The 288,358-nt window shown below is 39.7% G+C and overlaps 2 protein-coding genes across 12 annotated transcripts; one reads left to right on the top strand and one right to left on the bottom strand.

Moving 5' to 3' along the window:
* Window positions 1-45,183: 45,183 nt before the first annotated feature.
* Window positions 45,184-157,772, bottom strand: GPATCH2 (G-patch domain containing 2). 9 transcript variants are annotated; one of them, XR_011557506.1, is made up of 11 exons: window positions 157,385-157,772; window positions 149,806-150,510; window positions 144,435-144,496; window positions 140,358-140,540; window positions 138,538-138,593; window positions 119,523-119,727; window positions 82,203-82,270; window positions 81,018-81,057; window positions 78,758-78,828; window positions 62,009-62,091; window positions 45,184-46,582 (listed from the first exon to the last, which is right to left on the bottom strand). XR_011557506.1 is itself a non-coding variant. In XM_070734395.1 (10 exons), exons 1-10 carry the CDS (start codon window positions 157,438-157,440, stop codon window positions 46,413-46,415), a joined length of 1,518 nt encoding a protein of 505 aa, XP_070590496.1. In that variant the 5' UTR covers window positions 157,441-157,717; the 3' UTR covers window positions 45,184-46,412. The 9 variants fall into 9 exon arrangements, 7 of the variants coding, with proteins under 7 accessions (XP_070590496.1, XP_070590497.1, XP_070590500.1 ...); XR_011557505.1 differs by having other exon boundaries at window positions 138,514-138,593; window positions 157,385-157,595; XM_070734395.1 differs by lacking the exon at window positions 119,523-119,727 and having other exon boundaries at window positions 138,514-138,593; window positions 157,385-157,717.
* A 107-nt stretch (window positions 157,773-157,879) lies between these two features.
* On the top strand, window positions 157,880-266,368 carry SPATA17 (spermatogenesis associated 17). 3 transcript variants are annotated; one of them, XM_070734403.1, is made up of 10 exons: window positions 157,880-157,977; window positions 166,220-166,309; window positions 167,011-167,092; window positions 169,657-169,707; window positions 171,984-172,087; window positions 190,298-190,421; window positions 218,266-218,460; window positions 232,882-233,030; window positions 249,164-249,296; window positions 265,872-266,368. In XM_070734403.1, the coding sequence occupies exons 1-10, from the start codon at window positions 157,910-157,912 to the stop codon at window positions 265,950-265,952; spliced, it is 1,077 nt and encodes a 358-aa protein (XP_070590504.1). In that variant the 5' UTR covers window positions 157,880-157,909; the 3' UTR covers window positions 265,953-266,368. The 3 variants fall into 3 exon arrangements, with proteins under 3 accessions (XP_070590504.1, XP_070590505.1, XP_070590506.1); XM_070734405.1 differs by lacking the exon at window positions 157,880-157,977 and adding an exon at window positions 157,991-158,057; XM_070734404.1 differs by lacking the exon at window positions 166,220-166,309 and having other exon boundaries at window positions 157,887-157,977.
* The last annotated feature ends 21,990 nt before the right edge of the window (window positions 266,369-288,358 follow it).

Raw genomic sequence — 288,358 nt, 5'->3', positions numbered from 1 at the left:
CATGGGTGAAAGGGTGAAGAGAAAGGAGATAGATAGATAGATAGATAGATAGATAGATAGATAGATAGATAGATAGAGAGAGAGAGAGAGAGAGAGAGATGATATAGATATATAGATCAATTGATCGATATAGATAGATAGAGAGAGAGAGAGAGAGAGAGAGAGATAGAGAGAGAGAGAGAGAGAGAGAGAGAGAGATATGCAAATTTTTTGTCGAGTCTTCCTTTTTATTATCAGCAAAATATGTTACACACACACACACACACACACACACACATCTATCACCTATCTATCTATCTATCTATCTATCTATCTATCATCTATCTATCTATCTATCTATCTATCTATCTATCTATCTATCTATCTGTATGTTACATGTTTTTGCCGAATTTGAAAATTAAGGGAGACTAGGATAGATCTATTTCGGCCTTGTTCTGGCCTCATCAGCTAGCCATACCCTCTCACTGGGATTTGAATATCTCTCTCTCTCTCTCTCATCTATCTATCTATCTATCTATCTATCTATCTATCTATCTATCTAATCTATCTATCTATACACATGCATAGTTACACACAACCATTTCTTACTTATTTCCATTTTGCTCTCTACCTGAAAATGGAATAGTGTGATAGTGTGTGTATATATAAAACGGAGATGTGCATGTTTTCAGCTCTCTTTTATTCTTTATCCTATGAAGCTATATCCTGTTTAATTATTTGTTTAAACATGCAAATCTGCTAAACTTCAGAGGATATTATTTTATTCAATACTACTAGTATTTTTCACCTGACTTTATTTGTGGTTAAATAAGGCATTTGAAAATGGTCCAGCACTGGGCATTTTGGTGTTTTAATGTAGCCAATTTAATATTGATTTGAAGTATTAATTAATTTGTGATGAAGGCTTATTAGACAATCCTGTCAATCGACATTTGCTGTTGTCTCAATGCTGAGGAGAGAATATGAAATGATTCTAGGAAGAGCGAATAATGATGGTTAATACGTTAGCATCAAAGTAAGTTTGTATATGTCTTCATTGTATATTTAGATAAGTAATCCCCATACATAAAGGACAAAATAGAAAAATGCATAAGCAGGCACTACAGTTATATTATCACATCCAAAATGTGAGCATCTGAAAAAGTACTTTTATAAATATTATCCCAATATCTTTTAGAGTTTCAGAGTTGCCAGAAATGAATAAGTTTCTTTTTGTTGTTGTTGCTTCATCTCTGGCAGGAACACGCTTCATCTGCTAAATATCCGACTGGCCTGTGGACTTTCAAAGATACAATAGCATTGTCAAGTGGGGGGGGGGGGATAGTCACCAGCTTTAAGTATTTCCAATGATAGGTCTATTACATTTGCAAAGAGATAATTCTTGCATTGTGTTTCTTGCAAGAAAGCAAATGACACAGCCCAATGAGGCCCATGGACCTTCTTATCTGTGAGCTAAAGGAATGGATTGAATAAAGACTTGGGTAACCGAAATAAGACTTTACTGCTTTACGGAACAAGATCAGATTTAATATTATTTTTCTCTTTTCTGTGTCCCTTTAGTTTGCTTCATAAACATGCCTGTATGTGCAGTAGAAACAGGAATCTTGTATACCTATGGTAAAAATGACAATCTCACTCCACCATCCTGACTGCATATGAACAACAGATTTGTCAATGGGTGACAGGTTGACAGCCCAGCTCCCAGCTGCTTGTCCACTGTTGTTAAATCAGTACCTTGTCTAAGTGTTCAGCAAAAAGGCAGCCTGTTTCCTCCATTCACAGAGGCTAGGGTGGTTGCCAGTTAAAAACAAATAATGGCTTTAGGCTGCACTGCCATAATGCATTGAAAAGATGCAATCTAAACCCTTGTGTGCTCCTTAGGCAACACATAATTGTGCTGGACAACTTCTTTTGCAAAACAACAAAGACAAGTCTAAATGGGATCAATGAAAGACAGCAGTGAGTACCTAAACTCAGTATATTTAACTAATAGGACAGTGGAAGTACAGTTTGGTTTCGAAACAGGGAGAAAAAAGAGCTGTATCTGTGAGACGAGAAGAATGTACAGTGATCCCTCGATTAGCACGGTCTCGATTAGTGCGAAACGCTACAACACGGTTTTTCAAAAAATATTAATTAAAAAATACTCCACGGTTTTTTTGCTATACCATGGTTTTTCCCACCCGATGACGTCATACGTCATCACCAAGAGTCACTTCTCTGTCTCTTTCTCTTTCTTTCCTGTCATTCTCTGCTTCAATCATTTTCTCATTTCTCTTTTTTTCTCCCCTTTTTTCTATCATTTTTCTATCATTTCTCTCTCTCTTTCTTCCTCTCTCACACTCTCTTCCTCCCTTCTCTCTCCCCCCCTCCACTTGCCCACGAGAAGAAAAAAAGCAACCTCTGCCGGGCAGCTCCCTTTGTGCCCCCGCTTTGTGCCTGCCTCTTTTGGGGATTTTTTTTCTTTTCTTTTTTGCGCTGGCGGCGGGAGCTGTTGGGGAGGGCTCTGCCGGGAAGGGCTGTGTCAGCGGCGAGGTGGCACACCGGTAACAGGGAGAGAAAGAGAGAGAGCGGAGGGCACCTTGCCGGTCCACGCCCCCCTAGATGAGCGGCTCCGCATGGCCCCAGCGCCGCCCAGGCAAAGGGGAAACCCCAAGATCGCTTGCCGCTTGCCGTATTGCAGCGAAGGAGGCGAAGCAAGGCTCCAAGCTGCAATACGGCAAGCGGCAAGCGATCTTGGGGTTTCCCCTTTGCCTGGGCGGCGGGAAGACCCAGGGAAGGTTCCTTCAGCCGCCCAACACCTGATCCGCTCCGCAGCGCGGCAGCAGCGAGGAGCCGAAGATGGGGTTTCCCCTTTGCCTGGGCAACGGGGAAACCCCATCTTCGGCTCCTCGCTGCTTCCGCGCTGCGGAGCAGATCAGCTGTTGGGCGGCCGAAGGAACCTTCCCTTGGTCTTCCCCGCCGCCCACACGCAAACTCCACCATCTGTGCATGTGCGGCCATGAAAAAAATGGTGCGCATGCGCAGATGGTGTTTTTACTTCCGCACCACTATAACGCGGAAATCGATTAGCGCGGGAGGTCTTGGAACGTAACCCCCGCGCTAATCGAGGGATCACTGTATATGCATGTGACTTTGCTTTTGAGAGGAATGATAGGGTGAACTAAGCTAGAACAGAAAACAAAATGCAAGGGAAGTGAAAATTCAATGAATATAAACTTGTAGTTAAGATTTTCAGCAACATTTAAAAGTTTCTCCTTTTTGAAAAGATATTATTGTGCTCCCTTTAAGATTCTCATTTGCCCTCTACAATGATGTTTCTAATGATTCTTGATTAACTTATCTTTTCTTTTATGTACACTGAGAATATATGCACCAAGACAAATTCCTTGTGTGTCCACTTTTCTTCCTTTCATATTGTTTATTTATGAGGAGGAAATAATAAAAGAGGCGAACTATGATTATTAAAATCAGTTTGGGCACAGCTCTGATCTGGAACAAAAACAAACACAAACTTAACATATTGTGAAAAACTTAACATTCCTCTTTTTGTGGATAATGTGGTATTTGGAAATATTACATTTCTGGACATAGAAGCAAAGGATGCTGCTATACTACTGAGTCAGACCTTTGATTCTTATAGCCAAGTATTGTTGACTCCGGATGGTAACATATTTCCGACATTTCAGATCAAAATTGCTCCACGTAGCTCAAACCTGTGCTCTCTAACATGTCAAACAGGAGAAAAACATTGTTGACACTTATGCTCATAAGAATTGGGAAAGGCTGGATCTGCAAACAAAATTTAAAATGCAAAGTGTTCTTCAAAAGGATTATGCAAACAATTCCAAATGGAGTAAAATTTCAGATATGATTGTCACATCTCAGCTTGAACACAGTGCAACCTTTGACTTAATGATAATCATTGGTGAACTAAGAAAGACTTGCATCCTAAATCATAACAATTCTTTCTTAGTAGTTATGGGCTGTTGAATCATTAATAAGTATTGTTTAAGAATCAGCAGGTACACATTTGTACAATACTTGCCGTTGGCTCCAGAGGAGGTATTAAAAGTAGTTGAATCAATAGATTATCAATGTCTTCAATCAGGTGCAATGCAAAACACAGGGCTCACTATGGAATTTATTGTATAGTGTTCCCTCGATTTTCGCGGGTTCGAACTTCACGAAAAGTCTCTACCACGGTTTTTCCAAAATACTAATTAAAAAATACTTTGTGGGTTTTTTCCCTATACCACGGTTTTTCCCAGCTGATGACATCATATGTCATTGCCAAACTTTCATCTGCCTTTAATAAATATTTTTTTTAATAAACTTTAATAAATAAACATGGTGAGTAATAATCTAAATGGTTGCTAAGGGAATGGGAAATTGCAATTTAGGGGTTTAAAGTGTTAAGGGAAGGCTTGTGATACTGTTCATAGCCAAAAATAGTGTATTTACTTCCGCATCTCTACTTCGTGGAAATTCAACTTTCGCGGGCGGTCTCGGAATGCATCCCCGCGAAAATCGAGGGAACACTGTATTTATTTCAAAGTTCTCTTTCTAATGCCTGTTAACTAGGCCGTGTGCAATAATAAAAATCTCAGTATAAATGTACATTTCAGTGAAACAATCTGGTTAAATTTATATCATAAATCACATTAAAAATGTTTTCAACATGTGTTTGAACTGTAATTGCATCAGTGGAGCAATGGGATAAAGCATTCCAAAGGGTGGATAATAAACCAGAAATGTCAGGTTTTTTGACGATCAATAAATGAACATTCTTACCTAAGCAAGAGAGTTTTCACATCATGATTACATGGCCAGTTTGATCTACATCTGAATGCAAGGGTGGGAACGCAGTGGGGTAGCAAAAATGGAGCTCCACCCCACAGCACCCAATTTGCACTGAAAGATGTTGAAAGAAAAAGCAGGATGTCCTGCATAAGCCACGCCCACAGTGTGGTAGTAAAAGTTTTGGTAGCCCTTCACTGTCTGGATGGGTGCTAACAGGCTCAAACACAATCCTCACAAGATGGAGTGGCTGTGGGTTCTGCCTCCCAACGACACTTCCATCTGTCCATCCATCACACTGGGGCGGGGGAACTCTTGACCCCCTCAGAGAGGGTCTGCAACTTGGGTATCCTTCCTGATCTACAGCTGACTTTAGACTATCATCTTTCGGTTGTGGCGAGGGGGGAGCGGCGTTTGCTCAGGTTCACCTGGTACACCAGTTGTGGCCCTATTTGGACAGGAAGTCTCTACTGATAGTTGCTCATGACCTTATCACCTCGCGGTTCGATTACTGCAATGCTCTCTATATGGGGCTACCTCTGAAAAATGTTCAGAAACTACAAATTGTGCAGAACGCAGCTGCTCAAGCAGTCATGGGCCTCCCAAGGTATGCCCATGTTTCTTCAGCACCCCGCGGACTGCACTGGCTACCAATTGGTTTCCATACATGATTCAAAGTGTTCATTATGACCTATAAAGCCCTACATGATGTTGGACCAGATTATTTACAGGACCGCTTTCTGCTACATGAATCCCAGCATCCGGTTAGGTCCCACAGAGTTGGCCTTCTTCAGGTCCCGTCAACTAGACAATGTCACTCAGCGGATCCTAGGGGAAGAGCCTTCTCTGTGGGGGGCCCAGCCCTCTGGAATCAGTTTCCCCCAGAGATTCACACCGCCGCCACCCTCCTTGTCTTTTGTATGAATCTGAAAACTTATTTATGACACCAGGCTTGGGGTCACTATGCCCTAACCTCTGGCCCTTTGAATGTGTAGGATGTTCATGGTGTGCATTTGATTGAATGATTTTTAAATTTTAAATTTTAAATTAATTATGTTAATTGGATTTAGATGTATTTTATATATTGTGTTTTTTATTGATATGTTGTGAGCCACCCTAAATCCACGGAAAGAGGCAGCATACAAGTCAAACAAACAAACAAACAAATGGGAGAAGCCATTTTGTCAAGTAGGAAGCTTCCAGAATTTTGTAAGGGAAATACCAAAGTCTTGGAGCAGCCCCTCTAGAAAATTAATAGCTAATATAAGGTGATTGGAGTTACATTCCATACTATAATCTTATCATTGGGGTTTGCATGAGTTGAAGCTTCTAAACCATGCAGGCCCATGAAAGAGATCCAGTTAAGGCTTACAAAAGAATATAACCCTCACCATGACAGCAGTGATGAACATACCACACTGGTCAGATGGGTGAAGACCTGCTTGGGATCTTTACATGTACAGTGTGAAGCTGTAAAGCATATGTACATCTGTACATGCACAGTATAAAGCTTTTTGTTGTAGCCTAGTTCACTTGAGGGGACTGACATAAATTTAAAGAAGAGGAGATGCTTATTTTCTGCTCACATGATCAGCTCTGCATTTCCTTGTAAGGCCTTGAAGGAGATATAGGTTCTTAAATGTGTAATACATCACTTCCATGGTGAATTATTCATCAACTGCATTCTTAGCATCACCTAACCTATAGTGTTTCCCTGAAAATAAGACCCTGCCTTATATTTTTTTGAACCCTGAAATAAGTGCTTGGCCTGATTGCCAAGCCCTCAAAAGCTCAATTCGGCTTATTATATTATTTTTGGGGAAATCATTGTTCATTTTTTCCTATGAATACCAGAGTACTCAGTTCAGTTCTGCATTACTAGCCTATTGAAAATGTTAGCTGATAATGCCATGAAAAGATTATTAATTATTCTTATTTTGTCATGTACTGGATAGCTTATCAGCAACCAAAGGATTATCGCCCTGCAAAGAAAAAGTGATAAAGAATTTCCTTTTATTCTAAGCCAGACATTTCAAATATATATGGGTTTTTTTCTGTCGAATCACCCAAATATGGGAGGGAGTATACCCGGTGATTCGACAGAAACAACAACAACATATAACTCTCCCTAGTAGAAGTTGAGACAGGAGGAGAACCTGGGACAAAAAGCTACTGCCTTACAGACAGACTGCTCAGGTTCAAATCTCAGTAAGGGTATGGCTAGCTGATAATAACAATAACAATAACAACAACAACGACGACAATAATAATAATAATAATAATAATAATAATAATAATAATAATAATAATAACGTTCTGTCTGGGTTCCCCCAGACCTCAACACCAACTGGAAAAAACAGCCAGACACTCTGGTAAAAGCCAAAAGTATTTTATAGCTGGAAAAAATAAGCACAGAGGAAAACCTGTTCTTCCCAACAGACAGGCTATAATATGTTACAGCAGGGTCCTGATGTCCAGACAATACAGCAAGCTTCTTTCTGCCACACACCCCCAAGGTTTCAATAGTCAAAGGCACAAACCAGGATTCCAAGACGCCAAAGTTCACAGCCAGGTCCCACGACTCTCAAAGATAAAACTCCACAAGCCAGGAAGGGTGGGTCTGCCTTTTAGCCTTTCCCAAGAGCATCACACCCAAACCCAGCTGTTGCCACTTTAATGCTGAAAGTACTTAGCCAATTGATTCCGTCTCTGAGTAGCTCTTCTTTGTCGCAGATCAATTGTCGCAGATCAATTATGGCTTGTGCATTTTCCTCTAAGGAATCCAGGCTGCTTGCTGGGGAGAGCTCCCCCTGGTGGGACTCTGGCTGTCCTCCCTCTTCTTCAGCCTGGGATTCCTCCTCCTCGTCTGTCTGTACCTCCTGTTCCTCAGCCTCTCCCTCTGAGCTGGAAACCGACAGAAGGTCAGCCGTTCCCTGAGGGGCCTCAGACGGAACAACAACAAATAATAATAATTTATTAGATTTTTATGCCGCCCCTCTCTGAGGACTGATGAGAGAAAAATAGCTTGAAATAGATCTATACTAGTATCCCTTCCTTTTCATTATCAGCAAAAATATATTACCAACATACAATATAGTTTGCTGGCTATAAAAATTAACTGCCTTGAATGACCCCTGAAGGGGCCAAGTGGCAAAAAGGAAGCAGTAGGCTCTCTCCCATATTTGGGGATATCAGGGTGATTCAACAGAAACACACACACACACACACACACACCTCCCCCAGAGATTACAGAAATACTTGATGTATTTAAATTTTAAGTTTTCTTCTAAGCTCTGATTGTAAACATAGTGATCTGGACATAAACTCAACTAAAATTAACAGAACTTATTTCTAGCTACTTTTTTTCCGGCTGAATAATAACAATGCAAACAAATATGAAAAAAGGAATGCAGCATGGTTCAATTATATTCTGATTTAGGGGAATAATTTGGCTATTTTACTGTAGTTAAGTGTTTGCCTTGGAATCAATGAGAATTAAAATTGATTATGTGCTCAACTTAATTGGTACAACTTAGACTTCTAAATTGCTTCATTTTAGACTCCTCGTTTCCCCCTCCATCACATTGGAAACCCTGGCTTCTCTTCTTATAGTGTGTTTCACCATGATTAAAGTTTTCAGCCCTTGGCTACAGTGTTCATTTCTTGCATGTTAGAAAGCATCTCTGTGTTTGCTGGCTCAGACAAGCATATAAAGAACAGCGGGTGGATTGGCAGATGACAAACATGTCCACAGAGCAAATGCAGCATATTAAAGAGATCTTATACCTGTTCTCATGACTCTTTAATTTCAGTCTATGATAAATTTTATACCTAATCTGTTGATATTGACTTGTTCTCATGAATTAAGGTATTGGCTTCCCTATATGTACAACTCAGCATGGATTGAGTTTCAGAAATCTTTTTTGTTTTTATGTTGTTGTTTTTTTCATTGAATTTGCAGTGGCTGCTCTCCGATAGACTCTGGACAGCTTACACAAGGGGAAGAGCCTTCTCTGTGGCGGCCCCGGCCCTCTGGAACCAACTCCCCCCGGAGATTAGAACTGCCCCTACTCTTCCTGCCTTCCGTAAACTCCTTAAAACCCACCTTTGCCGTCAGGCATGGGGGAACTGAAACATCTCCCCCTGGGCACGTTTAATTTATGCATGGTATGTCTGTGTGTATGACTGTTAGTATATGGGTTTTTTAAATATTTAAATATTTTAAATTTGTCTGATTGCTTATGATTTGTTTCTACATGTTGTGAGCCGCCCCGAGTCTTCGGAGAGGGGCGGCATACAAATCTAAGTAATAAATAAATAAATAAATAAATAATGCAAAGTTAAAACAATTAAATACAGAGACAAAGCAAGAGAGCTTGGACTAAAAGCTTGGTGCACAAGTGCGCCAGCGTGCCTACCGTCCCGGTCCAATTGTTCCCTCTTATCAGTACCCATCTTATGTATATAAACAATGTTATATTTATGTATATTACAAATACATACTTGACTAAACAAACAAACAAACAAATTTAAAACAGCCAATATAAAACATGACATGGCATTCCCCAACCCATATGTAGCATATAAAGCTCAATCCCGGGACCAAAGACAGATTTTAACGGCTTTTCAGAACCACAGGAGAATGGGGACCATCAGCGTCTTTGGGTACCAGCTATTCCAGAGGGTTGGGACCAGAATATCAGATTTTCTAATGTAAAATGATTTTCTCATGTTAAATAAGTCTGAAGAGCTAACTGCAATTTAATAAATAAGTGAAATGGCGAGTATTCTGAGCAGAGACTGGTTACAAGCGGTGTGCCACAAGGGTCTGTTCTGGGTCCTATTCTTTTTAATATGTTTGTGAGAGACATAGAGGAAGGTTTGGTAGGGAAGGTTTGCCTATTTGCCGATGACTCTAAAGTGTGCAATAGGGTTGATATTTCTTGAGGCATCTGTAACATGGCAAATGATTTAGCTTTACTAGATAAGTGGTCAAACAATTTAATGTTTAATGTTTTCAAATGTAAAATAATGCACTTGGGGAAAAGGAATCCTCAATCTGAGTTGGCAGTTCTGTGTTAGCAAAAACTTCAGAAAAGAAGGATTTAGGGGTAGTGATTTCTGACAGTCTCAAAATGGATGAACAGTGTGGTCAGGCGGTAGGGAAAGTGAATAGAATGCTTGGCTGCATAGCTAGAGGTATAAAAAGCAGGAATAGAGAGATTGTGATCCCGCTGTATAGAGCGCTGGTGATACCAAATTTGGAATACTGTGTTCAGTTCTGGAGACCTCACCTAAAAAAGATATTGATAAAATTGAATGTGTCCAAAGATGGGCTACAGATCTTAAGATCTTAAGCATAAAACTTATCAGGAAAGACTTCATGAACTCAATCTGTATAGTCTGGAGGACAGAAGGGAAAGGGGGGATATGATAAAAACCTTTAAATATGTTAAAAGTTTAAGGTTCAGGAGGGAAGTGTTTTAAATAGGAAAGTGAACGTAATAACAAGGGGGCACAATCTGAGGTTAGTTGTGGGAAAGATCAGAAGCAACATGAGAAAATATTATTTTACTGAAAGAGTAATAGATGCTTGGAACAAACCTCCAGCAGACGTGGTCAGTACAGCACAGTGCAGCACAGTAACTGAATTTAAACATGCCTGGGACAAACATATATCCATCCTAAGATAAAATACAGGAAATAGTATAAGCGCAGACTAGATGAACCATGAGGTCTTTGCTGGAGAGACGGAGTAACGACACGGACACAAGAGCTGGATTTAAAACTGGGTCATTTTTATTAACATAAATTTGCATAATTTATTCATTACTTTGCATAAATTAGCATAATCAACTATGACCCGGAAATGGACCTGCAGGGTCAAACAAATACTTCCGGGGCGGAAATGACGTTATGCCAAAAACATTCCTGGGCAACTCATGGGCGTATCTCGATGCAAGTCCAGGTGAGGGACCAGACCATCACCTGCGACCCTGCCATGCTTTGCATGAGGGGCGTCCCACCGGCTAACCCGAATCCGGGAATTAAAGGTGCAGGACCCAAAGACAGGTTCCCCCCAGCTGCTCAGGCAGACACACCCTCCATAAGCTTGCGGAGAACCTGTCAATCATCCCCAAAGATGCCCAAGGGAGAATGCGCGGTTGCTAAACCACCCCAGTTTTCCGCCCCTAACCTGCCATGGAGCGGGGGTCAGATCTCTATCTTGTCCCCCCGACTCCCCCCTCTAGCTGCGCCAGCTCACACAGAGACCGCTGCAGGTCCTGTAAGAAAATGGCGTTCCCCTGTTCTGACAGGTGAACGCCGTCGGCCCGGTAAAGCCATGGCCAGTCTATTGTGATAAGGGGATGGGCCACTACAACCCCACCTAGCTCCCTCACTGTTTTACCCAGAGCCCTATTCACCCTACGTCTCGCCCGGTGAATGGCCCTAAGGGAAGAGGCGTCCCTCCACACGATCCTAGGTAGGATCTCTGACCACACCACTTGCGTTGTGGGCCATACCTCGCGAAGCCTTCGCAGGTCTTCGCGTGCCTGGATGATCAGCGCCAGGCCTCCCAGCATGCACAGGTCATTGCCTCCTAAGTGCAATACCAGCCACCTGGGTGCGGCCACAGGACGCTGCCCACCCAAACCCACCTGGGGACGACCCCGAGGAGCCGCCCCCACCACACTGCCGGGCGCAGCCACAGAATGCTGACCGCCCAGCAACGCCGGTAGGACACCCTCCCACCGCATACCTCTCCGGCCCATCCAGGCAACCTTGACCCACTGGCCCAGGGACAGCTGGGTCCCGATGGCGCTCCTGGCTGCTGAGCGGCCGACCCAAAATATCATGCTGTGGCCACACAGCAGCGCCGTCGGTTTCGCATTAGCCTGGGGACCTGCAAGAGGACACACACAGAGAGGTTACCTAGCCTAAGCCCTGCCTAGGATCCTCAGTGGGCCTAACATAACCCAAATATGCCGCTGACCGCCAGCGGCCGATCTCCTGAATCCGATGGGCCGGGAAACCAGAAAGTGCCGCGCTAGTGGCGGCGCCGATGCGGAATGAATGCGTTCCATAACCGGCGGGATCCATGCCTACCCGGGCCATTGCCCTGGACACTAGCACCCAAAATTGGTAATGGGTCAGAGGGGTACCGTCCCAATGCCTAAACAGGTACCCTTGCCCTGACCCATGCAGACCACAGTAAAGCTGTAGGGCGACCACCGGACACACCGACTGGTCGGCGGCCGCACTAAGCTGGATGGTAACCCCTCTGTGTAGCTGATCTGTCTTAGACTGCCTTACTACAAGGGACACCCCCCCTTGTCTAAAGGCCAGATCAGCAAACTGGAAGGCTCGAAGCGAAGTGTCAGCCTGAGACGAAGCCATGGCCTCGCTGACCCTGAGGGCCCCAAAAAACATGACACAAGTCGCAGCCCTAAAAAGACGGGCCTCGTACAATGAGGCACACACTGTCAAAAACCCCGTTAATTAAAGACAGCTGCTCCACCGTCAGAGCCCGACGAGTGTCACCAGGGGCCCCCGCTTGCTCCCTCAGCCAGCCTCCCAGCATCTTCCGGATGCGAAAGTCACCCGAAAAAACTGCAAACCCCCCCGCCTTGGACAGAAAGGCGAGGCCGGCTAACCTGGACCGGATCGTCCTAACTGACAGGCCACGCTGCCTAAGCTGGATGCAGAACTCGGCCAGGTGCTCTACAGGGACAGGCCAACAAAGCTGGTAACCCCTGCCCTGCCTGAAATGCCCAAACTCCTTACCTGCACGCTGGTATGCCCTAAGGGTGCCGGGCGCTACAGACAAGGAGATTGCCCTGGATGCCTCATCTCTCCACCACTCTGGATCCCCCCCAGACTCCAGAGGTGGCCGGGGAACTCTTCTGGCAACTCTCGGGCCCACGGGGCCAGGGTCCGAAACCTGGACAACTGACCACGGGACAAGGCATCAGCGACCCCGTTATCCAACCCGGGGACATGCCTAGCCAAAAACAATGCGTTTAGGGACAAGGACCTGTGCACAAAATGGCGGACAAGCCGCATGACCCTGTCGCTCTTAGAGGACAGGGCATTCACCACATGGACAACCGCTAGGTTGTCACACCAAAAGTGCACGGTCTTGTCCCTAAACTGCTCCCCCCAAAGCTCCAAGGCCACTATTAAGGGGAAAAGCTCCAAGAACGTCAGGTCCTTAACCAACGAAGAGGCACTCCATTCCGGAGGCCATGCCGACCAGCACCACTGGTCACCTAACACTACCCCGAAACCACAAGTCCCCGCGGCGTCAGAGCAGAGCTGCAACTCAGCTTCCAAAAGAAGCTCGTGCCTCCAGAAAGACAAACCATTAAACTTGACCAAAAAATCCCGCCACACGCTGAGGTCAGCCCTGACCCCAGTGCAGAGGCGGGTACGATGATGGGGCAAACGGAGCCCCCTCATCGCGTCATACAACCTCCTGGAAAAAGCCCTACCAGGAACCACCACCCGACAGGCAAAATTAAGAATGCCTGCCAATTCCTGAAGCTGCCGTAGGGTAACCTTCCGGCAGCCCAGCACCTCATCGAGCTTCCTTCTAACCTTGAGCAACTTCTCCAGGGGCAATCTAGAAGATTGCTCCTCTGAGTCCAATTCAATACCCAGAAAGGTAATCCTGGTGGCGGGGCCTTCGGTCTTCTCAGAGGCTAAAGGCACCCCTAATTGAGCACAAAGGGCTTCGAAGTCCCGCATTAGAGCAAAACATTGCTCCGAATGTGCAGGCCCCGCCAACAAGAAATCATCAAGGTAGTGAACGACAGTACCCAGACCACTTTGCCTCCTGAACGCCCACTCCAAAAAGGTGCTAAAACTCTCAAAAAGAGAGCACGAGACAGAGCAACCCATAGGCAAAGCTCTGTCCACGTAATAACCCCCTTCGAAATGGAAGCCCAACAGCTCAAAGTCGTCTGGGTGTATAGGGAGGAGCCGGAATGCCGACTTAATGTCGCATTTACCCATAAGGGCTCCCACCCCACACTTCCTAACCATAGTCACGGCTGCATCAAAGGATGCATACCGGACTGAACAAAGCTCGTCAGGAATGAAGTCATTCACTGACTCCCCTTTTGGAAAAGACAAATGGTGAATCAACCTAAATTCACTACTCGCCTTTTTGGGGACCACACCCAAGGGAGACACACGAAGATTCGGGAAGGGCGGCTCCGGGAAGGGCCCGAGGACCCTGCCCTCGGCCACCTCCTTCCGAATCTTCTCCCTAACAATGCCTTCATGACCCACAACCGACCTAAGGTTGTCAGACATGAAGGCCCTCCTAACACCCATGTAAGGGATCCGAAATCCCTCCGAGAATCCTAGCAAGAGAGCGTCCGCTCTCGGGCGAGGGTGGTAGTCTCCCAACCAACCCTAAAGCACTCGCAAATTGATTGGGCTGGGCCCCTTTACCCCCAACAGGTGGTGGAGGCTTTGGGGGACCCCCGCCCTTCTTTTCCGCCCCCTTCTTGGGGCGGGGACACACGGCTGCGGAATGGTTCCCCCCACAATTCCCGCATGCATGACGAAACCTGCAAAAGGGACGAAAACACGCCCCTTTTGCGGCGAACTCGTGGCACACCAAAGAGGCCCCTTTACCGACTCCCCCCGCCACGGCCTTAGCCAGCGTGGGCGTCACGGGCTCCTCTTCCATAAAGTGACCGCTGTCGGTCCTATCACAGCCTTCCTTCCCTGACATATGCGTGGCCTGGAACCAAAGGTCCGGAACCACCATATCCCAGGGCAAGTAGGGGTCATGGGCAATACGCATCCTGAATCCCTTATCGTAATGCCTCCATATTGTACCCCCGTATTCAAAGTGGGCTCTTGCTATGAGGTCGATGTATTTCAGCAAGGCAGCGGCCCTACCCGGCTGCCTCTGAATTACCACCGATGCAAAGGTCAAAAAAGCGTACAGCCAAGAGCTGAAACACTTTGTGACCTTTGTTTTTTTAACCTTCTCCCCAGGCACCTCCTTGTCCTGTTTGGGGACCTCCCTGTTTAAAATGGAGAAAAGGTCGACATACTCCCCCCGCCAGATTGCCTCCTTCACCGACGGGTGGAGATGATAACCTAAAGGTGTCGCGGGCAACCCACAAAGGATGGCCCCAGGCTTGATGCTGGCAAACGGGTCCCACATCATGGTGGCCCCCGACCCCAGCACACCAAGCCCCGGTGGATACACAAAAGGGGGCGGTGGCATAATGGCCGGCTGAGGAGGGATCCAACCCCCCACCCCAGCCCCAGGTGGGAAAGATACCCCTGGCACCCCTACTGGCGGGGCCGGCGGGGACCAGACCTGCCCACATGTGCCCGCAGCAGCCCCCATGAAGCTGTTGCCACTCCCCAATGCGGGCGGGATGAACCCGGGACCCTGCACGGGAAGGAGCGGTGAGGTGCCTGCGTGTGGTGCGACCTCACCTGCCCCGTAAGGGGTAGAAGCCATCCATGGGGGGCCCATCCTTGTTGGGCCCTGGAACGATGACCACTGCCCCGACTGGGCCATCTGCCCGGCCTGGGCCGTCTGCCCAGTGTGGGCCAGCTGTGTGGTGTGGGCCACCTGCCCATCCTGGGCTGGCTCCTCTTCGGCAGTCATGGGGAGCCCCTCCGGGCCTGCACCCGACCGCCACCGCTCCAGTTCATCGAGCCGCTCCAGGACCCTGGCCCAAGAGAGAGAAGGGGAAACCTCGGTTTGAGGGACTGTGGGCATAAATCCCACCCCCTGCCGTCGGGACCACCCCCGGGGGCCCCTCTGCCGCAGCCCGAGCCCGGGCAGATGGCCTGGCAGCCCTCCTAGGCCGCACCACTGGTTGGACCGGAGGGGCCTGAGCTTGCCGCTTTTTCGGGGCCATGTGGCTAATTCAATGTATTCTATTTTAACCAAAGAAATAGCAAAAAAGGAAGAGGGAACCCCCCAAGGCCTGCACCCACGAGGCAAGGCCTGCCCTATGCAGCAGGCCTCACCAATGCAACCACAAGGGGACGAACCTCCCCCCCCACCAGCGGTGGCAGCAAGGCCTCACCGCCCACCGCTTGGCTCCTAGGCCCTTTATAGGCAGGGCCGCACCATCCCAGGTACCCCTGCCGCCCAAGGAAAATCCCCCTAAGACCCCCGACCACTGGGGCGACTAAGGCTCCAAACCAGAGCGGAGACCAGCCGATGCTGGCTCCGCTGACCCCTGAGCTTCTCTGCAGCCAAAACGGAAGCCCCTCCGATGTCCACGAAGCCTTCTCGCCCGACTCGGCCACTGAAAATGGCGGCCGCAAACGAGGCCGCACTTAAAATGGCCACCGCGAGCAAACACAAGTGTCTGTTCGTGGCCTCTGCAGTCCGGGCGAAAAGGGAGAGCCCCGGGCCTGCTCGCCCTTATATAGGGCAAGCAGGCCCCGCCCGGACCAATCAGAAGCCTGGCCAATCAGGCCCGACCTCCCGAGCGAAGTCTCGCATCGCGAGACTTCGCCCGGGATTCAAGATGGCGGCCGCCATGGGGGTCCGGTGTCTCCCGGTCCCTCCAGCAAAGCCTGCCGCCGGGTAAGTCCGGCGCTGCAATTTTCTGCCATCAATCTTCTATGTTTCTGTTTCTAAATAATTAAAAAATCTTTTCAAATGCCAAACATCATAACAAATTCATCATCACAGACCCACAAATTCCAGACTTCCCTAATCTCCTAACTTATTGCCTAAGGGAAAAGTCAGGTCTTAAAGACTGTCTGGAAAACAAGGAAGGTAGGTTTTCTCTTCACATCTTGGGGGAGGCTAATCTACAAGACAGTAACAGCAATGGAAAGAAAGGGCTAGATTCCTCCAAATGACAACATTTAAGAAAGCAAACTTAAAATGAGCCCACCTTATGCAATCTAGTCAGAAGGTAGATGTTCTCAGGAGGGGCACTCCTACATGGAACCTGGCTAAATGCTTACCATCATGTGAACAATAGCAAAGACTAGACCAAAAGTTGTCCAATAAAATCACATGCAAGGATGGCCTTTTAAGCATGAACTACAATCCTGGTGGTATCTTTTCCAAAAGGACGCATTAACTCTTCTTTATTTTTTCCCAAATGGAGGCATTAACTGCCACCTGGATGCAATCATATAATTTGTCTTGGAAGGCTGCAGAAAGGATCCTGTCCATTTCTTTGGGGCCTGAAAATGTTGTATTATTTTCCATTAAGCAAAGACACACCCCAGTCGACAGAACTTTCCCAGCTGAGATCCAATTCAGTTTATCCAAACTGTTTTATCTGTTGCAGGTAGGGGAGTGGAGGGCTCTTCTCCTAAAGTATCACTGGACACTTTCTAATGTATTTATGTCCGATATGCAGTGTGGGTTCCAGAGAGATGAACTGTTTTGAAGGATTGGTCTGGCGAATGTTTTTTATACTCTAGTTAGTAGTGTGACATTACTGGAGAAGAAGCTACGGAAGATTATATTAACAACTCTTGAAGCCTTTATGGAGATGTTGTTGCAGTGGGCTTTGGCACTTAGGTCATTTGATATGAGTATTCCAAGGTCTTTGACAGAGTGAGGGTCGTCTGTAAGGTCTTGTTTATTCCTCTTGTACTTGGTGTTCTGATTCTTTTTGCCAATGTGTAGGACAGAGCATTTGTTGGTTGAGATTTGGAGTCGCCTGATGTTTGACCATTCTGACACAAAATCAAGGTCTTTTTGGAGAGTTGCAGTATTGTCGGTGGTGTTGAAGATTCTTACATCATCAGCAAAGAGAACTCCATCGCTTGTAATGTGATAGCAAAGGTTATTTATATAGAGTATGAAGAGTGTTGGTCCTAGTACGCTTCCTTGGGGTACACCGCTGTTAACAGGAACGAGATTATATAGGGTTCCCCCTGTTTTGAGTACTTGTTGTCTGTTTGACAGGAACGCAGTTATCCCGTCATGTAGGGGTCCAGAGATGCTGTAGGATTTCTGTTTTAGAAGTAGTTTATTGTGAACCACTAATTCTAAGGCTTTACAGAAGTCTATGTAAATTGTATCTATTGTTTTGCCCTGGTCAGGTTTTGAGGTCGATATGTTTTTACACTGTAGTAGTTGCAGATTGCAGGATAATTTTTTCCTGAATCCAAATTGCTTGTTTGAAAGTAGGTTGTTAGTTTCTAGTGGAGGATAATGGATTGGTTTATGATTGATTCCATGACTTTGCGTATGAGTTGGCAGAGTGAGATTGGTCTGTAGTTTTCTACTAGACTTTACAGGCTGTATTTGCCTGTAACTAGGCGTTGCCTCATTGCCTGTAACTGACAATACTTCCCTTTCACACTACATGTTCACATTAGCCCAAGCTACACTTTATTTCTTCACTATTCTTTTCTCTCCTGTCAACACAGCACAATTACATACACACAGCAAGCTAAAGACAGACAGAAACTATTCTCCAACCATCTTGTCTTTTTCCCCAAAATGGCCAGGTGAACCCAACGTCATTCAGTCTACACGTCCTACCTGTCAATGACTACTTCAGCTTCAACCGCAACAACACAAGAGCACGGAACAGATTCAAACTTAATATTAACCGCTCCAAACTTGACTGTAAAAAATATGACTTTAACAATCGAGTTGTTGAAGCGTGGAACTCATTACCGGACTCAATAGTGTCAACCCCTAACCTCCAACATTTCTCCCTTAGACTATCCACGATTGACCTCTCCAGATTCCTAAGAGGTCAGTAAGGGGCGTACATAAATGCACTAGTGTGCCTTTCATCCCCTGTCCAATTGTCTTTCCTTTATCTCATATATCATATATATTTTCTTCCTTTCATATATCATCTCCTCTACTTTTACATATTATCTTTATATATATTACTTCATGTCTATTCTCTTCCATATGTATTGTGTATTGGACAAATGAATAAATAAAATAAATAAATAAAAATCATCATAGCTAATGGGCAGTGAATTCCTCCTCAAAACCACCACAGTACAAAAACCTTTGCTAAAATGCAAATTATCAGACAAGATCCGGATCTGCCTAATTCTGGGAAGTTAAATTCAAGCAATGAAGTGATTCAATATCTTCTAAGAGCTTGGCGGTTCTATATCTCTGTCCTCCTATATTGCAACCACCTGCAGCCAGTAAAACTACTGGTAAACTGGTCATCATTTCATATTCATAAATTTTTACATATAGCCAAGTAATAGTGTCAAGATTTTTCTGTCAAGTTTTAAAAGAGAGAAATCAATATCAATGTTTAATTTTGGTATTATTAATAGAAAACTTGTGCTGACACCAGCATTTGGCCCTTTGCTCCCGTCTCCCCAAAATCATTATTGAAGAGAGGTCCATGCAAAATGAAATCTGGATTTTCTAAAATCATTTTCTACAAATTATTTTATTTATTTATTAGATTTATATGCTGCCCTTCTCTGAAAACTCGGGGCAGCTTATTATGATACTGCCTGAAACAGAAATGTATAATATTTCTTATTTGTCTTCTCAGTAAAAGCATTTCACTTGGCTCTCTAACAATTTCAGTTTAGAGATAACATCAGGCTCATGGGAAATTATGAATTCTATTTAAGTAGTCTTAAGATCTCTCACTTAGAGTTAAGTGGCAGAAGAAAAGGCAAAATTGTCTTTGCAGATGTTGAGACAAAATTCATTGCAGACAATCACCATTTAATATCCAGTGCTGACTTTTTGAACAAGTGCTTTTGTTAAATGATATATTAAATGAATTGGCACTAACAATAATCCCATAGAATATGAATGAGAAAATCAAGAATATTAAAACAATGGGAATATTTAGCAGGCATCCTAAAACAATAGGAATAGTTAGCATACAAAACCAGCTATTGAAAGAAACAGAATTAAGGACATGTTCTGTTAAAACCTTGAAACACATGCATTATTGGTTGGAGTTGTGAACTAAAATGGGTTTGGGACTTCCTGGATTAATCCAGCTACAGGGATTAGAGGTAAAAAATCATTTAGTACCTAAGATACAGTTTTTGGAATCAACAACAAAAACTGAAATAAAGGTATATCTTGCTATTTGCTGTTCTTCAAAATCTGCAGTGCAGTTCATTAAATAAAAAGAGTGTACAATAAACATGCATTTTTAATAATAACATGCAAAGTAGATTATGTTAGAGAAAACTGTTTAAAAAGTTTAAAATGGAATTAAGATCATCTGAGTAGTAGAGTAATTTAGATTTAAAAGCTTTATGTTCCAGAGAGAATTCAGCCTTCTTTGGAGGTCTGACATGAGTATGAAGAGAATCTTAATCTTAATAAACATGATTTTTGTCATTAGATGTGGGTTGATTAATCATTCAAGCATTATCTTGGCTCCTTCAATACACAAAATTTCAAGATCTCCAGAATATGGTAGTTTGCTATTAAACAGACAACAAACTAAAATATTTCACCTCATACAGGTACAGGTATTAAAATGATAGATTCTTTACTTCCCAACAATAAAACACTCCAGTTTTTCTATGTGGTATCACATATTATGGTTTTTCAGCAAATTTCTGCAAGTTCAGGAAAGCAATGAAGGAACTGTTAATAAATCTCCAGCTTGTCAATATCTTGTCTGTTTTATGTTTTTTTTTTTCAAGAGGCAACTGGTCTTTCTTGTTTTTTTCTTTGAAGACATTTTGCTTCTCATCCAAGAAGCTTCCTCAGCTCTAACTGGATGATGGGGAATGGAAGGATTTATATTAATTGCAGACAACTGGTCATTTGCATTCTTTGGTAGAGTTGCTGAGGCCACTTGGAGGTTTTCTCTCTGTGCTCAGGGGCATCTGAGTGATGCAAATGGGTGTGGAGAATTCTTGGCTGTAGGATGTTTTCTGTCCTGTGCTCTTTCACTGTTGAACACAGGCACAGGCTGTTAGGGATAAGTATGTATTGTCTGGATCTCAAATTGAAGTGCAAATGGTTCCTATTAGTCTTTATTTATTTATTTATTGGATTTGTATGCCGCCCCTCTCCGAAGACTATAACAAGAATAAAAATTGAGAAAGCATCTTTGTCTCTACTATGGAATGCTGTGAGAAACACAACTGGCATCTTTTTAAAAAATGCATTTCTATGGATAACAGAAATCATCATCATCTTTATTACTCTGATGAATTTTTCCCCTAGAAAAAGAAAAGGATTTGAACCAAACACCTCAAAATGTTTAACTCACCAATTTCCAATATTGTGTCATAATATTATAATCTAGATCAAACATTGATAAACCGGCCCATCATACTATTCCCTTCCAAAGACAGGCAACACCATGCAATATTTTATTTATTTATTTATTATTTATTTATTAGATTTGTATGCCACCCCTCTCTGTAGACTCGGGGTGGCTAACAACACTAGTAAACAGCATATAACAAATCTAATGTTTAAAATAATTAAAAACCATTATTTAAAACCAAACATACACACCAACATACCATGCATAAATTATATAGGTCTAGGGGGGAAATGGTAGTTCAGTTCCCCCAAGCCTGACGACAGAGGTGGGTTTTAAGGAGCTTACGAAAGGCAAGGAGGGTGGGGGCAATTCTGATCTCCGGGGGCAGCTGGTTCAAACAATTTTCTATTGTTTTCAGTTTGTTTTAAATGTTTCTTCTCCCACACCAAAACTATCATCTCACATAACAAAGAGGGGAGAAGCTTGCTGTTATAAACAGCTATCGTATTTTTTGGGAGTATAAGCGCACCTTTTTCCTCCCTAAAAGAGGCTGAAAATTTGGGTGTGTCTTATATTTTGAATGTAGCTTATTTGAAGGCCCCCCCCCCAGCCCTAACTAGGTGCTAATGATCTTCCTGATTTCCTATTCCCTCCAGAGCATAGCTTTCGAACTGCAAAACTGTACAGGTAGTCCTCAATTAACAGTCACAATTGAACCCAAAATTTATGTTGGTAAGTGATACATTTGTTAAGTGGTTTTTCTTGCCATAGTTGTTACGTGAATCACTGCAGTTGTTAAGTTCTTAACATGGTTGTTAACTTGGCTTCCCCGTTGATTTTATCTTTGCAAGAGATGATCACCTGACCCCAGGACACTGTAACTGCATGTCATAAATGTGAACCAGTTGCTAAGAATCCACTTTTTAATCACATGACCGCCTGCTGCCGCACGAATCTGAGACCGCCTGCTGCTGCACGAATCCCAGTGACCGATTAGGTCCCACAGAGTGGGCCTTCTCCGGGTCCCGTCAACTAAACAATGTTGGTTGGCGGGCCCCAGGGGAAGAGCCTTCTCTGTGGCGGCCCCGACCCTCTGGAAACAACTCCCCCCCGGAGATTAGAACTGCCCCTACTCTCCTTGCCTTTCGTAAACTCCTTAAGACTCACCTTTGTCGTCAGGCATGGGGGAACTGAGTCATCTCCCCCGGGCATATACAATTTATGAATGGTATGTCTATATGTATGTTTGTTTAGAAAATGGGGTTTTTAAAATATTTTTAAACTGTAATTTAGATTTGTTGTAAATTGTTTCACTTTGTTGTGAGCCGCCCCGAGTCTGCGGAGAGGGGCGGCATACAAATCTAAATAATAAATAAATAAATAATAAATGACCATGGGGATGTTATAACAGCTGTAAGCTGTTTGGTCATTAAACAAATGGTTGTAAGTTGAAGACTATTTACATCTGTACTGTTCTCCGATTTAGGCCATAGAATATGTATGTGTCTATATTTCAAAAAGAGTCATTATGGTTCTGAAGTCTTTTGCAAGATGCATTATGATAACCATATGCTGACTATGCAGAGACAGAAGAAGAAGAAGAAGGAGAAGGAGAAGAAGAAGGAGAAGAAGAAGAAGAAGAAGAAGAAGAAGAAGGTGAACACAAGAACAAGGGGACACAATCTGAAGTTAGTTGGGGGAAAGATCAAAGCAACGTGAGAAAATATTATTTTACTGAAAGAGTAATAGATCCTTGGAACAAATTTCCATCAGACGTGGTTGGTAAATCCACAGTAACTGAATTTAAACATGCCTGGGATAAACATATATCCATCCTAAGATAAAATACAGAAAATAGTATAAGGGCAGACTAGATGGACCATGAGGTCTTTTTCTGCCGTCAGTCTTCTATGTTTCTATGTTTCTATAAGAAAGACTAGGTTGCATTTCAAATGTCCCATCTCAACTATATGTGAGAGTGTTTCTAGGCAATTTGCAAAACTGACATTATACAATGTCCACCTGCACATACCATTAGAGACTGAGGCCATTGCAAGGCCTCCCTTCTACCGATTAGGCTCTAAATAACTTGCCAGCAGAATAACTAACAGATTACCTTCACTATCACGAGCCTGGTTGTTCATCTGAAAAGATCTTAAAGAAATTGCAGCGATGGAATAAGTATATGCTTGCAGAAAAGGACTTTTTCATGGACCTGCATTCTGGAATGATACGATTTCTTCTTTGTGAGGTGCCTAGAGTATATGATGTTTTTTTCAGTACCTGTACAAGGTCTACAGTACTTAGCCCAGTCCTTCTCTGCATAATCAGCCCTCCTCTTAATGTGATCGATGGTTTTGTTTTTCCCAGTCAGGTTTTTAGTGAAATATTTATGCTACTACAATTTATTGGCTTATGATGGTATTTAATATTTTATTGCAAATCAGTTTGAAGCACAATTGTGGGAGAAGCTGTGCAGATCCATACTAAACCATAATATCCCCAGCTTCCTTCTTAGAAGTTCCTAAACTGTTTTGCAGACATCTTTTTTCTTTCAGAGAATGGAGGAACGGACAAGGAATCAGCTGTCTTTGATTGAACCTAACAAATAGAAGTACCTTAATAGACTGAAAGAAAGTCATATAAATTGAAAATTTGAAGGTAGGTGTCACGTGTATGACTCCAAGAAAGTACCTCGTCAATCAGCTTTATCAGAACAGTAATGATCAGTGAAGGGCTACCAAATTTTTTACTACCACACTGTGGGTGTGGCTTATACAGGATGCCGTGCATTTTCTTTCAACATCTTTCAGTGAAATTGGGTGCTCTGGGGTGGAGGTCCATTTTTGCTACCCCACTGTGTCCCCCACCCCGGTCCAGGCAGCAGCCCACTGCTGGTAATGATCCAGTAACAAGTGGGTCCTCTAGTTGATGGATCACTCAATTAAGGTTAGGTACAGTACTTACATACACACAATCATAATACTATCCTTTGGGGGTAAGCTGTGTTAGGCTCAGCAAAGAAAAGGAGAAAACAATAATACAATGTCCAGAATTGGTTGAAAGTTAAATGGCTATACAAATGTCTTGAATAAGTAAATAAAAACAGTAGGCAAAAGTAATTAAAGGAATGAAATCAGAAAAAAGAACATTTAGAAACATGGAAACATAGAAACATAGAAGACTGACGGCAGAAAAAGACCTCATGGTCCATCTAGTCTGCCCTTATACTATTTCCTGTATTTTATCTTACAATGGATATATGTTTATCCCAGGCATGTTTAAATTCAGTTACTGTGGATTTACCAACCACGTCTGCTGGAAGTTTGTTCCAAGAATCTACTACTCTTTTAGTGAAATAATATTTTCTCACGAAAGAGTAGTAGATTCTTGGAACAAACAAATTTAGCTAAATACTTGCTTCTATCACATCCACATCACTTCAAATTCACTTCACTAAACCTTGTTTTTTAAACACCTCACCTGACTTTCTGCGGAACTCTCCTACCCCACACAATCATACATTTCTTAGCCTTCCCTTCCTCCCAATTCATCCATTTTCCCATATAATTGTTTTATGATTCATGCTCATTTTTCCCCCTACAAAATCAACCCAACATAACACTTAGGTCCTGGTTATTTGGGGTATTGGTTATCTCCAATTGTTTCAAACAGACCAATACATTAAGGCACAGTGGGTACATACAAATCCTTCAATTAAATGCTGGTATGTTTTAGGACTAAACTTTCCTGGTCATGAGCCCCATCATCGGGAACTGCGACTTCTAGGAGATTCCACTCTCCTGGGATTTTGGAAAACCCTTTAAGGTTTGGTTCTGTTTAGGCCTGAAGTTAATGTGATTGAGATTCATTGGTTGCATTCCTGTTGTATTGTTTTTCTTTATGTTTGTTATTCTAGTTGATTTAGTCCAGGCTGCTCATATTTGCGGATATTAATTGTTCACTTTTTAATGGAATTTGTAGGTTGTTCAAGGTCTTCTGAAGTTGGATGGCTATATTAAATTGAATTAATTGATTGATTAAATTACACCTTGAAAACTATGCAATGTCAGCATGAATCGTCCAAACACAAATCTTAGCAGATTAATAACATTTCATTTTCTGAAATGTTATAGTATGTGACTTTGGTACTAGACCCAGTACTCTTCCACATTTTCATTAGTGACTTCAGTGAAGTGTATTTATGGTCAAATCCTAATAAGAACCTGGGCCTCAGGAATTGTGTCTACCACCCTTTACCTGCTCCCCCATTTGTCCTAGTTCAGTAGATTTTCTGGGCTCAGAGGATACATCATGTTCTTCTAATAAGGAATGTTTTGAAAAGGCAAAAAATGCCTCAGTTGACATTCTTAAGACCCAGAATGAAGTGATCCTAGGAACTGTTGTAAAATTTCTTACAGCATTAAAGGTACTTCAAAAACCTAAATAAATAGTCAGTGTAGCTGTTTAATTCTTCCTACTCCATCTGATTGCACCAGTTAAATTTCTGGCAGTCTCATATGGCCATTAATGCCAAGTAGTAGATGATTGATTTCAATACAAATATAAATCTTTTCATTTTGTTGTTCTTGTTCAAAATGTGAGAGGATATGGCAATGTAACTCATTTTCATTTTTTTTCCACATCCTATTCTAGAAGTTGAGAACTGGCTGCGTTATGTCCAGAGCTGTATGTTGTCTGTGATGTTGTGCTTCAAATTAAAAAAAAGTAACAAAAATAAAATAGTGTAAAATTTTGGCCTTTATTCTTTTTTCTTTTTGAAGTATGATTGTTATGGAGATGCCCATATAGAATGTATATGAAATCCAAGAATCTAAAGTGATTGCAAAGTAAACTTTTCAAATACAGTGGTACCTCTACTTAAGAACTTAATTCGTTCCGTGACCAGGTTCTTAAGCAGAAAAGTTTGTAAGTAGAAGCAATTTTTCCCATAGGAATCAATCTAAAATTAAATAATGTGTGCAAACCCATTAGGAAAGAAAGAAAATCTCGGAATTTGGATGGGAGGAGGAGGAGGAAGAAGAGGAGGAGGACAGTTGCTGCTGAAGGAAGAAGGTGAGGTGAGCAGAATAAAAAAATCCAAAACTTTAAGGCTTAAAAAAAAAGAGGGACTCTGAGGTGGCGAGGAGGAGCACATTCCTCCCATACACCCGGTGCGAGGCTGCCTCCCATACACTGCGCCAGAGAGAGAGAAACCCAGGCGGACGAGACGGGGAAACCTCTCGCTCCTTTGACCGAAAGGTGGCTGCTGCTGCTACCTGCTGCCTCTTCCTTCCCATGCTGAAGGGCTCCCCTCTCTTCTTGCTTGCTCGCTTTGTAGCCGGCGCCTTTCCTTCACTGTGGTGACTCCTCGGTTTGGCTGAAGCCAAGTTGATCTGGCCTGGGTGAAGTGCTCCATTTTGCCTTTCCGTGCCCAGATGCTCTGGGAGGCAACTTTGCGCCGGGTGTATGGGAGGCAGCGTGAGGGAGTCACCACAGCGAAGTGGTTTATTCCCTCTCCAAGAGGGAGGAAAATGCTTTATTCACTCTGGACTGCCAAAGCCTCCTTAAGTGCCATTGAAAGGCTCCTCTGGCAGCCCAGAAAGTCCCAAAGTGGCTAGGATTAAAGGGGGAATGGCAGGAAACTGGCCGGGCCTTCATGCCACTTTCAAATTTCCTGGGAATTTTTTCCGGGCTTGGGTTCTTAAGTGGAAAATAGTTCTTAAGAAGAAGCAAAAAAATCTTGAACACCCGGTTCTTATCTAGAAAAGTTCTTAAGTAGAGGTGTTTTTGGGTAGAGGTATCACTGTACTGGAAAGTGATTCCATACAGTAATTGTTCACACTTTTAATTCTTTTGCCAGATGAACAATTCAAAGTGGAAACTTTGTTTAATTTATATAATTATATGTGTGGGTTTATAATCTAACTTTGTTGCAAAATTATTATTTTGTCACAGAATAAACACAGTTCTGCATATGTCTACTACTTTAATTTACTATCTAGTGAATTCCAAAATGGAACAGGAATTTGAACATGGCTGTCATCTTTGAAAAGATGAATCTTTTCAGGACAGGACAGGACAGGACAGCTACCACATATATAAATGATTTCCTTCTGTTCAGAAAATTATTTGAAATAATTTTTCGCATTTCTGTCTTTTAGTCCCATGCACTGGGGCCTTATCCAGTGGTGATCTGTTTGATGCTTGTCTAAATCATATTTATCTTAAATGGGACATGTGCCAGAAACATTCCTGTTGGATTGTGTTTTTATCATCGACAGAAGAGACAGCTCAATTTTCATCTGATAAGCTCTGATGGTTTTAGTCAGCCATCTCTTAACCAGAAGCCTTAAAGGTGTCTGGAATTGTCTTTAATATTTGCCATAAGGAAGTTTAGCAATAGAGTTCAGTCTTCTGTTCAAAAAGCTTGGCATAACAACTGGTATAATGGAAATATTTTTAATTTTATTGTCTGTTAGTGGAATATCCACCTTATAATTGTCTGCCTTGTGCGAGAGATATGGACAATCTCTTAGGATACAGTGAGCATTTAACATCCATATATGAGCCGGGGTGGCGCAGCAGGTAGAGTGCTGTACTACAGGCCACTGAAGCTGACTGTAGATCTGTAGGTCAGCGGTTCAAATTTCATCACCGGCTCAAGGTTGACTCAGCCTTCCATCCTTCCAAGGTGGGTAAAATGAGGACCCGGATTGTGGGGGCAATATGCTGGCTCTGTCAAAAAGTGCTATTGCTAACATGTTGTAAGCCGCCCCGAGTCTAAGGAGAAGGGCGGCATAAAAATTGAATGAATGAATGAATCGATAAATAAATAAATAAATCCAAAACTGACGACACACGGTGTACCTATTTAATACATCTCATCCAAGAGAACCATAGTATAAAAAGTGTTCCAAACCTATATTAGGAAAACAAAAAGGCAGCAACTCTAAAATCACAAGCAATTTTTTATAAAATACATCTCATATAGCATGATATTAAATGCCACTTCACTTGAGTTTCAAATTTGCTGTCTGTTAAAAAAAATAGTGTGAGGAAAATACTGTTCCTTTTCCATAATCAGATTCAGTGGTATCTAATCCTCGATTGTATTTAAGGCTGTGTGCTGGCTATTCAAAATTAAAATGAACTTTCCATCCGTGTGTATCATAAATGGGCATTTATCAGAATTATATGATTTTGCAATCCATCTGAATATGTAACCGGAATTTGTTTTCTTTCTGTTTCACTATGTAATTACCATGCAACAATAACAAAAGTGACATGTTTGAAGAACAGATAAAATGCTGTAAATTGGCCAGTAATGGTGATATTTCCTCATCTTCTGAAAAACCCATTTATTCTCTCTCTCGACAAATCAAGGCATTGTCAGCCTGCACTCATCTCGTGGCCAGAGGGGCCCGACCAATTTCTAGCTGAACGTGAATACCAGAATGCAGATGAGGGTCTTCTAACGAAGCCTTTCAACGTAGGCAGCTGGTCTTAGCTTGCCTCAATTTCTAAATCATCCATAATGGGGCCAGGACCTCCAAAGCACTAAAAAGAGCGAGCTGACATGCTGGACAAACTGTTAATTTTTTTTCCTGAAGAAGCTGCGATATTGCACATCTGTCACTGCTATGAAGACAATTACTCACAGAGTGGAGAGAAATCTGCCGCTTGTTTCTAGCATCGTTGCTAAATAGCATAATGGCGCGATACAATCGTGTGGGAGAGGCATAGGGTGGGCCTTCTTCCTTCCTTTTCACAATTCTGCTCGGTTGTTGTCTGCTTCAATACGATGGGACATTTTGCAATTGTAATAATATAACCCCAACACTACTAAAAGGTAGGTACAGTATTCGACCTTTGAAGTCCAGTTTATTTCTCCAGACTTTTAAAAAAATAATAATAATAATTCAGTTATTTTTGATAGGGAGTTTTATAAGGGGTGCATATTTTGAAAATCATGTATGTATGTGTGTGTGTGTGTGTGTGTGTGTGTGTATATATATACAGTGATCCCCCGGTTATTGCGTCCCCGACCATTGCGAACAGGCTAATTTGCGATTTTTTTAACCCGGAAGTCAGAACACCATCTGCGCATGCGTGCCCTTTTTTTTCTATGGGCACGCATGCGTAGATGGCGCCGGGCAGATCAGCTGCTGGGCGGCTTCCCTAGGTCTTCCCCCTCTTGGCGGGCATCAGCGAGGAGTTTCCCCACCACCCACGCAAACTCCTCGCTGCTGCCGCTTCGCTCGGGCCGCTTCCCAGCTGAGTACTCAGCTGGGAAGCGGCCCGAGCGAACGGCTTGTCCGCAGCCTGCCCACGTCGTTCGCTCCCCCTCTTGCTGGCGGGAGAGCGAGAAGCCCTCCCCAGCACCCGCTCGCCCGCCGTTCGCCGCTCGCCCGCCCTTCGCCCGGCCACCCGCCGTTCGCTCGCTGCTTGCCCAGCCACCCGGGTTCGTTTGGCTTGAGGGCTCAGTTGGGAAGGCGCGCGGGTGTTTTAAAACGTCGCCGCCGACATGGGGGGCTTGCTAGCACCCCCCCAAACCCGGGTTGGGGGTTCGGGGGGGGTGCTAGCGAGCCCCCCATGTCGGCGGCGACGTTTTAAAACACCCGCGCGCCTTCCCAACTGAGCCCTCAAGCCAAGCGCAGAAGTTCGCCTTTGGCGCTTGGCTTGAGGGCTCAGTTGGGAAGGCGCGCGGGTGTTTTAAAACGTCACCGCCGACATGGGGGGCTCGCTAGCACCCCCCCAAACCCGGGTTGGGGGTTCGGGGGGGTGCTAGCGAGCCCCCCATGTCGGCGGCGACGTTTTAAAACACCCGCGTGCCTTCCCAACTGAGCCCTCAAGCCAAGCGCAGAAGTTCGCCTTTGGCGCTTGGCTTGAGGGCTCAGTTGGGAAGGCGCGCGGGTGTTTTAAAACGTCGCCGCCAACATGGGGGGCTCGCTAGCACCCCCCCAAACCCGGGTTGGGGGTTCGGGGGGGTGCTAGCGAGCCCCCCATGTCGGCGGCGACGTTTTAAAACACCCGCGCGGCTTTCCAATGAGTCCCGAAGACAAACACGGAAGTTTGACGTTTGTCTTCGGGACTCATTGGAAAGCCGCGCGGGTGTTTTAAAACGTCGCCGCCGACATGGGGGGCTCGCTAGCACCCCCCCGAACCCCCAACCCGGGTTAGGGGGGGTGCTAGCGAGCCCCCCATGTCGGCGGCGACGTTTTAAAACAATCTTCGGCTCCTCGCTAGCGCTGCGGAAGTAAAAACACCATCTGCACATGCGCAGATGGTGTTTTTACTTCCGCAGCGCTACTTCGCAAAAACCCGCTCATTGCGGGGGGTCCTGGAACGGAACCCTCGCAATGATCGGGGGATCACTGTACTCAAATAACACATCTTAGATCTGAATGAATGAAATATTCTCATTGAATACTTTGTTCTGTACAAAGTGGAATGTGAACAACAATTCAAAGAGTTGATTATGACCTATAATGCCCTACGTGGCATCGGACCAGAATATCTCCGAGACCGCCTCCTGCCACACAAATCCCAGCAGTCAATTAGGTCCCACAGAGTGGGCCTTCTCCGGGTTCCGTCGACCAAACAATGTTGGCTGGCGGGACCCAGGGAAAGAGCCTTCTCTGTGGTGGCCCCGGCCCTCTGGAATCAACTCCCTCAAGATTCAAATAGCCCCCACCCTCCTCGCCTTCCGTAAAGTGCTCAAGACCCACTTTTGTCGCCAGGCGTGGGGATAATTACCATCTTTCCCCTTTTTATTATATTTTTGGCCTTACTGCATGATAGATTAGGTTGAATGTATGTGATTGCATAGCTAGGGGTTCTATTATGTTATTAATGTCTTTTAAATAGATCTAATTTTTATTGTTAGATTTGTAATGTATTGTATTATTGTTATGCTGTTAGTCTTCGGAGAGGGGCGGCATACAAATCTAATAAACTATAAACTATAACTATGTGAAATTGATTGTCAATCAGGGCTGTTTCTTAGGTGGACAGTTTGATTTCACAGAAGTTTGATTTACTTGGAGTTATATTCTGTTGTTTAAGTGTCCCCTTTATTTTTTTTGAGCAGTGTATGTATGTGTATGTGTGTATGGTTTTTTTCTGTCAAATCACTCTAGTATACCCAAATATGGGAGGGGCATACTGCTTCCTTTTTGCCTCTCGGCCCCTCCAGGGGCCATATCCAAGACAGTTAAACTTTTATAGCCGACAAACTATATTCTATATGTGCAACATATTTTTTTCTGATAATCTCCTGAGTCTCCCCTCCTTTTCATTATCAGCAAAAATATATGCCTTTCTTTTCTTCCTCTGCTATGGTTTTTTTGGTCACTTTCACCAGAACTAACTGGGCCTGAAGCAGTTTTCAAAATCAAAAGTCTCAGTGATATAATACTGCATTTGTAGTATGAAATAGTAACTTCTGCTGCTTAGGCAGGTGATAATAAAGACATTTAAAAAGCTTCTGCCAGTCTTTACACAAAATCAAAAGACTTTCTACACATACAACCTGGACTGTGCCTTCAGGGACTTTATAATCTGCAACATCTTTTATTTTTATGCTTGCTGGATTACACCCCCTTTCTTTCACACATTGGATCAGAAGGAAACAGCCAGCATGATCTTTTCAAAGGACTACAGCTCAGAAGTGCTGCCCCTATTTTTTCCCCTAAATACAGAGAGTCTTCGACTTCCAACCATTCATTTAATGACTGTTCAATGGTGCTGAAAAAAATAACTTACAAGTAGTGATGAGCGAACCAAACCCGCACAATTCGGGTCTGTACTGAATTTTGCAGTGTTCAGTATGCCGAACCCGAACCCGAAATTTTTTCAAACTTCGGGCAAAGTTCGCGGTCGTGTTTGGCATTCAGAGCTTTGACGTCACCGGCAGGTTGCTAAGGACGCCAAGGTGATCACTTCCTGGATTTCATGGAATCCAGGAAGTGATCACCTTGGCGTCCTTAGCAACCTGCCAGTGACGTCAAAGCTCCACCCCCGGAATCTCTTCATGGGAGGGATTCCCCAGCTCCTTCAAAGGGAGGTCTTCACGTAAAAATAAACATTGTTATTTTTACGAAAAAGGATGTCGCAGTGGCGCTGCAAGCAAAGGGCGGTCCTTTTACATAAAAATAAACATGTTACAGGCGGTGACCACTCTATTGCTGAAATCACATTTTCTGCAGTCAAGTTTGGAGTCATTTACATTCAGTTTGTATCTATTACGTGCTCGTGTGTTGTTGTTGTTAAAGGTTAAGTAGTCACTGACAGGGAGTACATTATGATGCATAATTTTATGAACAAAAGTTAAATCAGTTCGGAGACGATGTAGTTGCAAATTTTCTAGATTTAGTATTTGAAGTCTGGAGGAGTAGGATAATTTGTTACATGAGGAGGAGTGAAGGACTCTTCTTGTGAAGTATTTCTGGACTCCTTCGATTGTATTAATATCTGATATGCAGTGTGGATTCCACAAAGGTGAGCTATATTCTAGAATAGGTCTGACAAATGTTTTGTATGCTCTGGTTAATAAATCAGTGTTTCTAGAGAAGAAGCTGTGTAAGATTAGGTTTACAATTCTTAATGCTTTTTTGGCAATGCTGTTACAGTGGGCTCTAGCACTTAGGTCACTGGAAATGAGTACTCCAAGGTCTTTGACTGAGTGAGGGTCCTCTGTGAGTTCAGTTTTACCAAGTATGTATTTAGTATTCAGATTATTTTTACCAATGTGTAGGATGGAGCAGCATTTATTGGTAGAGATTTGAAGTTGCCAGTTGTTAGACCATTCAGCTACATGGTCAAGGTCCTTTTGAAGGGTAGAAGTATTGTCAGATGTATTAAATAGTTTAACATCATCAGCAAAGAGAACACAATTGCTTGTGATATTGTCACAGAGATCGTTTATGTAGAATAAAAGGGAGTAGGTCCTAAAACACTGCCTTGTGGGAAAATGCCCTCCCAGAGGCTCTGTGTGAGCTGAAAATCAGCTGGCCGGTGTTCCTATGCATGCTGGAGCTGAGGTAGGGCAACAGTTCACCTACCGGCAGATATGGCTCTGTGTGCCACCTGTGGCATCCATGCCATAGTTTCGCCATCACTGCATTGGACATTCATTATTAAAAATAGCAGACAAATATTCAATTTGCACCATAGTTAGATTTTTCACACTTCTAAAATATTGAAGTGTTTTATGGTTTATAGCTTAATGAATTTAAACTACATAATGTATTTTTAACTCTAGCAATAGCCTATAAATATGATTTATAGTTATTTACTATAGAAAAATAATTATCAAGCAAATTCAACAGAATTAATTTGGAAATGCTTATCCTTTTGTAATTAAGCCAGGAGAAATACCACATTATTAGGGGAGGTGCTGTTATTTGGCATTTGGGTAACAGTATTTGCATTTTAAAACAATCTGACTGAAAAAATGCCAATATGAAATAGTTGTTCAGCTAAAAATGTGAAACTGGTAGCAAATCATAAGACTTAATATGATCCAGCTTGAAAAAAGCTTAAACTGAGTAGAACTGATTTTATGAAGGACATCATGATATCAGAGGATTGTAGCTAAGCCTTAATGTAATAATAATTTAATAATTGAAGTTATAATTATTAATAAATACAAATAAACAATAATTAAATTTATAAAACTGGAAGAAGGCAATAGCAAACCAATATCTCCGGGACCGCCTTCTGCCGCACGAATCCCAGCAACCGGTTAGGTCCCACAGAGTTGGCGTTCTCCAGGTCCCCTCGACTAAGCAATGTCGTTTGGCGGGACCCAGGAGAAGAACCTTCTCTGTGGCGGCCCCAACCCTCTGGAACCAGCTCCCCCCAGATATCAGAGTTGCCCCCACCCTCCTTGCCTTTTGCAAGCTCCTTAAAATCCACCTCTATTGTCAGGCATGGGGGAATTGAAATTTCACTTCCCCCTAGGCTTATAGAATTTATACATGGTATGCTTGTATGTATGAGTGGTTCTTTAAATTGGGGTTTTTTAGATTATTTTTAATATTAGATTTGTTTACATTGTCTTTTTATTGTTGTTAGCCGCCCCGAGTCTTCAGAGAGGGGCGGCATACAAATGTAATAAATAAATAAATAAATAAACTTCTGCAATGCTGTCAAGAAAACAAAATAGTTGTGCACGGTCTCTACGAATTGACCTATCTTGCTTTATATAATTAGCCTTATTAAGCAGCCTTGGTCCTACGACAAATCATTAAATGTTTCATAATTTCAATTATTTTGCTGGCTGAGTTGAGAGAGATTAGCATGACATTTTATTGTAAGGAACTGTTAGAACTCCTCACATAACTTGGCTCTGCAAATATAACAGGCAACTGTGACAAAATGCATACCCTGCCACATTTTTTTCTGAAAAAATAGGTTGACAGAAAATCAGGTCTCCTTGTTCCACGGCAAACACTGCAATGTCTGAATCAGAGTGATGATTTATACTATCTGACAATTCAAAGACAGGGGACATCTCTAACATACAGAGAAAACCCAAAATGGCAATAGTAGATCATTGCGCTGACAGCTAATGAGATTGACTAACTGCAGAGAAATCTGGATCTGTTTAAAATATCAGGTGTGTAAAGTAATGAGTCTGTGCTTAGTAGGAGACCACCAGAAGGAGCCTTCATGGTCCACTTGTCAGTTGAATATATATTACAGTAAACCTGTTAAATCAATGAGTATTTAATACCTAACGACGGGTGCTATGGGTGGTGCGGGGCGGAGGGCATTCTTCTTTCCTTAATACTCTTTTATCCTGTTGGTGATTTGTGATTCTAATAGATCAATGTTTCTTTAAGTACAGTCAATAATATTGGAAAAGCTAATGTAGTAACAAAAGCTGTTTAGATTGCATCTATTAGAAGTAAGCCAGGGAATAACAACAACAACAACAACAAAACGATAATAATAATAATAATAATAATGATGATGATGATGATGATGATGATGATGATGATGTGATGATGATGATGTGATGATGATGATGATGATGATGATGATAATAATAATAATAATAATAATAAAAATACTTAACTGACTCATTAGATCATGTCAAAGGATTTTTTGCAGCTATTCTTTTACTCTAAGCCGTGAGGTGTGGAGATGAAGAAATTTAGCCTGACTTTAATCAAAGCATTTCTTAAAAAGAAAAAAAAAGCTGCCATTAGAACAGAACAATTCTTCTACTAATTTAAGGAAATTAAACCAGGTGGAAGGTTTATGCAATATTGCACATGATAGCAGGCAAGATTGATGGTAGCTGAGACTTTAAATTATGGGAAATGTAAGCTTTTACTCCTGCAGGGATAGGGAACCTAGTGGCACAGAGGCTAGCTGACACTGAAACTGCTGGCCAAAAATGTTTGTACAGTGTTCCCTCGATTTTTGCCGGTTCGAACTTTGCGAAAAGTCTATTCCACGGTTTTTCAAAAATATTAATTAAAAAATACTTTGTGGTTTCCCCCCCTATAACAAGGTTTTCCCGCCTGATGATGTCATATGTCATCGCCAAACTTTCATCCGCCTTTAATAAATAGTTTTTTGAATAAACTTTAATAAATAAACATGGTGAGTAATAATCTAAATGGTTGCTAAGGGAATGGGAAATTGCAATTTAGGGGTTTAAAGTGTTAAGGGAAGGCTTGTGATACTGTTCGTAGCCAAAAATAGTGTATTTACTTCTCTACTTCGCGGAAATTCGACTTTCGCGAGCAGTCTCGGAACACATCCCCCACGAAAAGCGAGGGAACACTTACTACTGCAATTCAAGTCTGGCTTTGTGAGATGGAGTGAACTCCCGCCGCCTGATCCCTAGCTCCTGTCCATCCAGCAGTTCGAAAGCATGCAGTATTGCTGTTTAGAATGCAGTATTGCAGACTAACTCTGCCCGGAGCCAGAAGTTCAATCCTAACTGAGCCTTGGTGGCACAGTGATTAGAGTGCAGTATTGCAAGCCACTTATGCTGACTGCTGGCTGTAGTTCACCAATTCAAATCTCACTAGGCTCAAGTTTGACTTGGCCTCTCATTCTTCTGAAGTAAAATGAGGACCCAGATTGTTGGGGGCAGTATGTTTACTCTCTGTAAACCACTTAGAGAAGACTGTAAAGTGGTATCTAAGTTTGCTATAGTGATATTGGTAATTCAGCGTTCTATCTTTCCAAGATTGGCAAAACGAGAACCCACATTGCTGGGAGGAATATGCAGGTTGTGTAAATCACTGAGGGTTGTAAAGCACTGTGAAGTGGCATATAAGTCTATGTGCTATTGCTATTGCGAGTAGATACATGGACACCACTTTTGATGGGAAAAACCTAGCCATATTTGGGTGTGCGTAGAGCAAAAGCTGGCACTGCACCCAAGTAATATAGTTCTTTGGGTTTTGGGCTTATATGACCAATGCAATTTCAAAGGCAGGTACATTAAATTTGCAATGATATTGTTCTTGCCAACTTCTATATTTTTCTTAAGGCAATCTCATCTTTACTCAAATAAAGAAACAATTGCAATGGTGATCAGGGAAAAGTGACAGTGTATCTGGATATTTTTTTTAAAATCAAAAATACAGTCTGACCAAGACCTAAGGTTTTTTTCTACCACATGTTGTGGTTCAGCCTGAGCCAGATCAAAGACCAGCTGCGTCTCTGCTGGCTCCATGCCCGGGGGAGGCTGAGAGTGGAGAGGAGAGTTCTTGGCAGTCAGACAGTGCAGATAGCAGTCACGAAAGTGAAGGTGATGCAAGGCCTGGGAGCCATGGGGAGGGGCTATCTCAAGCAAGTAGCTGCGATTCCCTGGAGTCCCTGGATGATGACGCACAAGCTATCATTGGCATGTGGCAGAGATGCATAGCTCAAAGGAGAGATCAACTGCGTAGATATTATCAGCGTTGAATGAGGAACACCAGGGGGTTGGGTGTGGTCCTCATTAGCAGGGAAGGGTTTATAAGGCATGAGAACCATTCCGGCAGCGTGGAGTGTTATCAAAGGGGAGTTGGTGTTATCTGCATTTTCTCTCAGTGTTTTTGTTCCTGGCCCAGCAGCCTTGAAGACTGGTGGGAGGTGTATGTCTGTTAGCACAACAGCCTCGTCCGGCATCAAGGTTCCTGTGTTTCTGTATGAACAATTGCCTTTGTGTATCTATTTGGAGTTCCAGTGTTTTCCTGATCTGTAAGGACATTTTCTGTTGGCTTCTTTTCTTTTTACCATTATAAAACTGTGTTTGGATTCAACCGGTGTGTCTGGCTTATCTTTTTGGGTTGGTCATAGCTTCTGGAGTGACCCAGACAGAACACCACACTCTTTGGGTTTTCAGCATTTTGGTGAGGGAAAGATGAAATCAAGAGAGAGCATAAACTGAAAGGGCAAAGGAACAGTTTTTCCAGGAAAAAAAAGACGGAACTTTACAGCTGCTTCACATTATTTTTTCTTCATATGCCCAGAGGGATGTTATGTTAGGATCGTGGAGAAAATAACTTTTACAAAGCAAATGTTAACAGCAAAGCATATCGGATACACACATTTGCAGACCTACTCTAGGCATATTTAACCTGTGGAGAATGAAACTCTATCAGAATCATTTCATAATGCTTGAAATTTCAAGAGTATATCTATAATGTTGTAGGGACAAGGGCCATGTGAAACGGTGTGTGTACAGAAAACTCCCTGCCCTAAGAAGGGCCTCTTGCTCCTGAATGATCTCACTCAGTTCACATAGCCAGAATGATTTAAGATAATTTCTCTGGATGGTACATGATTTCATCTAGGTTGGAACAACAGGATGCTCATTAAAGCTTGTGTGGGGAGAATGGAGCAGGAAGTCATCCATGAAAATGCTGTTACTCTCCTCTACCTTTGGCTGCTTGGAAAACTGTATATAAGCAATAAACACTTTGCATCCTACCCTGATTTGCCTCTAATTCCATCATACTTGCTTTCTATTTTCTTCACTGGATTTCTTTATAAATGGACATGATCACCTATATAAATGGAGAAAAACAAATGAACTACATAGGAATCAAATGGAGTACATTAGTGGTACATGGAAATGTAAGACCTCTGTAATAACAACAAAAATGTGGCCAACAGTTGATTGACTGGCAAGTCAGCTAAAATGGAAAAGCAAATCCAGTTACTCCAATACAATCTTGAGCATATAACCACCAATTTCAAGGAGAACGTTACCAATAATTTTGAAGTTCTGAACCCCAATAATAGGCAACAGAGTCAATTGGGATGAAATAAAGGAAAAATTAAGAATGAATGTGAAAGGAGATTTAAAAAGAAGAAAGCAAACTAGCTATCTGTAGAGAATAAAGTATATAACCTTGGCAAAAATATGCAGGAACTGATATCTAGGCAAAACAGACTGAAGCATTTTTCAATGTTAGATGCCTACCTAACTGAATTAAATACAAGAAGGAAGATTCGAAAGATTCTTTGGGTATAACTAATCACAATAAATGTAGTTTTAGTTTTCCTGTGGAGTTGTGTTCCTGAACATGTCTATCTAGTGGGGGTGATAATATAAAAAAAATGGAAATTTCCAAGAGAGGCCAAAACCTAAGAGAAGAGAAAACAAACAACAATTTCAGGGAGGAATTTAACAAATATTTTCAGAAAGCTGCTAAAAGAGACAAGAAGCAATATTACAATAAATTGCTAAAGACATTGAAAATGGAAACAGCCTTTGAAGGATGAGTCTTCCAAAAGTTTCCTGAACTCATAAAGTGGTTCCAATCTTGAAGTGGTATGCTAAAGGACACCAATGGAGAGATAGTAGTACTGTAATTCAAAAAAGACCAGACAGAGATAGAAGTATACTGAAATTCTGTGCAGGCATCAACATCTAAGATACTTTAGAGAATTTTTCCTATTTGGAAAAAAAAACCCCCAACAAAAAACCAACTCTTAATATTAGGAAATGATTAAATCAGCACTCTGGTCAGTACCAAACTAGAAAGCTACAGCAATTGATGCAATTGACTATCTACGGAAAAATAACAGAAGAATCAGTGAAGATTCTAGCCAAACTATGGAAATGCTACTCTGATAACATTACTCTGATAGATGAACATACAAATGATCTAGCAATGAAAGTTAAGGAGCACAATGAAAAAAATGGGAACAAGGTTGTATATAAAGGCTAAACTAATGGCAACAGGTATAGTAATCAGCCTTAGAAATTAAAATGAAGATATTGAACCGGTAGATACTGTAGCTTCTCGGGTTTCTTTTCTTTTTAGGAATGACTATCAATAGTAAAAGAACCAACATTTAATAAATGCACTGCAGATGAGCACTTGGTAAGATAACCATGAACGTATTGATTATTGCAACACACTCTACATGGGGCTATCCTTGAAGAGTGTTCAGAGATGGCAAATAGTCCAGAATGAGCGGTTATAGGTGTACCTTGGCATACCCATATAACACCTATGCTCCAAGAGCTGCACTAGCAGAAAAAACAATTGCTGCCAACCTGCCTTCCATTGAGGACCTGTATAGTGCATGAGTCAAAAAGAGGGCTGGGAAAATATTTACTGACCCTTCACATCCTGGACACAAATTGTTTCAACTCCTACCCTCAAAATGTTGCTACAGAGCACTGCACACCAAGACAACTAGACACAAGAACAGTTTTTTTCCGAACGCCATCGCTCTACTAAACAAATAATTCCCTCAACACTGTCAGACTTTCTAAATCTGCACTTCTATTCTACTAGTTTTTCTCATCATTCCTATCATCCTTTTCCTCCCACTTAGGACTGTATGACTGTAACTTGTTGCTTATATCCTAAGATTTTTATTAATATTGCTTCTTCATTGCTTATTTGACCCCTATGACAATCATTAAGTGTTGTACCACATGGTTCTTGAGAAATGTATATCTTATTTTATGGATGCTGAGAGCATATGCACCAAGACAAATTCCTTGTGTATCCAATCACAATTGGCCAATAAAAATTCTATTCTATTCTATTAGTTCCTATTAGTCCCACAATTCAAGGTGTTAGTCAGATAAAGCCCTATATAGTTCAGGGCCAGACTATTTACAGGAACGTCTCTTGATGCATACCTCCCAGAGACCAATAAGAGCACAGAGTTGGTCTCCTCCAGGTCCTGTCAACTAAGCAATGCAAGTTGGCGGGGCCGCGGGGGAAGGCCTTTTCTGTTGCCATCCCGGCTTTATGGAATGAACTTCCCCCCAATGTCTGTACTGCTCCCACCCAACTGATCTTCTGTAAAGCCATGAAGACCTGGTTTGCCGGCAGGCCTGGGGGCCATAAACTAACAAATACCATGGCCAAACCGTATGAATGGTATGGTTTAATTATGGGTTTTAAATTAGAGTTTTATAGTTTTAGATTGTATATTTGACTTATTTTTATTATTTATGGTTATTTTAAGCTGCCCGGAATCCTTCAGGATTGGGTGGCATAGAAATCGAATTAAATAAATATATAAATCTTAAGGAAAAAGTGTCAGAAAGCCGTGAACTTGTCTACACTTATAAATATCAGAATCCTTATACAGTATGTACCATATAAGATGCACTGGAGTGTAAGACACACCTAGATTTCAAAGAGAGAGAAAAAAGTTTTTGTCCTCCGCCCATCTCGCTTTTGCACTCTCCAACCCCCAGGATATTGACTTGATGACATCTAATAATCAGCCACTGAACAGTTTGGTAGCCATTCAGAAATCAGCCTTTCCCTGCTGCAACTTAAGCTGCAATAATGCTTTCTCCATTCACAAATAGAATCTTGTGAATCTATTCATTATCTTGAATATTATTCTGTAAACTTTAAAATGGAGAATACTCTACTCCTGCTCTATGCCACCTGTTACATTGTAGGGTCAACTGCTTCTTTAGAATTTGAAAGGTGGTCCAAGGATTTGCAATGAGATCAAAAGAAAAAAATATGTAAGAATTCTAGTACCAATTCTTTAAAACTGGTCATTGAGTTTGGTACAATGATACAATGGGTAGGTTGAAGTGACAATAATAACAAAGATAAAGGTGTAATATCTAAATTCTGATTGGTACCTGGTTATGACAAAGATCTGTTTCTACGTTTGTCTCTGATTCAAATTTGTAAATTGAAGAAATGATCCCACCCCCAGACAATCCATTGTCTTGCTTTTTAGCTTTTCTATTTAATTCCTCCTAATTTTAATTGTCTTATACTACTTTACTTTTTATTAGCTGCCCAGAGTTATTGTAACAGTAGGTAGGTTTCATAAAACAAACAAACAAGCAAGCAAGCAAAGGAAATCATGACTCTCCATTCCATTGGCTGTGGTGTCAATATGGTGATGGGGTATGTATAAAAATATGATCTTTACATAGAATAAGGATCTTGAAAGTAAGTTTCTTGGGCATGCAATAAGATTCAACACGAGGACAAAATGGTTCAAGGACCAATCTTCAAAGGTGGCACTTGTAAACCAAGCCTTTGCATTTGCCTTCCAAATAATGGGAAGAGATGCCTTAATGATGTAGCAACATGTTCTTGGCTTTAGGGGGTGATATACAAGCAAAAGTTTCATATTGAAATCCCCGGATGTGTCATCCTGAAATAAAAATGTTAGCCTACTTTTCAATATATTACTGCCTTTTGGTGCACCTTTTTCCTCTTTTGAAATATACATCAAGTATACCCCCCCCCCAAAATAAGTCAATCTTATCTACATTAAATATTTTGCCTGGCAAATAACCTCCCTCATTAATTTATTTCATCATTTCAGGAACATCAAATGCAGCATTTATATCGACTCTTGTTGCTTCACCTTGTACTTTAATTTTCTGTAAATCTGCTCTCATTCTGGAACAATTTCCTCCTCAAAATTACCTTCACTTGGTGCTTTAAAATCATTAAAAGGCTTCAAGCTTTTTTTTGCAATAAAGGCTAATAGGCATGTTACTCTGATTTTGATCATCAAACCAAATTATCAATAGCCTTTCAATGATTAAATAACTGTATTGTTTAGTAATAATTCTCTTGCGGAGTCTCTTGCGGAGGCCTGGAATACGGCTGCTGCGGAGGCTCTCGACCGGATTGCGCCTTTGCGACCTCTCCGTGGCGCTAGACCCCGTAGAGGAACTCCGGGACTTGAAACGCCAAAAGAGACGTCTAGAGAAGTGATGGAGGAAGAGTAGGTCTGAATCTGATCGAACACTTGTAAGAGCTTTTATTAAGACTTACAAAGTGGCGCTCAAGGCGGCAAGATGCGCGTACCATGCTGCCTTGATTGCATCAGCGGAATCCCGCCCGGCCGCTGTTTATGGTGACCCGCTCCCTTCTTAACCAGGGGGGAGTTGGGGAGCCCTTGCAGAGAAGCGCCGAGGAGTTTAACACGTTTTTAGCTGATAAAGTCACTCAGATCCGGGCCGACCTCGACTCCAATTGTAAAACAGAGTCGACTGACAATGAGTCAGTCGAGGTGACTGGGGCACGTACTTGTCCACCTGTCTGGGAAGAGTTTGATCTGGTGGCACCTGATGAAGTGGACAAGGCCATTGGAGCTGTGAGTTCCGCCACCTGTCTACTGGATCCATGTCCCTCCTGGTTGGTCTCGGCCAGCAGGGAGGTGACACGGAGCTGGGCCCAGGAGATTACCAACGCTTCCTTGGGGAGGAGAGTTTTTCCAACACTCTATAAAGAAGCGCTCGTGCGCCCCCTCCTCAAGAAGCCTTCCCTGGACCCAGCCGTACTGAACAACTGTCGTCCAGTCTCCAACCTTCCCTTTATGGGGAAGGTTGTCGAGAAGGTGGTGGCACTCCAGCTCCAGCGGTCCTTGGAAGAAGCCGATTATCTAGGTCCCCAGCAGTCGGGTTTCAGGCCCGGTTACAGCACGGAAACCGCTTTGGTCGCGTTGATGGATGATCTCTGGCGGGCCCGGGACAGGGGTTTATCCTCTGTCCTGGTGCTCCTCGATCTCTCAGTGGCTTTCGATACCATCGACCATGGTATCCTTCTGCACCGGTTGGAGGGGTTGGGGGTGGGAGGCACTGTGCTTCAGTGGTTCTCCTCCTACCTCTCTGGCTGGTCGCAGTCGGTGTTAGTAGGGGGTCAGAGGTTGGCTCCAAGGTCTCTCCCTTGTGAGGTGCCTCAGGGGTCGGTCCTCTCCCCCTTGCTATTTAACATCTACATGAAACCGCTGGGGGAGATCATCCAAGGACATGGGGTGAGGTATCATCAATATGCCGATGATACCCAGCTTTACATCTCCACCCCATGCCCAGTCAACGAAGCGGTGGAAGTGATGTGCCGGTGCCTGGAGGCTGTTGGGGCCTAGATGGGTGTCAACAGACTCAAGCTCAACCCGGATAAGACGGAGTGGCTGTGGGTTTTGCCTCCCAAGGACAATTCCATCTGTCCGTCCATTACCCTGGGGGGGGGGGAATTACTGACCCCCTCAGAGAGGGTCCGCAACTTGGGCGTCCTCCTCGATCCACAGCTCACATTAGAAAACCATCTCTCAGCTGTGGCGAGGGGGGTGTTTGCCCAGGTTCGCCTGGTGCACCAGTTGCGGCCCTATCTGGACCGGGACTCATTGCTCACAGTCACTCATGCCCTCATCACCTCGAGGTTCGACTACTGTAATGCTCTCTACATGGGGCTACCTTTGAAAAGTGTTCGGAAACTTCAGATCGTGCAGAATGCAGCTGCGAGAGCAGTCATGGGGTTACCCAGGTATGCCCATGTTTCACCATCACTCCGCAGTCTGCATTGGCTGCCGATCAGTTTCCGGTCACAATTCAAAGTGTTGGTTATGACCTTTAAAGCCCTTCATGGCATCGGACCAGAATATCTCCGAGACCGCCTTCTGCCGCACGAATCCCAACGACCGATTAGGTCCCACAGAGTGGGCCTCCTCCGGGTCCCGTCAACTAAACAATGTCGGTTGGCGGGCCCCAGGGGAAGAGCCTTCTCTGTGGCGGCACCGGCTCTCTGGAACCAACTCCCCCTGGAGATCAGAACTGCCCCTACTCTTCCTGCCTTCCGTAAACTCCTCAAAACCCACCTTTGCCGTCAGGCATGGGGAAATTAAACATCTCCCCCTGGGCACGTTTAATTTATACATGTTATGCTTGTGTGTGTGTCTGTTAGTATATGGGGTTTTTAAAATCTTTAAATATTTTAATTAATTGGATTATTTATGATTTGTTTTCACTTGTTGTGAGCCGCCCCGAGTCTTCGGAGAGGGGCGGCATACAAATCCAAATAATAAATAAATAAATAATAAATTGAAGTTTCCATGAAGGCAGGGTCTGTCACATGCTCCATTATTCCCACTTTATCTTTCAAAGTTGTTCTGATCATTGAGGGATTGTAGCCTAATGCTTTTCTGATTGGTGGTGTTTCATCTCTTTTGCTCACTTTATTATTGACACTTTATTTTCACTCATGATTGTCTGCCTTTCCTTTGATGCATCTTAGGTACTTTTAGCAGACTTATACTTTGGGAGCATGGTTCACAAAGGTAAAAAAGAGAAAAATTAAAGTCAAATACCAAGTTATACACTCAACCCAGCGCTAATGACAAAATGATCTCTTTCCTCAAGACAACGAACTGCTGAAGCTGCAGTTTTCAAGAGCATCACAAAGGAGCACGAGTTCATAATTATTAATCACTGCATTTAACTTAATTTTTTTTAATATATTGGCAATTTACTCATAAGTACAAGTTCCCTCTAAGTTGGATGTTCTTCACCCGGGAACTGCCTTATGATCATATTCTGGTAGGAGCATTTTAATGAATTCAAAGGGCAATTAGTTTGGGGAGCAGATATGCTATTCTAGCATAATAATTAGAACACATCATTAATGCATTGATGGAAGTCCTTTTTAATGAATTTGAGACGTCAGCACAATGACAAGTCCAGAGATTAAGTATAATATTGTTAATCTTATCAAAAGGTTGTCTGTTTTACTATTCTCTTTGCCGCTTTTTAAAAAATTTGTGCCTAGAAAGTCTTCCTTCGCACCAGCAGGTACCATTTGTCAATTACAGAAATATTTCCTAAACTACCACAGTGGACCCGAGTTAATATGGTCCCATTTTAAATCCATCCCTTCAAGTTAAGACAGTCAAGTTAGACAGGCAGTGATATGGTAAAAGATGACAGTAGGTTTAAAATCTTTTATTTTAGAAAGGATACAAGTTAAGACACCAGAAAGTTGTAAAATTGTATTTGGAGGGTGTGTAAATATGAAAAGAGAATTGAGTTACCTGCTGCAAATGTTGGAAGACAAATTCATCATTTGTCCTTTTGCATTTCTCGAACAAAATTGCACATGTTGAAGCAAAAAGTGATTTATGCTAATCTAGAGAGATTGCATAATACTGAACCATTTAGAAGACCCAATTGAATCAAAGTTATATAGAATCTGATGGAAATATTTTTTTAAAAAGGGTGAATCACCTGAGGCTCCAAGGCTAAATGTGACCCCAGAATTTGATGTAGCATCTGTTTCAAACACAATTATCGTGCCCAAAGGTGAGAAGTATTAAATAAATAGAAGATCATGTTACTTGTTTGTAATTAATTTAAATATATACACACAATTTCATTTAGGCTTTGCCCCTAATGTTTTGGACTGCAGGCTGGGGGCATCTGTGGAGAGACAGATACAGTACAGTATATATATACCATAAAAATATTCTGTGCCACAGAACAATTGAAACCCTTTACCCTGTTAACATTCATTATATTTATCACACCCATGTAAATAAATGGCACTGTTAACTCCATTTAAATAATTACTGTATAAGCTGCTGTTAACTCAAAGTATTTTGTGCATTTCAAGTCAAAAGGTAAACTCTGGCCTCTTTTCCTATTCTATTTTTCCCTCTTATTACCAAAAGAATTCTGCAACCAGACTTTCTTTTGTATTACCCACTACAACGTTTTGGAATGAATGTGAGAAATGCAGCAAAATGCTTCCCAGACAAGGTGCCTTAGTAACAAAGCAGCTTCCCAGCGTAAAAGGCCTATGTTAAAACTAGCAAAGGATAATGGGTTTATGTACGGTGTTTGGCAAGGCTTTTAAAAAATGGGAGGAGAATTTAATCATTTCTTTGAATCTTTGACAAGGTAACTAATTAAGACCACAGACAATTTTTAAAAAGGTACAATTTAAAATATGATCATTATTACACACTCAGGATTCAAAGATTAGGACTGTCCTAACGACTGGTCCCACACAGCTTTAACATAAAACAATGAAGCATCTCTATTAAAAAATTACAGTAAGAATCACTGGATGTTTTGGCAACAAATTAAAATGCTTTCAGATATTCAAAGTTCAAATTAGTTTTGTTGATGTCTGAACCAGCAGTTGGATTCGCTCTCTGTCAGCTGAATCCAAGTCCAAGTCCCTTTGGCCTCTGGATTGCCCGTATTGGTTCAGCTATCCCTTTGCCATCTGGCCCGAGGCCTGTGCCAGGCGTCCAGCCCATGCTTTGGAGCATCCGATTCCCAATGTTGCTGTCTGAGATTGGCTGAGCATTTTCACCAACAAACCCTGAGACAAAAAAAAATATTCAACATTAATCAGTACAATCACATGAATCAGAATGAATGCTAATTTTAAAGCAGTATAGGCTGATTTCCTTCCATATTTCACAGAAAATGCATTGTATGAATGTGACGATGTAATTTTGTTAAAAACTCCTTACAGCCAAATGTCTATGGAGATTCTCAGTCGTCCAAATCATGGTTATCCCAAAGGTGCTTTTTCAAGAAACAATTGAATTTTCTGGTTTTTCTTCTTTTGAAGATGTTTCGCTTCTGATCTGAGAAGCTTCTTCAGCTTCTGGGATGAGAAGTGAAACATTTGATTGTGTAGTATTGATTGCTTTTAAGATAATGGGTTTTAGTTAGTTTTAATTGTTAGATTTGTATTTGTATTGTTTTATTGTTGTTGTCAACTGCCCAGAGTCTTCGGAAAGGGGCGGCATACAAGTCTAAAAAATTACAGTGGTACCTCGGTTCTCGACCATAATCCATTCTAGAACTGTGGTTGAGAACCGATTTGGTCGAGAACCGAATTAATTTATCCCATAGGAAATAATGGAAATGGATTTAATTGGTTCCCAGCCCACTGACTTGCTGGGAACCAATTAAATCTACAGTATTTCCTCTATTTCCTATGGGATAAAGATCTCAGGGGACGGGATGAGAGGGAATGGGAGTCGGAACGCCCCTCCTGGCCTCCCTTCTTAATAGCCTTCCAGTCTCTACCTTGTAACTTCTCCACGCAGCATGAAGGGTAGGGCTGGCTACAATACCGGCAGCTTCGTGGGGGCTACTTTCCTCAGCATTCAGTCGGTTACCTACAAGCAGCTGCACCAATTTTTTTTTCCTGGCAGTGGCGGCTCCGGGGCTTCCCTTAAAGGAGCAGCAGCAGCGTCGGGAATGTCGCGCGGTTCAGTGAGTTACCTCCAGGAAGTTGCACCAACTTTTTCTTTCCCCGCGGCGGCAGCTTGGGCAGCTTCCGGGAAGCCGCCGGAGCCGCCACGGGGAAAGAAAAAGTTGGTGCAACTTCCTGGAGGTAACCCACTGAACCGCGCGACATTCCCGACGCTGCTGCTGCTCCTTTAAGGGAAGCCCCGGAGCCGCCACCGCCAGGAAAAAAAAATTGGTGCAGCTGCTTGTAGGTAACCGACTGAATGCTGAGGAAAGTAGCTCCCACGAAGCTGCCGGTATTGTAGCCAGCCCTACCCTTCATGCTGCATGGAGAAGTTACAAGGTAGAGACTGGAAGGCTATTAAGAGGACGGCCAGGAGGGGCGTTCCGACTCCCATTCCCTCTCATCCCGTCCCCTGAGATCTTACATTTCGGATAGAAAACAAAATTTTCTGTTCAGTATCCGAATTTTTGTTCGGATACTGAAGCAAATTTTTGCAGAAAATTTTGTTTGGTATCCGAAATGTACGAGAAAGGAAGCGTTCGAAAACCGAGGTACCACTGTATTATTATTTATTGTTATTATTATTTTCAGAGAAGAAATTGCCTCTTGAAAAAGCACCTTTGGGACTACTTATGGCCAAACGCTTGAAAGATTTATATAAATTACAGAAACTAAACTTCAGTAACAGAAGTAGATTTACAGATAGTATTTTTCATGATACGCCTCTATCGCACCCATTAAAATTGACATGCTAAATCTATATAACATTTCAATTCTGAAAATATGCTTTGAAGTGCATAAGGCAGAAATGTTTCATATGTCTGCAATCCTTTCCCAGCTGCAGTTTTCTTGGGATTATGTGGTTACTTGCAGAGTTGCAGACAGATGCTCTGCTTGTACACTTGCAAGCTCCAAAACACTGTTTAGGCATCAAATTGTTGCCCAGCTTAACTATTATTTGCAATATGGGAAAAATGAAACATTCTACAGTCTAGATGTAATAAATCAGGGGAACTCCTTAAAAATAGATAAAAGGGGCAAAAAGAAAACAAATTTGCAATTTAATTTTTATTTCAAAATAATGTGATGTCATTAAAGGTAGATTTCTATGAAAATTAAGGCATGCAATTTTTCTCAACAGCTGTTAGTACAGGTACATCCTGGTTAAACAGAGCACTAGCATTCAGTGCCATACCCTTTATTTTGCTATGAATTAATTTAATTCCATCTGTATGCTAAAATCAGATCAGAGGTCTAATGCTGCTATAGACTTCACATCTGTTTAATCATTTTAGGATATAGCAGCTTGTTGAAGTTCAGGCTTTATAACTATGTAGTATTTAAAAATAGTGAGAATATTTTAATAGTTGGAGAATTGAAGAATTTCAATAGGTCTTAAACTGAAAAGAATGTCCAAAGTATTCACTATACTTCAATATACAAAGTATTTTCTAACATTTATAGCTTTTGATTTGTCAGTTTTTAAATGGTACTTTTAAAAGGACTTTTGAAAATATTTTCAATATGTGTGAATCTTTAACTACAATTGAAAAAAATCTTCCTTTTCATGTCCCTAATCAAATTTATGCTGCTTTATTTTTAACAGAAGATTGATGCTGCCATTCAAAGTATGCTTACCAGGAAAAAAACCACACTTAGGATGGGCAGGTTGCAAATATTGTATTCTAAGCCATAAGAATACAATTTACAGGATTATGCTTTTTAGAAAAAACACGAAACTGAATACATTCAAAATATTCTGAATTGGGAGGGAATGCCATTTTCATGGGATATAACGTTTGATTTAGATGTTTACATTATTAGAGAGAAGCAACCATTTCTTTCATGTACTATATGCATGTATTTCATGGATAGACAGTTTTATATATATTTGTACGCTGCATTTTAATATTAGATTAGAGCATCTATTAATTAAAGAACAGTTTAAATTATTAACAAGTTATATGAACAAAATAATTAATTTGGAAAAGAATATGATTTGCTTTTAAATAATTCAAGTGTATGTCACAAAAATAGCAATACCAGATCTATACAGATACCGTTCCATATCTTAAAAATATTATCAGAGTATAGATTGGATGTACTGTTCCCAGTTTCCAAGAAGCAGTTTTTATTTATTCAGGGTAACTGATTGTCTGACTGTCTAACAGGAAAAATCTATGCCCAACATGGTCGGTTTCTTGAACTCAAGCAGAAACTACTGCAGTAAAAATAGGAGCTACACACTTTTAGGACTGAAGCTTTATAAGCAACTAGACAATCCATGCTCCATCGCGTCATCATTTAATAATCATTTCCTTACCCGAGCAGAGAAACAAATGACCTTGGGTGGTCAAAACAGCAACTGAAGTAAGAGCAACTTTGGACTTCCTGCCAACTTCCCCATTGAGTTACTTTGTGGGATGCTGACAGGGAAGCCTTGCCTCGCCATGCCTTCCCTCCTCCCTCTCCTTCTCCTCCCCCTTTTCTTTTCTCCTCCTTTCCTCCCCCTCTCTCTCCCTCACTTTCTTTCTCTTTCCTTTGCTTCCTCAAATTTATGCTAGATTCTCCATTGACTTTGCTTCTAGGAAGTTTATAAGGAGAAGCCAGGAGAAAGCTGCAAGTCCAAGGTCAGCAGGCAGGTAAGTGGCTGCTGCTAAGGGGGAGGGAGCAAGTTGTAGTATCAGGAATGGTATGCGAGGTGCATGAATGGTGTGGTATGAGTTGCAAGGGGTATGAATGTGCAACAGAGATGCAGTGCAGATGGGTTAGAAAGAAAAGTTACAGTGTGTGCGAGATGCTCTGTGGGTCAGGAGCTACAGTGGGGCCGCAGGTAAAGAAGGGTGAGTGAGAGGCATGGGGTTGTGTAAGAGGTCCCTCATGGATCAAATAGGGTCTGCAGGGGGATCACGACGATGTGTAAGAGCTGTTGGGCCGGTTGGGGATGATATGGGTTGGGAAGTGTATGGTGTGTGTGTGTGCTGAAGAGGTGTCGCATGGATCAAGGAAGGCATACAGGTGTGGGTCAGAAAGAGTGCATGTATGAAGGTGTGGAAGAAGTACTGTATGGGTTGGGGAAGGCATGAAGGTAGAGCAGCATTAGTTGGGGAAGTTGGCACACAGGTTGAGGAACTATGCAGTGGGTTGCTTGGGCCATGATGGGTACACGGCTGTTCCTTCTTCCCTTTTATTTATTTATTTATTTATTTATTAGATTTGTATGCCGCCCCTCTCCGAAGACTTGGAGCGGCTCACAACAATAAAACATAATACAAATCCAATTATTAAAACAATCAAACATCCCAAACATACCATGCATAAAACGGCCCGGCCTAGGGGAATCATGCCTGACGACTGAGGTGGGTTTTAAGAAGGCAAGGAGGGTGGGGGCAGTCCTAATCTCCAGGGGGAGTTGATTCCTTTTCCTTCATTCCCAGGATATAGGTAAATGGGTGCTGCTGGATGGGGGAGTCAGGGATTGTGAAATTGGCTGGGAAACTGCTATGGAACATTGACATTGAAGTTCACATGACCACTGCAAGAGTATAGCAGCAGCCAGCAGCATTGAAGCAGCCACAACTTTTCAAAATTTCAATCTCTTGGTTCTGCTTTTTGGACATACAGTGGTACCTCTATCTAAGAACGCCTCTATTTACGAACCTTTCTAGATAAGAACCAGGTGTTCAAGATTTTTTTTTGCCTCTTCTCCAGAACCATTTTCCACTTACAAACCCGAGTCTCTGAAATTGTAACCGGAAAAGGCGGGGAGAAGCCTCCGTGGGGCCTCTCTTGGAATCTCCTGGGAAGAAACAGGACCGAAAAACATTGGGAGAAGCCTCTGTGCCCCCTCTTGAGGAATCTCCTGGGAGGAAACAGGGTCGGAAAAGACAGAGAGAAGCCTCTATGGGGCCTCTCTAGGAATCTCCTGATGGAAACAGAGCCTCCACCCTCCTTGTGGTTTCCCCAACCGCACATCTTATTTGCTTTTACATTGATTCCTATGGGAAAAATGGCTTCTTACAAACTTTTCTACTGAAGAACCTGGTCATGGAACGAATTAAGTTCATAAGTAGAGGTACCACTGCATTCATAAATTTGCTCATTAATTCAGAATAGTTGCTCTAAGAGATGCACTGTTTCACCCAGTTAAAGATTGCGATGAAAGTTGCAGTAGTAAATAGTTTCTCTTTCTTTTTCTGTATTGTCTCTTACTTATTTAAAGCTTTTAATGATAAATTAAACATTTTATCATAGCAAATTATATACTATGCTGGATCAATTTTGGTTCAGGTTGCCTCCCTTTATAATTTTAACATTCATAAATTTAACCAAGTTTGAACGTGAATTATTTTTTTGCCCAGCACTTCTAAATCCCAAATATAAGCCTTCTCGTAGATAGAATTTTCTTTTTGCCTCGTTGGCCAATCTACATGATCTGACAACTCTAACCTTATCCCGGGTCTCACATGCCTTATCATAGCTGAAAAAGTCTTTCTGTCTTAAATTCCCAAGGAGCTCTGTGGATGGTAATTCACTTGAGTAATTGGCTCAAGAGATGAAAATCTTGTAACTGCTTCTCTTAGCTACTAATCTATCCAGCTGACTGCAAGCCTAATTGGCAGCTTGTTTAGTAATTTGGCTTCTAAAGTGTTGTATTGATGTTGCATAAACAACCAATGGGAAACAGGGAGATACATGCTGCTTCATTTATAACCTAGTTTACCCTTTCCTCTATTCTCTGAAGACATTTAAGATTCAGAGTATTACTATCGGTTCTCTGTTTGTGATTGTCAAAGCAACCTGCAAAATACAAATGTTTAAAATGCTAGACTTTGATTTTTAATACAGGGAAGCTGTGTATCTGGCTGTACTGTACTCTCAAAAGCATGCACTGTCATTCTCTGCTATTTTTCCCCAGGGATCCCTTACAGCAAGCTTCTTTTTTTTAAAAAAAAAGAATAATCTTTTACAGAAAGGTAGATCTCTTTTAACTATCAAGCTGCATGTGAATTTTTAAACTAACTCTTCACTGTTAAACAAAGCTTTTCACGGCTTCTAGGTAACTGATAGAGACTTAAATTCCTTCTCATGGAGCTATGCCAATAAATTGGCAGAAACAAATTCTCCCTCATACAGAAGTCCACTTTGTTTCCATATGTATAATTTATTAATCCACTTCTTTTGAGATGGGTAGCATGAATTCATATCAACTGCTATGAGTACCAAGGCAGCTATCATAATATCTAGTTTTTGTATACATTTTGTATACTGTACATCAAGATGTTCTTTTTGCCCGTAGAATATTTTACTCATGCCCAGATTCCTTTAGTTCCATCATTAAATCTCATCAATAATATATTTTATTATTTATTTATTTATTTATTTATTTATTTATTTATTTATTTATTTATTCATTCTTTCTTTCTTTCTTTCTTTCTTTCTTTCTTTCTTTCTTTCTTTCTTTCTTACTTACTTACTTACTTACTTACTTACTTACTTACTTACTTACTTACTTACTTACTTACTGGATTTATATGCCACTCCTCTCCAAGGACTTGGGTGGCTTACAACATATACTGTTCAAAAAAATAAAGGGAACCCCCAAATAACACATCCTAGATCTGAATGAATGAAATATTCTCAATGAATACTTTGTTCTGTACCAAGTTGAATGTGCACAACAGCATGTGAAATTGACTGACAATCAGTGTTGCTTCCTAAGTGGACAGTTTGATTTCACAGATGTTTGATTTACTTGGAGTTATATTGTGTTGTTTAAGTGTTCCTTTTTTTTTTTGAGCAGTGTATAAAAAGAAACAATAGAATACAATAGACTAAATCCAATTAATTAAAACTAAGTAAACTAGTCTAAAACCCCCAATTATATTAAAAATCAATCATACCCATTCAGACAACAACCATACATAACATTTGTTGGCCTTATTTTGAGATACTGGGATAGAAGGTAGAAACAATTTGTCATGGTTTGTAAATAATTAAAGTCCGTTAGAACTTTAAACACCGCGGAGGCGATGGATGGAAGCCCAGTCATTTGTTCAAAACAAGATTTCTTTTTATTATAAAAGTAGAAAAATAAACATGTCACAAGGGACAAAACAACAAATATGTCTTTACATGATGGAGGTTAGAATAGGAATGAAGATTTTAGCATGAAGAAGAAGGATGTGAGGTTAGATGTGGCAGGATATTACATCATAATAGGAGGATCTTAATGAAACACACACAGTTAACTATTTAATTACTGAATGTCTCTGGGGCTGTCAATATTCAGCGTGACACAATTGACCAACCAAAGCCTTTTCCTTTTCTCCTTATGAACTAGGTACAGGTAGTCCTTGACTTACGACCATAATTGAGCCCCAAATTTCTATTGTTAAGTGAGACATTTGTTAAGTGAGTTTTGCCTCATTTTACAACCTTTCTTGCCACAGTTGTTAAGTGGATCGCTGTAGTTGTTACTAAGAGATACTGGCTTCCCCATTGACTTTACTTGTCAGAAGGTCGTAAAAGAGGCACTCATATGACTCCAGGACATGGCAACCACCATAAATATGAATCAGCTGTAAAGCACCTGAATTTTAAACACATGCTTCAATGGTCACAAGTGTGAAAAGGGGTAATAAGTCACTTTTTTAATGTTGTTGTAATTCTGAATGGTCATAAAATGTTATAATTCAAGAACTACTTATATCTAAATAAAATTATTATTATTATTTATTAGATTTGTATGCCGCCCCTCTCCGTAGACTGTACATTGTTTTAGGTACATTCTTTGCAAGGCAATAGTCTCACTTAATTTACAGATCCTACTACCTGCAGGTCTATAGTTTGGAATCCCAGAAAATGTACACAATTCAATCTCGGTCATAAGGGATACTGATACTATACAACTGAATTAATATTTACACCTAGTCTCCATAATACAAAGGCAAATTAGAAAAAGGCTTTACATACTGATTAAATGAAAGATGGACACTTGAGTTGCCAATAAAACGGAGTTATTGTTTTGGTACTACAAATATTCAATTCTGCTTGTTAAAGACAATGAAAATATTTATAACTGTATTTTAGATATTTGAGAAACAAATAGCAGGATGTTATATTGTGTATCATAATTAAGAATTGTCAAATCAAAACACATGTTTGTTCTTTAATTGGTAAAACCAACTTTTATGTAATTGAGCAATTGAGAAAAAAATGAAGTTTCCATTTTTGGGCAAATATTGCTTATTTACTTAGTACCATTGCTAGTCACTACTAACATTTGAATTTTAGCTGGGGAAAAAAATCTAAAGTCTGTCTGTTTTACTCTTCTAAGGACTGTTTTATACTTAGACTTCTACAATATGTATGATTTTAAATGATTTTAGAAAGTTACAAGTGGACTAAGGGTCCTGGTAAATTTTGATCTAAATGCTGTCAATGAATATATTATGGACTAATTAATGGGAAAGTTAATATGTCCACTGATATTTGTATTCATTTGCCCTTTCCTCCTTATGAATAGAAGTGAAGTTCTTGTATATATGGCTGTGGACTCTTCTGATAGTGACAGACAGAAGGAAAACTAAGTCCAGTATTGAGGGGAAAAACAATTTAGGATATGGGGACAACCAGTCTTTAGGAATGCTATTGATCAGGAAGATACAGATAGATTTCACACAGTTCTTAGTCACTTCTGACAAATCTGTACCATGTTTATATCAAAACTATGTAACTTCTAATAAAACCCCTACTTTTGCAATAAAGTTTCTTAAAGTCTTCTTTGAAGGTTAGCAAGTCACCAAAGATGTTCAGAATATCCTTCTATATCAGGTAACTTATTGCTTTTACTACTAATCCATTCCTTTAGTATTTATTGCTATTTAGGGCTGCCCTAAAAATACCACAGCAACTAGTTATATTTGTACCATATAGGGTTTTTTAAAAAAACCATAGTAATCTGTGGGCAATGTGTGAAGAAAATTACATTTTGTTTCATTGATTTGTTGCTCAATTTTAAATGGAAGTTTTATTTAGATTTTATTTTAGTCAAATATTTCCTGTTCCACGGAAAATATAACAGATTAGATTAGATTAGATTTATTGGATTTATATGCCGTCCCTCTCCGCAGACTTGGGGCGGCTCACAACAATAGCAAAAAACAGTACATAGTGACAAATCCAATGCCCACCAATCCAATTACAATTTTAAGTTAAGAAATTCATAAAACAATCCCAATATATATAAAAAACAAGCACACAATCAATCAGACAGCAAAACAACATGGGCAAGGGGGAGATGTTTTAGTTCTATTCAACAGATCTTTCTATTCCAGTTATTGACTGGAATCTTCTAACATAATTCACCTTATTTTATTTGCAGTTTTAGTTCACCTTTACAGATGACATTTTTAAACTATAAAGTGTTCTTCTCTGATAAAAGTTTCTTGCTTCAAGAGTTTTCTTTGCTGTATGATAAAATCAACATTCTTTTGTTACTAATGCACACAATGCTATTGGTATGTGACTTTGTCTCAAGGCTGAGAAGAGGCTATAAATTTAGAAATCAATAGCTAACTCTATCAATATTCATTTTACTTTTTCAATACAAAATACAAAGGTGAAAGAGCAGTAAATAAGCTAGAGCGCTGAAATAAATTGGGTGTTCTTGTCACAATTAATAAATGTTTAACCAATAACATTTCTAGCTACAGTAGTCTATAGCCCTGTCACATATCTGAAAGTACACAGCCACACCGATGCCGAACACAAATTCAGAATCGAGAGAGAACCTAATTCCATCAGCTCCATCCTTATTCTCTGTTAGCTCCATCATGGTATCTATCTTCTGAACATGCATTACTAAAACCATTCAACAAATTGCATACAAAGACAGGGAAAACCATTTGTCATCAACTGACATTTAAGAAAGTTGCCAACTGAAACCTTGTCTTCATAGGCTTGCTAAGTTCATAAGTCTGGCAGTAGGAGATAGATGATGATGATGATGATTATTATTATTATTATTATTATTAATTAGATTTGTATGCTGCCCCTCTCCATAGATCTTTTAATTTCAAATATTTATGTAATAAATTGAGAGCATATGCACCGAAGACAAATTCCTTGTGCATCCAATCACACTTTGACCAATAAAGAATTGTAAATGAGACAGAAGAATTAAATCAAATTTAATCACCAATAAGAAGTATGTCTTCTTCCAGTTACATATACCTATTTTTGTTGTTGTTGATGGAGGCACAATTGATTGAGATTAGAGTTACCATATACTATCCCCATAATAACATTTCAACATCTGTAATTTATCATCTTAAACTGCTTAGAATTGCCAGGTGGCATGAGATGAGCAGCAAATACACTTGATAAAATAATCTATATACTGCTATAACACTTCTGTGTGTTTATTTGTAACCTTCAATTGGGAAAAAAATGAAGAAATGGGGCAACAATTAATTCGGCAGCAATTAACTGAATCAAGGTAACTCAAATAAGCTAGTTTATAGAATGCCAGAATCAATGACTGCTATGGGAATGAAATATGGCAAATTATTGGCTCTTTAGTGCCACCACACCTTCCAACTACATTTACTAGAAACCCGATTGTGTGACACAAGGGAAAATAGGAGGTGTATCCCTGACTTCCCACCCCATTTAACAGCAAAAGAAACTCCTGGGACATTTGTTCCAGTATCACTTTATTGAAACCCTTTTTTAAATTTCATTCTGAGCCTGCACCCAATCAGATGGCTCAAGGGCAAATTCAATGAGCATGACACAATGGACAAGCAGTCATTGGCTGCTTTAGAACCAAGCCTGAAATCTGAGTTTTCTGGTAGTGGCCAGTGAAAGAAGGACAAGGAAGTCATCTGAAGGACTGTGAGCAAGGCAGAGTTGACTGGTGGCACCAACAAAGAAGGGGGCCTTTGGGGGACATAGCAGAAAGGGAAGCCGGGATTTCCTTAGCGTCAGTGGCTCCAATTATTGCTTCTCCCCCTAGCAAAGTGCCAAGTAGTTCTATGGGTCAGGTGAGGAGGAGTCTTCACGACATCTCAAGGGTTAAAATGGGAGGGGAAATGTTTAAGTCTATATGGAAAGAGGAAAGACAAAACATGTCTGCTGGTGGGAGCACTGAGGGTTGATGGATGGCCCTTTTTGCTCCCTGGAAGGAAAGGGCCCTTGGGGACATGTCAGAATGGAGAGTGGGATGCAGTTTTCCTCATGGTTCACAGCTCCCTTGCTTTCCACTTTTCCCAGCAAAGTGACAACAAAGTTCTGTGGGTCAACAGAGGAGGAGGAGAAGCAGTGACTTCACCTGGAGTCTCCTGAGGACTGTGAGGATAGAGGAAATGATGCACATCTATATTCTACGAGGAAAGAAGAAAGACCCAATGGGGTCTTATCTGGCAACTGCTTATTTGTTCTTTGTAGAACTGTGCAAAAGCTGGTAGTAGGGAAAGAATTTCAAGAATGTAGATATTATCTTAAAAGGGCAACCATTCCTGTTGCCCAGAATATATGTTAATAGGTAGAAGTCAAATTTGTCTTTTCCACATATTGATTGAGAAGGTTACAGGTTCTTTAACAGATTTGAGCTTCTTGTAGAGGGCAGAGAGAAAAGAAATGAGGGAAAAATATTTGTCCATATCATGTATGAAACATATTAAGCAAGAACAAAATCAAACTCTATGCAAGTGCACAATCCACTTTTCAATAAACTTAGTATTGACAAAAATTATCTTCAATTATTACATAAAGACGTGAATATATATTGTTAATTAGCATTGTCATATTGTAACATTCTCTAGAAAGATGATCATCTCATGATTTCTGCCATTTTACTGCAAACTTTCTCAACAATGCAGCAAATAACTCATCCATTACAAAAATATCAATAAATACTTGGGCCTTGATACCAAAGATAGCAAGACTCTAGATTTTTCTCTCATCCTCAATGTGGTTTCTAAAGGGTCTTTAGTCTTCTTTGAGATGAAAAAGTCAACTATTTCTGCCACCACATGAAAAGTACCTTACATTTGCAGATATAGGTAAATGATAGTTTACTCTATTATTGAGGAAATGGAGACAAAACTGAAATAGAATAGTTTGAGACCATGATTTAAACATTATTTGATCCAGAGGGATCATAGTTTAGGCATTAAAAAACAAATTACCGTATGCATTATTCCAAACATTCTAGGTCCACCTGGCCTAGAATGCATGACATGAACTGTCAGTAACATTCTTTCAGATTTCTAAGAGAAGTATGCTAGACATTGAAACTGTCTCTTTTAGCATGGAAAGCAGAGGCATCATCCCACAACCACAACTATTCATTAAGTATTATATTATTTTGTACCAGAAATAGTTCCCTCAATATGAGTGAGGCATGTTTTTCTTTATTTTTATTCTGTTATTTGAAAACATTTCCAAGTGACAGAATAGAAATATTCCGAATATTTTCATAAAAGAACATCCATCTGTCACTTGCAAGTTGTGAAGTTAAAATCACCTTGTAGAAATAATTATATTATCCTCTCCACAGCTATTAAGCATTTTACTTTTTGCTACACATATGGTCGTAGTCTGACCTAGCCATTTTCTATTTCTATGTTACTACCACCAAGGTACTTTAGCAATGTTTTTAGAGTGTTCTTGGTCTGGTGCTATCAGTGATAGCTGAAATGCTGTGAAAATATAGACATTCTAATGGAACAACAAAGTTAGATAACCCCCCGAAACAACTCGGTATCAGCAGAAGGAAGAACTATGTGATTCTTAACTTTCAAATGTACACAGAAATAAACCAATAGTAAAGTACAGATAGCTAACTCCAGAAATAATTTCCAATGTGTATTATGTACAGTGAATTCAGAAAGTATACAGACCCCCTTCACTTTTGTCAATTTTGTTGTGCTACACCCTGATTCTACAGTTGTTGAAATTTATTTGTTTCCTCATTAATCTACACTCAGTAGCCCATAATTACAAAATGAAAATAGAATTTTAGAAATGTCTGTATATTTATTAAAAATAAATAAATAAATAAATAAATAAATATCACATACAAAAATCTTTTCTGCCCAGAAGCAAGATTTAAATTATCCTGTTAGATTTGGCCCAATGTTCTCTATGGCGACATCTCATGTTGTGAGCCGCTCCGAGTCTTCGGAGAGGGGTGACATACAAATCTAATAAATTATTATTATTAATTAATTATTCTTATCTAGGTCATTTACAAAAATGGTAAATAATATTGGGCCAAATAGGGAATTATGCCTTTGAAAAACTGTTTATAGGCCACTTAAAAGCACGCTTTGGATCAGTGGTGAAATCCAATTTTTTAAAACTACTGGTTCTGTGGGCGTGGCTTGTTGGCGTGGCATGGCGGGTGTGGCTTGGTGGGCATGGCAGGGGAGGATACTGAAAAATCTCCATTCCCACCCTACTACAGGGGAAGGATCCTGCAAAATATCCATTCCGACACCACTCTGGGTGGTATTTTCTGGTTCTCCGAACTACTCAAAATTTCCACGACTAGTTCTCCAGAACCCTATCAGGACCTACTGGATTTCACCCCTGCTTTGGATGCTGTTATTCCACAAGTGAAAATTCAGTCTCATTCAGTTTACCCATGCTAACCATGGTTTTACTGATTAATCTCCCCAACCCCCCCCAAACCCTATAGCCATAGCTGTCCCCCAGCCCACCAAACTAAGCACTCTAATAAAAAGAAAAGAGATTAAGGTGACATGATTCTTTCTTAATAATGCATGCTGTTTCTTGTTAATGGTAGTGTTGTTTTCTACATGGTTGCAGATATGTACTCGGGCAATTTGGGCTACTATATTGCAAGCATGGATGTTAAACCGAGTCTTCTCTCCCTCTTTTTGAATACTGGGACAACATTGGCTTCATCATTTTTTTCCTGACTAGTTTTTTATCAGTTTTCAAAAAGCACTTCCACTAATTCCTTAAAACGCTGGAATGCAATTCCTCTGGCTATTGAAAATTGAATGTTTGTAAGGTAGCAAGATATTTTTTTTCCTGTATTTTACCAGCTCTAAACTTGTCTAGCTCCTTTTTTCTCAGTCTGAAAAAATATATTTGCAAATAATTTAAGCAGAACTATTGTCTTCGCCATTATTTCTTCCCACCCTAGTTCCTGTTTGTTACCTTTATTCTCTCCACTGATAAACAGGAGCTGGAGATGACACTACCTACACAACTCCTTTCTGTAGGTTGTAGTAGGGACTTTCAAGTATCCTTTCCTGCCTTGTTCCTCCTGTGGACATATTTCCAATGTCCAGCACATCTTTACCTAGACTTATGATGCATCTGTCTCCCTCTCTTCTTCAATACAAAGCCTCTTTGATAGGGTTCTAGCCATATTTCTTCTTCTGTTGTGAGATGTAGCCCATTCCATGCAAGAATTACTTATAATGTGGTTTAAGTTGTGATCTAGGAAGTATACAAATTGTTTAGTTTTATTTTAATTCTGTATGTCTGTAGAGCAGAGGTGTCCAAGTTGTGTCATCATGATGGTGTCACGAAATGTATTGGGACTTTCCCCCGCTTCACTAAACAGGGCAGGGGCATGGCCAAGTGCATGACACATCTGGCCTGTGGGCCAGGTGTCTGACAGCTCTGCTCTAGAGTAACATAGAGTGAGATAGGTTGCTTCATTCAATCAATCAATCAATCAATCAATCAATCAATCAATCAATCAATCAATCAATCAATCAATCAATCAATCAACCAATCTTGTTGACCAGTACACTCTTAGAGTTCTATTATTCCTTATAATATTCAAAAGTTTTTCTTCTTCTAGCAAATAAGCAAGAAAAAGTAGTATTCAGTCAGTCTGATGAAACCTGGTAATCTTTTCATTCCATTCTGGATAGATAAACCGGGAATAAAGCATACTTAAAAAAAATTATCTAGACAGGCAATGGAGCCTTTGAGTTTTGTCCTCCTGGCTAACCATCAAAGATCTCTACTTCTAAATGCAGGCAAGAAAAAATAGACTGTTCTTAATTTTATTTTCTACTATGTATATAGTTGATATTAGTTATAAGGAGAGTAGCTAGCATAGAGCTGTGATAGAAAGAGGAAAAAGTTTAATCTCATCTTATTTCCATGGTCCTAATCAGAATTAGCACCTCCAATGAGGAACACAGTTTCTACATGAAGAAATCATTGAAAATAATAGATCAGGATCAATAACTGAGCTACTTATATTGTTTTACCCCAACAAGTTGCTTTACTCTTAATCTGCAATCACATGCACATTACTCAGAACCAAACAGCACTAAGGTCAATGGAATTAATTTCCTAGTAATTTCTAATCCCTTTAGGGTTTAAAGCCTCAAAGCTCTTAAAAATGCTTTAAATTCTGTCTGTCTGTCTGTCTGTCTGTCTTTATCTATCTATCTATCTATCTATCTATCTATCTATCTATCTATCTATCTATCTATCTATCTATCTATCATATTTAATTATACTGAATCTGCTTACCAGTAGGTCCTGGCAATGGTGCTGCTTTTCTTCTTCGTTTGATATCACCCATACATAAGGATCCTAAATGGACGCTTGTCTGTCTGCAATGAAATCAGAGACGTGTAGGCAAAATGGTAAGCAAATAGTTACATGGGGAAATTAATATAATAAAATTCATAATATAGTATTCAATTTCTTCTTTAAAATTTCCAGTGTTACATCATCCACAAGTTCTGGAGGCAAGTTGTTCCACTGATTAATTGTTCTAACTGTCAGGAAATTTCTCCTTAGTTCTATGTTGCTTTCTTCCTTGATTAGTTTCCATCCATTGCTCTTGTCCTGCATTCAGATAAGGATGTATGGGTGTGCAAGTTGGACACTAATAATGGTTGATCGAAAAAGAATCAGACATTGAACTGTGGTGCTGATTTAAATTATTGAATATACCATGAATAGGCAAAATAACCAACAGGGAGGTGCTGAATCGTATAAGACCAAAAACTTCACTTAAAGCCAACATTACAAGACTACATCTGATTTACTTTGGCCATTTCCTGTGTACAAATTCATTGGAGAAGTCAATAATACTAGGAACGATTGGTGGATCAAGAAGGGGCAAACAAAGAACTTGCGGGCTTTATACTATCAAAGCTGATACAAAGATGAACATCCAACAACCGAAAGAAACTGTGCTTGACAGGGTAGCATGGAGAGCACTTGCCTATAAAATTGTCAAGAATAGGAAATGACTAAATGGTTAAAACTAATTAAACTAGTTATCACTTGTCAGATGCTTAACCCCCCCCACCAATTTTATATTAATTATGCATTGGTGAAGTACAGATGGGGTCTTTAAGAGTAATTTCTGTACTGTTTTTGCTTGGTGTGCCAGCCTTTTATATAATGTAGGTGTACACGTGTGCTTAGATAAGAAAATGTTTTAGAATCTTGTCTTCATAGTATTCACTGCTTTATGTTAAGTGTTAAATGCTTTACCTGTGACTCACATCCCTTACTTGGATCCCATTATCCTTAGAATTACCACGGGAATCCATGCGAGACAAATATTTATTATAAAAAGATAATCTTAACACATTAGATTACTGAGTAGTAAGGATTCTGATTAACCATGGAATCTAGTTGCTTCAATTGTTTGCTTCTAAAGTTAATACACAATTCTTCAAAGTTTAATAATTTAATAAAAATATTCATGAGATCATGAAAAGTGACAGAGTAATGTAACCAATAGATTTAATTTAAGGTGTTTACCAGAAACAAAAATGAAACACATCAAACAAAGAAAACAAATAATTCAATATCCTGCATTATATATAGAATCCATGCCTGAGTTAAAGCTTCCTTGTCAGCTATTGACATTGTGTCTAAACAATGAACTCTTCACATTGTTTGGGGGTAATATCTGATGTAAGAAATTGAAAGCTTCTGTAAAAGAGGGACTATGAGAATTTTTTGGTTCAAAAACAGATCATACACACTTGGAGCAATAACAGACTGACTTAATTGGGTGTGTTCGCTTAGGAAATATACAGTTTATCCACTGTACCATACAATATTAGTTGCATCAATCACATTCTTCATTTTAAAGGCTGTAAATGTTCTAATTAATTAGATTTCATAGAATGTTAAATTTATGTCTTTTTAAAAATAGAAAGATTACAAGCAGATATAACTGAAAATTATGTGAATTTATAACTTAAGCCTTCCTTCTTTGCCGAAACCCGTTCCTATAATTATTTAGTATCAAAAGCAGTGAACTTCTAAATATAGCTCAAGCTAGGGCTATAATGAAGAGTATGAAAAAGCAAGTCAAAGAGGGAAACCAGAATTCAAATAGGATGAAAGATAAAAATTAATAAAGTCAGCCAATTGAACCTGAAGACCTTAGCAGCAGGAATAATAGCTAGCTCTGCTTAAGTAATTCTGCTCATATTGATTATCTGTTACACTGCATTGAGATATCTAGATTATTGATCTGTTAGATTATGGAATTTAGATCCCCCTCCCTGTTTCTCACTTGGCACATACAATGAAGTTGCACCAAACAACATTAAGCAAGGACTACTGTTATAGTTGCCACTCTTTGTGCAAAACATCACAGTTGCCTTTTAATTTAAAATCAATGGATGTGTGAAAGGCAGCTCTGTTTCTTCAGCATAAAGGAATCATTTGTCTCTGCAAAGCATAGCAATTTGATCACTAACCAAGGTATGAATATTGATAGTGTGTTTCTTTCTTTCTTTTTAAAATTTGTTACTGTTTTGAGGAAAAGGCATTTCCAGCTGGCTGAAAACAATTAAACACAGGGATTAGAAATGGAAAATAGAATAATAATTATTGCTAAAATATCCCCTGCCCTCTGCAATAAAACATAAAAGTTAACAGCTATTCTACATGTTTATATACTGTGTCATGGTGAAAAGTGAATGTAAAAAGTAATTTGAAGGAAATGATTACGTACACACAATATTTTTCCTCAAGTTGCAAATCTATTATAGTAATAGTAATCCATTTCTATGATGAACTGGGTGGAAGTTCTGGGAATCTAGGAAGTTCTGTCTTACAGCCAAAAGTAGAGTGAGTCCACTTGCCCATCTAGTTTTCAATGTAAGTAGTACTTCTGAAGTTGTCTTTAAGATGTGTTGTGGTATTTTTAAAGAAAAAGTTTTATGTTTTTCTTTTTAAAGAAAACATTGAATGCTACTGAAAATAATGCTATGATCATCATTAAAAGTAAATCCCATTTCCTCTTGAAGTGAAGCAAATGATTGTAAGCAGGGGGGAAAAAGCAAAAGCAAAAAAAAAACACCTATTAAAAGAAACAAAATATTAATGTCTTTCCTAGTTATAAATTTTAAATGCCTTCAATGGGATCTGGGAAAACAAAATATCACTCCGCAGCCTTGCCTATATGTTCCTTAGCATGAAACTGTAGCCTTGAAGATTAAAAAGAGCTAATTCCCTTGATTCTTCTCTATTTATCCATAGATAGCTTCAAGCTATCATTTATAAACAGCATTCTGGCAGGGAGCTCAAGATACTAGATGGCAGGGGTAGAGAACTTGTTAAGACCACCTTGCCTGAAAACCTGGCTGTTGACATGCTGGTGACAGGGACTCGAGCAAGTTGTGTCAAAGGGAATAATTCTAAAGGAAAGACAACAGAAACGTGTCGCCTCTTTGTACACATTTACAAACAGGGCTTTTCAGAGTATTAAGCCTAGTTAAAGCTGCCCCCTGGATAAAGAATGTTCCGAACAGCCTCAAACAAGCTCAGAAGACAAACAGATGCGACTATGGTCCCTGGCATTTGGCAAGAACACTCATTGTCACTAAGAAGGATATAAGCCTCGACAGGGCATCAGCTGTACAACTGTGAAGCAGGCCTGCAAGTATCACAGTGGCAACGGAAATGGGGAAAACTGGCTGGAAAAGCCAGACTGGTGTGAATCTACATGAGCAAACCAAACATGTACAGTTTATTCTCATAACTCCTGACATTAAGCAAAACAGCAGAAGATTGAGGACAAATATTCATATTTAAACATTTATTTATATTAAACCTATATAAAATGTTTGTTCTTCTTAAGCAATAAATTACAAGAGGAGACGTAATAAAGGATAAAATTCTGAGACACGAGGAAAAAAATTATGAGACTGAAAATATATTAGCAGCTATTTTTTTAAAAAAAAGATTTATATCTGATATCAACACAACTGCTTTCTTCAGTTTTGAATATCTATTTCTATAATTTAATTTCATACTTTATTATGCTGCACAGCAAATATTCCTTTTAACTTTCCCAAATAATTCTTACCAGTCATTGTATTCAAAATTAAAAGACAGAATATGGTTGCTGTTTTAATTTTTAGAATCTCTATACATGACCTTGAAATACTAATACCTCTCTTACGAACCTAATTGGTTCTGGAAGTAGGTTCATAAGGCGAAACGTTCATAAGACGAAACATTGTTTCCCATAGGAAACAATGTAAAAGCGATTAATCCGTGCAAAAAGAAAAGAAAATCGCAAAATGGCGCTCCGCTGTGCACTGCCGCCCACCTGTCACCTTTTAAAACAGCTGGGGGGCTTCTTGGTGTTCTCCCGAACCCGAACCTGAACCCGAACTTTTCAGGTTCGGGAGGCCACCGAGAAGTGCCGCCGCCCGGCTGTCACCTTCTGAAACAGCCGGGGGGCTTCTCGGTGTTCTCCTGAACGCCAAACCCGGAAATTTGGGTTCGGGTTCTGGAGGCCGCAGAGAAGCGCCCGGCTGTTTTACAAGGTTACAGCCGGGCGGTGCCGCTCGGCGGAGCGCCGTTTTTGCGATCGGCAGCAGCGTTTTCGGTCGATCTGGAGGCTAGAAAGGAGGTGGGGAATCCCAATAGGGAATTCCATAGGCGGAGCTTTGACGTCACAAAGACGTCCAATTATTTTGCGATCTGCGGTGGGTTCGTAAGCCGAAAAAAGTTCGTAAGAAGAGGCAAAAAGTTTCCGAACCCCAGCTTCGTATCACGAGGGATTCGTATCATGAGGTACCGCTGTATTACTAAACCTACATCATATAATAATTATGAACACTGTTATAATTGAGTGATGAGGACTGAATCTATTATAAACATGTCACTTTGACCCATTCCACTTTGATTCCCTAGGATGCTGTGGTCCTGAAGTTGTATTATCAGAGGAGCAACTTCCATATATGCCAATTTAAAGAGCACTTTTTAAGTACAGTGGTCCCTCGAGTTTCGCGATCTCGATCTTCGCGAAACGCTATATCGCGAGTTTTCAACCCGGAAGTAAACTCCACCATCTGCGCATGCGTGCCCTTCCACGCATGCGTAGATGGTGGAGTTTCCCCGCCGGGCAGAGGCTTCCCTGGGTCTTCCCCCTCTTGCCCCGGTAAGGCGCGAGCAACGGCGTGGGCGTGTGGGCGGCACACGCGCGGGGAAACCCCAGGGCCGCTTCTCAGCTGAGAAGCGGCCCCAGCAACAGCGCGGGGGGGGGGGCGGCACGCGCGCGGACAAGCAGCAGCAGCGAGGCGGCGGGGAAACCCAATCTTCGGCTCCTCGCTGCTGCGGTGGATATAAAAACACCATCTGCGCATGCGCAGATGGTGTTTTTACTTCCGCACCGCTACTTCGCGACAAATCGATCATCGCGAGGGGTCCTGGAACGGAACCCTCGCGATGATCGAGGGACCACTGTAGTGAGTTTTATTTAAAACGAAAACTTTAGAAAAGGTATTTATGACTTTAGCATATGAGAAAACCACCATATGCTAAATTCTTACAAACTTCAGAAAGAAGCCTGTAAAGTTCATTTTATTGATGATTATGTTCCATCAAGTTGTTTTCAACTCTTTGCAACCATACAGATAGATTTGTCCATGATAATCTATCCTTAACCTGTTCTTTCCTATCTCCAAATTTTGATATAATTTTATTAGTGGGTTTTTTTAATGTAAACACAACAGGATAATGGACACCAAGTAGAAAACTAGAATGTTCTACATAATTTTTTTTCAAATCTGGCAACTTTAAGATGTATCCCCAGGAATAGGACAATATAATTCTTTATTGGATGAACGGTATTGCATCATTTTTTAAAAATAATAAATATATTAGTACAAATATTAATGGTAACACATCTTCTGGAACTGATAATTTATATGAATATATAAAATTAAGATTTTAAATTTAAACAAGTAGAAAGTTGCTTCAATAAATAAGGCAACTTTCCTTGTTATAACTGCAAATATTCCTGTATGTAGGAACTTTCCATCAAAAAAATGATTTCTTTCCTTCCTTAAAAAGTCTTGGTTATATTGTTCTTCTATATAATCAAACCTGATACAGTGGTACCTCTACTTACAAACTTAATTCGTTCCATCACCAGGTTTGTAAGTAGAAACGTTCGTAAGAGGAAGCAATTTTTCCCATAGGAATCAATGTAAAAGCAAATAATGCATGCAAACCAATTAGGAGAATACAAAACTTTAAGGCTTAAAAAAAAGTGGCGACCAGAGGAAGCAGCGGGCGATAGGTTATTTTGGAAGTGAGATCGGGTGGAGAACGTAGCAGCAGGCAAGGGGAATTTTGAAGACATTTGGGCACAGAACATAGCAGCAAGCAAGGGGCATTTTGAAGAGAGATCAGGCACAGAACGTAGCAGCAAATGGGGCATTTTGAAGAGAGTTTGGGCACAGAACGTAGCAGCAAGCAAGGGGCATTTTGAAGAGAGTTTGGGCACAGAACATAGCAGCAAGCAAGGGGCATTTTGAAGAGAGATCGGGCACAGAACGTAGCAGGAGGCAAGGGGCATTTTGAAGAGAGATCGGGCACAGAACGTAGCAGGAGGCAAGGGGCATTTTGAAGAGAGATCGGGCACAGAACGTAGCAGGAGGCAAGGGGCATTTTGAAGAGAGATCAGGCACAGAACATAGCAGCAAGCAAGGGGCATTTTGAAGAGAGATCGGGCACAGAACGTAGCAGGAGGCAAGGGGCATTTTGAAGAGAGATCGGGCACAGAACGTAGCAGGAGGCAAGGGGCATTTTGAAGAGAGATCAGGCACAGAACATAGCAGCAAGCAAGGGGCATTTTGAAGAGAGATCGGGCACAGAACGTAGCAGGAGGCAAGGGGCATTTTGAAGAGAGATCAGGCACAGAACATAGCAGCAAACGGGGCATTTTGAAGAGAGTTTGGGCACAGAACGTAGCAGCAAGCAAGGGGTATTTTGAAGAGAGATTGGGCATAGAACGTAGCAGGAGGCAAGGGGCATTTTGAAGAGAGATCAGGCACAGAAGGTAGCAGCAAGAAAGGGGCATTTTGAAGAGAGTTCGGGCACAGAACGATCGGGCATGATCTCTCTTCAAAATGCACCTTGCCTGCTGCTACGTTCTCCACCCGATCTCTCTCTTTTCCAATGCCTTCACGGTTTGCCATGACAATAGCAGAAGAGATGGGGTGGTGGTGGAGACCCTTCACGGCAAAGCCTGGCTCCAGTTCCCTTGTGATCATCAGAGCCTACAAACATAAAAGCACTTGTTTTGGCTGCTGCTCACAGCAGCAGCAGGTGTGAGAGAAGCGAGGGTTTGTAAGTTGAAAATGGTTCGTGAGAAGAGGCAAAAAACCTGTGAACACCTGGTTCGTATCTCGAAAAGTTCGTACGTAGAGGTACCACTGTATACTAGTTTTTTCAACATTTTAAATTTTAAAATAATCATTAGAAAAAAGGCAAAATTAAATATTAAAAAAAGATATTATCCTAATTTTTAAAAGAACCACAAGGTTCTTTTAAATCATATGGCATAAGGACTCTATTGTAATATGAAATTTGGGGGAGGCACACTGGAATATGAAATTCAGGGGGAAAACACTGAAGAAAAAATAAAAAGTGTTTGTTCACACACAAAAACTGTATCAATAGCATTTCTGTACAGCTTATTTGAAAAGGACTTATTTGCAATGAATTGCATCTTAATTTATTTTCTTTGCATATTTTTTCAAAAAGCAAACTTCATACTCGTTCTTGTACTGTTACTCAGAGTCTCATCTAACTAAAATCATGACAGTCTCTGAAAATAGGAACAAGACCTTGGCACACTATCAATGACTTCCTGCAGATGGCTCTAGAACCTTTGTTTCCCCCCCTCTCCTTTTCTCTGCTATTGGATAATAGTCTTGATAATAGTGTCAGATACACCTTTGAAAACATAAAGTGCTAAATTTTATTCTTCCCCCAAATGATTAAAAAACCATGTTTAAATAGAAATGATTTTTCCTATATTTCCATTTACAGCAAGAGGTAAAACTGAATCCTTAATTAAGTTTAATTCTAGATAGGGTTTTTTTTTTGTAGGATTGCACTGTAAATAGATTAAATGTTCAGGCATCCTCCCTTGTGCTCCCCATATTTGTTCATCTAAGGGGCATGTAACACATACAGTGCAAGTACAATGATACCTCTACTTAAGAACACCTCTACTTAAGAACTTTTCTAGATAAGAACTGGGTGTTCAAGATTTTTTTGCCTCTTCTTAAGAACCATTTTCTACTTAAGAACCAGAGCCCGGAAAAATTTCCCAGGAAATTTGAGAGTGGCACGAAGGCCTGGCCAGTTTCCTGCCATTCCCCCTTTAATCCCGGCCATCTCGGGCTTTTCTGGGCTGCCAAAGGAGCCTTTCAGTGGCGCTTAAGGGGGCTTTGGCAGCCCAGAGTGAACAGAGGGAGGCGCGTGCTTCTCCTCACCACAAAAAGAGTCCCTCTTTTTTTTTTTAAGCCTTAAAGTTTTGGATTTTTTTTATTCCCCTCACCTCACTTTCTTCCTTCGGCACCGACTGTCCTCCTCCTCCTCTTTCTCCTTCTTCTCCCAATCAAATTCCGAGCTTTTATTTCTTTCCTAATGGTTTTGCATGCATTATTTGCTTTTACATTGATTCCTATGGAAAAAAATGCTTCTTCCTAAAAAACCTTTCTACGTAAGAACCTGGTCACAGAACGAATTAAGTTCTTAAGTAGAAGTACCACTGTATATGTAATATGTATATTAATTAATTTTCTTGACTGTTTAGGATATCTAACAGGCAAGACATCAAACATTAAAGAAACAAACCAATCTGTATGACTGGATGATTCTTAATCCTGATTTTATGGGGGATAAATATGGCATGCCAGCAACAAGAACAATGATGGGGAAAAGGAAAAAAGAAAGCTTACAGTATATATGCCATCCTTCAGGAAGAGGTTGTGTGGACAATGAGCTAAGTGTTAAATAACAATCCCTGCAGAATTGCGTAAGCCTGTACCACCCACAATCACAACCTTTTGCCAGAAAATTTGTGAAACTAATACACCATCACAGCATTGGAAATGATCCAAATTCATACCATTTTCAAAAAAAGAGTGACTCGAAGGATTGCTCCAATTGCCACACATTTACCCTCATTCTTCATGGTAGCACAGATTCTCCTTAAGATCATACAACATCTGGTACTGACCACTGAAAGAGAATTACCAGTTCAAGCTGATTTAGGAGTCATGGCACCAGGGACCATATTGCAAATCTACCCTGGAATATGAAATCTTAAGAACATCAAAGAATATCTACAAATGCTTTACTGACTATAAGAAAGCCTTTAATTGTGTCGATCATGACAAACTTTAGAAAACTTGGGGGAACCAATATATCTATTAAGTTGGTATAATCACTGTACACAAATCAGAAAGCCACTATGGAAAGACAATGTGGAGAGACTGATTGGTACAAGATAAAGAAAGCACTGTAGAAAAGTTGCATTTTTCACCTTTCTTATTCAACCTGTAGGCATAAGTGATCATGAGGAAACTGAAACTTGAAGGATCAAAAATTGAAGTCAATATTGGAAGAATCCCTGATGATACAACTCTTTCCCCAGAATTCAAAGATGATGTCAGGTCCAGCCCAAGAACAATATAGAACAATCTGGCCAAAGTTCATGTCATGGCTGATTCTCCACACACCTCTGCTCGCGACCAGACAAGAGAAATGGGGTGGGTGGGCAGCAATTCAAGTGAGCTGATGCAACCTGGGACAGTCCCAATCCCCCAAGGTCAAATGTTGGGGGAAACTCCAAGTTGTTCAGAATGTTCCCATAACAAAATGAATACAATTGATTGATGTGCAATGAACAGTGGAGAAGTCCAGCTCGACATTTGTTCACACTAGAATCTTGCCAGACTAAACCTATATATTGTCACCTCAATTAATATAGAGATTCTAGGGAGTGTCTATCCTAATTGCCTCCTATCCAGATCTGGGCTCTGTTGCTGTTTTGCTCCTCCCTTGAAATGGACTCCCTCCTTCCAGGGAAACTGCTACTTCACTGTACTCCATTATATCATCTTCTTTTCCATGATGACCCTGCCATCAGGCCAGAAACATCTGATCAAAAGGGTTTTTAAAAAAGCAAGAGATTTGGCCTCTTCCTTAATAAATGACAAAGTTCATGACCACTGCAAGGGATGGAAATGGCAAAATAACAAAGCAATGAACTGGGCCCCAAAATAAAGCTTCAAACTATATTGAGTCGCACAGGAACCATGAGCATAAATTGAATATGGAAAAACAAGGACTTCAGATTAAATGCTGATTAGTCCACACTTGTGTTTCCCAAAGCTGGCCCATGTACATTAATGCTAAGCAATGTAGATAATTTTTTTAAAATTGTAGGTACTCTTGGTTTCCAACCTCTAACTCGTCATCAATGCAATTTAAAAATCATCTACTATCTTGAAAAGAAAGAAAAGTAATAGATCACAAGATATTTATTTTTGCTTTTGCCACATGATAGTTTCACTTAATTAAGCTACCTGAATCAAGAACAAGGTGAAAAAGCATAAAACAAAAGAAAGAAAAATCAAATCACAATTATAAGAATGGTGAAGCATTGTTATTTGCAGGTTGAAAAAGGGAAACTACAAGAGACAGTTGATATAGAAGACATTCCTTGAAACGCAACACTGTCTAGGCATATTATCCTATAATTTTAAAATTACTGATGCAAAAATAGATTGTCTTCCACATGTTATATGTGTGCAGCCCATATGATGATATACTGTGCCCTTCCACTGCCATTCACATAATGGATTTTTGTTCACAGTTCTGTTCACCAAAACTGCTTGAAATGAAAGGTAGAAAATACACAATTTAGTTGAAGGTTACAACTAAAATGTGGCTTTCTGCATTCCACTTAGAAGCTGTTAGAATGTGGAAAATTGCTATGGGAATTGCAAGTATGCCCATAAATTCCAATGGAATTTTCCCCGGGAATCCTCACTCTCACAATGATAATTTGTAATAAAACCTATGGCTTTCTTATATACCACATTTTTCCGGAGTATAAGATGCACCAGAGTATAAGACACACCTTAGTTTGGGGGGAGAAAAATAGGGAAAAGAATCTGCTTACCAGATAGGGTCTTTAGTCTGGTTTGCCTCAGCACATTATTTTATCCCCTGGTTAATGCTTTAAAAAAACCTTATTCAGAGAGAGAAACAATGAAAGAGCTTGCAAGCTGGAAAGAGCTGGGAACATTTTTAGCACCTGATTAGGGCTGCAAAGAAACTTATTCGGAGCAAGTTAGAGCAATGAAAAAGCCTGCAAAGACTTAGGGCTTGGAAAACATTCTTCGCAGAAAGTAACAATGAAAGAACCTGCAAGGTAAAACCTGGGAATATCGTTAGCGCCTAGTTAGAGCTGAAAAAAAGCTTTAAAAAAACGTACATTCAAAGTATAAGACATACCTGAATTTTCAGCCTCTTTTAGGGAGGAAAAAAGTGTGTCTTATACTCCAAAAAATAGGGTAAGTTGTTCTTTGGTAATGTAAATCAGTATGCCTGTACTTCAAGGGTCCACTCCAAATTTGAATACTTGAAATAAGTATCTGGAAATATCTAATCTCTATGTGTCACAGACCAAACTTTTCTATTGTTAGTAGGAATGATTCCTTGGCAACTTTCATCAAGTAGCTTTCCCTTTTTGTTTTGTAAAATGTTGCAACCTATAGCATTAAATGCTAGTGCAAGACAGGGCAAGTTATATTATGAAAGTGTAGTAGATCCTTGGAACAAACTTCCAGCAGACGTGGTTGGGAAATCCACAGTAACTGAATTTAAACATGCCTGGGATAAACATATATCCATCCTAAGATAAAATACAGGAAATAGTATAAGGGCAGACTAGATGGACCACGAGGTCTTTTTTCTGCTGTTAGTCTTCTATGTTTCTATGAAGAAAAGTATCTGTGTGGAAGGAATACAGGTAGTCCTCAACTTATAACCATTCATTTAGTGACCAATGATACAACAACACTGAGTGGGTGGATGGACAGACAGATAGAGGTCTCCCTCGCTCTCCTTTTAAATACATAGCATGGAATTCAGAGAAAGTAATAGTTGAGTCCTTCATTAAAAACTGTAAATTGTTTGTTTCTATATTTCAAAGAAGATATTAAAACATATTAGACAGCAAAATTCAGTAACTGAAACATTTCTTCCTACACATCTTTAAAAGTAAAATGTGTTCTTGCTAAGAAGTTGAAAACATAACCTTCAGCCAAGTCTTTCAGCCTTTCGATCCTCAGTACATAAAGGATAAAATCTTAGAGGAACTTTGCTTAGAGGAACTGTGGGATACATATGTAACATATTTGCAAAGGTATTACCAAGAAATTTCTAACTGTGTTTTGATTTTCCCTTCTAGCCTCTACAAGAAGCCTGTAAAATAATTTGCCTCTTAAGAAAAACAAATGCACTTGAAAATAGACGTGGATGTTATGGTTATTGCGGAGCAGAGCAAGTGTAATCAGAATTCTACACTGGATTTAGCTATTGGCTTGCCTAGTTATGAAGTCTTTCCTCAGGCTTAGTTAGAACAATGACATCATCAGCATAATCCATTCTGAAACATCTGCTTTCACACTGTTCAAAGTGTTACTGTATTTACCCCAAAGAGCTAGGACTATCCCTTTTTATATACTTAAATGTTCCATGTGATGGAAGAATTCAATCCCGACACATTCTTTTTCACTTTATTCCAGCGTATTAAGTTTAGGCCATTAATGCCTATACATTTGTTACAAGGGGTGTGTGTGTCGTGTGTGTGTGTGTGTCTGTAAACCTTTTCTTTTGCAAATAGACTTCTGTCCATGAATGGTACACTAATACCTTCTTAGTGTTATTATTCAAACTCGAGAGAGTCACCTGCAGTAAACAGGTTGTAATTTTTCTGAGAAAGAAAACCTGCCAGAAAATGAAGTGCAATTGTAGAGTTATTCTTAACGCGCTCCATCACTTTGCCTCTAGAGATTCATGAACTTTATGCCAACCAAAAAAGATTTTTAAATATCTGTAATAGAGTCTTGCTGTCCTCAGAAAGGATAATGCAGTAGGGGGGTTTTCTTGCTTCTAATTAGTAATTTAAGCATATGTTCAGCATTTAACTCTAAATGTTTGCCTTTTCCCCAAGCTCTAAGACAGCTGTCCAAGATGTGAATGCCTGAAAGCACTTAAATATCAACATCTGCTGAATTATGTTAATGGAATGTAATATAATTGGGCATGAGCTGGAATTGATCAGAAGTATATGACTATGACCAAGGCAAATCTAAACCAATATTTTATCTTACAAACAAGTCATAGGTAACAAACATCTGACGTTAATCAACTGATATGATCAGAGCAAAAAATTTCAAATACCAAGGCTCAAAAAAACCCCACCTATGAAAGTATTGAGAAACAGCACTTAAAACAGAATCAAAGTTAAATATTCTTGTGGAAATTTCTTGCTACTGTAAAATAGGAACTTATTTTAAATTCTAATTCTAGCAAAATATTATTCTATGTTTAGGAAAATTTCTGCGTTAAGGAACAATGCATAAAAGAGACAAATAGCTTAAAATTTGTTTCTATTTGCGAAGTACAATTTCTTTGAGAATTCTAAAATGGATCCTACCATATCATTCATATCTCCTCAACTTAGATAATTTATGTTATCAAACCTATAAATATTCCTGATTAATCCTTTTGTTAGCCAAATCATATTATCCTTCCACCTCCTCACAATCATTTTTCTCTCTTTTGAAAAGTTTTCACTAAATAGTAATACCACTTATATACACCCGTGGTGATTTACAGCAAACTCTGGGCAGTTTACAATATCAGCATATTGCCCCCAACAATCTAAATCCTCATTATACCGATCGTGGAAGTTATTGCCATATATTAAAACATGAGCAGTGTCTGGCCATAAGAATATAATTGATTAGTGAAAGTTATTTTGTAGAACAATGAATGGCAGAACATCAAACTAAGCTAATATTAAAGCCCGAATGAAGTTGGAAGCTATGTTAGAATTTAAATATCCTGCCGGACTGAGAGAAGTAGACTGGTTACTTAAGAAAACATCATTGGGTGGTTGAGAGTGATTTAATTATCTGATCTAGTATTTGGGTACAATTTGACAAAGCAAATTGGCACTCAAATCAATTTGGATAGGTTTCTTTTTCTGCATTAAGGGGACTAAACTGTTTGCTGCAAATCTCAGCCAGGATTATAAAAGTGAGACAAGGTGAATGATTTATTAGTTGTGCAGCTAAAAATGTCAAAACAGAGTTGAATTTCAGGCTCAGGCTGTTATTATCAACTGCTGTCAACTTCCATCAGAACGTTCTAACTGCTTCCCCCCCTTTTTACTTCAAAGTTAATTTTATTGTTGTTATTTTGGTAATAATAAATTGATAATAACACATGTCTTTTTGTATTAAAAAGAATAAAACAAATTGAGGCAAACTAAATCAAAAGCACTTTGATTTTAAACTCTCTAGTTGCTAGTCTTTGAAGCCATGTCAATCTGGATCAGAGGTCTCCAAACTTAGCAACTTTAAGACTTGTGGACTTTAACACCCCGAATTCTCCAGCCAGCTATGATAGCTGGAGAATTCTGGGAGTTGAAGTCCACAAGTCTTAAAGTTGCCAAGTTTGAGGACCCCTGATCTGGATGATCTTGGGGCATTCTGTACTGATATAGCTATTCATTACGTTTAATCACATCAAGTTGCAGAAGAGAAGATGAAAGGGGCAAGATTTTATTTTGAGGTTTCAGAGTGATGGTACCTCAACTTCTCTTTTTTCCCTCTCCATTAATAGCCCAACTGGCCATCCCCATTTTTAGAACTTCCTTGGGGTCTTTGCCTGCTTTTTTCAAAATACTGTATGTTAATTTCCCAGTTGACTCTTTACTACTTACCTAATTTCACTCTACTTTCATTGGATTTTTCAGTCTAGAGCGCTTGACATTATTCTTCTATTGGACTGACATTTCAATGGACAGGTTAATATAAAAATAGCATATTGCTTTTAAAGAAAAAAGAAAAATCAAGTGATAGCCTCTATTTTCTATTCTAATTGTATACACAGTATTTCCCTCTTTGATACTGTTCTAATCTGCCACAAAATCCATACTAAACTATTTTTGCTTATGAAATGCAAAATGCAGTATATCAATTTACAAACCACATATTCACAGCTTTTTGAAAAATGTGTAATTGATGGTTTCACTTATTTTTTTGCAAAAATGTTTTTCTCATCTAAGGTAAATTAAAACTCTTTCCCAATGAACAGATGATGTGGAAAAAGATGAGATTATCAAATCTTGCTTCTAAAAGATCAAATAAGAATAACTTTAATTATACTGAATTTGTTACTTTTCTGTTACAACACCATATTTATCTGAATTATCAAGAGAAAATGAACAACCTTTCATTTAAAGAGAGATTTCCAAAACCTGATGGAAAAAAAGTCTTATCACAAAAGGTTTTTGTTCCCTTTAGTCCCAATTTTTATTTTTCAGCACCCTTGTAATTATATAGTATTGAAATAGAAGATAGTGTAAATATACAAATAAAACTGATATTGTATATGAAAATCATAGTCTGAAGCTCAACAAGGCTGTATGTGATAAAGAAGAACATGAGTAAATAAGAGTTATGTTTAAATAAACAAACACCTCCCCACCAGATAGATTATTGATTTTAATTCTACATTTTCCTTTAGTATCACTCAACCTGCCGATTTGAGCAATTTTCAGATCCTCCAGAGATCAATTTTTAGGTAAAAAAAAAATCAACTGTGCTATTTTAGTAAAGGATTTACCGGCCATGAAATCCATGTCTTAATATTTCTATCAATCCTTTGATTCACACTGTAACTCTCATTTCTAATATTGTGAACAAAGCAATGGTAGTAGGTTGTATTTGTAATGCTTGAGAAATATATGTGATAAAGACAATTGTGTTTTTAAATGGTTATATTGCTGTCCTATTTGACATAGTGCAATAATAAAAGGAGTGTAAGCTTTATTGTTCCTAAATATTTCATTTCATTTTCATTTCATTTATTGGATTTATATGCCGCCCCTCTCCGAAAACTCGGGGCGGCTAACAACAGTCATGAACAATGTACAGTAAAAATCCAATACTAAAAACTAACTTAAAACCCCTTAATGTATAAAACCAGCATACGTACAAACATACCATACATACAGTTGTATCAGCCTAGGGGGAGAAGAAGTCTTAATTCCCCCATGCCTGGCGGCAGAGGTGGGTTTTGAGTAGCTTACGAAAGGCAAGGAGGGTAGGGGCAGTTCTAATCTCTGGGGGGAGTTGGTTCCAGAGGGCCGGGGCCGCCACAGAGAAGGCTCTTCTCCTGGGTCCCGCCAAGTGGCATTGTTTCGTTGACGGGACCCGGAGAAGACCCACTCTGTGGGACCTAACTGGCCGCTGGGATTCGTGCGGCAGAAGGCGGTTCCTAAATATGCTATGGAGATAAATAAGATAGCACACAAACATAGAAAACATGCAAAAAGCAAGCAAGCAAGCAAGCAAGCAAGCAAGCAAGCAAGCAAGCAAGCAAGCAAGCAAGCAAGCAAGCAAGCAAGCAAGCAAGCAAGCAAGCAAGCAAGCAAGCAAGCAAGCAAGCAAGCAAGCAAGCAAGCAAGAAATAAATAAATAAATAAATAAATGTTTTATTTTATGTGTCTTAACTTCCTTCTCCGAGTCATGTACTGTATTCAGTGTTACCTGTGCCTCCACCTTAAGCAGTCAGAGGCAAAGATAGTCATTGCATTTCATTACTGGTTATTCAACTAGTAAAATATTAGCTTGTGATTTAATTAGAATGTAAATTATAAACTACATTGTATTGTAAACTTACCTGCTGGCTGTTTTCACTGAATTGTTCTTCTTGTGTCCTCTTTCTGATCGGTTATCTCGTAATAGTTGAAGCTACATAAGACATTCAGAATTTATGTGTTAGTTTCATTATGCTTTTTTTGTGTTTTGTTCAATGAAACTAGTAATCTTATAGCTACAATAAATTGAAATCTTAAGATCAGTTTTTATTTTACTTCCATGCACCTATGACTGTGGTGACATAATACAAAGTTATCCATTCCCACAGCAATTCCTACCTACTCTGTTGTTACCAAATAGTACAGCAAACTTTATGTTAGGTAATATTTTCTTGAAGACCATAAATAAATATTTTGTGATCTGGATGAAATTAAAACCAACATATTTGAAGTTTACTAATATTTTTCCTAACCCTTTTGTTTCTCAAAAGAAGTCCCTACCTCCAGAGAGTAAAAGAGCAAAAAAAGAGCAAAAAGAGAAAAGAGAGAAGACACACTACTGCAGGAATGGCTCTACTATGGTACTCATTCTTTACCCTACATTTTTTCCTTAGAATTAATTATGGATTTACCATGAGTTATAAATTCCTGCATTCTTTTTCTTGACATCTTTAACAGAATTGGCTAACTTAAATAACTTGAATTTGGCGTTCTCAGCTTTCCTAATCTGTTTCTAAGAGTTGGATAGCTAAATTAAGCAGGATTTGTTAAAGTACCATGTCGTAACAACCAGACTATTTAGAATTGCTCTTAATATTGTCTTTCAAATAAGGCAAAATGTTTCACTTTGAAAGATAACTCTCATAGATTAATTTGGTTTTCTAAAAAAATATGCATCTAAATAATGAACTATAGGCACCATTATGTTTATTCGCTATCAGAAAGATGAGTCTTGAATTATTACTTTAAGAAAGATGAATTGAAGAGCCAATTGGGAAAGGGAAATTATAGCAAACACTTAACTGTATTTAATTGTGAACTTTATTAACTGTTTTCTTTAAAATAATTAACGGAATTTCAGGTTGTAAAAGCAATAACAAGAAAATGATGGCAGTTGCCAAAGAGGAACAAAAGACACGTTCAAAAAGATGTAACATGAATGCCAGAGAATGAAATAATGTGAGCAGTGGATTTGGAAAACATTCCTCTGAATGGTTCAGAGAGACCTACTAATTATTCCTATCACATTTTTCACAGCTGCTGCATCTTGATCAATATTTTCATATAGTTATCTACTCACCATGACTCAAAGTTTCCAGGTCAATAATTGTCAGTTCAGACTGTATGAGTCTATATATATGAAGGCTTGGATTCTTAGCTTTAAAATGCATCACTTTATATTTACATATACTGTATTGAAAGTTACATTTCATTGCCCCCTCACTTATTATTGAGGTATATTTTTTTTTATGGAGCTCTTTTCAGTCCATATCAATGGAAGAAGTGAGATATGGTTATGCTTAATGACAGCAGCAATGCATAGAAGGATTCATAGGTGATAGGGAGCTGCTGCTGCAGATAGTAATTAGTCTTAAAATATATTTACAAAATTATTTCCCACTCTTATTTCTGTTTCCTCGTTGTTTTGAGAGGCAGTCTATAATAATTTTAAATCTATGAATGAGGAAACAAAATCTTTTTAATATATTTATACATTCTGCTCTGTTGCAGCTGTGGAACACTATGATCAGGAAAGATTCCCTTATCTTCCCCGAAACATCCCTGCCACTCCTTTTCCTATCTATTCCATGATAAGCGTTTCATTCATTATCAGTTTTAGAGACTTGAAGCCTCTTCCTAGTGAGTTGGTAATATATGTGCTGCCATGCATCCTGAAGCAGCCTGAAATTAAATGGAATTTTCTATAGGCTTCTTTTTTTAGTATGACCATTCAAGGTTTGCGAGCAGAGGGAGAATTCTCAATGTGTAAAAGTTGAGGTGGAGCTGATGGATCTGGAGATAATATACATGGGCCTGTTTCCCCTACCTTGCTCTTTGAATTATTTCTCAAGGGAGCACATATCCGCTTGCACACTTGATTGAAACATTCTTTGAGCAAAAGGAACTGCTGATAATTGCCAGCTCTACCCTGTCATACCCAAGAGGCTTTCATAATTATAGAGTTATTTGCTGCTAAATATCTTCAGTCAGTCATTTTCAATACAAAATCAGGAAGTTTTGCTCCTTCTTTTACAAATCGGTGTCCCTATTCCTCCAGACAAGTGACAGTTAAATTCCTTCAAATATATAAAATAAAATGTTCTTGATCAAAGTGGTTCTTACCTGGCTATGTTCCTTTCTAGCCGCAGGGCTAAACCAATGGCTATGGGAAGGGGGAAAAAGGGGGTTAGTAACACAGCTAACTGAAGCGTGAGCTGTCATATGACCAGCCTGTGCGTGCTCTTGAGTATTTTATTGTCCACCAGAAAAAAGTAGCCTTTGGCTATGATTTATTTAAATAGGAAATTTTACAGAACGCTCAAGGTCTGTAACAGTTTTCATAGCAATGTATCTCATTCCTCAGGTTACTACTGTTTAAGCAAGTGAATATACATTAAATAGCAGCATGCCATTCTGTAATTCTTTACATAATACATCTGATAAACTTTTCCCTAAATTTGGGCTACAGAAATGTCAAATTTAACCAGTGTAACTGGAAAAACTGCGTAAATATTAATGGCTAATAAGTAATACATTTGCACACCTATACACATCATTTAGAGAAAGTTTAATCAGAATTAAAGCTATAGATTTCAATGATATTCAGTACAATTCATGTATATAGAACTGCATCTTCAGTGTTTCTACAACTTACTCCATTGTGGCATCATAGCTATTTTTTGTATTATAGAATACTTTGAGAACACCAGTTTAAAATGAAAGGTGTACTATTTTTCCTTCCCAATACAATCATCTTTTTTACTTGAAATAATCAGAGCTTTAGCAAGAGGGGAGAAATTTAAGAAGCATTAAGCACATTTTGGTATCACTAGTTGCTTTTTAAAATTGCTACAATTTTCAGTGACTTAACTGATATCAAGACATAATTTATTCCACAATCAATTTGATAGTTTTAAATATGTCACAAAATGAAAAATGAAATGTTTCAAAGCAGCTTGTGCACTTCACTCAATTACTCTCCTTTTATACCAATGTAAAAGCAAATAAATAAGAACGTAGTTCTGGAAAGATCCAAGCTAGATAATACTGTGTTTCCTTTATCTTCAGGTAACATTCTGATTCTAGGTTGGAAAAATACAAAAATCACTCAAGGAATTGAGTGATTGAATTTTAAAATTAACACATATGTTTCCACACAAAAAAATATTGGAAAGAACAGCACTTTTGTAGGGCCAGAATTCTAAGATTTGACTGGACAATTAGGATGAAATTTAATATATAATTAAAACCAGGAGATATGCAAGGGAAGCTAAAAGAGATAATGAAAAAAATAATATGGATACTTACTCATGGTGATGGAATTCCTGGGATAAAAGTACAGCTTTTTTGTTACTGCATGAGCCAGTTGTAGTAATCTAAAAGAATCACAAGTATTATAAGTTGTGGATAGAAATGTAAAAGTATTTACAGCATGAAAAATATTTATTTTGAAATACTAAGATAATATAGATGCCGATTGTCGAGATGCCAGTTTTGTATCCTCAAGCTTCTTTGAATAATTAAATATCCTGAGCAGACCTAGTCCATAGTATACTCCAGCAAGGTTAAACCAATCTGCTCTATTTATATATTATTTTGAAGAGGTTATCGGAATTATCAGTGCACATCGAAAGGATGGGCAGAAAATACTGCATTGTATAGAGTAATGGGAATAGAAAACCACAAGGGTTATTTATAATTAAGCTTTTTCTGCTATTCGACTCCAGAATGAAGAGAGCTCTTAGAGATGCACTATTCAATTCATAACCATCAATTAACCTTTCATAGCTTAACTTATATTATTTTAAAAGTAAGGAGATATAAGAGTAACTAAGTAAGTAATGTGAAATTACAATGCACCCCAATGACACTAAAATATAATCAATAAAGTCTTTGTGCTGTTTCAATTTTTAATAACTTTACTTCTGCATAGGATAGAAGCAATCCATAAAATGGTACAGAGCAGGGATTTATTCAAGATTGAAATACAGGATAAAAATGTAGGAGAATAAATGTGATCAGTGGTGTAGGTCAAACACATGCTTGAAAAAATGTCAAAATTATGACCAAAAGTTAGCAAATTTCCTATGGCAATATATATATGCGCAGTTAGCAAACTTTCCATACCAAACTATATCTAAGACCTGGTATCAAAATGAGCCCTCTTCTCTATATGAGGACAGGAAGGTTGTTCTTGGAGATAAGAGCCTGAAAAGGACAGCTATAGGATGGAGTTCTTCATGCCTGAAGTACAGTAACTGCCTCATTCACAGTTTCCAGTAATGTCTGCCCATCCACCAGGGGCAGTAAACAAGTGGATTCTGAACTGGTATAAACAAGAGCAACCACTAATATTTTCCATCCCCAGAATTACAAGGGTAATATTTATCAATTTTTTATAATGAAATGAAATAATGCATCCATACATAACATAACAGCATGTTTATTTTTTCTTTAAAAATGTGACAAATTGCTGATACTTCTTTTTAAATTTCAGTAAGCAAAGAAGGAAGAACATACAAATATATTTCAGGATGGGTTTGAAGTATCAATGATACAAATATCATACTAACTGATATGATTGACTGTTTATAACATTAACAGTTTTGACAGTTATTTTAACATTGCAGGTAAACATTTGGCACAGCTCTTGAGTTACATCCTGCATTAAACTCAAAATGAGGTTTTCATGCTATTCCAGTGGGTATCCCTGGAATATAGTAATCCATTTTCTACACTGTGGGTATAAGAAAAGCCGACTGTGCCTATGTCATGCTTTGTTAGAGGTTCATGATCACATTATCTCATGGTGGACCTGACACTTTTATTCAGTTTACAGTATGTTCTGTGTACAGGCAACTTATTTCCTTTGCCAGGGCTGCTGACAACCTTTTCCACACTATATTAATCTTGTTTACTGACTTTATCTTGGTACAAATATCAGAAAACTGAACTTTTTATCTCGTGGAGAAAATAAACAATGTGTTGACAGAAGCAGAAGCTATTTTCTGATCTAAAAATGGTTGTTTACCTCTAGCCATACTTACAGAAAAATGTTTCTAAGCCCTCAGCCTGCCAAACTACATAATCCATAATTTAATAAATGTGGAAATTCCATGAAAAGTCATTTAGATATATTGGAAGGGATAAGAAAAATTTGATTTCTAAACAAAACACAATTTACAGACCAACACAATGTACACAAAATAAAAGCATGTTTTAGGCAGCCAGCAACTGAATGCTGTTCAGATTATTTTTCACATATCAAACATATTTTAGGGGAGGGAGGGAGAAGCTTTTCCTTTGACTGAATTTATTCCTAACAGTTTTGTTCCACTTGGGAAGGGAATAAGATTCAGTGCAATCTTGTGTTGAACGTGTAAGATGTTATTCTAGATACTCCCAGCAGTTGTAAAAACTGAATGGTTGTGATGGATTTATGGAGGTGGAGAAGACATATATGATATTATTTGATATTATAGCCCTTCATGGCATCGGACCAGAATATCTCCGGGACCGCCTTCTGCCGCACAAATCCCAGCGACCGGTTAGGTCCCACAGAGTTAGCCTTCTCCAGGTCTCGTCGACTAAGCAATGTCGTTTGGCGGGACCCAGGAGAAGAGCTTTCTCTGTGGCAGCCCCGACCCTCTGGAACCAGCTCCCCCCAGATATCAGGGTTGCCCCCACCCTCCTTGCCTTTCGCAAGCTCCTTAAAACCCACCTCTGTCGTCAGGCATGGGGGAATTGAAATTTTCCTTCTCCCTTAGGTTTATAGAATTTATATATGGTATGCTAGTATGTATGTGTGGTTCTTTAAATTGGGGTTTTTTAGATTGTCTTTTAATATTAGATTTGTTTACATTGTCTTTTTATATTGTTGTTAGCTGCCCCGAGTCTTCGGAGAGGGGCGGCATACAAATCTAATAAATAAACAAACAAACAAACAAACAAACAAATATTTGGAAATAAACTGCAGTTTCAAAATCTGTATTCTGGTAAATTTAAATACAGGCAGACTTCAACTTACAACCACAATTGACCCCCAAATATCCATTACTAAGTAAGAAAGTTAAGTAAGTTTTGTTCCATTTCATGACCTTTCTTGCCATAAGTGAATCACTGCATATATTAACTTAGTATAATGGTTGTTAAGTAAATCTGGCTTCCCCACTGACTTTGCTTGTCAGAAGGTCACAACAGGTGATCATTGCAAAGGTCATAAATAGTTTCAAGTTTCAAGTTTAAGTTTTATTGGATTTATATGCCGCCCCTCTCCGAAAACTCAGGGTGGCTAACAACAATCATGAACAATAGATGCTAGTTACCAAGCAAATAGATGCTAGTTACCAAGCATGAGAGTTTTAATCATGTGACTACGGGGTTGCTGCAACAGTCATAAATGTAGAAAGTGGCCCTAAGTCACTTTTTTCAGTGCCGCTGTCATTTTGAATGTTCATTAAATGAATAGTTGTAAGTCAAAGACTACTTGTATGTGGGCAAAAATATATGCTGATTTCAAAATATACAGTCATCATTGAGAAAATTTTAAATGACTCACTGTTTAAAATATCCCCTTGGGATAGGTGAAAATGCAGAAAAAATATGTTACAACCTAAGTTTTGGTTAAGAGGCACAAATTTTAGTAATTTGGAAAATATTCAGAATAATTTTACACATAAAATGCAAATGGATGAATGTATTTACATAATCCTAGAAAGCTGCCTCAGAAAAAGAACATGGAAGCTATGATTAAACAATCCTGCTCCGTTTATTCTGTTAGAGTAGAATCTTGCTGTGAAGACCAACAACAAAAAGTTAGAAAGATGTTGGCAGGCTCAGACGAGGTAATTGTACTATGTTTAGAGTGAGTATATAGAGACATAAAGCAGGAAAAATATATTGCCAAATCAGTGTCCAGCGTTATGTAGCACGCAGTGAGTGGCCTCTACTGGCTGACCAAGGGCTACATAAGTCACCTTGTCATCTATTATTATGATAGCACTTTCTGAATAGCTGAAGAGAAATACCTTTGTATGAGGCTTGTTTCATTTATCACCCTACTAACTTTATTCATTTCAAGATGCTATCGATGTTCTGTATATATTCTTTCTATAACACTAAGGCACGAACAAGATCATTTATATAGAAGTATAGAGAAGAAATGCAAAGTATATTTTATTTTTCAAAGAAGAGACATGTAAATATAAATTAGTACTGAAGAGAAAGCAGGGAGATGGCAGTCAATCACTGAACTTTTGAGGGTTGTTTTGGTGTCGTTATTATACTTAACAAAGCAAGCTCAGGAAACAACTTGCATTTAATCTTTTATACATTTGGTCTTACCATTTCTTACTTTTCATAATTGCAATAAGAAATCAAGCAATGATAAGCTTTTGGGCTGAATCCTTCTTTTATTGACACTTTTTAATAATAAAAAATGTTGAAGTAAAATGATGTTCAAAATTCCCATTTATTTTAAATGTTTTAGTACATTATTGTGTGTGTTTTGCACTTAAGAGAAAGTCCTATGTACAAAACACTAAGCAAAAGAAAAAGTCCAATCCAAGGACAATTCAACTCAAACAAATCTGCATACCAGTATGTATGTTTTATTTCAGGAGAGAATATATTGAATTTCTCAGTTTTATTAGATTAATGTAGTAAGATTTAATTCAGAAACATCTGGAAGTGGGTACAGTTGATGCCAATATAGAATAATTCCAGGCTACCATAGATGACCAATGGCAAATAATTATAACATTGCATTATGCTTGTCAAATAAGGATAATACTCAGTTGTATTTGATAAAATAGAACAGTGAAGATGAACATATGCCACCCGTGGCACGCGGAGCCATATCTGCTGGCAAGCAAGCCATTGCCCTAGTTCAGCTCCAACGTGCATATGTGTACCGGTCAGCTGATTTTTGGCTCACACAGAGGCTCTGGGAGGGCGTTTTTGGCTCTCAGAGAGCCTCCAGGGGGATGGGGGAGGGCGTTTTTAGCGTCCCCCTCCTCCAGGGAAGCCTTTGGCGCCTGGGGAGGGTGAAATACGAGCCTACTGGGCTCACCAGAATTTGGGAAACAGGCTGTTTCTGGCCTCCAGAGAGCCTCTGGGGGGGAGCGGTTGAATTATGGGTGTGGGCACTTGCATATGCACGATAGCATGCGCCCACGCTTTCGGCACCCGAGGGAAGAAAGGTTCGCCATCACTGAAATAGAATGTAGTTCCAAAATCTTAAAACATACACACATCAGTTTTTAAGGTGTTACATATTTGTTAATACTGTATTTATTGAAGGATTTAACCAATAAGGTATGTTAACAAAGGAATGATTATTTAGAGGTAACATTCATGATTACACAATCAATGCACCCCTGTGAAAAATCTTGTCAATTTTGTCCAAAAATGTAAATATTCCTACATGGAAGACATACCTTAGTGTAATATTGTATCATATAATGGTATTATATAACTTTGCTACTTCTAAACATATAATATTTGAAATAATTTATTTACTTTGTATGGAAATTAGTTTTAAGTAAACACTGTCAGGACTTAAGGTTTGTTCTCTTGTTCACTGTGGGATTATGCACTTGATTCTACCATTCCCTTAATTGTACCCTATTAGGGAGAATGTTGTCAGACCTAAATGGCTAATGATGGCAAAAGGTGACTGAAATATTGTTTTGCAGACACATAGCATGGTATTCTGGGATATTTCTGGCCTTATTTCAGACTTCTACTTTGCTTCCGAATTCAGTCCCATTATCTTGACTGCTCAAAACTGTTCACAGGGTTATCTAGCTGACATGTAAGATAACCTTCCATCTCACTAGACACCACTGGGATATGACATGCTGACCCACAGTAATCCTTGATTATTAGCATGAAATATATACCACACAAAAGGAGAACTCTAGGTAAGGGATTGCTTATAAAACCTTTCTATCATGAGTTTCTAAAGGGGGTGGGGGATGTAAGACATTCAAAAGTAAGTGCATTAGAGGACTTAGAAACATTAAATAATGCTGAATGTTTACAATCTGATTTTAACAATGTTACATGGAAGCAAATCACAAAGGATTCACTGCAATCTGTTTTAAAATACGTTTACTATACATGAAGCCTTAGATAGTTAACAGGGATTACTTTGTTGAGGGATTTGACTGAAGAGAAGAGTGCCCAATAATTTTTGAATTACTAATTCTATTTAATTCATTGATAGTTTACAATTATATGTATCTTAGGAAAAATATATTATCTAAAACATATTATCCACTATCATGAGGAAAGCTTTCTAGTCCTTGTTTAATAATGAATAAAGACCCCCAACTTAAGTTCCAAAACAGAATTACTGTATACCTTTACCATCTAATTAAAAGAATATTAGAAAACGTCACAAAACCTGTGACAGGTTTTTTTAAAAGATACTTTTGATTCTACTTCATTACTTTATAAGTAACTCAAAGTTGATGTTATTGTTTTATAAAGAGTTTGATTGCTTAATCATTCTATAACAACTGTTCCATATAGAAGAAATGAATTGCTTTTATATGAAAATAACTAAATTGAGTAACTACTTACTAGCCCTATTCAATATTCTTTATATCACTGATATAACATTTTTGATTTGTCCCTAATAACATTCTGAAGTATTTGCTTATTGAAGCCCAAGGATTTTCTTTTGCAAGAACAAAGGGATCTTAATCCTGTTCTAAAGGAATTTTCAATATCTTAAGTCTGAGTTGTCTATAGAGATTCTCAGTTCTGATTGTCCCACAGGTGCTTTATCAAGAAAAAAATGGACTTTCTTGTTTTTCTTTGACAATGTTTTGCTTCTTATCCAAGAAGCTTTTTTTGGATAAGAAGTGAAACGTCTTCAAAGAAGAATAAGAAAGACCAGTTGCCTCTTGAAAAAGTACCCTTGGGTTAACTCTGCTGCTAAATTGAGGAAAATTATATATTCATTGCTATAATGTTTATCTTTTTATCTAAATCAAATCATTACCTACTATCATTATGGTTTAAGGCAACATTTAAAACAACATTCAAGTTAGGAATGAGAAGCTAATTATTCACTAATAGTTAGCAGTTATATTTCACTAGTAGTTGAATGAAAATAAATACAGTGATCCCCCGATTATCGCGAGGGTTCCGTTCCAAGACCCCTCGCAATAATCGATTTCTCGCGATGTAGCGGCGCGGAAGTAAAAACACCATCTGCGCATGGCGCCCCTTTTTCCATGGCCGCACATGCGCAGATGGTGGAGTTTGCGTGTGGGCGGCGGGGAAGACCCCTTCGGCCGCCCAACAGCTGATCTGCTCCGCAGCGCAGCAGCAGCAGCGAGGAGCCAAAGATGGGGTTTCCCCGTTGCCCAGGCAAAGGGGAAACCCCAAGATCGCTTGCCGCTTGCCCGTTCGCCCGCCCGTCCAGCTGCTCGCTTGCAGCGCGGCAGCAGCGAGGAGCCGAAGATGGGGTTTCCCCATTGCCCAGGCAAAGGGGAAACCCCAAGATCGCTTGCCGCTTGCCTGTTCGCCCGCTCGCCCGCCCAGCTGCTCGCTTGCAGCGCGGCAGCAGCAAGGAGCCGAAGATGGGGTTTCCCCGTTGCCCAGGCAACGGGGAAACCCCATCTTCGGCTCCTCGCTGCTGCCGCGCTGCCGAGCAGATCAGCTGGTGGGCGGCCGAAGGAACCTTCCCTGGGTGCCGCCCGCTGCTCGAGAGCAAGAGGGGGAGAGATAGAGAAAGAGAGAGAAGGAAAGAAAGAGATGAGAGAGGGAGGAAGAGAGTGTGAGAGAGGAAGAAGCAAGATAGAGAAAGAGAGAAAGAAAGATGAGAAAGGAAGGGAGTGACGTCATCGGGTGGAAAAATCGCGATATAGCGATTCGCAATGATCGGGATCGCGAAACTCGGGGGATCACTGTATATCATCTTTGTATATTATATTAGAGACATCATGTTTAATGTACATCTACTTAATTTACAAGGCCTATTCTTTCTCTGCTGGATAGTTTCCTGCCAGCTCAAAATGGTTCTTTAGTAGAACTTACTTAAACATGATTTTAAGGAAAAGTGCAAAGCCCATTCATGATGTCACTACTTAGCCAATTCAATCAATAATTCTTTCATAATAAGTAAGGCAGTTAAAAACTCAGGATACAAAATGTGCAGCCCTTCTACATCCATTTTATGTGCCTAAGAGTCCAAACTCTTTTTTTATCTTTATAAAAAGGTTGTCTGTGCTAAGGATAAAATAGGTGCTTTAAGCCTTCCAGTTATTATCCATTTTATCCGTTAAAATTCCAGCAATGCTGTCCTTAACATGAATATAAACACTGGAGTGTACCTCAAGCTGAACGTAGTTACATATCCTTGAGCAAGAAGATACGTTAAACTTCACGACAGATTTATCTAAAAAAATATCAAGATGATATTTTGTTTTAAAAAAAACCAGCAGCATATCTCTTTGAGAATATTGGTAATTGTGGTCTATTACATATGCTGTGAAATTTTAAATTGGTCCTAATCTAGGGTAGTTAAATGTTATGGGAATATTTGAGATTTTGCAAGTAAGAAATAGCAAGCACATTTGAGGCAATGAATGGTTATGCATGCAGAATCTGAAATATCGAGATTTGGGTGGTTTTTTTCCAAAAATAAAATGAAATATATATTACTAGTATTAAGCTTTTCTGTCTAAACATTGAGACTTAATAGAAATACAATATCTTATAGAAATTACTAAATTCCACAAGTAGTACTACATTCAAAACATTTTATGCCACCTTTTTGGTTAGAAGAACTGTTGAACTTACCTGAACGGTCTTCTCGCTGCACTGCGAAGAGAGTCCAACGTGGGTAATACTTCAGCCTTATTGGCAGAGACTGAGTTAAAAATTAGCATAATTATTATGTCCCGCCCACCACTGCCCCCTCTTAGCCAGTGATAAAAACGAAGGAATAGTAAGGAACAAAAACTTTTATTTAACAACTGTAACCCTTAAGAAACTGTGCACCTGGGCCAAAAGGCCGAGCGGGTTTGGACTCTCTTCGCAGTGCAGCGAGAAGACCGTTCAGGTAAGTTCAACGGTTCTTCTCCACTGCACTGCTCAGAGAGTCCAACGTGGGATATACCCAAGCCACATTCTAGGGAGGGATAGGCCGGACCAGGGGCGCTGGAACACAAACTCCCTGTAGCACTCTTCTGCCGAAGGCTGCCTCCGTTGAAGCAAAAGAGTCTAGGCGGTAGTGTCTAATAAAGGTCGTAGGGGCAGCCCAGGTAGCTGCCCTGCAAATGTCCTCAATTGGCGCCTGCGTAGTCCAAGCGGCTGTGGTAGCCGCGCTTCGGGTAGAGTGGGCTGTAATCCTACCCGGTAAGGGTGTTGCTGTGGACCGATAGGCTTCGATGATACAAGTCCTGATCCATCTGCTGATGGTCTTAGATGAAACTTTTCCTCCCATTGAAGAAGGGAGAAAAGACACGAAGAGGGCCTCCGACTTTCGGAAGGTGCTAGTGCGGTGAATATAAATCTTAACTGCTCTTCTCACGTCCACCTTATGCCACCGCAGCTCTGATGGGTGAGAGCCATGTGTGCAAAAATCTGGTAAGACAATGTCCTGGGCTCTGTGAAACCTGGTGTTAACCTTGGGTATGAAACAGGGGTCCAGACGCAGAGTCACTCTATCTGGATGAAAAACACAGAGGTCCGGCCGAACCGATAGTGCTGCAAGTTCCGAGACCCTACGGGCCGAGGTGATGGCTACTAGGAAAGCTACTTTTATTGAGAGAAAACGAAGTGATACTTCCCTCAAAGGTTCAAAGGGGGGTCCTGTTAACGCCCTTAGAACCAATGGTAAGTCCCAGGATGGAAAGTGGTGTATGACGGGAGGAGACAGGTTTGCTGCTCCTTGTAGGAAGTCCTTCACCCAAGGGTGATGAGAAATTGGACAAAACGGGTCTGGTCGGAGAACTGTTGCTATCGCCGCCACCTGTCGTCGGAGTGTGTTGGGCGTCAACCCTTGGTCTAGTCCTTTCTGGAGGAATTCCAGGAGATGTAGTACTGAGGACGACAAGGACGTGATTCCCTGAGCTCTGCAAAAGGTGCAGTATGCCGCCCAGGTAGCCTGGTAAATACGCGTCGTTGATGGTCGCCGTGCTGCTCGAATGGTGTTAATGACACTTTCTGGAACCTGTTTCTCTCTCATGCGGTTCCCTTCAACCTCCACACGGCAAGCTTCCACCACTGTGGGTCTGGATGCACTATTGATCCCTGTGTCAGGACCAGCCGTTGAAGTGGGATTCTCCATGGTGGTAAGATTGACAATCCCATCAGGTCGGCAAACCAGGGGCGCCTGGGCCAGTAAGGAGCTACGAGGAGAATGTCCGCCTCCTCGGAAATGATCTTGGCCACCACCCTGTGCAATAGACAGACTGGGGGAAAGGCGTACAGAAGCCCCTTGGGCCATGGTGATAGCAGTGCATTGACCTGCTCGGCCTCTGGTGTCGGAAATCGGGAGAAGAATCTGGGCAATTGCCGGTTGTGTTGTGTGGCAAAGAGGTCCGCTACTGGTACTCCGTACCTTTGCACCATTAGTTGGAACGCCTCCGGGTTCAATGTCCATTCCCCGGGATCGATTGTCGTCCGGCTCAACCAGTCCGCCTGGGTGTTTTCTATCCCCGAGATATGCTCCGCTCGGATCGATGCTAGATGTCTTTCTGCCCATGACATTAGCTTGTGGGCCTCCTGCATCAGGCGGTCTGAGCGTGTGCCACCTTGGTGGTTCACATGTGCCCTTGTTGCCACGTTGTCCGTTAAGATTAGGACACGTTGGCCCTCTACCATGTCCGAGAACGACTGTAGAGCTTTGAACACCACTCGCAACTCCAGTCTGTTGATATTGGGATCCTCCAAGTCTGCTGGGGACCACCTGCCCTGGGCCACCTGTCCCCGTGAGTGCGCCCCCCAGCCAGAAAGACTTGCGTCGGTGGTTATCGTCACCTCCTGGTGAGCCAAGAAGGGGGAGCCCTTGGTTAAGGCCGGTGAGGTCCACCACGTGAGGGAAAGGCGAACTGTAGTGGTCAGGTGCACTTGTCTTTTTGAGTTGCTGAGACGAGCCCTTTGGAAGGGGAGGAGGAACCATTGAAGGGGGCGAGCGTGAAGCCGGGCCCAAGGAACAATGTTGATACAAGAAATGAACATCCCTAGCAGTTGAGACAGCTGTGCTAGGGAGGTCCTGTTGCGACGGGAGATGGAACGAACTAGTGCCCGTATCTTCTGCCTCCTCTCTGATGAGACGAAGACTAGGCCTGTCGAAGAGTCTATTATAGCGCCCAGATGGAGCAGGCGCATAGTCGGTTCTAGATGACTCTTGGCTCGGTTGATGGTAAACCCTGCCCTCTCTAGTGAATCTATTGTCCGGGCCAGGTCTTGTCTGGCTTGTTGAGGGCTTCTGGAGAGAATGATAACGTCGTCTAGGTATGCTAGAAGACGGATGGATTGAGCCCTGAGGCTTGCTGTTAGAGCGTCCAAAATTTTGGTGAATGTCCTCGGAGCTGAGGACAAACCGAAGGGCATGGCCTTGTACTGGAAGTGCTGGTTGAGAAGAGAGAAGCGGAGGAATTGTCGATGGTGTAGATGGACCGGGACATGGAGGTATGCCTCCTTGAGATCGATGGAGGTCATCCAGTCCCGGTGGCGGATAGATGCTAGAATAGTGTGCAGAGAATGCATTTTGAAGCGTTGGTACCTGATGTAAAGGTTCAGCTGTTTCAGGTTTAAAATTAGGCGGCAGCCGCCGGAAGACTTGGGTACCACAAACACGATGGAATAGAATCCCAGCATCTCCTGACGCGTTTGTACAGGCTCTATTGCTCCTATGTCGAGGAGGTGTTGAACCTCCTGCAGGATGATGGCTCGCTTTTGTGGTTGATTCAATGAGGTTTCTATAAACCTGTTGGGAGGCCGGTGTAGAAAACTTAGTTGAAGACCCTGAGCTATGGCGTCCAAGGCCCAGACGTCTGTGGATATGGACTCCCAAAAGTCGGTGAAGCACTGCAGGCGCCCACCGATGGGACTGTCCTGGGAGGAGTCACTTCTGCTTTCGATAGCCTCCCCTATTGCCTCCTCGAAATGGTCTACGGGATTGTTGGAACTGTTGATTTCTGTTCCCATAGCCTCCTCGGTCAGTGCGATAGGTGGGTGTATAAGTCCCCTGACCGTAAGGTCTTGTGACCGGGGATGAAGATGAGGCGGGGTCAGAACGAAAGGACTGCCTGCGGTAATAAGGGGCTCCCCGCCTGTCCTGACGCCTTGCTGATCGTGGCAAAACTTTTTTCTTGTCCCTATCCTCAATGAGGACCTTGTCCAGGGATTCGCCAAAGAGTTGAGAGCCCTGATACGGGGCCGCAGCGAGGCGCCATTTCGATTTGGCGTCTGCCTGCCACGAACGGAGCCAAAGCAAGCGTCGAGCTGATAAGTTCGATGCCAAGGTGCGGGAGGAGAACCTAGCTGCCGCTAAAGTGGCATCCGCGGAGAATTCTGTAGTAGCAATAAGCTTATTAACATCTTGGCGGAGCCTGGCATCTTCCGGGCCTAGTCTGGCAAGCATATCCTTCAACCATAGGATGGAGGCCCTGTTAAAGAAAGATGCAGCCGATGCCGCTCTGAGTGACCAGGCGGACAGCTGATGAATTCGTCTGATCATGTTCTCTGCCCTTCTATCATCCGGCTTCAGTCCATCTGCCATGTCAGATGGCACGACTGCATTGGACATCAAGGATGTTACTGGTGTATCCACCGAGGGATACTGGAGTAGATCCTCCACCTCTGGGTCAAATGTATAGAACTTCCTGTCCCAGGCTGATGGTCCTAGGGCTGCAGTTGGCTGCTTCCAGGGCTTTTTGATGTTCTCTGCAAAGATGGGTATTGCAGGGATGTGCTCAGACTCCTTCTGTGGCTCGTTGATGAGTCTGGCTGCTGGCATGATGCCCACATCCTGAGCTGCTGGCTTTGCAGTGTTATCAGGAGTCAAAGTGGCTTTGGCCTTATTTAACAGAACTCTGAAGAGAGACTGCTTGAATAGACCTGCTAACGGAGGTTGCTCAGGCAAGGTGGCTTCATCTCCTGAAAGCTCATCCTCCTGGTCCATGGGCATTTCACCCAGGTCTTGGTCCTCCTGGAAGGAATCATGCACAGATGTGGCCACCTCAGGTACAGTCCAAGGATCCTGTCTGGTAGGCCTAGGGAGAGTGGAAGGCCTCTGCTGGGCACCCACTGCAATGCCCTGAGAGTAGGCCGAAGCAATCATATCCTGCAAGGATGGAGACATTGTTTGCCAATTGTCCATGGGCCCTCTAAGGCCCGCTGCAGTTGGTGTGAATGTGGCTGCTGCAGCTGAAAATGGTTGAGACCCTGGCTGTATAGCTGGTCTGGACCATTCTGCCCTCTGAAAGCCTTCTGCAGGTGGTGCACTTAAAGGGCGATCAGGAGACAATCCCCCTGCACCTGTGAAGTGAAAGGTCTCCATTGGAATCTCTGAGACCGAGGGGCTCTGTTGACGTGGGGGAAGACTGCTTGAGGGACTAGGGCCCTTCTTAGCCTTGGTTGTTTCCAATTGGGCTTCTAAGGCTTTAATCTTTTTCTCAGCCTCTTTTAGTGCTGAGGACTGGGAGGCCTTCCCTGAGGATTTCCCTTTAGATTTTGTGCCATGAGCCTTGTCTTTCCCTTTATTTGTTGAGGGAACTTTAAGCTCACTAGGGGGGTTTTGTGGTAACTGCGACATAATCATATAATTACTCACAGACTTGCAAACAAGGAGAGACTTATTCCCAGGCCAGTCGATTGCAAAATGACTAAGCAAATTGTGACTCCTAAAAAGCGCGTCATTGCCCCCTAGTGGCTGATTGGTCTATGACTTGAGAAGTCTGTTGACTGACCTCGTTGTCATGGCAACTCTTGTTAGTCCCAAAACATGGCAGCTGGGGAAAACTTTAAGTAGCTGAGTCATTGTGCTAAAATGGCGACCGTGACGTCAGGCAGGAGGAGAAAATTGTCCCTTAACGAGGCAAGGGGAATCTTTAATCCCCATAATTTGCCATTTTGCCGGTTAGCTCTGGGGTGGCGTTCCAGCCCCCTCTCGGCAATTTAGTGCTCCCCGTGCTGATGGGGGCAATCCATTCCTGCTCGGCAATTACAAGGCTTCCCTGCCGCCGCGATTAAATTGCGGTCCTTTTTGCCGCTAAATTGCTGTTTTACAAGCTTCTGAATGGAATGAGTCAGCCGGGACCCCTCACACTCAGTATAGCAACCGATCCGGAGGTGCTGCCTCACGCTGGCCACCCAAGGAGGTACCTGGGTCTAATTGGGGAGGGGGGTTTGATCGCTCACGTCAGTGACCCCATACCAGCGCACCCTGTCAGCAAAGCTTGCTCAGGGGAGCAGAGGCTTCTCAGGGGTGAAGAGTTGGAGAACGATACCCCAGAGGGCAGAGGCTCTCAGTCCAGGAACTCCAGCTTTTATTTCCTGCAGAGGGAGATAAAAAAAGGGAGAAGAAAAGATTAGTTTTAAAGAAACAGAAGCATGCATTTATTAATAGAATCTATCTCCTAACTGGAGAGAACAAAACTCATAGTCCCTACTCTATGACTGAGTTTTTAAAACTGGCTAAGAGGGGGCAGTGGTGGGCGGGACATAATAATTATGCTAATTTTTAACTCAGTCCCTGCCAATAAGGCTGAAGTATTACCCACGTTGGACTCTCTGAGCAGTGCAGTGGAGAATGTGGCTCAGCTTTAGAAAAACCTGTCCATCTTACCAGCTGTTGAAAGTGCCTTGACAGTTCTAAATCACCATAAACCATGCAACAAGGGAAGCTTATTTCACACTAGAAATCAGATTCGGATTCCACCTGCTTCTCCTTTTCATTAAATTGTTCATGGACAGAATAGCATGACAGAGTACCCAGCAAACATGCTGTCTTGCCATGTACTAGTACCTCACTATTGACAGACATCTGACCCGTCACATCTACAAACACCAATAAGATTTTCTGTCTCTCTCTCTGTGTGTATGCCTGTGTGTATGTCACAGAGATGTTTTATTCAAAGTTGTTCTGCTTCACACAAGATAAAAAAGAAATGCAGAAAAAAAGCCACTTTCAGACTTTATGAACAGCCTTTCGAAATTGCTCATCTTTAGAACCAAACATGAATATTATTTTTTCACAAGTTGGTACGCAAGAATATGTGAAAATAGTGTAAGAACTCCTCCCCACAAAAATACACAAATGGCCTTAATTTACATTTACAATCTAAACTATCTCAGTGGGAAAATACATGGAAAAAAGAAGAGAGAAACAAATAAGAAAAAATGTTGACAATAAATAATAACACATGAAAGATTACTCACTATTACTCTACAGCACAAGTTTTGCATTAGCTTTGGGCACTAATTAAAGAGCCAAGATTTTGAAAAAAACGGAAGGATAGCATTATTAAACTTAAAACTGAAATTAAATAATTTCAGTTTTAAGACCTGAAATTTAGGAAATGTAATGGACAGAATAATTTGACAGCAAATTACTTTTTAAAAATTTATTAACTTAAAAGACAAGCACTTCACAAAAATATGTTGAAGGAATATGTGGTGGGTCCTTCAACACTTTACTTAAAGTCTCTGAATTTTCTACGTTTTTCCAATATGATACCTGTTTGAATTTTGTTTTATAGTGTTTATGCATGGCAAATGAAATGGAAGGCATTTAAAATAATTAGCTCCCCCATCTCTTGGATTCTGAAATGAGTATTTTAAGCAATTAATAATTAGTTTTAGTTGGAAAAAAAAATCTTAATTTTTCTCTTTTGCCTTTTTTGTACGTACACATTTTCGGTGAATGTGGGTCAAGATAAGAGAACTGATTATATTATCCTCACTATATTTTATTTACCATGTATATTCCGTGTACTGCAAATTATGGGCAACACAAATATATTGTAAATGCATATTATCAGAGGGGAAAAAATACTTCCACTACTTCATAGTGCCAATTCCTTTCTGCCACATTTCAGCTGCACCCTTTATTATTGTACTACTTTTTCTAAGATCTAAAAAAGATACTTGGTGTTAAGCCAAATGATGATTTGCCTGTTGAAAACTGTGTGTCCTTGTCTTAATTATTAATATCATGTATTTTCATATGCAACACTGAAACAGATTGACCACTAGATGTTTTGAAAAGGGCAACTGCTACACTGTTTCCTCGACACACCAGAATAACCGGTCAAACTTTTGTTTGTCTTGTCCTACAAACAATTTTCAAGCCCACATTCAATAAATGAATTTGGTTTCAGCACTCCCAATCAGGGCTGCACAATCCCCTCAGTAGCAGACCTATGATAAATGGACTTATTTTCCCAAATCAAACACTTGAATTTAAATTCAGATGAGTTAATGCAAAGGTCAACATTGTAATCAGTTCTTTTGATCTTTATAGAATTTCTGGAGTAATACATAATAAATCTGAAACAAGGCAATTTGCAGCTCTGTATGGGTGGCTGGTAATAAAAATCTTAACGATTAGAGCCTTTATGTACTTAGGGAACGTTTTATAGTAATAGCTGCAGTGAGATCCTCCGCGCACAAGAAACAGATAACTAGAAAGATTTGATTGCCTGATTGTTTGTGGTTTCCACAATATGTGTTCTTATATTCTATAAAACAAATTAAATCACATCTCTGTGGGTAGTTTAATACTGCCATGCTCACTGCATTTGATAGCTTTTAAGCCTACTGTACAACAGAATACTATGGATGCCTATACAAAGGGGTTGGCTGTATAGGAAGGTGTGCATATGTCACCTATGCATATACTGTATATTCTGCAAACTTAAACACATCTTCCTCTTTGAAGTCTGCAGGATTTACTGAATAGAAAAAAAATGAAAACTTTGCATTTAATGATTTTTATTTATTCAAGTCAAGTCAGAACCCAAATGTGCTTTTTTTCAGGAGGCAACTGGACTTGCTTGTTTTTCTTCAAAGATGTTTTGCTTCTCATCCTCAGGTCTTGAGGAAGCTTCTTGGATGAGAAGCGAAACATCTTGAAAGAAAAACAAGAAAGTCCAGTTGCCTCCTAAAAAAACCCCATCTTTGGGACAACTATAACTTGGATGACTGAGAGTCCCCATAAATATTTAAATCTGAACTGTCTTATTAGAGTAAATTTTTACTGGTTAAGATGTCATACTGGTTATATGAATCATAATTCAACTGTTTCTTTGTTTTTTACTTTTACTGGCAGTTATTAAATTTTTTTCTGTTGGTTGTGTTTTGAACTGTGTTAGCTGTCCAGAGTCACCCTTGTGAGTGGTCCAACCATGTAAACTGAATTAAATAAAGAAAACAATATTTTTTAACAAATCCGCTTTACAAAATAGTAAAGCTTTTTTAATGGTGCAAATATTGTTCTCTAAATTATGCTTTTAAAAAAATGTTCACACAATTTTGAAAGCTATAATATTTATCAAAGAAATTATGGCATTACAAAACTTATTAATTGGTTATATTCAGATCTATACAGATGGAACTACATAGAAGTACTTAATGTACAGAATGAATGGTAGCAAGGTTCTTTGCCCTGAAAGCCATTTAGAATTTTACAGAATACTATCAGTGCCTGAAATTAGGTTTGGCAACTCAGAGGAAGCCAAAGATGCTGTTCTCCAAGTTGAAATTTCTAGATTGTTTTCAAAAATTGTCTTTTATTCAGTATATTGGCACTCTTTTAGTCTATCACTGCCACAAGGTCAGGACTGTCAAACTCCTGGCCTGCAGGCCAGATATGTCATGCGCTGGCCCCACCCACAACTGGTTTAGCGAAGGGGGAAAAGTCCTGTGTCGCCGTGACATGTGTTTGACACCCCTGCTCTAAGACGTTATAGTAATAAGTAATAATCATAATTAGTAATAAAATATTAACAATTAAACCCTTTATGTACCTAGGTACATATGTACTCTGGATTTATTTTGGTATTGATATTATGTTTTCAATTTTTGTTAGTTTCCCAGAATCACTTTCTTTGGATGGGGAGCTTTGTTTATTTGAGCAACCCTATAATTCAATAAGTAAATAAAATAAATTACTGCCACCTCCTATTTTAGAAGCACTGGGCAGAGTAATTAAAATAGTAGTGGTGGTAGTAGTAGTAGTAGCAGTAGTAGAAGTAGTAGTAATTCACAACAATTATTTGTGTGTGAATAATTCAATTCACTGATTTTGCTCATGCCTATACACAGGAATCTGTACCTGGGTAAGATTATATAAAGTTCAATAGCATTCAAGAGGTAGTTGGATTTTGCCCTTTTGTGTCTGTGTAAGGATTCTAGACTAATTCCCTGCTTGACATTTTCCCCTGGTCTCTTTCCAACAAAAATGAATTTTTCTTTCCTACAAAAAATGTTCACAAATGGACTAGACTGTTTGGACAGAAAAGAAAAAAGAAAATTAATGACTGTGCACTATACATTACATCCCATTGTGATATTGATAGATGATACTTGATTCACTGAAATAGGGGACAGGGGTTTACTTCAAGTCAAACTGTCGAAGAAGAAATTGGCTGTTTATGTAAAGTCACCGAAGAAGCGCAGTGATGAAGTTAAAAATTAGAACTTATTGAATGAGCAGAAAACAAAACATGAATATAAATATAAATATAAGCGTAATGTTGGTGAGGAAAATATTACATAGCTAATTTCTACAAAAGATTGAGGGGAAAGTGGATAAAGGTAAACTTGGCAATGGATTACAACTGGAATATTAAAAAAGAAACTAAAAGCTTGATTTTGGTTCACAAGAGCAAGTTATTCAGACTAAAGCAATCAAGGCCAGAATTCAAATGATTGAAGGTACAGATTGTTCAAAAAGACAGAAGAAACAGGGGATTGTATGCAGATAGGATCTTTAACATAACACAAAACTGGGGCATATAACTGACCCAGAAGACATAACACAAACTCTATCTACAGTTGCATGAAACAATCCAACTTCTTTTCTGCAAGGCTCTCTATTTCAGGCTTTTACTTGAATAAGCATAATTATGTGAGGCTGTTCAAAATATTTAAAAAGGCACTGCATGAACTGAGTTGGCACAAGGGAAGAACATTTCAAACTAGAAGTAACCACATCCCCTAATAGATGTGATACAGCTGCTTGCAGAGGTTTTTCATGCTGCTTATAGAGTACCTCTAGTGTAGGAGTGTCAAACTCGATTCGAGGGCTGCATCAGGGTTGTGCTTGATCTTTGGGGGCTGGGATGGGCAGGGCTATCACGATGTCATTCATTGGGGCCTGAGTACTGCGATGGCCTGAGTACTCTGCCAGCAAAAATGAGCTCTGAAGCTCCATTTTTGGCAATGACATTCTTCTGCAACCCTCTGCCAGTGAAAATGGATCTTGGTAGTTTCCATGGTGGTCCTGCAGGTCAGAACTAAGCACTCCGTGGGCTGGATCAAGCCTGCGGGCCTTGAATTTGACACCCCTGCTCTTCTGACAGTAATGAATTATCTGCACATGGACACTCATTTAGTAAAAACTTGAAAAAGTCCTCAAAGCTACTTCCAAGGAATGTAGTTACTTCAATGTTTCAAGGAAGGGACACTGATATGCTTTGCTCAGCTTTAATATATTAAGGTTAATATATTAAAGTCTCCCAAATAGAATGTAGTATTGTTCTTAGAAAATTTGCTAGAATCAAATTGATTCTCTTGATCAAATTGAAGAAGTGTTTACAACCTCTGTTATATTTGAGGAAATATCCAAATATCTCTAAACAGATAACAAAAATATCATCTCTCTAGAAGTAATTACATAATCACATTTTAGACATCAGTGTTTAAATATATTGTAAGGACATTGCTTTTGCTATACAATTTTGGGAAAAATAGTAATATGAATAAAAATGCAATATCAGTGCCTATATTAAACAACTGAGCCATATTGTCCCACAGCATGATGCAATCAGATCTCTGCCCAAAATGATGGACAGCTCTGGCCCACTGAACAGGCAGAATGAAAAAAAAATCCCATTTACTCTCTGCCAGATGGGACCTACTGGACGCTTCAGTGCAAACAACTCATCCTTCTTCAGACCTTCTTGTCCAGCTCTTGAGCTAGCTCCAGCTGATAATGATGGATATGAAGGCTACAGTAAAGTGGGTGACAAAAGCAGCCTTGTTATAGCTGCCAGTCTTTCAGTCTTGTCATTATTACACATTGAAGATTTATTTGAGTTTATTGTTGTGCACTGGGCTAGCCATTTGCAATTCATCACCTAGTACAGAAGGTTCAAGATAGTGGCCAGAGCTATAATTGCCACCTCCACCTGCTTCTTGAAATTATGAGGTCAGCACCTAGGGCAGCCCACTGTTGAGAGTGCTCTCTGCATCGGGAGAAATGTCTGCTGTAAAATACCAGAACTGCTTTTGGCTAAATAAAAGTTGGTGCTAATCCAATTGAAATTCTAGGCTGTGTTCTTATATTGCCCAAACAATAAGCAGTCCTAAAATATCAGAGAACACCAATTGGTTAAAAAAGATCAAGCAAGAAATAAATCAGGTTATAAGGATAATATTCTTTAATATAAGACTATACATCTACTATATTGCAGAAATAAACAATTTCTTTAATGAACCATGTGCACTGTTATCTACTGAATATTATCTACTGAAAAACCATTTGACACATGTTTCCTGTTCCAAGAGAATAGGTGTTTCCTAAATTGTCAGGAAGGTATCATATGTACATTTTAAGATACACGCATCTATATTTTTCACAAATAATATGGGAAAAAGAAACTAGTATTCAGAAATGGAATACTGTGTTAAAATAAGTCATCAGAAATCAGTGAAAGTAAAAGGAATAGCATGATATGTTAGAGTCCAAAACATTCATAACAAACACAAAGCAAGCAATTTTCTTCTTAGAATGAAAGCTAGAAATTCATGGGGAGAACAACTCCATATGATTGGATCACTCAGCTGGATGTAACCTGGCAAAGTGAAAATAAAAACCGAGAAATATATATATATATTGTTCCATCAATTCCTTCACTTGCTTTCTAAAAGTAATCAAAGCTTAAGTCACCTAGTTTAACTAAATCCCCGCCCTACCTCCCCCACTGGGATTTAGGTGAAGTGTGGATTCTGAACACTTTTTTCCATGTGCCATCTCCCTGCCCTTCTCCGTGCTACCTTAGAGCATTGTGAGGATATTATTTCCCTATCAAGATGTTACCTACCAAAATGGGACAGAATCCCCAACACAATACTTTCTTGGAGAAAGAATCCAAACAATCATATGGCTCCTACAATAATGTCCTTTACATTATTTTTTATTTATTTTTATTTTTTTAATTTTCTTATTACTTCTATGGTAGCTGAAGTTTCAATATGCTATCCATATTACAAAAATGTTTACATGCTGATATATTTCATATTTACAGTACTGTATCAAATATGTCTAATAGATTAAAATACCTAAAACTTTTACCTGCAAGTCACAATGTAGTTCAACTGAAAATATGAAGAGCACTTCAAATGAGCTAAGCTCAGTTAATTTAGTGTAGTTTAATCTATCAAGTTAGAAAGAATTTAAATTTTCTAAATATGATCAAATATTGTAGTATTATGTTCCATATCACAATTTCACACTGGAAGGGAAACATACATGCTTTTCAGTTTTTCAATTGCCATAAGTAAAAATTACAAGCAATGCACACAAAGAATTAAGGGAATCTGTAACATTTAAAAAGAATTTTTGGTAAGAATTAGAACTGAGGCATACAGCCAATTGTAGCCCGTTGTAGATTTTTCCTACTTGTTCAGAAAAAAAGTCTCCCTATGATTATTAAAACTAAAAAGTAAATGATTCAACTACTTCACTTTCTTCCCACAGTTTTTAAAATATAACTCTTTCAAATGTTAATTTATTTTGCAACAAGCTAAAATTAGATCTCAAATACCCATATATTTATTTATATATATGCAAAACTTAGCATTGTTTTCATTAAAACAGGGCATGGAATCAATGAATAGGAATTAAAATTTATATTTGAAAGAAGATAATTGAGTGACAACATTTTAGAGTATAGTGGAAGATACAGTAGAAGTCCTCCTATATTATTCTAAGAAAAAATTAGAAATATCATCAATTTTAAACAAGTTGTTTGTTGGCATTGCTAAAGGATAGCCACTTCCTATTATTTGTAGTAATTTTATTAAAGATAATTATAATAGTAAAAACTAACACAAACTGAAAAAAGCTAGAAAGAAAGAGTAGAAGGTGCAGGGAAAATAGAAAAAAAAAGTCCACTAAAAGTTAACAGAAATAATAACAGATCTATTTTAATCTTGATCCAATTAGAGAATTATTTCCCTTTCTTTTATTTCTAACAATCTTAATCTTTAGTCCGTTCAAATAATGTTGTAGAATCTATCTATCTATCTATCTATCTATCTATCTATCTATCTATCTATCTATCTATCTATCTCTTTCTTTCCTTCTTCCCTTCCCTTCCCTTCTTCCTTTTTGCAGCTCAAGAACAACATAGAACAATCCAGATAAAATTCAGTTCTTTGCTTATACCTTAGAGCCAAAATAAATTTATACTACTCAAACAAAGCAAATATATTTTGGGGAGACTTTAGGGAGAGATTATCCTAAATTTCTTCCTCTTTCTCCAGTCAAGCTCCAGGTTGTATTGTCTTTTTTCTCACCCCCACCCCCTTAGAATTTGCTCCATCTTTCCTGGGAAACTGTCTCTCCTCTGTTCTCTATTAGACAGACAGACAGACAAGGATGGGATAGGATACGACAGGATAGAATAGAATAGATTTTTTTAAAAATTAGCCAAGTGTGATTGGACACACATGGAATTTGTCTTGGTGCAAATGGTCTCAGTATATATTACACCATCTTTCTCTTCATAAATATAATCTATCATACTTTGTCTCCTCTCATAAGATTCTTCAGTACCAGCCTTTTTTTGTAAATCCATTATATTTTATATAATCCATCAGTGTTCCCTCTAATTTTTTTGGGGGGTGGGCGGAAAAGTATAGTGTCTGAGCGGCAGTCCCTTCGGGACTGGGCGGCACAGAAATAATAAATAAATAAATAAACAAACAAACAAACAAAAAACCCACCCTGTTTTGCCTCAGAGAATTTCAAAATAAAATACTGTACTGTGTGTCTATAACAGTGAGCTCATAATAGGGCAACTCTATCAATATCAAAATGCCACTTAAATAGTTGAGCTAGTTTCAAACTAGATTTTGATTTTCTTTCTCTCTTCCTTACTCCCATCCTTTTTCTTTCTCTTTTCCTTCCTCTCTTTTTTCTATCTGTTTCTCTCTCTTCCTCTCTTCCTCTCTCTCTCCTTCCCTCTCACTCTTTCCCTCTCGGCTTCTGGGCAGGTTTGGAAAACTCTGAGTTGAGGATGATTTTTAAGTGAGCGATTGCTCACTGCTCAGCTTAGAGGGAACTATGTAATCCATTATATTTATATAATCCATAGTATTATAATTTATATCAAAAATTATAGGGAAATTATCCATATCACTCTCTTGGTTTATTGATATCAGTTTATATTTATGAAAAGTGTTTATGAAGAACAAAGGAAGGACTGAAGACAGCTTTGAAAAGTAGAACTGACATAATGAAGAGCTGGAAAGCAATACTTCTCTGGACTTAAGATCATTCACAAATGCTCCAGACACCTATTCCTTGCAAAGATAGAGATACATTTATATTCTTTTCTAATCACTTTCAAAAACTTAATTTGATAACTGCTTTTATCTATTAGAAATATTTGGACTGACATGACTAAAAACACTGAGTGAGTTTCATTCAAACCTTAATAAAAGAGGTTTTAACTACCGTATATACTCGAGTATAAGTCGCTCCGACTATAAGTCGAGGCGCCTACTTTTGCCACAAAAACTGGGAAAATTTATAAACCCCTGTATAAGTCGAGGGTGGAAATTGCAGCGGCTACTGGTAACTTATAAAAATGGAAACCAATAAAATTACATCAATTGAGGCATCAGTAGATTAAATATTTTAGAATATTTATTTCAAAGAAAGCCAGTAAACTAGCTCTGTAAGTTTAAAAGAGGGTAAACAGGTATATATCCCCCAAGGCAGGTATAGGCAAAAAAATTGCAAGTACCTAGGTACTTACCTTAATCCCCTGCTCCTGCTGGTTTGGGTTAGGGTTAGGATACTTGACCTCTCCTTGCCTCAAAGAGATACAATTTCCCTCTATATTTACAATTACTGAACATCCAAAATATACTTAATTCTATGTATATATGCCATATGTGTAAATAAATATTACACACAGGCACACAAAAATATACTGTACATTATCTACTATATAAACTGTATGTGTATATACAGAGAGAGAAAGAGAGAGAGCTCTTGTAAAATTATATATGGTACATTCAACCTCACTGTAATAGGAAAACAAACCCAGAGTCCACTTTCTGCCACACAGTTAACCATAACTAGAACATTACACATGTCTTCAGATGTACCGGTACTTCCCTAGCTTGCACATCACTGTTAGAGCTAGGAAATGTCATGGATTGAGTAAAATGTGGTGATTTTCACTTAACAATGCTTTTGCTTAACAACAAATTTTGAGCTCAATTGTGGTCATAGGTCTCTATCTGTCTGTCTGTCTGTCTGTCTTCCTTTCCTGTCTGTCTGCGCCCCCCTCCTGTCCCCTCCCCGGGTAAATTACAGAGTCAATACTGTATTGTTTTTTTATTTAAGGTTACAAAGCAAATGAAGAATCATTTTGAGTATTCTTTAAAATTTCTTCAGTGAGATCCATAGCTAATCTGGCCAAAAAAAATTCACCTGGCAAAAAATTTTATTGTTGACATTAGGCACAGCCAGAGAGATGTTTTAAAAGGCAAACAAACTGTCAAAAAAGTATGTTTTTTAAAAATATAATATTTTGGTTGTTGAATTTAATTCTGCCTTGGCACGGAGCAGCCCCCGCAGATGGGTGACTGGCAAGGACCACGCATTCCCATCTTTGTGTCCGCTGGGGTTAAAGGAAAGTTTAGGGACCCCCGCCCCTTGGAGAAATGCCTCGTTGGTGACATTCTGAGCGTTTTTGCCTCCCCACTCCGAAAACCCCACTTCTCGGCAGCTTGCCGAGGCTGAGAGGAGAGTGATTTTAAAAGGCACTCTCAGCTTGGGGTTTTCTCCCCGCTGAAATGTTGCTCGCCCGCCGCCCTCAACACCCGCTTTGTCCTCGACCCGGCAGAAGAAAACCGCGTCCTTTCCTGTTGCTCTCTTCCCGAGAGGTGGGGTGAGGGGGTGTTGAGAAGACAAGCAAGAATCCACCCCCCCCCCCACACACACACCTCATCGGCTTTTCCCCCCTCTAGCGCGGCATTGGAGTGTTTGGCTGGCTCCTTTTCTTGCGGGGAGAGGGGGGAAAAGCTGGGGGGGTGGATTCTTGCTTCTATCTTCTCGCCACCCCCCCCCCCCTACACCTCACCGGCTTAGGAATGTCGTTGCCTCCCACAGCCACTTCCCCACGCGCTTCGGATGTGCCTGCCTTTCCTACAGCGAAGACAGGCGGCACCTTCCCGAAGGGCTCAGCTAAGCGGGTGGGGGAAGGGCTGGCCATTTGCCGCCTCTCTCCGCTGTAGGAGGGGCAGGCGCAAGCAAAGCGATGTCCCAAAGCGGTCTCCGGGAAGGGACCGAGGGAAAGGCAATCGTCTGCCTTTCCTTCAGTCCGAAAGAGGAGGCAAATGCCCCGCCTTCCCCCAGCCGGTTAACTTGAAGCGCTCGGTTAACTGGCTGGGGGAAGGCGGGGCATTTGCCTTCTCTTTCGGGCTGAAGGAAAGGCAGACGATTGCCTTTCCCTCGGTCGCTTCCCGGAGACCGCTTTGGGACATCGCTTTGGGAGAGGTTTAAGAAGCAAGAACCCCCCCCCCCCCCCAGCAAAACGGCTTTTTTCTTGTTTAGCGCGTCGTTCGAGTGGTTGGCTCTTGCGTGCAAGCAAAGGAACCTGCCAACCACTCGAACGCCACGCTAAACAAGAAAAAAGCCGTTTCGCTGGGGGGGGGGGATTCTTGCTTCTTAAACCTCTCCCAAAGCGATGTCCCAAAGCGGTCTCCGGGAAGCGACCGAGGGAAAGGCAATCGTCTGCCTTTCCTTCAGCTCAAAAGAGAAGGCAAATGCCCTGCCTTCCCCCAGCCAGTTAACCGAGCGCTTCAAGTTAACCGGCTGGGGGAAGGCGGGGCATTTGCCTCCTCTTTCGGGCTGAAGGAAAGGCAGACGATTGCCTTTCCCTCGGTCGCTTCCCGCAGACCGCTTTGGGACATCGCTTTGGGAGAGGTTTAAGAAGCAAGAATTCCCCCCCCCCCAGCGAAACGGCTTTTTTCTTGTTTAGCGTGGCGTTCGAGTGGTTGGCAGGTTCCTTTGCTTGCACGCAAGAGCCAACCACTCGAACGCCGCGCTAAACAAGAAAAAAGCCGTTTGGCTGGGGGGGGGGAATTCTTGCTTCTTAACCGGGCAGTTGCCCCCTCTCCCAGAGCGATATCTTTAGCGGTCTCCAGGAAGCGGCTTAGGGAAAGACAGCCGTCTGCCTTTGCTTCAGCTCCAAAGAAGTTCTGGGAGAGGGGGCAACTGCCCGGTTAAGAAGCAAGAATCTACCCCCTAGCCAAACGGCTTTTTTCTTGTTTAGCGTGGCGTTCGAGTGGTTGGCTCTTGCGTGCAAGCAAAGGAACCTGCCAACCACTTGAACGCCGCGCTAAACAAGAAAAAAGCCGTTTGGCTAGGTGGATTCTTGCTTCTTGACCGGGCAGTTGCCGCTTCTTTCTAGCTGAAGCAAAGGCAGACGGCTGTCTTTCCCTCAGCCGCTTGCGCCCTCTTGTGGTGACATGTCAGTCACCCGATTATAAGTCGAGGTCGGGTTTTTCAGCCCATTTTTGGGCTAAAAAAACCCGACTTATACTCGAGTATATACGGTACTTAAATAACTTTTTAAAAAAGTTTCTCAAATAAACAGCAAAAAGGCAATTTAAAAAGTGATTTTAGAAAGTTACAAAAGGACTAAAATCCAGATAAATCTTAAATAAACATTTGGAAGTACTTATAATAAATTTGTCCTGTGGGAAAATGTTTCATTTTGAATGGTTTTTTTTAAAAAAAAACATAGGTTTTTAAAAATTATACCCTAGGGGAAATGAAATGATTTCCACTTACTAAAAGGAAGTTAAATACAAACATGAAAAATGTTTGGTGATTTAAATAGCATGCACGAGCTTTCTGAAGTTTGTGTCCTTTGCACTAAACTGAGAATTGGTGAAAACAAAATACTGTATATTATTCAAAAGATCTGCTACGATGCTAAATTATGAAGCTTTTGCAACATTGTGAGTTGGAAATGGATCTTTTCATTTGTTCAAAACATGACAATAAAAATGAACACCAAGAATGAGCGCTATCCTGAGGATAAAATCTAAACTGCTTTTCTTTTCATCTGATAACCCTTTCTATTGATCAAACAATTGCTAACTGCATTCAGGAGTAACAGTTTTTAGCTATCAAAGATTCATTGAAGACTTCATCACCTCTTCTGTCCTCTTCTATCATCCTCTAACTTGGATTGAAAAATCCAGGTTCAGGTTTATTCCAAGCAATGGAATCTCTTAACTTTGAATCCAATCTACTTCATAACATTGCTATATAGGATAAAGGTAAATCTCTATGTCTTGCCTTGAGTAAAATATGAAAAATAAATCAAACCAAAAATTAACTAGCATTGAAATAATTCATTAACTAGTTGATCATCAGATAAATAGGAGAGGAAACCATAAGTCAATATAGAGTAATGTCTTGTACATATAACCAGCACCAAAGGATGTCTTCTAGATCAGAGTAACCAACCTTTCTGGCTCTGCGGATGAGTAGGGAGAGAGGAGATGGTAAGGAGATGGTGAATGGTGTAGTGTGAATGCAATTCCATTTTACTGAGCAGTGGGCACATGCCCCTGCCGCTCAAGCAAACGGAGTGCATGTATTTGCCCTCTGTGTGTACATGCTCACCCGCCACTTCCGCGGCCAGGTTCCAAATGACTCAAGGCCCGGTAGTGGGCTGCTGTCTGAGGATTAGGGATCCCTTTTCTAGAGTAACCATTTAAATGAAGACAAAATTTGTTACTTATAAACATAAAGGTCAGAATCTGAAATTCAAAATGAAAAAGCTTTTGAAAACCTTTTGAACTATATTAACAATTTTTAAAAAGTTTATTAAGCATCTTACGGGACAGCCTTCTCCCGCATGAGTTCCAGCGACTGGTTAGGTCCCACAGAGTCAGCCATCTCCATGTCCCGTCAACTAGACAATGTTGCTTGGCAGGGCCTAGGGGAAGAGCCTTCCCTGTGGGGGCCCGGCCCTCTGGAATCAGCTCAACCCAGAGATCCGCACTGCCCTCACCCTCCTCGCCTTCTGCAAGAGTTTGAAGACTCATTTATGCCGTCAGGCTTGGGGCCATTAGACCCTAGCCTCCCGGCCAAACAAATGTAGTGTATTCTTGTTGTGTGAATGGCAATGACTGATTTTAATACTATGGGGGTTTTAGATTAACTGTTTTAAATTATGATGTTGCTGTTGCTGTTATATGTTGATGTTAACTGTTTAGATTATGATGCTGCATTGTTTTTTTATATAAATCCAAATAAATAAATAAATAAATAAATAAATAAATAAATGAATGAATGAATGAATGAATAAAACAATGTTTTTTTTAATTTTACAAGGCAATATACACTGCTCAAAAGAAATAAAGGGAACATTTAAACAACACAATATAACTCCAAGTAAATCAAATGTCTGTGAAATCAAACTGTCCACCTAGGAAGCAACACTGACAATCAATTTCACATGCTGTTGTGCATATTCAACTTTGTACAGAACAAAGTATCCAATGAGAATATTTCATTCAATTCAGGATGTGTTATTTGAGTGTTCCCTTTACTTTTTTGAGCAGTATATATTACCTTAGTGGAAATCTCAGTGATTTAACTAGAACAGTGTTTCCCAACCTTTTTTGAGCCGCGGCACATTATTCATGTTTTCAAAATTCTGGGGAACACTGAACGGGGGGTGGGGTGGTGGTGGTAAAGAAAAGTTTGGACAAAAAAAAAATCTCTTCCTCCATTTCACTCTATTTCTCCCTCCCTCTTTCTCTCTCTTCCTTCCTTCCCTTCTTTCTCTCCATCCCTCTTTCTGCCTCTCTTTTTTGCTCTCTTTCTCTCTCCCTCCTTCCCTCCCTCTATGTCTTTCCCTCTCCCTCCTTCCCCTCTTTCTTTCTCTCTCTCTCTTGCTTTCTTTCCCTCTTTCTCTTGCTTTCTTTCTCTCTCATTCTCTCTCTCCTCCTTTTTCTCTCTCTCTCTCTCTCTCTCGTTCACCACGCTAGCAACAGAGAGAAAAAGAAAGAGCGAGAGAGAGCCGGAGAGAGAGTGGAGTGCGCAGCAGCCATCAGCCTCCTCGCCCTCCCAGACGTCCCCAGCGCCCGGCCTCGCGCCGCCTCCCGTTAGCCCGGCCGAGTTTTCCCTGCTGCCGTTTTCTCTTCATGGCGCAAAGCCACACAGTCCCGGACTCCCGGATCGCTTGCTTCTCCGGCCAGCGCGGCGCTTTCCTGGGCACATGGCTTTGCTGACCGGAGAAGCGAGCGATCCGGGAGTCCGGGACTGTGTGGCTTTGCGCCATGAAGAGAAAACGGCAGCAGGGAAAAGTCGGCCATTTTCTCTTCATGGCGCAAAGTCACACAGTCCCGGACTCCTGGATTGCTTGCCCCAAGGCTTGAGGCGGCGGCGGGGGAGAGTGGGTGGATCGGGCGGGCAGTGGGGCAGGGCGGAGAAGCCAGGGGCGCGTTTGGCCGGAGGCACCGTGGGGAGGCAGGGGCAGCCACGGCTCCCTTTACTCCTACTGCCGCACCTCCCTGCCCCTGCCTCCTTTTCCCCGCCTTCCTTCTTTGGGGCCCAGCAGGAGAACGCCGGATACAGTGGTCCGGCACCGGCAGCGCCCCGCCCAGCTGGAGCTTCCTAGGGGCGCCGCGGCACACCTGACAGTGTCTCGCGGCACACTAGTGTGCCACGGCACACTGGTTGGGAAACGCTGAACTAGAACATGAAAGTAATGAAAATAGTTGTAAGTTATCAGTATTAAAAAGGTGCCATTATAGCTTGTATGTTAGTACTCAAAAAGATAAGGTAGACGGGGACAAATCATAAATATATAAACAATTAAATACAAGTCTGGGGGGGAGGGGGAATGCATTTTTCAGGATAATATATTGCTGGTTATAGGGCATATACTAAAAAGAGTAGCAAAGTTTACTGCCTCTAATTTGATGAGTGATATAAAAGTAATCTCTTAAGAAATATAACATTATTTGCAAATTGAGCAAGAGAACCCCAATGATAGCCATATATAATCAGTTGTCACCTTGCAGCTCAATTATCCCTCATGTAAAAACGAGGCATGTAAGGAGAAATGAGGTTTTGACATTATCTCTGCCAGCAAGATAATTACACAGTCTTCATTTAACAGTAGGGCAACACTACTGTAGCAACAAATTAACTCAGCTCCATTTGCAATTCATGGTGTGTTTTCTCATTTAACACCATTTGTCTTACTCCAGTGAATGTTTCCATTAGTTTTATTCAGCACAGCAAAATACTTTATTTTGACTTCAACACTACATCACTAAATCACTATATCTTTATCCCAGTAATTTTAAGCATGCCAATATGTGTCTGATTTTTAAAATCTTTTTTCTGCATTTTTATTTCAGCATAGTTTATCACCAATAATAGACCTTTTGGGTTTAATCAATATCAGATTTTTTTTAATTCTTCATCGATTTCACTGAAATCAAATTTCCTTTCATTATTAATCAATAGACATATTCTAATTAAATTGCAAATAAACCCAACAAACCCAACTAAGTTTATTGCTACAGGGCAGTATTAGTTCTGAATCATTGCTGAGTCAGTGAAAATACTTTATGCATTTGGATAGTTTCATAACATTCACTCTGCCTGCTTCTCTTTATATAGCATGTGTAATTTAAAAATAGTGATGCCTCGTCTTACAAACGCCTCGTCATACAAACTTTTCGAGATACAAACCTGGGGTTTAAGATTTTTTTGCTTCTTCTTACAAACTATTTTCACCTTACAAACCCACCTCCGCCGCTGTGATGCCCCGTCTCCGGACTTTCGTTGCCAGCAAAGCACCCGTTTTTGTGCTGCTGGGATTCCCCTGAGGCTCCCCTCCATGGGAAACCCCACCTCCGGACTTCCGTGTTTTTGTGATGCTGCAGGGGAATCCCAGCAGGGAAATCCCAGCAGCGCAAAAACGGGCTTCGCTGGCAACAGAAGTCCAGAGGTGGGGTTTCCCAGCGAGGGGAGCCTCAGTGAAATCGCAGCATCGCAAAAATACAGAGGTCCGGAGGTGAGGTTTCAAGGGCTTCGGTGTTTTTGCGATGCTGCAATTTCACTGCCGGGATTCCCCTGCAGCATCGCAAAAACACAGAAGTCCGGAGGTGGGGTTTCCCATGGAGGGGAGCCTCAGGGGAATCCCAGCAGCGCAAAAATGGGCGTTTCGGCTGGCAAAAGGGGTGAATTTTGGGCTTCCACACATTAATCGCTTTTCCATTGATTCCTATGGGAAACATTGTTTCATCTTACAAACCTTTCACCTTAAGAACCTTGTCCCAGAACCAATTAAGTTTGTAAGACAAGGTATCACTGTACAAGCACTAGTACTACAAGGAATTTTCTATAAATATTACTTTGGAAAATATACTTTTAAGTTGCAAGTTCTGATTAGGAACAGAGTCTGGTTGAGCATCATAGTTTGTGCACGTAATCTGAAACTATTGTTAATATAGTTCCACCCCATGTCCAGTCAATGAAGCAGTGGATGTGATGTGCCGGTGCCTGGAGGCTGTTGGGGTCTGGATGGGTGTCAACAGACTCAAACTCAACCCGAATAAGACGGAGTGGCTGTGGGTTTTGCCTCCCAGGAACAATTCCATCTGTCCATCCATCACCCTGGGGGGGGATCATCGACCCCCCCTCAGAAAGGGTCCGCAACTTGGGCGTCCTCCTCGACCCACAGCTCACATTAGAGAAACATCTTTCAGCTGTGACGAGGGGGGCTTTTGCTCAGGTTCGCCTGGTGCACCAGTTGCAACTCTATTTGGACAGGGAGTCACTGCTCAGTCACTCATGCCCTCATCGCCTCGAGGCTCGACTACTGTAACGCTCTCTACATGGGGCTACCTTTGAAAAGTGTTCAGAAACTTCAGATCGTGCAGAATGCAGCTGCGACAGCAGTCATGGGCTTCCCTAAGTGTGCCCATGTTACACCAACACTCCATGGTCTGCATTGGTTGCCGATCAGTTTCTAGTCACAATTCAAAGTGTTGGTTATGACCTATAAAGCCCTTCATAGCATCGGACCAGAATATCTCCGGGACCGCCTTCTGCCGCACGAATCTCAGCGACCGGTTAGGTCCCACAGAGTTTGCCTTCTCCGGGTCCTGTCGACTAAACAATGTCATCTGGTGGGACCCAGGGGAAGAGCCTTCTCTGTGGCGGCCCCGACTCTCTGGAACCAGCTCCCCCCAGAGATCAGAATTGCCCCCACCCTCCTCACCTTTCGTAAGCTCCTTAAAACCCATCTCTGTCGTCAGGCGTGGGAGAATTGAGATATTCCTTTCCCCCCAGGCCTATACAATTTATGCATAGTATGTTTGTGTGTTAATAAGGGTTTTTAGTTATTTTAAATATTAGATTTGTCATATGCTGTTTTATTATTGTTGTTAGCCGCCGCGAGTCTACGGAGAGGGGCGGCATACAAATCAAATCAAATCAAATCAAATCAAATAAATAAATAAATGAAAGAACGAACGAACGAATAAACAAACAAACAAACAAATAATATACTAGGAAGAATTATCTATCCTGTTAATGATATTAAAGGATAGTCTGACTGTAGTGATAATAAAAACATTTGAAAAAAACCCCTGCTCATTCCAGTTGTAGCCATCAACATTTTATTTGTTTGTTTGTTTGCTACCTTTCATTGTTTTTAGAAATAACTCAAGGCAGCTAGTACTCCCTCCTGTTATTTTCCCCATAACAACAACCCTGTGAGGTGAGCTGGACTAAGAAGAGTGACTGATCCAAAGTCATCCAGTCGGCTTTTATGTCTAAGGCAAGAACTTAACTCATTTTTCATCATGACCAAACCGTCCTCGGAATATATCTGATTATAATCACACTTTGATTTGATATTATAGAAATAGACAGAGAAGACCTAATAGTCACAGCGACAGTATTTCATTCCACCCCTTTCCATCTGGTCTGTACTATGCCATGTTATTTGAAAGGAAGAAGAAAAGAGACACAGAATGAAGGAATCAGCATCCTTTTAAACTATTGCCCAACTGCCTGTTCCATATTGGAGGATTTTTTTTTCTGTAGACTTTCTTGTTTGTGGGAAGATGCATTATTGATACCCCCCAGTATGTTTTTGTGCATTGAACTGCAGCCTACTACCATAGGATACCTCTTTCATTAACCAATATGAATGATCTGAACAGGTCTTCCATACAAGCCTAGTTACATTAAAGCTAAAGGTCCCACTCGCACATATATGATAGTCGTTCCCAACTCTAGGGGGCGGTGCTTATCTCTGTTTCAAAGCCGAAGAGCCAGCACTGTCTGCAGATGTCTCCGTGATCATGTGGCTGGCATGACTAAATGCCAAAGGCACATGGAATGCTGTTATCTTCCCACCAAAGGCGGTCCCTATTTTTCTACTTGCTTTCGAACTGCTAGGTTGGTAGAAGCTGGGACAAGTAACAGGAGCTCATCCTGTTACGCAGCACTAGGGATTTGAACCGCTGAACTTACATTACATTAGCAACCTTCATATGGAAAACAGCAGTATGAAAATGAAGACCCAAGTATTCTATCAGATCTCATGACAACAGAAATTAAAAGAACTATAAATATCAAGAGATAAACCTGTTGTAACTTTCTACATTTAAATGTCACTTTTTTCTTTCTTAAAATAACCTCTGATAACCACCCGACTCTCTTTAGTTTGGGGGGAGGGGGGAATTATTAAATTTCTTGCATTATTTAACACATACAATGTGAACTTTGAGACAATGTCAAAGCAACACAACTGATTCTCAGATTAATTAACAGAAGAGCAAAGAGTGGACAGTTGATCTATTTGAGTCAACTGTACAAGATCTATTTAGCTCAAAGCCAAAGAGAGGGTGTCACTTTCTGTTATGCGAATCCAAGGTGACTGCTTATATTTTGAATTGCTGGACTAATTCTAGCCTGAGCAAAAATCTGTCTTTTATTGCATAATTACTTCCTGTGTCAAAACTGGTAGATGTCCTTTTGTACCAACCTATTAAGGCTGTTAACTATAATACAGGCAAAGTGTGATTAAACATTACTGGGCCGACATTTAGAAAATAGGAAAATGTAAAATAAAGGCTAACAAAATTGCAAGCAAGTTGCATTCTTTTTAAAGAACTTTTAAAGTCAGTCAAAAACCTTATTTTATAAATTTCTGTAATGGTACCAGTACTTTTAAATATCATTCTAATTTGAATTAGAATGATCAGTGACATGTTCTCAAAACAACTAATTAATTAAACTGAGTAAAATAAGGTCTACAAAAGCATCTCTCTCTTCCTACCCCATTTTTCTCCCTCCCTCCAGAATGGAAGAATGAACATTGGCAAATGAAGTGCAAAGAAGGCATACGGGGTAACAAGTACATACACACATGAGACCTGAATCCTCAGCTGGCAATGACACATCTAGGAAGTAAACTGACTGTAAGGCACTTCTTTCAATGAGAACATTCATGTTTATGGAAAAAAAATCAAACAGCGTATTTCAATAATAGGATCAAGTTTATTAAGGTATTGGAAAATAATGTGTGTTTGTGTGTGTGTGTGTGTGTGTGTGTGTGTGTGTATTAAGGTGGAAGCTCTGAAAGCTGAAATCATGGATAAATTTTGCATAATACTCCATATCTGAGACGATATTTACAGATTCTACAGAATAGTTAGCCCTCAAATTATAGATAATCAATTCCACGAGTCTATTATTTACTATAGTAATGATTCTGAAGGGCATTCATATACTAATAAATCAGATTTAAAAAATAACAAAACCACAATACAAAAATCAAACTACATTCTATATAAATAAATACTGAGAATAGAAGTAACATTAACCAACAAGTTCAAAATTAGAGGAAAGAGCATTAAAACTCGCATGTTACATTAAAACAGCCTTTAACTGCCTTCCTACAAACCATTCAGAATGGAAGGAATTTTTGTTTATAGGGGTTGAGTCTAAGCTTTTTCCCCCTGATCCAGGCTCTAATAATTTCCAGCCACCATAAAACTCTTTGTCACTTTGTCTAAATACTGGGTCTATTCAATCCAGGATTGGAGATGTAATGTTGAGTATTACCTGCATTGTAATCATACCTGACCTTAGGTGATCTTTCCCAATAGCTTCAGGCAGATATTAATAGGAGCAAGGGGTGTCGACCCAGATGCATTATTACACAATGGAAGATGAGCTTACAGCTTGATCTCTCCATCCCTATCATCACTGATTATAATTGCCTGCTTAGGAAGGAGTAACCATTGTAAATCAGTGCCACAAACTAAGACTAAAAACAATGAATTGTGGCAGATCCAGTACACACTAAATGAATGATAAAATTTACTGAATTGTAAAATTTGCTTCTATAAGATGTAATAACTGCCAATATTGATGCTTTCAAATGAAAAGACCAGAGAAGAGCATTACAAACATCTATGAATTATGATGTCAACAGATCTCCAATATCAGAAGCAAGAAACCTCTGAATATCAGTTGCTGAGATGCCAAATGAAGAATTCTATGCCATGCTTGTCATCTTCTGATGCAATTATGTGACAGCTATTCTCTTGTTTACTAAATATCTTTATCCATGGAAGCTAACAAATTTTGGTGAGGGTTTTACTGATATTGGAGATTGAAAAAGAATTCCAAAGTTTAGTGCTTGTTTCATTTATTTCAGAGACAGTAAACATAGTTGGGAAAAATATGTCTCTCTTTAATTGAATCAATTACAGAGGTAACTAGGGCCAGTTATGCGAGTTCTTCATTTAGCAATATGGCCTGATTTGTGCATGGTATCTTGCAATGCAATGGTACCTTGGATACCATTTGTTGGGGGTCAAGGGAAAGGAAGGGTTTTGCCTTCTCTTTCTGCTCAAGATCTCCATGTACAATTGGTGGGCCAATGTGTGACACAGAATGCTGGACTCGATGGGTTTCGGCCCGATTCAGCATGACTCTTCTTATATTCTTACGTGCAAACCCTGTCCTATATAAATCTCACAAGGTTTCCTATACACCACAGGGAATGAATGAAGTTTTCCACTACAAAGATTGTAGAAGTCTTGTCTAGTAATTAAATGCAATTCTGATTAAATTTCTGAATACGTTCTCATTGATGCCTATCAGTCTGAAAAAAAGTACATAAACATTTCTAAAGCTGCAAAGCTTCATAAATTCATGGCTAAGAGAGTTGCTTGAAATGGAGACTACTTCAGGAAATAGTGAATCTTCTTAAACATAGAAACATAGAAGACTGACAGCAGAAAAAGACTTCATGGTCCATCTAGTCTGCCCTTATACTATTTCCTGTATTTTATCTTAGGATGGATTTATGTTTATCCCAGGCATGTTTAAATTCGGTTACTATGGATTTACCAACCACGTCTGCTGGAAATTTGTTCCAAGGATCTACTACTCTTTCAGTGAAATAATATTTTCTCACGTTGCCTTTGATCTTTCCCCCAACTAACTTCAGATTGTGTCCCCTTGTTCTTGTGTTCACTTTCCTATTAAAAACACTTCCCTCCTGAACCTTATTTAACCCTTTAACATATTTAAATGTTTCGATCATGTCCCCCCTTTTCCTTCTGTCCTCCAGACTATACAGATTGAGTTCATTAAGTCTTTCCTGATACGTTTTATGCTTAAGACCTTCCACCATTCTTGTAGCCCATCTTTGGACCCGTTCAATTTTGTCAATATCTTTTTGTAAGTGAGGTCTCCAGAACTGAACACAGTATTCCAAATGTGGTCTCACCAGCGCTCTATATAAGGGGATCACAATCTCCCTCTTCCTGCTTGTTATACCTCTAGCTATGCAGCCAAGCATGCTACTATGCATCTTATCAAAATCATTTCAGGAGTGCAGCTCAGGACATCGGAAAGGACTCTAGAACAACATGCATGAATCTGCAAACTTTGCTTTGGTTAAAACCAATGTTTATGACTCCATAAAGAAGCACTGAATGATGATTCTCTCATATTTGATTCTCCAGTTTCCTGGAGGAAAGTTTTATGGAAAGATGAATAAAAAAAGTCTGGGACTTTTATATCTAGAAAAATGAAAGACTATGTTCTAATTTTGAGCCTCATACCAACTTGTGAAGGGTGAAGATGACATGGTTTGGGGATGATTTGCTGCCTCAGGACCTGGATACGGTGCCATCACTGAAGGAAGCATGAATTCTGCTGTGTGTCAGAGAATTCTATAGAAGAGTAACGGGCCATCTGTCCATCAGCTGAAGCTGAAGTGCAAGTGGATCATGCAGCAAGACAATGATCCCAATCATACAAGCAAGTCTATAAGAGAATGGATGAAGAAGAACAAATTCAATGTTTTGGAATGGCCAAGTAAAACTCCAGATCTAAACCATACAGAGATTTTGTATCAAGATCTGAAAAACGAATGTCATTCTTCAATCCCTCAAATGTTACTGAGGGAGTTTGCCATAGAGTGGATCACAATCTGAGAATCTGATCACTAATTACAGGAAGTGGATAGTGGCAGTTACACATTTTTAACATTGGCACACTATAGGTTGAATATTTTTTTTTATGAAATAAAAGAAACAAGCATCAAATGTTGATTACATTTGTTTTTGTAGACTAAGTTTCTGTACTAGTTTGACCTACATTAATTTTGGATAACTATCAACACCAACATCAAATAAATGTTCAAAAAATCTGAAAGATGACAGATGTTTTTTCACAGAACTGTAGACATCTAGTTATTTTGCCTGGAATGTTTAACTTCTTTTCCTATTTATTTTACAATATTTATAACCTGCCTCAATCTTGATAAACTTTGGGCAAGGAACAAATATGGAAATTAAATATAAATGATATAAAAATAATTACTAAAATTACAAGCACCCTTATAGTAACTAATATAATTATATAGAAACTTATACTGGAACACAAATATGTTTACTGTTTATGAAATGCCAGTGGAACCTGGCATTTCTCAGTGAGAGGAAATTGGGAGCCACCACAAAGTGGGTCTATTGCCTCATCGACTGTCAATATCTTCTGTGAGGAGGACCTGAAGCATTCCTATTTTTAACATAGATAGGATTCTGGTAAGACATTGCTTGGTATTTCCAATGTTGTTATAAAATCTTTGAACTTATACAGTATGATATCTTTATGCTCATGCCTAGAATAGACAATTGGTTTACTGAAAACGGGAATGATTTTTTTCATGGGGCTACTGATGTTCTATCAAAATTAATGCTGAATCTACAGTTACAAGTGGATGGACAAAAGTTCTAAATGAAAATATAAGTAATGTAAGCATTTCAATTCAAAGCATTCTTATTTGCACAGAAAACCTCACTGAAATCAATAGGATCACTATTTGTGTGAACGATGATTGCAACTGTTGATTTTGAACAACAACAATAAAATTAGGACAGAAGTGATTGGTACATCAAAATATCTAAAGGACAAATCTTAGATGATAGATTTCTGAACTGGTTGGCAATGATCATGAGAATTCAGTGAGGATATAGCAAGGGATCTATGAGAAATAATTTTATATCATGTGATAAATAATGTTCCTCTACCACATAATCAGACTTCCCCCGCCCTTAGTTTAAAATAAAAATAAAATAAAAAGATCTGTATAAAACTGTATAAAAGATAATATATATGGCCAACAAATAGGTAAATAAATAATTCTAACTTTCAGTTTGAAAAGTATCAAGAATTCAGAACGGATGTTCCTAGATTTATTTTTATTGAACTGCAGTGATCCAAATACATTCACATCATGAAGTAATTCCTTTTGAATTAAATGAATTCTATTATAATGGAATGACTGAGACACTTGAAAGAATTGCTTACAAATGCACATGGGGGGAGGGGGGCAATTGCTAAGTCTAAATTAAGATGTCGGCTATGAAGTTTCCAATAGGACCTTGACATGACTGTTGACCTACTCATGACATGATCACACCAATAAGGATTTGGAATTCTATTAGTATTACCGGAGGAAAAAAGTCAAGGAGTCATCAGGAAAACAAATCTATATCTGCTACTCCATCAGCCAATTACTGTTGTTAAAGTGGAATTAGATGGGTATTGACAATGTGAAGGGGATAAGGATTAAACAGATGACTGAGTATACAACTAGCTACATTGCCATGCTTTGCTGCATAATTTTTTTAAACTGCCTGAGAAAGTAAAAGAATGTTTCGCATCAGGATTTTATTATGAACTTCAAAATATCCTTGAAAAGATAAGTATTTATATAGTATAACAACAGAAGAAAATATAACATTGAATGAATAAAGAATGCTCAAGAGTGCTCAATAAATTATACTGTTAATTTGATATCATAGCTCACCAACAATTACCTTAGGGATAGCTCTTAGGGATTCTGACTAATTTTAAATAATTAAAATATTAAGTGATTTCTTTCAATTGTACTAAAAGGTTTCTGGGAGGCATGAATTTAATAGTGAATTCCACCTCTTTGATATAGGCAAGCAATATAATGATTTGTGTACAAAAGTAATGCATCACAATAGCATACTATGCTTCTCTGATTGTGCCCAACCCCTTCCCTGCAGTGAAGCACTGTCTCAGATATATGTACTGCCCTTCACAAGATATTATCATAAATACAACAATAATTGCAAGAAAATTACTTATATAAGCAATAATTTAGGAAAAATTACAGTGGAGTTAGCTCTGTCTTTACATTAAAATAGAAACAAATGTTTTCATATTCTTCATAATTGTCCCAGTGGAAGAGAACAAGAAAAAAAGAGAATCTGAGACTGAAGTTTTTATTCTTTATTACCAATTGTTTAGTGTGACATGTAAAAGAGAAGGCAGAAGAAATCAAGAGCTAGTGGATCTGGCTGACATATTTTCCTCATTTACCCTAGGACTAGAAACATTGCTAATGATTCCTTTTATTGGCAAGTTTTTCTGCTATTGGGAAATCAATTGCATTGACTAGAATAGTAGTTCTCTCCTTGCAATTATTCAAGTTATGACATTCCCTGAAAATGGGACTAATGATCCAGATTTGAAGTTCTGATGTCCAGTTACTCCCATAATTGCATAGTTGCATTTTGAGCATTTGGAATGTGGCTGGCATTTGCAGCCATCCGCAGGGCCGTGCAATCAATGGTACCATGATTTAAGATGCTTTTTGCCAGAATCCAGCGTTTACTTCTGGTTTGCAGCAAAAAAAAAAAAAAAAAAAAGCCACATAGCAAACTATGGTGTTCATTTAACAACGAGTGTTCTCTTAATGCCTGAAGCATTTGCTTTATGATTGCCACAAAAAAAGTTGTAAAACTGGGGCACAGTCACTTGAATGTTTAAATGATAAAATCTGAACCAGTAGTGAAATCTAAAAATTTCCCTTTTGGTTTTGTGGGTTTGGCTTCTTTGGGGACCCAAGGGCGGCTGGTCCAGCCCGGAAGTGTTGCGTCTCCCGTCATGGGCTGGATGCAGGGAGCAGGACCCAAAACGGAGGGAAAGGTAAGCGGGCAGCAGTCGGATGATCTCAGCGAGTCTTCCTCCCCCCCCCCATGCCAGTATTGGCCTTACCTTCTGCTGCTGCGCTGCTCGAGGATGGCAAGTGGATATCGTGGGGCTGCTGCACATGCACACATTGCACTGCTGGTGCTCCAGCAGGACATCATGCTGGCCGGGATAGGGCCAGAGTGCATGTGCAGCCCCGGGATATCTCCTTGCAGGCTGAGTGAGCGGCGACCAGAGGACTGGTTTAGGGATGTGGCCAGCCAGCCATTGCTACCAGTTCAGTGAACAACTGTCGGCCACTGCTACCAGTTTGCCCGGACTGGTAACATTTCCCCCCTGGTCTAAATTGATTAGAGATTACTATAAAAACTAAATTGCTGAATTAAACATTAATGAAAGAGTTAACCATTTCATAAAGAAATAGATTAAAAATAATGTAATATTATCCAGTGCTAACTCCCTCACACTAAATAACTCTCTATTTTGTTTAAACCAGATATTTTACTTGTTGGAGTGTTTTATTCTTGACTTATTTCATGAGTTAAACGGCGTGACATGACTAACGGGACTGGACTTCCTACTTTCAGTTTCCCTTTTCCTTCTCTCTTAAGGATTTGATTCATAAACCAACAATAAATTCTGTTTCAGACACAGATTGAAATAATTGAAAAAGGAAAATAATTAGTGAAAGTACTGTCCAACTGTTAATTGTGGTTGCTAAACAATGGATTACCAAACATGAAATAAATATTTGATCTATCAGACATTCTAGATTAAAATATTTCTAGTCATTTTTCCAGAGGATATCAGTTAGTAGGAACCATTAAATATTTTCCTTTTATACTTCTGCAAATAAATATGCATATCAACATTATAAAAAATAATTTATGAATAGAAGATAACATCTTTATTATAGAAAAAATGTGTCCAAAGCACTTAAGTGGGAAAACAAAACTTGCACAAATAAATTAACACCATCATCATCATCATCATCATCATCAACAACAACAACAACAACAACAACAACAACAACAATAGAGTTGGAAGGGACCTTGGAGGTCTTCTAGTCATTCTGTAATCTCTCTTTTGGCTAGAATATAACATCCTGTACCTTGCAAGTAAAGTTGTGTTGACTTCAACATGATAAACTAATGCAAGCATCAGAAACTGGCATATATTTTATAATCCCACTCATATTTTCTAACATATTATTGGAAGAATGAAAGGCTGAATCCTTTCATTCTGAACCCTGATAAGATTTTATTCCAGCAAGCAAGGATTCTTTCCAAAACCAATTACATTAAAAAAAAATCCCTGAAGCTTTTCTAACAGTAACATAAAATTTGTTCAATGTATTTCCACAACCACAACCTTTTTCCTCATTGGCTTGATATACTGAAACATTCCAAGTCCTAAAAGAGACCTTATGTTCTTTTGACTGATTGTAGTGTACTCTGGAAAACATTATCTAGCATGACATAGAATCTATTTTTTTCTATTCTGAGAACCTAGTCAAATTTCATATTTACTTTATGTATTAATGTACACTCACTGGCCTCACTTGGCTACCCAAGCTATGTGACTTTTAAGGGTGAGAGAATATCAACATTATTTGCTTCATACTATGTACATTCTTGATTAACCAAGAGAAACGATAAGTAATTACTCTGAACATGCATATAATAGTATTTTAGGATTAATTTTCAAACAAGCCAAACAGATTTTACAAGGTCTGCTACGTACTTTATACAATGAAAATGTCAGAAATGATAACATTTTAAATAAACTTTGTGGCACTCTTTCAGTTATTAAATGAATAAACACCTCTTATTCAACCGTGCAAGGCATCTTCTTGTTGATTCTATAAACTACCAATTAAATGACAATGACGTCTGTTTGATGGGAAGATGTTCTTCCTCAGATTAATAAAATAAAGTGAAAACAGATACTCTCCCTGTAGTGACAGTAAGAATGACTGAATGACCCCTTCTGTCTTTATTTAAAACATTCATATTTTTTAGGCTCCGTGGTGGTCATAAGTCGAGGACCACCTGTACTCTAAACAATAATACTACTTGGAGTAGATTTCTCTTGAAATTCAATGATGTCACACAAAAAAGAAGAATGATTACATTAATTCTGAATTATCCAAAGATGCTAGTTTTACAATTATCTGACCCATCAATTCTTTTGTTTAAACAGCTAACATATATAGACAGTTATTTAATAGGGCATTACAAATATTAAAAAGAATTACACCTGTGTGAGGACAAGAAAACATTTCAAAACCCTAATAGTAAGAATGCAAGGTAAAAAGTGAAAATATTTAATATAGAAATACAAATTTAAATTTAAATTAATTCACACAATGAAATCTACCTTGCCAAATCTTTTTAACTTACTGTAAAGTCCTTTCACTTAATACTGGCACAAAAATATATAAATCAATACATTCAGAATGAGTGATATATTTTAATTTAAAAAACTGTAGCAGAAAATCTATATATTTAGCACAAATAATAAAAAAGTATGTATTTTGCAATTTAATATCAAGATATTACAGGTCATTCTTTGCACTACAAATTTATTTATTTTTTTTAAAAAACCCTTGATCTCCCTAATAGTTGACTTTTACAGTAACTAAAAAGACTTTGCTGAATTTGGTACTTAAATATCTCAAAGTTTAAAAAATTCTAAGTTTATTATGCTAAACTCAAAAATTCAGTGCCAAATGAATTAAACTTTTCTTAAGCTTATCTCGTAATTTTGTAACTTTACTATGAGTATTCTGTATCTTGTGTTCTAACTAGTTTTGGATTTCCCCCCAGTTAACATGTACAATAATATCCACTGATTAATTTCATATTAATATGAAAAATAGAGGGGAATATTAATTCTAACGTCTGGGATTTTATCCCAGCATATTTTGATGCTGTTAATGGTTTATGCAGAAGCCATAATCTAAGGCACAAAGCAAATTAGCGGTTCATAGACCATGGTCAATAATTCTGGGTATTGCTTGAAAATATCTGGAAACCAAGGCTATAATCCATCCCATATTCCTTAAGTAGTAAGTGAATGCCTTTATCTTTAGTTGTCATTTCCAAAAAGTTTCAGCAATTTTATACTAAACATGATCATCATGGCTGTGATGTGTCATAGTGACTATCAGGATAAAGTTTTGGTTTAGTGAAAAAACAGGGAAGGAATAACATTCCTTTATTTGGTTTATACAATGGCTAAGTACAACAGTATAACTGCTGTTGCTTCCATTAATAGAAATAAAATGTTCTTTCAAATAATTTGGTTTTTTTTTCTACAAAAATAGTTACATAAAAGGATAGTAGAGTTATAGACTGCACTGTACCATCACTAATAACAAGAAAGATCAGATAACCTGGATAAAAGAGTTATACTTCTTTCTTTCAATACGTCTGTGATAAAAAATATCCAATTTTTTTTAAATAGGCTTCAAGTGATTACTGTTTATGTCAGATATTTTGCTAAGGGACAGATCATTAAAGATTTCAATGATCATTCCTACACTAATGGACCTGTCAAGACAGATCTTTTCAGATAAAACAAAGAGTTTAAGTGAGGTCATAAAGTCTTTCTTTTCACAAGCTATGGGTGCTTCAGCTCCATCAACATTTTTCTAGAGTAATCAAGGAACATTTTGAATTTTTATTTAATTAGGTTGATGCCAATAGAATTTATCTGAACTGCTACTATGTTCAGGTTTTGTCCAATTTGATTAATTTAGCACAACGGGGAACTGATTATATCAATTTAACTATAATAATTTGTTTGCGAAAGTCAAATCCATTTGTTGCCCTCCTATGTCCCCCTTCACTTTTCCTGGGTGTACTGGCTGTCTCCTGGTAGCGTCTCCAGCCTCTGGAGACTATACTGACAGACACAGCAAACCTTTTTGCCACAGCTCGCATTGATGTGCCATCCTAGATGAGCTGCACTACCTGAGCAACTTGTGTGGGTTGTAGAGTCCATCTCATGATACGACGAGTGTGAAAGCATAACCAACATTCAAAAGTGACCAAAACATCAGCCAGAAAGCATTGGTACTGAGATGTGGTTTGTGGTCCCCATCTGCAGAACCACTCCTTTATTGAGTGGGTCTTGATAATTGCCAATAATTTCCATCTGTTGTCTATTCCATTCAAACAACAGCATGTGAAATTGATTGTCAATCAATGTTGCTTCCTTAGTGGACAGTTTGATTTCACAAAAGTTTGATTTACTTGGAGTTATACTGTGTTGTTTAAGTGTTCCCCTTATTTTTTGAGCAGTGTATATAAATAAAATATAAAAGATGGTCTATATATTTCATCCAAAAAAAAAAGGTTTCTTCTGAAACGTCTACCCAATTTTGTCTAAATTTCTGGGCTTTTACTAATTTTGGGCAACTTGTTAGGACACCAAAAGTGAATAATCGTTTTTCCAATAAACATTCTGGATCTTCAAATAAGCAGGATCTCATCTTACACCCTGAAGAAGTTGAAATATAAATGTAGCATATGGATCATACTTAAGAAATCTACTTTTGCCTTCTTTATGTGTCATGGCCCATGACCTTTGACCTTTGGAAAACAATGGCACAGTTGAGATATGTTCCCTTTCAGTGGCAGCCACCACCAGATGCAGCCTAGGTGATCTGCCCTTAGAAATCTTCCCAACCTATCTCTCCCTGTCAGCAGCAGGAACAGCATTATCCCTAACTAACGCGGAGCTCTTTTAATGGCGCTGGAGTGCATGGTCCTGCCTTTTATAGAGGAAGGGTCAGGTGTCCTGCCGAGCCAATCACAGCCATGCGTCCGGCTGGCCAATCACTGGCAAGCAGGATGCATGGCCAATCACAGCCGGTCCTTGCGTTTCCTGTCCGGATACAGCATGGCTTCGGCTTACAACATGGCTGTTGATTGCCGTATCGTGGAGTTTGTTCGAACGCGAACAGAACATGGACTTTAAAAAAAGTCCGGGTTCAGGTTCGGTATGCCGAACACAGCAAAGTTCTGCACGGACCTGAACTATGCAAGTTCGGTTCACCCAACACTAGTCATGGGTATTTAATCCAAACATATATCCCTCAAAACATTTCTTTTTCTCAAATTCTGGATGTGTATAAATCATGTTACTACAATCTAAAGTAATAGAAAAACATTTTTTAATTAACAGGACAGAAGGGAAAGGGGGGACATGATTGAAACATTTAAATATGTTAAAGGGTTAAATAAGGTTCACGAGAGAAGTGTTTTCAATAGGAAAGTGAACACAAGAACAAGGGGGGGGGGCAATCTGAGGTTAGCTGGGGGAAAGATTAGAAGTAACGTGAGAAAATATTATTTTACTGAAAGAGTAGTAGATGCTTGGAACAAACTTCCAGCAGACGTGGTCGGTAAATCCACAGTAACTGAATTTAAACATGCCTGGGATAAACATATATCCATCCTAAGATAAAATACAAGAAATAGTATAAGGACAGACTAGATAGACCATGAGGTCTTTTTCTGTGGTCAATCTTGTATGTTTCTTTGTTTTTATAACAGCTTTTTGTTAATTAAAATTGGGGTGTTGTTATCTAAAATATTTCTTGAAAAACTATCAATAGCTTGAGCTTTCCTTAACATAATTTTATTTAAAAATTGTCTTATTAATGAGGTCTTGACAATTCCATAATGGCAAGACTTTCCATAAAAATCAACAGTTTAGAGAGAAAAACTGAACATATTGTCACTATTTTTAGATGAACAGGTAAGACCCATAATTAATGTCTGCTCTTTAGTGAAGAAAACAGATGCTTTCTTCACTATGTAATTAGCGAAATTAATGAATTCTAATGCTTGCATGCAAATGATTTCTTTATCTCTCAAATTAATCATTTCAGCACCCAATATGTTATCAGCTCTTATCAGATTTACTGATATAGTATACCAAGCTTCAATTTTATCTACTGTATTTATTATGTTGTTTTCCTTTGTTGTCATTGCAATGTTTTATAATAGCCCACTAGTTTATCGACATGTTGATGTTATGGTACAAACAAAATAAGATGAGGAATTACATTTATTATAATTACATGTAATTGCAATTATGTAGTAATTAAATACAAAATCAAATACAGAATCTGAAAGATGTATCGAGTGATTTTTAAATGTGGCTGAATCAATAAGTGCAATAAAATGAGTTCACATAAGTTCTTCCATAATGCAAAGTACTTTTCTGCTTCAAATTATAATTGGTGGAAGTGGGTCATATTTTTAATATTGCATTATGTCAAATGAATAGCAAAATTTGATCAATAACTTCTTGGTCCAGAAGCAATGACAAACTAGTTCCATATTTCCAACAGATTTCCATACTGTTGCCAGAAACTCCTAAATTGAGTTACTGTTGCCAGAAATTCCAACGTTATCCATATAACCAGTTTGGAGGATTTATTTATTCATTCAATTTACATAGCCACCCATTACACACACACCATTATGAGTGGCAAAAAGGGTTGAGTTTATTATAAGGGAAAACATTTTTTGGTAATAACTCTTTTAGATGTATACTTTCAATCCCAAGAAAGAATATTTTATTGTTTCTTTTTAACATAATGTAGCAGTATAACAATGTATAAAGCTCATTTTCTTTCAAGAAAACCTAATGCGATTTCTAGATCTCCAAGCATCACAGAATGATCAAAGATTTAGATTGGAATGAAATGCTGCTTATTAAAGCGGAGAAGATATTTTGGTGTAGATAATTTATTTTATTTGTATAGTTGCCCATCTCAATAAGTGATTCTGAGTGATACATATCATAGAAATATAAAACAAAACAATACAGAATAAACATAAATGTATGCTGAGTAAAATATTGTTTTACTCAGTAAAGCTATGAGCAATGGTGGTGCAGTGGTCAGAGTGCAGTACCACAGGCTACTTCTGTTGCCTGCTGGCTGCCTGCAATTTGGCAGTTTAAATCTCACCAGACTCAAGATTGACTCAGCCTTCTATCCTTCTGAGGTGGATAAAATGAGGACCCAAATGTTGTGGGCAATATGCTAAATCTGTAAACCACTTAGAGACGGCTGTAAAGCACTGCAAAATGGGATATTGTCATCAATTTTAATATAGCAAAAAATGGTGTCCTTAACACACCTGGGCATGAAAACAGATCTTCACAGCCCTACAAAAGACCAGCTGTGTCCAGTGTCATTCTGGTTTCCGAAAGGAGAATTGCCCAGAGGACAAGCTATGGCAGAGACCTAGTCCTTCTTGGCTGAGGCAGGAGTAGGCAAAGCTGGCTCTTCTATGACTTCTGGACTCCAACTCCCAGAAATCCTGAGCTAGCATGATTGGCTCAGGAATTCTGGGAGTTGAAGTCCTCAAGTCATAAAAGAGCCAACTTTGCCTACCCCTGGCTGAGGGGATCCTAATGCACTGGCAACCAATGCAGCTCATGAAGTATTCATATTATGAGTCAAACATCCAATGCCATTTACTCCCATGCAACCTCATTCTGCAAGAGCCGTGCAATAATCCAGATGAGAGGACATGATGACAAATTTAAGATGCTCACATTGTTTATTTTATATGTTGTAAGCCGCCCCGAGTCCTCAGAGAGGCGCGGCATATCAATCCAATATACTGTATAAACAAACAAACAAATAAACAAATGTGACGGTGAACCTTCTAGTCTAAGAGGTTTTGCCTTTTTTTGGAGGGAAAGAGATTCTTTTACATAGTGGCAAATTCTTGGGGCAAAAAGTATTTGAGCAATTAATTTGGTAGTTGGAAATTTGAGTACTTTTATAGAAATCATAATTTTATATTATTCATTTTCAGATAGTTTAGGGTACTTTTTAAAAAGCAAAATGGGAATACCATCTAAAAATAGGCAATATGCATCTGTGGTGCTGTATGGTATCACATTATAAAAATGTTTGCTATTTTATTTCAGGGATAAAAGAGAAAAGTAGACCTTAGCACATAACCACAATTGGGAGTGGAATTTGTATTGCTTAGCATTGCAAGTATTAGACAAAATGTCATGTGACTGTGCCATTTAGCAACAGCAGTTCCAGTTGTCTGTTACAATCTCCTTGCCCTCCCTGATTACATCCCAGGAGTGCACCCCCCCCCCAGCACCTGGATCTCAGGCTGCCAGCAGGAGGAAGAAGATGGATAAGGTCAATGGTGGGCAGTGGGGGGGAGGGCAGCAGAGAGATATGTGATGGACAGCAAGACACGCAAGAGGGCAGAAATGGGGGGACTTGGGATGCTCACGGAGACCTAAGTGTGGAAAGGCTTGAATTTTGACCATGTGACTGTAGGAGTACTGAAATAGCCATAATGTCAGGACGGCATAGAAATCGAATGAATGAATGAATGAATGAATGAATGAATGAATGAATGAATGAATGAAGTGTTTGGAGACTGCAAATAGTCCAGGATGCAGCCGCAAGAGCTGTCATGGTTATGCCTCAGTATGCCCATATAACACCTATGCTCTGTGAGCTGCACTGTCTTCCTATTAGTCTCCGGGCACAATTCAAGTATTAGTTATTACCTATAAAGTCCTACATGATTCAGGACCAGACTATTAACGGGACCGCCTCTTGCCACATACCTCCTGTTCTGCCGGCATGTCTCAACCACTGGTAATTACAGGGTAATTAGTCCAGAAAGACACACACCACACGATAGAAGGAAAACGCCAAATCTTTATCAACAGAAAAACAGAAACAGCTCCCTTTTTAAATGTCAAATGGATTTTCTGGTACACACAAGGCACAGGTTAAGTGCAATCCAAATTCTCACCCAATAACTGGGAAATTTAATCCAATTCTAAAGTCCAGAAAATCCACACACAATCTTGAACAGCAAAAACCACGATCATGACGAAACTATGAATCAGATAAACTGCCATGAGGCTAAAACAGCAGGCTGCTCTTTTATCTGTAGCACTAATTACAGCAGCCCCACCCAACCACAGGTGGCCTCATTTATCTCCTGTAATAATCCTTCAGTTGTTGTCTCCTGTACATCACTCTACGCATGTGTGGATGTGTCATAAATTCTTGTTCAGAATCCAGGAATGATAAGGATGATTGATCTCCTCCTGGGCAGTCTGCCAAACTCCCCTCTTCCAAGTCACCCCCACCTTCTTCTTCTTCTGAGGAAACCTCACTACCTGATTCTGTCTGCAATAAAACAGGCCTATGACATGTTGATGTTTCCCCTGAATCCACCTCCACATTCCTTGGGGCAGGAGCTGGGCCAGAGCCAACCACAACACCTCCTAGAGACCAATAAGAGCACACAGAGTTGGCCTCCTCCGGGTCCCGTCGACTAAGCAATACAGGCTGGCAGGAATGTGGGTGGCCACCCTGATGGAACCAACTACCCCCTGATGGAACCAACTACCTTATGGAACCAACTACCCCCTGATGTCCATACTGCTCCCAACCTACTGGCCTTCCGTAAGGCCACAAAACCTGGCTTTGCCAGCAGGCCCAGGGGGACATGAACTAACAACTGATAAGCCCAAACTGCATGAATGGTATGCATGCATGTGATTATGATGGTTTTATAATTAATGGGGTTTTTTTAATACAGGGTTTTATAGTTTTAGATACTATATTCGACTTCTTCTTATTGTTCTGTATTTACTTGTATTTGTATTTATATTACTTTTGTAAGCCACCCTGAGTCCTTCGGGATTGGGCGGCATAGAAGTCAAGTAAACACTGAACAGTTGCTGAACAAATGTCGTAAGTTAAGGACTACCCGTACAGCACATTTATTCTTGTTCAAATTCAACTATTTTATATTTTGTTTAATTTATCTGGTTAACTGATGTATGCAAATAAAATCTATAATAATCATCTTCATGCTGGTTGCTTTACTATCTAACGCTTTCAAAGACCATAAAAAGTCTTCTGTTCATCTTATTGGGCTGCATCAAAGTTCAAGGGTATTAAAATATATAAAGGACAAAAAAGAGAAGTGGTTGAGGTATAGATTTTAACTTTTAAGTAGCAAATGGATTCAGAATAGATTTATAATTTACAATGAATCAAAGGGGGAAAAACCCAACAACAATAGACTATAGCAAAAGTGGTGCGCATGTACCAGACAGCAAATGAATAAACATTTGAGATGATTTATTATTAGAAATTGCAATAAATTTTGAAAAGATGAATTGATTTAGTTAAAAGGTATAACTGACAATTTATTGGGTAGGAAGATGCATTATTTTCCAATTGTTATCCACCTATAGTAAAACTGATTTGTGTCTCATTGTATTTTATGGAAAAGGAGAGAGCAACTTTCAGTGATTTAGATTAAATGTATTAATCATAACCAGACACTGTGAACTATATATCTACTATTAAAGAAGATTTTTGACATTTAATTCTGTAGCAATATTTTGACTCTGTACCTCTCTTCCTAAATCTAATTCCCGCTACAGTTGGCAGATTTCTTCCTCTAAATTTTATGACTCTTAAAGTATTTTAAGTATTTTACCCATTCATGCAGTAAATAATGCAGGATTAGAAATATTTAGTGTTTTGTTTCTCTTTAAAGAGTAGAAATCCATCAAACCCAAAAGAAGTTTCTGATTTCTTAAAATTGTAGTTTTAGCATAACCGATAACAGCTCAAATAAAATTCTTTTTGAAGAAAGATATTAATAAAAAGTAGTTTTAAATTATATTCCTACACTTAAAAGTTGAAAGGCAAATATGTCTATATCTGTATCTATATTTAGCACACTAGAAATTAAAATAAAATCATAATGTAGACTAATAACTACACAAATAAATGTGTATGTATATATAATCTGTAGGAGGTATAATGAGATCACATGATAAATAAAAAAGAGCTAAATGTGCATGTGAATTGGTTTTATGTGTGAAACAACTTTCCTTTCTTTTAATATTCTGTGTATGAAACAATTTTCCTTTTTTTCAGCATGACCCACAGGTGGAAAAACTAGGAAAACATTAATTATACTCCTTGTCTCTTCATTTTCTTGCACAGGAGTCATATTTCCTGGATTTCTCTCAGGGTCCTTCTGGCAATAGTGTTCATCCCCAAAATAATTGTTAGATTATCAATGGATTAGAGAAAGCTGCCTCCCACATCATTAAGTGCATATGAACATTGGGAAAGCAACATACCTTCAGCATACCTCCTGCAATATATTAACTAACAAATAAACAAGAACTTCCTTGCAATACATAGTTCTCGATTTATGTCCCCAAGTCAGCCTAGAATTTCACTCGATAAGCAAGGTGACTGTTAAGTCAGTCATGCCCAATTTTACGACTTCTGCCATGTTATTGGTTGAATCATATAGACGTTAACCAAATCCGCTTCCCTCATTGATTCTGCTTGTCACAAATTGGCTGAGAAGGTTGCAAATGGGGCTCATATGACCCAGGGATCTTGCAACTGTGATAAATACATGCCAGTTGCCAAACAATCAAATTTTTACCATGTGACTCTGGGGATGCTGTGACAGCTTTACAGTGCAAGGTTGTAAGTTACTTTTTTTTCAGTGCTCTTGTGACTTTGAATGGTTGCTAAACAAATGGTTGTAATACAAGGGCTACCTGTAATGCAACCTCAATTTCTCTCAGCAGGGCATTTAGGACCACAATACATTTCTCCAATGTGATTATTGGGCTTCTTTCAGTCATGGAGGTCTGATTGTTTTTCGAGATTGGCTAATTTATTCAGGCCGCTGTGGACTGTCTTCAGGAGTGAGAGACTGATCCATACCTCCTGATCCACTTGCTTCTTTGAGTCACAAACTTCCCCTCGATGTTCTTGAGTGTTTATTTCCCTTTTCTGATTCTCCTGAATTTAATTTGTCTTTACCAGGAACTTCCTAGTTTCCTTTGTACCTTTCATTGTCAAAAAAACTATTTTCAAAACTTTTCACTTTTTCTTTCCAATAAAGATACATGTGTTCATTTTATGGATTACAGTATTTTCTAACAGGTGACTTTCAATTAGGAAACATAAAAATTCACAGTATGAAACAGACCCCATGGCAATCTTTTTTCAGTGTGTATCAATAGAAAACACCAACATAATATGCTTCTTGAATGTTCCTTGTCCTCTTTCTCTCTCTCTCTCTATATATATATATATATATTTATCCAAATAATCCTTAAATTAATATGACAAAATTTTCAGAAGTTCTATGTCAATATTACAAGTAGCAGAAGCCGAGAAACAGATGCATACAGTAGAACAATTTAATAAGTTTAAGGCAGTATTTTAATCTGAGATTGTTTGTCCACATATTTCACAGAATTTAAATCAATTGCAACTATACCATATTCAACAACATTCTTGGAAGTACTGTTCTGTAATTAATAGAAATATGAGTAGTAATATTCTAATGTTATATAACAGATGGACTATATCTGCATTGGCTGCCGATCAATTAGGGTCACAATTCAAAGTGTTGGTTATGATCTTTAAAGCCTTACAAGGCATTGGACCAGAGTACCTCCGGAATCGCCTGCTACAGCGACCGATAAGGTCACACAGAGTTGGCCTTCTCCGGGTCCCATCGACTAAACAATGTCGTTTGGCGGGGCCCAGGGGAAGAGCCTTCTCTGTGGTGGCCCCGGCCCTCTGGAATCAATCCCCCCGGAGATTAGAACTGCCCCCACCCTCCTTGTCTTTCGTAAACTACTCAAGACCCACCTATACCGCCAAGCATGGGAGAGTTGAGACACCTTTCCCCCAGGCTTTTTTATACTTTATGTTTGGTATGTATGTGTTGTTTGGTTTTTAAATATGATAGGGTTTTATATGTTTCTTATTTAATATTAGATTTGTTTCACTATAATATTGTTTTTTATTATTGTTGCCCCGAGTCTTTGGAGAGGGGCGGCATACAAATCTAATAAATTATTATTATTAAATTATTAATTATTATATCTGACTACCACCAGAAATATTCACTAATATATAAGTATTACAGCAAGAATATTGGGAATAGATGTTCCTCTCCCCACACTTCAGTTAAAATTCTTTCATTTTTTTAAAAAAAAATCACAGCACAAGTCTTTGTATTATAATAATATTATGATTTTAATTATGTTTTGATTTTATATAGGAAATATTTATACTTTCAAAGGCTACATATCAGCCATTCCATTCTAACAGAAGAAACAATTTGGAACTTTCAACATAAATATATAATAAAGGCAGAATTGCCAGAAATAAGGCATATAGATTTCACCTTCTCCAAAATCTGTGAAAAACGACTGCCCATTTTTTGAGTAATACCTTCACTTACACTTTTGATCAACAAAACAAAGTGAAATTAAAACCAACCTTGTTCCTCTTCACTCCTTTCCTGACCCACTTAGGTGAGTACTTAGGATGCACAAACATTGTGCACTATTGATGTTTTATCTATTACATAATATGTAATCCATTACATAATATGATTTAATCAAGCTGAACAGAAGTGCATGGTCAGTACTCTATGTGCATTGCTATGCAGTTTATGATTTGACCCTTTATTCAGATGAAACCTCATTAGATATTATGTCATTTTCCCTTCCTCCTGGTCCCTTTTTCTTTTCAGAGGCACTGAGCAACGGTTCCTGCACAGGCTTTGCAAACTCATCTGTGTTAAAAGTGAAAGAACAGGTCATCATCTCAATTCTGTTCAAAGAGTTGCATTTGCAGTATCCTATTTAGCTCAGGGAATTAATCTCTCTAAAAGCACTTTTGCTTTCAGTGTAACAGTCTAATAGCAGTAATTATTTCTTGTTCAGCATTACCAGATGTCACAGGCGTTAAGATTCCTCCTTTTGTTATTGGTTTTCAGCGTTTTTAAGATTGCTTTTAAAGTTTCTTCACTGATAACTAATAACTTTATGTCTTTTGTCGTGACAGGTAAAATTCTCAAAGCAAATCTATTGGGTGTGTCAGTAGTGGATTGTAGGAAGTATAGTCGGCTTATAAAGTAGGAAATCAGCTATACTGAAGTTATTCTTTCTTTAAATTGCAAGAAGCAGCAATGCACATATTAATAATAATAATAAAATATTACAAGGAAAGCTTAATACATATGGACACAGAGATGGAATTTTTATTGGAATAAAGATTATCCACAAAAATACTTTTCCTATCAAATTTACAAAGAAACCAGAATACCCTCAACAGTGTTATATTTCTAATGTGAACAGTAGTAATTTATTATATCAAAAGTTGTGTAAAAAAGCATAAATTATCCAGCTTTCTGAAATTTATTTAATGTAAGTAATATTTGTATGCATCATACAAATTGTAGGAGATATTTACCAGGAAAAAGAAAATATTTCAACTATTAAGATCTTTTATCAGAAAACAAATCTTGACTTTTCACATTTATTTACATATACACAAACATTAATATATGCATACATACATACACACACACAGGGCATACTCCCACCAATTGAAACTTAATCACCTTTTTCACAATTTAGAGGAGAAATGCAGTTTTTAGTTTCGTTAAGTCATGTGTCATCAATATCATGAACTTAATCTATCAATTGTAATAGCACCTATAAAATACTAGAATGAGATTGTAATAAGCCTAGAAAATGGGCTACAAATCCCAGATATGTTCAAGCAAGCAGTGAACCAAAAATAAAAATACAGAGATCTGTAACTAGCAAGTAGAAACCTTTCATCTGATTCATTACCTCTAAAGACAAAGTTCACAGGCCAAGGTCTTAAAGTAGATTTAACCCAGAACTGCTACTCTTGCACAAGGAGATCTAAAATTTCATTTAGTTAGCCAAACTACTTTTCACAAATAGACATTTTAATACTAACACAATGTCATGTTTATTATAATAATAATAATAATAATAATAATAATAATAATAATAATAATAATTTATTAGACTTGTATGCCGCCCTTCTCCGAATACTCTGAAGACTTATCAAGCATACATGTAAAAATTCAATGCATATAAATATTAGCCTAATATTTCAAATAAACTTGATAGGCTCAAGCTTCCCGCACCCCTTATTTTTAGATTTTGTCTCCTACAGCAAGATAATTTTAGCTTCTAGAATAAAAATGACTTTGTTCTGGATAATGAAGATTAAAATTAGGTTTCTCTAAATCTGTCTATATTTCATACATTGTATTCTAATGATCAAACTTTAAACGTTTGAGGGTAAAAGATATATGGATTTTCCAGAATTAAGACGTAAGCAGATCATCTATACTATAGAATTAGAAATATGAGGGATAGAAGTTTGAGACGATTGCTAAATACATTTGTCAATATGCTAAATAATACATATGTTAAATAAATAAATCTTCTCTGTCATTCACTGCCATTACCATTTAATCAGATCATTATTTAATATATCTCTGTGTGTACCATAGATTTGTACGGTTCTGAAAAAAATCAATTATTAAAAATGGTGGGAGACTCAAATGTAAAGTAATTGTTTTATACAATTGTTTGCACAGACAGTTGATACTGGAACTAATTTAATAAGAAAATGTGGCTCACAATAAATTATGAGAACCAGCTCACCATTGCAGTTGTGTTCCCTGTTACCTTTTTGATGTTCCTGGCTGGCATTCCATGAAGATGACTAAGCCTTGTCTGGAAATCTAGAAACAAAATTACAGTTCAATTAATATATAGTAATACTGTATACACATATAAAGGGACAATCTAAAAGCCTCAAGATTTGTTTTCCTCATCTAAATTAGTTTAACATTCTCTTTTGGTTTAAAAATGATTGCATAAGAAATTTGCATAAAATAATACAAAGACATAAAAGGAAATGTGCAATTATTATCTAGAGAAGACAATAATCTCCTTATAGTATGTAGGTTGCAAAGGCATTGCCAATGACAGATTAAGCAGTTGGACGTTTACCTTGCATATTACACATGCTTTCCTAAATTCTATGCTTATGAGTATAAATTGCACAGAAGGAGAACAAAGATGTTTAGGGGACTGGAGGCTAATGAAAAGAAGAACTAGGGGTGATAGCAGTGTTCCAATATCTCAGAGGTTTCCACAAAGAAGAGGGAGTCAAGCTATTCTCCAAAACACTTGAGGACAAGACAAGTAGCAAAGGCTGGAAACTAATCAAGGAGAAAAGCAACCTAGAATTAAGAAGAAATTTCCTGATAGTTAGAACAATTAATCAGTGAAACAATTTGAAGTTGTGAATGCTCTCAACAGTGGAAGTTTTAAAGAAGAGATTGGATAACCATTTGCCTGAAATGGTATAGGCCCTATAGGGTTTCCAGCCTGAGCAGGGGAGTTAGACTAAGAGACCTCTAAGGTACCTTCCAACTTGGTTGTTCTGTTTTGTTCTGTTCAAATCTATTTTCATGAAATACTTTCAATTATATTTTCAGCTATGATCACAGATGTAAACATTTCCTTATTTACATTTATCTGAAAATAAAATATGGCAAACCTTTACTCCAATTTTAACATGTTGCATTATCAGAAATGTGTATGAAATTTAATTGTACTATTAACTAATGCTATCAAAGTTTTGGAATCAACATTGATCATTATACAGTAGTCGTATCATCGTCCAAGAGATGAATAACCAGACGAGGCAAAATTAGATTGTTTACTGAATTGCAATTTTCAAAAAAGTTATAAAAGGGGAAAAAAACTTCTGAAATAGAGTATTTGTATAGATGATACTGTGGAGAAATCTTCATTTTCTTTTAATAATTTTAAAAGGAGTAATTGAAGATCTTTCAAATTAGGGATTTCTCACTCAAACACTTTCAAATTTTAAATAGTCCATTTCAAATTTGAAGTGTCTCGCTTCAATTGCAAAATAGCTGTTTCAAGTGTAAAACAGCCTAACAGTGGGAAATGTTTCAAGCTCAGTTACAAACTTGAAACAGAACTGCCTCAAACTTTATGCTCTTTTAAAATGAATTGAATGGTTTGAAATAGAAACCATTCATTTTCTTAGTAACTAATAGAACATCCTGAAACCAGGATGAATTGGCACAAAACATCAAAGAATCTCATGGCACATTGAAAACTAATTTTACTGTGGACCATACTTCATTTTATCAACTGTGCATTCTACAAGGTGTTTGGCATATTTTCTGTAAGAGAGCAGCATTGCTATCTTCTTAGAAGAGGTCTTCAATTATTATTTGTAAACACATCACACTGTTGTTTATGAATGTAAACACATCACACTAATGTTTAAGGACATATAACTAATTTTTGCTTTTCCCCAGTTACTACTATATGTATCAAAAACATTTTTAAAAAGAAAAGGCTAGTTTTTACCAGAGAACACAATAGGCAGACTTCAAATTCTATTAACAATATTTAATTTAATATAACTCAAATTTCAAAAAAGTCTTTAAAAAGTTGCTGACCTCTCTTGCCTGAATGTGACATAAGTGGAAAGCTGCCTGTTAAAATGCTTTGAAAGATGGGGTCAGGCATCTCTTTCTCCAGTCCTGCTGAATCTTCCTTTTCCCACCAAGGAATAATTCCAGTAATCCCACAGGCACCTCCAGGTTCACTTTCATGGAACCAATCACTTTGCTCATCATCACCTATAAGAAACATTCCACATGTTTTTCAGAAAGATATACTGAAGTTTGTTATCCACCCAAATGTTCATCTGTAATAAGAAATATTTCTTTCTTTTATATATTGTATTTTATTTGGCAGCAGAACTCTAATTGGGATTTCTCGTTTACTATTATGCTTCCCCCAAAATAAGACAGAATATTATTTTATTTTGACCCCCCCCCCCCCCCCGAATATGGCTTTAGTCTTATTATCGGGGAGGCTTATTTTTTTGGGGGGTGCAGTAGGCGGCAAGCGTGTGACTGGATGTCCCATTGGTGCCGTCTCCTGTTCTGCCCCAGATATGAACCACAAAGAACACAGCACAAACAAATTCTGTTCAAACCTTCATTTACTAAATTAAAGTCTACTAATAAGCTTCCTTAGTAGTCGGCAAACACAAATACAATGTAAAACAGTCTTTGCTGAACACCGGCTGTTAAATCAACTTCATTAACAGCCAACACGAGTCCATGAAATAAATCAAGGCTGAGCAAACAGTCTTGGAAATATCAGGAAGCTTACAACGGTTGGCAAAATGTCCCGAAGAAATTTGCAGAAAGATTGCCGAGAGAAACAAGAATCAAGCAGACGTTTCTGAATTCAAACCACGAAGGCATATGAATGAACACTGTTCCTTGCAAATTGCTGCCTGCGTCATCTTTCCTTAAATAGGCTAGAGGTGTGGCCAATTAGCCCTAAAAATACTCTTGAGGAGACCTCTTCCTGAGGAACCATTCCTGCCAAAGAGCCGGGGTGGCACAGTGGTTAGAGTGCAGTGCTGCAGGCTACTTCAGCTAACTGCTAACTGTAGTTCAGCAGTTTAAATCTCACCACCATCTCAAGGTTGACTCATCTTTCCATCCTTCTGAGGTGGGTAAAATGAGGACCCAGATTGTTGGGGGCAATATGCTGATTCTATAAACCACTTAGGGAGGGCTGTAAAAGCACTATAAAGCGGTATATAACTCTAAATGCTATTGCTATTGCTATTTTGGCAGTTCTGCATGCCCGTTTATTAGGAATAGACTCCTCCTCTTCTTCATCACTGATGGGAGGTTCTGGAGATTCTGAAGGCCCTGGCTGAATCTCTGCCTCTGGTATTGAATCCTCTCTAGCCTCTTTACTGTCCAATTCGGGTGCCAGCTGCACAGGTCACTGGCACATCACCACATCAGCCTCTTCTCTGGTGGGATCCGCTTCCAGCTGCATGGGCTCCTGGTGGGCCACAACATCTCCCTGTTTTTGGCACCAGCCAAGTGGCTGGCCCACCGTCACCACCTTGTGAAGCAAGACTCTGCAAGGCTTGTTGTGCCATTGGATACACAAACTGCAGGACCTGCACGAGCTTCATCACACCAGCACAGTTGGCATCCTGCTGCTCATGTCTCTGCCAGTATGTCAAACCTTGTGGTAGTGCTGTCGTTCATACATGCAATGGCATAATAAGCTCTCACAGAGATACATTTCTGGCAGGTGGGACATGTTGGGCTGCGAGAGCGCATCCTATCTGAGACTTATAGCTCTGTTGTGTTCCTTGGCATTGTGTCCAGGAAAGCCCATGGTAAAAGAAAATTTCTCACAAGTTCAATCAAACTTCTCAAACTTGTGAGAAGTTTTCTTTTACAATGGGCTTTTCCGGACACAATGTCGGGCAACACGTCAAAGCTACAATTTCCAGGTAGGGCACGTGTCTCATAGTGGGACACAATTTGGGGATGGCAGGTGGGCAGGGCAGGGTGGAATCGACCGTGAGATGCGTGTACGACGTGACAATTGTAGCTCCATAATATTCCACAGAGACAGAGAAGGCAAGCGAGAGGCAGGTGCACACAAACACCGCAGGACTGGCTTATCTCCTCTGGGCTCTGTCTCTGGGGGCATTTTGAAACGTGTTCCTGTTGTGAGGAAGAGGAGGTAAGTCTCGATCCCTGCCTCGCCATCTGCTCACAGGCAGAAGCATGTTTCAAAATGCCACTAGTGACAGAGCCCAGAAGAGCCAAGCCAGTCCTATGGTGTGTGTGCACATCTGCCTCTCGCTTGCTCTCTCTCTCTCTTTCCTGGCCAAGAGTGCCCGCCACTGAACAAGTGGTTCCTGGCCAACAGAGAGAAAAAGAGAGGGGCTGGTGCATGCAGGCACTAACACAAGATGCCATAGGACTGGCTTAGCTCCTCTGGGCTTTGCCTCTGGCGGCCCCAACCCTCCACCCCATAGCAACATGGAGAGTTGCTAAAGTGCCCTTCTACCTGCCTGTCCCAGGATCCACCTCCCTGCACCTCTGGCTTGATGGGTGACTGGCTCTGCAGGCTCTGCAGCAGGGCCCTCCTGCCATCTTGTGTTGCTTGGCATGAGTTAACAACAAACACTTCATTCTGCTGGGTGAGTTGTTACCGCCTTTCCAAGGAAAGGATGGGAGACTTGGAACAAATGGGAGCTATCGGGCGAAAGAGTAGCCGGGTGTGACCAAATAAACTTAATTTTATTAAGATTAGTTAAGAAACAAGTTTTGTAAAAGTTATTTTCAAATGAAAGATCACAGCTTCATAGAAATATTGATCATCCAGATTAATGATTCATAGAAACTAAAAATTCAAAAGGAAATCTCAAATATGCCTTTTACAAAATTATCTGAAATGTTTACATTTTTGTTAAAGTGCCCTAAAGCCATTTTTCATTTTCCATGTGATTTTTCATGTGATTAGAGTAATATAACTGGTAAAAAGGGTGGCATAGCAGCCACTTGAAGCAAAGATTTATTTTAGCTTGGCTAAAAACTATGCAGTTTTCTCCGTGGAAGAAGAAAGGATGTAATTTTTGCAACTTCATTTGTGCCTACAATTTGACAGCCACATTCTTCTTAATTTGTTTTGAAAGCTTTAATGTGCAAAATGGGAGTGGGACTGAATTGAATAAAATTGTATCTGATTGCTTTCACTGTTTTTGCTGGTTAAATAATATATACTGATGCTAGGGGGCATTAAGAAGTCTGTGCCCAGAAAAGGTACAGATTATGCACCCCATCCAGCCTGGCATTTAGTTGCTAACTAGCTAGACAAATTCTCTTGGTACCTCACAAAATGTAGTGAAGAAACAATAATCCTAAAATCTTGATCAACCAGAGAGACAGAACTACCATCTTAAACTGTTCAGTGTGCAAAGAACACAAGTAACCCCACCTTATGATAGCCAGGAACAAATAATATTGAATGTTCATTGATCACAACTAAACACAGAAATTGCCAGTTAGTGCAACACAATTTTAAACAAATATATTATCTTTGAAATTAATTATTTGGGAGCATAAAACAATAATTTAAAATGTGTATGTCTTTTTAAACTCAGTTGTAATGAAGTAGAAGAGAACAATTTGACTAAAGTATATTTAATTAAATTATAAAAATAAAACTTAATAATAATTTAATAATAATTTATTAGATTTGTATGCCACCCCTCTCAAAACATTAGTTCTAATTCTGTTACTTAAATTTCAGCAGCTAATAATATTTTAGTATTAGATCACCACCAGGACAATTCTAACATTTGAATTTATAACACCAAAATAAATAGTATCAGGAGTTAGAAAATTATGACAGTACAGTAGCCCAGTAAATACCAAATCAACCAAAATATTTACACTACGATGTTTTAGGCTTCATATAAATTTTTATGAGAAAGAATTCTGATGAATTGTTTTATTAACTCTAGAGACAATTCCACATTTACAGCAAAAACAGAGCAAAAACACATACAAACCCTGACAGACTGTATTTTCTATACAATATTTTTAGTTAAAAAAACAAAAACTAAGATATTGATTATCTGCTTACAAAGTATACAAACACTTAACTGGATACATTTCTTAAAAATGTTTCAGTACCTTGTCTTCCCTCATCATTGGTAAACAAACCAGCATCACTACTGCTGAGGCTGCTGGATTCACTATGATAATAGGGAAAAAGAAAAGATCAGACCTACAATTGATATCCTAGTCATAAAATTTTAAACAGGCAAGATTGCACTCAGATGAAACTTAAGCCTTAACAAAATCTAAAAGAAAATAGGATATCGTTTTTTAAAAAAGCAAAGATCAAACTGCAAATAACACAGTTCCATTAACTACAGAACATATTATTTTTGGCACATAAAACCACAGGAATCTAATGGGACACTGACAGTTAGCCAGATGTGACTGCAATGAGGTGGTGCTGATACAATTGATGCATTTTATTATCTGCTTTCATCAAAGGCTCACAGTTCCTTTCTTATGCTGTGCTATTCGGCTTGATCCTAAAATTATTGCTCATTTAAAAGGAAGAAAAAAGGAAAAAACAAGGGAATTTGAGGCAAACTATTTCAGCTGTTGGTTGCATGAAAAATAGATATCCCATGTCAGAATACCTATTCTTAACACCTGGAAATATTATGGACCTACCTCATAAATATTCATTGCAATTCTATTATTTAATTAAAAAAGAAGAGCTTTTGTACAATGATGTCTTTTAAATCAATACAGTGATCCCTCGAGTTTCGCGATCTCGAGTATTGCGAAACGCTATATCGCGAGTTTTCAACCTGGAAGTAAACAACACCATCTGCGCATGCGTGCCTTTTTTCTATGGCCACGCATGCGTAGATGGTGGAGTTTCCCGCCGGGCAGATAAGCTGCTGGGCGGCTTCCCTGGGTCTTCCCCCTCTTGCCCCGGTAAGACCCCAGCGGCGGCGCGAGCAACGGCGTGGGCGGGCAGGCGGCACGCTCGGGGACACCCCAGCTCTGCTTCCCAGCTGGGAAGCGGCCCCAGCAACGGCGTGGGCGGGCGGGCGGTGCGCGCGCGCTTGGGGAAACCCCAGCTCCGCTTCCCAGCTGGGAAGCGGCCCCAGCAATGCGCGCGCGCTTGGGGACACCCCAGCTCCGCTTCCCAGCTGGGAAGCGGCCCCAGCAACGGCGTGGGCGGGCGGTGCGCGCGCGCTTGGGGAAACCCCAGCTCCGCTTCCCAGCTGGGAAGCCGCCCCAGCAACGCGCGCGCGCTTGGGGACATCCCAGCTCTGCTTCCCAGCTGGGAAGTGGCCCCAGCAACGGGGTGGGTGGGCGGGCGGTGCGCGCGCTTGGGGAAACCCCAGCTCCGCTTCCCAGCTGGGAAGCTGCCCCAGCAATGCGCGCGCGCTTGGGGACACCCCAGCTCCGCTTCCCAGCTGGGAAGCGGCCCCAGCAACGGGGTGGGCGGGCGGTGCGCGCGCGCTTGGGGAAACCCCAGCTCCGCTTCCCAGCTGGGAAGCCGCCCCAGCAACGCGCGCGCGCTTGGGGACATCCCAGCTCTGCTTCCCAGCTGGGAAGCGGCCCCAGCAACGGGGTGGGTGGGCGGGCGGTGCGCGCGCTTGCGCTTGGGGAAACCCCAGCTCCGCTTCCCAGCTGGGAAGCTGCCCCAGCAACGCGCGCGCGCTTGGGGACATCCCAGCTCCGCTTCCCAGCTGGGAAGCGGCCCCAGCAACGGCGTGGGCGGGCGGGCGGCACGCGCGCGGGGAATCCCAGGCGCGAGCAACGGGGTGGGCGGGCGAAGGGCGGGCGGCGGTGGAAGTAAAAACACCATCTGCGCATGCGCAGATGGTGTTTTTACTTCCGTACTGCTACTTCGCGAAAAATCGATCATCGCGAGGGGTCCTGGAACGGAACCCTCACGATGATCGAGGGACCACTGTATAAGGAAAAAACCCAATCTGATACTTTCTAATTTCTGTTTCTCACAACATATTTTTGTGTTCATTACCCAAATGATTATGTGAAAGTAAAAAATGTAGAAAATTATGTACGAATGTATATTTAATATTATAAGCATTTACTATTGTAAAACAGCTTCAGGATGCAGAATGCAATCAATGTCCAAACATTTCTAATTTTTTGGAGTAAGTAATCCTGAGTTTTAAAATTTATCTAAATATCACTGCCAACGAACTATTGTTTCACAAATAATTATTTTTCAAAAAGATAAAAAGTAAAATCCCACAATAACTTGAAATACGCTTTTTATTTGGAATTTAATTGTGACCAACAGAAGGTGATATTTTCAGATTTGCAGTGAATTTTCACTTTTATACATTGGAGATTAATTCCCAACTATTTATAAATCCTAAAGACATACGTTTACAGTATCAATACGTTGATACTATATTAGTTTTGAAATTAGTCCACAGGTTTAGTATCAGTAATTTAATGCTAATTAATCCAGTAATTTAATACAATCTAATCCTATATTTCAACTTTTAAAACAGTAATTAACCTTGTTATTCAAACTTCATTTAAAGTTATATCTTTGAACTAGGTTATCTTATAGATTTTTGCAATTTTGGTGCCTAATTTCTGTGATGATTTGGATTTTCTAAAGAGTACTTTTGAATTTTTAAAACTGTCGCTGTTCTATCACTATTATTGTATGTACACTGAGAGTTTACGCACTGGAGACAAATTCCTTGTTTGTCTAATCACACTTGGCCAATAAAGAATTCTACTTGTACCTGTATTGTACACAACTGGATGCTTAGTTACTTGACTTACCCAAATTGCAAAGGAAATGATGTGTTCCATCAATTCTGGTAAAGATTTGGAAGCTATTATTAATATCCTAAAAAATCACCTTCGTTCAGTAACATTCACCTCTTCACAAAGAGTTTCATTAATTGTAAATTATAAATTAGTATAATCTAGGACTGTAAGCAAGCAAGTCACAATTATAACCAGGAAAGAAATCTGATCATACCTAAAAGGATTCAGCAATCATCCAATCAACATATCTAGCCAGAATTGAATTGCAATGCAGTCTGCAATAATAAGGATTGGATTTAAAAAGCATCAAAGCTTTCCAATGCCAATTTGCTTAATAAGTGTGTAATTGTGCAGTCAAATGACTGCATCTATCACAGTAACTGCTGGTTTTCTCTGTTGGTGCTAATTTATAATGTCCATAAGCATTACTTTGGTTTTCATATATGTTAAAAATTATTTTCAATATTTCAGGGCATCAAGTGCTTGCCACTTATCTAGGAGAGCTCTTATCAAAAGCAGAACAGGAACAAGTTTGCCATGAAAAAAGTCAAATTAAAAATGTCCTTTACAAATGCCTGTGGATTTTTTATTTTTTAAATTAAGATTTTAAGGAAGCCCTTTCATATTTCTTCCAATGGTTCTTTACGTTTTCTCCATACAATTATTTGGTAATTTTATTGTATACAACGGTTGGGAAATACTGAAAATTGTTTAAAACAAGTCAAGCTATTGATCCATTTACCTCTGTTAGTGCAGAGACTGGCTTACATTGGTTTTCAAGTTTTAGGCAGATCTTTTTTTCAAACCACTATTTAAATAGTCAGAGATTGAAGTGGCTTGCCAAGCACATGCTACACCTATGAACTGCAACCCTATTTCCTATCTGTTATCAGTTGTTAAGTGTCTTTGTTTCCCATGCTAAGGGACGATGAGGCAAATATTTCAGTAAATAACTACACCTATTGTTGGATGAAAGTTCTCAACCAATAAAAGGTGTTGTACTAAAAAGGAAAGGCATTTGCAAGAATATATAGTGTTGTATGAACTCTATTCATATTGCAAAAAAGCAAATTATTAATTACACATATATTGATATCCTACTCAGCTTCTCAGCTTCAAAAATGACTATGGATTGTGGAAATTTTTAAAATAGCAATAGCAAAAGCACTTAGACTTATATATTGCTTGGTAATGCTTTACAAGCACTATCTGAGTGGGTTATAAATGTCATCATATTGCCCTCCACAATCTGGGTCTTCATTTTACTGATCTTGGAAAAATGGAAGCCTGAGTCAACCTTAAGCCGATCAAGATCAAACTCCTGGCTGTGGGTAAAGCTAGCCTGCAATAATGTACTCTAACAACTGTGCCCTCTTACTTTCTTTACTATCTTACATTCTTTAGTTTTGCAGTTCTTCAGGTTACTATTAATATAACAGAGCTGCCACAATGTTCACTTGTCATCCTTATCCTAAAATCATTAGCTTACAGATATTCCAGCAAAGAGCCTTAGAAAAAGTAGGCTTAGAAAAAGTAGCCTTAGAAAAAGTAGTTTTTCCTAGGAAAGGGATGGCGAACCTGTAGCATGCATTGCTGTGTGTCAGCTTCAGCACACATGCAAGCGGAGGAAAACCTCCTGAACCCTGGGGATGACAAAAAAACCGGCCCAATGGCTAACCAGAAGTTCTGGTTGGCCCATTTTAAAAAAATGTATTTATTTATCAGATTTGTACGCCGCCCCTCTCTGTAGACTCGGGGCGGCTAACAACAATAATAAGACAATATAAACAAATCTTATATTTAAGTTTATTTAAAAACCCCAATTTAAGAAACCAATCATACATACATTTCCTGAAGCTTGGGAAAGCAAAAAACAGCACAATGGGCCTACCAGAAGACCGGAGGCTTCAGTGAGGCCTATGCACATGCACAGGTGGGGCAGTGTGCACGGTTATGCACATACACGGAGGCAGCACAGGGGTAGTGTGCACATACAGGGGGAAGGGCATTGCATTAAGGGTGTGGGCATGCAAGCCAAAAAAAAAGGTTAGCCATCACTGTCCTATGACAAAAATGGAAATTCATGAATAAAAAGACAAAGCCATGTAGCTGGTTATTTAAATATATACCTGAGCTATCCCAAAAACAGAAGAAAATGGGGAAACAAATAGATAAAAATATCCTCACTAATTTAGAACTTACTATCAGCATACAGCAAGTGGAATTCTGGTTTGAAAAAACACTGTGATGCATCTCCCAAGAACAGTTGCACCAGTGATGGTTCTATTTTATTTCAATATTTTCAATAGTTTTGTTTGTTTGTTTATTGTTTGTTGAATTGGAAGGATCTTGTAGGTCATCTAGTCCAACCCCCTTCTCGAGCAGGAGACCCTCTCCCCCAGACAAATGGCAGTCCAATCTCCTCTTGAAAGTCTTAAACATTGGAGCACTCACAACTAGTCATTCCACTGGTTGACCGCTCTCACCATCAGAAAGTTCCTCCTTATTTCCAGGAGCGTACTTTTTGACAGTGAGAATTGTACTTTTTTTACTGAAAGATTTAATGCAGAATGGCAGAAAATCTTTAAACAATTTTAAATAGTTCAATTTTGCCAGTATACTACAGAATCCTAAAGCAAAATATAATACTTTAACATAAGACCACCAACACAATAATCTAAATTTCACAATTAAAAGAAAAACTGAAAACCACCTGTCGCTCATGTTTTCATCTGAGCCCTTTTGCTCTTCATACTCCATTTTATCCTTGTTCGCAGGATTGATTTCATCATTCTCTATGACCACACCTTCATCCAAAATGTCTGGTCCTTGTCTGTTTGCTGCTAGCTTTCTTTTTTTAACTTTACTCTTTGATAGCTCTTGATGGGAGTAAGATCTGTCCATTTCCTGGTCCTTAATGTTGCCTTGTTGGGGTAATGTCATTTTGTTTGTTACTTCAGAAGGTAGATCAATTGCCATTCGTTTCACCTTTCGACGTCTACGCAGAGTCCTATTACCTAAATTGTCAACAGCTAGATCAGGTTCGTGCCAGAGGGGTCTTTTGCCTCTTAGGTTATTTAAATTTGAATTTGGTCTGCGTTTTGCAACCAACAGTTGGTCATCAGAATCACTATGGTCTTTCTTATTAGCAGCATAGTTCTCTCTATAATCCTTGTTTTGCTCTTCAAGGCTGGAATCAGAGACTTCACTTAAACAATGCCCGGTCTCCCAGGGATGATGTGAATTAAACGAACGTCTTTTCCTTCCTCTTCTCTTTCGAGCCTGGCGTTTTAGAAGACATGAGATGCTGCGAGAATGATCACCTGTATCTGCAAAGCCACCTCTTGCTTGCTCTGAGCTTTCTTCCAGCGCAGAGACTAGATCGTGAACTAGCTCCTCCATAGTCTTACTAAAATGCCTGTAAATAGCAAGAAAAAAAGCCATTTCTAGTTAATAATAATAAATAATAATAATAATAATAATAATAATAATTTATTAGATTTGTATGCCGCCCCTCTCCGCAGACTCTTGTTATATCTTGTTATAGTGACTGTTGTAGCAAAGTGAAAGAACTTCCCTTAGAAGGTGCTTTGGAATTTGTGGCACTACACTGTAAGTTTATTTTGTCCCAACCATTTACCTATCAGATGGTAAGTAAAACAGAAATAATCACTCCCCACCTACATATCTGACCTTTTATTCTTATGCAAAACCCTACAAGAGCAAAGCAGTATCTTGCCTTTGTCTGCGTCTCAGGGGACGAAATATAATATTACTATATAAATTATGAAAAATTGTGCAGAATTTAGTGGTTTTAGTTCTAGTTTTTCAAGAACAAGAGACAAACAGACATCCAATCTGGTTGGGAAGTATATTCAGGAAAAGAAAGGATTCATAGATAACAAGAACAAAAAGAAAAGAAAAAAAATTAAAACACAATGAATGTCTCCATAATAAAGTATAACAAAATAATTCTTATGATGCTTCATGGAATCTCCTTTCATTTTAAACTGACAACATGAATATCTTTACATAGTCATTTCATATGCATGTAGACCAATGACATTCAATTTAATATTTCCTTTTAAACATAGTTTGGTCATTTTAAATATGCATTTTGCTCTCTGTTATCCATGTTGCTAGGCTGGACAAATATTTTTGGCAGCAATCATAAAGTATGACTAACATTTAAACTAGCTAATAATGTGCTTTACAGACCAGAAAAATCAATTACGTTTATATGTTATCCTCTGAATGGCATAATCCAAGAAAAACCCGAGAGATGAGGCGGGGCTGCAAGGTAATTTTTTATAACATTCTTAATTATAATGAAAGAACAATACAATATAAAATAGGTATGAGCATAAATCAACTGTGAAATTCATCGTAAATTAAGTTGAAATACTATTTGCAGGTACCTCTTCTTATCCATACATTCCTATTTTTCAATCCTAATGTCTGCCATAAGTTTGTTCAAGTAATGACATCTTTTGAAAAAAATGGTAAAGTATGATATGTTTATGATATTCAGCAATAAGGTCTGTGAGTTACTCAATGCCATATTTTTTATTCCAATTTGATCTCCGAAGATGGATGCTGAGAAATTCCATTAAGATCACTTTATGACTGGATGCAGGAAATAGACTGGGTTGTCTATCTCTTAAAAATGCAGCCTGAATCATATTAATGATATTTCATCAGCTGAAAGAAAGCTGTTGCATGTTGAAGGATAAAAAGCTGAATAAACTGTAACCAAAAGTGTCATCTGCTTGGCCTTTTGTAAGGCCTTGAAGATCTGGCTTTGAGCCCGGACCCAAAGTCCAGAGTTTATGAAGGGTCATGTTTCCTAGCAATATTGACATCTAGGATGATTTTTTTTTTCATGAAGGAATCGTGTAGTCTAGAAATATTAAATATGTATTATATTGTAATTGTTTTAACTGTTTAATGATCATTCACCACCAAGTCTCTTACTTGTAATGGGTGGCTATAGAAACTTAATAAATAAAAATATGAAGTCATATAATCATCTAGTGATTTGCTGAATGTTCATCATATAGCTGTTTTACCTATTTATTTTACCCAAATCAAAAATTCACTTTATAATACTCAATGATTATGGGATTATAAAAACAGAAGCAAAAATATATTTTAAAATGTGTTTAAATTAAAGTCAGTGTATTTTAATTTCTGTATTGCACATTGTTTAAAAAAACGGAATGAGGTAAGGCTATTAGTCTGTTTATAAAATAGAGAACTATCTAACAAATTACTTACTAGAAAAACAAAGCACTCCTCTTTCCAATAATTACCTCTGGAACAGAGGATGTTTGTCTTAATGTTTGCTGAGAACATGGTGTGGAAAATAAACAAAGGAGCAGGATACAAATCACCCCAAGCATTGCTGCTTAAAAAGTGATACTTTTGAAGAATAGCCTGAAAAGTGTGCATGCCTTGAATATTAGATTAAAAATAAGTACTGCCTGGAAGAAACTCTTTTTAAACAGGTGTCCCCCCCCCTGCCCTCCCCACCTTCCCTTAGATTTTCTCATGCCCACAAATCCAGCTTGGATTTTCTGTATTTTCCCCCCTTTTCTTCTACAGTTAATATTGTTTCATATCTCATAGTATATTATATCCTTTTTTACTTGATATTTCTGCTTGTAAGTTACAAGTGATCTCTATGCGTGCATGTATTTGAATATATGACAGATATTTACTATACACAAATGTCTATGGAGATTCTCAGTTATCCAGGTCACAATTGTCCCAAGGGTACTTTTTTTCAAGAGGCCCCCTTTTTGGTTTTCTTTGAAGATGTTTTGTTTCTCAGCCAAAAAGCTTCTTCAGTTCTGATTGGATGGTGAGAAATGAAAGGATTTATGTCCCTTATAGACTGCTGGTCATTTGCATTCTCTTAGTGAGTGGTTAAGATCACTTGGAGGTTTATTTGTGTCAGAACAAACACATCAGAACTAGTCAGCAGTCCATCAGCATTTTTTGAAGGGAACAAAGTCCACATTTTGGATAGGGAAAACTGTGGTTTAAAAGAAGGGTTAGAGGTCATCTGTGTCAAAATTGAACAGCCCTCTCTCAACAGAGGAGAGATACGGTAATCTATCTCCAATCTCCAACAGAGTCCTTTCAACAATTCCAACAAGGCTCCACACCCATTTGTACCACTCCGTTTACTCTGATGAAACAGATAAACCTCCAGGTGGCCTTAATGACTTGCTAAAAGAATGCAAATAACCAGATGTCTGTAAGGAATATAAATCCTTCCATTCTCCACCATCCAGTCAGAGCTGAAGAAGCTTCTTGGATGAATGAAACCTCTTCAAAGAAAAACAGCACCTTTGGGTTATACAGAAATAGAAGATAAATTAAGCAATTGACCAACCAAGATCACACCAAGAATAAGGGATGGATTACTCTGGTGGAAGAAACTTAGGGTAATGTCTAATAAACCAAAGGCCTCTCTTGCATTGGTTGAATGTTAATGTTATAAGACCACATCCTGAGAACATTGAACAACAATGGTATGAGGGTGTATAGCAAGATTGCAGGGAGAAAGAAAATTGCTGCCCTAGAGTTTATGCAGACTATGCAGATAAGCCAGAAGCCTATTAAGAATATTCTATGGATGGATGAGATCAAAGTAGAACTTTCTTGATTAACTGAAAAGGGTTATATTAATTAAAGGGAAACACAGGATTCCTGCATAAGAACCTTATTCTATCTGAAATGTGATGGCAATATCATAGTTTGGGCCTGCTTTGCTGTCTTTGGATCAGGATGACTTGCCATCATTGATAGACTATTCTGAATGGTACCAGAAAATTCTACAGTAAAGTGTCAGGCTACTCTGTTCATGAACATAAGCTTAAGAAAAAGGTTCGACTTGCAACAAGATGATCCAAGAGACAAGTCAGGCAAACGAAGGATGATTAAAGGGGAAGAAAAGTAATGTTTTGGAATGGCCAAATAAAAGTTCTATAAAAGTGTTTTAGATTATACTTATGTAGAAATATTAAATTCAAAAGGATTCACAAACTTTAAAGCACCATTTTATTATAGAAGGTGTTCCACGGAGGCTAGTGGTTGTTACACTCTGCCCATAAAACGAGTCAAGTTTAGAACATGTTTAGATAGCAGTTTACAGTTAAATCTCCTTTTAATGAATCAATATTTTCCAATTATATTTCACACTTTAATGTTCCTATGCTCTATGTTCCTATAACTTTTTTCTCTAGCCTTATTTATGTGCAATAAAAGAAACTTACGGTAGCTTTTTACCCCATGTCATATGAAAACAAACATTCTGGATGACTTGTAGCTTTGTCAAAAAATTCTGTGCTATTCTTTTATCTAGCTACATAATGTATTTTCTATAATTTGTTTTAACAGTAAAGAGTTACCAATTTCAGTATTTGTCATATGTTTAATTATAAAAATGAATTTATCCTTTTTTCCTCCTTGCCAGATTTGTATTATCTCCTATTCTTATACCCTGTTTCCCCCAAAATAAGACATCCCCTGATAATAAGCCCAATCAGGGTTTTGAGTGCATGGCAGTAAGGCCAAGCACTTATTTCAGGGTTCAAAAAAGATATAAGACAGGGTCTTATTTTCAGAAAAACATGGGTATTTCCACATAAATACATCATTAACCTCTTTGGGCCTCTGCATTTTGTGCATTCATTGAAAGTCAGCAAGAGAAAGCCAGTTTGGTCTAGTAGTTAGGGCAGCAGCCTACAAACCAGGAGACTGATTTCTAGTCCCACCTTAGATATAAAAGCTGCCTGGGTTAACTTTGGGCTACTTACTCTTTCAGCCCATAAAATCGGGCCTGGGCTGACTGGTCAATTTCTCCCACAACCAATGTATCAACATCTGATACACAAACAACCCCTAATGAGGAAATGCTAGAAGAAAAAAATCAGAAGTGTTGGAATTTACAGCAAAATTCCTTTTTTTCTAATGTTTCATTTTCTAATGTTTCATATTTTTATCAAACTTCTGTTGGACTATACTTCTGGAGGCATTGCAAAGGGAAAACAAGTTTTGCCCTATCTTTCTGTTTTTCCTTCTATACTTATATGCTGCAAGGATTTACGGCAACTTTATAAAAATAGAGCAAGAGAGAAGCCAATAATTCAGCTGCTAAAAATAAATTCATGGCCTAAACTTTTTTTTAAAGGATGTTTAATCTTGTCGCAAAATAATTCCCTCAACACTGTCAAACTATTTACAAAGTCTGTACTAAATCTTCTCATTGTTACCATCACCCATTTTCTCCCAACCATGACTGTATGACTGTAACTTTGTTACTTGCATTCTTATAATTTATATTGACTGGTTCCCAATATGATTGGATTGCTTATTTGTACCTGGACTATCATTAAGTGTTGTATCTTATGATTCTTGATGAATTTCTCTTTTCTTTTATATACACTGAGAGCATATGCACCAAGACAAATTCCCTGTGCGTCCAATCACACTTGGCCAATAAAAATTCTATTCTATTCTAAAAAAGAAGTACTCTGTTAGTTTCCAAAATACCATCATCCTGTTCAGAGGTATCCTTTCCACAGCAAGCATACAAATCACACCCTAAATTCTCATGCCTCCCCAACCTATGGAAAATACAGCAGACAGTTCTATTACCTAGTATGATCCCAATGCAAGTAAATGCAGGACAATCTGTTTCAAATTTGTAGCAGAGGGAACTTCAGCAAATGCTCAAAGGCCAGTCCTCCTTTTCCAAACCAAGGATTTACACCCTGGCCACTCATCCCAGCCACCCTTTTTCTTGCATTCTCATTCCAGCCCATTTGGGGGGGGGGAGGTTTACACTATTCTGCTATTTATTAAAACTCAATTTTACCCACTTAGGTTAATAATAATAACAACAACAAAGTTGGAAGGGACCTTGGAGGTCTTCTAGTCTAACTCCCTGCTTAGGCAGGAGACCCTCCACTACTTCAGACAAATGGTTATCCAACATCTTAAAAACTTCCAGTGTTGGAGCATTCTGGAGGCAAGCCGTTCTACTGATAAATTGTTCTAACTTTCAGGAAATTTCTCCTTAGTTTAAGTTGCTTCTTTCCTTGATTAGTTTCCACCCATTGCTTCTTGTTCTACCATCAGGTGCTTTGGAGAATAGCCTGACTCCCTCTTCTTTGTGGCAACTCCTGAGATATTGGAACACTGCTATCATGTCTCTCCTAATCTTTCTTTTCATAAGACTAGGCATACCAGGTTCCTGCAACTGTTCTTCATATGTTTTGGCCTCCAGTCCTCTAATCATCTTTGTTGCTCTTCTCTGCACTCTTTCTAGAGTCTGAACATCCTTTTTACATCATGGCGATCAAAACTGAATGCAGTATTCCAAGTATGGCTTTACCAAAGCCTTATAAAGCGGTATTAACCCTTCAAATGGTCTTGATTCTATCCCTCTGTTCATGCAGCCTAGAACTGTGTTGGCTTTTTTTTTTTTTGACAGCTGCTGCACACTGCACAGGTTTGGAGAGGTGGCACAGTGGGTAGAGTGCAGTACTACAGGCCACTAAAGCTGATTGTAGATCTGCAGGTTACTGGTTCAAATCTCACCACTGGCTCAAGGTTGACTCAGCCTTTACCCAAGGTGGGTAAAATTAGGACCTGGATTGTGCGGGCAATACGCTGGCTGTTTAAAAAAGTGGTATTGCTAACATGTTGTAAGCCGCCCTGAGTCTAAGGCAGTGTTTCTCAACCTTGGCCGTTTGAAGATGTGTGGAGTTCAACTCCCAGAATTCCCCAGCCAGCAATTCTGGGAGTTGAAGTCCACACATCTTCAAATGGCCAAGGTTGAGAAACACTAGTCTAAGGAGAAGGGCAGCGTAAAAAAAATTGAATAAATAAATAAATAATAAAAATAAATTCACACAAACACGACACCTTTCTTCTACAAGGTCCCAAAAGCCAGCTTCATACAGGAGACTTGCATTCATTTATTTATTATTTAAATTTATATGCCGCCCCATGCCAACAGCACTCTGTTACATGAAAAAAAAAAATGGCACAAATTATAACCAGGAGTCTCCATGTGCAGAAGGTGTTCCAGAGTTGATTTTTCGCAAGAATCTCTCTACGCCTGTAATAGGTAGGTCATCGCTCCCCTCCTTCGACGCCGGTTGTATTCCCTAGCCTAAGGCAACCCAACCCCGGCGCCCCCCACCCCTCTCTCTCTCCGCCCCGGAGCCATCCGTCCCTCTGCCCCTCGCTCGGCCACCCCTTTCCCCGCCCCTCACCAGCTCTTCCTGGCGGCCGGAGGTCTGCTCGGGTTGGGCTGAGCCACCCGGAACATGTACTCAGCGCCCGCAGTCGGCCGCTCCCTGAGGAGACAAGTGCCGCTTTGCAGAATTCGGGGAGAAAGAAGAAGAGGAGGAGGAAGAAGAAGAAGAAGGTTCACCGGGCCGCGGACAGGCTACCGCCCCTCTCACTCCCTCATGATGGTATCCCGGAAGCAGCTTCGGCGCTTGGAAGGAAACCGGCCTCGACCATGACTGCTTCCCTATTAGGGACGTGACACAACCTGAGAGGGTTTTTGTCTCTCCGTCGCCGCCGCCTCCGCCGCTTCGCCTAACTTATTCCCCGCGTTTCAAACCCGCGGAGTTAAAGCCGTCGCTTTTCTATTTCTGTCTGCCTGTCTCTCTTTCCCGGCAGAAGATGTGTCCTCCTCCCCTCTAGGAGCTCAGATGGTACGGCCCAGTTGCCATGACGAAAATTTGTATACCATCCCTGGGAGCCGGCTGGGAGGGTGGGGGTGGGGGAAGATGACCACTTTGGCCCGGCTGCAAGAGCGGCTGCCGAGCTTCAAGGAAGAGTATTTCAGTAGAAACAGGTAACTCGGGCCTCCTTCCCGAGGCTCTTGAATTGTTCGTCCAGAAGCGATTCCTTTCCTCGTCTCTGAGATGCTTCCAGGTTTGAGGGTGCTTCTTCTCCCCCTTCCCCTCTTCCCTTGCCCAAGAAGTATCGGGAATTCCTACCCCGCAAAGTAGAATTCTCACGTGTAGCCAATGAATAAGTCATAATAGCAATAGCACTTATTTGAATTTGAATTTAATTGGATTTGTATGCCGCCCCTCTCCGAGGACATGGGGCGGCTCACTGCATGTACAGAAAAACAAGAAACAATAATAACAATCCAATTAATACATTAAAAAAACAATCTTTACAAATTCTAATTAAAAAACTATCAATACCATTCATTCAACAATCAAACTAAAGCATTCATTGGTCAGGGGGGAAGATCTAAGGAACCCCAGGCCTGGCGGCAAAGATGAGTTTTTAAACTCTTTCGGAAGGCGAGGAGGTGGGGGCAGTACGAATCTCCGGGGTGAGCTGATTCCAGAGGGCCGGGCCCCCCACAGAGAAGGCTCTTCCCCTAGGTCCTGCCAGCTAACATTGTTTGGTCGATGGGACTCTAAGGAGAACAGCTCTGTGGGACCTCACTGGTTGCTGGGATTCATGTGGCAGCAGGCCTTCTTGGAGATAGTCTGGTCCTATGCCATGTAGGGCTTTATAGGTCATAACCAACACTTTGAATTGTGTCCGGAAATAGATCGGTAGCCAATGCATTCCGTGGAGTGATGACTTAATCTTATATACCACTTTACAGCCCCCTCTAAGTGGTTTACAGAGCCAGCCTATCACCCCCCAACAATCTGGGTCCTCATTTTACCCACCTCGGAAGGCTGGAAGGCTGGGTCAGCCTGGAGCCTGGTGAGATTTGAACTGGTGATCTGCAGCCAGCAGTCAGCAGAAGCAGCTTACAGTACTGCACTCTAGCCATTGCGCCACCAAGGCTCATCATGTTAACTTAAGAGTAAGGAGGGAATGTAAGTGGAAAGATCAGGGAAGGGTGGGTTTCCAATGTTGTGAAAAACTGAAACTTGCTAGTGGCTGATGATGTTTTTATTCTGCTTCTAAAAGCAAAGTTTTCCCCAGAAGTAAACAGTGCAGCTTTTTCATCCCCATGACTGTTAACTCCACCAAATTGATATTGGTGACAGAGAGAAGGCACCTACTTCTACATTTGTTCATCATCTTTAGCCTTAAAGAGTGTCTTAACTCTTTCCAGTAGTCATGGGAATTTTGTCACCTTTAAATGAAAATAGAAAGTGTGTCTAAAACAGTTCTTTAAAGGAATAAAATTGACAGCAGCTTGAGAACACATAACTTGTTTGCCCTTGGTTAACCATAGGAGGGGAGGGGAGGGTTGCATTGCAATCTGATATGTAAGCTAACTCATTGACTGGGTGAGCAGACCATACAAGTCTAAAGTGTGATTGGCTGCTAGTTTGTGGTTGAGATGTGTTAGCCTGCAATTTCTGTCAGAACTGCGTGGACAGCCTGGAAATGAATGAAAGCTGTAACTATACTTCAAAAGTACCTGATTGGGAAGAACTGCTTTTGAAATATCATTACTTCTCCAAATAGCTGACTTTTTTAAAAAGTTTGATTTCAAAAATAATAATTTGTCCATAGGAATAAATATAAATATTGCCATAATCACACCATAGATATAAAGAGATGCATCTTTTTCTTTATTTTTGTTTTGTTAACATGGGCAACAAATTGACTATGAATGGTTCAGAATTTATCTACTGGTGTTCTAAGTCCCAACAAGGAAATCACATTGTATTACTGTTCTATTTACCAGTGCATTTCTAGATCCAGTTCAAAATGCTGGTGATGATCTTAGTTGCAAATGATTTGGGTCAGTGGTATGAATAATTATTGACTGTACGTACCATGAAATCCTTGTCAGCTCTTGGCGGCCACATAGATTTTCTTCATGGCAATTTGCCCTTAACCTAGTCTTTCAGTCTTCCAACTATGCCATAATCACCACTATAACCTTGTTGCTGGTTCTCCTCTTTTCTTTCCACCTTTCCCAGCATTAGAGGCTCTTCTAGAGAGTACAAAGTAGGGTAATTTGTACCTTAAGTGTGAGACCTTTAAGTTGATTTGTTCAACGATTCTTTTATTCGCTTTCTAGGCTATTCACAGCATTGTCAGGAGTTTTCTCCAAAATCAAAGTTCAAAAGCATGTACATTCTTCCTATCTTGCTTCCTCAAAGTCTAACTTTCACTTCCATAGAGGGTCACAGAGAATACCTTGGTTTGCATGAGGCATTCATGGCTACTCTATCAAATACTAGTTTGCCGCATATATCATGACTGCTTAATTAATATACCCGTGATTTAAGAACTTTTTCAGAAGTCCTACTTATTGGACTTGAATAAAATCACTAGGGTTGTTTGGGACTAAATAGAGTACTTTTAGGAACTTCTAACGTTTCAAATCCAAATGTAAAGGTGTTTGAAAGCACTTTTAAAACAAAATTGCATCATCTAACTTTTTTAAAATATTTGAAATATTTTGTCAATATATTTTTGAAATATCTATATTTTTTATAAATAAATATATTTATTTGTATCCCATTTTTATTTTTATTTACAAAAATTCGAGGTAGTGGACATAGTCAACATGCCTTCCTCCTCCTATTTTCCCCACAACAACAACCCAATGAGGTGAGCTGAGAAAGAATGACTAATCCCATATTCTACTAAAACCTCATATCTGATTCTTTGGTACTTCATTGGACAAGACTTTTTTAATCAATATAAAAGAGCACAAAGCAGAGCAACAAAGATGATTAGGGACTGGAGGCTAAAACATATGAAGAATTGTTGCATGAATTGACTGTGGCTAGTCTAATGAAAAGAAGGACTAGGGTGTGGCATGACTGTTCCAATGTTTAAGATGAGGGGGGTTCAACCTATCCTCCAAAACAGCTGAAGAAAAAGAAGCAATGGAATGAAAACAAAGAGAGAATCAACCTAGAACTAAAGAGCAATTTCCGACAAAACAATAAGTTCTTGCCTAAAGAGTTGGAAGTGATCAAGCACTTCAGGTTTTTAAGAAGAGATTGGACAGCCATTTATCTGAAATGGTCTAGGGCAGAATCTTTCTGGGTTGGCAGCCCAAGGTCGGGAGGAGCATGCGCCTGCACAAATGGAGCCGCGAGCATGTGCATGAACAGGGCGGTGAGTGTGTGTGTGTGATGATGATGCAAATGGGGTCATGAACGCCCACTCAATGCTCAGGCAACACTAGCACCTGTGCGATGTCACAACGCCAGTGCAAGTGGGGGCGTGCACTCGCAGCAGCACCAGTGCCTATGTGATGCTTGTAGCATTGCTAGCACTCGTGCAATGCCATGATGCTACTGCGAGTTGGGATGGTTCACATGCGAATGCATTGGACAGCCATTCATTCAGCCAGTGGCCAAGAGGCCACAGCCTGGTAGTGAGCCATGGCCCACAGGTTGGAGATCTCTGGTATAGGGTCTCATGCTTGAGCAGGAGGTTGGACTAGAGCAATGATGGTGAACCTATGGCACGGATGTGCATGTGTGTGCTGGCCGGCTGATTTTTGGCTTGCAAAGAGGCACTGGGAGAGTGTTTTTGGCTTCCAGAAAGCCTATGGGGGTGGATGGGGAGGGCGTTTTACCCTCCTTCGGCTCCAGGGAAGCCTTTGGAGCCTGGGGAGGGTGAATCACAAGGCTACTGGTCCCACCAGAAGTTGGGAAACAGGCTGTTTCTGGCCTCAAGAGGGCCTCTGGAGGGTGGGAGAAGCTGTTTTTGCCCTCTCCAGGCATAGAATTATGGGTGTGGGCACTTGCACATGCGTGATAGCATGCACGCACACTCTTTCGGCACCCGAGGAAAAAAAGGTTCACCATCATTGGGCTAGAGGCTGTCCAAGCTCCTTTCCAATTTTCTTATTCTGTTCTTCTGCTTCAGTGCTGACACAGTTGGCAGTCAGCTGCGGTCATTTTTATATTCCCTGCCAGCTTCCTTCAAAGTCAGAGGGAAGCTGGCAGGAAGTCGGATGTCACTCCCACTCATCTGTGGTGATTCTGTTTCTGTTTAAGTGAGAAAATATCTCTGAAAAAAATGATCCAAGAGCCCATAGGTCAGTGATGGCAAACCTTTTTTCCCTTGGGTGCCGAAAGAGCATGGGGCGCATTAACGTGCATGCACAGATGCCCACACCCATAATTCAATGCCTGGACAGGGCAAAAACAACTTCCTCTGCCCCCTTGGAGGCCTTCTGGAGCCAGAAATGGCCTGTTTCCTAGTAGGCTTGTGTTTTGCCCTCCCCAGGCTCCAAAGGCTTCCCTGGAGCCGGGAAAGGGTAAAAACGCCCTATCCCATCCCCCCGGAGGCGCTCTGGAAGCCAAAAATGCCTACCCAGAGCCTCTGTGCAAGCCAAAAATCAGCTGGCCAGCACACACATGCACGTTGGAGCTGAGCTAGAGCAACAGGTTGCGTGCCAGCAGATATGTATGTATGTATGTATGTATGTATGTATGTATGTATGTATGTATGTATGTATGCGAGTCTGCGGAGAGGGGCGACATACAAATCTAATAAATTATTATTAATTATTATTATTATTGTGGCTCCGTGTGCCACCTGTGGCACCCATGCCGTAGGTTCGCCATCACTGCCATGGGTTGTCTAGTATGGTAGATAAATAAGATCCTAGGCCTTGAGCTCTTCAGTGTTATATTATTCAGAACATTTAGCAGAGTCACAGAAACAAAATTAAGTGCGATAGCTTGATAATACTACAGTCATACAGGCTAAAAAGACAAAGACAGACAGAGAATAAAAGAGTGAGAAAAACAAAGGAGATTAGCCCCATCATTCATTAAAAACAGAATCCAATATACAAATGATATTCATAAAACCACCTAAACCATGGAGTGAAAAATAAGAACAAGACGGAAAAATCAACACAATTTTAAACTATTTTATTCCGTTTATAATTAGCTGCCACGGCTGCCTCTGCTTTTGCTCTAATCTTCCTTGCTGCAGCAACATCCAGTTCTGCTTGCTGAATTATATATACCAGTTAGACTGATGTAACCGTGGATAAATAAATTGAATTCTTCATGCCAAGTATAATTTACAGATCAATACATAATGCATTAAATCCTTTGCCCTCAGAACACTCAGATAAACAAGGGTTTCACTGCTAGTTCCCCCTTGTACCTCTTATCCAGATATGATGATGCCATTTATTGAAAGGTAAGGGTTTTAAAAAAAACATGCCTCAAGTAGAAATCTGTCAAAGCCTGAAGATAAGTGGGCTTTCTATTACAGGTAGTCCTCATTCAATGATCATTTGTTTAACTACTTGAAGTTATGGTGGCACTGAACAAGTGGTATTTACGCCCAATTCCCAAAGTTATGGCCACTGCAGCAGTCCCATGCTTGTGATTCAAAATGGGGGTGCTTGGTAGTTTGCCCTCATTTACAATTGCAGAGGCACTTCAACTCTCCCTACTTGCCTGTTTCCCGTAAATCTCTGCCCTTTGGCTACCCTTCTGCTGGCCCTGCTGCCATGAGCTCCACTGGTCTTACTATTCTGCTGATGTTGTAGCTCCCATTCCTGATGAAGCAAGCCCAGCCTGACCCTTTACGTTGTAGTCCCTCCACTCCTGATCAGGTGGTCAAAATGCAGGTATTTGGCAGCCCACCTGTACTTATGATCCCCCACCCCACCCCCTAATTTGCCCCATGTTTGTCCTTTTGGCTGTCCTGTCCTTCACCATCTCTGCTGCTCCTGCTAATATTTGCTCCACTGGCCTTGCCACTCTAATCTCCAGTGGAACTGTTGCCCTGGGCTTCCAAAACCTTCCAAAATGCCACAAGAAGACTGCCAACAATTTGGCAAGACTACACATCGACTTGGGGAAAAGGCCTGGTGCAGCCAGCAGCTGCCTGGTGAAGGGCTAGCCAGGCATGCCTCAGCAGCAGTGGGAAGTAGAAGACAATAAAAGTCAACTGGGGCTGATAGGGCAGCAGTAGGAACAGAAAACGTGGTGGCCAAAATGGCAGAAATGGGAGGAAAATAGGCGAGTAGGGAGAATTGAAGAGGAGACAATCCCTTTCTTTACTGAGGCTCAAGCCTGGGATGGATTAAGCCAGGAATGACATGATTTGAGGTGGGTTCTTGCCTGATAATGATTTGGGATTCACTTAGCAATACAAGTGGGAAGAGCTGGATTTTAGTCACTAAGAGATGATGTCAATTGGCATTAGATATCTACCCTGTTTCCCCGATAGTAAGACACTCCCGATTGTAAGACGTATCGGGGGTTTCAGGGGGGGTCGGCTAATATAAGCCGTACCCCGAAAGTAAGACATATGTCTTACTTTCGGGGAAACACGGGGTACAGTAGAACCTCGACATACGTCCCCCCCCCGCCGTCGTCCCCCGCCGCCGCCTGCAAGCGCTCTGCCAGGCAGCTCTCCCCGCTCTGCGCCTCCTTTATCTCTGGGTCTGCGGAGGGAGGGAGGGTTCCGACCTTCCGAAGCGGCGCTGGGCGAAAGGGGGCGGGCGGGCAGCGGCAGAAGGTGAGAGGTGCCTCTTCGATATGCTGGAGAGCCGGAGAAGGGGGCGTCCGGACCCCCCCCCCAGCAGAAGCCAAGGACTCCCAGAGTGGGGCGGCAGGCGAGGCGACCACCTCTCCGCTCGCCAACTGCCGCGGGGAAGTGCCGCTCGCCAAGTGCGCCTCTTCGCGCGCTCGATCTGCCGGAGAGCCGGAGAAGGAGGCACCTCTCGCCTTCTGCTGCTGGCCACCCGCCCTCTTTCGCCCAGCGCCGCTTGAAAGGACCCCCCCCTTTCCACCCCTTGTCGCCCGAGACGAGGTCGGGGCGCTTCCTTCCCATTGCCGCTCTCTTCAGATCCTCCTCCCCTCGCTCTGGGTGAGCAGCGCGGCGTGGCGGCGGTGATGGAGGAGGAGGAGAACGAGGGTGGCTGTCGCCCTTGAGGAGGCTGCCCTGGAGCCCTGAGGTTGAACTTGGAAAAGGGCTCACGAGGCTCCTGTCCCGCGGCTGCCCTTCTGGACTCTGGGGAGATGCCGCCTTCGACAATTTTTTTCCAATATAAGACATACCCCGAAAGTAAGACATAGTGGGGCTTTTGGGGATAAAAAGAAAGTAAGACACTGTCTTACTTTCGGGGAAACACGGTATCATATCACAAGACCTAAAATGGTCACCTAGCCTGAAAAACATCATTAAAAAAAGCACAACAAAGAATGTTCTTTCTATGGCAACTCAGGAAGCTCAAACTGCCCAAGGAGCTGCTGATTCAGTTCTACAGAGGAATCATTGAGTCTGTCATCTGCACCTCTATAACTGGTTTGGTTCTGCAACCAACAAGACAGACACAGACTTCAGAGGATAATCAGAACTGCAGAAAAAAACAATTACCTGCTTTCCATTGAGGACCTGTATACTGCACGAGTCAAGAAGAGGGCTGTGAAAACATTTACTGACCCCTTGCATCCTGGACATAAATTGTTTTAACTCCTTTCCTCAAAACAATGCTATAGAGCCCTTCACACCAAGACAACTAGACATAAGAACAGTTTTTCACTGAATGCCATCACTCTGCTAAACAAATAATTCCTCACCACTATCAAACTATTCACTAAGACTGCATTACTATTACTATTAATCTTCTTATCATTCCTATCACCCATCTCTTCCCACTTATAACTGTATGGCTGTAACTTGTTGCTTGTATCCTTACAATTTGTATTAATATTGATTGTTTCCTGATTGCTTATTTGTACCCTATAACAATCATTAAGTGTTGTATCTCATGATTCTTGAAAAATGTATCTTTTCTTTCATGTACACTGAGAGCATATGCAGCAAAGACAAATGCCTTGTATATCCAATCAGACTGGGCCAATAAAGAATTCTGTTCTGTTCCGTCCTATCCTTTCCCTATCCCTATCCCCATCCCTATGGTTTTTCTAAAATGATACTATTGTAATTAATATAAAATTCAGTTCTAAATGTTTTTATAGTTTAACACTGAATGTTGTAGGGCAGGGTGTAATACAAGTTGTCTTTACACCTAAAAATGGTAAAAAGATATTAAATGAATAAAGGCACTTGATTAATAAAAATACTACTACTTGCTTATTCTGATCTTTAATATAAATGATCACAGTACAAATTGTGAAAGTTATCCGTTTTGCTTTTAGGTATGTAGATGAATACAGAAAAACAGAATATTATGCTGCTGTAAAAATTCAGAGTTGGTTTCGAGGGTGCAAAGTTCGGGCATACATTAGGTAATTGAAGCTGTACCTATAAATATCATAAATATGTTTGTCTGAAAACTAATATGCATGTCTACTTACAGTAGAAATCAAATCCCTTTTTACATGAAATGGGGTGTTTAGGTTTAATGTTCATTTCTTCCGAAGTGTACAAAATGATTGCAATCCCCACCCACCCCAAATGAAATTGGTTAACAGGAAAGAAGTACTGAAACATACCCATAAGGGGAGCTAATGCAAGAAAAAGTACATTTCTTATATAATCAGCAACCATTTTGTTGATTATATAACAAATTAATATTGAAAAGATCATATGTTTGAAACAGCATTAAGAGTTATGTTCAACATGCTATATTGAATGTAACAATCAAGTTAATATTTCTCTAGATACACTATTAAGAATACAAATTGTTCTAAAATTGATAAAATTGCTACTGAGATGTCATATTCAGAAACTTTAAAGCTGTATATATACAGTATATGTATATGTATGTATGTATGTATGTATGTATGTATGTATATATAAATATATACATATTTGTTTTCGTAGATTATATATATATATATATATAAATTACATATAAATTATATATGTAGAACAATCTAGATATATAAATTATATATATATATATATATATATATATATATATATATATATATATATATAAAATTTGCAGTATTATATCCTTACTAAAGTATTTTTTTTGTTTTAGGTATGTGAACAAGATGATGGTATTTATTCAGAAATGGTGGCGGGGTTATCAAGGGCGGAAAAATTTCAGAAAAATGTTGGAGGTAAAATTAAGTTTCTAAAACTATATTTTAAGTTTTCTATAATTTTCATCAGCACAAAATAGGTGCAGTTATTTTATTGGAACAAATATTTAATACATTACATATTTTCAGATTTATGCATTTTTGGTCATGCCTAAGTGTTCGGATATCTGAAAAATAAAGCAAATAGGCTCAGATTAAAAACAGAACTCTTATATTTTTCCTCTTTGGAATTTGTGCATTGCAAAACAGGATCTTATTAGTCCCTTGGGACTTGCAGTTAACTCATTGTTAGGAAAGTGCTGCACTATAAAAAGAAAAGCAAATTCTTGCTCTATAAGGAGGACCAGGGCCAGGACATTATAAGAGAGAATTTCATTTGAATGAGATGGCAAAAACCAGCAATCTTTGCAGCATCTCTTTCTCTCTCTGTCTCTCTCCTTCTCCCCCTTTCTCTCTTGGTGTCACTTAATGACCATCTCTCTGGAAACATAACCGCATTGTCACTAATCAAGAACCATCTGTATTTGATTGGAAGTTTACCAGTGAATTCTTTGGATGTAGATTAGAGTCAGAATTTGGAAAAAAAAATCAGTAAGACAAAGATAAACAACTTATTTGGATGCCTTCATTCAACAGTAATGCTTGATTTTAGGATGTTTTTATTTATTAATCTAGCTTCCATACTTGATTAATGCAGCAATGGGCATCCATACAGCTTCCTTCTTTTACCCATTAAAATGGAGCATTAGAAGTTTTGGAAAAGTATAAAAGCTGCTTTAGACCTGCTACCATGTCCCACATTCCAGCATTTTTAATTAATTAATAAATGATGATGATGATGATGATGATGATGATGATGATGATGATGATAATTTATTAGATTTGAGATCTAGAGCTTTACAGTTGTAATCTGGAGATAATATATAAGCCTACTTACTAGTTACAAAAAGATATTGATAAAAACTAGTTACAAACTAGTTACAAAAAGATATTGATAAAAACTTCTAGGAATTTAGGCTTCCACAATAATATGTGTTTTAACTTGTTTCTTCTGATCCATAGCATTCCATTCCCAGTTCAGTCTATTTGAAACATATTAGCAAAGCAGAGTTAGATAAAGATTGAGTTATGGAAAGAAGAGAAAAATATTCCCATCCATTGGCTCCTATCTCTTCTAGTGATCTGGATAGGAGGTGGATTTTACCACCAAATTGAGGGATTTCCTGGCTTAAGTGTATCATTCCCCCCCCTAAAAGAATTATCTCTTCTCTGGGATTTTTTCCCCTTTTCCTCTTTTGGGTATATTATTGAAAAAGCAATATGATATTAAGGTAAGCATTTTTAAAAGTGGCTTAATTAAACAAAAGCAATAATGCCTCAACTAATGTAATGAAGAAAGTGAATCTAAAATGAAGTAGCGTCATTGTGTTCATTTGTAAATAACATATTGCAGCCAACTGCTTCTTAATTGCCCAGACAGTTGATAAATAATCCAGTCCTGCTGCTCTCCACAGACAATTTGCTTTGGATCAGACTAGGCAATTCCAATAACACTAATTACAGTGAAAGTCTTTTACAGTGATTTTTTTTTTGCCAGGAGGGAAGATGGAGAGTACAGGGAACTGCATATCAAGGAGAGGTTCTTTCTCTCTGATTTGTAGTTAAAACACACTCCCAAGCCCCCAGAGTCTACATGTTATGCTAAATAAAGGACGTTCTTCTATCTTGAAAGTACTTATTTTACTTTTTTTATGATACTGTTGTGAATTATGTTCATTTTGCATTGGTAATTAGAGGGTGGAACAGATGTGAAAGCTTAGTGTAAAGTGATGTATCCATTAAAATAACCTATCTTGCCAAGTGAGTGTTTGCTGTAACAGGAGATTCTTTCACCGAGAGCAGAATTCATCTTTATTGGAAGGGGACCAGGAAATGGGTTTTTTTATACATATTGGGATTCACTGTAACATGTTATCATTGTATTTATGATTTTATGATGTTAGAATGAATATTAAATGAAACAAAACTCCCAAGGATTACACAGGAGGCAACTAAGTACATAATGTTTAGTACAGATGGTTGGAAGGCACAATTTTGCTCCATCACTGCATCCATATCCTTGAACGATTTCGACTGAAGACAGCATTTCTTTGAATTTTTCATTAAACCAGGCATCTTGAAATATGAATTCCTTTTATGTTTCTGTGAGTTTTGGTTAAAAGAACCCTGGTGAATAAATCATATAATACTATATGTCACCAGCACTTGTGAATATTTCTGCTTTGTTATTCTACTCTCAGTAGAGCACCATTGATTATCAAACTCAGCGGAGAGCATTTTATGATCATATATCTCCATTAGCTGCTGGTTTGACTACCATAGATTTTTCTGGTTAAGCCTGCATTATGTATTAGCAAGCCCATCTCTTCGATTCTAAGTTTGATTTTATTCCAGCCAAACCTAAAACTCTTATTATGTATTATGTATAACAATTCTTACCTTTTATATGTAAAAATAGAAGTATAGTATTTGTGTTACTGAAATGTATGCCATTTTTTCTCTCTCTACCCCTTGTTTCACAGACAGCATATTTTATTATGAAGATGAATTTCTACAATGAAATGGCTGTCAGGGTAAATATTTCTTCACTTGTTAAACAAATGAAAAGTCAATTGTGCTCTGAATTTGCTTTTAATAAAATAAGCAACCCAGAATAATATAAACTTGATTGATATGCTGATAGTATAGTGAGGAAATGGTACATAGCTACAAATTTCAAGTTATACTAAGTAATCCCAAGTTGCGTTTTTGAAAATCTTGCTTAGATTTAAAAGTACATATTCAGTGTCTTTTATAAATATTGTGGCATTTCATCTTAGGAGAATAAAACATTTTTTAAATGTTTGCATGCATTTGCATTTAAATCCCACACTTCATCTATGATATTCAAGATTTCATAAATAGGTTTTTATTGGACTCATCCGGGCACTGAATAAATATCTGCTTAATTTTAGAAATTACATTTTATGATGTGACAAAAAAAGACCAAATTTACATTAATGGCCTAAACTTTATGCTGAAGAAATACTGTAACTAGGATGTTTTCCCACATTTTTCTAACCTGATTAAGAACTGCAATTGTTACTGTGTAATCTGGTATGGTTCCCATTGATGCAAGACTTTCCAATAGACTGACATAAATATAACATATTCAAATTTTAGAAATGGTTCTAAATTAGGTAGAAAAGCACCTGGTTAAATATAATTATAGCCCTGTATCATCACATGTTCTTTAACATTATACCTTAATTATATTTGACCTAGTATTTCAAACTCTCATATTTGGAGCCAGAAAATAATAAAGAAAACAATAACTATAATATATAATTTTCTCTGAATCAGAATTAGTTTTATAATAGTAGATTGTGATATAGTACTCTTATTTTCATTTGGAAGATTTAAGGGTTGTGAAGAAAAGTAATCCCCATTTTTTTAAAAAAAAAATCTGTATGAGCAGATGGCTTCTGATATATCAAGGTTTTGCCATTTGTTTAGCATTTAAAATAAACATTATTTATAAGACCACTTACATTTTGATGTTACTTAATGAGGAATATGCATCATTGATTTGACTAGCTTAAGAGGTCATTCAGAACTTGCCCGTTAACAAGCTGTAATCTGCTGAGCACACAGTGACTTTGTTTAAAATTATCTGTTTGGTACTGATCAATGACAATAATTGTTTGGTACCAATCACCACAGAAACTTGTTAATTACTTTGAAGGGCATATATTTTGTAAGGGAGGATAAATACTCACCTTGGAATTACAAGAGATAAAAGTTCTATGAAATGTGTATGTCAGTGGGTTGGGTTATACCATCTTATATCATTTCCGAGGATAGTTCTGGCAATTTCTTAACTATCCAGGCTCAATTTTTAATAGGTTTTTTTTTTTAGCTTAGTGTATAATAAAATTTAGGCAAAGTCAGAAATGTCATTGTTATTCCCAGGAATTTTAACATATTTATTTATTACAACTTTTGAATATAGAATTAATTTAATTGGAAGTTCCACAGTATTTAAACAATTTTGGGGCACTCATTATCCGGTGCCTATTAAATAGCATAGTTTTAACTTGAAAAGTTTGAAGGAACAAAGATACAAGTGATGTCTTTTAGTTAAGTATGTTGATATGCCTCCACCTTCTAAAAAGCTGCTAGCCTGAAGGTGGTAGATAAGTAAGTTTTATATGGTGTAAAGGCAAATCCTGATTCATAACATATTTGGTATGATCTCTTATCAGTATTTTCATTCTACTAAGGGAGAAATGAGATTTAAAAAAAAAAAAAACTGAGGAAGGACTACAGGAACAGATTTCCACTTCCCACAATCTGTTCAAAAGATTCTAATTACATTATGATATTATAAAAAGCGATGGATGGTGAAGCAGATACTTTAATTAGCCTTCTCATTTGTTTGGATGAAAAGTCTTATGATTCTTAACAAGTGGAGTTGAATAAATGGGTTTCTATGTGATACACCAATATTGTTATAATATGATACTTTAAAATATAAAATACAAAGAAGTCAATTGTCCATTTGTTCTCTACATATAATAAGTTATCTTTCTCAACTTTTATTTTACTTATTTAGTGTAATATTAATGATTTATCTTATCAAGTAGCCAAGTAACCAATGTATATACATATTTATGTCAATATACTAATTTTAGGGAGTTTTATATCCATATTAATGAATAGGCAAATATGTACACATGCTAGCATAGAAGCTGTTGTGTTCCTTGCAGAGCAGAATAAATATTTCTTATAATGTTTGGCAGTTATTTCTCTATTGTAATAGAAACCAACATTCAATGAAGCAAATATAGCTACTCTTTTTTCTCCCTAGATTCAAAGAAGATGGCGAGGCTTTTATGTCCGAAAATATATCCATAATTATTATGCACTAAAGAAGTACTTGGAAGTTGTTGCATTGAATAATGAGATGGTCAGGTAAAAATGAAAGTACTGAATGATAAAATAGATATTTAAAAATGGCAATTTAAAAATAGATTTAAATAATTCATAGTGCTAATTAGATTATTAGCCATGGAAAGAATTGCCTTCTTTATCCCAGTGCAAAACCTGGTTTATTTTATCCTCTATGCAAATATGTGTATTTTCAAATTATTATTGCATTTATACCAGCATGCAGGTAAGTATAAAACGATTGAACCTGTTTGAATTGGAGCATAACCGAGTCTGCGGAGAGGGGCGGCATACAAATCTAAATAAATAAATAAAATAAATAAATAACTGAAATGCATAAAACAGAGAATTTCACTCCATAGACCTGAGCCAGTGAATCTGCAGAATAATGCAGTGCTATTGAAAGTTTGCTATTGCAGCCTATTTATGACCTGTAATTCTGAGCAAAGGATGAAACAAGTCCTATGAAGCTAGGATAATTCTGTGTTGCATCAGTATTGTCTTTCAGTAGGTAGAGCTGCCGGGTTTAGAGAAGGAATACATATTGTCATCTGCCCTACTGAGAAAATCTACCTTGACTAGGACAGCCCAAGTTAGTCTAACCCCTATTCCTCCATGGTGAATTTAGCTATCGATTTAAAATCAATTTTTCAAATCCCATCCTTTTTATTTCTCTGGTTTTATTTTGCTTCTTTAAGGCTGTCGGACTAAATTTCAAGAGCATCTGCCAGAAATCTCTGAAACTTAACCTTCTGGAGATAGTTTTTGTTCGGATGAAGTATTATGCTGTGTTTTTATAGACTGATATACTGTGCATTTTGTTATTGTAGTGATAATGGCATTTTGTCTGGTTTAACATTCACTGTTAATACAAATAGTAAACATGTAGTTAGAAATTTAATGCCATTTAGAAACATATAATTGATGTTATAGTCATGAGATCAGAAAGTTAGATGTCTGGAAAGACGATTCAGTCATATTTATGTAACATATATATAGAATAATGTTTTCATAGGGACACTGTGCCTCTCACAAAGATAAATTGGTTTGATTAATTTAAAGGCTGAGTATGCATTTTCTAGAGGTGTACACTTGTAACCTATCGCCTCATATGCAAAAACTGCCCCGGGTTATGAATAAGAAAATGATTTCATGAAATTAAAAACTAGTCTCCTAGATAGAGATAGGCAGCATTCAGAAAACATTATGACACTCATAAAAGAATTGGGGTTTTTTTTTAAGTACACTTAGATTCTCTTTTACTGTTTCAAATAAACATTGGTTTTTAAATATTCTTTAATGTTTTGATGGATGCAATCAATTAAAAAATATTATGAATTCTAGAAATAGGTTAAGTTCATGAGAACCTGTTAGCCACAAGCTTTTTGCTATGGCTTATGGCATTAAATTTCATTTGAAATCTGGTTACACGGGAGACTATTGAATCAAGTTAGTAATTAGGAGACAAACATGAAATTCCTAGTTGTATTGGACACATAACATGGCTGTAGGAGTGTTGAGAATTTTTAGAGGAACAAATAATTTGAAAAGGTGCTTATGCTTTGCTTCCTTAATTTAATTTAATTTAATTTATTATATTTATAGGCCTCCCACTGCTGCTGGACTCCGGGCAGTGTAAGGCAAATGAAACAATATAAAACAATTTAAACATCCCTATAATAACATTCATCACTTCTAGGTCGGAGCTAGATGTTCTTGCTCAGCGACCCCTGGCCTGCCAGCAGAGCCAGGTTTTTAAGGCTTTCTGGAAGGGCAGGAGGGAGGGAGCGGTATGGATCTCTGGGGGAAGATGGTTCCAGAGAGCCGGAGCTACCACAGAGAAGGCCCTCCCACGCGGTTCCACCAGTTGGCATTGTTTGGCCAATGGGACCTGGAGAAGGCCAATCCTGTGAGCTCTAATCGGCCGCTGAGCCCTTGTCACTTATTCCCTTAAAATCCTTTTCAAGCTGTTCAAACTGAAATCAAGCTGTCTGAGCTGCTGAATTCACACAGTTGTAAGAAGAATAACTGGTGCACTATGTTTATAAGAGAAAATCACTGGGCAGTATGAATTGCAATAAATATAAAAATAAAAATTGCAGGAAAAATGAAAAAAGGAAGTAAAAAGGAAAATAGAACAAAAAGTAACTTCCCCCTTTATCACAAGTACATTTTAATTAAATTAACACTATGTCTTAAGATAGAACAAATACACTCTCCTTCCCATTACTGATCCCTTTACTATTAACAAAATTCTAAGGCCTTGTCATTCATTCCTACTCTGCAAAAATCTTTTAAGGCCATCAGAAATAATGACATAACTAAGTGAAACCATGATCGAATAAACTGATTTGTATTCTTTACATGCACTTTTAACAATCTTAACTTTTATCCCGTTGATTTCTTTGATCTTCTCTTATTTCTTCTCAGCAAATCATTGACCTCTTTAACAGATCTGTTTTGTAAAAAAGAAATTATCCAAATCATTGTCTTGAATTAATACTTTTCAAATATCAAAATATCAATCATTTGTATTTGTATATCCATCTTTTTGCATATAATTCTATCATCTGAATACTATTCACTATCTTCCCTCCTGGCTTCTCCGGAAAGGCAACAGCTAAAATTTGCCTGGCAGATTGATTCAGCCCCACTTAGGACTGAGTCCTTCTGAGCCAAGCAATTCTTCCACTCTCAAAGATGGGTGTGCATAATTGCACCAGTGTGCCTCCCTTCCCCTGTCCTAATGTTTCTCTTTTACTAGTATGTATATAAACATTGTTATATCTTTGTATACTAACAATTTGTATTTGACAAAATAAATTGAATGAATGAATGAGTGAATGAGTGAATGAATGAAAATGTCCTTCTGTGCATGAAGTCTCGAGAAATTCCTGAGCTGCACTGGCTAAATGAAATGTAGATCCAAAAGGCCAAGCCCCATTCAACCCACAAAGGGAATGTGTTTTGTTCTGCACTTGGAGCAAAAGAGCTACCTGCCCCACTTTAGCTGGCAGTTCTTTTCTCCGTTCAGCTAACAACTGCAAGGGGGAGAGTTGGGATTGTGGTCATGGAGTGGAGTGGTTATGTGGGTGTTTTACTTAATGACCACAACTTTCAAGTAAAATTCCAGAGTCAAGTGTGGTTGTTAAGGAAGGACTGCCTGTAGAAACTAAATCTAGTCAGAAGATTAGTGACTATTCTTTTTTGACCAGACACAATGTTAAAATATAACCCAGTCCAGGCACTTGGTACTGGCTCTAAGGAATGGAAAAAGGAGAAGAAAGAAAAAATAGGTATTGATACTACCTTACTCATCAAGGCTAGATGCTATAGAAATACAGATTGGACTCAAGACATTCTGCTAAGCCATGGTATATTTTAATTAGCTTTTATTAAATTCAACATGTAATTGGTTCATGGAATATTGTAAGCTCAAACTAAACCAAACATATTGTACCTTAGCGAAATCTTTGAACTCAGTTAAAATGTTGGAAAAAATAATAGATATGCTAAAAATGTCATTACTTTAAGATTTTTTTTTAAATGATGTGGAGAAAAGACTGGAATAGAAAAGCATTTTATTGAAAGCATCTTTCAGTAAAAATAATTGTTTAACTCTTGTGCATTTATTAATTTGGAAGCATAAAGGACACATTTTTAAGTTTCACTTGAAAGTTTTATAGTCAAAAGTACTTATTAGGAGCAAGTGGGAGGGTTTTTGTGCAACCAGAAGTGGTTTTTACCAATTTCATTTTATTCAACTAACAGTGGTATATTTTCTAAGTATGAAAAATAAACTTGGATAACAAACTATCCTTGAAGGTCTAATGTGGGGCATTTAGTCTCTTAAGGGAATGGCAAAACTATTTCCCATTTTTAACATTTTTATACATATCTTTCAGGGACAATTTCAGGTTCTGTTCAAAACTATTTCCTCAAGATTGAGCAACCGTACCATTAATGAAACCATTCTAGAGAATAGTAAAGAAATAGTTTGGAGGCTAATGTTTTTGCATTAGTTTATGGAACTCATGATTCGTACGCTAAAATTTCAGGGACTATTTACACCAGGATTTCAATAGATTTTATACTCTCCCTCTTTATCTAAAGTGGAATCAACTCTACAGTAAGGAGAAAAGAAGGAAAAGGTGCATTTTTATTAAGCTCTAACATATCATTGGCTGTCAGGCTGGCCTTGTTATGCTGTCCATCCTCATTTAACTATCCCACAAGATCTCTTAATGAAGTTAAGCCCCAAGTTCACTCCAATAATTCTGTGGCAAGAGTTTGTGCAATGTAACAATTCATCACTTGTCAGGAAAGCACTTTTAGTTTATACATTTAATAAGGGCATCCTCTAGCTTGGTTAATTAGAAGTGAACAGTTTGCATATTTACTAAATGTGGAGTGTCATTGCCACCACGGCCTATTGCCTACATGAATTATTTCTCTATCTGCAATAAACAGCTGGGTAATTATTATTGCCATAATCAGATAAATTCCCTCTGTAAGGCTTTTCTTACATGGCAATTCTTTGAACTCATCCAAAGCTGAGCAAAATTTATGAACTCTAGCAGCTAGACTGGTTTGTTATACTTTGGTGTCCCTATTTCAAGGACACATGTAGCATCATAAATATTGTATCAATTAAGAGTATAAATGTGATTACCTACATATTATATATTAATATATTTGGTTTATCAAAGTAGAAGGTTTTGTTGTAAGATTACATTATAGCGATATATTTATTATAAAATTGCAGACAGGGACAGGTTTAATCTAGGGTCTAGAGTAAGAGAGCCAAAGACTTAATTTGAAAAGACAAATGATGGATGGAAGAAATATTTCTACATTAATATTGATAACTGTATAATTGTAGTGTTTTTATAAGCTTTTCCTGAATTTTTGCAACAGCAGTTTTAACAGATGATTAAAACTATTTTATACATTGCTTTCTAACTGCTGTATTAAAAGAATTAGAAGGAGTTTGACTGTTAAGAATAATTAAACAATAAATAATTATTTGTTTATTACAAATAATTTTGTATTTATAGGTATCTATTTGTATTTTTGTAGTTATAAATAAATACAAATAAAAATAAATTCATTTTATCACTAGAAACAGTATACTGAATCAATTAATTAATAAAGTATCAAGTACTATCAATTTTACTTTCTGTTCCTTCCCAATCATTGATGAAACATGCATTCATCTGCTGCTCATAACTCATGAGGAATCCTGCACAACTTCACCATTGTGACTTAACTCCAGCAGCAGGTATTGCTTGGTTTTGCCACGGTAAAACTGAGCTGGAATTCCACATGACAGGCATTCTCTCTCAGTCTGTACTGCAGCACAATTCTGATGTTCCAACACTGAAAATTTTAAAGAACAGATTGGACAACCATTTGTGTAAAATGATATAGGGCAGCGGTGGCAAACCTATGGCATGGGTGCCATAGGTGGCACGTGGAGCCATATCTGCTGGCACACAAGCTGTTGCCCTAGCTTAGCTTCAATGTGCATGTGTGTGCCAGCCAGCTGATTTTTGGCTTGCACAGAGGCTCTGGGAGAAGGGGAAGGGTGTTTTTACCTTCCCCCCTGCTCCAGGGAAGTCTTTGGAGCCTGGGGAGGGCAAAACAAGAGCCTATTGGACCCACCAAAAGTTGGGAAACAGGCTGTTCCCAGTCTCCATAGGGCCTTCTCGGGGGAAGCTTTTTTCACCCTCCCCAGGCATTGAATTAGGGATGTGGGCATTCACGCATGCGCGATAGTGTGTGCCCACACTATTTCGGCACCTGAGGAACAAAAGGTTTGCCATCACTGATACAGGTTTTTTTTACCAGCAGTGGGGTTGGACTAGAAGACCTCCAAAGTCCCTTCCAACTCTGTTATTCTGTTCTGTTCTGTTCTATTCTATGCCTTGAGGGTACAGTTACTGTCCTTTTCCCTAAGACAGTAGGCTTTTGTTATCAGCCTGCTATCAAAAAGGAGAGCATTCCTCCAAAGCCAGTTAAATTAATTTATCTCATCCCTCCAAAAAAAGGGTTGAATTTCTTTCTTTCTTCCAAAACACATGGAATGTGTTTCTCTCTTCCCTGTAAAATAGTTTAATTAATATCTGTTAAGTTCTGGGAAACACAACTCCATGATTGTTGCTAAAACCATATAATTAAAGTGTAAATATGTTCTGAAGACCTTTTCTGTCTTTATTTTTTTTCCTCCTTTCATTACAATATCCAATAAAAAAATAAAAGGAGAAAGGGAGCGTGTAAAGGAAAGGGAAGGAAAGGAAAGGAAAGGAAAGAAAAGACAGTTACCAAATATTGCTTGCAGTTATCAGCGACAACTCAGTTTATATTGTAATCTATTAGTATATTTATGTGCAGCTAATTTGGTATGTCAGACTAAAAACCAAGAGATGCTGGTTATTAGTCCTGCTTTGGTCAGAAAGCCACCGATTGACTTTTGGACAGTTAGGAAAAAAAGTTCTCCCAAGCCATTTCTAAAAATGCTGCCCAAGAAAGTACAGAGAGCAGTTGCCATGAATCCGCAACCACTTGAGGACAAAACTTACAAGTATGCTATTATACTTTCTAGTTTCCATACTTTAAGAAATACATACATATTTTAACATGTCAATACTGCATGTATATGTAATTTACTCTTGTATTGTGGCATACAAATTTATGCTTGGTTTGGGAAAACCTGCACAAAACAGTTTTCCCTTCCTCATGCAGCATATCAGAAGTTTGAGGGAATGTTGCAGGGAGGTGATAAATGTGAGTAGGAGTGGAAGCAGTGGTTTGCACAATAATTTGGCAGATTTGTGTGTGTGTGTGCAAGTATTTAAATGAAATACACATAATATTGAAGAAAATGTATCATCTTAATGATACATTTCTTTTTATATATTAATTCTATCTAACTCCCAGGTGATTTAATGCATTGATATATTAATAAAAAGAGGATATAAGTTTAATAAACACCCATTCTCATAGAAGTTAAGTATGTGGGCTTAAAATTATTTGCAAAACTGTCAATATAAATAAGATTAAATATGTAGTGCTGATATTGCTTTTTAAGACCATTTTTAAAAAAAATTGGGGATTAATTTGGATTTCAGGTCTTCAGGAGCCTTTAGAGTAGGAACAATCAACACATTAATTTATCATTTTAGAATCTGATGGTACTACAAATTTGGAGAATTCCTGCTTTACTGCATCTTGGTTCATATACCCCCTTTACCCATAGCAGATTTTTGCCCCAATATAAGGATAGTTTAAGATCAAGCCCATACGAGAGATACATGCATAGGCAGACAGAGAGACTGTTTTTAATTCACCTTTATGCCTAGCTGCTATTTAGTAAATAATGGCCAACCATGCAATTTAATCCCATCCAGTCTAGCTCTGTAATAGATCAGATTAATCTGCTATAGATTTTCCTAAGTAATTGTCAGGATAATTGAACTGTCACAATCCACTATTTTTTGAGATGGATAGGAAATGTGTGTTTTATATAGAGTGTAAATACCCAGAAATTATTTTGTTTGCAGAACAAAAGCTAAGCAGAAAAATAATATTTATTCAGGTAGAAAAGTAAATTGAAAGAAAACAAAGCTTCAAGAGTTTAGGGAATATTTCGCTAGGAGCACTTCAGGTGATTGTGTTCTTGATGTCAGAAGTGAATGGGGACAGATTCATCTTCAATGAAATTGAATTTCCTAAATTCATAGATAAACTTCTGATTTACATATGATGGCCAGTAATTTAGATGGTTTTAAAAAGGATATTAGATGATTTATTTATTTAGGCTTTAATAGCCTCCGTATTATATAACAACCACAACAAATGGTCTTTAGAGAAAACAGTAAAAACAGAAGTCTCCAAACCATCAATATAAAAAAAATATGAGAACATAATACAAATTTATGGTATACCAGGGCAACACTCTCCCATAGATCCTCACATTGTCCTATTGGGTTCCATGCTACCTTGACACTTATAGGAAAAGCCACAACTGTTCAAGGCTTCAGAAGGACAAGGACGGTGGGGGACAGTGGTTTGGACTGGTTCTTAGAACCGGTAGTGCTCCCTTGCCATTTAGGGCTATAAGGTAATAACAAGCACCTTGAATCGCACTTGGAAAAATTGCTGTCCAGGAACAGCACACAGTGGCAAACATGGATTTGAGCAGGACCTTGAATTGTGTGGAATGGAAAACCCTTCTGAAATGTTTTGAATATAAGTAGCTTGGGCTGTTGGTCTGAGCTCCAAGCTTGCAAGTTTGATTGCAAATGTTTTATCACCATTCAAGGAGACATCATCAGTGCACTTTGAATTGTGCTTGTCTGTCAGAGCACTGGTCTTTAAATACATTGCTCAAAAAATAAAGGGAACACTTAAAAAACAGAATATAACTCCTAGTAAATCAAACTTCTGCAAAATCAAACTGTCCACTTAGGAAGCAACACCGATTTGACAGTCAATTTCACATGCCTTTGTGGAAATGGAGTAGTTGTGCAAATGAAATATTCAATGAGAATACAGTATTGCATTCATTCAGATCTAAGATGTGTTATTTGATGTTCTCTTTATTTTTTTGAGCAGTATATCTTTTTTTATGTGATGCAAATTAGTGTGGATGTTGTTTGTTTGGCTACTTTTGAGTCATGACTTCGGACTCTTTGATTGGTTGGCTCTTGTTACTGAAGCATGGTCAGAAAAAAGCCTTTCTAATCAGAAGGCTACCACTAGAACCCATCTAATAGCATTGCAAATGATGTTCCAGTTGGTGATTTTTTTTATTTTTATTTTTTTTTAATTGTCAATCAGGTATAGGATAATAGTTTATACACTGCTCAAAAAATAAATAAAGGGAACATTCAAATAACTCATCCTAAATCTGAATGAATGAAATATTCTCATTGAATACTTTGTTCTGTACAAATTTGAATGTGCTGACAACATTGTCAGTCAGTGTTGCTTCCTCAGTGGACAGTTTGATTACACAGAAGTTTGATTTACTTGGAGTTATATTGTGTTGTTTAAGTGTTCCCTTTATTTTTTTGAGCAGTATATAAACAACATAGAAAGTAATGATAAAAGAAAACAATAGTTGTTCTGCCTGACCGGCCTCAAGCAATGATTAATGGTCCAGGAAAGAAGGTCAGACACACACATGCATAGTTAGTCAGCAAACTTGTATTAAGCAGTAAAGAAAAAGTCTAAAGCAAACGGTCCTTACTTTCAGGAGTAACACACAGGTTCAGTTGAAAATTCAGCCAGCTACAAAGTTCAGTGAAAAGCAAACAAATACAAAAGTCACGTAGCATAAATGTTCCAAAAGGTCTCTGAATTTTCACGGCACAAAAGCAGCAGCTTGTCCCAGAGTTTTCAACTCCCACAACGCTGAGTTGAAATCCAAGAGCAGAAACTTCAAAGCAGGAACAACGATGCCACACAAACCACCCAGATAAACAGCCACAGTTTGCCTTGGCCCCATTCCCTTTTTATGCTGTTAGCCCTCATTAAGGGAACCACACCCAGCCCAGGTGTGCTTATCATGCCTTATCATGCTTCTTAAAGCGATCCCTTCTTTGTAAGGCCCTTCGGCTGCGTAAATTAATGTATTGTCCTGCAGACGAACTGAGAGAGGACAAACTGTCCGACGAACTGCCAGCCCCCTCCCCTGAGCTGTCTGCTAATTCTTCCTGGCTCTCTGCCACATCTTCCTGACTGTCTGCTACATCTTCCTGGCTGTCAGCCAGGCTTTCACAGTCACTGTGTGCCGCGTCTCCCCCATCTGTGGGGGCAACAGCTGGCCCAGGCCCAAACACAACAATAGTTAGACAGGGACGGTAGGCACAGTGGTGCGCTTATGCAACGCCCCTTACAGACCTCTTAGAAAAGGAGAGAAATCAACTGTAGAGAATCTAAGGTTGAAGATTTTGGGGTTTTGGGAAGAAACAACAGAGTCAGGTAGTGAATTCCAGGCGTTGATCACTCTATTGCTGAAGTCATATTTTCTGCACTCTAATTTGGAGCGGTTTAAATTTAGTTTGAATCTATAACATGCTTGTGTGTTGTTGCAGTTGAAGGTGAAGTAGTCATTAACAGGAAGGACATTTTGGTATATGATTTTGTGAACTATGGTTAGATCACTTTGGAGGTGACATAGTTGTAAATGGTCTAATTTCAGTATTTCAAGTCTGATGGAGTAAGGTACTTTGTTGCGGGAGGAGGAGTAAAGGACTCTTCTTGTGAAATATTTCTGGACACTCTCAATTGTATTAATGTGTGATATGCAATGCGGGTTCCATACAGGTGAGCTGTACAGCTAATGTACATCCTAGAAATGTTTCTGCTAAAACAGAAGGGGTGCCAGATGTTGGGATCCCTAAATTACAAACAAGAACACTCTTGCCTTTCTTCTAAGGATTTGGTGTGTGACCGAAAATGTTACGCAAGGTGCTGCTTGGATTCTGTTGTTACAGCAACTGTAACGGATGACATCTTTTCCTGGCATTGTCTTTTAAAACCTCTGAACTCTTGCTTTAGCTCCCTTTGGTCTATGTTCATTACAATAGAAATGCTAAGTTCTGGGTCAAGATTAGAACACCTGCAAAGGGACATACTGTGGGGTGACACTAAAGGAATGAATACTCAAAAATGTGCTGTTTTGTTCCTGTTGCAATTCTGTGGAATAGTTTTCCCCATCCCCAAAAGAAAGATAATCTCTTCCTTGTTGGAATTTAGGGGAAAAAATAAAATGATTTTCTTCCATTACATTTATATATCTTAATTCTTAAATCTGGCTATTAATATATCCATAATCTGTCGTTTATTTTACACTTTTATTGCAATTTTCAATTTTAGGGCTTCGTGTCCTTTAAATTATTCCAAGGCTCCCAGGATGTTTTTATTTGAACAGCATGGAAATTATATAAAATAGCTATTGTCTTGAATCCTTATAGAAAAAGAGAATCCCTCACATTTCTGTATTATCTATTGTAGCATCATGTCCATTCTGTAACTAAATCTATATACTACTTTGTTTCTCAACCAGGTGTTTATTTCCTTTCCTCCCCAGTTAGTATGATCAGTAGCTTCTATGGCTGGGAGATAAAAAGAAATGAAGTTCAGTACATTCTGCTTAGGCAGGGAGTTGGACTTGATGACCTGCAGGGCCCCTTTCAGATAGATAGATAGATAGATAGATAGATAGAGAGATAGATAGATAGATAGATAGATAGATAGATAGATAGATAGATAGATAGATAGATAGATAGATAGATAGATGATAGATAGATAGATAGATAGATAGATAGATAGATAGATAGATAGATAGATAGATAGATAGAGACAGACAGACAGACAGACAGACAGACAGACAGACAGACAGACAGACATCTGGAGGAACCGAACTGAGAAGGATGATGTAGTAAATTTATATTCACCAGTTTTAGTTCTGCCAAATTACCCCAACAGTACTTGTTTTCTCCACCTACTTTAGTAAGGTGGATGTGCTTTGGATCTCTTTTTTCGGAGCTATGTTACTGATAGCACCCAGTAAGTGAGCCTTTTTCATTGCATCATCTGCTCTCTAGAATGACATCCCTTTTCCCTACCAGTACATGGCTAGCCCTCATCCTGCTAGTTTACAGAAAGGCATTAAAATTTGGTTGGTTCTTTGGGCATTAGGCCCATATTGACTGAAATTCCCGTCAGATAAATTTGGGTTCCTGGTTGCCTTTTAAGTTTTTATTGTTGTTTTTAACTATATGGGCTTTTTACTAAGGACTTTGTTGTTGTTTATTTATATATTGCCCATACACAGCCATATGCATTTCCTAAATAAAAAAAAAATCATTTGGATTTGTACATTTGTGGATTATCATCAGATTTCCAAGCAGAAAATTTGGATATTTTATAAGAAATGTCCATATTCCACATTTGAAGAAAATCTCTCAATTTTCATCTATAATCAGTTAGAATTATGATAGTTATACATTTTTTTCCTTTATATTATTAAACACATATTTTGGGATAATGCAAGTTTTCATAGTTAATAAAGATGGAAAATCTATGAAGAATAGCATAACACAAAAATAGTGTGTTCATAAAATATGTACAGCTGAACCTTTGAATGCTTTTTATTAGCTAGTCAAAGTAATAGTGGTTTCCAAGACTAATCAGCAACTTAAAAAAGATAATTACTAAAATAAGAGATATGCATACCACTGTTGACAGGTGTAATTGTTTAAAAAGGCAAGCATGTTTTATGTTTAATATTATTGTTGCAAAAGTGCTCATTTTATTCACATTTTAGGCCTGAGCTGTGTTCTTTAAGGACAAAGAAAGGTCATCAGTCTCTCCAACTCCTAGTTCTTTGTCAAAAGTGGACACAGTTAATGAGGTTGATTTGGTACGGCACAAATTCTCAGACACAGATAGAGATCCTTTCAATGGAAACAAATTTGTTTGGCTTTACCAGGTTACTTAGCGATTAATAATAGCCTTGAGATGCAGGTCAAAAAGGTCAGTGTATCCACTTGCCAACACAATCTAAAATGTGCAGGAATTCTAGGTCTTCAGGCACTAAGACCTCGGAAGGCTATGCCTAAAGTAAAACAGGCTATTTTCCAACTTCTTTTTTTCATATTAATAAGCAATTTCAGGAGAAGTGTGGTAAAATGGGGGCCATGCCACTCTTAAGTAATTCATTTATTTTGCAATTTAATCTTATGTTGAAAAAAAATTACACTGCTGCAAAAGCAAAGCACGGTGATTTTTAAATGTCAGTATGTTTCATAAGTAACCTTGTATGAAATATTGTATAAAGAACCTTTAACAGTAAGCGGCAGCAAAAAAACAAATAATCCTAAAATCATAACAGAATAATGTCTCTTCTCCTATCTTTAATTCATTTCTGTTTGTTTTACTTTACCTTGAACATTTAGCAGAAAAATGAGCAAGATTTCTTAGTGTGTGTTCATATACTGTGTGCTACGGGTTAATATTTAATTTTACAAAAAGACACCACAGCATGTAGATTTTTAGAGAGTGTTATGTAGCTTTGATATCATTTTTCCCACATTGTTGTCTTGACATAAATATATCTCAGCACAGCAGTTGAAATATTTAGAGTTGCAGCATGCTGCATATGCTTCATTTTTTGACTAGACAGAGTTGATTCACACATATTTCAATATTTATTTGAATAATTCTACCACCTGCCATGAGTGTGTAGTTAACTGTGAAGCTTCTACAAGCCCCGGTAAGAGTATTCTATCAAAGTACTATAGTGAGTCTATCTTATCCAAGGCCATCTCAATCTTGTATTTCCTTCTAGTTATCAGTACCCCATTCTGTCCCTTCCTCATCAACAAAACATAGGAAATTTGCAGTCTGATGCAGTTAATTTAATTAAAAGCTTTAATTCTTTTAGGATTTAATTCTAAAAGCTGTAGGTTATCACCTATAAAGCCGTACATGGCTTAAGGCCAGACTGTCTTCGGGACTGCCTTCTACTACCCCTCTGTACAAATCAATGGTGAGACCACACTTGGAGTACTGTGTACAGTTCTGGTCACCGTACCTCATGAAGGATATAATGGAACTGGAAAAGATGCAAAAAAGGGCAACAAGAATGATAAAGGAAATGGAGCACCTCCCTTATGATATTGCAACGCCTTGGTCCCTTATGCACCTCCCTTATGAGTTGCAACGCCTTGGTCTCTTCAGCCTTGAAAGACGGTGTTTAAGGGGTGACTTGATTGAAGTGTATAAAATCATGCATGGGACAGAAAAGGTGGATAGAGAAAAAATATTTTCTCTATCACACAATACTAGGACAAGGGGACACTCCCTAAAGCTCATAGGTAAGAAAGTGAGGACAAATCAAGGAAAATACAGTATTTCTTCACCCAGAGAGTTGTGGGTTTATGGAATTCACTTCCAGAAGATGTCATGACAGCTGTCAGCCTTGATAGCTTCAAGACAGGGTCCGATCAGCTAAACACTGTCAGCTGGCAGTACCATGGGGGAGACCATTTTCTGTGGCAGCTCCGGCTCTTTGGAACCAGCTACTTCCAGAGATCTGTATTATACCCACCCTATTGGTCTTCCAGAAAGCTGCAAAACCCTGGATTTTCCGGTAGGCCTTGAACTGCTGATCAGATGATATGTCATCGAGATCCAGACGTAAAGGATATACATAGTTTTATTGTGGATTTTAATTTTTTTAAAAAAACTGTTCTCTTTTTGGATATTTTAATATTAATATTGTATACAGTGATCCCCCGATTATCGCGAGGGTTCCGTTCCCTTTTTCCATGGCCACGCATGAGCAGATGGTGTTTTTACTTCCGCACCTGGGAAGACCCAGCAGCTGAGGAGCCGCCTGCCTGTCCGCTTGTCCGCCGCTTTTCAGCTTGTCCGGCCGCCGCTTTTCCAGCCGCCGCTTGTCCGCCGTTTTTCCGCTTGTCCACCGCTTTTCCGCTTGTCCGGCCGCCGCTTTTCCGCCCGCCGCTTGTCCGCCGCTTTTCTGCTTGTCCGGCCGCCGCTTTTCTTGTCCGGCTGCCGCTTGTCCGCCGCTTGTCCGGCCGCCGCTTGTCCGCCGCTCTGGGAGTTGAAGACCCAGGGAAGGTTCCTTCGGCCGCCCACCAGCTGATCTGCTCGGCAGCGCAGTAGCAGCAAGGAGCCGAAGATGGGGTTTCCCCGTTGCCCACGCAAAGGGGAAACCCCATCTTCGGCTCCTCGCTGCTACTGCGCTGCCGAGCAGATCAGCTGGTGGGCGGCCGAAGGAACTTTCCCTGGGTGCCGCCTGCCGCTCGAGAGCAAGAGGGGGAGAGATAGAGAAAGAGAGAGAAGGAAAGAAAGAGATGAGAGAGGGAGGAAGAGAGTGTGAGAGAGGAAAAAGCAAGATAGAGAAAGAGAGAGAGAAAGAAAGATGAGAAAGGAAGGGAGTGACGTCATCGGGTGGAAAAATCGCGATATAGCGTTTCGCAAAGATCGAGATCACGAAACTCGAGGGATCACTGTACATTGTTTTTGTTAGTTGTGAGCCGTCCAAAGTCCTTAGAGAGTTGGGCAGCATACAAATTGATCTAATAAATTAAGAAAATAAATAAATTCTTCAGAACTTAAAAAAAAATAAGGTGATATTATCCATGTTTATTCTTTTTGCCTTATTTTACAATTTTCTTCATATACAGTACCTTCAAATTGAGCACTATGTTAATTTTCTCGATTAGAGATCCTAACTTGCATAGAAAAACTAAGAACGCTTGAGATAAACCCAAGCTTTTGATGTGCTTATAATAATTGTTGGTCAAATGATGCTATCACTGACCAGCGCTCTCCTTATCATAATTAGGAAATACTATTTATATTATTGGTTCTGTTAAGGCTGGTAATATATTTCCATCTTATCAATTTTATTAGAAGTATTTTGTGCTATGGCTTAATTGACATATGTCATAATGAGCAAAGCAATCAATATATGTGGGCTCATTTGGGAATGACTATGGCTTGTAGAATGCTGCAACTTGGAATGTCAAATAAGTAAATGGTAAACACTATGAATTAATTAATTAATTAATTAAATGAAAAATAGATATGTTGTGAAGCAAGTCAAGGGGGAAAAGTTATAATAAGACTAAATGAAAGTAGTCTGTGGAGTAAAGTTTTATTTCATTTATTTATTTATTCATTTATTTATTTTCTCCAATACACAATACATATTGAAGAGAATAGACGTGAAGTATTATATATAAAGAGAAGGTATAAAAATAGAGGAGAAGATATATGAAGGAAGAAAAGATATATGGTATATGAGATAAGGAGAGACAATTGGACAGGGGACAAAAAGCAGGCTAGTGCACTTGTGTACGCCCCTTACTGACCTCTTAGGAACCTGGAGAAGTCAATCGTGGATAGTCTAAGGGAGAAATGTTGGCGGTTAGGGGTTGACACTACTGAGTCTGGTAATGAGTTCCACACTTCGACAACTCGATTGCTAAAGTCATATTTTTTACAGTCAAGCTTGGAGCGATTAATATTAAGTTTGAATTTGTTGCATGCTCTTGTGTTGTTACGGTTGAAGCTGAAGTAGTCATTGACAGGCAGGATGTTGCAGCATATGATTTTGTGGGCAATACTTAGATCGTGCTTTAGGCGTCGTAGTTCTAAGCTTTCTAGACCTAGGATTGATAGTCTGCTTTCGTAGGGGATTCTGTTTTGAGTGGAGGAGTGAAGGGCTCTTCTGGTGAAGTATCTTTGGACATTTTCTAGGGTGTTGATGTCCGAGATGTGGTATGGGTTCCAGACAGATAAACTGTATTCAAGGATGGGTCTGGCATAGGTTTTGTAGGCTCTGGAGAGTAGTGTGAGATTGCTGGAGCAGAAGGATCAGGTTAACAACTCTAGAAGCCTTTTTGGCGATATTGTTGCAGTGGGCTTTGAAAGAAAAAGGTCTAGATGCGAAGGTCTGAATTAATATTAGTATGAATATTAGTATGAATTAATATCATCTAGATTTTGGGTGGATATGAAAGTTGGAATCCACACTTCAGTGCTAGTTTCTTGTTCTAGTAAATTATGATACCGGTTATTAAGAACCAGACTTAAGGTTTGGGAAGGATTCTGCAATATTCTGAATTAATGTAATGTAATACAAGTTAATGTATAAAGAGGAAAATAATTCTGATTATTTAAATAATGATCTGATAAATGGGAATGTATTGAGAAAGTTGATAAAAAGTGATTGGACATTCAGAGATCAAGAATCAATTATAAGTGTGATGATATCATTAATATGTGCTTAGAAAAAATCTATTTCAAAGGTGCTTTTTCAAGAGGCAACTGGACTTTCTGGATTTTCTTTGAAGACATTTCGCTTCTCGTCCAAGAATCTTCTTCAGCTCTGAGAGCTCTATATTAAGCAGTATATTAAAACATATTAGATATAGACAGATGCTTGTTAATAATAATAGGGACTCTGTTATTAAGTTCTATGGAATATGGACTGTGTCTGCTGTTTTTAATTGATTTGGAATATGTTGGAGTATTATAAATATTTACCCTACAGGAAGTGAATTATTTTTAATACTGTATTTTATGTAAGATGCCCAGAAAAAGGTCATAACATACTTAATTAACATTTATTAAATCTACATACTTCACTGAACAAAATTTATGTCTTTCACATACAAGGTTAATTTAAATTAGCTCTTTCTTAATACCACTACCAACAAATGTTAATTAAACTATTACTTTGATATGTATGTGTACAACTATATGTGTGCGGGGAGGTGCATGCTATTATACATTATTACTAATACTGTAGTAGTATTCACATTTAATCTTCAAGACACTTCAATGTTTTTATAAATATTTTAATACAAAATAGAAAAGAGTTAATAAGATATAAAGAGAATCCACAAGATGTCCTTTGATTGTATTTTTACTGGAAAACCCTGAATTCATCTGGTCAAGGAGCAGTTCTATAACGCCCCTGGAAAAGATCTTTCTCAGTCCTTTCTTCTATTTCTTCTACTTTTTTCATCTACCATGGAAAAATAGGCAGAGGTTTATTGAATAATAGGAGACAGATATTTCCTTGCTTGCAAGCCCTGTGACAATTGCCTATAACTATTACTTCATATATCTTGCATACTTATCTAAAACATTTCATTTTAAGATACGTGTAGTCTGTTGTAATGCTGCTTACCCTTCCAAAAACTTGCCAGTACTACATGATTCCTTCATGTTCCAATACTACATAAAATATTTTATTTAATTCTCTTATTTCTTCCCCAAAATTAGAACATTATATTATATTTCAGAATTAGTGAAATTAGAACCCTTAGATCTAATTTCTTAGGAAACTTGTTTTTTAAAAAAATCTAGATAGAAAATGTTCATGTCTCTATTATTTGTGACACTCCAGTCGTCCATTTGCTATACATCTAAAACATGCATGTAGCTGAATCACACAGAAAGGTCAGTCATTACAGCGCACTGATAGAATGCGGCTATCCTGCTTTTGTTCTAACAGTACGAGGTCTGCATTGCTAAATCGACTTAGCAGGTTCTGAAGTGACTTCCATAAGCAGTACACAGAGTCAGCACATCATCATCATTGGGAGAGAAAGGCATTTTTTTTTATTTTTATAATAATCTATTTTTTAAAAGAAAGTAATATGCAAAATTGTTTTGATGCAGGAAAGAACTAGAAGAGTTTGCAGAGATGAAGGAGAAAGAAGAGACGAAAAAAGCTCTTGAAAGGGAGAAAAAGAAAAAGGATTACCTAGCTCGAAAGATGCATTACCTCCTTAGCACTCAGCAGGTTGGTGTACCTGTCCCTGACAGCTCGTGCAAGCCACTGGGACCCCTAGCTTGACAAAGATAAACTAGCAGGCTGAATGGGACATGACTTGTTGAAAAGATATCACAAAGGCACTACTTCGAGTTCAATTTAGTGCATTTCTATAGGCGAGAGCAGGTACCATGACTGCTGCGTGACAGCAGCTTCATAGAGACAGCATTAGCACGGCTGGCAGAAAGAGCCCAAGTCAGCAGTTTGATCTGCCACTGTGATAACACAACAGGAAGGGCATAACCTCACTTTAGAAACTCATTTTGACTGGCTTATTGTTGTGTTATCTCAGTTGTCAAAAGCTAGTTATTAAGCCAAAGAGCTATGTGATTTTTTAAAAATTTTAATTGAACTGAACTTTGGATCAGAATTACATTCCTTCACTCTGGTGTTTGAATTAAATTGTAAGTCTAAGATGTCTTTCAAAAACTTTCTGGAGAGCTTTTTTAGGCTCTGCACAATTATGTTCATTGCTCCTTTATTGCGGGTTGAAAATATTCAGACAAATCTAGTTATTCTCTCAGAAACATGTTTCAATTCTGGAAAGTTGTTTGATATGGGGAGTATTTTTAACCCTGATTTCCATGATTTAATCCATGTTTGTAGGTACCACCCATTTATATTTAAGAAAATGCAGCACAATTATTTCAATGTTTATTAAGCAAATTTATTGTTGAATATTAGTGGGGTGGGTGGGTTTGATAATAGCATGTGCACTTGCTGCTTAACAAGTGTCATTCCTACAATCAAGGATCAATCACAATGCCAAGTGCTTTCATAACCAAAATTGTCTCACCCTCTTTTTTCCCCTCTGTCACATCAATCATGAATAACTAATGGTGGAGTTTGTTTATATAAGCTGCATGGCAATTAATTATGGGAAAGTGAACTGATTAGTAGAAATTAGTTATTTTAATTGTAAATTTAGTGAAATCAAGGTTTGTTTGTGAAGAAACAGAAGAAAAGACTAATTAGTACATGAATATTATTAAGAATGAATTATTCATATGCTGCCAGAAAGAGTACTGTGAAAATAATCACCCTGGGAAAAAAAACATGTCATGTTTTAAAACTTTAACGAGAATATATAATAATCTCTAAATAGTAGGGAGAAAATGGAAAACTGGACTCAGGGCAGAAGATCAGCATCCTTAAGGTTAAGGTGGAAATTAAAATATATAAGATTTACATGGTTTGGAGGAAAAGTTCAAAAACAAATTTAGGGTAGTTTTCATTTGTTAGCTATTTGAGGAATAAACGTGAAAAATCATGATTGTGTCTGAAAACATAATGTATTCATTGAGATACTACTTAAGAACTGGCATTTCAAATTTAAACCTCCCCCCACATGCCCAATTATTTTTGCAAAATTGAAAGGTATTACACATTCACTATAATCTCATAGACAGCATGTTAATGCAAATATTATTCAAAAATTGAAATTATTTGCATCCATTATAGTATACAGATTTTCTATATTCCTTTACATTACTTTTTCAGTATGCTTAAAGCTGGTATTAAATAAGCATGAAAAGAAGTTAAAAATAGAATCAGAATTGTACTTTGATTAAAACTCACATTACAAGTGGATGATGCCTGGAGAAATAAATGACAAGCTCTAAAACTTGATACTTATGAAATATTGAGCTTTTAATCAATGTTCTTCATTTATCTGTGGTTTCAATAACTAGTCAAGTAACACCTAACACATTTAAGCCTTCCTTTGTTTGAAGAAAATTCTTTCTTCATGATCCCTGTAATTATGAAGAAACCTGCTATAAAATCTTTGCCAATGTTTCCCAAGTCATAAATTATGTTATCTGCTCCACCTACTGGTTGCCTTGTGCAAGATAATTGCACTGAAAAATGCACTTCTGGAGTACAAAAAAATTTCTTTTTATTTCTCTATTTCTGTTGATTTGAAAGATTTGAAAAAGAGAATTTGAATTTACTTAATAGTTTTCTTGATTTGTTTTTATTAGATACAAAAGAAACTTTATTAATAAAAAATATGAACCATTTTTCCTCACAGACTATTTCTGTTTTATTATTTAGGTAATGACTGCCTAAAAGGTTTATTTTTATGACAAATCAAATATGGGAAAACAATTAACCCATTTTAAAATAAAAACAGTAGGAAACATTATACAGTGGTACCTTAAGATACGAACTTAATTGGTGCCGGGGGGAGGTTCGTAAGACGAAAGGTTCGTAAGACGAAACATTGTTTCCCATAGGAAACAATGTAAAGTCAATTAATCCGTGCAACCAAAAACCCCCCGCAAAAAAACGGCTTTCCGCGACTGCTGGGAAGCGGCGCGGCTCTTTTAAAAGGTGACAGCCGGCCTGGGGGGCTTGCCAGCACAGGGTTCGGGGGTGCTGGGAAGCCCCCCAGGCCGGCTGTCATCTTTTAAAAGAGCCGCGCCGCTTCCCAGCTGTCTCCTGAAGGCGGAAGTTCGGCTTTGGTGTTTGGCGTTCGGAGACAGCTGGGAACCCAGCGGTCTCCCGAACGCCGAAACCGGAAGGGGCAAGGTGGGGGGGGGAGAACGGGAGGCTCAGCATTCCGTCAGTCGCAGCGCTGGCTGTCAACTTTTCTTTTTAGCAATGGGGAGGCAACTCAGCTCCTGCCCAGTTTTAAAAAGAAAAGTTGACAGCCAGCGCTGCGGCTGACGGAATGCTGAGCTTCCCGTTCTCTCTCCGCCCCCTCGCCCCTTCGCCCCCCTGTGTTCCTAGGAGAAGTGCTGGTGAGGAGCAGAAGGTCTGTCTTGCCTCAATCCCCAGCACTTCTCCTAGGAACACAGGGAGGCGAAGGGGCGAGGGGGGGGGGAGGGAGAACGGGAGGCTCAGGAAGGGAGCTCGGGAAGGAGCCCACGGTCAGTCGGCTGCGGGCGGGAGGAAGGCGATTGTTCCGCTGCCGCCAGCATGGCCTGGCTGGCAGCGGAAGATGTAACGGAGCCCACGGGGGATTCGCCTTCCTCCCACCCACAGCCGACTGATCGTGGGCCCGATTGAGCGGCCGGTGGTCTCCATTCAGGGAACAGAATGGAGCCTTCCGCGGCGGGGCTGGTAAGGGGGGGAGCCGACGGGGGAGCCGAGCCCAGCCCCGTGGCATTCGCTTTCCTCCCGCCCGCAGTTGACTGATCGTGGGCTCCTTCGCAACCTCGGAGAGCTTCCTGGTTTTCGTGAGCTTTCATGCCCTGGAAGCTCTCCGAAGTTGCGAAGGAGCCCACGATCAGTCTCGGCTGCGGGCGGGAGGAAAGCGAATGTCACGGGGTTGGGCTCGGGAAGGGGCAGCGAAGTCGGTGCCGAGGCACCCTAAGCCCACCGGTGACCGCCAAAGGGTTGGCGAAGGGAGGGTGCTGCGGCGACCCGACCAAGCCTATGGACGCGCCTCCCGCCGCTCTGCCCAATCGCAAAGCCAAAGGAGGCACGGGAGGCGGTGAATGTCATGTCCTCTGGCCTGTCACGGGAGGCAAGGCGGGGAATGTTGGGGGAGTGAAGGAAATTTAAACAGATTACGAAAAGCTCGGTGGTGGATGGCATTCCTTCCAGGAAAATGCCCAGCCCAGCCCCCGTGGAGGCGTTTTTCTAAAAGGAGTGCAATCACCACCACCGAGCTTTTCGTAATCTGTTTAAATTTCCTTCACTCCCCCAACATTCCCCGCCTTGCCTCCCGTGACTGGCCAGAGGACATGACATTCACCGCCTCCCGTGCCTCCTTTGGCTTTGCGATTGGGCAGAGCGGCGGGAGGCGCGTCCAATCGCAAAGCCAAAGGAGGCACGGGAGGCGATGAATGTCATGTCCTCTGGCCAGTCAAGCGAGGCAAGGCGGGGAATGTTGGGGGGGGGAGTGAAGGAAATTTAAACAGATTACGAAAAGCTCGGTGGTGGATGGCATTCCTTCCAGGAAAATGCCCAGCCCAGCCCCCGTGGAGGCGTTTTTCTAAAAGGAGTGCAATCACCACCACCAAGCTTTTCGTAATCTGTTTAAATTTCCTTCACTCCCCCAACATTCCCCGCCTTGCCTCCCGTGACTGGCCAGAGGACATGACATTCACCGCCTCCCGTGCCTCCTTTGGCTTTGCGATTGGGCAGAGCGGCGGGAGGCGCGTCCAATCGCAAAGCCAAAGGAGGCACGGGAGGCGGTGAATGTCATGTCCTCTGGCCAGTCACGGGAGGCAAGGCGGGGAATGTTGGGGGAGTGAAGGAAATTTAAACAGATTACGAAAAGCTCGGTGGTGGATGGCATTCCTTCCAGGAAAATGCCCAGCCCAGCCCCCGTGGAGGCGTTTTTCTAAAAGGAGTGCAATCACCACCACCGAGCTTTTCGTAATCTGTTTAAATTTCCTTCACTCCCCCAACATTCCCCGCCTTGCCTCCCGTGACTGGCCAGAGGACATGACATTCACCGCCTCCCGTGCCTCCTTTGGCTTTGCGATTGGGCAGAGCGGCGGGAGGCGCGTCCAATCGCAAAGCCAAAGGAGGCACGGGAGGCGGTGAATGTCATGTCCTCTGGCCAGTCAAGCGAGGCAAGGCGGGGAATGTTGGGGGGGGAGTGAAGGAAATTTAAACGGATTACGAAAAGCTCGGTGGTGGATGGCATTCTTTCCAGGAAAACGCCTCGGGGGGGGGGGGGGCGGCTGGGCTGGGCATTTTCCTTGGCGATCTTCCCTTGGCTTCCCTGGCCGCCTAGCGCTGCGATCTTCCGATGTTCCCTTGGCTTCCCTGGCCGCTTCCCTGGCGGCCAGGGAAGCCAGGGAAGATCAGAAGATCGCCAAGGGAAGATTGGAAGATCGCAGCGCCAGGCGGCCAGGGAAGCCAAGGCGGCCAGGGAAGCCAAGCCGGGAGCAGCGGCAACGCTGCTCCGGTTGCCTGGTCCTCTCCTGCCTCCCACGCTGTTGTTCCCCGCTGCGTCAGGCGCCGCCAGCCCCGAGTCAGACGCACCCTCGCTGCCGCGCCCAGCCGCTGCCCGCCCCGTCCTAGCCAGAGCCTGAGCCGGCCCGCTCGGTTGCGCCTCCTCGCCCGCGGCCCGCCCACCCGCCCAGGATGCAGACCTGCTGCCTCTCCCGTGCCCGCCGCCGGCCTGATCCTGCGCCTCCTGCTTTCCCCCCCAGCCAAAAATACAAAGGCGGTCTGCCGCCGCCCGCGGAGCAATGGGAAACTGAAGCTGCTGGCGGTTTCAGACTCCCTTTGCTCCACGCTGCTCCGCCCTGCCTGTCATGCGATGGCAGACCGTCTTTGTGTTTTTCGCTGAGGGGGAGAGCAAGAGGACCTTCCTGACTCCCTCCCCCAGCGTCGGACCTCCTGCCCTCCCTCCCAGCCAAAAACCCAAAGCGGCCTCCTGAACGTTTTCGTCTTACGTACCTGCCGCTGCCGCCGAGAAGCCCCGCAGCCCGGCTGTCACATTTTAAAACAGCCGGGTGGCTTCCCAGCAGCCTCTCCAAGCCGAACGCCAAACCCGAACTTCCGGGTTTGGCTCCGGGAGGCAACTGGGAAGCCCCCTGGCTGTTTTAAAAGGTGACAGCCGGGCTGCGGGGCTTCCCAGCAGCCTCCCGAACCGCCAAACCCGGAAGTTCAGGTTTGCCGTTCGTAACACGAAAAAAGTTCGTAAGAAGAGGCAAAATTTTTCTGAACCCCGGGTTCGTATCTCGGGTTGTTCGTAAGACGAGGGGTTCGTATCTTGAGGTACCACTGTAATTAGGAAACTATACTTTACATTTAAGGCTTTCATGTTAAATATAAATTATATGCAGTTTTTGACCTTGAATAAACAAAAGTGAAAAAAGTATGTACAAGCAGCGGGTTGCACTTACCTGAAACAGGGGCACTGCTTGCTCATTCATTCGGGTGCACCTGTGTGTGATTTTGCTTCTGTGCAGGCACAGGAAGCAAAATCGCGCTGAAATCTCACAGGAGAACCCTCATGCATGCACATTTTCAATGATTTTTTTCTTCCGCACATGCACATAAGCAAAAAATTGCTGAAATTTAACACGTGCAAGCATCCCCTCACAAGATTTTGCTTCTGCACATGCGCAGAAAGCAAACCCCCTCCCCCAAATCAAGAAGAAAGATGGCGCTGCCTGACAGACCAGCACCGGAGCAGTCATGTGCAAATTGTGCCATCTGGTGGATGCTACCAGTGCGGAGTTGCCTACTGCACTGGTAGGAACTCACCACTGGTATGTAATCTTTCTTTTTCTTGTGTTTGGGGGTTATATAGGTGTTATTCCCTATTTTCTCAGTAAAGTTTATGTAGTAATTCTGCTTTTCAAAAATTTTGACCTATTAAACATATTGGCTCAAATGCTTCTATCTATAGCTGTAATAGCGTTAGAACATGTACAAAAATAGTTAGAATTTTAGTTTTAATGGTTTATTAAGTAATGATATTATATCTAGACCTTGCATAAGAGCTATTTCTAGTACTTTGATTTACAAAGCAATTCTATTTATACAAATTTATTTTTACTCTTTCTGGATTTAAAACAGCTAAGTTGTTCATTATAGCTACATTAAATTAGGCTTTCATAAACTGAAACCAAAAATGATGTGCTCACATTGCTTTCCACATTTTTAAATAATCCAGTAAAAGTAATCAATATATTATAGGTAAAATAATTCATGGCAATAGAATAGAATAGAATAGAATTTTATTTGCCAAGTTTGATTGGACACACAAGGAATTTGTCTTGGTGCATATGTTCTCAGCATATATAAAAGAAAAAGATACATTTGTCAAGAATCATGAGGTACAACACTTAATGATTGTCATAGGGGTCAAATAAGCAATGAAGAAACAATCAATATTAATAAAAATCTTAGGATGCAAGCAACAAGTTACAGTCATACAGTCCTAAGTGGGAGGAAAAGGATGATAGGAATGATGAGAAAAACTAGTAGAATAGAAGTGCAGATTTAGTAGAAAGTCTGACAGTGTTGAGGGAATTATTTGTTTAATAGAGTGATGACGTTCAGGAAAAAACTATTCTTGTGTCTAGTTGTCTTGGTGTGCAGTGCTCTGTAGCGACGTTTTGAGGGCAGGAGTTGAAACAGTTTGTGTCCAGGATGTGAGGGGTCAGTAAATATTTTCCCCGCCCTCTTTTTGACTCGTGCAGTATACAGGTCCTCAATTGAAGGCAGGTTGGCAGCAATTGTTTTTTCTGCAGTTCCGATGATCCTCTGAAATCTTTGTCAGTCCTGTTGGGTTGCAGCACCAAACCAGACCGTTATAGAGGTGCAGATGACAGACTGAAGGATTCTTCTGTAAAATTGTATCAGCAGCTCCTTGGGCAGTTTGAGCTTTCTGAGCTGGCGCAGAAAGAACATTCTTTGTTGTGCTTTTTTGATGATGTTTTTGATGTTAGGTGACCATTTTAGGTCTTAGATATGATAGAACCTAGAAATTTGAAGATCTCTACCGTTGATACTGTGTTGTCTAGTATTGTGAGAGGTGGAAGGGTGGAAGGGTTTCTCCTAAAGTCTACCACCATTTCTACGGTTTTGAGTGTGTTCAGGATATATAACATAGAAACATAGAAACATAGAAGACTGACGGCAGAAAAAGACCTCTTGGTCCATCTAGTCTGCCCTTTTACTATTTCCTGTATTTTATCTTAGGATGGATATATGTTTATCCCAGGCATGTTTAAATTCAGTTACTGTGGATTTCCCAACCACGTCTGCTGGAAGTTTGTTCCAAGGATCTACTACTCTTTCAGTAAAATAATATTTTCTCATGTTGCCTTTGATCTTTCCCCCAACTAACTTCAGATTGTGTCCCCTTGTTCTTGTGTTCACTTTCCTGTTAAAAACACTTCCCTCCTGAACCCTATTTAACCCTTTAACATATTTAAATGTTTCGATCATGTCCCCCCTTTTCCTTCTGTCTTCCAGACTATACAGATTGAGTTCATTCAGTCTTTCCTGATACGTTTTATACTTAAGACCTTCCACCATTCTTGTAGCCCGTCTTTGGACCCGTTCAATTTTGTCAATATCTTTTTGTAGGTGAGGTCTCCAGAACTGAACACAGTACTCCAAATGTGGTCTCACCAGCGCTCTATATAAGGGGATCACAATCTCCCTCTTCCTGCTTGTTATACCCCTAGCTATGCAGCCAAGCATCCTACTTGCCTTTCCTACCGCCCGACCACACTGTTCACCCATTTTGAGACTGTCAGAAATCACTACCCCTAAATCCTTCTCTTCTGAAGTTTTTGCTAACACAGAACTGCCAATGCAATACTCAGATTTAGGATTCCTTTTCCCCAAGTGCATTATTTTACATTTGGAAACATTAAACTGCAGTTTCCATTGCTTTGACCATTTATCTAGTAACGCTAAATCATTTACCATATTACAGACCCCTCCAGGAATATCAACCCTATTGCACACTTTAGAGCAGGGGTCGGGAACCTATGGCTCGCGAGCCAGATATGGCTCTTTTGATGGCCGTATCTGGCTCGCAGACAGGGCTCCTACCTGTCTATGGCCCGGGCCCCGGCGCCCGCCAAAAACTCCCCAACCCCGAAGAGAGCCTGAATAATGGGGGGGGCGGGGGCGGCGCTTCTGCTGCTGAGCCCAGTCTTCTCCTGGTGGCTTTCGACTCCTCCCGCCGAGGAGCTGCAAGGCTGGCCTCGGCTCCCCTTCCCTAAACCCCCGCCAGCCCCCTCCTTCCCTTCCCACCCTGCCCTCCTTCCCCGAGGCGTCCCTTGCCCATCATCCCCTGCCGGCCAATGGGGCAGCGGGACTGCTAGATGGGCAGCTCTTCCGGCGAGGGTGGGCCTCCGCCCGCGCAGAAAGCATCCTCCCTCACACCCAGCGCCAGCCATGGGAGCTTCCGCCGCCGCCTTCCGCAAGGCCCCCAGAGGAGCCGCGTGGGTCTTCTCCTGGTGAGTCACCGCTCCCAGAGTGTAGGGGGGGGGAGCTTTGCAACCTGCAGCCGAGGCGTCCCGGGGACTTGCAGCAGGTGAGAATCGCCGCCGGAATTTCCAGCAAGACAAAAGAGAAAAAAAAGTTTCGCTTCGGAAGCAGCCGGGAGTCTGTGCTTTTGACAGCCCCCCCACCCCCCGCTTCGTTTAGGGGCGTGGAGGAAATGCCGCCCGGGTGACAGGGGAGCCGATGGTAATCGCCCTTTTGATAGCTGGAGCAATTAAAAAGGGGAGGAGCTCCGGGCCAGGGAGGGGAAGGCGAGGGGGGGGTGCATGAAGGAATGCCTCCCTCCCTTCCTCCGGTATAAAAATCCAGGTGAGGCGTCGCGAGGGCTCCACGCGGGGTCTTCCGGCCCGGCCCACTCAGGAGCAAGAGAGGGACAGAGAGAAAGAAAGAGGGACAGAGAAAGAAAGAGAGGGACTGAGAGAAAGAGGGACAGAGAAAGAAAGAGGGACAGAGAGAAAGAAAGAGAGGGACAGAGTGAAAGAAAGAGGGACAGAGAGAAAGAAAGAGAGGGACAGAGAGAAAGAAAGAGAAGAGAGAGAAAGAAAGAGAGAGGGGGGAGAGAAAGGGAAAGAGGGAGAGAGAAAGGAAGAAGAGAGATAGAAAGGGAGAGAGAGAGAGAAAGCAGGAGACAGAGAGAGGGAGAGAGAAAGGGAGAGATACAAAGAGTGAGTGAAAGAGAGAAGAGAGATAAAGAAAGAGAGAAAGAAAGAGAAAGAGAGGACAGAGAAAGAGAGAGAGAGAATTAGAAAGACAAGGACAGAGAGAAAGGGAGAGAGAGAAAGAGGAAGAATAAATATTAAATATTGTATTTGTTCCCATTTTGTTTTTTACTTTAAATAAGGTATGTGCAGTGTGCATAGAGATTTGTAAAATAATAAAATAGATAATTGACATAACTTACAATGCGTTGTGTGACATGTCCAACGTTCCATCTTCTTTCTTCTGCGAATGCCTCAAAGCTGGCATTCTCTCAACATCAGGTGGGAAGAATGCCAGCTTCCAGTCATGCGCAGGAAAAAGAAGAAGCCAGACTGCTGGACTGATGTCATGCATCGCAAGCTCACAATGTAAGTTATTTATTTAATTTTTTTACTGCTAATTACCATTGTTTCAGTCCAGTTGTGGCTTTATACAGCAGGGAGGAGCATTCCTTGCTGTACTAAGTGAACATTGGAGCGATTGATCTGTCAATGGCCCTTTAAACATATTGTACGGCTCTCGCGGAATTATATTTCAAAATATGTGGCGTTTACGGCTCTCTTAGCCAAAAAGGTTCCTGACCCCTGCTTTAGAGTCATCGGCAAATAGGCAAACCTTCCCTACCAAACCTTCCCCTATGTCACTCACAAACATATTAAAAAGAATAGGACCCAGAACAGACCCTTGTGGCACACCGCTTGTAACCTGACTCTGCTCAGAATACTCGCCATTAACAATAACTCTCTGATGTCTATGCTTCAGCCAGCTTGAAATCCACTGAACTATCCAGGGATTAAGTCCAATCTTCACTAATTTATCTATCAGCTCTTTATGTGGAACCGTATCAAAGGCTTTGCTGAAGTCCAGATAGGCAATATCCACGGCACCACCTTGATCCAACACCTTTGTGACATAGTCAAAGAACTCAATGAGATTAGTCTGACACGATTTGCCTTCAGTAAAGCCATGCTGATTTGGGTCCAATAAGTTATTGTTTTTTAGATGCTGATTTATCCTCTTTTTGAGTAGAGTCTCCATCATTTTAACTACAACTGATGTCAAGCTAACTGGCCTGTAGTTACCAGCTTCTTCTCTACTGCCCTTCTTGTGGATAGGCACAACACTGGCCATTCTCCAATCCTCAGGAACATCTCCTGTTAACAGTGATTTGTTAAACAAATCAGTCAGGGGGGTAGCAATGATAGATCTGAGTTCTTTAAGAACTCTGGGGTGGATGCCATCTGGACCCATTGCCTTATTTATCTTTAATCTTTCAAGTTCTTCTAAGACATCGGCTTCTAAGATCACTGGAGCTGAATCCGTACAGCTGGAAGCAATGCTATATCCCTCTATAGTATTATTATTATTTTGTAAGGTGTCTTTTGAGAAAACTGAACAGAAGTAGCCCAGTTTTGCTTTCTCTTCCTGACTATTGAGCCAATTTTAGTTGATTTTTGAAGTATCCCTTTTGAAGTACTGAAAAAATGCCTAAAGAAGAGTAAAAGTAGAACAACTGTAATAAAGAAAATAAGAAGCCTTCATGAAAAACTATTGGACAGTAGATTTATCTTCTAGCAAAATAAATAGAATACAGTGTTCCCTCACTTTTCGCAGGGGATGCGTTCCGAGGCCGCCCGCAAAAGTCGAATTTCCGCAAAGTAGAGATACGGAAGTAAATACACTATTTTTGGCTATGAACAGTATCACAAGCCTTCCCTTAACACTTTAAACCCCTAAATTGTGATTTCCCATTCCCTTAGCAACCACTTAGATTATTACTCACCATGTTTATTTATTAAAGTTTATTTTTTAAAAAAATTATTGAAGGCAGACTAATGTTTGGCAGTAACATATGACATCATCAGGCAGGAAAAACCGTGGTATAGGGGAAAAAACGTGAAGTGTTTTTTAATTAATATTTTTGAAAAACCGTGGTATAGACTTTTCGCGAAGTTCGAACCCGCGAAAATCGAGGGAACACTGTATAAAAGTATGGAAAAAGGACATGGAAATGAGTATAGAGAACTTAGTTACTGAACACCAGAAAAGTGTGTGAAGTTATACTGATGGACAGTGTAAAGAAGATGTTTGGTAGATGAGAAAATGTATATGGAAGAGAATGATCACTGCAAAAATGGGGCTGAAAGAAAAATATCATGATATGAAAAGGATTGTTAAAGAGATGTAGCCAAAGTAAGCAACAAAGGTTTTAAAGAAGCAGAGTAAATTAAGTACAATTTTTATGGAAATGGAACTTTGTTTTTTGTATGGGGAAGAGAGCTAAATATGGATGTTCCAGGAGAATGACTGAAATTAAAAATGAAAGTGATGAAAGAATTTGGGCAGAAATATTTTGGAGATTGTGAGAGAAAGATAGTGATATCAAGGATGAAATCAGAAAGAATGTTATAAAATTATTTTTTAAATGTTGAAAAGAAAAAAAATATTGGGAGGATTTTGAAAAGTAGGAATGCTGTAAGTATAGATGGAGTAACTGAAGAAATGTTAAAACTAAAAAAAATGCTATTTCAACATAATGGCAGAAGATTATCATTTAAAGGCTGAATTTTTTTCAGTGTGTTTTTAAATATAGACATGAATAGGTCCTTAATTTGAAAATGCCAGTAAACAAAATGCAATTTTACAGTGAGAATTCTTGAGAAAATGCTCTTCATCTGGAAGCATAAAGGAAGCAAATAAAAAAAATGTTGATTGATTCTGTGCTATCAAGTCATTTTCAACTCCTAGTGAACACATGCATAAAGTTTCCCCTTGATAGGCTCTCCTTAAATTGTTCTCTTAAATCTTCAAATGGAGCATTAATTGCCATTGTAACTGAGTCCATCTCTTTTGCTGCTGTTTTTACTCTTCTCTTTCCTTCCAGCTTTCCCAGCATTAGATCTCTGTTTATGTGTTTGAGGTTGGATAATTTAATATAATAATAACAGAGTTGGAAGGGACCTTGGAGGTCTTCTAGTCCAACCCCCTGCTTAGACAGGAAACCCTACTTACTTTTCTCCTTGTTTTGTTTTATTGATTGATTGATTGATTGATTGATTGTTAGAGTTGGAAGGGACCATGCGGGTCATCAAGTCCAACCCCCTGCCTAAGCAGGAACCCTATAGCATCCTAGCCAAATGGCAGTCCAATTTCCTCTTAAAAATGTCCAGAGTATTGGAGTTCACAACATCCGCTGGTAGGTTGTTCCACTGGTTGATTGTTCTGACCGTCAGGAAGTTCTTCCTTATTTCCAGGTTGAATCTCTCCTTGGTCAGCTTCCAGCCATTGTTCCTCATCCGGCCCTCCGGTGCCCTGGAGAATAAAGTGGTAGTTTCCACCCATTGCTTAATAAAGTTTAGTTTCCACCCATTGCTTCTTGTTCTACCTTCAGGTGCTTTGGAGAATAGGTTGTTTCCTTCTTCTTTGTGGCAACCCCTAAGATACTGGAACACTACTATCATGTCTCCCCTTCTTTTTATTAAACTAGCCGTGCCCAGTTCCTGCAACCATTCTTCATATGTTTTAGCCTCCAGTCCCCACCTTTGCTTTGCAATGCTGCGATTTCGCTGAGGCTTACCCTCACTGGGAATCCCCACCTCTGGACTTCTGTTGCCAGCGAAGTGCCTGTTTTTGCGATGCTGGGATTCCCCTGCTGGGATTCCCCTGCAGCATCACAAAAAATGTGGACGCCCAGAGGTGGGGTTTCCCATGGAGAGGAGCCTCAGGGGAATCCCACCAGCGTGGAAACAGGCACTTTGGCCCACAAAAGGGGTGAATTTTGGGTTTGTATGCATTACAGTAATCAGTTTTCCATTGATTCCTATGGGAAACATTGTTTCATCTTACGAACTTTTCACCTTACAAACTTCGTCCTGGAACCAATTAGGTTTGTAAGACAAGGTATCACTATACTTATCTGCTTATCCCTTTTATTTGTTGGGATAATATGATTGTAATAAGCATGACAAAAACCTCATTTAATATAAATATTATATAGCCAAACTGCATTTAATCAGAATCCTTATCTTTTGAGTACAAAACTAAAACACAAGTTTCCCACAGATAACATATTGCTTGGATACTGACTAGAAAAATCTGATGTCTCTCCATTTTTATATACAGACTATTGTTAAATTTGTTTATCATTACATTTGAATATCGGTAAGGTTAAAAGATTACATTAAACCTATAGACTCTAAAATAGGTCCTCTCTGTGTTAATGATTTTGCCATGGGAGATTCCCATGGATTTAGGCCTCAGCTGCCCTTAAATCCCATCGTCCCTTTATTGTCACTTAACCAGTGATCACTCAGACTGGAAGAATGCTAGTTTCCTTTCTTCTGATCTTCTTCTGGTTAGATAGGCATGATCTGCTGACCTCAGGACCTCCTCCATCTTTGATGATTCTTCTATCATGTCTCCCATCAGAAGCACAGCTATAACCTACCTTTCTAGCTGGAGATTAGCAGGAATGCTCAGTGGAATTCTTGTGGAGGCATAATTGTAGTGGTTGAAAAACTATCATGCTTTTTTCTGTTCTCAGCAAGAGTAATTGAATGTTGAATATCTGACTAAATTCTGGTCCGTGACAGTGTGTTAACACTCTTGACTATCACCTAACAGCAAGGCAATTATTTGCTGAGTGGAATTTTTATAAATCCCTTGGCAATAGTATGTCCTAATAATTATGATGAAGTGCATTGGTCAGTGTTGATTCAGCATTTCCATTTCTAAGAAATATTTCAGTTGAATCTCTCTATTCTTTTGCATTTATGTTTCCCTCCCCAAATCTGGTTTTCTATTTTCTCATACTGTGAATATATATTAAGTAAAACAAATTATAAAAATGTCTTGCATGCACATTTTTTTCAATCATTGCCATAAAGGCTTTGGTAGCTTTTTACCTTCAATTCTTCAATATGATCCATATTATGCAGAGGTTTTGTTTTGTTTAATTCAAAACATAGTTGAACACCACTTACTATTACAATAAAAAAAGAAGATAATGTAAAGATTGAATCTGGAGAAACAGGAGGATGCAGAATAGGAAAGACAATGAGATAAATATTAATGTTACCCTATTTATTTAACTCTACAAAGAATATAAGCATAGTAAAATGTTAAGTGATGACAAGTGGACTCAGAATTGGAGTGCAAACATTAAGAATTAAAAATATGCTGATCACAATATGTTAACCGAAAGCAAAGATTTAGAAGACTAGATTTTCACTTACATGGTGAAAGGAAGAGCTCAGGAACTGTTCTTAGGAAAGCAAAAATAGATAGTGAAAAATGTGGGTTAATATTTAATAAGAAAACTAAGGGAATGTTAACTAGCCTGCTTAGGGAATTTGCATTTGACAATGAAGAAGTGAAGGTGGTATATTGTTTTGTTTTCTGAGACTCAATAATAGATAAAGATAGACAGCATGCTAGAGAAGTAAAGAGGAGATTAATCCAAGGGAGAAAGGCAGCGGCAAATTTAGATAAGGGTGAAGGATATTTCTATGACAACAAGGATCAGAATAGTTAAAGCCATGGTTTTCTCAGTGGTAGTGAAGGGCTATGAACCTGTATATTGGAATAACAGTGAAAACAAAAACATTTGAATTTGAATTAAGGGTTTTGAAAAAAATCAATAATAGAACCATGGATTGCAAGAAAAATATATTGTTCCTTTAAAGCAATGATTAAAAAGACAAAGGTTACTACTTTAAACATGAGATGTAAATGGAGAATCAATGAAATATACCTGAAAAAATGTGGATTGCTGTGATAGAAGGTTTTTATCCATATAGTCTCTAGGAGTTGGGTCTGATTTGATGGCATTAAATTTTGTCATAAGTCTCAGGTACATTGGTTGTTACTAACATATAGACCAGACCTGGGCAAGATGCGGCCCGAGGGCCAGATGCGGCCCGCCCGCTATCTGTGACCAGCCCGCGAAGGTCGGTCCAACTTTTCTAGATAAGAACCAGGTGTTCAAGATATAATATATAATTATATATATAATATAATATAATATAATAATATAATATATAATTATAATTTATAATTATAATATAATTAACTCAGTTCTACCCAATAATATACAGTATTGGAGAGAACTGAGTTAATTATATTAGTCCGGCCCTCTAAAACCATCCCAATTTCTCATGCGGCCCTATGGCAAAATTAATTTCCCTCCCCTGATATAGACAGTAGTTATTTACAGGATTGTATTGCTTGGTTGTGGTTCAAGTCCTAATTGACTTAAATCCAAAGGAGAATCTTGTGAAATATAAACTGTTTGTTGTGCTGTTATCTTTAGAACAGTAATATTTTAAATTTCCTTACAGTTGGAGAGACACAATGGTTTAGCAGTTAAGACTGAGCATGTCAGCTTTCCAGACTTCTGGTTGGTCCAGTAGGCCAGTTTTTCACCCTTCCCAGGTGCCAGAGCTTCCCTGGAGCCTGGGGAGGATGAAAACTGCCTCCCCCACCCTGAGGCTGAAAGCGCTCTCCCAGAGCCTCTGCAAAAATCAGCTGGCCAGCATGTGCATGCACACTGGAGCTGAGCTAGGGCAACAGCTCGTGTGCTGGCAGATATGACTCCTCATGCCACCTGTGGCACACGTGCCAGAGGTTCACTATCATTGATATACAGGCATGTAGGTATACCTTAGCAGTCAATAGAAGTCAAATCTTACTTGACGACACTTCAAAATATCTACACTAAATTATGAAGCACTTCATACCTTTTCAAACTCAAGAAAATTATTTGCAGCAAAAACGATAAACTGGCCACTTGTGATGAGTATTTCTGCTACCCAACAAAAGTGAGATACTTCCTTTCCTTTTGCCTCTTCAGCAATCTTTGTCTGACTTCTCGCAAATGGTATTCCTCCTTGCTAAAAGGAGATGGTAATGCACTATTTAGATATTGTTTGTTATTGGTGAAAGAAGCTGTCTTGTTGCTTTATGCTATTCTATATGGACATGAAAACATGTTTCTGGATGGTATTCAACCTATATTAGAGTTTACCTTTCCCCATATCATTTAATTTTAAGCATAGCCTTCATCAAGTATTTAGCTATCTACACAGTATAAATCTGCTCCATACAAGTAATCATTATGTGTAAACATTCTGGAATGTTGCGAAGAATGTAAGAAGTATAACTATGAAGTAAGAAGCTCATTAAAGCATTTATACCCCCCCCCTCAGGATTATGGGATTTCCTTCTACAATTGCAGTGTGATCTCATGAAAGCACATATTTGGTTAAGGAGTTGCAGACAGGTGTTGTGTGCATCATTCGGAGCATTCTGAAACATGTTGCATTTGAATCTGAATCACTGTTCAGTCCTCATAGGAAGTCAATTTGATCTTTTCCTCAGATGTAATTTTTGGACCCTATAGTAATGGAAGGAGCAACACAATGCATTGAAGTAGAGTTATCCATGTATTAGAGGCTGTTTTTGTCCTAATTTATCTGTGAAACTTGACTTCTAGTAATCAACTCCTATCTTCTTCTGGGATAATTAGAATAACAAAGATAACTTTCCCCTTCCAAATTCTGAAGTAATGCTATCTTGTTATAAATAATGTTGAGTAGGCACAATGTATAAAGTATAGAATCTAAAAAAGAATCTTTGAGCACCAGAGGTGGTATTCAGCTGGTTTGGACCGGTTCAAGTGAATCAGTAGCAGAAATATGGACTGGGTCGCAGAAATGGCAAATACACTTCTGGTTGGCCCCACCCCTGCCTACCTGGTTGCTGCTTGCCCCACTTGCCCGCTTGCTGCTCGTCACCTTGCCCATCAGTCCCATCTCACCTGGCCACCCTATATATGTTGCCTTTGCCACATGACCAAGATAATTGCCTCGCCTCTGCACCTCACCTTGCCCACTCTGCTTACCAAAGGTAAGCATGCCACCTGCTCGCCGTTCACCTTGGAGAGGTAGGGTAATGTGCCATTCCCTAGCTTGGGCCTTGCCCCGAGCCTCCACCCCTTCACCATTCACCTTTGCTGGGTCGGGGAATGGGTCTGGCCTTGCTCTTGAGCCTCTGCCCTCATATCACCCACTCTCCCTCGCTTGCTCACCTTCATTCATGCCTTGGTGGAGGTCCTTGGCAAGGCTCAGCCAGCAAGTCTCCAGTGGCCCGTAGCTTTCTTCTGCCTTCCGATCAGCTCCTCTATGACGCCATCCCTCTGGCGCAGCAGGTCATTCTCCTGGAAATGATCTACATGGAACCCACGTTTGGTACCTGATCTGACAGTATTAACTGTGAGAAATATCTAGATACCTTTGTGAACCACTGCTTAAATATGAGACAGAAATGTGTTGCAGTTGCCAAAAAAAATAAAGCAGTCCTGGGCTGCATGAGCAGGGGGACAACATCAAGATTGCTCTACTGCAGGCCACTGAAGCTGACTGTAGATCTGTAGGTCAGCGGTTCAAATCTCATCACCGGCTCAAGGTTGACTCAGCCTTCCATCCTTCCGAGGTGGGTAAAATGAGGACCTGGATTGTGGGGAACAATATTCTGGCTCTGTTAAAAAGTGCTATTGCTAACATGTTGTAAGCCGCGTCTAGGGAGAAGGGCGGCATAAAAATCGAATAAATAAATAAAGATCACAACAAGTGATAATGCTGCTTTATAATGCACTCAGTATAAAGTGCAGTATAAAATGTGTGGCCACACTTGAAATATTATGTATAGTTATGATCACTATGATACAAAAAAGATGCTGTGCAAATGTATAAAAAAGAGCAATAAAGATGATAATAGATCTGGAGGTTAAATCATAAGAAAAACAGTTGAGGAAGATAGATACTATATGTTTAGCGTATACATATAATGTATACAATATGTAAATTTTGTGATCCTAAAGACTATAATGTTTCGTCTATGTAGGAGAAGGACATCTCAACTAGAAATAGCTATCTGCAGTCACTGTTGGATCTTGTAGTTATGATTTGGAGTGATTTTAAAAAAAAAAAAACAACCACAAGACAATAACTTTCAGAAGATATTTTTCCCCAAAGAAATAAAAACTCTCCACTTTGCAAGGTATTATCTCCAATTCTGGGGATGAAAAAGTCAAGGTATCCCATAGGGAGTGAAGTGGTGTTTTGTACATGTCTTCAAGCTGAGATGCTATTATAACTGTTGTGATCCCTTTAAATCTCCCTTTCCTCTAATAGGAGAAGAGAAGCTAGGCTTTATGATTTGCGAGGCTTAGGAAGGTGGGAATAGGCTCTTGTCAAACAAACTAAGATGGAAATGAAAATACCTGTAAGAGCAGATTAGTCTGTAGAATAGTTTCATTTTGCTATCTGTTTTTGCTTCTTACTGTTTTTGTTTTCTGATAGGTGACTTTACCTTGCACAAAGAAACAAACTAACAATAAGTTTTTAGGTTCACACATAATAGTTCATGGTTAAGGGCAAATAAATGATAGGCAAACTATTACAACATTCCATTGGGAAAAAATTGAGCTGGAAAATAAACAAAAAGCTTGTCTTGGATAAGTTTAGATAAGCAAACCATAGTCAGACAAGCTACAACATAGTTAAACCCTGTGGGTTAATGTCCTACTGCCCTAGACTAATTACAAAAGATTAGGTCTATATAAAAATAAAGTATTTAAAATGCTTAGTTCCTTCCACATATAACACAAGCATGATCTGTTCAGCCTGAGTTGGGTACTTTGATGTTCAACAAGCATTTAGTTAACTCATATGTTTTGAGGAACAAATATTTCTATGAATGCTTTTTAAAAATGTATTTTAAAGCTGCTGTTAAGCACCTGTTAGAATTTGCAGTAGCTAAAGCTTTTATGTATGTTACATATTTTTGTCCCTGAATCAATTGATTGCATACTCAAAAGATCTCTAGACTCTGGCCAATTGGCAGAACATTGGCAAACTGGTAACTCTGCCTCTAGTATATTTCTGTATATTGGGCAACCATCAGCCAACAAACATATTATTTCCTAATACAGTATTCTGTTTTTAAGTGATGTTCGTAATCCCAGTGTATCAAAGCAAATATCATAACTCCTTATTATCATCATCAAAGGGAAATTGGGAACATGGATCTTTACAAATTATCTGCTCAGTTTGGGAAAAAAACCCCATAGGACTGAAAATATTACAAATGATATCAATTTAACCTGATTCTTTCCAGCAAATCCTTTCTTTTTTATTTGCTTGCCATCCTCATTACCAAGATTAAAATTATACGAAGAAAGCAAAATGAAACATTAAAATGATTCAAAATATTAATGTAATGCTAAGGATGGCTGCATAACAAATGATACATTTGCTCATAAGCTTTGGATCTGGTAAAATTAATAATGCTGATGGATCATGCATGGGTGAAGAGAGAATTCTAAGACAGAAAACTAGAAATAGTTTGTGTAGCTCCATTTTTCTTTTTTTAGTGAGTCAGAATCATACAGGGTGGTTTTTTTTAAGTGAGAAGGGAATACCACAGAGCTTTCACACCTCATTTGCCATATTCACCACTGTGCACTATTCAGCAGAAGACTGCTTCAAGGAGGTCAGTGAGAAGCTATTAGCAGAGTCTTCCCCAGAGATTTCTTTGGTCTTATTGAGTTGGAAGTTAGCATGACAGTACTGCAAATAACTCAGTTGCAGGTTTTTTAACCGTTAGCGAGATTTCCCTATAGTGTTTGTCACTTCAGGAAATTATTCCTAAAAATGATGTCTAGAAACCAAGGTTTGACAGGCGCTCTTGTGAGAAATGCTTGGAAAGACATGGATACAGAAAAAAATGTGTCATGTTCTTTCCACGTTACTTGGGATTTTATTGCAGTGGGGATGGGGGTAGGGGTAGAAAAATCTATAATTTTAATTAGAAAGAAAAGGAATGGAAACAAAATGGTTTTGTAGATAAAGAGAGCTATTAAGAGTCAGTCCTCTTTCCTACGTAATCTTCATATATATTGATTTACATATTAAACCATAGAAAATGCTGGCTTGTTGAATAAGCCAGCTTGATGGCTTTACACTTAGCCAAAGCCAAACGAATCAAACTGTGATTTAGCTAACAAAGATGGGATGTGACCAATGGATAAGTAAACCAAAAAGAGATTGTTCAGTGTCATTGTGAATAATTTCACCAAAACATAAATTCAGTTTTGGTAACTGTAAAAGGACAAATTAATCAGTATGGATTGTTATGAAAAGGTTAACCAAGTCATCATAGTTCTATATAAATTATTTTATATGTTTTTTTATAATGCAGTATGGAATTCTATTTTTTACACCTAAAAAGTGTGTAAGCCAATAAATGACAGACACAAGGAACACATACTCTTTGAAGACAGATATAAGAATTATTGAGTTCTTTATCTTAAATTACATGAGTAAAATAAGTATCCTGTATAAGATGCTGTGGATTGTATTTATTTATTTATTTATTTATTTATTTATTTATTTATTATTTATTTATTTATTTATTTATTTATTTATTTATTTATTTATTTATTTATTTATTTATTTATTTATTTATTTATTTATTGGATTTGTATGCCGCCCCTCTCCAGAGACTCGGGGCGGCTAACAGCGACAATAATACAGTGTACAATAGTAATTTGGTATTGATGATTAAAAATCAATTAATATAAAAACCAAACATACATACATACATACCATGCATAGAATTGTAAAGGCCTAGGGGGAAAGAGGATCTCAATTCCCCCATGCCTGGCGGCAGAGGTGGGTTTTAAGTTGTTTACGAAAGGCAAGGAGGGTGGGGGCAGTTCTAATCTCTGGGGGGAGTTGGTTCCAGAGGGCCGGGGCCGCCACAGAGAAGGCTCTTCCCCTGGGTCCCGCCAGGCGACATTGCTTAGTTGACGGGACCCGGAGAAGATCCACTCTGTGGGACCTAACTGGTCGCTGGGATTCGTGCAGCAGAAGGCGGTCCCTGAGGTAATCTGGTCCGGTGCCATGAAGGGCTTTATAGGTCATAACCAACACTTTGAATTGTGACCGGAAACTGATCGGCAACCAATGCAGATTGCGGAGTGTTGGTGTAACATGGGCATATTTGGGAAAGCCCATGATTGCTCTCGCAGCTGCATTCTGCACGATCTGAAGTTTCCGAACATTTTTCAAAGGTAGCCCCATGTAGAGAGCATTACAGTAGTCAAGCCTCGAGGTGATGAGGGCATGAGTGACCGTGAGCAGTGACTCCCGGTCCAAGTAGGGTCGCAACTGGTGCACCAGGCGAACCTGGGCAAACGTCCCCCTCGCCACAGCTGAAAGATGTTTCTCTAATGTCAGCTGTGGATCGAGGAGGACGCCCAAGTTGCGAACCTTCTCTGAGGGGGCCAGTGATTCTCCCCCCAGGGTAATGGACGGACAGATGGAGTTGTCCTTGGGAGGTAAGATCCACAGCCACTCCGTCTTGTCTGGGTTGAGTTTGAGCTTGTTGACACTCATCCAGGCCCTAACATCCTCCAGGCACCGGCCCATCACTTCCACTGCTTCGTTGACTGGACATGGGGTGGAGATGTATAACTGGGTATCATCGGCGTATTGATGATACCTCACCCCATGCCCTTGGATGATCTCACCTAGCGGTTTCATGTAGATATTAAATAGCAGGGGGGAGAGGACCGACCCCTGAGGCACCCCACAAGGGAGAGACCTAGAGGTCGACCTCTGATCCCCTACTAACACCGACTGCGACCGACCAGAAAGGTATGAGGAGAACCACTGAAGAACAGTGCCTCCCACTCCCAACCCCTCTAGTCAGTGCAGAAGGATACCATGGTCGATGGTATCGAAAGCCGCTGAGAGGTCAAGAAGCACCAGGACAGAGGACAAGCCCCTGTACTGGGCCCGCCAGAGATCATCCATCAACGCGACCAAAGCAGTTTCCGTGCTGTAGCCGGGCCTGAATCCAGACTGTTGAGGACCTAGATAATCGGCTTCTTCCAAGGACTGCTGGAGCTGAAGTGCCACCACTTTCTCAACAACCTTCCCCATAAAGGGAAGGTTGGAGACTGGACGGTAGTTATTGAGTATGGCTGGGTCCAGGGAAGGCTTCTTGAGGAGGGGGCGCACAAGTGCCTCCTTATAAGGAGCCGGAAAGGACCCACTCCCCAAGGAGGCGTTGACAATCTCCCGGACCCAGCTCTGTGTCACCTCTCGACTGACCGAAACCAACCAAGAGGGACATGGATCCAGTAGACAGGTGGCGGAACACACAGCTCCAATGGCCTTGTCCACTTCCTTAGGTTTCACTAAGTCAAACTTCTCCCAGACAGATGGACAAAGACGTTTAGCCCCAGTCACCTCGACTGACTCGTTGTCAGTTGACTCTGTTTTACAATTGGAGTCGAGATCCGCTCGAATCCGAGCAATTTTATCAGCGAAAAACGTGTTAAAATCCTCGGCACTACTCTGCAAGGGCTCCCTAACTCCCCCCTGGTTAAGAAGGGAGTGGGTTACCCTAAACAGAGCGGCCGGGTGGGATTCCGCTGATGCAATCAAGGTGGCATGATACGCGCATCTTGCTGCCTTGAGTGCCACTTTGTAAGTCATAATATGAGCTCTTACAAGTGTTCGATCGGATTCGGACTTACTCTTCCTCCATCGCTTCTCTAGACGTCTCTTCTGGCGTTTCAACTCCCGGAGCTCCTCGTTGAACCATGGAGCTCTACGGGGTCTAGTGCCGCGGAGAGGTCGCAGCGGTGCAATTCGGTCAAGGGCCTCCGCTGCAGCCTTGTTCCAGGCCTCAGCCAGAGACTCTGCCGAATTGTGGACGAGTGCATCTGGAAGATCCCCAAGCGCCTTCTGAAAGCCTTCTGGATCCATCAGGCGCCTGGGGCGGAACAACTTAATCGGTTCCGCCTCCCTGCGAGGGAGGATTGGAGCCAGGAAGTCAAGCCACAGTAGAAAATGGTCTGACCATGACAAAGGCAATACTTCTAAGCCCCTTAATCTCAGACCATTACTCAGTTGCTCAGAGAGGAATACCATGTCAGGTGCATGCCCTCCCTTATGAGTTGGACCCTGCACTACTTGAGTCAGGTCCATGGCTGACATGGTGGCCATGAACTCCTGTGCCAGCCCAGAGGATCCGCCGAGCGATGGCAGGTTGAGGTCCCCCAAGACCATAAGCCTAGGGAATCTCACCGCCAGCCCGGCCACCTCCTCCAGCAGCACAGGCAGGGCTGTTGACACGCAGCTGGGAGGCAGGTACGTGAGTAACAAGCCCACCTGAACCCCTAGGTCCAACTTCACCAGGAGGGACTCGCAACCCGCAATCTCTGGAGCAGTGAGTCTACGCAGGCACAGGCTCTCTCTGGCTATAATAGCCACTCCTCCCCCCCTTCCCTGGGGTCGAGGCTGATGCCATATCCGAAACCCGGCTGGGCAGATTTCAGAGAGAGGAACTCCTCCCTCCGGGCCCAGCCAGGTTTCGGTCACACAAGCCAGGTCGGCCTCCTCATCCAGGATCAAATCCCGGATGAGGAGAGCTTTATTTACTACCGATCTGGCATTGAGTAGCAACAGCTTGAGCCCAGGGCCAGAGTTACACTCATCACCAGTATCCAGGGTTGAGCTCATGGAGCCAGAACAAGGAATTGTTATTAAACAACGATCTCTTGTTCTCCTTGAACGGCTAACTCCGCAGCTCCCGCCATATCTGCCTCTCCCCAGCAACACCGGGATATTCCGACCCTCCGCCACCCCAGAGATCGATGCCCCCCCTCCTCCTGCCCTTCCAATGTCAGGTGGGCCAAATATATCATTCATACTATTTCCAATCATCTCATCCATGTCATAACTCCACTCATCCCATCCATCCCACTCATACCAATCATTTATCCCATATATATTATTGCACTCACCCCAGTTATCCGTTAGTTTAAAAAAAAAAAAATAATTAAAAATGAATTAATTCACAGTAATTTACAGTATTATTCAAAATTTATTACTGTTATTTTAGCAAAGATTTGAAGTAGAGCATGCAGTAATTAAGCTAATGAAATCAGACTATCAATTTTAACAAAATGGCAGTCTACAACACGCAGTGGTGGGCTATTAGCTGGAACGCCTAATCAGGCTCATCTCCATGGCTCTGGAGGTCCTGTGAGTTTTAGCAGAGTTATGCTGTTGTGCCCATGCAGGTAGTGAAATTGTTCATGTAGAACCCAGGTGCGCCCATGTTCCAACAAGGTTTTTTGCTTCTGCGCATGCGCGGAAGTAATAAACCTTGCCGAAACATGGGCGGACCTGCTTCTCCGTGCACAATTTCTTTACCTGCACAGGTGCAGCGGAATAACTCTGCTGAAACTCAGGCGACCTCCAGAACTGCAGAGGGGAGTCCGATTAGGCGTTCTGGCTAGTAGCCTACCCCTGACATCACAGGTGTCAAACTGGGCCAGGTGTGTCATGCTCAGGCCATGCTCACCCCAGCTCCACAAAGGGAAAGAAACATCATGATATGCCACGTGACGGCAACATAACATGGTGGATTTGATACTTGTGGTCTACAAGATCTCATTTAGACCTTCCTTATCTCCTTAAATAGATTTAAAAATATTGTGACTAGTCTTGCTGACCTTTACAATCCAAGGTTGAAAAGCAGATATACATGGGGTAGCCTCAATGTTTCTTTTTAGAAACCTGACAATTAATTGGAAGCTTTTCAGGCATTCATATGTGCCAAAATCAGCAATAGAAACAAACTTGTCTGAAGAAATGCTTCACCCTACACTACCAGTCTTCTTGAATCACAGAAGAGATGTAACAATGTGATATGACACCTGTTTTGTGTGCAGAAACTCTCAGCTATTTTCGCTAGTTAAAAATATTGGTACCTTGTCACATTTACCAGTGCCTTCTTTAGTTCCTGTAAGAAGAAGTGATAACAGCAGTTTAAATGGAACTTAATATTTATGCTATCATACAATAGGTATGGAGCTAGGAATTCGTGTTGGTTTCTCCTCCAGCCTCTCTATCGCACCCTATCTATCATAAAGAATAGAGTGCAGAAATAATGAGGAAGGGAATCTGTTTTGGAACATAAAGCTTTCTTAAGAAATAATACAGTACTAGTGTTGTGGCCTGTTGGCTGTTGACCCCTCCAGCAGCCAAATCAGAGGATAAGGCATGGGAGTCAAAGTCAGCATCAAGGCAACCTGAGAGTTCCAAGGGAGTGGAGTTGGCAGAGAGGGAGAGAGAGAGAGAGAGAGGTTGAGTCTGGCCATCTATCAGCCCTCAAACAGAGAGAGTCAACAGCCCCCCTCCCCAGTCTGGAGGTGGGTGATGAGGAAGAGGAGGACCTGCTGATGTGTGAATATGCAGAAGGCAGAGGAGAGGAGAACAGTGGAAATCTGTGGGTCGATCTTTGGAAAGGAAGAGCCACCACTGCTAGTGAAGGCCAACCTTAGCTCTGGGCTTTAAAGGCAAGGGGTGGAGATGAATAGATCAGGGGCAGGTTCCTCTTACCTTCCTACTGGCGTGCTGCATACGCATTGTGACATTTCATGTGTGCATGCACGCTTGCTATGATCGTGCGTGCATGCTCCCATAGCACGATTTTGCTTCTGCGCATGCGCAGAGAGACAATTTCCTTCTGCACATGCTCAGTGAGCCAAAAAATAACTGAAAGTTAGAAAAAAGATGGCGGCATGCATGGACCGGCAAAGACAGTACTAGAGCCGTTGCACCAAAATTGTGCAATAGGCACCCACTATCGGAGTGGTGCACTGCATCAGTAGGAACCCACCATTCATCTTCTGGAAAGACAAACCTGTTAGCCTGTGGTGAGAGAGAAACTTTGCTGGGGCTGCCGGAGCTCCTAATAAAAGAATCTACTTCAGCTTCAACCACAACAGCACAAGAGCACACAACAGATTTAAACTTAATATTAACTGCTCCAAAAAATATGATTTCAGTAACCGAGTTGTCAAAGCGTGGAACTCATTACCGGACTCCATAGTGTCATCCCTAAACCCCCAACAATTTACCTTTAGATTATCTATGGTTGACCTATCCAGATTCCTAAGAGGTCAGTAACGGGCGAGGACAAGTGCACTAGAGTGCCTTCTGTCCCCTGTCCTATTGCTCTCCTATATCTTCTATACCTTTTTATTCCTATATCTCTTCTTCTGTTCTTTCATTGATATGTTCTATTACGATATCTTCTCTTCTCTTCTTTCAGAGATATATTTTACTATGAGTATCTCCTCTATAACCTTCATCATGTATTTTACTATGTGTATATAGATATATACCCACTAAAACCCTCATTGTGTATTGGAATCAATCAATCAATCAATCAATCAATCAATCCTCAAGTTAACTTCAGAGGTTTTGTCGTGTTTGGGCAGCTGGGTCAGAACAACTAGCCTAGATGGACAAATAATTTGACTTCCTTTCAGACATCTTCCAGTGATCTACTCTGAGGGACTACAGGTAATCCTTGACTGGTCACTTAGCAACCATTCATAGTTATGACAGCCCTCCTCTCATGTTCCTTTCATGCTTTTTTAGCTAGGTTCCAGGGGGGGGGGGAAATCACCCATAGGAATATAATGATTTGCTTATTGTCTGTAATGTTTGCTTAACAAATGGATAGAAATGGTGGATACAAAGATTGAGAAGAAACATGTGATTTATATGATAACAGCAGCAAGACTTAGATATGCAAACTCCTACAGCAGAAGAATGGATTATGAAATTAATGGAGCTGGCTAAGAAAGCAAAATTAATGACTTAGTAGCAAAAAATACTGTCATGTTCACTTAAATATTGTGGAGTTGTTCAACAACTGCAAAAAAAAATCATAAATTGGTTATGATGGAAATTCCAGGACTCATTATGGTCATAAGCCAAGGATTAAATATATAACTCATGTAAGGTAACAATGACATATATTTTTTATATTTTTACTACACTATGGCTTTAAATTTTGTGGCTTAAGTCCAATGGAAATGGTTTCCTGCAGAAATTCTTTTGAAAACTATGAAAAAAGTAGTACAAAAAATGAATTGTAGTTGATGTAAAAAGTCAATTATATGCATAACATTATATTTTTGTCCTTTTTCGATTCAAGAGTAAACCTTTTTAAAAATATTATTTAAAATTGATTTCATTGATATAATTTGAATAAACATAAACAAAATAATTCTTTGTTTTAGATTGCTGGCATATATAATTCACCCTATCGAAAATCACCTGATCCATGGGAAATGCAGTTAAAGAAAGCTAAACCTTTGAGGCACAAAAAGAAGATTGAGAAAAGTGTTATGGATATTTCATGGCCAACTGATGCTGAGTCCCTTAGTTTACAAACAATGTCAATTCTTCCTCCAATTCGAAGACAAAAACCACAGGTAATATATTTAATGACTTTTAGATACCCATTGTTATTAACAGCTGGTTTCTTTCTAAAGTTGCTGTAGGGTGATCCTTCCAGAGAAGAATAAATTACTTATCTAACAGAATATGTGTAGTTCAGGTTGAACTGTGGGATTCTTAGTGCTCTCTGAGATTGGTTCTTTCTTGCAGACATTTCATTACCAAACTAGATAACATCATCAGATGCAGATGGAGTAATTGAATTTTTATCCCCTTTTCTTCAATCTCAATTTCCTTTTGTACTGATTGTCATATTTGTAAGACTCCTACTTGTGAGTGAGCAAATCTTACTGCATCTTGATTTTCTTGGGTTCTTATTAACCATTCAGAGTTGCATTTTTCTAATGATCAGGTAATGGAAACCACGCTATTCTATTTCTATATTTAGTCTTAATGTAGGAGGTAGTTAGAATTCATCATTGTGGAGGAGTCCAATCCTGTGCATCCCTTAATGATTTCTCCCTGATTGCTTTTCAATGATTATCCTTCTAGCTCTTTTTATTTTGATTCTTCTCCATTATGGTTTCCAAATTTGGAGTGGGTGGGGGAGTGAGCAGAGGTGGGCAGCAGGCAGTATGGGGTGGAACACAGTTCCACCAGCGGAAATGAAGATGTGTGTGCAGCTCCAGCTGATCGGCGGCTGTCACTTCATGGATTACTGATCTTGGCTCAGCTCTCTTTTTTTCCCCCTGCTGCTGCTGCTGCTGTTGTGTCTGTGCTCCTTGCTTTTTTCCTCTTTCCTTCCTACTGGCTTCGGACAAGTTTCCCTCTCTCCTGCCCAGCTCCCCTCCAGCCTCACGTGGCCACGTGCAAGCAGAAGGCGTGGGTGGAAGCGGCGCTGGCAACATTTATGCTTCTGGCAGCACTTGTTCATCTAGCTATCCAGCCTGAGGCCGGAGGGGGGGTGATCCAGGAAGGAGAGCATGGGAAACACAAAGCAAATTGTCACCCCAGTGAGTGGCACTGGTAAGGTTGTAAGTCAAGGACTTAACAGTTCACTTGAACGATTATGATCGTTCAAGCCACTCCCACCTGGTCACATGGCTGGCAAGCCACTCCTACCCAATCACATGACCATTAAGCCACACCCACAAAATAAGCCACGCCCACAGTGTGGCAGTAAAAAATTTGGCTGCCCATTACTGGGAGTGAGTGTAAGTGGTATCACAGAGAAAGGAAAAAAAATAAATGAGTAGAATATTTGGAAAACCCAAATTTGTTCTTATTTATTTCCCTTTTTTTCCCCTCCCCACCCTCAATTGATGACTTTTTTTTACTAAAATAGCCACAATCCTTTTATAATAGTGTTCAAGGCAGGGGATCTGATGAGGAATATCAAAATGTAGGAAACAATTTATCCTGATAAAACTAGGATGCTCATGTGTTCTGTGTTCACATAGAATATGTTTCACATTTTGAAATCAGTTCAGTAATTTTTTTAAAAAAACCCTCATACATTGGTAGTACTCTTTACAGGATTTTCCGTTAACTTCATCTGCAGCCTCAGATTTAAAAAATGGTAAATTTACCTACTTTGCTGAGAATGTAATCTTTTCTCTCATTTACTTTATTAAATTTTCCACAAATAAATAAATGTAAGAAATTTTTAAAAATCAGCAGGAACATATACAGTGGTACCTCGGTACTCGAACGCTTCCTTTCTCGTACATTTCGGATAACGAACAAAATTTTCGGCAAAAACTTGCTTCGGTATCTGAACAAAAATTTTGTTCATTATCCGAAATGTAATCCCGGCAGCTTCAGGGGGCTGAGGAGCTCTCTAAGAGCTCCAAGCTGCAGGAAGGGTGGGGGCTGCTGCAATCTTGGCAGCTTCTGGGGGCTCCTTTTCTCATTGCTTCCTCTTATTACCTGTAAGCAGCTTCAAAAACTTTCTCCTTCCCTGTGGCTGCAACAGCGGCGGCTTCCCTTCCAGTAGCAACAGCGCCGGGAACGTCACGTGATGAAGGGAAGCCGCCGGAGCCATCTCAGCAGTTGCTGCCGCTCCAGCAGCTTCCCTTCATTACGTGACTTCCCGGCGCTCTTGCTACTGGAAGGGAAGCCGCCGCTGTTGCAGCCACAGGGAAGGAGAAAGTTTTTGAAGCTGCTTACAGGTAATAAAAGGAAGCAATGAGGAAAAGAGCCCCCCAAAGCTGCCGGGATTGCAGCAGCCCCCACCTTTCCTGCAGCTTGGAGTAGCGAATTTATTTATCCCATTGGAAATAAAGTGGAAGTGATGGGCCAGTGCCTGGAGGATGTTAGGGCCTGGATGAGTGTCAACAAGCTCAAACTCAACCCAGACAAGACGGAGTGGCTGTGGATCTTACCTCCCAAGGACAACTCCATCTGTCCATCCATTACCGTGGTGGGGAGAATCACTGGCCCCCTCAGAGAAGGTTCGCAACTTGGGCGTCCTCCTCGATCCACAGCTGACATTAGAGAAACATCTTTCAGCTGTGGCGAGGGGGACGTTTGCCCAGGTTCGCCTTGTGCACCAGTTGCGACCCTACTTGGACCGGGAGTCACTGCTCACAGTCACTCATGCCCTCATCACCTCGAGGCTTGACTACTGTAACGCTCTCTACATGGGGCTACCTTTGAAAAATGTTCGGAAACTTCAGATCGTGCAGAATGCAGCTGCGAGAGCAATCATGGGCTTTCCCAAATATGCCCATGTTACACCAACACTCCGCAGTCTGCATCGGTTGCCAATCAGTTTCCGGTCACAATTCAAAGTGTTGGTTATGACCTATAAAGCCCTTCATGGCACCGGACCAGATTACCTCAGGGACCGCCTTCTGCTGCATGAATCCCAGCGACCAGTTAGGCCCCACAGAGTGGATCTTCTCCGGGTCCTGTCAACTAAGCAATGTCGCCTGGCGGGACCCAGGGGAAGAGCCTTCTCTGTGGCGGCCCCAGCCCTCTGGAACCAACTCCCCCCAGAGATTAGAACTGCCCCCACCCTCCTTGCCTTTCGTAAACAACTTAAAACCCACCTCTGCCGCCAGGCATGGGGGAATTGAGATCCTCTTTCCCCCTAGGCCTTTACAATTCTATGCATGGTATGTATGTATGTATGTTTGGTTTTTATATTAATTGATTTTTAATCATCAATACCAAATTACTATTGTACACTGCTTTATTGTCGCTGTTAGCCGCCCCGAGTCTCTGGAGAGGGGCGGCATACAAATCCAATAAATAAATAAAGAAATAAATAAATGTCTCAATTCCCCCATGCCTGACGGCAGAGGTGGGTTTTAAGCAGTTTATGAAAGTCCTACACATTATGCAGGACTTGTGAGTATTTTACAAGCTAAAAAGAAAATGCCTCTATTTAGAATAGGAGTATAAAATCTCAAGTCACTAAAAACTTGTTGTGGTGTTCAGTGGTCAATTAAAATCAATTAAGCTATTCCTTAGGGTAGATAGAGAATCCTGATTATAATCGACCACTGTAAAGCCACAAATTGTTATACAATGTGTTGATCTGATATTTGTCTTGTTTTAGTCTACTTTGTAATCTTTTCTTCCCCTTAGTCTAGACTCCAAGAAACTTAAAGCCTTTTAGAACAAAGCAGTTTTGTTTATTTTCTGGTATCTTGAAGGGGGAATTTGCGGTATAATACTTTAATCCTTTCAGTGCCCTGGGATGTATGCTGTGGAGTAAATGTTCAAAGTGCTGTGCGTAGATTTAACTGTGTGACTCTTATTGATGTTAATGGGAGTCACACGGCTAAATCCATGGACAACACAGTTTAGAGGTATATTTCTGAGAAAGGACATTGGTCTGAGCTGATAAAACAGCTGGGAAAGAAAATCCAGCAGAATGTACTATTCTGAAAATGGCTGGGTCGTGTTAAAATGGGAATTTATAATTACTAACCAAGCTTATGGCTTAGTATTTTGTGACAGCAGTTATTTGACATTAACTGTATTTTCCATAGGAGCCACCGTATGTTATGCTAGCAAAAAAGTGCACAAGGAGAGAGTTAAAGTATGAGCTGCATTTCTTGCAAATGTTTAAGGAATAAATTAATTCGTCTTTAGATCTCACTTAAGGAAAGTGGCATTTAGTTTGCATTGCATTGGCATCTTTCAGAGCATGAAGCCTGGGTAGGTTAGTATGGAGGCATTTAGTTTATCTAGACAATATTTCTACTGCTGATAGGTATGTTCTATCCGAAGTATGATTTTTAATTGAGAAATAAACACAATTACAAACTCAGTTTCACTTTCAGCTTTAGCACAGCCTGATTAGCACAAGCAGCTAATTATCAGTTGGATTGGCCTCCCGACCATCAGCTGTTTCAAGCTGCAAGGAATGCCATAGCTAATTGTCGTCTCTGCCCACTCCATTTTTGGTGTGTGGGCTACATTCAGTATCTAAGACTCATATTTTCACCCTCTTTTAGGGGAAGGAGTTTTATACTCCAAAAAATATGCTATGTTTGTTTGTTTTATATTCCACCCATATTGTTTTTACAAATAACTCAGGACAGCAAACTTACCCCACACACTTTCCTCCTCTTATTTAGTTCACAACTGCAACTCTGTGAGGAGTTCAGCTGTGTGACAAGGTCACACAGCTAGCTTTCATAGAATTCAAGTTCTCCTAGTTCTGCCCAGGTATTTTAATCACTAGACAAAAATCACTAGGCCATCATACTAAAGAAATCTGATCCCGAACACTTATTCATCTTATCCAGACATAAGGCAGGGATGTAATTTGTATATGAACTTTCTCGTGGCCAACATGAGTAATTCAGTAACTCAGAAATTAATAAGGAGGAACATTGAAAGTTTATTCTAAGGCACGGTGTCAAACTCAATCATGACCCAGGCCAGATCATGCTGTATCACAATGTTTTTTTCCTTTGTGAAGCTGGGGTGGGTGTGACCTACACATGACGCATCGGCCCCCGGGCCAACAGTTTGACAGGCCTGCTCTAAGGAGATGGTGTATTGCTGTTGTTGCAAACATTAGTTGAATTAACTTGCCATCTGAATGCCCAATAGTTAATTATTGTTTTGAGGAAGTATTTGAGATCAGTTATACTAAAACAGAGAACCTAATTTTTGTCAAATCATTCAGGCTGCATTCCTGAATGTTAAATTATCAGACAGCAGAGCAAATTTAAATATTTAAATACTTAGATAATGGTTTTTCTTAGCTTCATCAAACCCAAGGCACATCAAAATTTTGTGGTTCAAACTGTATACAAATCAGTGGCCAATAATACAATACAATTACTTTGTTAAAGGGGCACAACATAATCCAGCACTAAAAGTATATTTGTCTCAGGCTCACAACTCTTGTTTGGAATTCACTTAGGAACATATTGCTACTTTGCTTCTGTGGAAAGAGTTTAATCTGTGGAGGCTAAAACATATGAAGAATGGTTGCAGGAACAGCATATGTCTAGTTGAAAAGAAGGACTGGGGAGACATGATAGCAGTGTTCCAAAATTTAGGAGTTGCCACAAACAAGAGGGAGTGAAGCTATTCTCCAAAGCGCCTGAGGGTAGGACACGAAGCAATGGGTGGAAACTAATCAAGGAGAGAAGCAACTTAGAACTAAGGAGAAATTTCCTGACAATTAGAACAATTAATCAGTGGAACAGCTTCCCTCCAGAAGTTTTGAATGCTCCAACACTAAAGTTTTTAAGAAGATGTTGGATATCCATTTGTCAGAAGTGGTGTAGGATTTCTTAGGGGAATCGACTAGAAGACATCCAAGGTCTCTTCCAATATGTGATGTGATGTGATAATTAATGTAATGTTATGTTATGTTATGTTACGTTACATTATTTATGTTATATTATATTATTAAAATATATTATTATATTATATTATTATATTATATATTTATTATGTTATATTATTATATTATTAAAATTCTTAAGGACTTAATTTCTACTGGTCCATATGTTCTTAATGTGATAGTAATTTCCTTGAAATAGAAATACTCAGGCAATTCTGATTTATTTTAAGTACAGTTACTCTTCTCAAACCAATGTGATTTCAATCAATGTAATTTTCCTTCAATGCAGCACAATTTTGTTCAACTGTTTATAAAACTAAACATCCCTTGATTGCCCAATGAAGCAGTTTATAATTTTATGTTTGTACAGGTGGGCGTCAGGCTATGACTGCTGTTTTAGTCACTGTTCAAATTTATCATGGCGCTGAATAAGAGGGATTTATGACTGGTCCTTAGGGTTCTGGCCATTGAAGCATCCCCTCAATTATGTGATTGTGACCTGGGCACTTGGGGCACAAACTAGCATGAAGTTGAAAGTGAGGTGCTCATTTAATAATGGCAACTGGGACTGCTGAAATGGATGTCACAGTAGTCGCAGTGTCCCACGATCACATGGTCACAATTTCCTTACCAGTTTCCTACAAATAAAACCAATGGAAAGCTGACAGTGAAAGTCACAGGTTGCTCCTGTATGTCACTTCCAATGGTTCTTCTCCTAAGGAACCACCACTATAGAGCAAGGGTGTCAAACTGGCAGCTCATGGGCCAAATGCATCAAATGCAGACCATGCCCACTCCAGCTCAAAATGTCACATGACGGCAATGTGACACCACAAGTTTGATACCCATGCTATAGAGTATGATATCCCAGGCATCTCATAATCCATAGCATCCCACCAGTCTCCTGCACTTCATGGTGCCCATGCACCCACAGCAGTTGCCCTGCTTACCTGCGACTTATGCTAACCTGCCCATTTGCTCCCTCAAATTTTCCCATGGCCTTTGCTGGTTCACCAGAAGCTCTATTGCCTGATTTCCTCAATCTGGTACCTAGCCACATTTGTGGTTTCCATGCCCTCTCTCCCCACTCCCCTTGACTGAGCCTCAGGCTATGGACTACCAGGATTGCCATCACTAAGTGATATAATCCCAATTGTTGGTGTAAGGCAAGAACTACTATATTTAATTCATGGACTTTTTCTTGTTTTTCACTATTTTGTATACAGTGGTACCTCAAGATACGAACCCCTCGTCTTACGAACAACTCGTGATACGAACCCGGGGTTCAGAAAAATTTTGCCTCTTCTTACGAACTTTTTTCGAGTTACGAACCGGCGTTCGGGAGGCTGCTGGGAAGCCCCCCGGCTGTTTTAAAAGGTGACAGCCGGGCTGGGGGACTTCCCAGCAGCCTCCCGAACCCCGAACCCGGAAGTTCGGCAAAGGTTTGGGGTTCGGGAGGCTGCTGAGAAGCTCCCCAGCCCGGCTGTCACCTTTTCAAACAGCCGGGCGGCTTCCCAGCAGCCTGGGAAGGCCGGCGGTCTCCATTGCGGAGCCCAGCCATGTGGGCTCCGTTCCCCCTCTTACCAGCCCAGCAGGCAGCCGCCGCAGAGCCCTGCCATGTGGGCTCTGCCCCTTTCCTCACTGGCCCGACCAGCTGGCCGACGGTCTCTGTTGCGGAGCCCAGCCCTGTGAGCTCCGCTCTCCTCCCCGCCGGGTCTCTGTTGCGGAGCCCAGCCACGTGGGCTTAACCCCACCCCTCTGTCCCACCCATCGCCCGTATCTAGAAGCTGCCACCCAAGCGCTCTTGCCCGGCGGGAGGCGAAGCATTGGGGTGGGGGGCTGTCAGGACACCCCCCCCACCCCAGCACTTTGCATCCTGCCGGCTAAGAGCAATCGGGCAGCAGCTTCTGCCGGACACGGGCAATGAGCGGGACAGAGAAGCGGGAAGAATCAGGAGGTTCCTTTGGCGGCTGGAGGCTGCCTGGCACCCGCTGCAGCCAAAACAACAAAGCCAGGCAGCCCCCAGCTGCCAAAGGAGCCTCCTGATTCTCCCCGCTTCTATGTCCCGCCCATTGCCTGTGTCCGGCAGAAGCTGCCTCCCATGCCGATGTTCCCCGCCACGCCCGGCTCGGCTTCCCTGGCTGCTTGGCTGGGAGCTGGATGCTGGTGGTAGCGGAGGAAGGCGAATGCAGCTTGGAAGCTGGGAGGGGGGCAGAATATGGGAGGAGAGAGGCAGCCTCCATGCTTTTCTTTCGACGGAGCGAGAAGCAGAGGAGGAGCTGGATGCTGGTGGTGGCGGAGGAAGGCGAATGCGGCTTGGAGGCTGGGAGGGGGGCGGAACGTCTTTGGCCACTTAGCTCCTCCGCCGAAAGAAAAGCATGGAGGCTGCCTCTCTCCTCCCATATTCCGCCCCCCCTCCCAGCTTCCAAGCCGCATTCGCCTTCCTCCGCCACCACCAGCATCCAGCTCCTCCTCTGCTTCTCGCTCCGCCGAAAGAAAAGCATGGAGGCTGCCTCTCTCCTCCCATATTCCGCCCCCCTCCCAGCTTCCAAGCCGCATTCGCCTTCCTCCGCCACCACCAGCATCCAGCTCCTCCTCTGCTTCTCGCTCCGCCGAAAGAAAAGCATGGAGGCTGCCTCTCTCCTCCCATATTCCGCCCCCCTCCCAGCTTCCAAGCCGCCGCCTGGCTGTCATTTTGTAGAGAAGCGAGAAGCGGAGGAAGAGCTGGATGCTGGTGGTGGCAGAGGAAGGCGAATGCGGCTTGGAGGGGGGCGGAATACGGGAGGAGAGAGACAGCCTCCACGCTTTCCTTTTGGAGGAAGAGCTAAGTGGCCAGAGAAAGGGATCAATGTAAAAGCGCCGCTGGGCTGGGAACGTCTTTGGCCAATTAGCCAAAGAAAGAAAAGCGTGGACGCTGCCTCCCTCCTTCTCCCGTATTCCGTCCCCTTCCTAGCCTCCAGGCCGCCGCCAGGCTGTCATTTTGTAGAGAAGGGAGAAGCGGAGAAAGAGCTGGATGCTGGTGGTGGCGGAGGAAGGCGAATGCGGCCCGGAGCCTCCCGAACCCCGAACTTTTGCTGAACTTCCGGGTTCGGGAGGCTGCTGGAAAGCCCCCCTGCCCGGCTGTCACCTTTTAAAACAGCCCCCGGGCTGTTTTAAAAGGTGACAGCCGGGCGGCAGTGGTTTTTCGCGTGTTTTTTTTTTTGTTGTTGCACGGATTAATTGACTTTACATTGTTTCCTATGGGAAACAATGTTTCATCTTACGAACCTTTCGTGTTACGAACCTCCCCCTGGAACCAATTAGGTTCGTATCTTGAGGTTCCACTGTACTTTGAAATTATGTACCCATTTTTGTTATTAATGCATGTGGTTTTGATACACTAATTTTCACATCCATACTGAATCATACACTCTATCAGACATTTGCTGCAAATCAGTTTGATTCGCAGCTCTCAATATGGTATCCACTATGTAGAAAGCATATCCCCAATAGAGAAATCTCTATCATCATCACTAGATATCTTTATAGAATAGAATAGAATAGAATAGAATAGAATAGAATAGAATTTTATTGGCCAAGTGTGATTGGACACACAAGGAATTTGTCTTGGTGCATATGCTCTCAGCGTACATAAAATAAAATATACATTTGTCAAGAATCATGTAGTACGACACTTAATGATTGTCATGACAACAATTCCTTCAACATTAAACAGTAAAGGAGAAAAGGCATATTCCTGTCTTTGTGTTCTGAATGTTGAACCATATACTTCTTCCCTTCACTGCACTTCCAAAACATTATTCATTGTTATCTCCTATATTCATTCACTGAATTATTCTCTATTTCACTGAGTTAGTCAAGGCCACAAAAGTGGCATTATGAATTCCAATATTTGCCAAATCTGATTTTTAATATAGATGGGGTTCAGAGAAAAATCAGAACCATAGGGTAGCAAAGTTAATGACCTCAACAACATTCACTGAAAACAATTGTAGGAAATGTTTTTCTCCTTTGCTCTCTAGCCATGGAGTCTGAGATAATGGTCTCAGATTCAGCTCTTGGCATTTTCAGTTAAAAAGATACAAGGGAGAAACTAGTAACAAATTTATACTTCAACATTTGGAGGGCCAGTATCAGAATATTCCAACTGGAATGGATAATGGAGTCTACGGAGAGAGGCGGAATACAAATCCAATTAATAATAATAATAATAATAATAATAATAATAATAATAATAATAATAATAATAATAATAACCCAGTGATTCAACTCCATGGATTATAGTTTCAGCATTGGGAAATTCAGGATTAAGCCAGGTCCCCTTTTCAGTGTGCCATTGCTAATGTTAAACAAGCAACATGTTCATAATTGTCAACTGAAAGTTATGAGTAATATGAAGGTCAACAGGCAAGTATCAAAATGGCTTAGTGAATATTCCTTACAGGAATATTTGTCAGATGCTTGTTATAAATATATGTAATTTCAGGATTTTTTTCATTCATGTCTCTATTATGTTATTTGTCTTAAAATGTGTAGGCGTTATCCATGCAGCTTTAATATTACTGTATGGATTCTGAATTGCCACTCCGTTCCATAACAACTTTGCTTCTATGCTGAATTGTACTATTTATTCTGAAATGTCACAAAAGGAGAATTGGATAGGTTTTGAACTGCAAAAACAAAACAAAAATCCTTTTTGTGATATGTTTCTCATTTTGTATTCTATACAGTACAGTCAAATAAAGTCCCATTTTACTGATTGATTTGAGATCCAAATTTTCCAAACAATTTTAATAAATGTGCATTATTTCATATCACTAACTGAACTGTCCATCTCCCTCCCATCTTTTAAGTTTCTTTTGCAATCATTTAAAAGGTTTGAAGGGGTCCCATTGTGAACCTAGAAATAAACTAATTGGAGGTGCAGGAGAAATCTTGCACAATATACATTTATCTACCGTAGATATTGACATTGTCAATGGAATCTTAATGCTGTTTGTGCCTTTAAAAAGTAAAGTTTCAGTAAAATTCCATTAACAACTTTCAAATATAGCAATTCTCTTGTCCAGCTGTGAAAAGTACTAGATGATACTTATTTGCCATTTGTGTTATTTATGGTCCATGACTTTTATGGTAACTGGTTCCTATTATTGGTTTCTATTAATGTAAAACATAAGTGAACATAAATGAGGCGTGAATCATTTCTTTTTATTAGCCCTGCAGTCTTCACTCAGTTCTTGCAGTAACTCCAGCTGTGACTTGTTAGTGATAACCTATTTAAAGAGATCCTTCAGAAGAAGAGGCATGATTAGGATTTTGCCTTCACTTCCTTTGGAAGGAGGGGAATTTGCTTCCTTACTTCACAAGTAGAACAACAGTGGTAAAAAAGGAAAGAGGCTGTAATTAGTGGCTCAGCAAAGTCACAGCTGACTGTAAATGGTATCAAGTTATAGTGCTAATGATAGTTTTGGTGAATTTATACTCACAATTACCTAAAGGCAAGAGGTGATGCAAGGAATTTTTACATTGTCTTTTTACATAGAACTGCAATATAGGGGTTAGTTCATAAGCCATTCCTGTGTTCAAATATGCCCACACCATTGATAACTACAAACCAAAGAACTAATCATTTGTTGTTGTTTTTAGTTGCGAAGTCGTGTCCGACCCATTGCGACCCCATTGCAACATTCCTCCATACCTTCCTGTCCTTTTCCATCCCCCGGGGTCCATTTAAGCTCATGCTGATTTATTTCAGTGACTCCAGCCAGTCACCTCATTCTCTGTCATCTATTTCTTTTGCCCTCAACCGTTTCCAGCATTAGGCTCTTCTCCAGTGAGTCCCTCCTTCTCATTAGCTGTCCAAAGTATTTGAATTTCATCTTTAGGATCTGGCCTTCTAAAGAGCCGTCAGAGTTGATCTCCTCTAGGACTGACCGGTTTGATCGCCTTGCAGTCCCAGGGATTCTCGGGAGTCTTCTCCAGCATTATAGTTCAAAGACCTCAATTCTTAGGTGCTCAGCCTTTCTTCTGGTCCAAATTTCAGAGCCCTACATTGCAACTGGGGAAACTATAGCTTGACTATACATACTTTAATTGACAGAGTGATGTGTGTGCTTTTTAGTATGCTGTGTAGTTTTGCTATAACTTACCTCCCCAAGAGCAAGTCTTTTAATTTCTTGGCTGTAGCCCCCATTTGCGGTAATCTTGACGCCCAAGAGAATAAAATATGTCATTACCTCCATTTTTTACCCATTGTCACTACCTCAATTTCTTCCCCATCCATTTGCCAGAAATTGAGAGGTCTGGATGCCATGATCTTAGTTTTCTTAATGTTGAGTTTCAAGCCAAGATTTGCATTCTCCTCCTTCACGCACACCAAATTCTCCTCCTTTACGCATATCAAGTTCCTCTTCACTTTCTGCTATTTGAGTGGTATCATCTGCATATCTGAGGTTGTGGATATTTCTCCTGGCAATCTTAATTCCAGTTTGTGATTCATCTAGCCCCACTTTTCTCATGATGTGCTCTGCATATAAAGCATCTAAAGACTCTGCATATAAGTTAAATAGCTGAATGCAATTATAGTATGCATACACATGGAACTTTGTCTATATAGTGTTGTGGTTAGCTCTGGCCCAGCTCCTGCCCCAAGGAATGTGGAGTTGGAGGTGGGGAGACATCCACATGCCGCAGGCCTGTTTTGCTCCCAGTAGAATCTGCCGACGAAGTCTCCTCTGACCAAGGAAGCGTGAGTGACAGGGAAGAGGGGAATTTGGCAGACAGCCCAGGAGGAGATCAGTCATCTGTATCATCCCTGAATTCTGAACAAGAATTAATGACACATCCATGCATGCGTAGAGTGATGCATAGGAGACAACAACTGAAGGATTATTACAAGAGAAAATGAGGCCACCTGTGGTTGGGTGGTGCTGCTATAATTAGTACTACAGATAAATGTGCAGCCTGGTGTTTTAGCCTCATGGCAGTTTATCTGATTTATTGTTTCGTCAAGATTGTGGTTTTTGCTGTTCAGGATTGTGTGTGTGGACTCTCTGGACTTTAGTATTGGACTCAATTTCCCAGTTATCGGGTGAGCAATTGGACTGCATTTAACCTGTACGTGCCAGAAAATCCCTTTGACGTTTAAAAAGGGAGTTGTTTCTGTTTTTCTGTTTATAAAAACTATTGGGTTTTCCTTTTATCGTGTGATGTGTGTCTTCCTGGACTAATTACCCTGTAATTACGGACGTTTGAGACATGCTGGCAGAACATATAGTATATAAAAAAGATGTGCTAGAGAGCTGTTTTCTGTGCCATGGGTTGTTTTTTCAAGTAGAAAAACAATTGTTTATGCATGTTTACCCATAAATTTTATGGCATAGATGCAGTTTTTCCACTCCGTTTGGACTTTCTGAGAATGAAGTCTTATATAAAAGACATGTTGCTTATTAAAATATAAAAACACCTAAAATGACTCAATGCACAGATCATTTCTTATTTGTATTAAATGTTAAATGCAGCTTTTATCAAAAGGTTTATTTAACCATCCTATTTTGAAGCTATTGAAAAAGTGTCAGCTTTATAATATTTGTTAAATGTAGTAAATTTTTACCATGGTTAAAATAATAGAAATTGTAATGCATAATTTTTAAAAATTCTCAGAATTGTTAATTTTTAAACATTAAAAAATCAGTTCAAACAAAACATTTTTACATACCCTATAGGAGTGCTTTTGATTTAGAAAAGGTTTGTTTTCTTTAAGTGCAGAAAGCAAGAATTCATCTTTAAGTTTAAAAAATCCTCTAAGCTATTCTGAGTAGATATCTATAGAATTATGCTATAGTTTGCAATTTATGTGAACTGGTCATACAAAGAATTACAAACAGTTGAAGCACATCTATTAAACAAATAATTCCCTCAATACTGTCAAACTTTTTACTAAGTCTACACTTCTATTTCTACTAGTTTTTTCTCATCATTCTCACCATTTCCTCCCACTTAGGACTTTATGACCGTAACTTGTTGCTTGTATCCTAAGATTTTTATTAATATCGATTGTTTCTTCATTGCTTATTTGACCCCTATGACAATCATTAAGGGTTGTACCTCATGATTCTTGACCAATCTGTATTTTATTTTATGTACACCGAGAGCATATGCACCAAGACAAATTCCTTGTGTGTCCAATCACACTTGGCCAATAAAGAATTCTATCTATCTATCTATCTATCTATCTATCTATCTATCTATCTATCTATCTATCTATCTCCATTTCCTCTAGTAGTTAAAAACATATCTATATATTATTTGCATCTGAAATAAAAACTAACTAATCACATTTAAGTTTCAAACTGCAAACAATCATTGTTTTTTATTTTAAGAGAATATCATGATTTTCTTTTTAGAAATTATCATCATCTAAAGGTTAATCTTGGTGGTCTTAATAATATTTGTTAAATGTAGTAAACATTTACCATGGTTAAAATAATAATTAAAAATTCTCAGAATTTTTCTTTGGAGATGTTGGATGAACATTTCTATCAAGATATTAATTTGCAAACATTATTTCTTCTCTGTATACAATCTAAGCTATTCCAAAATAAAAGAAGGCAAAAATAATATTTCACTTGAATCTCAGGGACCCTTCCGCGATACTGTTGACGTAGTGCAGCAACGGTACAAACCCTTGGAACCATCTGTGCGGGTGGTAGCCTCAAGTATTTCACTTCAACTTGCCCAAGAAAAACAAAAGCAAGAAGAATGGAGAAACCGTATACAGGATGAAACGTATGTGACTTATCTTTTCTGTTTTATTTAATATACTGGTGCTTTAAGCTGGTTCAGTTTATTCGGAATGAGTGGAGGCAAAATCTGCTTGGCTTTTCTAAAGAGATTGATTCATTGGTTGGATTATTATTCTGAAGTAATCTCATGCATGTGACCCAACAGGCTTCAGATACCTCACAATATAAATAGATGAAATGGCTTAGAAAATTCTGATTATGTGTATAAATTAAAAAATACCAAGTAGTTGCTTCAGTTGACAAATTCTTTTACAGCAGTAGGCATGGTCAAATAAATTAAATATTCCTGTAAAATTACTCTGTCAACAACTCCATCAAAGCTGCAATGTTTACCAGCTTTCCAACCCATAACCTCAGTCAGTTTGTATATTCATTTGTGTTGTAAGATGCATACACATTAATAGGTGATATTTAAGAAAGTGTTGGTTGATCAGGATTGGAAATTAAGCAATTATTCATTAAAACTAAGCTAAGTTTCTTAATATTGATGTTGTTAGATGTTCATATAAATCCAGTAAATAAATAATACATCTAAGCCTGTTTGTAACTTTAAAATCCCATTTATCTTCTACATGGACCCAATCATTATGTGCTGTAAACTGCTAACTCTATTGTTCAGATAGAAACACCTCCTTCTGTTTCAATATTTCATGCTACCAGATCTCATTTTAACATCCAGAATATCTTAGATTATTAAGTGAATTTTATCATAGACGTACTGTATAATGGACATTTCAAAATAACATGTTCAGGCTTCCGGTTTGGTGGAGATCGCGGCGGGACGTGTCTGGCAGGGCTCTGCCAGGCGAATCCGTTCTACCCCCTCCGAAGGTCGCACTTGCGATCGGATCGGGCCCGGATGGCCCGATCCATGAACAGGGGGCTCTCCTCTGCCCGAGGACCCATCGCCAGGACTCCGGAGGCAGCGGTTCGCCCCGCAGCTTCGGAGACGGGAGAACCGCTCCTCCTCGACTAGGAGGACCGGCCAGCGCTTTCTCCCCTCACTCAGCGGGAAGAACAGAAGCAAAGAAGCGAAAGTATAAATATCTACATCTACATCGAAAAAGAATATAGCAGAGAAAGGACCTAAGGTAAAAATCTCCATTGTGTTTCGTGTTTAAAGCCAGAAGATCGTAAAAGTTCCAAGTAAAAGTTTTTTTTCTCTAGGGCGAAAGTGAAAGTTTTTTCTTGTTTAAACCCATCCGCAAATAACAGCCGGATCTAATTCTTTTTTTCACTTTTACTTTTCCATCTTGAACCTGAATTTTGGAACCTATAAAATAATTTTCTGACTTTATGCTTTAACAAAATAGTTTAAATTTGACATGACTATCTAGAAAATTTTTACTGCTAAAGGAAATTCCTAGGGATGACCAGAATTTGTTGCTGATAGATTTTTAAAATCATAATGTTCTGGACTTAATTTCTGAAGCGGAGGAATACAGTCTTGCTGCCTTTTTTTTTTTCTTCTTCTGCTGCTCCTTTTTACAATATGAAATAACTTAATAACTATGAACTAAATGGAATCTAGAAGAGATTGAAATCACTTTTTTTTTGGATTACTTATTGTTGGATTAACCTATTTGGAATACTTGCTGAGCCCTTTGGATTATTTGCTGACACCTTTTGGATTATCTGCTGAGAACTCTTTGGTTTAACATCTGCCTGTTGCACCGAAATAAACTTGACTCCATCTTGGGATCTGTTTCTTTGTTCTTTGTTCCTGTCTTGAACTTGGAAAATAAACTGACTTCATTTTGAATACAAGCAAGCTTTGGATTTGTTTTACTCTTTGAATTTTGAATTGACATCAAATATAACTTTATCCTTTGAGATTTGGATTTTCATTCTTACTTCCTAGCAAAACTACAGGATTTATAAGAAGAACTTAAGTATACAATACTGTTATTGTGTCTTTGAATAATCATCTGTTATTTTTTCCCCTGATTTCTCTTTGACTTTCTTCTCTATTTTTGGATATTTTTATTACTAGAAGAAGCTTGGTTTGAACTATATGCATTGTTAAAAAACCTTGGGTTCCTGCTCTATTCTAAATAGCTGAATTAAAATACTACCCCCCTTCCTTCTCTTTTTGAACAACTCTTTTTACTTCATTTTTTTCCCTTCCCTTTTTTCTTCCCTCCTCCTAAAGTTTCCTTTCCAATTCCTTTTCTTTTGTTTTTTATATATAGTTGATATTCCTTCCCTTCTTTTTACTTTTTGTCTTCTTTTTACTTGAAAAGGCACTTGTTCTTCTGTTCTGTGGCATTAAATAATAATATTTTTTTTCCTTCTCTTTTTTCTCCTTTCCTTTCTTGAATTCTGTTACTAATTGAATTGTTATTGAATTGGTATAGTCATATTATAAGGGAAACAAAATATATTGAACAGATTTGGAATTTATAGTAATTTCTTTTCCTTTTCACTACACATAAAATTGAAACTAACCTTAAAATTTGAAATAGTGGATTCTAATTTGATAATGTCCCACACCTCAACCCTTGTTAAAACAACAAAAAAACAAACTACACCAACTACTCTATCTCCACAAGTCTCACCGCACTCCTCTCCTTCGCATCAAGTGTTAACTATGTCCACCAAAGACAAAGACAAAGACAAAACAATGCAGTCCAATCTTGCAACTATACATGAGACTTTGAATACTTTGAAGGACTTCATGGTCAAATCACAAGAAGACGCTACTCAACAAAGAGAGGCCATAAAGGAGGAGGCAACACAACAAAGAGAAGCCATAAAGGAGGAGGCAACACAACAAAGAGAAGCTATAAAAGCTGACTTGGCAGAATTTAAAGTGGAGATGGCCCAAATGAAAGCTGATATGGGTGAGATGAAAGACCAGATAAAGCAGATCCAACAAACACTTCAAGAAAGTGACGACCGTGTTAAAAAAGTTGAAGAACAATCTGATAAAAATGAGAAAAGAATGGAATATCTTGAAGGGAGAGCCGATGAGAGATACAGAAGATATGATGAATCTATTATCCAACTGGAGATGCAACGAGCTTCGTACGGACTTCGATTTCAGAATATAAAAGAGGAAAAAGATGAAGACTTAAAAGTGACTATGGCGGAAATTATTGGAGGCATACTTCAAGAGGACCCCATAGCTTTACAGAGAGAAATCGATGAAGTTTACAGAATCTCGAATAGCTATATCCGTCGGCACAACCTTCCAAGAGAGATACATATTAAATTTACAAGAAAGGCGTTGCGAGATCAGATACTTCACTATTCAAGAAACTCCCCGCCCCAACGCCACGGAGTAGAAATAAAGATACTAAAGCAAGTTCCAAGAAGTGTCAGAGAAAACAGAAGAGATTATCACTTTCTAACAAAAATTTTGATCAAAGAAAACATTACTTACCGTTGGCTTATTCCACAAGGACTTTCTCTGACATGGCGGTCTACAAGGTACAAACTGGAAAATGTAGAACAAGCCATGTACTTTCTTGAACAGAGTGGTCTGGGCCACTCCGACTACGCAAGTAAGCAACAAGTGGTCCAACTACAACTAGTTCAACAGCAACCAGGGGAAAAATTACCAACTCAGCAAGAAGAAAACTTGGGGGCAACCGCTCAAGTAATAGAGCAGGACCAAGGTGCTAGAAGAGTTCAACCTCAGCGAGAAACCAAAAAACCTATTAAATGACAATGAATAAAGACTTAAAAATCTTTTCTGTAAATGTTAATGGACTTAATGAACCAAGAAAAAGGAAGCAATTTTTTTCTAAAATTAGAAACCAAAATGCCCAGATTGCAATACTACAAGAAGTTCATATTAAAAAAGATAACCAAAAATTACTGTTGAATCCCAAAATTGGAAAAATGTATGCTGCATTAGCAGATCAAAAAAAAAGAGGTGTAGTGATGTATGTCAAGAATTCTATAAATTCCAAACAAATATATAAGGATAAAGAGGGTAGGATATTGATTGTACAAGTAGATATTGAACCTAGACCTCTAGTGGTTGTTTCTATTTATGCTCCCAATGAAGACCAAATGACATTTTATAAAAATTTACACCAAACAATAATAGATTTAGCTATTGATAATTTATTGATAATAGGTGATTTCAATGCTATCGCGAATAGACAATTAGACCACTCAGGAGGGGGAGGTAATAAAAAAAGGGGAAAAGGTAAAAAAACAAGAAGAAATTTGTTACCTAGTACTTTTCAAAAATTGAAAGCGGAATTATTACTAAGCGACATTTGGAGGGAAAGACACCCTCACAAAAGGCAATTTACCTTTTATTCCAATCCTCATAAAATTTGGACGAGAATTGACATGTTATGGGCACCAAAAACGGTGGCAGAACAAATAAGAGAGGTCGAGATAGACGTTAATATATGGGCTGATCATAACCCAATAGTGGTCTATATGACGATGAACAACAAACAGAACAACTGGCGGATGAATAGGTATATATTAAATGATAAGAAATATAAGGATTGGATTGAAAAGGAATTAAAAATATTTTTTGAAATTAATAAAACATCAGACACTACTCCACAGAACTTATGGGATACAGTTAAAGCTTATATAAGAGGTTTAACAATATCCTATACAGCAAAACACAATAAGGAAAAGAAATTAGAGTACTTACAATTAACAAATGAACTAAAACAATTAGAATCCTTATCGCAGCAACATATTAAGAACAGAGATCTAAAGACAGAAATAAATGTAATTAAACATAAAATCAGAGTTATAGAACAAAACCAACTAACTGAAAAGATCAAAAGAGCAAAGCAACATTATTTTGAACATGCAAATAAACCTGGCAGATGGCTAGCGTATAAACTTAGAAAACAGAGTCAATCAAAATTAATCCAAAAATTAGAAGATAAAGATGGTAAAATAAAATATGACACAGAAGGTAAGGCAGACATTGTGTATAATTTTTATAAAGAATTATATGCTAAAGATCATGTTATCGAAGATGAAGTTTTTAATTATTTAGAGGCTTCAAATTTACCACAAATAACAGAAGATCAACAGGCCACTATGGATGGACCAATAACAATGGAGGAACTCTTAATAACAATTAAAAAACAGAAAAGCAACAAGGCTACAGGCCCAGATGCCATACCTGCAGAATGGTACAAGATAGACAACGAAACAATAAGAAACCATATGTTAGAAACTTTTAATTTATGTAGACTTGAGGGGAAAATTCCCAAATCTTGGTCAGAATCACTGACAACCTTAATACATAAACAGGGTACAGAACCAGAAAAGATTAAAAACTATAGGCCTATATCACTATTAAATGTAGATTATAAGATCTTTATTGCCATTTATGCAGAGAGACTCAAAAGAGTTATAAATGGAATAATACACCAAGACCAAAATGGGTTTCTTCCAGGGAGACAAATTAAAAACAATATTAGAACTGTAATAAATATACTAGAGTACTATGAACAACACCCAGACAAGACGGCATCTTTGATGTTCTTGGATGCTCAAAAAGCCTTCGACAACGTTAATTGGATATTTATAAAAATGCAATTAAATAAAATGAGATTTGGCCCAAAATTTGTTAATCTAATAGATACCATATATTCAAAACAAACAACGAATATAATATTGAATAACAGTCAATTACCAATACTTGACATAAATAAGGGAGTTCGCCAAGGATGTCCTATATCACCATTGCTATTTATTATGACCCTTGAAACCTTACTAATTAAAATAAGAGCGGACCCCAAAATAAAAGGTTTAACTGTAGGAGATGAAACCTACAAACTCCAGGCCTTTGCAGATGATCTAATGTTTATAATTGAAGAGCCGATTACAACAGTTCCTACCTTACTACAAACCATTGAACAATATGGAAACGTAGCAGGTTTAAAGATAAACAAAAGCAAAACACATTACTTGACCAAAAATATGAATTAAACACTTGAAACGAAATTAGAAAGTATTTCTGGAATAAAGATTGTAAAAAAGGTAAAATATTTAGGAATAAATTTAACAGCGAAAACAATAACATTAAAAAATGATAATTATATGAAATTACTAGCAGAAATTAAAAACGACTTAGTAATATGGAATAATTTGAAAATATCTTTCTTAGGAAGAATTGCAACAATCAAGATGAACATTTTACCCAAGGTCTTATTTCTTTTTCAGACAATACCAATAAACCCAGGGGGTATCTTTTTAAAAACTTTAACAAACTTAGTTAAAAAATTTATATGGCAAGGTAAAAAAGCAAGGATAAAAATGAATTGTTTAGAAGATATTAAAGAAAGAGGCGGATTTGGCCTTCCAAATTGGAAACTATATTATCAGGCCGCTGCATTAACATGGCTTAGAGATTGGATAATTTTAGATAACAAAAGAATACTTGACCTAGAAGGACATGATTTAATGCTTGGATGGCACGCATTTTTATGGTATGATAAGGACAAAAACCATTCATATTTCAAAAGGCATACGTTGAGGAAATACTTATTAGAAGCATGGAAAGACATAAAGAAAAATCATTTTTTAAGTATTCCAGACTGGCTAGCTCCTTTAGAAGCAATAATACATCCAAAGTCTATAAAGGATAAGAAAATAACTTATAGATATAAAGAACTATTAAATGATCAGATGAAGCTTAAATCTAGAATTGAATTACAAGAAGAAGGGATAATAATAGATTGGTGGCACTATGCCCAGATCCGATCTAGATATCAGAAGGATAAAACTCTTTACATTTTTAATAAAAGTAAGAATCCTTTAACTACTTTAATTACCACTAATTCAACAAAAATGATAGGGAAAATATATAAACTACTTATCGCTCATAAAAATATAGAGTTGACTTTAAAAGATACTATGATAAGATGGTGTAGAAATATTGGCAAGGAAATAGATATAGACACATGGGAGAAAGTATGGATTAACAATTGGAAAATGACTAAATCAGTTTCTCTAAAAGAAAATCAAATTAAAATGTTTTATAGATGGCATCTCCCACCAAATAGGATAGCAAAAATGTTTCCTAAAACATCCCCAATATGCTGGAAATGTAAGAAGGATATAGGAACCTACTATCATCAATGGTGGACATGTGGTAAAGCAAAAATATATTGGAAAATGATTGAAAAAATACTAAAAGAAATAATAAAGCAAGATATAGATAATACCCCGGAATTTTACTTACTAGGTGTTACAAACCAGACCTATAAGAAAGAAATCTTTTATTTAATTATACACATATTAACTGCGGCTAGAATAATATATGCGCAAAACTGGAAAGGGGAGGAAATCCCCAAGGAAGAAGAGGTCATAGCTAAAATATTAGATTGCGCTGAAATGGATATGATGACAAGAAGATTAAACGATCAAGAGGATACTAAATTTTATGAAACATGGAACAATGTTTATAAATGGATAGATAAGACAAAATAAGATATATCTTTAGTTGTTTATCTTTGTATTAGTTTTTACCTAGGTGATAATAATATTAATATTAGTTTAAAAGGACTTTTTGATGATTATGATATAGTAGTGTATGTATGTATAAGTATAAGCAATATACCAAGATGTATAATAGTTGAATTTAGCTTTATTGTTTGAATTGAAGGTTTGATACTATTTTACTATAGTAATTAAGATTATATTAAAGGCATTTTTTTGGTAATTATGTTATACTAACCCTACTTAACACTCACATCGAGATCTGTAAAACTTCAACTCAAATTTATTAACTTTTTTTTTTACTATAATAGTTAACATATATTTAATTATGTATTCTTTTTCTATATTTGAATGTATACTTTCTTAAGAAGCGGGGGAAATATACCCCCATTTTATGTTTATTGTTTGTATGTATTTGTCTGTTTTTATGAAAAAAATAATAAAAAAAAAATTGAAAAAAAAAAAAAAAATAACATGTTCAAAAATATATTATTAACCCTTAAATATGAAAAATTCATTTCTACCTCCAAATAAATTATATAATTTTAACTGAAACTGTGCCTCATTCTTCCTTTAGGGCTGCATCTGAAGGATTAGTTTTTAGTTACCATAAGTTTTTGCAGTAGCAAACATTTCAAAGATAGCTATGTACAGTATGTGCAACCAAATTTCATTTTCATTTCATTTTATTGGATTTGTATGCCGCCCCTCTCCGTAGACTCGGGCGGCTAACAACAGTGGTAAAAACAACATGCGACAATCCAATACTAAAGTAGCTAAAAACCTTTGTTTTAAAACCAATCATACATACAAACGAACCATACATAAATTGTAGAAGCCTAGGGGGAAAGAATATCTTAATTCCCCCATGCCTGACGACAAAGGTGGGTTTTAAGAAGCTTACGAAAGCCAAGAAGGGTGGGGGCTATTCTGATCTCTGGGGGGAGTTGGTTCCAGAGGGTCGGGGCTGCCACAGAGAAGGCTCTTCCCCTGGGTCCCGCCAAACGGCATTGTTTAGTTGACGGGACCCGGAGAAGGCCCACTCTGTGGGACCTAATTGGTCGCTGGGATTCGTGCGGCAGAAGGCGGTCCCGGAGATAACCTGGCCCGGAGCCATGAAGAGCTTTATAGGTCATAACCAAATTTCCTACCCATGTGGGAATGCAGCATAACAGCTTCAAGATATTTAGTAGTCTCGGGTAGAAGAACAAATAATACTTCCCTCATTATAATATTTAGTGCCCAAGGAAATCCATACTATTTCTGAACTTAAGATGTAATACTAAACAACTTAATTTTTCAACCCAAATAATAATAACCTGAACAATAACTTTATTCATTTTCAAGGCATGATGAGTTACATGACACATCTGCCTTTTTAGTCATGGTAGGTTTGGCCTGTTTTGATAGTACTAATTACCACTTCCAGTTGATTGGAGAACAGATCTATCACTGGACTTACTTAGGAGAAGGTAAGGGATGTGAAATACAATAACCTGGATTTGATCCATCAATCTTCCAAAATAGATCATGTCAAAATACTGTGTAAGTATTTTACCTATATCAGTTTCTGAGAACCATTTATCTAGAAATTCTTTGTTTTTATGTAATATGAAATACTTCCAGGTATGTACTGTCCTCACTTGGGCAAATTATTTGAGATTTTAGCTTTGTGTTTACAAATCTGAAGAGCAAAGGGAAGATGGGGGAAAAACACTGAATTTTGCAAATGATGTCTTGTTTTTCAGATGCTTTCTAACTTTAGCAATTTGAATATTTTCTGGACTGCTACTATACTCTGATAAATAGGGATTATCATATATTTCAGATAATGCTTTAACCATTCAACATTCTGTTTGTAACTCTTCCATTTACTTTAATTACTAGCACAGTGTGTGACATTTATTAATCAGCAGAGCCTTTTTAAGTTACAATACTAAATCAGCTAACCCCATTAACACAGAATACCCCATACAAGCAGTAATAGGAATGGTAGTTACTGAGCAAATCGTATTATAAATGCTGGTGCTCTAGGGCACAGTTAAGCATGATTACCCTCTTTTGATCCAGTATTCCTCTGCCTCTTCTAGCTAATTTCCACTGGAAATTTACAAAGTAGTGCCTTCATTTTTCCACCTTAATTTTTCTAATGAAGTTCTGGTACTTTATAACACTGGGGATGCAGATAATAAGCCTCTCTATAATTAAGGAGCTCTAGAATTGTCTGCAATTAAGAGGTCTCTGTTATTTTTGATTATATAGAACTAAGCTGCATTTTATCTGAAACTTTTGCTTCTCCTGTAAACTGGCATTACAATCAAACAGATTCACAGTTTTTAGTTAAATATCAGAAAATGAGAAGTGTGCAATGTTAAAAACTGATTACTGGGCAATAATATAAATGTTATATAACCAAAATTTTCTGTTATTTTTTGACTTGTTTTTAATCTTTGGCAGAAAGTTTCTGTTATAATGTAATCTCATTGGTTTGAATGCTCTGAATTAAATTTTCTTCTTCATATATATGAAAATCCTCCAAATACAGTATTTGATAAAGACTGTCTTATCAATACTTAATCTTTCTTAACTTCAATAAAAATATAAATATATTCAACTCTAATAAGACATCTTCACTCATCCTTATAGCCACATCTATGTATGTTAATAGCCTTAAACAGCAATGATAGGGTAGTATACCTTTAAATAACAGTATCAGAATAGCAAATAAGACCTGCTAGAAACATAACATAAAAGTATAGATATGGATCTAAATGCTAATCCTCTGTTATTCTAATCTAGAATCATTAGTTGTTTACATACTGTATTGCAAAGCTGACTCCTATTTACATCACAAGTGTCATTAAGTGAGCTCTACAACAGGGCTGTCAAACTTGCATCCCCATAGGCCAGATGTGTCACATGCTGGCCACGCCCACTGTTCTACTGGGCTCTCTAATAGGAGCCTCCCGAAAATTCAAGAGTACAAATTTCAGACACACACACGTTTGAAAATTCAAAACAATGTTCTTTATCACAAAAGTCAAAATAAACTAAGCACTCTTTTTGTATTGCAAAGAGCACTCTTCCCAAAACAACCGGGTAGGCTGTACAATTTCCCTTAAGCAGTCATTAAGTACTTAGCCAGCAGCTGTGGAGAAACTTCACACCCCTTCTTCTTCCAACGAAGGGAGACACACACACGTTGCTCTGCTTTGGTTTCAAAGGCGTGAAAAAGCAACAAAGTCCAGCACACAAGATTCCTGACGAAACTGCAACAGATATTCCTCCACAATGGCCAAACCCACATGCTGCTATTTATAACAGAAGCCCTAATCACTGGAGCCCCACCCAAACACAGGTGGCCTCCCCTATCTCCTGTAATATGTTCTTACTTGGTCTCTTCTACGCATAACCCTGCGCTTGCGTGGGTCCAAAATGTCATCATCTGAAGCAATAGAAGATAAGGAAGATTGACTGCCTTGGATGTGTGCCAAGCCCTCCTCTGCCGAGTCACTCCCACCTTCTTCTTCATCCCAGGAAACTAAACTCTGACCTGATTATGTCGGTAATAGCACAGGCCTGTGACATCTTGAAGTTTCCCCTGCATCCACCTCCCCATTCCCTGGGGCAGGAGCTGGGCCAGAGCTAACCACAACAGCCCACACCCAGTTTAGCAAAGGGGAAAAGTTGTGATATATTATGTGACACCACTATGACAATGTGAGTTTGACACCCCTGCTCTATTTGGTAGTCCAGGCCAGGAAACTGGCTCCTCTGGAATATTAGAATCATACTTTATTGACATCAGCTGCAATAGAAGTATGCTTGAAAGTAATATGGTTGTGGTGTTTTTCTTACCTAAAGTTTGATTTTTGGTTTTCATCAGATGTATGCAACCTTTTACACAAAATATTGTTTTTCTCTCTTACAATTTGATATTAAGTACTTTATACATTATTTCAGAAAATCTGCACACTTTACAATGTAGTGCACGTGGCACGCTCAGCAGCTATTATAGCATTGCACTATCCTTTACCTGAATAAAGGTGAAGTTTGGTTTTACCAGACACAAATTCACATCCTGTAAGAATCAAATTCGCATCCAGGACCATTAAGTAAAACACATTGACTTTTTACACTTATACGAGGAACAACTTTCTAGAAGCATAAAATCTTCCATTTATTCAGATTAACTTTATGTTGAAGTATGTAGATCTCTGATTCAAAATCTAAACAGGGAAATCTGGTCATATATGACTATTCAAAATGATTTAAATTCAGTGTTGCTCCCCATTGTTTGGCAATTTCATGTTCAAACTTTAGTGAAAACCATTTTGTTCTATGTTTTAATATGTTTATCATACATTTGGATAATTCTTTCATTTTCCAAAAATATCTTCTGTGTCTCTTTCTGACCTTGGCTATTCTCCATGTTTATTTTATTATAAAATGCTTCCTGGTAATATAAATTTAAGTTTAATTTCTAATAGCAGTGTCAGTAGTCCTAAAAATAATGGGAGTTTTTATCATAAAGTACATATTTCTACAGTAACTTAGTAACATTGCATTGACGGTTTGCAACAATGTGCACCCTATCACAAAAAGCACAACTTCTTCTGAATATTTAGACTACCTAGATTCCATGCTTCCATAGGCAAATTCCTAAGTACTAGCCTTGTCATTTCAGTCATCATCCAATCCCAAGAGAGAGCCAATTTTCTTTAATGTCTGAACCGAAGAAAAATGTACTATTAAAATGCAATTCAGAAGTGATAAAAACTCTAAGTGGAGCAGCCGGCTTTCTGTACCTCCTATGTATACTCAGGGACATTGGGGCCACATTAATTTTTTGTGTGTGTGATGTCCATCCCAAGTGCAAATTAGCCCTGGAAGTGCTATAATCTGTCTTATATGAGAGCCACCTGTCCCATGAGTATATACATGCTTCTGTAGCTTTGTATAATTTAAAGCTCTGCTTCTTCTGTGCTATTGTTTTGTTAATTTTCAAAGAGCCCTTGGTTTAGAAGGCTTTATGGGCAATTTGACTGGCCAGATGCTAATAAAGACCAATTTGTTTCTCCACAAGGAAGGTTTATTGACGTAATTTACAGCTGATAAAATATTAATTTCTTTCAACAGAGAATTTTTACATAAAGTTCAGTAAGTTTATTAAAATAAGAGGCTATTTTAAAATAAGCAGGCTTTTTAATTGACGTTACAAAAGTAATACACAGCAAATATATTGTAATATTGTTAGTGGTTCAGAAAATATAACTGTTCTCAATTTCCACACTTCTACATAACCTCTCAGAAAATAACATTTTAAATTTCTACATAGAAAGACTTTTACCAACTCACTTTAGCTATTCCAATTCAGCGAAATTTAGAGATGCAATTTGGGAGATGCACTTCATATGGCATAGCCTTTGAGCCAAAGATGAAGAGTTATAACAACTCATAGTATATAATGTAGGAGTTAGATTTGTTTAGAAATGGTATATAAAACAATTGTACTGAAACAGTTGCACTAAAGGACAATGGCTTCTGCTCTGCTTTAAGTGTTGAGTAAAAAATAAATAAAAATCCAGTCATTTACATTTCAGAAATTCTTTTTGTTTTATACAAAAAGGTATGAAGTGCTGCTGAAAGGTCTCGTTGCATTATATTATCATGGGGAGATGGAACATAGGACCTTCTCTGCTTTGGCAGCCTAATTTTCAGATATTCTTCCTTCAGGGGTTCAAGATTCGTCTCATTCACTCCTGCTTGAGCGAGGATTGGACTAGATGACCTACAAGGTCCCTTCCAACTCTAATAATAAATCTAAATCCATTTAAACATTTAGTTAATAATAATAATGATGATGATAATAATAATTTATTACACTTGTATGCCGCCTCTCTCCGAAAACTCAGAGCGGCTCACAACAAAATACAAAGCACAAATGTCTAATATTAAAAACAATTATAAAAACCCATTATAAAAACAGTCATACCATCCAATTAAACCATACATAAAATGAAACAACTAAGGGTCAATCATGTCCCCCAAGCCTGGCGGCATAGGTGGGTTAAGATGTGTACACTAGCCTTATTGTGTTTTATTTGTTCATTGTGCTCCATCATAAATCAATGAGGTGAAGCAGGTGAAAAATATTTAAATAAACATCAGAGGTTATAGCTTAGCTGTTCTGCAGTAATTTATGTGTTAAATAGCTGATTATGATATCCTTACCTAGAACACTTTTCCAAAATTCTTCTCTACTGATTCTACTGCTTATAAAAGTTGCTTACTGAGACCTCTGTCAAAGTAGAGTTAGACAACAGCAGCCCCCCCCCCCCCCAAAAAAGCAACTTATGACCATTTTGTAACACTTACAGCCATTGCAGCATCCCTGTGATCAAAATTCAGACGTGATCAAAATTCGGACACTTGGCAACTGACTCGTATTTACGACAGTTGTACTGTCCCGGCATCATGTAACCCACCTTTTGCAACCTTCTGACAAGCATAGTCAATGGGAAATCCAGATTCATTTAACATCTGTGTTACTAAAGCAATAATTGTAGTGATTCACCTATCAACTGTGGCAAGAAAGGTTGTAAACTGGGGCAAAATTCACTTAGCAAATATTTCAGATAACAACAGAAATTTTGGGCTCAACTGTGGTTGTACAGATTGTGAGGCAGGGGTGGGCAGCAGGCCGGAGAGGGTGGAACGCAGTTCCACTTGTGGAAATGGCGATGTGTGCACAGCTCCAGCTGATCGGCGGCTGTCACTTCATGGATGACTGATCTCGGCTTGGCTCTCCTTTTTTTCCCTGCTGCTGAATCTGGGCTCCTTGCTTTTTTCCTCTTTCCTCCTTCCTGGCCTCAGACAAGCTTCCCTCTCTCGTGCCCGGCTCCCTTCCAGCCTCATGCGGCCACCTCCCGCTTTGGGTGCAAGCAGAAGGCGTGGGTGGAAGTGGCGCTGGCAGCATTTATGCTTCTGGCAGCACCTGTTCGCCTAGCTACCCAGCCTGAGATGGGGGGGTGACCCAGGAAGCGCGGGAAACACGAAGTAAATTGTCACCCCAGTGAGTGACACTTACAACTGACAAGGTTGTAAATCGAGAACTTAACTGTTCACTTGAATGATGACGACCGTTCAAGCCACTTCCACCTATCACATGGCCGGCAAGCCACTCCTACCCAATCACATGACCATTAAGCCATACCCAGTGTGGCAGTAAAAATTTTGGCTGCCCGTTACTGTTGTGAGGACTACATATAATGTGATTCAATTGCCCTTGCTTTGTGCTGCCCAGACTTGGGGATAGCTACCTTCTCCTTTATTCCATTTCCATCATTATCTCATGCTCCCATTATTTTCTGTTTGCTTTCCCTTTGTTTCTGCTTCAAATCTCTACCTACCCCCATTCAAATCTTTGTATCTGCTTAGGACAACTTTTCACTTTTATGCCCCCTCCTTTCTCTGTATTTTTCTTTTCCCCCCCTCCTGGCTGCTATTTCTCTCAATCCTAATCTCTGGTATTTATTTTATGTTATTTTATTTTATTGCTTGCTTGCTTTTATTCTTCCATTCTCCTTTCACTCATCCTCTGAGTAAATATAGAATCTTCTTTTTCATTTTCAGTACTGTTAATAGAAACGCATACAAATACCTACCCAGCTAACTAATTAAAAGTAGAGAAAATTCTAGATTAATCTCTGAGGGAAAGAAGTTCCATGACCTGGATGAAATCATAACCTCTTAAAGTGCGGGTGCACTTGTACAGATGGAGGCAATCCTTTAGGCATCTTGATCCCAAACTGTTTAGAGCTTTAAAAGTAATTATTTATTGGAGCAATAAAGGAGTCATATAGTGAGCACTTTGGCAGCAATATATTGAAACAGCTGTAGTTTCTGAACATTTTGAAGGGCATTTCCATTCAAACATGCTTCAAAAGTCCAAGCAGGAAGTAATGAAACTATGTGTCAGTATAGGAAAGAGTCAAAAACATTAGAAAACAAAATGAGATTAAATGAATGAAGGAATGACATAGTTCTTTCAGCACTTCCAAGAAGGTTCCATATCCATTTGCACTATTCAAGTGATCCTGAAGGCACAGAGCCAGATGATTGCAAAGAATATAAATTTAAAATCTGCCTCTCCCTTTTAGAAATTTGCCTACTTGCAGCTTGTTTAAGTTTAAGTTTAGCACGTGGTCAGCCTGTCTGCAACCTCAAATCAGCTGAGGGTCAGGAAGCTTGACTTAATAGGTTCTGTTCTGTTTGCTGCAAGGAAGTAAATTGCCAGGAGGCAAAGGCCAAAGGGTGGGGGTGGCTGGGAGGGCTACATATGGTATATAAGACCCACCCAAGTTTTCACCCTATTTTGGGGAGTAAAAAAGTGCATCTTATACTCTGAAAAATATGGTAATTTAATTCTTAATTTATTTGTATTGTGTGCTCTGTGATGAATGTTTAGACTATTATACTACAGTACAGTATAGTCGTACTATTATATTATTGTTTGCAAATGTACTACTACAACTGTTGGCTATTTTACCAGAGCACTATAAAGCAACATTGATAATTAAGGCAGAAAAATATTATATTTTTCTTATTGTTAATGTATGCTTTCTAATGAGTAAGGTAAGGTGAAAATAATTATATATATCATGTTTTACTTTTCAGGTTTATGCCATTTGCATATAATGTGCCAGATGTATATATTCCATCCATTCAGAGAGCAAGCAGATATGGTCAGTCAGATTATGGACTCAAGTATTTCCGGGAAGAACACCCAGAGAAGTGGATATCAAAGAAGGTGAGCTGTATTGGATAATCAAGGGTAAAGTACAACTTCTGAAGGTTAGCCAAAGCAATTAGATATAATCCATTGAAACTATTTCTACTAAAATTACATAATAGCTCATTTGGAAAACTAAAGAACATTTTTAGTAAACATTCCATGTGAGAATAAAATATGACCTCAAATTCTTCTTTTCTATATGTCACTAAATAACAGAGACAAAAACACCCCTTACAAAATAGTACAGACTTTAAAAAAATAATGACTTTATTTTCTCAAGTAGCCTGCATGTCATCCTTTGTTTAAAATTTCTTGCAGTGTCCTGGTGCAGGTGACCTGTAATGTCTTTCTTGAGATTTTACTAATAATGGAAAATCATTATGACAGGGAGGGCAGGGAGCAGTTGAATGTGGAACTAATCTTTCCTTCTGTTCTGTAATGGTTATATATGTATGTATTCAACAGATTTTAAAAATAGATTTCAGAGTAGAACTCTTTGATTCTTATCTCAGAGGTAGCAGAAGATTTCCCCAGATTTATGGTCCTGGGGACTTCCATCTGCATTCTCTTGTGCATGATTCTTCTAGATTCGAGAAGTTCTACTCATACCCCAGTCAATTCCCAGATGGATAACTATAATGCAGACTCAACTTGAGGGGGGAAAATTACTGTTTACTGAGCAATGTTTGCCATTGGACCAAAACAAGCAATGGCTTTCGGTTCAATGGATTGTTTTTCACAAAAATACAACAGAAGATGTCAAATGATGGCTCTCTTCTTTAGTAAACAAATAGTATATTTGTTTTCAGATAGAATTTTAATACACTACAAAGTATAAAGATAGCTAGTACTTCAAACAATTAATTTAGAGAACCTAAGCATATTGCACAGAACATAAAGTTGACCTTTACCGTCTACAGCTTTTGAAATGAAGTGGGATGTGGAAGACATCATAGGCTTAATGTGGCACATCGCTGTCTGCAGAAACTTGGGTGGGACTGTGCCTGCCCGCCCATTGCACCCGATGATTGAATCTGCTGTCACCAGCATCCAGATAATAATGAACATTGAGTTTAACGACCGTTATTATGATTATCATAATTGATGTGCGAGTGTAATATGTGGGGAACATTACAGCTAAACTGTATGATACGTATGATAGAGGAACATGGTGTGATTATGGATAATTTTATTTTTACACACTGATTGGGATAAAATTTGTTTTCAAAAGCCCATCTTATAATAATCATAGAAAAAAGTATGTGCGTGTACATGTGATCCAGATTTGCTGCAAAATAGCAATTAAAAAAATAACATTACTAATATTGGTAATTAATTAGATAATGACAAAAGCAATTCCTCTTCAGAATGCAGGTTATATAAATCGTCTACAAAGTTAAAAATGTAACAATAATGTTTAATTTAATCAAGTTTCATCTGTGATATATAATTTTTTAAAAGTTACTAAAGAATAGGTTCTGAAATATCTTTTTGCATAAATGCATTCTGGATTTGGTCGTAGAACTAATACGTAAAAGTTATGGCATTCTAACTTTTTAAAACGCACTTGTCTTTATATAGGACGATCTTCTCTTTTTCTCTCCATCTTTAATCCTGATGATTGAGAGAATCTTATTGATGACAAAGGATGTGGCAAAGCAAATAATAACTGCACAGCTTAATAATAATAATAATAATAATATTAATAATATTAATAATAGCAATAACAACAATAAAATTGCTGCCTCCAAAACAAGACCGCAGTCTTTTTGTACTACCGTAATTAGATTCAGGTTCCCTAATCAGAAAACTAAATACACACAAATATACAAGCCCCAACAGCATTTTTAGAAGGTTAGTAATGAATCAAAAAATAATAATAATTTGGAAGGTAGAATATAAAGTGGTGATTATGAGGATCTGAGCCATTCAGTGAAATTTGCATGAAAAAAAGTAATTGTCAGCATTTTCTAACATTTGAAAAGGGATTGTCAGCAACCATTTGAATATTTTATAAAACTTGATTTTCAGTTCTGTAATTTCTCAGCAACAACATTCTGTCCTCTAATAGTACTGTGGGATTTCAAAGAATAAGCAAATTCTAAAGAGAAATTATATGGTACTTATTATACAATCAACTAGCAATCCATGTGATTTATTGTATGATAAATGTGTTGCCTACCTTTAATAACATAGCTAAATCTGATAAATTAGCATAGAAAAAGATCTCAGCTTTCCAAATGATTCTTCTTAACTGAGATGATTGAATACAAAGTTTGATATCTAATTAACAGTTCTGCTAATATCCTGGCAGCCAAACCCATTTTGGAGCACCCGTGGAACATCTTGTGTAAAAATTTTCCTATCTCTTTGCAAAGTTATCCAAATTTGCTCTATGGGTATCCTGGGTTGTCTCAATGCATGCTAAACCCTGCTACACAGTTGGGGTCAGCAGAAAAGGAAACTCTCAAAAACTCAAAATGCTAAAGGCTTTGCTGTACAAAGTAACATCCCCCCTTTTTTGTCACCGTGCAATATAAAATTCATCTCTACTTTTACTAATATAAATACTTTCATATTTCACTTTTATTTTGCTATTTGTCTAGCCAGCATATGGTTATTCTTGGAGGCTTATCATAGTTAAAGCTCCCTTTAATGATCGGTCAGCTACTGCTTTATTTTCCAAGGATTATAGCAGGGGTGCACTCCTCTTATCTTGATACTGGTACACTGTGTGCGCATCGCCATGTTTGAACTTGAAAGCTAGCTTACAGTACTTATTTAGGATATTTTAATTGGCCCTAATAAGAGCAGTGCTCACCTATGAATCTGGACTATTTTTTACATTCTATTTTTGATGAAGTAATTTGGCTCTAGTCTTGTTTTTGAATAAAGACAGCAAATGGCCCCAAACCCCAAATTAGATAATAACTTTTAATCAGCACATCCTAAGAGTTTGACAAATGATCTATTAAGCGTGCACACAATATTTCTGTCAAGATTTTCCAACTTTCACAGAATGCAAATGAGCTAAGTAATCAGACCATTCGCTGTTTGCATCTGTGCTGATGGATTTCTGCTTATTGAGCAAGGATTATATTAATATGAAGTTATTTGCTTTTCTCTCTTTTCTACTTTTCTTTTACGAATACGGTATTGTCTATTACATTTTTTTGTCATTTTACTCAGAGCAGGTCAGTTATGATGACGTTTTCAAAAAGTTTCCTAAAGAAAGTTATGATGATAATGAGGTTGACTCCGTGTGGGGGTAAATTAACAGTGTCCTTTAATTTATACCTGCTCTATGTTCTGCTGATACAGTCTAGTTAGTGACAGCACTTTGGTCCTTGAAAAGGAGAGAACAAGTCAATCAAACAATACAAAACCATGCATATTAAAACCGACTTGGTGCCCTGATGTGAAGCTGCTTGAGTGAGCAGTGCAGTGTCAACCATGTCGTTCTTCTAATGCTAAAAGTAATGTACAGAGACAGAGTGACACTCCAAGTACAGCCTCCCATCAGCTGTAATTAATCTTTCCGTTAACAGAAGGACTAGAAAGCCTTTCATCAGCCACTTCTGAAGTCGAAGAGTCCCTGCTTTTTGATGTTTGTATTCTGAGTAAAATTGTCCCCACCAGTTCTAACAAATTGAAACACCAGGCTAATTATGGCAGCTAATGAAGTGTGGGGAATGGTCGCAGCTTGTCTTGAAACTGTTCCTTCAGCTCAGATTAGAGTTTCATCAATCACTTTTTTAAACTGATCTAGAATTGCTTCTGCCCGGTGCTTGGCACTTTTAAAGCTGTTTCTGTAATTGGTTTTTCCCCAAAGCTTAGCGTGTTTTTTGAAATATTATCTTTTTTAGGATAAAATACTCGAACGTATGTGTGTAGGTCAGCATGGGTGCATGTTATATATATTACTTCTATCAGCTGATCACTAGGTAGAAAACTAATAAAAATAACTCTTGATATACTGCTTTTAATCCAGCTCACAATAGCAATAGAACATATTCACATGCACATGAATGGTTATTCTTGGGCTTCAATGCATTCTGGTATAACCACATAAGACACAGGACAAAGGAGAGATAGCCTAAGTATAATCAAAAGTTTCAGATTAAATGAGTGGGTGGGATTATATTCTAGCATATATCATGCAGAAAAATCAAGTGTGGCTTTTGCTTTGTTTTTAACTTCTGAAGGAAATAATTCTCAGAAATGGTTATATGCAATTCAGAATAACATTTCCACTTCATTTTTTCACAGGGTCAAGTTACCAACTCAAATGTGAACAAATGCTATATGTTAAAATATAAATATAGCTTTCATTAAAAAAATGAAATGTTAATTTGTAACATTTGTATTGTAGTACAAATTACAAATTGTAATTGTAATTACAAATTATAATTTGTAGTACATTACAAGTATTTATAGGCTTAAAAATTAACATTCTGTCTCAGAAAGGTTTACATTTTCTGAAAGTGCTAATGTTTAAAATCTGAAAAATGAATGCAATTAAAGGCAATTATGGGTTTTATTCTCTGCATTGATTCCATTTTTATAGTTAAATGACACTTATAGATAGCTTTCCATTTTCTTCAAGTAGATCTAAAATCTGGAGCAATAAAATTAATAACGATCAGTAATTCAGAAATGCACACCTTATCACACTTCATGAGGGGTCATATTTCAAAGTAACTGTGTGTTCTTATTTGGTGGGACTTTTGATAAAATAGAAATCCAACAAAGTTATATGAAAGATTCTGTTTTCAAAAGTCCAGAAGTTCCCAAAGGAAAACTCCAGTTGATAAATTATGCCAAAATAAAGAAGCCATGTTGACATCTTATCAAGAAGGATACAATGTCAAAATGTGAACACAAGGAATACAATGGACAAGACATTCCAAATACTGCTCACAATTCCTTTAGTGAAAGGGGGGAAAAGACAAAGAAAATACAGTGATACCTTGTCTTACGAACTTAGTTCGTTCTGTGACCAGGTTCGTAAGATGAAAAGTTTGTAAGACGAAGCAATTTTCTCTATAGGAATCAATTAAAAGCAAATAATGCGTGCAACCCCATCCCAAAAGTCATCCCTTTTGCCTTGCGACACTGGGAATCCCCGCCTCTGGACTTCCATTGCCAGCCGAAGTGCTGGGATTCCCCTGAGGCTCCCCTCGCTGGGATTCAAAGCAGCGCAGGCAAAAATGAAGGGGGGATTCCCTTCATTTTTGCCGGCGTTGCTTTGGATCCCAGCGAGGGGAGCCTCAGGGGAATGCCAGCGCTTCGGCTGGCAACGGAAGTCCGGAGGTGGGGTTTCCCAGCGAAGGCAGGCTGAGGGAAATTATTATTATTATTATTATTATTATTATTATTATTATTATTATTATTATTATTATTTATTTAGATTTGTATGCCGCCCCTCTCCGCAGACTTTTGATCAGGAAAATCTGATGAATTCACAGATAGCCTGCCTGTTTTCTAAAAGAAACCATTAAAAGATTTTAAACCATTCAGGATTTTATGACGTTGTTTCTTTTGAAAAGTATTTTAAAACAATACTTCATACTGCAAAGTACCTTTTATGAACAGGCTCTCTTTCTAGCCCCCTCCAGTGGGAGTTCTTTAACTAATATGGGGTTTGCCTGACCAGGTGGATTGGCCAATGTAATGGGACAAAGCCAGTTCCCTATATAGCCTGACGCTATGCCACATAAGTCTTTATGCGTCACAGCCAACATCCTGAATTGGTCCCAGAAGCAAACTGGTATCGTTTGTAGAGCAGAGATGTTACATGTGCTCGCTTCTTTGGGTGGTCAGTACAGCTTTTCTGTGGCTGCATTCTGCACCAGCTGAAGCTTCCAGATACTTTTCAAGGGAAGCTCCATGTCAAGCACATTGCAATAGTCCAAACGGGATTTGGTTAGAGCAATGAGTGACCAAATGGAGAGCATCTCTATCCAGGAAAGAGTTGAGCAAAGCCCCCCCCCCCCTTAGCCATGGTTGCCACCTGCTCTTCAGGAAGGAGACAAAAAATTATAAACACTTAAATACAGAAGGGTCCATCCATAATCATTCCATTTTACCATTACCAAGTTCAGCTGAAGTATCTTGTTTCTTATCCCAATCCCCCACAGCGTCCAGACACTGCAAAATAATATTCACAGCAACAATCACTTTACTTGGGATGAAGATATATAGCTGGGTATCATCAGGTTACTGGTGATATCTCATCCCATAGTGATGGATGATCTCATCTAGTGGTGTCATGTAGATATTTAAAAGGAGTGGGTACTGTACACCCCACAAAGCAGGGTCCTTGAACTGGGCCAATTTGGACCATCATTGTAGAAGGCAAGTGAACCAGCACAAAACAGTGCTGAACAGTATGCATATATTTGGGGATAGGTTTAAAAAAGAAAGAGCCTTGCTTATATTGCATTTTATCTTTTTGTTATCTCAAGAGATAGTAAAAAAATGTAAGAATAAACTTTTGGAGTTTAATATTTCTTAATCTTAATAATCTTTTAACACATCTTATGTATAAACAGTAATAATAGGGATAATCCCCATTTCATGTGAACTTGCTGTTTTAATGAAAATATCTATTATACAGTGGCAAATGTTACATTTGATAAATACAATTTATTTAAACATGTAGGGAAAATTATCTGTTATCCCTTGTTTAGAAAAAAATAATTTTGGAGATTATCATGTAAGGCTCAGACCGTTTCCGTTACAACCGTCAATAAGTTGAAAACGCCAGTCCAACAATTTCATCTGTACTTTTGTTTTTTAGCTTTGATTCAGTAAAGTTCAAGGGTATCCAAGTATGAAATAGCTTGTGAGGAAATTCACATCACTGTCTTAATTTAATTTAGTTGTAATGAAGAGTGCATTCGTTCCAAAAATAGAACATTATCTCTGGCAATTTGGGTTGAAATATAGATATTAGGCGTATTTAGGAAGTGCCAGGACAAAATAATAACCCACAGTATTTTTTTTCAATATATGATATAGGAAAAATAAAGCAAGTTATTATTTTGCAATTTATGGGTACTTCATTATTTAAATATATATCTTACTCACCCTTATAGAGACAGAAATATAGTAAACGTATAAGCATACATGATGCAATATTATAATACCTCAGCTAAACACAATTCAGTCAGACTAAAATTAACCTTTTTTTGTAGTCTTTCATGTGTTTTTAAATATTTTTTCCTTAGCCAATAAACTATAGTTTAATTATGAAGTGTAAATTAGACTTGACTTTACTGTAGCAGAATTCAATTTTCTAGGAAGGGGTAAAACAGCTGTTTCTAATTCTTGCAGATGTGAAAGCACACTTGAAAATAGGCAGTTATATTCCTAGAAAGCTCAGGATCAAAATAGGAACCACGGCCCTATTTATAATTGGCTAAGAAATAAATGCATTATTACTTTGTTTTTCTCTGCAGTCAGGAAGAGTACAACTAATTTTTGAATAGCAAAAATATAAATTATGTCTTCCCATCAGCTTTACAAACCACTCTTCCATTAATAGGTATTGTTGGGTTCTTCCAGCGTTGAGTCTATAGCAGTCTTTTCTTATAATATACAGTAATACCTCATCTTACGAACTTAATTGGTTCTGGGACGAGGTTCGTAAGGTGAAAAGTTCCTAAGATGAAACAATGTTTCTCATAGGAATCAATGGAAAAGCCAATAATGCGTGCAAGCCCATTAGGAAAATCCAAAACATTAAGGCTTAAAAAAATAAAGCGGTGGGCAGATGAGGCTGAGGTGAACGGAATGGGGGGAGGGACAGCAAGAGGTGGCAAGAGGTGGCAGTCCCAACAGAGCAAGGAGAAAATAGCCTCTCTTGAGCTCCATGAGTCTTTGCCTCCCTTTTTTGTCCACCCCACTCTGCTCATTTCCCCCACACCTTTCTCCTCTCTTGAACTCCATGAGTCTTTCCCTCCAGTTTTTGTCCACCCCACTCTGCTCATTTCCCCCACACCTTTCTCCTCTCTTGAGCTCCATGACTCTTTCCCTCCAGTATTTGTCCACCCCACTCTGCTCATTTCCCCCACACCTTTCTCCTCTCTTGAACTCCATGAGTCTTTCCCTCCAGTATTTGTCCACCCCACTCTGCTCATTTCCCCCACACCTTTCTCCTCTCTTGAGCTCCATGACTCTTTCCCTCCAGTATTTGTCCACCCCACTCTGCTCATTTCCCCCACACCTTTCTCCTCTCTTGAGCTCCATGACTCTTTCCCTCCAGTATTTGTCCACCCCACTCTGCTCATTTCCCCCACACCTTTCTCCTCTCTTGAGCTCCATGACTTTCCCTCCAGTATTTGTCCACCCCACTCTGCTCATTTCCCCCACACCTTTCTCCTCTCTTGAGCTCCATGACTCTTTCCCTCCAGTTTTTGTCCACCCCACTCTGCTCATTTCCCCCACACCTTTCTCCTCTCTTGAGCTCCATGACTCTTTCCCTCCAGTATTTGTCCACCCCACTCTGCTCATTTCCCCCACACCTTTCTCCTCTCTTGAGCTCCATGAGTCTTTCCCTCCAGTATTTGTCCACCCCACTCTGCTCATTTCCCACACACCTTTCTCCTCTCTTGAGCTCCATGACTCTTTCCCTCCAGTATTTGTCCACCCCACTCTGCTCATTTCCCCCACACCTTTCTCCTCTCTTGAACTCCATGAGTCTTTCCCTCCAGTATTTGTCCACCCCACTCTGCTCATTTCCCCCACACCTTTCTCCTCTCTTGAACTCCATGAGTCTTTCCCTCCAGTTTTTGTCCACCCCACTCTGCTCATTTCCCCCACACCTTTCTCCTCTCTTGAGCTCCATGACTCTTTCCCTCCAGTATTTGTCCACCCCACTCTGCTCATTTCCCACACACCTTTCTCCTCTCTTGAGCTCCATGAGTCTTTCCCTCCAGTATTTGTCCACCCCACTCTGCTCATTTCCCACACACCTTTCTCCTCTCTTGAGCTCCATGACTCTTTCCCTCCAGTATTTGTCCACCCCACTCTGCTCATTTCCCCCACACCTTTCTCCTCTCTTGAACTCCATGAGTCTTTCCCTCCAGTATTTGTCCACCCCACTCTGCTCATTTCCCCCACACCTTTCTCCTCTCTTGAACTCCATGAGTCTTTCCCTCCAGTATTTGTCCACCCCACTCTGCTCATTTCCCCCACACCTTTCTCCTCTCTTGAGCTCCATGACTCTTTCCCTCCCGATTTGTCCACCCCACACTGCTCATTTTCCCCATGCAGTTTGGAAGGGGGGAGTTTGTCGATGGGATTCAAAGCAGCACTGGCAAAAATGAAAGGAATCCCAGGGAGAGGAGCCTCAGGGAAATCCCAGCAATGCAAGAATGGGGCGCTTTGGCTGGCAAGGGAAGTTCAGAGGCGTAGATTCCCAGGGAAATCCCAGTGCTTCTGGGCATCCCAGCGGCAGCTGCTCGAGTTTGTAAGGTGAAAATAGTTCGGAAGAAGAGGCAAAAAAATTTTAAACACTGGGTTCTTATCATGAAAAGTTTGTATGAAGAGGTGTTCGTAAGACGAGGTATCACTGCATTTAAAAAATGGCATGCAATTTATCCAAACTTTTATCCATCAACCCAACAAAAATATCTCTGCTCTGAATTGTACATTAACTTTCAATTTTTTAAAATTAAGTTACTATTTTTTCTAATTAATAACTTTAGGTTTTTTACAAATCCAAAGAGATAAAATGTCATTTTGTATTTACATCTCCAACATATATTCGAAGCCCCTTTATGCATTTTTTACAACCTTTCCAGTGATATATACCATATATATATTATTTCATAGAAATTCTCTGTAAGATTGTAACTTATTATAAATTTCAACCCCTTTGTCCATGTTTTCCAGTACCACATTTATATATTGTATCCAATATTTTTAGCCGATCTTACCATGCAATCATTAACTTGTTCATTTTCAATTTCCAGCCTCAATGAAAATTTGTATATTTTAGAAATACAGTCGTACCTCGTGATACGAACCCCTCGTGATACGAACCCGGGGTTCGGAAATTTTTTGCCTCTTCTTACGAACTTTTTTCGGCTTACGAACCCACCGCAGATCGCAAAATGGCACTCCGCTGGGTGCCGTCTTGCTGTCACCTTTTAAAACAGCCGGGGGGGGGGCTTCTCGGCGTTCTCCCGAACGCCGAACCCAGAAGTTTGGGTTCGGGTTCCGGAGGCTGCCGAGAAGCGCCCGGCTGTTTCAGAAGGTTACAGCCAGGCGGTGGCGCCCGGCGGAGTGCCGTTTTTGCAATCAGCAGTGGCGTTTTTGGCCGATCTGGAGGCTGGAAAGGAGGTGGGGAATACCAATAGGGAATTCCATGGGCGGAGGTTTGACGTCATGAAGACGTCCTTCCTGGAGGCCACGTTTCGGAAAAACAAAAAAGGCCATGTTGCCAGCTTCAAAAGTCATTACAAAAGCATATGCCACTAAATAAATACAGAATTTTCTTGCTTCTGGTTGTTATTAGTGGGACATGTAATCTGATAATTCTTTTAATTTGGAGTAAAATGTGTTGTAGAGGTTATCATTAGTGTTGCAGCTAGAAAACAGAGTTTGCCAGTCAAGAATTGAGAGATTGGCTTATATGAGTTCATAGTTGGCTTTCCTAAAATTGTACTTGGGTTTCGCATTATTCAGGTAAATATTAGAGTGGTGTGTGGGAAGTTGAGGTCACCAAGGAAAATAATGGGGTATGGGCAGGAGGTTGTCCACGTTAGTAGTGAGGTTAATTTATTTGTATGTGTGATGTCATAGTCAGGAGCTCTGTAGCACAGTAGGAAGTGAAGTGTGGCATTGAAGGATAGATCACATATAATAGTTTCAGGGAGGATAAGATCATGTGTAATTTGGATGTTTTTTAGATTTAGTGATTTTTTGTAGAATATAGCTACTCTGCCTCCTCTTCGGATTTCGTAGTCAAGACCAAAACACAAGATAGTTACTTGATGTGATGATGGAGTCTGGATAGGATGCATTTAGCCATGCAAAGATAATGTCGAAGATGTTGGTGTCTAAGAGGAGGAGGAATTCTGACAAAATTGTTGACTACACTCCTTGCATTTATTAGTTTGCATTTGAGATTGGATTTGGATTCTAGATTGGATTTGGATTGAATTGAGGAAGTAAGGGGTGTGCTTTCCTATTCTTGGTTGGAGGTGCTACGGATTTGTTGATGACGAATGGTAGGCTGGAAAATGTAGGAATAATGACCAGAATAAATTCCCTTCTTTGTTTAGCTAAGTTTTTTCCCCCTGAAAAATAATATACTGTATATACTGTAGTGCAGAATGAGTTACATCAGAGACATTTAAATTGTAGCCTCTGGTAGTCCACCAACTTTCTTCATAACAAAAGTTTGTGAAGTGCTCCTTTTCTAACGTTTGTAAAACCCTAATGATGAGTCATTAATTTTTAAAAATGTTTATTCATAGCAAAATCTACAACTGATATAACTTCATGGAAAGATAATGCCTACCATTCTGGTTGATTATTTTGATCAGGTTATAAATAAGAATCAGATTCCTTTAGCCCTGAGAAGTAATTGCTGGTTATGGTTAATATCCCACCTCATCTCTCTGTTTCTGAGCAATGCTACTTAAGGTGTCTAGATGTACAAGTAGGAATTGAAAATTATAGTATAGGACCCTTTCATTAGCTGAAATATTTTAAACTTGGTTTCACTGAGACCAGTAGTGGTGTCAATGTACTTTGTGTGAAAAGTGCAATAGCAGCATTAGTATTTGACAGCCCTTGTTGAAATAAGTGAAATTAATGGAGCTCTTTTCATATACGACAAGGCCATGGTACCCCTTTCATGCTGCTTACAGACACAGAAAAGTCAATACTTTTTTATTACTTGATGCTGACCTACATTCTGTACTACAAGTGCCAGGCCCGCTAATTGGTTTCAGTTTGGGGAAAGTTTGCCCCAAAGAAACATTGGAGCAGATAAATCAATCTTTTTTAGGATAGCTTAGTGGCTTTGAGCACTTTAAATGACATATGTGTTGTATTGACAAAAGGGCCTGTTACACTTATTTTGTCATGTCAAAAGCCCTAGTACTACACTAACCAGTATTAATTTGATTAACGGGAAGCCCCAATTTATTAGATTCACATTTTATTTTAATAGTAGATTTCCACTTTTCCCCCCTTTATTTTTCTTTTCTCATCCCTTTTGTTTTTCCTGTTAAATAGCACTGCATAGTCATTAAAAGTTTGTGAAGTATCTTGCAGCTTGCAGCTTCTCAGTTCAAAGCTCTTATTTTGCTATTACAGTCATTGGGATTTCAGGAAAGACTTGGATAAGGACCCCTAGAGTTAAATGGAGGGGGGCATATTTTTTGCCATTGATTTTGAAGCAGAACCTCCCACTGAGTCCTCGTAAGATATCTTTGCTATTAAGTGCCTTTTTTCAAATAAAATGTAAGTACAATTGCACTGGACAACATTTGACAACAACACATACCTTTTTTTTATTTACATAGAAACATATGATTGGTACCCAATGAAATAATCATTTCAGGTAGTCCATAGACCTTAATTTAGTTGTAGGCGTGAGAATGAAAACTGCAGAATTCATTTATAAATCTTAACTTTAGAATTAAGTTTAGGATTGTCGATTCTGTTTGTGAAGCAAAGTGTGAAGAGGGGTTTTTTTTTCATCCAAAAGATAATTTTGAAACAAGTGATTTTGGTCATTAGGACTAAGATGCCGTATGAATTAACCCAATCAGTGAGGTTAACTTTAATCAATCACATTAACTTGCTATATTCTATTGCATAATTAATGACTATCTTTGGTTTTTATTGTAAAACTATAAAATGAAAGGATAATTTGCATAAGAATCCCTCTTTAGACTTCTCTATTTCCAATATAAATTCTGTCAAGAAACCAAATACATTGTGCTTCAGTGTAATTATGTCCTGGTCTTCAGTTTAAACATATGCCTGAGAAACTTTTCTTTAGTGACACATCCAATATAGTTATAATCTTTTCCATCTCAACATAATAGAAGTTGCCACACTATAATATACTGTTGAAGGTTCAATGATTTTCTACCTCTTACCTAAACATTCCTCAACTTAGGTTCTCCTGAATATTTCCATATGTTGTTCATATAGCCATCTGTTTATCAGAGAGAAGAATGGAGATATCAAGATTTTTGCTAACCGGTGTTGTAGCTACACACACACACACACATAGTGGTACCTCTACTTAAGAACTTAATTCATTCCGTGACCAGGTTCTTAAGTAGAAAAGTTTGTAAGTAGTAGAAGCAATTTTTCCCATAGGAATCAATGTAAAAGCAAATAATGTGTGCAAATCCATTAGGAAAGAAATAAAAGCTTGGAATTTGGGTGGCAGGAGGAGGAAGAAGCGGAGGAGGACAGTCGCTGGCAGAGGTTTATTCCCTCTTCAAGCGCCCAGAGAAAGGAAAATGCTCCATTCGCTTTGGACTGCCAAAGCCTCCTTAAGCGCCACCGAAAGGCTCCTCTGGCAGCCCAGAAAAGCCCGAGATGGCTGGGATTAAAGGGGGAATGGCAGGAAACTGGCCGGGCTTTCGTGCCGCTCTGAAATTTCCTGGGAAATTTTTCCAGGCTTGGGTTCTTAACAGACAAGAAAGAATTTGAAAAAGAAAAATGAAAAAAAGGTAGTGATGCAAAAAAAGAAAAAGAATGACTTGTTACTTTCTTTAATAACAGACAGGAATTAAAGAAATAAATAAATAAAACAGTCAGTTAAGAAAAAGCCTGTGTATTGAGTTCCTTTTCTCAAAAAGAGGGCATTACTGTTTTAAAATGGCCCAATAAAGTAATAGATCTATAACTGTTTTATGACAGTCGTAGTTTTTTAAAATATACATTTCAGAGGTGATTTTAAACGTAGGAATAAGCTATTTCCAAAGTGCTCCTATGTAATATCAGTGAGTCTAAGACAGTGATGAACCTTTTTTTCCTCAGGTGCCAAAACAGCATGTGCACATGCTATCGCACATGTGCAAGGGCCCACACCCATAATTCAGTGCTTGCAGAGGGCAAAAACAGCTTCCCCTGCCTCTCCGGAGGCCTTTTCGAGACCAGAAATGGCTTGTTACCTAACTTCTGGTGGGCCCAGTAGGCTCATGTTTCACATTCCCAGGTTCCAAAAACTTCCCTGGAGCTGGGGGAGAGTAAAAACACCCTCCCCCATCCCTCCAGAGCCTCTCAGGAAGCCAAAAATGCCCTCCCAGAGCCTCTGTGCAAGCCAAAAATTAGCTGACCAGCACACACATGTACGTTGGAGTTGAGCTAGGGCAACGGCTCATATGCCAGTAGATATGGCTCCATGTGCCTCTTGTGGCACCTGTGCCATAGATTTCGCCATCACTGGTCTAAGACAATTCATTTGGATTTATGACCAGATAATGCATCAAGCTTGCTTGGATGAACTAGCCAGCAAAATCTGGTGAATAATTTGGGCATTTATTATATTTTCTGAATAATGAGAAAAATAGGAAGGCAATCACATTTTAATATACTCTTTCACTGGCATAATATCACACAATCCTGTGAATTGTCAGTTGTTCTAAGGACTAGTGGGGACTTATCTTACTACAGTCAGAGGCAACCCATGACCAGATCCACTAGTTTAAATATTCAGCTGTGACCATGTAGTGAAATAGCTTTTAAACAACAAGATAAACAGTACAGCTGCCAACATAAAGTAATCTTATGCTCGGGGACTAGAATGACACAGTAGACTTCCTCTTTGTCATTTTGACTTGGATTTGGAGCTGGACGTTGGATCAGTTCCAGCTTAAAAAGCCATTCACTTCAAAGGAATCTAAATTGTCCCAAGGAGCTAATTCTGGCAGTCAGTTGTTGTTATTGTCTGGCAAGTCATCCTAATAGCCAAAGCCGTCTGCTCTCCCAAATCAGAGCTTATTTCTGGGGTCAGAAATAGCTGTTCTTGCTTTAACCTGATGAGAGACGGAAGCAGAGATTTACTGAGAGTAAAATAATGACAGCTGTTTTTTTTATTACATTCTGATTGTGACTTCCAACAAGTTTATTGTGATTTGATGTCGTCCCCCCTTATTTATCCCAATAAAACCTAATTATCCAAATACAAACCAGGCCCCAGTTTTAGCTTTTTTAAAATATAAACTGTCTTTTTACGGGGAGAAGAGGAATCTGTTATATTCCCTGGAATCTGGCAAAACACATTTTCATTATAATGTTTGTATTTTTTCAAAGAAGTTTCTTGTTCTCAAGGTACCTAGAAATTCATCAGAAATATTTTTTGAAGCATCAGGGAAAGAGACCTTTATCAGCTTCAGTAGCCTCTAGCAGTCACATTACTCAATTCTTTTTCTTTCATCTTTTCACTTAGAAGTAAGTTAATAGACGTGCAATTAAATAAATATTGTACATATTTTGTATAATGTTTTACAGTTAATCCAATCAGAGGCTGGCAAGGAAGAATTAAAACATTTTCTACCTCTCTTATTTGTTTCTAAAATTCATTAGTTTGGATTTTGCACAACGTTTACAACATTATATTTAGGAAATAACTTTAAATGGGCTGTTCAGCATAGTTGTCATAATATCAAATCACATCCTTCAAAGTTAGATTGAGTCATTGAAGTCCCAGGTAATTACCTTTGGGTTTTCCTTTACTACTATGTTTCACCAAAAATAAACCCTCCTCCAAAAATAAACCTTTCCCCGAAAATAAGCCCTCCCTCTGAAAACATTTAAACACATGTGCAGGCAAACTTCGTCAGAGTTTTAAAATGCCGTGGGAGACAAACATCTTTATAAAGCATTATTCAGTCTGCTCATTGCCCGTGTCACGGGGCCACACCCTTCCCTCCCCCCTGCGGTAAGCCTAATTGTGGGCTTAATCATGCTGGCTGAAGGGAGATCTACCTCTTTTGCTCGTGTTTGTTGCCTTTTTCCCTCCCCAAGGGAGGGGGTGGAATTGTGAGGCTTAATCCTGCTAGCTGTAGGGAGACCTGCCGCTTTTACTCGTGTCTGTTGCCTTTTTCCCTCCCCAAATGATTAAGCCTACAATTAGGCTTACCGCAGGGGGGAGGGAAGGGTGTGGCCCCGTGACAGGGTGTGGCCCCGTGACACGGGCAATGAGCAGACTGAATAATGCTTTATAAAGATGTTTGTCTCCCACGGCATTTTAAAACTCTGACGAAGTTAGCAGCAGCTAACGAAAGCTAAGTGGTTTTATTAAAGTTTCTATGTTCCGGTGATCGAGATGGCTGCTGCCTCATCATTCACGTATGTACCTGGAACTCGCATTTTTAGGACTATTCTTTATATATATATATATATATATATATATATATATATATATATATATATATATATATATGACTTATTTATGTGAAAAATTATTCTAACAGAATGTCTATAATTAAGCTAAGTTCGTCATAATGTTTTTGTACACATAGTAGCACAGTTGGAAAAGTATTTAGTTTAAGGTGGAGGCCGATTTAATTTTTCACACATTTTCCATCTTTTCCCTCCCTCTAGGATTTCTTAACGGTGTTACCATCAATTCCTCTGTTTGCAAAGTTTGGTCAAGCCTATTCCAGAGCTGGGCAATTTGTTTAAACATTACTTCTCCAATCAATTTTGTAAGAAATTATAAAAGCTAACTCTTTTAAGGCTAAACATGATGCCCATGCTTAATGTACCATGCAGTCTTGTTGAAGATTTTTATACTGACATCATTAGTATAATGGAGTTGTGGAAGTTTTGAATTGAAAGAAGGTTTCCAGAACAATTGGTCAACTGCTGTCATAGTTTCTATGAAGAATATCTGAAAACAACTTCAAGAACAGGTCTCTATTTTTCCTTTCAACAATCAGAAACTCCAATAGTAATGTGACATTAAAATAAATGGTATTTGACAAAAAAATGAAGAATCGAGGGCATTTTCTTAATCAAATAGTCTTGGCTGTTTTACAGTTATTTCAGAAATGTAGCCTCTTCCATTGAAAAATAAATAAACATAACATGCATATAAATTAATGGTGTGATGTCATGCATGTGAAATTGTTAAAATGTTAATATAATGTGCCCTTCTTACATTTGCATCTCCAAAAGTCTTGAAGAAACAATGTCCAGAATTCATTTGCAGGTGACCAGTAATATGCTGTGTAGGTATCCAGGATTCTTAGCTCCAACATATTCAGAAGTATCGCACTGGTGATAGCAAATAGAGTGTAACATTTACTATCTTTACGTAACATTTACGAGTCTACGGAGAGGGGCGGCATACAAATCTAATAAATAATAAAATAAATAATAATAATATCTAAAATTCAAGCCAAAGATGGCTTTTCCCAGGATCATGCTACACTTGCCGGGCATGGCTACGTGGTCTTGGGGAAAGACACCTCTGCTTTAAAAAGTTGTTCCCAATTCCTTTGTGAGTACCTCCATTCTCCATTTTTGGAGAAGCCAGCAGTCAGGAAGGGTAGTCCTCGTCCTGTCAGCTACAAGGACCGAGTCTTGTCTAAATTGTCAGGATCCACCCCTTAGTCCCACTTTTGACTCGGTCCTCAGCGAGGCAAGACGTGGCACAAGGACTCCAATCCTGTTGGTTGAAATCCTCCTGTCATCACTATTCAAATCAATCTCCTAAACATCAAGCCAGCACCCATGTTACTGCATCTTCAATTCCATTGATAAATAAGATCTCCTGGGCAGTGCAGGTGGCACGGCAGTAGCATTGACCACAAGGGCTTCGGTCCAGTGTGCCACAGATGGGCAGGAGGGGCTGGGAGCCTGAGTCCCCTCATCAGTTGACTCTCCAAAGCAGTGGATAACCACAGGGCTTTGTGGGGTAAAGCATATTTTACTTCCCAATCCTAACTATACTTTCTTAAAATCGGACTCATTAATTAGTACTATATGTGCCACCTCTGCCATATGAAATAATCATGTCATTCGTCAGACTTATATGTTTCACATTCTTTATGTTACTCTTTTATTATGCTTTGCTTTTCCTTTCTCTTTTATTCCCTGATTTATTTATTACTTAGATTTGTATGCCGCCCCTCTCCGAAGACTCTAGTGGATCCTTCTCTTTTGTATCACTGTAAGGGAGAGCACTGAAGGATGATAAAACCATTAGCAAATCGCTGCCGAATTTTCCTGCTTCATAGGTCTACTTCTTAGGTATTCATTGTTCACAGAATTTGGTTGATGAGCCCCCCCCCAAAAGTTCTCTGTGTATAAAAAGTGGCTCAACGCTGCAATAGGTTCGGCCACATCATTTTACATCCTGTTTCATAATATCTGAAGTTATCAGATACAAAGAACCGAGAGCTCAGCTCTTGGGCAGGGGCAAAGCATAGATCATTTTCTAAGATGACAACAGTACAAATCAAAGTTGACAGAGTTTTTAAAGCATATTTGGATGCCTCTCTGTATTTGTGAGTAAGGCAGGTTATAAAATTCAAAGTTTTGGAAGTTTCGTATTTATGGCTAGCGGCAGGAAATGAATGTCTTTTAATTCTGGTAAGTGAAGAATGGCAACCCAAGGCAAGCCCCTCCTGTAAAGATTTAATTTCACCAAATAAATCTGAGTGCTTTTTGTTCTGGGAGGGGAGCCTGGGCTGGTCAGAAGGCATTCATAGAAAGGTGTTGATGAATAGGAAGGCCACCGTAATTTTTAGATGTGAGGGCTATCTCTTTGATTGCTGCAGCTTTCTGGTAGTTTATCTCTTCATGATAATTCACCCTGTGTTGTTACTTACCTTTCTACTGCATTTTCCCATCAGTCCAATTAGATCTGCCAATACTTTCTCAGATTAATCTTCTTCCTTGGTTTCTCTTAAATATATTTGACCCCATTATAAACATAACCTATGTCAAGAAAACCAGTTGTTGTTTCAGTTGCTGATAGCATTCTGCATATATTTAGGGTGGGTTTTTTTTTTTAAGTATTTCCCATTCTCTAATACATTCATTCGTCTACCACTCAGACCTCGCTCAATCCGTTTTCCTTTCTTCCAAGCCAGCCAATTTAAACAATCTACTCCCTGGACAAAATATGCTTGTAGATTTTATGAGACTAATCTAAGAGAACCATATCCTACCTTTTTTGCACTCACTGAATTTGGTAGGAAAGGGTTTCCAGTAGATATGGATATTATGTATTCCAGAAGTCCACATTTGTGTCTTCTTCCAGGATTGTATTAGTGTTGTTATTGTTTTTAGAAATTAAAGGTTGGAATTCTTTTTCCAACTGCTCATATGGGAGGAGTTAAACCTCAATTGAGGCAATTCAATCTCTAGGTGGGATAATTGCAGAGGACAGTACTTAGTGCTGTTTCCTTGTGATAAGAAAGTAGTGCTGATGTTTCTCTTGGTTGTTTTGTCATGTTTAGCTCCTTACTCTGCTTAGGCTTCTCCTGTCCCACCCCTTTTTTAGATTATTCTTTTAACAGGTGACTAATTCTGTAACTTATCCCATGTCATAAACATCCCTTTGTTGCAACACTGAATTTTAGTGCCAGTGTATAAACCATTCAGTTATACATCCCTCATATTGAAATGTCTGCTGTAGCTCCCCACTATTGGTTCATTTTTAATAAAATGATGTGTATACAAAACAGCCTTCAGCTCTGTTCTGCTGGGCTCTCTGGTAGGAGCCTCCCGAAAATTCAAGGATACAAATTGCAGACACACACACATTTGAAAATTCAAAACAATGTTCTTTATCACAAAATTCAAAATAAACTAAGCATTCTTTTTGTATTGCAAAGAGCAGAAAACAACCGGGTAGTATGTACAATTTCCCTTAAGCAGTCATTAAGTACTTAGCTAGCAGCTCTGAAGAAACTTCACACCCCTTCTTCTTCCAACGAAGTAAGATACACGCACACACATGTTGCTCTGCTTTGGTTTCAAAGGCGTGAAAAATCAACAAACAAAGTCCAGAAAACAGCAACACATGATTCCTGAAGAACTGCGATCAGATACTCTTTCACAATGGCCAAACCCACATGCTGCTATTTATAGCAGCAGCCCTCATTACTAGAGCCCCACCCAACCACAGGTGGCCTCATTTTCTCTTGTAATAATCCTTTAGTTGTTGTCTCCTATGCATCACTCTACGCATGTGTGGATGTGTAATTAATTCTTGTCCAGAATCCAAAGATGATACAGATGATTGATCTCCTCCTGGACTGTCTGCCAAACTCCCCTCTTCCCTGTCACTCATGCTGCCTTGGTCAGAGGAGGCTTCATCGGCAGATTCCATCGGGAGCAAAACAGGCCTGTGGCATGTGGATGTCTCCCCCATATCCACCTGCACATTCCTTGGGGAAGGAGCTGAGCCAGGGCTAACCACAACAAGCTCTGTAAAAAAAAAGGATATCTGGTTTTGGTAAGTATACTATATACTATTTAATGAGCTGGTTTATATATATTTTTAAATTGAATCTATATTTGTTATTCTTGACTAGATTGAACCAAACACACAATTGAAACTGTGGAGAAGATCAATAGAAAGGGCAAAAGCAGCTAAAAATAGATGTTGGAAAGTTGGGTTGAATACTGAGTTAGCACCAATATCCTAGGAAGAGGGGAAATGTAGAAGATGCTGGGAAACGAGGTACATCTACTTTAGATAAATGTAGATAATCTAATTTAGATAGATGCAGAGTTTAGAACATGGTTCTTTCTATAGTTGTAATTAGACAATCACTTTGCAAGAAATTTGATAGTTGTAAAAGAAAACAAACTTGCTCTGAGCACAGCCTGCATTCCTTTGTCTTTTCAGCTTCCAATTTCTGTGAAATATGTTTCTTTGTTCAGTATATTATTTTTTTAAAGTAAATATCAGACAAAATGCTGAGTCTATGAGAAAAGATATATTTATTTCTGTTTTTTTAAAAATCAGCTGGAAATTATACTTCAGATGCTTCTTTCCTCAGCAATCAAGGCTCCTGAATATTAGGAGCACACAATCATATACTCTTTTAGAGTAAATGGCAGGGAAGAACTAATTTCTTTGATTTCAGATTGAGCCAATAAATTAAAGTACAGCAAGAATAAACTGCATTTTCAGAAAGACATTTTTGCATGCACTTCTTATACTTGTCTTCTCTGAACAAAATTAAAAACTCACCCTTAAAAGCTAATGTTCTTAAGATAGCAACTGATACCCTTATAGTCTAATTTTCCAAATATTTAAAACAAATCTAAGCGAGAATAGCAAAATAGACATTTTTCTGTTGGAAAAGAGAAGAAAGATAGCAGGAGATTTGCTGTTATTGGTAGAGTAACTGGAAATTAGTAAATTGGTCTTTCAAGAATTTAACTACATGTGCAATATCAAGTTTATGCCAATTATGTTTTGTGTCTGCAGGATTATTAGAAAGGCACAATTTCATATTAAGTTTATTTTGTTGTGTATCAGCAATGATGGAAAACTTCAGATCATGCAGAATGCAGCTGCGAGAGCAATCATGGGCTTCCCAAGGTATGCCCATGTTACACCAACACTCTGCAGTCTGCATTGGTTGCCGATCAATTTCCGGTCACAATTCAAAGTGTTGGTTATGACCTTTAAAGCCCTTCATGGCATCGGACCAGAATATCTCCGGGACCGCCTTCTGCCGCACGAATCCCAGTGACCGGTTACGTCCCACCGACTAAACAGTTATGTCCCGTCGACTAAGCAATGTCATTTGGTGGGACCCAGGAGAAGAGCCTTCTCTGTGGCGGCCCCAACCCTCTGGAATCAGCTCCCCCCAGATATCAGAGTTGCCCCCACCCTCCTTGCCTTTCGCAAGCTCCTTAAAACCCACCTCTGTCGTCAGGCATGGGGGAATTGAAATTTCTCTTCCCCCTAGGCTTATAGAATTTATACATGGTATGCTTGTATTTATGAGTGGTTTTTTAAATTGGAGTTTTTTAGATTATTTTTAATATTAGATTTGTTTACATTGTCTTTTTATATTGTTGTTAGCCGCCCCGAGTCTTCGGAGAGGGGCAGCATACAAATCAAATCAAATCAAATCAAATAATAAATAAATAAATAATAAAAAAACTTTGGCCTGCTGGTCCAGTGATTCTTCCCAGGCCGTGCTAAGACTCAGTAGATATGCTCCCAGAAATCTGGCTGTTAAATCTTTTATGTGGTGGCTTAAATTTGCCTGGCACTTGCCTCTCTATTAGGAAAAGCAAGGGCTGAGTGAAATAATTTCAAAACCAATAATTTCAAGACCAAGAAATGTTGATCTTCAGTGTTCCAGTCAGCTGAAGGCCAAGCACAGTTGAGCCAGCCAAGATTTCAAGAACAAGAGTTGGCTTCTGGGATGAGGATAAGGACAAGAGTTTAGTTCCTCTTAATTTCTGCTGCAGTAATAATGACTGATTACAATTATCCTAACATCTGCTGGAAGGCTAACTCTGTTAAAAATGGTTTGCTTTGCTGCCAGTTTCATCTTTCAGAACATGCAGAACAGAACAAGAGGAGCATATGTCTTGGATTTAACCCTGAGTAACTGAGAGGAATTAGTTGATGGGGTTCAAGTGCTCTCTTGAAATGTGTAATTGCAGTGGCAATGGCCTCTGCTTAGTTAGGTGCGCATCTTTAATTTTAGGAGAGCCAAACCAAAACATTAACCCTTCAAAGAAAATTAGAGCAGCATCCTATATCAACAAACTTGAAAAAGGTCAGGAGGCTGATAGTTCCAAAATATGGAAAGCATAATTATAGGCATGAAAAAAAAACCAGGGAGCTTTCTAAGGCACTAAATCTAAACACCGCTTAAGTACAAGAAGGAAACAACCCAGACAAGATGGAGTGGCTGTGGGTTTTGCCTCCCAAGGACAATTCCATCTGTCCATCCATTACCCTGGGGGGGGGGGGGGAATTACTAACTCCCTCAGAGAGGGTCCGCAACTTGGGCATCCTCCTCGATCCACAGCTCACATTAGAGACATCTTTCAGCTATGGCGAGGGGGGGCGTTTGCCCAGGTTCGCCTGGTGCACCAGTTGCGGCCTTATCTGGATCGGGAGTCACTGCTCACAGTCACTCACAGCCTCATCACCTCGAGGCTTGACTACTGTAATGCTCTCTACATGGGGCTACCTTTGAGAAGTGTTCGGAAACTTCAGATCGTGCAGAATGCAGCTGCGAGAGCAATCATGGGCTTCCCTAAATATGCCCATGTCATACCAACACTCCGCAGTCTGCATTGGTTGCCGATCAGTTTCCGGTCACAATTCAAAGTGTTGGTTATGACCCATAAAGCCCTTCATGGCACTGGGCCAGATTATCTCCAGGACCGCCTTCTGCTGCACGAATCCCAGCGACCAGTTAGGTCCCACAGAGTGGGCCTTCTCCGGGTCCCGTCAACTAAACTCATTTGGGGAAGGGCCTTCTCTGTGGTGGCCCCGGCCCTCTGGAACCAACTCCCCCCAGAGATTAGAATAGCCCCCACCCTCCTTGCCTTTCGTAAGCTCCTCAAAACCCACCTCTGCCGTCAGGCATGGGGGAACTGAGATATTCTTTCCCCCTAGGCTTCTACAATTTATGCATGGTATGTTTTTATGTATGATTGGTTTTATAACAAGGGTTTTTAGGTGTTTTAGTATTGGATTTCTACATGCTGTTTTTATCACTGTTGTTAGCCGCCCCGAGTCCACGGAGAGGGGAGGCATACAAATCCAATAAATAAATAAATAAAGAAGGATATATAACCAAGCAGTTTGATAATCCCCAGGTGACTAACTTTGATAAAATGAAAGTTTATAAAATGGATACATCAGAAGATGTGGGTATGTTATTTAGCAAAAATGGAAATGATTCCCACCACCACCACCTATTTTATGTAGAAAGGAAATACTACACACAAATGATAACCTGCCAGATTATTTTCTTAGGATTCCACCCTCCTACTCTATGCCTGTGGCAGCTCTGAAGCTCTATTGGTAAAGATGGCTTTCAGGGCTGACACCAAGGATATCTTTTCTTCAAGTTGAAAACAATCCATCCAGATCAATAATTATACTCCATCATTGTCTGGTAGATGCTTCAGCAACCCTATCAAATCAGAACCCCAGGAGTGGCTGAAGGAAAATCCCTGGTTACCTTATCAGTCGTGCACTTTCCTCGTCGCCAAATGTTACGTCCTTAGCGGAATGAAGGACTGCACTCGTGGGTGAGTAACGGCTCTTTTATTATATCAAGTAATGGTTACAGAACTCAGCAAAAGACAACATGGCCGTGCCCGGCAGCTATATATATGCCGGGCTGGCAACCAATCACATCCTAGCATTTTCCCGCCCAAGAACTATGGGGCGGGTACAATGCCTAACTGTCCTCTGGACACAACACAGCCAAACGCCGAGACCAAGAAAATGGCCTGGGAGGAGCCAGGATGAGGAAAGGCTTTTGCAAGACTATAATAGAGATATTATTACATGAGTGTCAAGGCCTAGATCCTAGACTCTTGAGTTTGAGTAAGATGCTCCAGCTGAACCTATGACATGTCAGACTTAGGAAACACGGAGTCAAAAATCACTCCAGGTTCATAAAACACAGTCATCACCTAGACAGCTGGAGCAGTCAGATGAGGATGCAAGTAGTGAGGAGAGCAGAGTAAAGATGTTCCATGAGGCTCCTTGCCAAACAGGGAAGTAAATCTTTTGATTAGTGACAGCTGGCTGCAGCCTAATTTAAGAGGCAGCCCTGACCCCCTGTTTCTTTGCTGGAAATAACTGTCTGATTCCTGGATGACATTTGTATGGAGTTGGCACATGAAATTCTGACCATTGGACTGGCTGACAAACCTGACCTGCTTTTTAGAACTTTGGACTGATTTTAAACTATTTTCAGTGTGTTCCTGTTTAAAGCAAACTAACTCTGGAAAGTATCTTTCAGAGACTCCTTTTTGTATGCTTTGGCTGTTACCTATTTGACTTTGAGTAAACTATGAGCTACCCTAGCAACTATATGCATTTGAAACAAAAAAAGGGGGGGATGGTGGCCCTCAAATCTCACATGTGCATTATGCACGGTATAAGGAAGAAATGGCATAACTAGAAATCTTAAATCAGGAAGATAGCTATAACACTCAAATGTGGAGGGATGTTACTCATGATTGCCATACATCTCAGAAGAAAAGCTTACTATTTGATATGAGTTTTTTTACTAGAAATTTAGAGGCAGGGATTGGGTGATTAATTGTTAGACATGTTCTGCAGGGGTTCCCAAACCATGGGCCACAGATTAGGACTGTCCATGGCCTGCCAGGAATTGGGCCCTACAAATGAGCAAAGCCTCATCTGCCTGGGTAGGATCCAGGCAGCATGTGAAACCATTCTCCATGGCTCCGGTCCACAGCGGTTTTCCATGGAACCGCTCTCTAGCTCTCAAAAGATTGGGGAGGGGGCACTATTCCCTCTAAGCTGCATGGCTGCACAGCCACGCACATGACAATGAACTGCTGCGCAGCATTTTCAACTGCTGCACAGTCAATACCTGACAGAGAAGCTGCAGGAGCTAAATGCTCTGCGGAGAGGACTCCCCTCCTGCTCCTGACAAAGACAGGGAAGCCTCAACTCACGTTACCCACCGTCCCACTGAGCAAAAATCTCCAGGTAGTCTGAGTGCCTTTTATTCCAGATTGCTCGCCTCTTCTCTCTCTATCACAAACCCCGCCTCTAACCCTCAGAGACTCTTTACCCAATTGATTCAGAGGGGCATGGAAGCTCTGCCCATAGGATCACTTTTGAACTCCATTGGTCAGCCCGCTCTGTCACTTAACTTTGAAGCAACGTCACCACTATGCTGCCTTGGTGGAGCGCTTCCATTGGAGGGTTATGAGAAGCGAAGTAGCCCCAGATTGGCAGTTAGTCAGAGCAGGGGATGTTTGAATGAAGAGATCCTATTCATTATCAAAGTGACATGAAACTCCTTAGACCAGGGCTCTCCAACCTTGGCAACTTTAAGACTTGTGGCCTTCAACTCCCAGAATTCTTAGATGACCCATCTGGCCTTTTCCAACTCTATCATTCATGACTGGCTGAGGGATTATGGGAGTTGAAGTCCACAAGTCTTAAAGTGGCCAAGGTTGGAGACCCCTGCCTAAGACGGTTACTTTTAGTTTCAACCCGCAAGTGGAGTTCTTTATTATTTTATCTACTGTATAACATTACCCTAAACTATGACTCGGTTCATGTTCTGAAGTGACTTAAGAGTTTGCCAGAGTATTGCTCACATTGCAAAAGAATGAGTTTCTCTCGTCTATGACTTATTGGCTCTTTCTAAGTGTTTCTGGCTACATCAATAAATTGCTCACTACTCTAGCTGTGTTAATGAATTGAGTATAATTGAACATACAGCATGTTATGAGCTTCCTCTGGCAAACATTTAAAGAATATAGAAACCAAACATTGGTTTCTTTAAGTAAGACTTCCATTGGGGAAGAGCCCAACCATCAGTGTTACTGGTATTTATAACCACCTCTTTTCTGAGAAAAATTCACAGGAAGAAAGAGGAAGAGAAAAAGGCTAAACCTTTTTTGGGAGGCTCAATCATGAATGAGTGTGGTATTTTCAAAGATACAGTGATCCCTCGATTATCGCGAGGGTTCCGTTCCAAGACCCCTCGCGATAATCGATTTTTCGCGATGTAGGGTTGTGGAAGTAAAAACACCATCTGCGCATGCGCGCCCTTTTTTAATGGCCGCGCATGCGCAGATGGTGGAGGTGGGGAGCGACGAAAGTGCGGAAGCCGACAGATTGCAGCACCCGCTCGCCCGCCGTTCGCCGCTCGCCCGCCCTTCACCCGGCCACCCGCCGTTCGCTCGCTGCTCGCCCGGCCACCCGGGTTCTGGGGGTGCTGGGAAGCCCCCCAGGCCGGCTGCGACCTTTTAAAACAGCCACGCCGCTTCCCAGCTGAGTCCTGAAGCCAAACGCGGAAGTTGGGGTTTTTTTAATTAATTTTTTTAAAAAAATCGCGATATAGCGTTTCGCGAAGATCGAGATCGCGAAACTCGAGGGATCACTGTATATGCAAATTGTATTTGCCAAAAATAATGATAGGTGCTGGTAATGAAGCCTCTTGGCATAGAGAATGGATGAGTTTTGAGGAAAGCTCGAGAGATTGGAGTCTGTTGATTTTTAAAGTCCAACAAGCAAAACCTCCATATTAAATCCATTGATGTTTAAAGGCCTGAATGATGGGGAAGTGATGCAACTCCTTTCCTATTTTCATAACAAGCAAACTACTTAGAGGAGGCTAGGGTGGGTTCTAACTTACCTCACTGCTGGTTCACTTCCTCCTGCGCTGCATGGCTCCAGGCAAAAGCGCAGTGCAAGAGACTCAGCTTCCGTGCATGCGCAGAAGGAAAAAAACAACAAAAAATAGCAAAATAGAGAGAAAAAGATGGTGGCTGAAAAATGCCAAAAATTCAGTTTCTGTGCATGTGCAGAAGGAAAAAAACAGCAAAAAATATCCAAAAGGAAAGAGATGATGGGGACCACTGACCAGTACCCACAGAACTGACTCTGTGACATTACCACCAGTTTACTATCAGTGCTATACAACCAGTTAGCACTGGAGGAGGCTATTGTCAGAACAACCCCCCTGCAAATCTTCATTTCTAGACAGATTCCAAACAAAGAAACTATTATTCTTTGATTAAATCAAAGAATAAATGAATCAACGATAAATCAAGCCCTAAACTCTTTAAAGTTTAATCCCAGTTTTGCCTGTCCCCGTACTCATTTCCTGTGTTTACTGTATACTTATACCTGTTATCTCATATACGTCTGACTAAATAAATAAATAAAGATTAGATTAAATTAGATTAGATTAGATTTATTGGATTTATATGCCGCCCCTCTCCGAAAACTCGGGGCGGCTCACAACAATAATAAAAAACAGTACACAATAACAAATCCAATGCCCACCAATCTAATTACAATTTAAAATTAGTAATTTCATAAAACAATCCCAATATATATAAAAAACAGGCACACAGTCAGTCAACAAAACAGCATGGGCAAGGGGGAGGTGTTTTAGTTCCCCCATGCCTGACGGCAGAGGTGGGTCTTAAGGAGTTTACAAAAGGCAGAGAGGGTGGGGGCAATCCTAATCTCAGGGGGGAGCTGGTTCCAGAGGGTCGGGGCCCCCACAGAGAAGGCTCTTCCCCTGGGTCCCACCAGACGACATTGTTTAGTCGACGGGACCCGAAGAAGGCCGACTCTGTGGGACCTAACCGGTCGCTGGGATTTGTGCGGCAGGAGGCAGTCCCGAAGATATTCTGGTCCGGTGCCATGAAGGGCAACCAATGCAGACTGCGGAGTGTTGGAGTAATATGGGCATACTTAGAGAAGCCCATAATTGCTCTCGCAGCTGCATTCTGCACGATCTGAACTTTCCGAACACTTTTCAAAGGTAGCCCCATGTAGAGAGCGTTACAGTAGTCGAGCCTCGAGGTGATGAGGTCATGAGTGACTGTGAGCAGTGACTCCCAGTCCAAATAGGGCCGCAGCTGGCGCACCAGGCGAACCTGGGCAAACGCCCCCCTCGCCACAGCTGAAAGGTGTTTCTCTAATGTGAGCTGTGGATCAAGGAGGACGCCCAAGTTGCGGACCCTCTCTGAGGGGGTCAATAATTCCCCCCCCCCCCAGGGTGATGGACGGACAGATAGAATTGTCCTTGGGAGGCAAAACCCACAGCCACTCCGTCTTGTCTGGGTTGAGTTTGAGTTTGTTGACACCCATCCAGGCCCCAACAGCCTCCAGGCACCGGCACATCACTTCCACTGCTTTGTTGACTGGACATGGGGTGGAGATGTACAGCTGGGTATCATCGGCGTATTGATGATACCTCACCCCATGCCCTTGGATTATCTCACCCAGCGGTTTCATGTAGATATTAAATAGCAGGGGAGAGGACCGACCCCTGAGGCACCCCACAAGGGAGAAACCTTGGGGTCGACCTCTGACCCCCCACTAACACCGACTGCGACCAACCGGAGAGGTAGGAGGAGAACCACTGAAGAACAGTGCCTCCCACTCCCAACCCCTCCAGCCGGCGCAGAAGGATACCACGGTCGATGGTATTGAAAGCCGCTGAGAGGTCAAGGAGCACCAGGACAGAGGACAGGCCCCTGTCCCGGGCCCGCCAGAGATCATCCATCAATGCGACCAAAGCAGTTTCCGTGCTGTAGCCAGGCCTGAATCCAGACTGCTGAGGACCTAGATAATCGGCTTCTTCCAAGGACCACTGGAGTTGAAGTGCCACCACCTTCTCAACAACCTTCCCCATGAAGGGAAGGTTGGAGACTGGACGGTAGTTATTAAGCACGGCTGGGTCCAGGGAGGGCTTCTTGAGGAGGGGGCGCACAAGCACCTCCTTATAAAGGGGCGGAAAGGACCCCCTCCCCAATGAGGCGTTGACAATCTCCTGGACCCAGCTCCGTGTCACCCCTCGACTGGCCGAAACCAGCCAAGAGGGACACGGATCCAGTAAACAGGTGGTGGAACTCACAGCTCCAATGGCCTTGTCCACTTCATCAGGTGTCACCAAGTCAAACTCCTCCCAGACAGATAGGCAAAGACGTTTAGCCCCAGTCACCTCGACTGACTCATTGTCAGTCGACTCTGTTTCACATTTGGAGTCGAGGTCCGCTCGGATCTGAGCGATTTTATCAGCGAAAAACGTGTTAAAATCCTCGGCACTACTCTGCAAGGGCTCCCCAACTCCCCTCTGATTAAGAAGGGAGCGGGTTACCCTAAACAGAGCAGCCGGGCGGGATTCCGCTGATGCAATCAAGGCGGCATGATACGCGCATCTTGCCGCCTTGATCGCCACTTTGTAAGTCTTAATATGAGCTCTTACAAGTGTTCGATCGGATTTGGGCTTACTCTTCCTCCATCGCTTCTCCAGACGTCTCTTCTGGCGCTTCAACACCCGGAGCTCCTCATTGAACCATGGAGCTCTACGGGGTCTAGTGCCGCGGAGAGGTCGCAACGGCGCAATCTGGTCAAGAGCCTCCCCTGCAGCCTTGTTCCAGGCCTCAGCAAGAGACTCTGCCGAACTGTGGACGAGTGTATCTGGAATAACCCCAAGCGCCATCTGGAAACCTTCTGGATCCATCAGGCGTCTGGGGCGGAACCTCCTAATTGGTTCCACCTCCCTGCGGGGAAGGATTGGAGCCAGGAAGTTAAGTCGCAGTAGGAAATGATCTGACCACGACAAAGGCAACACTTCTAAGTCCCTTAATCTCAGATCATTACTCAATTGCTCAGAGAGGAATATCATATCGGGTGCGTGCCCACCCTCGTGAGTCGGACCCTGAACTACTTGAGTCAGGTCCATGGCTGTCATGGTGGCCAGGAACTCCTGTGCCAGTCCAGAGGAACTGCCGAGCGACGGCAGATTGAAGTCCCCCAGGACAATAAGTCCGGGGAACTCCACCGCCAACCCGGCCACCTCCTCGAGTAGCACAGGCAGGGCTGTTGACACGCAGCTGGGAGGCAGGTACATGAGTAACAAGCCCACCTGAACCCCTAAGTCCAACTTCACCAGGAGGGACTCGCAACCTGCAACCTCTGGAGCAATGAGCCTATGCAGGCCAAGACTCTCCCTGGCTATAATAGCCACTCCTCCCCTCCTTCCCTGAAAAACTCTAATCATTGCAGATCTTCCAGTTCATGTGTGTGATCTCTTGCTACCAATGTCAATGAGGAAGCATATGTCCCTCTGTCACATTTTATTATTTGTTCTAGATGTTCATTGCACCTTCCTGATATGAGCATTAAATAGAGAGGCCAAACTTTTTAATGAATATTCATTTAATTGTGTGGCTTATCTATTACTGCTATTATTACGTGCAGCTTTGAGTTGGTCAGCATAGAAAGTGGTATATAAATATATGACATCACTAAATCATAGTAGGAAAGAGGGAGAGAAGGGAAAAGAAGGTAGAGGGGAGAGAGCGAGATAAAGTGAGGGAAGGAATAAGAAATATTGGGGGGAAACAGATGGGTGATAAAAGTACAAAAAGTGCAAAAATTAGGATATTTGTTTATGATATATTGGATAGAAATATGTATATAATTTAATAAAAATGTGTTTTAAAAAAGAAATGGATAATTAATAATAATAATAATAATAATAATAATAATAATAATAATAATAATAATAATAATTTATTAGATTTGTATGCCACCCCTCTCCGCAGACTCGGGGTGGCTCACAACAATAATAAAAACAATGTGCAATGTAACAAATCTAATATGTAAAAGAAAGCATCTAAAAAACCCGTCATTTAAAAACCATATAACACAAGCATACCATACATAAAACTATATAAGCCTGGGGGAGATGTCTCAGTTCCCCCATGCCTGGCGATATAGATAAAGGGTCTTAAGCAATTTACGAAAGACAAAGAGGGTGGGAGCAGTTCGGATCTCTGGGGGGAGTTGATTCCAGAGGGCTGGGGCCGCCACGGAGAAGCTCTTCCCCTGGGGCCCGCCAGACGACATTGTTTCATCAATGGGACTCGAAGAAGGCCAACTCTGTGGGACCTTATTGGTCGCTGGGATTCATGCGGCAGCAGACGGTCCCGGGGGTATTCTGGTCTGATGCCATGTAGGGCTTTATAGGCCATTACCAACACTTTGAATTGTGACCGGAAACTGATCGACAGCCAATGCAAGCCACGAAGTATTGGAGAGACATGGGCAAACCTAGGTAACCCCGCAATAGCTCTCGCGGCCGCATTCTGCATGATCTGAAGTTTCCGGACACTTTCCAAAGGTAGCCCCATGTAGAGTGTGTTGCAGTAATTGAACCTCGAGATGATGGGGGCATGAGTGACTGTGAGCAATGACTCCCTGTCCAAATAGGACCGCAACTGGTGCACCAGGCGAACCTGTGCAAACGCCTCTTCGCCGCAGCCGAAAATATTATATATTATATTTTAAAATATTATATATTATATTTATAAAATATTATACATATTTCAATATGGCTTGTGGTATATGTATGGAAATGTATGTGGAGATGGAGAAAAAAATCAAAAATAATCATAAGATACAACACTTAGTGATAATCATAGGTAACTAATAAGCAATCAAATCCTATTAGGAAACAATAAAGCAATATAAATTGTAAAGATACAGCAACACGTTATAGCCATAAGTGGAAAGAAATAGGTACTAGGAAAATGAGTAGTACATATCCTCACTTATGACTATAACCATGTTACTTGTATCTTTACAATTTATATTGTAAATGCAGAAGACAGTTATGATGGCTCTAATTGTGTTTCCATAAGACAATTCCCAGTCATATCTTCAGAAGAACAAAATTCTTCCAGATTTTGTTAACTTATATTTCACCTTTCCTTGAGGATCTCAAGACAGCGACCAAATCCTATTGCTGGATGGAAAAAAATGAAGAGAAACTTTTATAGGATACATAGAACAAAAAAATTAGACAGTGCATTATGGGCTCCTGGATTTGGGGTGCAAGGGTTCAGAAAACCACTGGAGGGCAGCAAAGAGACAAGAAAAGGCATCTATTATTACTAACTAATGGTAATCTGGATTTTTGCACTCCTAGCCTCATGTGGACTCTGAACCTAGTTTGTTTAGTTAATTTGTGTCTCAGTGTGTTATATGAACCTGTTCTACCCGCTTGTCCCAACCGCCTGTAATTACAGGGTAATTAGTCCAAAAAGACACATACCACACAATAGAAGGAAAATCAAAAGTCTTTAGTAACAGAAAAGCAGAAAAAAATCCCTTTTAAAATGTCAAAGGGATTTTCTGATACACACAAGGCACAGGTTAAATGCAATCCAATTTCTCACCCAGTAATTGGGAAATTGAGTCCAATTCCAAACTCCAGAAAGTCCACACACAGTCTTGAACAAGGAAACAGCAAAACCACGATCTTGACGAAACTATGAATCAGATAAACTTCCACAAGGCTAAATCAGCACACTGCTCTTTTTATCTGTAGCACTAATTACAGTAGCCCCACCCAACCACAGGTGGCCTCACTTATCTCCTGTAATAATCCTTCAGTTGTTCTTTTCTATGCATCACTCTCTGCATGCGTGGGTCTGTCTTAAGTTCTTGTTCAGAATCCAGGGATGATAAGGAAGATTGATCTCCTCCTGGGCTGTCTGCCATACTCCCCTCTTCCCTGTCACTCACGCTTCCTTGGTCAGAGGAGACTTCGTCGGCAGATTCTATCGGGAGCAAAACAGGCCTGTGGCATGTGGATGTTTCCCCCACATCCACCTCTACAATCCTTGGGGCAGGAGCTGGGCCAGAGCTAACCACAACATGAACCTTACAAATTGAGTAAGGTAAATCATTAATTTAATTTGGGATTGCATGTGTTGTACACCATAGCTATAGAACTAACCATAGTGTTAATTCAACCATGAACACTTTTTACAAACTTCAAACTTGACAACTTTAAGACATATGGACTTCAACTCCCAGAATTCCTCCTCCAGTCATGCTAGCTCAGGAATGGGAGTTGAAGTCCACAACTCTTAAACTTGCCAAGTTTGAAGACCCTTGCACCCCTAATCTCTAACCCAGGGGTCTTCAAACTTGACAGTTTTAAAACTAATGGACTTCAATGTCCAGAATTTCTCCTCCAGTCATGCTAGATGGAGTAATTAGAAGGCAAAAACAGCCTCATTTTTGCAAAAAAATTGCCGTTTTTCACCATTCTTTGGCAAAAATTGGGTGGGCAAAGGTTCTAGGGAGCCTGCAGACAGCTCTTGCTGGAAAATGGCAAAAATGCCCCCACTTTTGTTTTAAAAAGGACTGGTTTTGCCCATTTTTTCACAAAAACTGGAGAGACTCAGTATAGTGGTAATGATTATACTGTAGGCTTAGCTGAAAGATGAAGTTATGGGCAAATCATTGTGGAGCAAATCTATCTACCTGATGTGGTCATTAAGAATTGACAATGACTTTATGGCATGAAACCATCATCAATCATAGGAAATATTTTTAAAACATTTAATTGTATTTTTTAAAAATGGTCTATACAGTGTTCCCTCGATTTTCGCTGGAGATGCGTTCCGAGACCGCCCGCAAAAGTCGAATTTCCACAAAGTAGAGATGCGGAAGTAAATACACCATTTTTGGCTATGGACAGTATCACAAGCCTTCCCTTAACACTTTAAACCCTTAAATTACCATTTCCCATTCCCTTAACAACCATTTACTCACCATTATTACTGGTACTCACCATTGAATAAGACACTTAGTGATCCTGATATTTATAAACATAATTATTTATTAATAATTATTTTTTTTGTCATTTATTTGCAAAAATTATTAGTTTGGAGATGACATATGACATCATTGGGTGGGAAAAACCATGGTATAGGGAAAAAACCGTGAAGTATTTTTTAATTTATATTTTTTGAAAAACCGTGGTATAGGCTATTCGCGAAGTTCGAACCCGCGAAAATTGAGGGAACACTGTATTATCAAAAGAGCATAGGAATAGAAAGACATAATTCTGAAGATCTGTTGAAAGCCACATTCAAGAGATGCTCAGAAACGGATGCTTTGTGTAATCCAGCTATCAAAAACTGGAGAATCTGCGTAATAGCCTTCAAACAGAATGAAAAATTGGTTCGTGCTTATGGATGTTTACTCAGAATGACGAACACTTTTGTAATTAATTGGGATTTACTCCTCAGTATCAGTCTGAAATGTTTCCAGTGAAACATACTAAAATAAGGATTCAGTTATTGGTGTTATGGATGAAATGTTGATATACAGATATAGCTTGCCTTTCTTCTGCACTGTCAGTATATATTTGCCTCCATTTGTTCTCCCCTCTAAAATCAATGGGTGAAATAATGTAACATGTGGCAAGAGCAGAGACAGGTTACAAGCGGTGTGCCACAAGGGTCTGTTCTGGGTCCTATTCTTTTTAATATGTTTGTGAGTGACATAGGGGAAGGTTTGGTAGGGAAGGTTTGCCTATTTGCCGATGACTCTAAAGTGTGCAATAGGGTTGATATTCCTGGAGGGGTCTGTAATATGGTAAATGATTTAGCTTTACTAGATAAATGGTCAAAGCAATGGAAACTGCAGTTTAATGTTTCCAAAATGTAAAATAATGCACTTGGGGAAAAGGAATCCTCAATCGGAGTATTGCATTGGCAGTTCTGTGTTAGCAAAAACTTCAGAAGAGAAGGATTTAGGGGTAGTGATTTCTGACAGTCTCAAAATGGATGAGGAGTGTGGTCAGGTGGTAGGGAAAGCAAGTAGGATGCTTGGCTGCATAGCTAGAGGTATAACAAGCAGGAAGAGGGAGATTGTGATCCCGCTATATAGAGCGCTGGTGAGACCACATTTGGAATACTGTGTTCAGTTCTGGAGACCTCACCTACAAAAAGATATTGACAAAATTGAACGGGTCCAAAGACGGGCTACAAGAATGGTGGAAGGTCTTAAGCATAAAACGTATCAGGAAAGACTTAATGAACTCAATCTGTATAGTCTGGAGGACAGAAGGGAAAGGGGGGACATGATCGAAACATTTAAATATGTTAAAGGGTTAAATAAGGTTCAGGAGGGAAGTGTTTTTAATAGGAAAGTGAACACAAGAACAAGGGGACACAATCTGAAGTTAGTTGGGGGAAAGATCAAAAGCAACGTGAGAAAATATCATTTCACTGAAAGAGTAGTAGATCCTTGGAACAAACTTCCAGCAGACGTGGTTGGTAAATCCATAGTAACTAAATTTAAACATGCCTGGGATAAACATATATCCATCCTAAGATAAAATACAGGAAATAGTATAAGGGCAGACTAGATGGATCATGAGATCTTTTTCTGCCGTCAGTCTTCTATGTTTCTATGTTTCTAAAATTTCATCCCCTGAAAAGAATGTTTGACAAAATGAATACTTATTCCTTACAACGATTTTAGGTTGCTTGTTTCACCAGACTTTGGCCACTTTGCAGTATTAAAAACAATAAAAGCACCAGTGATATTACAGGAGAGTAAAACACTTAGGAGAGAGCTACAATTGAAGTCCATTTTCTATTTGAAAGGATACGTTCTGATTAAAAATTTGTTTTATCACAGGTGCAAACTTGTTAAAAGTTTCTATTGTGCAGTTGTGGCTGTCATCTTGGGTTTTTTGACCTTATGGATATTCCTGATAATATTGGTGGCACAGTGGGTAAAGTGCAGTACTGCAGGGCACTAAAGCTGACTGCTAGATCTGCAGGTCCACGGTTCAAATCTCATCACCAGCTCAAGGTTGACTCAGTCTTCCATCCTTCCAAGGTAGTTAAATGGGGACCCGGATTGTGGGGGCAATAATAATAATAATAATAATAATAATAATAATAATAATAATAATAATAATTATTATTATTATTATTATTATTAATTAGATTTGTATGCCGCCCCTCTCCGAAGACTCGGAGCGGCTCACAACAGCAAAGCACAATGTACAAATCTAATGTTAAAAGCAATTTAAAACACCTCTTATAAAAACAATCACACAACCTAAAGAACCATACATAAAAAAACCATAGTAGCTAAGGGGTGTATCAGTTTCCTCATGCCTGGCGACATAGGTGGGTTTTTAGGAGCTTTCGAAAGGCAAGGAGGGTGGGGGACAGTCCTAATCTCTGGGGGGAGTTGATTCCAGAGGGCTGGGGCTGCCACAGAGAGGCTCTTCCCCTGGGTCCCACCAGACGGCATTGTTTAGTCGATGGGATCCGGAAAAGGCCAATCTGTGGCACCTAATCGGTCACTGGGATTCATGCGGCAGAAGGCGGTCCCAAAGATATTCTGGTCTGATGCCCTGTAGGTCTTTATAACCAACACTTTGAATTGTGACTGGAAACTGATCGGCAGCCAGTGCAACCAATGTTGGTTCTGTTAAAAAATGCTATTGCTAACATGTTGTAAGCCGCCCTGAGTCTAAGGAGAGGGGCGGCATACAAGTCCAACTAATAAATAAATAAAATAAATAAGAAAATTGAATAAATAAATTTTTAAAAATTTATTTATTCTGAAGCAAAAACTTCAGAAGAGAAGGATTTAGGGGTAGTGATTTCTGACAGTCTCAAAATGGGTGAGCAGTGTGGTCGGGCAGTAGGAAAAGCAAGTAGGATGCTTGGCTGCATAGCTAGAGGTATAACAAGCAGGAAGAGGGAGATTGTGATCCCCTTATATAGAGCGCTGGTGAGACCACATTTGGAATACTGTGTTCAGTTCTGGAGACCTCATCTACAAAAAGATATTGACAAAATTGAACGGGTCCAAAGACGGGCTACAAGAATGGTGGAAGGTCTTAAGCATAAAACGTATCAGGAAAGACTTAATGAACTCAATCTGTATAGTCTGGAGGACAGAAGGAAAAGGGGGGACATGATTGAAACATTTAAATATATTAAAAGGTTAAATAAGGTTCAGGAGGGAAGTGTTTTTAATAGGAAAGTGAACACAAGAATAGCGCCAGCGGACTCACCCCGCTGGCAGCATTTGTCGGAGGGTCGGGCAGGCACCGGACTCCTCATGGCGGCCGCCATCTTGGATCTCGGCGATGCGAGATTTCGGCCGAGAATCAGGCCTGCAAGGCCTGATTGGCTGCTTGGTCCAGGTGGGGATTGCTGGCCCTATAAAAGGGCGTGCAGGCCCGGGTTCAGCCTGTTCGCCCGGACCACGTTGGCAGAGCAGACACTCGGCTGTCTGCTCTTGGAGCCTTTTTCGGCGGCCTCGTGGAGACGGCCGTCATTTTTGAATGCCTCGTCGGAGGCTTGAGGCGGCTGCTGCTCGTGGCGAGCAGCTGGGGGAAGACCCTCTTCGGCCCGTCTGAGGCCTGCGGTCTGTCCCTCGTCCACTTGGAGCTCTTGGGCGGCAACCAGGAGTTCGGCTGGAGGCTGGCGTGAGCCCCTTCTCCCTTAGTAAGAGGCGGCCGCGTCTTGCGGCCGCCATTTTGGAAGCCTCGTCGGAGGCTCGTGGAACGGTCTAGGGGCTTTGGGTCCAGTGGAGGCTGGGCCTGGTGCCGTTTAGGCTGTTGCCCCCTCCATTTCGTCAGGGGGGGGATTGTTCTGCGTCACCCCCTCAAGAACATGGGGGTTCGGGGATGGCTCGCGTGTGCGGCCCCCGCCCGGGTTCGTGGCCCCTGTACAGAGGGCAGTTAGGCCCTTGGCGGCAGCCTCCTGCTGCTGCGCTGCCTGTTAGGGCAGAGGCCACTTGCTGCCCTCTTTCGGGGGCCTGGGTGGCCCAGTTGCCTTCTGTGTGAAAAATAAAAGAATAAATAAAAAAAGGAAAAGAAAAATTCTCCTTGGGGGAGCGGGGAGGGCGGCGGGGGGTCAGTTTGGGTCCCCTTTCAATGGGTAGCACCCCTACTGTTACTCCCCTGCCTTCCTAGGTGGGGGTCTTTATTTGCTTTTGGGGCCGGGGCCTTTTTGGCTTTGGCTCCTAGTTCAAAAAATAGAAAAAACACACCCCTGAAATAGAATTGAATAAGTTCCTCCATACATACATACATACATACATAAGTATGATAATTTATAATAATAATAATAATAATAATACACACGGGTCGGGATTGGACACTGTAGCCTTGAGGTTACTTCTCTGCCTTGCAAGGCAAAGATTGCAGGTTCAAGTCCCAGTGCTGGTATGGCCAGCTGATAGGCCAAAATTAGGCGGGCACCTGTAATCAGGTGTGGTCCCTGCCAGCTTTGGCTGCTATGGCTCTGGCCCCAGTGCTGGCTTACCCGTCGGGGCCTGGGGTTTAGTTAGGAGCCTTTACGGTTTGGGCGTCCCCAGTTTGGGGCTCCCGGGCTGTTTTTCGTTTGTCCTAGGCCTAAGATGGGGAAGGACAAGAAGGGTGGGGGTCAGGCGATGCAGCCCCCGCCTGCTGGGGGGAAATGGGCCCCAGTTCAATTAATCTTGTTGTTCTCGCAAGAGAATGAATGCTCTTCGGCTAGGTTCAGCTGGGGGGTAAAGGGGC

The sequence above is a fragment of the Erythrolamprus reginae genome, chromosome 1 (assembly GCF_031021105.1).
Source record: "Erythrolamprus reginae isolate rEryReg1 chromosome 1, rEryReg1.hap1, whole genome shotgun sequence".
Classification (NCBI taxonomy): Eukaryota; Metazoa; Chordata; class Lepidosauria; order Squamata; family Dipsadidae; genus Erythrolamprus; species Erythrolamprus reginae.
This window is presented reverse-complemented; position numbering and strand designations above follow the sequence as displayed.

What these genes read in the sequence shown, in the direction of transcription:
- GPATCH2 (XM_070734395.1), bottom strand. Translation starts at nt 157,440, where the DNA reads ATGTTCCGGGTGGCTCAGCCCAACCCGAGCAGACCTCCGGCCGCCAGG. An exon ending in GTCACATTCAGGCAAGAGAG is followed by an intron (nt 138,594 to 140,357) that starts GTCAGCAACTTT and finishes TTTTGTTTCTAG; the next exon opens with ATTTCCAGACAAGGCTTAGT. An exon ending in CAGGAATTCCATCACCATGA is followed by an intron (nt 81,058 to 82,202) that starts GTAAGTATCCAT and finishes CCCTTCCCATAG; the next exon opens with CCATTGGTTTAGCCCTGCGG.
- SPATA17 (XM_070734403.1), top strand. Translation starts at nt 157,910, where the DNA reads ATGACCACTTTGGCCCGGCTGCAAGAGCGGCTGCCGAGCTTCAAGGAA. An exon ending in AAAGTTCGGGCATACATTAG is followed by an intron (nt 166,310 to 167,010) that starts GTAATTGAAGCT and finishes TTTTTGTTTTAG; the next exon opens with GTATGTGAACAAGATGATGG. An exon ending in ACAATGAAATGGCTGTCAGG is followed by an intron (nt 169,708 to 171,983) that starts GTAAATATTTCT and finishes TTTTCTCCCTAG; the next exon opens with ATTCAAAGAAGATGGCGAGG.